This window comes from Podarcis gaigeae, assembly GCF_964106915.1.
Source record: "Podarcis gaigeae genome assembly, chromosome: 1".
Lineage (NCBI taxonomy): Eukaryota > Metazoa > Chordata > Lepidosauria > Squamata > Lacertidae > Podarcis > Podarcis gaigeae.
This window is the reverse complement of record NC_139678.1, coordinates 46,172,839-46,442,097: the sequence shown is the minus strand read 5'-3', so window position 1 is coordinate 46,442,097 and position 269,259 is coordinate 46,172,839. Positions and strand designations below refer to the sequence as shown.

General features: G+C 43.6%; 1 protein-coding gene and 1 long non-coding RNA gene across 8 annotated transcripts; one reads left to right on the top strand and one right to left on the bottom strand.

Annotated features, from left to right (window-relative positions):
• Positions 1-20,406: 20,406 nt before the first annotated feature.
• Positions 20,407-22,731, bottom strand: LOC310848840. Its single transcript, XR_014566650.1, has 2 exons — positions 22,401-22,731; positions 20,407-20,875 (listed from the first exon to the last, which is right to left on the bottom strand). It is a non-coding gene; the product is annotated as an uncharacterized lncRNA (long non-coding RNA).
• An 18,398-nt stretch (positions 22,732-41,129) lies between these two features.
• Positions 41,130-251,701, top strand: RGS6 (regulator of G protein signaling 6). 7 transcript variants are annotated; one of them, XM_083747319.1, is made up of 18 exons: positions 41,204-41,755; positions 51,136-51,236; positions 159,427-159,526; positions 188,309-188,359; positions 189,166-189,272; positions 190,990-191,041; positions 194,613-194,677; positions 196,199-196,275; positions 199,379-199,460; positions 200,080-200,154; positions 201,470-201,568; positions 202,055-202,116; positions 206,359-206,469; positions 207,558-207,683; positions 215,727-215,913; positions 227,345-227,434; positions 238,551-238,604; positions 249,513-251,701. In XM_083747319.1, the coding sequence occupies exons 2-18, from the start codon at positions 51,162-51,164 to the stop codon at positions 249,561-249,563; spliced, it is 1,464 nt and encodes a 487-aa protein (XP_083603445.1). In that variant the 5' UTR covers positions 41,204-41,755; positions 51,136-51,161; the 3' UTR covers positions 249,564-251,701. The 7 variants fall into 7 exon arrangements, 5 of the variants coding, with proteins under 5 accessions (XP_083603446.1, XP_083603445.1, XP_083603442.1 ...); XM_083747316.1 differs by lacking the exon at positions 249,513-251,701 and adding an exon at positions 241,759-246,686; XM_083747317.1 differs by lacking the exons at positions 41,204-41,755; positions 51,136-51,236; positions 249,513-251,701 and adding exons at positions 129,316-129,359; positions 141,575-141,688; positions 241,759-246,686.
• The last annotated feature ends 17,558 nt before the right edge of the window (positions 251,702-269,259 follow it).

Below are 269,259 nucleotides of genomic sequence, written 5' to 3'. Positions count from 1 at the left end.
CAATCAGAAGGTAGGCGCTTCGAATCCCCACAACGGGGTGAGCGCCTGTTGCTCAGTCCCAGCTCCTGCCAACCTAGCAGTTCAAAAGCGCATCAAGTGCAAGTAGATAAATAGGTACCGCTCCGACGGGAAAGTAAATGGCGTTCCCATTTGCTGCTCTGGTTTGCCAAAAGCGGCTTAGTCATGCTGGCCACATGACCCGGAAGCTGTATGCAGGCTCCCTCAGCCAATAAAGCGAGATGAGCGCCACAACCCCCGAGTCGGTCACGACTGGACCTAATGGTCAGGGGCCCCTTTACCTTTATTGCACCACTTCAGTTGCAACTCCAAACACTCTTATAGGGAGCAGGGCTGCACTTTAATTTGGGCTTACTTCTGAGAAGACATAGACCCGGCTGACACTATAACTTCCACTGTAGAGACCCAAGCTGCAGTCTTAAAAGTACTTATTCAAGAGTTAGGTTCTTGGAACACAATGTGACTGACTTCTGAGTAAACATACCTGTGTGCTGTAAAGGCACTGAAGGAGACGTTCTTGATTTTGATTATACTGATCACGGTTTTATTTGGGCATGCGGTGTTTTGTGAAATAGGTGCTTTGGTTTATTGGCATTCTTGGCAATGAAAAAGATTAAATCTCATTGTTTGAACTTACACTGTGTTGATGATATTCAGCTGTTCCTGTATTAGCTTGTGCCTTTGTTTACTTGCACATTTCTTGAAGTGAGTAATTTCCCTTTAATACAAGTCCCTTTATTACTTGTAAAGGAAGCATATTTTAAGTGTACCATGTAATGTTCCTTTCACCTTTTATTTATTTATCAAATCACCATTCCTATGTCAAACGGATGTTGGCTGCAAGTAGCAGCCTTTCTGTTTTGGTTGATTTACTATTTAATGCAGGGGGTGACCTTTCACCCTCCAGATGTTGTTGGACTCCACATCCCATCATCCCAAGCTAATATGGCCAATTATTGAGATGATTATAGAACAGCAACATCCCTTTCCCTGATCTAACTCACAGATTAGCAATGCATTCACTAGGCAAGGTTTTATTTTATTTTTTTAAAACCCCACTAGTACATCCGTTCCATACCAGAATACAGTGGTACCTCAGGTTAAGTACGTAATTTATTCTGGAGGTCCGTTCTTAACTTTAAACTTGTTAACCTGAGGTACCACTTTAGCTAATGGGGCCTCCCGGTGCCGCCGCACCGCCGGAGCATGATTTCTGTTCTCATCCTGAAGCAAAGTTCTTAACCAGAGGTACTATTTCTGGGTTAGTGGAGTCTGTAACTTGAAGCGTCTGTAACCCGAAGTGTCTGTAACCCGAGGTACCACTGTAGGAAATAAATGTTTGGACAAGGGCAGCAGTTACAGAAACATAAATAACAAAACGTGAGTTCATATTCTGTATTTAGAACAATTCATAGCATTTGTCCTTAGGAACTCCTGGCAAATCATCACTGATACCAATGCAGCAGAAAGATAATACCCGTGAGAGAGACCAAGAACCATGATTGAGCTGTTGAGGATCTCTTGTCTTCTGCTGAGTTACTGCAGTTGATTCAGGGTTGGTACTGTAGGTGCTCTCATCTTCACAGCAACAGAGAGAGATTTGGGGAGATTTTTTTGCCTCCTGCTGAATGTGGCAAGGCACCCCTCAAGAAGATGTCTTCAGCATCTCAACAGAAGGCAGCCCTTGTGAGCTGTTCACCCCTGAGGAGAAATATATGCACACTCCTTCTGGGTCTTCGGCTGCCATAGCACACTCCTCCACCCCAGCAGTTTCTGTCAAAGTTGTATGACAGTAGAACAGACTCCCTTAGAGAGCAGTGGCTCTGCAGTGTTGGAGCTCTTTAAACAGAGGCTGGATGACCACCTCTCTCTCCCATTCTCTGACTTTTAGGGAATTGAAGCACTCTTCTTCCCGGTGCATTGAAAGCTGTGAAAACCAATTTCTCACAAGTCATTTATTGTGAACTAAGGGGTTTTTTAGGGGAAGAATTTCACTAATCAATGCAAAAATAAGCATTGGAAAAAACAGTTGCTGAAGTTTCTGTGCAGCCAGCATAAAAGCAAGCGCCTCCTCCTCGTGACACATGAGCTCTCTGAGCATAATGCCAGCTGCTGCTGCTGCTGCTGCTGTTGTGCTCCTTGGCTCTTCGGTTGCCATGCCACTGCCTCTATAGATGCCTTTCAGGAAAATCTGCATTCTTCCCAGTTCTGCTGCACATTTCATTATATACCTCTGGATCTAGGCCAACATCTGTGAGACACGTTGAGCAGATGGTGCTCCAAATAATTAAAGCAGATTCCTTGCCTCATCGATTTTTTCAGTACTCCAGGAAACCTATCCATCATCTCGGGCTGATACCTCCTCAAGGTGCAACTTATGCAGTGCCTAACTAGCAGGCTGGAAGCGGATCCTAGTAAACAGCTGACAGAAAAACATAAGCCTCTTGCCTCAGGGGCAACGAGGGAAGGGGATTCTCCTTGCACTTGCAGGTTGTTCTTTTAATTAAATCCCTCGCCCTCTGCTTCTAAAATACTGCTCTTTCCCATTTCTGCCAAATAAACCAACAACTAGATAAATGAACAGATACAGTGGCTAAGGGTGAGCTGTAAATTAGAAAATGCCAGTTTCTGTGTGACCTCTCTCTCTTGTGACTGGAGAGAAGGCTGCCTTTGGTTTTGGAGCAACTTCCAGGATAGCCTCCTAGAAGACTTATCCCAGTGGCATAGCATAGACTGCCGGCATCCGGGTCAAGGCAAGTATCTTCCGCACTGCCCACCAATAGGCTGGAGAGAAGGAGAAATATCGTGGTGACCTACATGAGTGGCAGCTGCCGTGTGAATGCTGAACATGGCAGAGAGCAGGTTTCTTTCTAAAGCCCATGCAGAGGGCACCCGGCACCCTAGCAACTGGACTGCCCAAATCCGCCCATGCAAACATTGGGAGATTCTCCATGTGAGGAGGAGAGCGCTCTCTTTAAATTTTTGTTACTCCTTTATTTTCCTTCTGAAAAAGAGAAGAAAAGCCTCTTCCTTCTGCCCCCGCCTCTCCTGCTCCTTTGTCTCCCAGGACAAAAAGAGGATTGAAGAGGGAGGAGCAGAAGGTGAAACACAGGCGGAGTCTGCAGCTGCTTGTGCGCAGCTTGGATAGGGGAGATACATAAGCCAAGGTTGGGAGTATCTGCCTCATCAGATACCCTACACTCTCAGAAGTAGCTGAGACACATAGGACTGATGGACATACCTTTCCATACTTGTAAGTGTGCTTTTGACAATGAAGAGTTGATTCCTCCCTCTGGACATTCCTTGCCTGACAGTGCCATGGCCATGCTGGCTGGTGCTGATGGGCGCTGGAATCTAAGGGCATCTGGAGGGCCAAGGGTTCCCCATCCCTGGCTTAAGGAGCATGTGCTCTGTAACACACAGCATGTCCTGGGTTCAATCCCTGGCACTGTGACTGGAAATACAGTGGTACCTCGGGTTAAGAACTTAATTCGTTCCAGAGGTCCGTTCTTAACCTGAAACTGTTCTTAACGTGAGGTACCACTTTAGCTAATGGGGCCTCCCGCTGCCGCCGTGTGATTTCTGTTCTCATCCTGAAGCAAAGTTCTTAACCCGAGGTACTACTTCCAGGTTAGTAGAGTCTGTAACCTGAAGCATCTGTAACCTGAGGTGCCACTGTACCTTTTCCTGAAACCCAGAGAGCCACGTCTTGGTCAAAGAAGACAATACTGGGCTACGTGGCAAGTAGCCTGACTTGGTACGAGGCATCTTCTTACATTTTTTAATTTGATACATACAGGTATGTATTTATTTGTAATAATGCTGACATTGCAGGGCAGGAATGGAAGGCAGGCTCCGCTTGAGCAGAAAATAGTGGAGCTGCTATTGCCTGCCAAATGTCTGTGCAGATTTGCTTGTCTTGTACTTCTGCTCTCCAACTTTCTTGAATGAGAGAAATAATTGCCGCTGACCAAGCTCTAATTAAAAGAGAATGGACACTCAGGCAAATCCTGCAGCTCTCCCCCAAGACATTGTGCGTATAATAAGGTCTTGCCCATCATTTAAAAAGGTAAAGGGACCCCTGACAATTAAGTCCAGTTGCAAACGACTCTGGGGTTGCGGTGCTCATCTCGCTTTACAGGCCGAGGGAGCTGGTGTTTGTCCACAGAAAGTTTTTCCTGGTCATGTGGCCAGCATGACTAAGCCGCTTCTGGTGAAACCAGAGCAGCGGACGTTAGTGCCTGATAAATCTCTGAGCCCTTTTCAAGGAATTAGTTGTAGGGCATGGCAATAGGGCAAGGCTTTCTCCATTGCACATCTTCTGTTCACAAGCCTCTGTTCACAAGTTTTAAGTATCACAGGGCAAAAAATACAATTGAAATCACAATAAAATAGAGAGTTTAAATACGTCTATAACATTCAATAAACACCAAGAGGGAGCCTCAGCAAAAACCCTTTCACCATAAGGAGGTCCTGTCACTGGTGTCTTCCAGCCTAACTGACCTTACATGAGGCAATTCTCCAAATAACCTGCAACCAAACCAGCACTTTGAACTTAAAAATGGAAAGCATAATGCTGGTGGTCAACAAAGAGGTTTAAAGACTCTCTCAAGGCAAATCTTTAAAAGGTAGTATAAACACCGACAACTGGGAAACATTGGTCTGCGAGAGCTCCAATTGGAGAACAGCCTTTACCAAAGGTGCCATGGGCTTTGAAGATTCTTGAACTCAGGACAAAGGGAGAAACGTGCTAAGAAGAAGGCATGCTTGGCAGACCCTCACTGTGATCAACTCCTGCCCGGAAACCAATGTCCCCACTGTGGAAGGACATGTGGATCCAGAATTGGCCTCCACAATCACTCATGGATTCACTGTTAAAACTGTGTTTATAGAAGACAATCTTATTCAGCTACGAGTGATCGCCGAAGAAGAAGACTTTGAATTGGACCCAGAAATGCACCATAAGCCAGTGCAAACATGCACAGAATGATGTCTGCTCCCAACGAGGTCTCAAGCAGCTTTGGCCAGGTAACACTTCTTTACCATCTTCAAAGGCAGCTCCAGGCCAGATAGGTTAAGTCAGGGGTAGAGAACCTGTGACCCTACAGAGATTGCTGAACCACAACCCCTATCTTCACTCATCACTAGCCGTGTTGTTGTTTGGCAACATCTGGAGGGTCACTAGATCCCCATCCTTAGTTTAGGCCTCTTATGAAATAGCCTAATCATGCCCTCCTTAAGAAAGCCAGGTACTTGACTTCAGATACAATTTTATTTTTACATCAGTCATCCCCCTTCCAACAAATCAGCGCCAACCATGTCAGGCAAGCTGGTGAAGCAATAAGAATGTTATGCTGCTGTCACCATTAGAGTCAGGCCATGAGCTTGGCCTCCAACCCACAACCTCTTTGATTCAGTCCTTGTTTCTGCACCACCACATTTGCTGCTACACAGGCACTGCCATTTCACCACCCAAAGCGCCTTTCATAGCAAGGGGGGAAGATATTTGTGAAGGACACTGTGACAATGGGATTATTTTAAGGCAGCTGGCCCTCGCGGCAGAAAAGAAGACTGGTGCCTCAACAGGTTAAGCATCTGCTGCTGTATTGGCACTTAAGACAAATGATCAAAAGCCTATTAGCCACAGACAATTCCTCATTAATGGAATAATCGATGCCAGAGTAACAGTAGCGCAGGATTGACTCGCCAATTAACTGGCTTGGACTCTCAACTGCATCAACACAGAGTGGCTTTTACCATTAAGTGTGACTTTCAGTAAAGTGTTTGCTGAATTAGCAACACAGATGCTAATTTTAATCACACTATTTACATTGGGTTCTGGGAAATCTCTATCCCTCCCTAGTGAACACAATCCAAAAGCTGCAGAGGCTTCATCAGTTTGAGCAAAGGTTGCTAGCACCCCCTAGTGTTCACTTTGACACACAAGATTTTATCCTTCCGAACAAGAGGAAACTTAGCAAACAAATAGCTTTTCTGTTAAACATGTGACTAAGGAGAACGTGTGCCTGTGTGTGTGAGATATTCCTATTCAATGGAGGAAGAGGCACCAGATGCTGCAGCTTCAGATTAGGGTCCAGGGTGGGTGATGATAGCTAGCTGCTGTTGTCAGTAATGTTGTTGTCTTGCAGCTAAGTGCTAGGTTTTGGTTTTAAAATTGGGTTTGAACTGATTTGGGAATATGGCACTGTGTTGTAAGTTGCCTAGAGGCCTCATTAAAGTCTGAAATGGTGGGACAGAAAATGAAAATGATACTTTTAAATTAAAACAAAGGAATACCAACATCAAGTTTCATTAGACACCACCACTTATAGCTCCCATTGGCCAGTCATAGTATAAACACATTAGTCTGCTCTGTGTAGGGATCATAGCTGTTAACGTTTCCTGTTTTTTAAGGGAAATTCCCTTATTCCGAATAGGATTCCTCGCAAGAAAAGGGAAAAGTTGACAGCTATGGTAGGGATGGGAGAGAAATCTGTTCACTTTATATTTAAAAGCAAACCCACTTAATTTGCATATTCCGAAACATTACATGAACCACAGCCATCCTTTGAAATTTCCACTCCACCGAATTTTGTCATGAGGTTCTCCAGCCAATTAAAGTGTACGAATATGCATAGAATGGGGAGAGGTTTGCATAACCATGCGCATATTAGTGAAAACAACATATTAAAATGTGTTCTATTGGGGCAAATTGCTTTGCCAAAACGTGTACATTCAACAAGATTGCGTAAAACTATTGTGTATTAGGAAAAGTTCCCCAATGAATTTTCGTGATGACATTTTTAAAAAAGTAAAATTGCTTTTTTTTTTTTAAATGTCATCACGAAAATTCATTGGGGAACTTGCAGGTCGGAGCGAAACAATATAAACTGAAAGCATTTGCAGATGACCTAGTTTTGACCCTACAGGAGCCAGAGCCTAGTACTAAAAGGGTATTGCAACTGATTCAGGAATTTGGTCGAGTGGCAGGATTTAAACTTAATAAACAAAAAACTAAGGTTTTGGGGGAAAATTTGACTTCTTTAGAGTCAGAAAGGTTTCAAAAAGAGACAGAATTAAATGTGGTTTAAAAAGTCAAATATCTAGGGGTAAATATAACAGTGAAGAACAGAAATTTATTTAAAGACAATTATGAAAAATGTTGGTCTGAAATTAAAAAAGACCTAGATGTCTGGTCAAGATTGAAACTTTCCTTGTCAGGACGTATTGCTGCTGTCAAGATGAATGTATTGCCAAAGATGTTGTTTTTATTTCAAACTTTGCAAATAGTGGACAAAATGGAGTGTTTTGGGAGGTGGCAACGAGATATTTCTAAATTTGTCTGGCAGGGCAAAAAGCCCAGAATCAAGTTTAAGATATTAACTGATGCTAAAGAAAGAGGGGGCTTTGCCCTGCCAGACTTAAAGTTGTATTATGAATCAGCAGCCTTTTGCTGGTTGAAAGATTGGCTGCTTCTTGAAAACACTGATGTTTTAGATTTGGAAGGATTTAATAATGTGTTTGGTTGGCATGCATATCTGTGGTATGACAAGGTTAAAATACATAAGGCTTTCAAGAACCATGTTGTCAGAAAAGCAGTGTTTAATGTCTGGTCAAAATATAAGGACTTATTGGAAAATAAAACCCCAAGGTGGCTATCACCAATGGAGGCTAAGGCCCTGAAAAGACTCAATATGGAGGCCAAATGGCCGAAATATTGGGAAATAATAGAAAAAGATGGTGACAACTGGAGATTGCAGAGTATGGAGAAACTAAAGGGGAAAGTGCGAAATTGGTTACATTACGCTCAGATTAAAGTCTTTAAGTCAGACAAAAAATTAGGATTCCAGGTGGAAAAATCAAAGTTAGAAACAGAACTGTTAGAACCCAGCTCTAAGACACTTTCAAGAATGTATAATTTGCTGCTAAAATGGAATACACAGGATGAAACGGTCAAATCAGCTATGATAAAATGGGCACAGGACATAGGGTACAACATCATGTTTGCTGACTGGGAAAAGTTATGGACCACCGGTATGAAATTTACGGCATGTAATACCCTGAAAGAAAACATTATGAAAATGATATACAGGTGGTACATGACCCCAGTCAAGCTTGCAAAGATATATCATTTGCCTGACAATAAATGTTGGAAGTGTAAAGAGGCTGAAGGAACATTCTTTCACCTCTGGTGGATGTGCCCTAGAGTGAAGGCTTTCTGGGAAATGATATATAATGAGTTGAAAAAGGTATTTAAGTACACCTTTCTTAAGAAACCAGAGGCCTTCCTCCTGGGCATTGTCGGCCAAAGTGTGCAAAAGAAGGATCAAACTTTTTTTATGTATGCCACAACAGCAGCAAGGATACTCATTGCTAAGGGCTGGAAAACTCAAGATTTGCCCACACTGGAAGAATGGCAGATGCAGCTGATGGACTATATGGAACTGGATGAGATGACCGGCAGAATCTGAAACCAGGGAGAAGAATTGGAGGAGGAGAACTGGAAGAAGTTTAAAGATTATCTACAAAAGCATTGTAAACTGTATGAATGTTAAGAAAATTGTATGATCTGCAACATCAGGGCCCCAACAAATTAATAATTTATATCTGTAAAAGTTAATGAAATTGAAAAATAAGATAAATTGTGGATAAATGGTATTCTATAATTAATCTTTGACAAGAGAAATTTAAAAGATTAAATTTGAGATTTGAATATTGGGAAATTTTAATAGACAAATTAAATTAAGTTAATAATTTGCTGGTAAAACTTATGAGTGTAGAGAGTAGGAACAAGAGGCGTGAGGAAGTCCAAGGATGTTTATGAAATGAGGATATCTGAACTTGGTATGTTTTTTTATATATATCTTTATTGTTAAACAAAAATTTAATAAATATTATTTTAAAAAAAATATATATAAAAAAAGTAAAATTGCAACCAGATGCAGAAATGTAGATAACCAAGCTTAAGGTTGGGAAAATGAGACACTTGGGGAAATGTGTGTGTGTGTGTGTGTGTGTGTGTGTGTGTGTGTGTGTATTTCCCCCAGCCACTCTAGGTGGCTTCCAACAAATTAAAACACAATAAGACATCAAACATTAAAAACTTCTCTATACAGAGCTGCCTTCAGGTGTCTTCTAAAAATCAGGTGGTTGTGTATTTGCTTGATGGGAGGGCGTTCCACAGAGCAGGCGCCACTACCGAGAAGGCCCTCTGCCTGATTTCTGTAGCCTCATTTGTCACAGTGAGGAAACCACCAGAAGGCCCTCAGAGCTGGATCTCAGTGTCTGGACTGAGCAATGAGGGTGGAGATGCTCCTTCAGGTATACAGTTAAGCAGTGCCCGCACTGTATGACAGCAGTTCTCTGGATATATATATAATTTTTGCTAATTTATTAAAGGAAGGAAGAAAAACCCACAAAAGAGACTGGAAAGGGGGAGAACAAAACAACAAAACAAAAACAGAATCGTCTGCTCCCATTCACAGTACAAGAAACATCAATGTATCCATCTTTATTTACACATAGAGATTGACATATGCCCTCCAAATATTCGGAAAGGTCTCAAACTGCACTTTTATAGAAGGTAGCAAGGGCATTAAGGTTTTCAAAGCACTGCATAACAGATGGTGAAAAATGTCCTTTCAGGCTCAAATGTATAGGTCTCTTAGCAACCACAAGGACTTGTAGCATCCATTTTTGTTGTCCTGCTGTTAGCCCCCATATTACAGGAGTATAACCCTAAAGGACAGGAACATCTGCAGCCATCAAGGATTTCTCCAATGCAAGATTAATACAGACAGCAACTTCAGACTGAAAAGGACACATCCTATGTGAGGCTCGTCTCCAGATTGTCAGGTTTTCCCCAACCCTACCTGGAGATGCGGACAATTGAACATAGGAGCTGTCGCTTGAAAAGTGTGCACCATCGCATAGTAATTTGCAGCACGTGCACATTCATCCACGAAAGCGTGCTTTGAGAGCACGAAAATCTATTGTACAGTGGTACCTCGGGTTAAGAACTTAATTCGTTCCAGAGGTCCGGTCTTAACCTGAAACTGTTCTTAACCTGAGGTACCACTTTAGCTAATGGGGCCTCCCGCCGCCACCACACTGCCACCACATGATTTCTGTTCTCATCCTGAAAGCAAAGTTCTTAACTAGAGGTACTATTTCTGTAACCTGAAGCGTCTGTAACCTGAGGTACCACTATACAGTGGTACCTCGGGTTAAGTACTTAATTCGTGCCGGAGGTCCATTCTTAACCTGAAACTGTTCTTAACCTGAAGCACCACTTTAGCTAATGGGCCCTCCTGCTGCCGCTGCACCACCGGAGCACGATTTCTGTTCTTATCCTGAAGCAAAGTTCTTAACCTGAAGCACTATTTCTGGGTTAGCGGAGTCTGTAACCCGAAGCATATGTAACCTGAAGCTTATGTAACCCGAGGTACCACTGTATATGGAGAAGATAGCAAGAAAGTAATCTCTCTTCCCCCGCCCACCATTGACTCCCACCCGAGATGATCTCATCAGAAGACTGCCCAGGCTGCACAACACTATGTGCTGGCAAAGGCAGAATCACCGTGGGGAATCAGGACTCGTTCAACTATAACCAAAGTAACATCTGTGGTTCAGCTGAGAAGTGTACCTGTGCATGAAATATGCAGATGCAGAATCGTTACTGAGGCATCAAGGCACACACTTCTTCATTTCTGCAAGGATTAAACTTCCAGTATGTGGAGCAGGGGAAGCTGTTCTGCAGCTTTGCAGGTGGTTCCCTCACTTCAGAGGCCAAACATGTTCAAAACTTGTTACCCATTCCTCTTTCACTAACCGTTAACTTGGAAGGATATCCGTCCAGAAGCTTGCAGCGGTTCTATGCAACACCTCCAGGGTGTCTCTGCTATGAAGTCTCTGCTATGGTGTCTCCGTTATGATGCTTTAGCTGAGATTCCTGCATGGCAGGGGGTTGGACTAGATGACTCTTACAGTTCCCTTACAATTCTACAATTCTATGATTCTAATTCCTGCAATGCAGAGAAAGAAGAAACTTCATATGCTAGCTGGTCTTCTGCTAGGCCAAGCTTTTCATTCAGAAGCTTTAGTTTTTCTGAAGAAATACCAAAACAAAAAACCACACAGTGTGATTTGCTTCGTAGGGACACTTCATTGCCACATTACTCGCCATAATTTATTGTTGCTGGAAATTTTTTTGGTGGTATTCAATGCTAGTCCTTTATGTCCATTGAATTTAAGACTCACTTAGGTTCATTCATTTCAATGGGTCTGTTCTGAGCAGGGGCAATGTGTCCTAATTCGCTGCACAATGGAAAGTGCCACTTTGCCCTGCTGTTGCTGCTCCCACCCTCACCTCCCTGCTCCTGCTGTACTCCCTATATCCTGAACCATGGGGTAAAGCTAAAGGTAAAGGACCCCTGACAGTTAAGTCCGGTCACGAAAGACTCTGGGGTTGCGGCGCTCATCTCGCTTTGCTGGCTGAGGGAGCCGGCGTACAGCTTCCGAGTCATGTGGCCAGCATGACTAAGCCGCTTCTGGCAAAACCAAAGCAGTGCATGGAAACACCGTTTACCATCCCACCAGAGCACTTTCACTTTGACGTGCTTTTGAACTGCTAGGTTGGCAGGAGCTGGGACTGAAGAACGGGAGCTCACCTCGTCATGGGGATTCGAACCGCCGACCTTCCGATCGGCAAGCCCTTGGCTCTGTGGTTTAGACCACAGTGCCACCCAAGTTCCACTGCTGTACACAAGGACATGGCAGTTGTTAGCATGTAGCCTAGTAGGCTAATGAGTCTAGAGTCCAGAGTCCAGTCAGGCCAGGTTCTCACCTCTGCAGCTGATCCAGGGATCAGGGCACCCGGAGATCAGTCCCATACACTCAGTCGTGATCTAACCAACATGGGCAGTTGAGGAGACACAGCACCTCAGCTCTGCTTGCCCTTCGTACTTTGCCTGCTGATTGCAGCACCTGGGTTTGAAGAGGCATGTGGCCCTCACCTGTTCTAAGCCTACTCCAGCTGTGGAATCACATACCTCCTCCCAGAGCTAGTGAGCCCCACCTGGTCAGCTAGGGAGCTGGGCTGTGGGCCCTTGCCTACCTCAGCCTCCTAAAGCATTCCTCCTCCTGCTCCCTATGCCTCAGAGCCCACCAATTTCATGGAGACAGGGGCCCCTTTGGCTCTGGTGATGGGTCCTGCTGCTCTGGTTCCTGTGCACTGACCCCCATCCCCTCACCATTCTCCATCCTTCCGTGAGTATTTTCTACACCAACTTCTTCTCAATCCCCAGCTTGCCCTGGAGTGTCACAGTCATGATGACACCCCTCATTGGGATCCTCTTCCTCCTCCCCGCTATTCTGTCAGTTCATGACACCCTACCACATCTGCCACTGGCAGAGAAGCAACGCTGCCATTGGTGCAGATTTTGGGCAAGATCACACAGTTTTCGGGTGAGGTCTTGCCCCAAATCATGCATGCTCCACAAGATCTCACGTGGTTTCGGATGAGAGCTCTCTCTGAATGGACACAATCTTGCTGAAAATTGGCACCAATTGTGGCAATACTTCTCCGCCAATGGCGGAAGCAGTGGGGCAGTTTGGGCACCCTGGAGAGCTTCTGCCACCTGAAGCAGAGGCCTCATCCTGCCTAATGGTTGTGGTGGCTCTGGTTCCACTTAGTGGAATATCACCCACACTTTTTTCCTTGGCCATGCACAAGCAAAGAACATGGAAAGTTGCCTTCAGTCTTTTCCACACTGGAGTCTTTTGTGGATTTGAAGCTGCTTCTGTTTCGTGTGTGTATTGTTGTTTTTGCAGCATTCACATGGCATCCGCCTCACCCAAAAGGCAGTCTGCGCTTGCCTACTATTAAATTTGGATTTTTGCAATACATGGACAATCTGATAAGGGAAGAAAACTCAATAAAAAAGCACATTACCTGACTGTGTATGCACTGAGTTGCATTGTGTGGGCAGGTTTTTTAATGTATATGGTAACAGCTGGGCGCCATCTATCACGACACCCCATACTTCCATTTTGTTTCTAAAGGAAGGGATGCAGCCTGCCTTTTCCCACTGGTTGTTGCTGAAGGGAGGTGAGCAGTATTTTTATTTTTAACAGCTCTTTCGCACAGAACTGCTCTTGCACAAAACAAATATATTAAAAATAAAAATAACATCCACCCCTAAAAGTACAGGAGGCAGGAGAGGACAAAGGAAGTAAAGGAAGTGGCAACCTTTCCTGTGAGCAACGGTAAATTATTCCCTGCCTTGTGGAAACACAATTTTTAAAAGTGCTTTTTTGTGGCAAATTTGGTATATCAAAATGACTCGTATTTCAAAAAGAAAATTTAAACGGGTACACACACACACACACACACACACACACACACACTCACGTGCATGCCCACACCAGAACTTAGGTCTCCTGTCTTGGGATTATTATTATTTTATCTGCTCTTTTGTGTAAATATGGTAGACTGAAAAACTTGTATTTCAAAAATACCTTTTTAAAAAAGCATTGCCCATAATGGACCTCAAACGTCTGTAAGTTATGTTGGGCTGTGAAGTGCTAACTGAAGGGAGGGGCAACAACACACAGTGCAAATGCACCCCACAAAGTATACTTGATAGATTTCAGAGGCATAAACTTGAAAACACACATGCACACATGGAAACAATGACGCCTGCAGAGCCCAAGACAGAGTCAGACTGTTGGTCTACCCACCTCAGTGCTGTCTACTTTGACTGGCAGTGGCTCTTTCAGGCGGGGGTCTCCCCCAATCCTGCCTGGTGCTGCTGGGATTGACCCTGAGCATGCAAAGCACATCCTCAATCACGGTGCTCCTTCCTTTTTCTTTTCGAATGAGGTATGGATCATGGCTGCACAGCTCTCCTGGGAATTCATTAAAGCCTAATAGTAGTTGTGTCGATTTTATAGCTCGAGATGTCACTGTATTTCATGGAAAAGCCCTTGGCATTCTCTCTGTGCCTCAGACCACTCCGTTTTCCTCCTTCAAAAGGGCAACAGCCTTGGCATGTGCTGCATTTCAGCCACTGGGTGGCGCAGCCTACTGCATCATTGCATAGTACAATAGCTCCCGCACCCTTCTCGTTTTTGTGTCTGAGCTTGGCTGCTATAATGTAGAAGAGAGAGCTTTGTTACAGAAAGTATTATGAGGAACTAGGAGTCGAAACTGTCATGTAGTGCCCAGATAACCCACCTGTGGCAAACGAGTCAGCAGAAGAATGGGCAGTGGGGGTTAGTGGCACACCTGGCCAGGAGTCAGAAGATCTGTTGTTTGTTGGCCTCTTCTGCGATGTGATGCTGTGTGGATCCTGGCTCTGTTGCCTAGAAGGACACTGCTCTTTCGTTGGGGGAATTTGTTCAGCAGTTAGACACAGTATATCACCTCTCCTTCTGATAGACATGGTAAACTTGATAAACTTTCCCGGAACTCACTGCCATTGCCATTATAAGAGAACAAGTGTGGTGTTCATGGTGAGTTCCAGCTCCTCTTTTTCTAGAAAAATAGCACTGTCTAGAGGAGCTATGTCTCCAAACGTAAAAGCAGGGAAATAAGTCGGGTGTGAATTCTATGATACAGTGGTACCTCGGGTTACATACTGTCAGGGGCTCAGGAGCAGAGGCACAGGAGAGGGAGGAAATGGAGAGTGAGGGGGAGGAATCCGAAGGGAGCGTAGGCGGTGACAGTGATCAGAGGGATTCCATGAGCCTCTCCAGCGAATCGGAAGATTCACAGAAGGGAGCGCCGATGGCCAGGGGAAGGGGGGTGCCAAGGGGGAAACCCCAGAAGGAAGGGGCCAGTGGGGACTCCCAGAGCAGCAGTTGGAAATCAGGACCAGCTTCCCCACCAGAGCGCAGTGGGGGGGAGGAGTCCCAGGCATTGGGACCAGTGTTTTCACCACCAGCGAGAGGAGATGAGTCAGGATTGGCCACGCCTCCATCGGAGAGCGGGGAAACGGTCAAGAGGAAAGTTACCGGCTGGGCGCGCGTGCCAAGTTCAAATGTACAGGCGAGCGGCACAGCAGGTAGCCCGGATAGGGAGCCAGGTCCTAAAGCCCGCCGGAAGGAGGGGCAAGACTCAGGGGGGTCAGCGTCAGAAGAGTCCAGAAAGGAGGAAACCCCAGGGGGCAGAAGGACCCAGAGGAGGAAAGAACAACGGAAGAGGTGGAGTAAGGCTAGAGTCTTAAACTGGTGTCTAAGAGGCGGAGACTCAGATGGAGCTTCGCCGATCTAAGCTCTAAGACGTAGAGTTGCACACTGCGGTTTGGAAATGGAAACTAATCTTCAATAAAGACCTTTATACGTTATTACTGACTAGCGTTAGTCCTCTGTGAGCTGGGACCTGGAGGCAACTCTGACACATACGCTTCAGGTTACATACGCTTCAGGTTACAGACTCTGCTAACCCAGAAACAGGACCTCGGGTTAAGAACTTTACTTCAGGATGAGAACAGAAATCACACGGCGGCTGCACACAGGCAGCGAGAGGCCCCATTAGCTAAAGTGATGCTTCAAGTTAAGAACAGTTTCAGGTTAAGAACAGACCTTGGGAACGAATTAAGTACTTAATCCGAGGTACCACTGTATAACTAATGGGCCTTTGTGACTTTGCCTGGCACATCCCTGCTGGTTTGGGGCTATAGCTCTCTCTGTGTGTTTGTGCACACATGTACACATGCCCTAGCACACTGAGCACAATAATTCTCACAATCTGCTATGCCAGTGGATATGACTGTGGTGTTTGAGTGTGTATTACGTCGGGAGCAGGCAGGGGTGTCAACTTGAATAAAATTTGGGGAAATCCATGTAAGATCCGCCCTGCATAATCAATCACATGATACAGTGTATGCATACTATTTTAATGACTATGCCTATCAACGGGGGGGGGGGGGCTGGCCCCCTCAGACATTTTAGGGGGGGTGGAAGACCCCTCAGACCCTAGGAGTTGGCTCCTCTGGAAGCAGGGATGGGCAACTATCAGTTTTGGTTTCTCTTAAGTTGAGTTCTCTACATTTCTGCATCAATTTACCTTTTGTTTTATGTCCCCATGAAAAGTCATCAGTGAACTTATCCTAATAAACACCCCCCAAAGCAATTTCCCTTATTCAATGCACTTTTGTATTATTTTTCGCCACTAAAGATGCATTTTTGTACACATGGCTTGGCTTGAGAACTGCACTGCAAAATTCGTAGAGATGTGAATTTCCAAGGGCGGCTGTGCTTCGGTTCATGTACAGTTTTGGGGAATTGATTCACCTTTAAATGCAAACTGCACAGAACTTCTCCCATCCCTCCTCAGGAGGAGCGGAGCCTGTGGGTGGTGTCAAGCTTCCGTATCTGCAAGTAGAAAAGCCACATGGCCTTATTCTGAGTTCTCTTGTGGGAGTCCGTGCTGTAGACACAGTCTTGAGAAATGAGCCCAGAGTGGATTGCTTTTCAAACAGTCTGGGCTACACCTGTATTTTGCCCAACTTCACCACTGTTGTACTTTCTTACTCAGTTGTTAATATGAAAAAAAGACAAAGGTAATCAATGTGTTAAAAAACACACACCACAATGCAATTTCTTTCAATGAATCCTTCACTGATGAGCTCCTAATGAGACTGACCTTTAGAAGCCAATTAGCCTCGGTAAAACAGCATAATCACATTTAAATAATGCTTTTTCTTTATCCAAATGAAGCTCTTTGTCATTATGCAGGTTTAAAGAGCACAAGCTACCTAATTGTTCCACGCATGGAGGTCTGTTACCCTCCTGGGCTGAGTAAGCCACTAGGTGGTCACAGCAAAATGAAATCGGAGAGGACAAATGCCGAGTCTGATTGGAGACGGGTTTCTTAAGTTAATTTTGATCTGCTCTGGTTCAACTCTCTAAAGAGATGTTTCTGCAAGGTGGGAAAGAGACTTGGTCAGATCAGGCTCGTTGCCAAATTAAAAAAGATTTGTCAGCATCTTCGTACTGGGCAAGGGATGGGGAACCTGTGGTCATCCAGGTATTGATGGCTGCAGCTCACAGCATCCCTGGTTGTTGCTCAAGCTGGGGGGGGACGGGACAGGGCTGGAGCCCACCATCATTTGGAGAGCCGTGAGTTAGTCATTGCTGCTCTACAGAGAACACTCATCATACAAGTTGTTGTATAAAATCTACGGTAGAAGCTGCAAAGGGAAAAATAATACAAAAGTGCATTGAATAAGGGAAATTTCACAGAACCTGCAAATAACCTGTAATCACTGAATTTTTCTGTGTATGACGAGGTTTTTTATTTTAAAATTATGTAAAAAAATTAGGGGTCGTCTTATACACGGATAGTGCAGAGGGTGGAAAGGTGATTGGTTGCTGCTGCGAGCAGGAGATTGTCAGCAATGATAGGGTGGGTGATCAGTGGTTGTGGCAAGGCTGCTGTTGATAGGCTGGTGCTGTGGCAATTGGGCGGGTGATTGGTGGCTGCTGGCGGTGAGTGGGTAGTTGATTGGTGGCTTTGTCGGCATTTGCTATTGTCACACTAGCGTTGGTTAGTCGGGTGAGCGATTTTAGGCTCACCCCCCAAAAAAAGCTCAACAGGGGGCAATCCTCCCCCCCCCAAAGTTTAACAACTCTTGGCTCCCCCCCCATTTTCTTAATTTGAAGTCCCCCAAAATAGGGGGCGTCTTATACATGGGGGCATCTTATACACAGAAAAATACGGTATTGTAAATAAATGACTGCATCTTCAGGGCTTAGTTCCACCGAGTACTGAATGCTCTTATCTGCACATGCGAATCAAGAGCACACAGTCCAGTTTTTGCTCACAATTAAGCTTACTTTGTCACTTTTGCCTTTAACCATGATACCCCCACCCTCAGGCTGTGTTGTAGATGCTTATTATCTGTCTTTTAATTATTAAATATTATTCATATCCTGAAGGAGTGTCTCCACCACCATCGTTCAACCCGGACACTGAGGTCCAGCGCCGAGGGCTTTCTGGCAGTTCCCTCACTGCGAGAAGTGAAGTTACAGGGAACCAGGCAGAGGGCCTTCTCGGTAGTGGCACCCACCCTGTCGAATGCCCTCCCATCAGATGTCAAAGAAATAAACAACTATCTAACATTTAGAAGACATCTGAAGGCAGCCCTGTTTAGGGAATTACTGATGTTTTAATGTACTTTGTTGGAAGCCGCCCAGAGTGGCTGGGGAAACCCAGCCAGATATGGGCGGGGTATAAATAATTTATTATTATTATTATTATTATTATTATTATTATTAATATTATTAATCCCGCTGTTGCAGATAAGAGAGCCAACAGGGTGTAGTGATTAAAGTGCAGGGCTGTAGCTAGGGGGTGGGGAGGTGGGCCCCTGCCAGGGGTGCAGGCGATTGGGGGGCGCAAAATCAGCTAAAAAAAATGTCCATAAATATAAATATTGGTTATTGCCTTATAAGAAATGGTTTTATGAATGGGTGGAGGGGGGGTTGGAGGAGAGGCAGAAAGAAGAGCTAGTTTGTCTATGGCTAGGGGGTGCAATCTGGACGGTTCTGCCAGGGATGCAAGATCACCTAGCTACAGATCTGTTAAAGCGTCAGACTAGGACCATGGAGATCAGGGTTCAAATCCCTACTCGTCCATGGAACTGACTGGGTGACCTTGAGCCAATCACTATCTCTCACTCTAACCTACCTTACAGGGTAGCTGGGAGGATGAAATGAGGTGGAGAAACATGTGCTTCACCTTGAACTCCATGGAGGAAAGGTGGCCTATAAAATGTAAGGAACAAATAATAATGAACAAAATCTTAACATCGCTACCGGTGAATATTTGGCCAGCTCAGACTAATCTCTGTGGAAAGGGTCATGGCTCATATGGCCTAGAAAGTGTCCTCAGCTGAGTTTAAAGGTCACAGAAGGTCACAGAGAGGGCCATGGTCTCTGGGGATGTCCAAAGGTGGAATTCATTCTGAATGCTGAAGTACACTCCAGCGTTATTATTTTATTCTGGATTTCCCAACACATTCTGAAATGGTGGATCCACCCAGTCCTGCCATTCATCCAGATTTTAACTATTAGGCTTAGAGAGCATAGCTTGCCCCAAATCATCTATGGAATTCAAGCCTTTGAACCCAGGTCTGTTGGAATCAGGAATACAGGAACCCATGCTGAATTAGGCCGTGGTTCCATATAGCTTAGTATTGACTACACTGACCAGTAGCAGCTTTGTAGGGTTTCACACAGGTTCACAGCCTGAACTGGGACCTGCTGCAATACTCTTGCTAGTAGGTCACACCATTTATGCTTTTCCAGGCCACGTGTTACATTGGCATTGGGTTACTTGCTCATTCCTTGACCATCCTCAAGACTCACACTAGACCACATCTGCCTTCACTTCAGCTTTTGTCCAAACAACCTGAGCATCTTGTGGATACCTCCAGGTCCTGCAGAGCTGTTTCTTTCCCACTTGAGCTAGAGACTCAGGGACAAGAAGAATGGTTGTTCCTGCTAAGGCCTCCAACACATTCTGCTCACGGTTTGGGGGACAAAGAGCCAGGGTGGCGTCCTTTGAGAAATCTTCCCAAGCATGATGGCATGAGAAGAGCAAGTCCTTCTGTCTTCTGCTTCCTCCTTTCATGCTATAAGGAAACAAGGAAATTTGACCCTAAAGGCTGAAACAACAAGGGCGCAATGAAAGAGATGGAGGTGGCGTGAGGCTGCCATAGTGCCCATTGCACCCGAAAAGAATGATGCAACAGCAGTCAAGTCCCATCCTGTTTCCTTCCTCCAGCTGGGATAGTGCAGAAAAATCTGAAACTTGAAGCAGGCACACAGAGGAAGGTGACTCATTTGAATGGGGTGTATTAATACTTAATAAATGTGTCATCCATAATAAATAAGAACTAGCCCACCCACAAGGGCACCAACTGCTCATGAATACCAACGGGAAGCAAAAACAATCCCAGAGGAGCTGATCTGATGGTGCCCTTTCAGGGGAGGAAAGAAAGATGATGGCTCTAACATTGTAATTGTACAGAAAATAATTAGCAGAGAAACAAAAGATGCACACACTTCTAACCACTGTTCTAGGCTTCCCAACAAACACCCCACCACCACCGCCAAGTCTAGGAAACCTGTGTTTCTATCTGAAAAGTGGCACCTTGGTAAAGTAATTCATGATCTGGTCATGTCCAGACTAGACTACATAGGCTACCTTTAAAAGACGGTTCAGAAATCTCAGGTGGTCTAGAATGCAGCTACCAGAGACCTATTGGAGCAGCCAGTCATGTAAATTCTCATTTCTCCACAGTGCTTAAAAGTGTTTAACTGGACTGTGCACAGCAAATTTTGCCTCCAGATATTTTACAAGTATTATGTATTCCTCACTACAGCATGTTTCTTTATTATCTCTGTGTGCACATTCCCCCCAGAACTCCAAATACAAAGGCACAGTGGCAGTTTAATCTCTGTTTGCCAATCACTGAAGACCTGACAGGCATTTCCAGAGGGAACTGTGCGCATTGAACTATAGCTCCTGCTACAACAGTACTGAGATTTTCATAGGAAGACAAGAAAGCAGTTTATCTGATGGTTCTGAGCTTCTCCAAAGAATAATAAGGGAGTAACTCCTCCCCGCAATCTTGTGATGCAACAGAATCTTAAGTATGGAAGAAATTTAATACAGAGGTGAAGGAACTTCCTTATCTGTATTCCTCCTGCAGTCCTTCAGATCTTAGTTCCCCCCACTTCACACACATAGTAAACCCATCTCTTGCTGAACATGTTCTCTCTCTTTCGGATCTTCTGGTTTTGCCTCTCTTGCTTTGTAATTTCCCTGCCTCATCAGTGGAGCCACCTGAAAAAGATACAGCAGGGATCAGCAAAGCAGATTCTGAGAGAGAGCTCTTTCTCAAACATTTGTTTAGTCGTTTAGTCGTGTCCGACTCTTTGTGACCCCATGGACCAGAGCACGCCAGGCACTTCTGTCTTCCACTGCCTCCTGCAGTTTGGTCAAGCTCATGTTGGTAGCTTCAAGAACACTATCCAACCATCTCGTCCTCTGTCGTCCCCTTCTTCTTGTGCCCTCCATCTTTCCCAGCATCAGGGTCTTTTCCAGGGAGTCTTCTCTTCTCATGAGGTGGCCAAAGTATTGGAGCCTCAGCTTCAGGATCTGTCCTTCCAGTGAGCACTCAGGGCTGATTTCCTTAAGAATGGAGAGGTTTGATCTTCTTGCAGTCCATGGGACTCTCAAGAGTCTCCTCCAGCACCATAATTCAAAAGCATCAATTCTTTGCCAATCAGCCTTCTTTATGGTCCACCTCTTTCCCAAACTGAAACATTTTAATATTTCATGTTTGCACCCAAATCCTAAATATATTTACTCAGAGGAAAGCAAAAAAAAATGATTTCCAGAAGATATACATCAAAGTAAGTACATTAAGGGCAGGAGCCTTACTTAAAAGCTGTTTTGGGTGGGATTTGCCCAGAAAAGTGGCATATAAATATGTTTTGGATTGAGCTGTAGTGCTTCAGTGCTGTCAGAAATGTGTCTGACCTCCACAAATTGAGCCACTGAATCAGCTGGCATACCAGGGTTCTGCCTAAGCCACTTTTCTCCCTCTGTATTTTTTGTTCCTTACACCAGCAGCGCTCCACTGGCACAGGGGTGTTCCTTTGTTAGGGTCTATTCCCCAAGCACTACCACTGTTCTACCGCACCGGGTTCTGCAAGCATAAGAGCAGTGAAGGGCTGGAATGAAGAAGATGGAGAAGACAATTGCTCCAGATAAGAAACAAGAACCAATAGATGGAAATTGTAGATAATCGGATTTCTGCTAAATGTTAGCAGAAACGTAAGAGATGTTTGACAGCTCTTCCTGTCTCAGGAGGTAGACGTTCCTCCTTCATTGGAGGTATTTGAGCAGAGGCAGTGTCTGCCAAGGATGCTCTACTTTCAGATCCTTCATTGTGCTGTGGGTTCGACTACCTCACCTCCAAGGTCCATTCCAGAACTATGATTCTATGACAGGAGTGAGTCTGACCCCATTCAGCAGGCGTAACTCAGGAAAAGAATCAGCCCACCAGCCGCTCATTATCACCACTGTCTCATGGCGACGAACTGTGATTGTGTTCCTCACGCTGACAACAATGCTTTTGTGAAACAAACTCATTCCAGATACATTCATCTGGTCCACAGCTTTTGTCCCTTCCCGTGTCCCCTGCTGCTGACAGAGTGTCTAAACATTTAATCATCCTGCCTTCTCCGGCAAAATATATGACTTGTCTAAGAGCAGGACTGATGCATCTCTGTGTTGTCAGCAGCGGGGAGGAAGTCAATTGCGCTAGCTATTTGTCGGGAGGCTTCCTGTTCAGGGAACGTACCTGCTAACAATAGCAAGCTTGCCTCAAAACGTAATGCACGTATGTGATCCTCTGGCATTGTGCACCTCTGGGCACCTCTCTGAATGCTGCTTTCAGTTAAACCTTCTGCGTTTGTGGCAGTTGTTTTCTTCAGTTCAACTGAACTCACTGGCCTGTTAGGGTCCCTGTTTCTCTGGAAGAGGCCCACACATATCTGACCCTCTTTGTGTAGGTCACCTTCGCACCAGTGCCAATTTAGCAGCTGCTGCGTGTGTGTGGTGAGCAATCCAACTGCCTCCTCATATACTTAGTGAACCTGTGAAGGGAATCGTGATCTAAAGGACGACAGGCCTGGCCCCACCATGAAACAGGCAGCAGCCTTGGGTGACAGGTATTGAGGGGCAGGAAGTGGACAGGCCTCTGTGTACCCCCTAAGCTAACCTGATGCCCTTAGGGGCAGTGAAGGACGTTGTCCCATTGCCAGTGTCAAATGACAATTCAGTTGCCAGTCTAGTAGACTGAATGGGGGCAGAAGCCATCTTGTCCTTTGCTTCTGTCAGCAAAGTGTCTTGCCCTGACCCTGCTCTGCTGACGTCCGTCCAGTTCTAGCATCAGGGGTGTCAGCTTGAATAAAATATGGGTGGGGCAGGAATAATCGTTATAATCCGCATAATCGTTCACATAACACAGTACACATACACCATTTAAACGGCAATGCCCATCAACTTGGGGGGCAGTCCGCTTAAATATATATATTGGGGGAGGCAAAGAGGCTGTGACCTCTAGGAGTTGGTTCCTATGTCTAACACAATCCTTTATGGTTCAGGCCTCTGGGGAATTTTAATGCAAACATTCATATGATGTTATAAGAAATGAATTAGCATATAGAGGCTTTCTGGAGTAGAAACCATAATTGAGCTCTGTATACTTCCTCAATTATGAGGCGAATGGGGGTGACTCAGGTGTGATTTTCACAGGCCCAAATTGGATTGTGCCACTAACATGGCATCTCAAGTCAGTTCAGCGATTTCGTAAAGTCCCATGACACTCTTTGGACTTGGGTACACAACACAAAAATTGCTGCGTTGTTAAAGGGACCACTTTATTTTATTTTATTTTTGTGAAAGCAAAAGCAAGCTGACTAAGGAAACACACTGAGCAAGTGAGGAAGGGAGTGGGAGAGGTAGGGGAATCTTTCATTTTGACGGTGAGGTCTAGCATACCCTCCAACATTTCTCCAGTGAGAATAGGGACATCCCATTCCATGATGATAATTTTACTGTTTATAACCTACACATCTTACTGGGTTGCCCCAGCCACTCTGGGTAGTTTCCAACATATATAAAAACATAATAAAACATGAAACATGAAAAAAACTTCCCCATATAGGACTGCCTTCAGAAAGCTCAGGCGTCAGATAACTCCATACCCTCCAACATTTTTCCAGTGAAAATAGGGACATCCTAAGGAAAAGTGGGACATTCCAGGATCAAATCAGAATCAAGGACATCCTTGGAAAATAGGAACACTTGGAGGGTCTTGTCTAGGTTTTAATTACAGTGAATTATTTTCTTGGGGAACTCCAGTCACATTGATTTGGGGGAAGAATGTTTAAATAAATATTTTCAATTTGCTCTATGCTGTTTTTTCCCACCACTTCCCCTTCCTCTTGTCAAGTTAAAGGGGAGATCGCTCTCTTTCCCAGAATTGTTCATTAGTTCAGTGGAACTAACTCCCAGGTTTGGGTAAATAGGTATAGAATTGCATTTTCCTGGGAGTTACCGGTAGTTTGCCACTTTTCCAGGTAATAGGAATCCAATCACAGCTATTGCAGTTTTAAAAATGAATAGACAGATGCAATGTAGAAAACACTTTCCTGTATGAAAATATTGTTAGAAAAAAGATACTAAAATGTTAGTTTAAAAAGATATATCACAATGCTGCAAGTGATGGGAACTGTGAGTGCAGTGGGTTTGTTTTTATGTTCTGTTACGGAGATAATAGACATTTATTGAGGGTTGTAAATTTTAAGGGTGTACTGGGAAGGGTGAATTGTAGCTCTGTGAGGAGTCTCTTGACAACTCTTAGCATCTTTAGCAAACTACAGTTCCCAAGATTGTTTGGGGGATGCCATGACTATTAAAGTGTGTCAGAGTGACTGAAGCCTATGGTGCGGATGTGACCTCAGTTTTTAGAACAGGCCCTTTTCTGGGGTTGCAAGGGTATTCACTACTTTTATATTTTAATGTTAACTTTTAATATGAAATGTGTTTTTTTACTGTAATTATCACAAAAGCCCTGTTAGCTTGGCTGTGAACCCTACATTGTATATATACGTGACCCAGTTTTAATACTCCTGTGTATCAGAAAGTTTACAATATTGTGTTTCTGTTGCAGCACATCCAAACTTAGTACACTGTTTTCTAGAATAGGACCAAAAGCTTTAAACATGTGAGTGTGTAAAGCATTCTGTGTTCCCTTTGCTGCTCCATCAGCAAGTGGAATGGGTATTGCAATTAGTGAGAATGTAACTCTGGAAGTCAACCATAAAAGTGCAATTCCCAGAGGCCTTTCCCCAGTGAAAGTTTCATGCAGGCCATGCAATATTAACAAAACACAGCCACCACAAAGCATAGAGTCAAAAACCTCCCTGTGTTCACTTTCCTTCAGCTATAAAGGATTTTCCTCTGCAAAGCTCCTTCAATATATCTGAGAAAATAGCAAACAACAGGTTCCCTTCTGGCTATAGAAGAGGTTCATGGCCACTAGTAGCTCAGTTGAAAAACCAAATAAGCAGGGATTGCTGGCAGTTCAACACGGTTATAGTTAGTAGGGTTAAATTTGCTGAAATACCATCTTAACCAGTTTATGGCGGCTTGGAGCTAATTTCACTGTCATTGACATATAACCAGGAAGGAGATCATCTGGCCCTACAGATTTTGTTGAATGGCTGCAACTGGATGAGCCTGATGATTGGAGTTATAGTTCAGCAAATTTGGCAGACCAGAGGTTTCCCACCACCACATTGTAAGGCTGTCTGCTTCTTGTCTAGATATGGGACCCAGAGATCACTTTGCTGTACTAAGAGATTGGATATCTTGAGCCACCCAGTCGTGAACCGCAGCTCTTCAGGAAGCTGTGGGCTCCTATCAGAAGTGATTAGCCTTACTATGATCCCTTACAATATTCACCCCAGTCGGGTATAAATATTTACAGGAATTTTGAGAATTAGAAGGATAGCTATTTGTGTTCCCAAACTACTCCCTAGGTTTGGCTATTCCATCCCTGTAAAGCTATTAACCTGACTGCAGGTGGATGCAAGGAATATTTGTGGGATGTGAAACACAGAGCAGTCAAGGACAACACCCCTAGAGTGGACATAAAAAGGGGATGTCTGGAGCAGCCAGTTGGAACTTCCTGTTTCCTCCTAGGCTGGGACAGACTTCCTCTACATGTGACCAGAGGTGGGCGTGGCCTCACCTGTGCAGGTAACAAAAGCATAGGACGGGTCACCATCTCTCTCTGACTACATTCGTCGAAGAAGCAACATTTTCTTAGCCGAAGATTTTGTGGACTACAATCTACCTCGTCAGATGCACGAAGTGTCATCCTGAGTTACACAGAGACAGACTTGGGAGGTCAGAGAGAAATCCAATGCCAAAAAGTACAGACAATAATAATTATGGAATCACTAGTAATGCTGTATTTTATCCCAGATCAGTTCACAAGTGACAGTATTGAACTTATTGATATATTGTAATTCAGCAGTTTCACTTTTCAGTCTTCCTTTGAGATTCCTTTGCTTTGGGATGGCCACTCACTCTTAAAGTCATATATAGGGTGTCCTGGTGGTTGAAATGTTTTGACACACTGGCTTTTGAATATTGCTATTTCTGATGTCAGATCTGTGTCCATTTATTCTTTCATGTTTATCCTATCATTGCTGGCACATGTGTGACATGGGAAGGTGAGCAGTTTTGTTTCCTGTGCTGTAAAAAGAGCACTATAGTGGCCTTCTTTATGAGCCCTCTGATAATTCAATACACATCATGAAGTTCTAAATGAAAGAACTAGATGCAGCCTATCTCGTGTCTCAGAAAGGCCAGCGCAGCATGGACAATCTAAGTTGTGACTGCAGGGATCTCACTTCTCATCCCAGCTCTGCTATCTTGTCATTACATCCATCTGTGACTAATGGTTCTGGTCTGATAGGCTACAGTCTGTCTCCTCTGCCCAAGGAAGCACAAAGAGGATATTGGCAGGATGATCAGTGATCGATCTGTCTAGATAACAGAGTATGTATCTATAGCTATATATATATATCTGCAGCCAATGCCCTTGTTAAAAAAACAAAACACTGTTTTTGCAATTTAACCTCTACTGAAAACAGGAATTGTCCCCCTACCTTGTTCCCATTCATTTTGTTCCTTATGGGTTGTCCCACTAATTCTTTTGACATGGCAGCCAACCCCACCCCCTGGCCCATTTATCTGCTCCAGATCTGTCTGCTCTGAATTTTCCTGCTCAGGGTTCTGCCCAAGACTCCTTCCCTGGCCCCAATCCAACCATGCCACATGGTCTGAAGACAATGGAGGCTACCAACTCCTTGATGAAGCAAAGCCAGTCAGGGTCTGGTCATGCCTGGGAATCACATGTATACCTTGGGTGACTTGGGTTCCATGAAGGATGTGAGATAGGAATGTGAGAAAGTGAATCAACCAAAGCCCTTGATCTTGGGCATCAGTGACGATGAGGAGAGTCTTTGGGACTTGGCTTCCCCTGCACCGCTTTGCTGTGTTTCTGGTTTTGCATCACAGAACCCCAACCGAGAGTGTGGGAAGCAGCCATCTGGGCATGCTTGGAAAGCGCTTCAGAAATGGCAAGTAATATTCATAATAGATTTCACGGCAATTAATTACTCATGAGACTTCTAGTTTCCTCCGTGTTCTGTTCCTTCCGAATAGCAGCGTTGTGCAATATATACTCATCATACTTCAAACGCTTACACAACTGGGCTCCACAAGAACTAGGTCACGTGGGAGGAAGCTGCTTCTTCCAAGCCAGAAAAACATTTGAGAGAGGTCAACAGCGCTTTCAAAGCTGAGATGCGGAACAGGATCATTCTCCTCCCAACCCACAGAAATGAATGTGTACGTTCTCTGTTGCTTCCTCAATGGATCAAGGCTTAAAAGGAAATATTTGCATGTTGGTAGCATGGAAGAGGCAATAGAGTCCGGCAACCGTTTGAAAATAGTATTGCTCCTGGATGTATTCAAAAGAATATGAAAGTTGCTTTCTTGTAAATATTTTTTTCTAATCCATGGCCTGTCTAACCCATGTGCTTTTAAAGGTTGTGATCCTATGGCTACGCACCTGGGAGTAAATCCCATTGGAGTCAAAAGGACTTACTCCTGAGCGGACATTGCACTGCATAGAACCAACTGAGAACTGTTTCTCAGTATGTATAGTTACTGAGCTGTCTTGAGCCTGCTGTGTTAATAACTTTGCATCTGCTTTGTTTAACTTATTTTTAATTTGCATTTTCAAAAAGGTTTAATGAAGGAAAAATAATTCTAAAAGAACTACAGTTTGAGGGGAACCTCATTTCAAATATCTTCTAAAACATCAGGTTTCTGCATGCCTAGTTATCCAGTTTTAGATGGCTCCTTCCCCAATATTTTTTCCTATGCATTTAGCAATCCAAAAGTGCTATTTTAGGTTTAAGACGCAACTTTGTTGTTGTTGTTGGGGGATCAAGCTGCTACTATGGAAAAATTAGAGGTCGAAAGAAGAATATGCTTTGCAATAACTCAGCTATTCTGAGTTAAATTCCTTTCATAGATCTGTTCTTTGCTGCATAATTCTTTACAAAGCTGACTCATCAGGACACAAGAGCACTTTGAGTGACGATATTGAGTCTGCTTTTGTACAGGCTGTGCATATTTTTGCAGCTAAGTAGTTAAAAGTCCTTTCCAATAAAGAAGTTTCATTATTATTAATTATTTACTCAGCGCTGTCATTATGACGGATAGGTCTGCCCAAGGCAGGACGACACCAAAGCTTCCACAAGGATCTTACTGTGCTGCACCAAAAACAATCCCCACCAGTAAACAATGAGCGCGTGAAGCGTGCTAAGACACGGAGACTGAGCCCAGATTGATTTACTTCTGCTTGCTTATCTAACAAGAGGCAGAGTCTTAAGATGCAGGCTTCTAAGATGTTTAACAAGTAAAGCCAGGACTGCAGAACTGGCGCTTAAAGACCTGGTGCCCATGGAGACTGGTAAGGCAGAAGGCAGGGAGAACAACAGTAGATGAAGTCAGAGCAAATGAATCATAGAATTGTAGAGTTGGAAGGGACCCCGAGGGTCATCTAGTCCAACCCCCTGCAAGGCAGGAAACTCAGCTCAAGCATCCAGGACAGATGGCCATCCAACCTCTGTTTAAAAATTTCCAAGGAAGGAGCGTGCACCACCTCCCGAGGGAGACAGTTCCACTGCCAAACAGCTTACTGTCAGAAAGATTTTCCTGATGCTTAGTCAGAATCTCCTTCCTTGTAACTTGAAGTCATTGGTTTGAGTCCTCCAGAGCAGGAGAAAACAATATTGCTCCCTCTTCCATGTGACAGCCCATTTGAAGATGGCTAGCAGATCTTTCCCTGACATGCAGATCAGCCCACCCCTGAGTGGCTGTAACTAATACTGGGAGCGGCCGTCGAGACCACATAACACTGGTCTTGAAAGACCTACATTGGCTCCCAGTACACTTCCAAGCACAGTTCAAAGTGTTGGTGCTGACCTTTAAAGCCCTAAACGGCCTCAATCCAGTATACCTGAAGAAGCGTCTCCATCCCCATCGTTCTGCCTGGACATTGAGGTCCAGCAGCGAGGGCCTTCTGGCGGTTCCCTCACTCCGAGAAGCGAAGCTACAGGGAACCATGCAGAGGGCTTTCTCGGTAGTGGCACCCGCCCTGTGGAATGCCCTCCCACCAGATGTCAAAGAGAACAACAACTACCAGACTTTTAGAAGACATCTGAAGGCAACCCTGTTTAGGGAAGCTTTTAATTTTTGATGCATTACTGTATTTTAATATTTTGTTGAAAGCCGCCCAGAGTGGCTGGGGAATTCCAGCCAGATGGGCGGAATAATAATAATAATAATAATAATAATAATAATAATAATATACCCCCGCCCATCTGGCCGGGCCTCCCCAGCCGCTCTGGGCTGCTCCCAACAGAATATTAAAAAAATCAAACATTAAAAACTTGCCTAAACAGGGTTGCCTTCAGATGTCTTCTAAAAGTCTGGTAGTTGTTGTTCCAGGCCCTCTGCCTGGTAGCAGGCTGAGGTGGTGTGGGACTGCCCCTTTCACCCTAATGGAGCACCTTCCATTGATAGAGCCCCTTGTAGTTTTTAGGGTGGGAGGCATAGCCGCCCCCATCTCATACACCCACCCACACCCCACAGAGTGTTTCGGCTCATATGCTACTCACCTTTCAACCAAGAAGAGGAGGCCATCCTTAGATTCAGTCAACCCTTAGAGGATGCCGCGTACCTGTCTGATCAACCAGCCGATGGAGGTTCCTTGCAAGCTCCACCAAACCTCTTGCATTTTTTCCCAGTGGAACTTCAAATCCATAATTGTCAGCCAGGTGGCCCAGGCACCCAAGTCTAGAGGAAATGGAGTGGCTACAGAAGGTGCCCTCAGAGGTGGGGCTGGAAATGAGTCTACCCAGGGGGGGAAAGCGATAGGAAAACGGTGGTATATGCAATTTGGTGACATAGTTCCTATTCTGCCAAACCTTTTAGGGGGTAAGAATTTTTCCACTGACCTTGCTGTATGTTTTCACTGGTGTTTTAAGTGGTTTCACTCTCCTTCTTCTTGTATTTTGTATTATTATAATCATATATTGGTTGGTACCTTGGGCTTTCTTTCAAATGAAGGGTGGGGCAAACCTTCACTGAAATAAATAATAAATAAGACAAATAATAAATAAAAAGACAAATAATGCCCAACACATTTTAGTGCCTGATATGAAAAATCCAAGTGGAATTCCCCTACCCTTAAAATACCACGCAGCAAAGTCCATGGGGATCTTTTCCTGTGCAAGTCTCATTGAAATGAACATGCACTGCATAAGGGCACTCCTCATGTGTTCCATGTGTTGTCTAGAGAACTGGGTGTCCAATTTATTTAAAATGTTATATGTGACTCTGAAGCGGGGGTCCTAATGCATTATTGCAGCAGGGTTTCTCTTAGTCCAAAAGCCAAATTAGGCAAGATTTTAATTGTATGGTTGCAATCAGAATACCTAGTTTTTTTTAATTTAATTTTAAAAATTTACTTGTATATATGTACCCCAAGCTGCTGTTAGCCTTTAGGTGGAAGTTTTGATTGATGCCAGTGGATTCCTATCTTTAATGAAATGCAAAGTCATCCAGTACTGAAAAAACAGCCCCATTGCTCTTCTGCACAGTACTGCAGCCTCCTGACACTTTTTCCTCATTAAAAACAAAATAGTGAGGCTTCATCATTACATACATTTAAGCCCCCCGCCCACTGCCCTTATTGTTTATGCCCTAAACTTGTGGTTAGGGGACACAGTGAGATGGGCTCCCACCATGCCTAGTAGTCTACGAACGTTTCAGATAATTTAAAACTCTGAAAGTGACAACCAGGGACAAAGAGCCTGAACCAAGTTTTTGTGTGAGTTGTTGTCACAACTTTGCATTCCAACATCATGTCAAACTGCCAAGCGGAGAAAGATGCATGCTTCATCCTGGCAGGCAGGAGAGCTGACATTCCTAATTTGGCCATGACATTTATAGGCTTTGCCAATCTGACACAGCTAATTGCAGGCTTGGCCGGTGTCCCAGGGCCATGGTGTTACTATGCTTGGTCTTGTAGCTGTGAGTCTGTCTCACAGCTCAACAGATCACTGCCCCCACCCCTTCTCGACTCTTTGTTATCAGATGCAGCACTCTACTCTCTGGCCTTTTCTGAGTTGTTGTTAGGGGCTGGGGTAGAGGGGGGATGACGGCACATCTTGATGCCTCCAGAAGATGGAAAGGCATTGAACTTGTGGATGAAATGAATGGCAGGGCTACGAAAAAGCATTGTCTTGTTTAAACAGGAACCTGTGGCCATCCAAATGCCACTGAACTTTGTGGAAGCATTCACTCCAGACATTTAAACCATACCCCCCAATAATTGTGAGCGCTGCAGTTCACCCCAACAGAGCTATAATTCCCAGCATCCTGCACAAACTACAGTTCCCTGGAAGGGGCGTTTTGAATGTATAGTGTGCACACATCCTCTATCTCATCAGCCCTTGCCAGCATGGTCAATGGTGAAGGGTGATGGGAATTGTAATCCCCAAAACATTTGGAGGTTCCCCACTGCAGCTGTACTTGGATATCCACATCTTCCGGGGCTGGCTCTTGCGGGAGCCAAGTGGCTTGTGTGAAAGCACAGCTCTCCAAAATGGGTGTCCTTGGGGGTTGCACACTCGTGGGAGCCAAAACGGAACATCCCGTGATCCAATCAGAAGTCAGGATGGCTTTTGTAATTCTGGGATATCCCGCTCAAATCGGGACAGTTGAAAGGTGTGCCAGAATGAGCAGAGCCTTGTCAAAAGGAGAGTCTCTTTACTACTGCTAGGACCATAATGTAAAAAGCTTTGCTTCGGTACAATATAGCGGCTCATGGGGTCAGACCAGAAGAACATCAGTTGTTTGGCCTGAGTGTTTGTGATGCTTCCTGTGCCCTGCAGCTTATGGATAACAAGTGCCCCCAAACATTTCACTGCAAACCACCTGTGCTTTCATTCCTCATGTAGCTCCTAAAGATTTCTTATCTGGCCTACACACACATGCGCACGCATACTTAGTAGAAATAGTAGATTTAAACACAGTGCATTGTAGGCATTTATTTATTTTTTTAGTACCTCAAGCCAAGTGAGGGAAAGAGCTTTGTGTTAATGTGTAACAGAGCACAAAGAGGAAGAAAGAAAACAGAAGGCTGCTGCGTCTGGTGGGAAAGGAGAAAGAACAAAGTATATGAAAATATATAAATTTAGATCTTTGGATGAGGGAATGTTTGTTGCAGGCTTATCTGTTGGAATGATAAATACTTTTGAGTGTGGCTCTAAAAGACTGGTGATCTCAGCTAGCTGCCTCTGAAAACAATATATAAGGAGTGACTTGTGCTTCAGCCCCATTGATTTTCGCCTGATTTAAGCCTGCAATACACATTGCCCAGACAAGCCATCTTCCTAAATCAGATCTTTTGTAGCTGGCCTGGAAAAAAAACAGACCCCAAAGCCCTTCTACTCAAATGGAGCATCAGGGGATGTCTAGTAATTTCCAAAGTCCAGTGAGGAGCAGCTGCGGCAGCAATCCCCAGGTCTCCTCTCAGTCTTCATTTGAGGAGGCCAATACAGCTCTTGTCTGTAAAGAAATTCTTACAGAGACATACATCTCTGGAGCACAGGGAACTGGGGAAGCTCTGATTGTATGTGGGAGTCCAGAAGATGGGTCAAAATGCCCATCTTCCTATCTGGCTACGAATAGAATAAACAAGAATATGCCATTCTAAAATATTTTGTGGCTTCTAACATGGAAACAGGGAAAGGGTAAAAACAGGGACCTGGGGAACATGTTGTAGTAACAGAAATGCTGCCCCATGCCAGAGTTTTTAACAAGGAAATTAATCCAGGCAAGCTTATCTGCTTTCCAAAAATAAAAATTAGGTGATATTTATTGTAAGATGGTCTGCTCCCGCCTCTATGCTAAATGAGAAAGAGGGAGGTAAATGTGCTCCTCTGAATGGCACATAAAATCAGACATGGCTTGTATTGCCTGGAACTGTTTGTAGTAAACATAACAACTTGCTAGGAATGTAATCAGTTCCATTCCATGAAGACATTGCATTAGCTGGTTTCCCAAATAATTACCGTACTTCAAAAGGATGCCATAAGGAACATGAAGGCAATTTGTTATTTTCTCTCCGTACGAGTGAGCTCCTCTCCCCACCAAAACCTATAGTACAGGGCAAGATGCTGAGCATTTGTTTGACATATTAGGTGTTGGCATGGACTGAAGAAAGCCATTCTGGCCCTAGTAGTAATGTATATAATGAATGGAGCATCTAGGTGCTGAAATGCTGCTATTTCAATTGGCCTCTTAAATCTCTCAAAACATGGGCAGCCTGAGACAGCATAACATTCCCATGGCCTCAAAGACTCAAAATAGTATTTCCTTCCCTGCCTAAGGCTACTTCAAGCTCTGAACAAACATTCTCCTACTTACATGGCTGTGAGTAGAGAACTGAACTCATTTTTTATACGGATTATGTTCTCACTACCCATAACCTCCCACTGATAACCTGGGTTTCTGCCAGATAGCAGTCCTGCTTAAAATGTATAAAGAATGAACTTGCGTCTGACATTCAGCTCCCTCCGCATTTGCAAGTAACCAGAAGCGCTCAGTGCTTTTGAGGGAATGTCAACACTACACATGTAAACTGGTGTCACAGTAATTCCCTCTCCCCAGGGAACACCCTGGGAACTCTTCCTCCAAGGGCCAGAGGTTATGTTTTTGCTGGCAATGACCATTTGCCCGGTGGGTGGAGTTTGAAAGAGCGCCCCCAGTGGGCCAAAGCAGATGTGACATCAATGGCATGAATTCCATGTTTATTCCAATAAAAGCAGCAAGCCATGAGTAGGCAAACTAAGGCCCGGGGGCGAGATCTGGCCCAATCGCCTTCTAAATCTGGTCTGGGAATTAGCATGTTTTTACATGAGTAGAATGTGTCCTTTTATTTAAAATGCATCTCTGGGTTATTTGTGGGGCATAGGAATTCGTTCACCCCCTCAAAAAAAAAAAATATAGTCCAGCCCCCCCCCCCCCCAAGGTCTGAGGAACAGTGGACCCTGCTGAAAAAGTTTGCTGACCCCTGCTCTAAGCTGTGGGCACCTTCTTTGATTCGCTTTCTCCCTGCCACAGTTCCAGCAAATGCCATTTCTTCAAGCTGCCATTTGGGTTTCATTTGGTGTCAGTGAAGGATTCCCTTGAAATGCAAATAGCAGCGCTAGGGAGGCAAGTCTTTCTTGTTGTCAGGACTGTGTTAAGGAAAGAATTAAACTTCCCCTCCCCTTCAGTGCTGCTACATACACAGCAACAAAAATGCACATTAAATGTGTTAAAATTCCCCGTGCTTTTATTTAAACAGGACAATCGTGGAGGGGGGATGCATTGACAACTTAAGTCTAAAAACTTTCCTGTTTAGCTAAGCCTAGCCAGACATGTGAAGTTGATACGTATTCTAATCTGCCATATTAGCTTGCAATGTATACGTTTGCTTTTTTAAATAAACTTGTTTTTAACATTGACTTTTATTGACAAACGTAAGGTATATTTTATATGCTATGTAAACCGCTTAGAGCTTTCATTTACATACATACCTAAATACATACATAATTTTATTTGCATGCCGCCTTTCCACAGTTCAAGCTATGCTCAAGTCAGCTCACAACATGAAAATAATGCATAACTATAATGTAACAAAAGTCGGCATAACAATAAATAAGACATTAAAAATACACAACCAAACTGAACAATGTCCACATAAATCACCATAAGATATAAAATAAAGATACAAAAAGCCAAGAGCAGCAACAGCAACTACCCCACCAACAACCCCAGCAACACCCCAACCCCAGTTAAATGCTATACAAATTTTTGTTAAAAAAATAAAATACGTCAGTGGCCATTGCATGGCTGATACATGGCAACACGCATAATCACATGATAAATCAAGTGGGGCAACTGGATATGCTTTTCCACATTAAGTGGTTATATTTCTCATGCATAAAGCATGGTGAAGGTGCCATGGAGACGCAATGGGTGGTGACTTCTGCTAATGCTATAGAATGAGTGTACTGCACAACAATCAGAAGTGCTGCCTGTGTTGAAGAACAAGATGGCACCCGTAACCTTACCTCTTGAATCTGACTAGATAGGGAGTTGAATCTGACTTCCATACTGGCTACAGGACAGTCTCCTCCAGTCTAGCTTATGGGGGCAGGACACTTTAAGAGATGCTGGCCCATCCACGGCACCCACTACCTGAGGCACGTGCCTCACTCTGCCTAATGGTAGGGCCAGGCCAGCCTGCATTTAATCTATCATTTAGTTTCGTCCACGGATTCACAGGGCAGCTCTGTGGGGACATTTCTGTATCTGTGCAGATCTGCTCCCACCACTGAAAGCCGGCCTATGCGCCAGCTCGATCTGAGCAGCCAGAGTCCTGCCATGTGGGTAAAACACACTAATAATGGAAGTTCCAAATCTGTCTTGAATCTAAGCAGAAAGTCGGAAGAATTCTTAGAGTGAAAGATTTGCTGGTTGCATTGTCAATGCTTCATAGAACGGCAGTATTCGGTGCTGCACAATGTAAGTACAGTTTTTATCCTGCTTGTAAGATTTTCATCCCCGCTTAGCCAATTCATTGCCTAAATAGAGTTATTAAATATTTACAAAACAAAGAACCTTCTGCAAAGAGGTTGAGGCATTTGAGATTCTCAAATTTACAGCACAATGACAAGTCCAGAGTTATCTGGGCTGACATTTGAATGAAATTGACAATGTAGCGCAATATGCTCAAAAACCTCTGCATAAATACAAAAGGAGATAGATGGTCATTACGGATGCCTTAAATGTAGCTGGAAAGAATAAAAATATCTCAGCAACCAGATTCCTGCTGTATTGAGCTTGAAGTAGCACCCTTTTTTCTCAGCAAATCTGATGCAGGAGGCCTAGGGACACAGATAAGATGCAGGAAGCATCTAGAAGTAACCATTCCAGTAGTGGGAGAGCTGGGAAGCTGAGCTCACTCCATTGGCTCTTCTGTGACAGGCCAGCTCCATCAGCCCTCTTCTCCCCTCAACTGATACCTAGGGGCAGTCATTCTATCAGGCTGCCTCATTGGGAGAGATAGGAAGCAGGGCTCATTCATCAGCTTTGCTACTGTGCTGGCTGGTCAATATAGAACCTACTGTTCAGAAATTGGTGCCTGATTTTAATTTTTCTCTTCCCTCCTTGTCCCTTTTCCCTTGTGTGTTATGCTTTTTTAGCTAGTAAGCCTGCGGTAGGGACAGTCTTGTTTTGATAGTATGTAAACCACTCTGGGAGCCTTTCTAGCTGAAGAGCAGGGTACAAATACACTAAATAAATAAATAGCAGCATCTCTCCAGGGTTTCAGGAAAGAGTCATTCCTGGCCCAACTTGGGGACTGCAGGGACTCAACAATGCAAATGCTGTGCCATAGAGCTATAGCCAATCTGATGCAGGAGGCAAATCTGACCACTGGAATCCAAGTGAAAAGTGAAGTCATTCAACATTTCCTGCTGTGAAATTTAGGCCATGGGTAAATTAACTTTTGTTTTAAATTAAATACCCTCTCTTGATCAACTTCCTTGTCATTCTGGTCTTCTGAAAGGGTAGATCTAAAGTTCTGCAGCAGTGGATTCAAGAAATCCAGCCATTTTAAAGCATGATTCAACTGATTTGTTTCCGAGCACAATTCAAAATGCTGTTTTTGACCTATAAAGCCTTAAATGGCTCAGGGCTAGCTTACTAGAAGTACCACCTTCCTCTATAATCCAATCTGCAAATTAAGATCTCCCACAGAGACCTTACTCATGGTCCCTTCAAGGTATTTGTAAGGTAACAGCATGTGAGATTGACTTTTCTGTGGTGGCTTCCCCACCTCTAAAACTCTCTCCCTCAGGAGAGCCATATGGCTCCCTCACTGTTTGCATTCATGAGTGAAGTTAAAAACAAGACACAATTCGTTTTTGGCTTTTGAACGCTCCTGGATATTTTGGCTGCTATGTATCTGCCATTGTTATGTGTATTGCTTTAGATTTTATTTGTCATTCTGATCTCCCAATGAAAACAATGCAGCACAAAAGTGTTTGTTTTATTAAAATTCCTTTACACCCTGCTCTCTCTGTGATGTTGGAGGCATTTCCCTGAGATTGGAGCGAAAGATTCAGTATATCCTATGGCCCCTGGGACACCCTCCCAGGGGTCATAGGATTGCATCTTAAAGTGCTTTAATTTGGCTGGATCTTTCCCATCACTATTATTATATTAGGAATCATGCTTACAGGTCAGTCAGGATAAGCCCCCCACCCATAATAGTAACAGGCAGTTTGCAGATCTGTCTGTTCCAAGTGTTTCCACACATTTTTTACCACTGTAAATTTGCACAATGAGATAATACTTTGTGGCTGGGCTTGTCCTATTATACTCCACACAGATTTTTCTTAAGATGGGCAGGGGAAGAGTCACCTTATGGGAAGAATAATTTACCCGGATATGTGTGAGAGTTTTTATAGTATAGATTTAAGGTTTTTAACCACAACACAGAAACAACAGTATTTCTAATGTCTGTGTGGTGCTTTGGGTAATACTGAATAATCATAATGGACCACAGAGACCTTGAAAATAGTGAATGTGGTTCAGTTGAGAAGGACTCCAGAAAATTCACCATGCTGCTGTATTTTCCTGTAATTTATACCCCACTCCACTGACAGAATATATTTTGATTTCACAAATGACCACCATTCTGTTAATCCTTGTGCATGTAGCGTCATCTGTAACACACTAACTCCATCTAAAATGGTGGGGTTATTTGTGACGGGGTCTGTGCATGTGTTAGGCATTTAAAAATCTCATCTAACAATCATTCATGTGTGTTTCTTGAACCTGAGGGTGCCGGCCTGTCATGAATACTAAACACTCCTTATTATAGCAAAGTGCACCACAAGAAGAACTATGGCCTAAATGCATTCAAGCAAGTCTTCCTAACAGGTTCAGAACTCAGTGGTGGCCGGGGCCCATTGAAAATGGCAGGGCAGAAGACAAGGAGGCCAAGAGAAGGTGGAACCAGAGCCAATGGCAGACAGAGCCAACTAATTCCAGTTTGGCTTCCTTCCTCTTCCCTGCTGAGTTCTATAATGGCAACACTGAGACTAAGGAGGAGGAAGCTGACAGCCAGCACCACCACACGGGCTGGAGGTAAGAAGGCAGGAATCTGGGGGCAGTCAGAACTCCAGCCTGGGATTGTTGTGATGTGTGATGGTGATTAATGTCCACTTTGGAGAAAGTAAAACCAGTGGAGGCTGCTCCATTAAGGGGAATGGCCCACCAAATTCAGCCGGCCTTAGCCAGTCCCCAGCCAGTGGCAGACCTTGGTGTCTCAGATTTCAGTAGTGCCCTGTTCAATGCCAAAATCTGGTTGCCCCCCCCATCTCTCACCTTCCGTTGGACATCATAGTTGCGATGCCTGCTGCAGCGCCCCAGAAGCTCCACACTCAGTAAAGGTAAAGGGACCCCTGGCCGTTAAGTCTAGTCGTGGACGACTCTGGGGTTGCGGCGCTCATCTCGCTTTATTGGCTGAGGGAGCCGGTGTACAGCTTCCGGGTCATGTGGCCAGCATGACTAAGCTGCTTCTGGTGAACCAGAACAGCACACGGAAACGCCGTTTACCTTCCCGCCAGAGCGGTACCTATTTATCTACTTGCACTTTGACATGCTTTCGAACTGCTAGGTTGGCAGGAGCAGGGACCGAGCAACAGGAGCTCACCCCGTCGCGGGGATTCGAACCGCCGACCTTCCGATCAGCAAGCCCTAGGCTCTGTGGTTTAGACTACATCTACACTCAGTACTCAACAGTTAATTTTACAAAAATTGTATTACCACATGCAGTGCTCATGTAAAAAGGTATCAGTGTTTCAGCAAAAGGTTTTCCAAACAATTTCATGAATGATCAAATCTGACATGATTCCATGGTCTAAACTTGCACCTTTTCTGATTTCAGAACTGGTATTTCCTCCTGCGACTTCAAATGAATTAATTACACAACTGCTCATTGCTGTGAGACATGCAGTGGCGAAGCATGGGGAAAACTCTTTCTGGTGATATGCTGATGGAATGGACACCTCAAATTTGGCATCTCACACTGATGGAAATTGATTTATGAAATTAGAGCGAGAAGGAAAAACAACACAGCAAAAGACGTTTACAAAGTTTGGGGAGACTTTATTTCATATGCAGTGTCTAAGAAACATGGCTTTTGACCACCCGCTGTTTATGGAAATCTATGGAAAAGTACTTTGGTATAAAACAACAATAACAACAACAACAACAGTTTCTAGATACCTTTAGTACTGAGCGGGAGTGGAGGAGATATATGTTAGGGGAGGGATACATTTGTTTGTATTGTTTTGGATATATGAAAAAAAAATCCAATTAAAATATTCTGAAAAACACACACCAGCATTTTAAATTGAGCCCGGAAATGTATCAGAAGCCAGGCCAGAATTGGTGAGATGTGTTTGGGCTATCTGGTCCCTCGTTCTCCCCCTCCCCTTGAAGGTAATTTTTCAGGATGACCAGGGCCAGTTCCATATCAACCCCAGGCTTGAACCCAGACTGGAATGGGTCCTATTTCCTCCAATAGTGACTGCAACTGAACTGCCGCTACACTCTCAAGCACCTTACCCCAAAAACGGGACACTGTTGTCAAACCCTCAGGGTCTTTTTCAGGAGCACGTGTACCGTCAACTCCTTTAAGGCAGTTAATGCAAAGATGCATTAACCAGCCCCCACCCTGACTTGCACCAACAACCAGGATGGGCAAGGGTCAAGAGGGCCAGGGATGGGATGGGCAGCTAGAAGCACCTGGTCCACATCCTCAGGCCTCCGTAGCTGGAACTGATCCCACAGAACTAGATATGACAGTGTGCTGGATTTCTCACTAGAGATTATCAAAGGAATCAATACAGTGGTACCTCGGGTTACATACGCTTCAGGTTACAGACTCCGCTAACCCAGAAATAGTACCTCAGGTTAAGAACTTTGCATCAGGATGAGAACAGAAATTGTGTGGCAGCAGCGGGAGGCCCCATTAGCTAAAGTGGTGCCTCAGGTTAAGAACAGTTTCAGGTTAAGAACGGACCTCCAGAACGAATTAAGTTCTTAACCCAAGGTGCCACTGTATTGGTATGAAGGCGAATGTGTTTGTGCTTGAAGTGCCTAGCAAACTTATCACAACCCAGGCCTTTGATGCTTCCAGTGCCTCATTATCCCAAAATTGCTTCCCGAACAAGTCAATGCAGGCCTCCGACCCCTTCTTTGGGGCCAGCGTGTAAAAGGCCCCAAAGCCATTCTGAAGAACTTTTGGCTGGCACTGGGAGGACACAATGGAAGCAGAGAGAAAACACTTTTTTGCTGCATTCACGGCCTCAGACCAGGCTTGACAGTGGGCACACACTTGCGTTTGCTTGTATTTGAGAGTTTTCTTTCACGTGTTTATGCCATCTCCCTTACTGGTTCATTATTCTCGGACCATGGCAGGCACAGAGGGAGAGGAGATGACGCTCAAGAGCGATTGTGTCAACCACCTGGGCTGTCTTCATTATTCCTCTCAATTTTGTTGTATTGATGTGAAACGGGTGTTTGTTTTTTTAATAATATAGTAGTGTGGATTTGGGGGAGATGTTAGCATTGTACCGGCGATTTAAAATGTGCACCGCCCTGACATTAATTCAGGTACATTAAGCAAAACAACAAACAAAACAAACAAACAAACAAACAAACTTGCTGGGGGGTTTTCTGCTGCACCTCCCTGGGGGCGGTCGGGCGGACTGCGCGCTCTCTCTATAAGGCCTTCAGAGCCTTTGGAAACGAGGCTGCAGTTCCGCCCGCAGCCTGCAGCGGGCGCTGCTGCTACTCCCGCCAGCCCGCTGGCTCGCAAGGGACAAACCTGGGACTTGGAGCCTCTGTTTTTCCTTCTCCGTCCACATCTCCTCCCTCGGCTCTGCCGGGGTGGCTTCTTCTCCTCCTCCTCCGCCGCCGCCGCTGGGCTGGTCTCCCCGCCACTGCCCGGCCTGGAAGCAAGACGGCGAGGGCGAAGAAGAGCGTGTGCCAGAGCCGCGGGGAAGGCGAGCGAGAAGGCGGCGCGCGCGGAGGGGGAATGCAGCGACGGGAGGCGTGAGCCGCCGAGCATGTTGAGCTGGGCTCCGCCGCTTCTCCCGGGTCCACCTTCGCCAGCGGCGCTGCCAGCCCTCCCGCGACCCCTTTGGCAGCCGGCAGGCGCCCTCCTGAAGACGACGGCGTCTAAGATCCCCTGAAAGGCGGGCGGGAGAAAGAGAGACCCAGATCCCCGGGGAAGCCGCCTCTCCTTTAACCCGCCTCTCCCCCCACCCCGCCCGCTACTTCGGCTTCAACATGAATCAGGCTGCTCCCTGCCGCCCAGGGGAAATTTAAAAGCCGAAGGCGACCCACAGCAGATCCTTGGTTGCTAAGGTAAATTACGATCGCCCTTGCGCAACGTCCTCGTTTCTTCACCCCTCTCCCCCCATCAAAAAACCCCCACAAAGCTTTGTGGGGCAACGATGCCTAGCAATGCATGACCCCCACCTCGCTTTCCCACGTTAAAGGGACACGGGAACTCATTAAATCGGTTCTTCGGTTCCTTAACCCCAGCCCCAAACAGTGCGTGTGCTACTCCCTTTTGTGCAACGGGTGCGAAAAGGAGGAGCAGCGGGATTCGGATGAAGCAGCTTCGCGGCCCCCTTGCCTTCCCCCTTTTGTTATTCTAGGGATGCAAATGAGTTGCAGGAGACGCACTGGATCGCGGGCGTCGCCGTTGTAAACGCGCCCTCGGCGCGGCGTTCCATTCGGAGCGCAGCTATTTGCATGCGGGGGCCGTGGGCTTTGGGGAGGGTGCGCGCGTTCATTTCAAGCGCGGGGAGCGTTGGTTTTCCCGGGCGCCCGCCGGCTTCCCCGGGGGGCTTGCGCCCAGAGGAGGGGAGCGGGGTTTGCGTGCTAAGCGGGGCGCTGCGAATCGGGGCCACGGGGGGCGCGCGCGGAGGGCGATCGCTAAGCAACGGGCTGGGCAAGGGATGGCGCTGGCTCGCTGCTGCGCCGCTTGCCCCTGACCCTTGGAGGAAACTTGGGAGCAGGAGTTTGCCGCCGGCGGTCGCGTCTTGCTACGCGCTGTTCAAATGCAGTCCAAGGGCGGGAGAGGTGGGGGGGGGGGGACCGCGCTTGGAAAATGGTCGTGCTTGAATCGGCGACCTGCAGAGCTAGAGGTCGCAAGTTTCGCGTATGTTCGAAGAATGGGATTTGATTTTAAAACTCAAAGCAAATAAATGGTTTTGCAACCGGGCCCCGGAGTACTTGGGGGGAGGAAGGGCCGAGGGGGGTCTTCCCAACACGACCTGCTGCATTTTAGGCTGGAATCTACTTCCCTGGGAGTGTGCCCCGTTGAACTGAGAGGTGCTTACTTCTGAGTAAATGCGCCTAGGTTTGCACTGCTCCTCTTTCAGCTGCTTTTTGTTGTTTAGTCGTTTAGTCGTGTCCGACTCTTCGTGACCCCAAGGACCAGAGCACACCAGGCACTCCTGTCTTCCACTGCCTCCCGCAGTTTGGTCAAACTCATGCTGGTAGGTTCGAGAACACTATCCAACCATCTCGTCCTCTGTCGTCCCCTTCTCCTTGTGCCCTCCATCTTTCCCAACATCAGGGTCTTTTCCAGGGAGTCTTCTCTTCTCAGGTACTGGAGCCTCAGCTTCAGGATCTGTCCTTCCAGTGAGCACTCAGGGCTGATTTCCTTCAGAATGGATTGGTTTGATCTTCTTGCAGTCCATGGGACTCTCAAGAGTCTCCTCCAGCACCATAATTCAAAAGCATCAATTCTTCTGCGATCAGCCTTCTTTGTGGTCCAGCTCTCATTTCCATACATCACTACTGGGAAAACCATAGTTTTCTTCTGAGTAAATGCGCCTAGGGTTGCACTGCTAGTCTTTCAGCTGCTTCTTACACTTTCCTTTTGTTCCGCAAAGGAGTTGAGGCTGGTTTGGCCCTAGGGATGGGACTGGAATCCTAAACTCTGACCCACTGAGATCAGATGAGACTCTTCCAAGTAAACCACACTAGGGTTGTGCTGTAATCTGGTTTTCACAGTTGTCCCCAAGAAGGCCTTTTAATGTGGAATGCATCATGTTGTGAATGGGGAGATAGGAACTGGAAGAAGCCTATTTTCAGTGGGTTAGAGGTTTCAGCTATGGGTAGCCTTTGCCTTTGAGTTGTAGATGCACAGTCCCCTCCCCCAACAACAAACTAAAAAGACAGCAATACTTACTCACACATACTTCCATTTAGGCTGTGTACACACTATACCCTTAAATCACATTCAGAGCATGTTCTTTCGCTCAAAGAATTCTGGGTGGTGTAGTTTACCCCTCACAGAGTTCCATTTCCCAGCAGCCTTGATAAACTACAGTGCCCAGAATTCTGTGAGGGGACAAGTGTGCCATGCATGTGCTTTGGAGATATAGTGTGCACAGAGTCACTTAAAGCCAAGTAAGTACTATGGCATAACTGAGTTGTGGCTGCATACCCATCAGACATATAAAGCACCCACCCTGAAACAGAATATTGGGAATGGTAGTTTAATGGTGCTGGGAGCTTTGTGAACTACCGCCCCCATGGTTCTTTTTGGCTCTGTATGTGCTTTAAGTATATTTAAATATCATATGCTGCCATGGAGTGATTGAGAACTTGCATATTACTTATCTGCACATCTTTCCAAAGAAAACCAAAGGCTCTTGCTTGGATATGAGACCGATTTCATCCCCATGCCACTAGCAAAACCTGGCTGGTGACAGAGAGAGGAAGAGTGCTGAGTGCAGGCATCTTTCCATATTCCCAGTAGCGCATGAGTGTGCCATGCTCTTACAGCTGCATTGCATGGCCATGCTGGTCCCACACAAGTCCCCGCCAGCTCTGTGTGAAAGCAGCTGTGGAGCAGTCTTAGGTACCCTATGTTTCTGGACAGGGGGGATTAGAGGTGCTAGCAAAAGCCTTAAGGCTGTGGTCCCTTAAAATTAAAGCTCCCTGGATGGCAGTTTAGTGTGCCCAGGTGGGCTTTGGAAGGAAAGCTCAGCTTTGATTGCTTGTTGAGTTGGTTGAACATGTTGCCTGCTGGATTTTTTTCTTAGGAAGCGGCGGTCCTGTCAATAGCTGTGTTTCCTTATCCTAAGCACAGAACAGGCCTGCACAGCTTGAAGCCTGCTCTCTGAGACTTTGATAAACCTTCTGTTTTTGCAGGTCACGGTGAGACTGCTAGAAGAGCAGGGTTGTCAATTAATCAGCAGACCCCCCCTCCCCCAGTGCATTGCTGGCATGGGCTGCGTTCTTGATGCGGGCTTCCATGTTGTGCAGGGCGGGTTGCTAAGTCTCTCCATTTTTAGTAGAATCCACTTCAAGTTTATTCAAAGGATGCAGCCTGAGCACTTCACCATTATTTCCCTAATCTCGTTAAATAAAATTATATAGCCTAACAATGCAGGTGTATGCTTTTATTTATTTTAATTAATTATTTCTTGACTGCCCACCCTCAAAAGATACCAGGTTGCTGCATAAAAGTGTGTGTGAAATTAACTCACACAGCATACAAGTGCAGTTTAAAACCAACAAATAAGCACAACCAAATACAACAAGGCAGAGCTATGACTAAAGAGAAATCCTTATGTTTGCAGTACCAAGCACACTTTTGTATGCACTTAATTTCCATTGAAGCCGGTGGGACTTGCGTACAAGGAGTCACGTTCAGCATCATTAGGGAATCACAGTACTCTCTTCCTCTAAATAGTTATCTTGAAATTGCACTGCTGAATTTGAGAAATACTCCTCTGGAAAGGATAATTTTATAAGGTGGGAAGGGAACTCGGGTACGTCTGTGTTCCCTTTTTTTTAATTTTGCTTTTGCAGCATAATCCTACAAGTCCCATTTCAGAACAATACCATGCTGTTCGCAGGCTGCAGATGAGTGTGGAGGGTGGAATATCATGGCTTTTAAAGGCTGTCCTTTCAAAGGCTGGAGGATATGGGTTCAGGGGAAAGAGGGAAAGTGGGCAGCAGCAGTAGCAACAACAAAATCTGTGATACATAGGAGCTGGAAATGGCTTGTATCAAGTGAGTCTGGAGAAGCCTTTAAAAACATGCAGATAGATAGATAGATAGATAGATAGATAGATAGATAGGGTTCTTACCAGCTCACCCCCATGAGGTCCCAGGGTGTGTTACAAAGATTAAAAAATAAAATATTAAAATCAGTTTAAAACAAATGTTAAAATACATGTTCCTCTCCTTGACAAGGCTATTCCTTCCTCTATCCATCCTTTTTACCTGTGAACTGGGGTGGGGCGTATACTATTGCCTTTCAGCTGGGACTTCCAAGGTTATCTTGCAGAGGTTATAAGATGGAAGGGATTCATGGATGGTATAGCAGGGCAAGGGAGATCTTATTTTGTCTCCCCCACCCATCCAAGGAGTGAAGGGCATTTTCATACATGAGACTTAAAGCAGATTTCTGATATAACTGTAACTTTAGCCAGAATACCACTACTTGTTCTAAATGTCTTTCCTCCGCTTTCTCTTCCACATGAAGAAAGATCAGACATCTGCATAAATAGCGCAAAAGCAGCCCAAAGGCAATCTAAGCCTCCTACATGAAAGCTTTCAGAATCTGCAAGAGCCAGTGGGGTGTATTCAATGTAGACTAGAGCTGGTCTCTGCGTGGGAAGACCCAGACTTGTCCAGAAAGTTCATTGGGAAGCTGACCTTGGGCCAATCCTCATCCTTCAAACCAACCTGCTTCATAGGATTATTGTAAGAATTTAGGTGGCCACCTATTCTGGAGTGCTTTTGCCGCCAGTTAAAAGCACATGTTTTTATCCTTCACTTTTAGTCCCAGATGCCTTTGGTTGTTACTGTTGTGATGTCTTTACCGATGATTTTAGCTTCATTGGATTTCCATATTCAACTATTTAGTTTACTATAAACTCAATTAGAATTTAGGGAATTAGAAGGTATTGTGCAGCCTAAACAATGGGAAATTGCTTTTGAATCTATGCAGAATGTTTTCTTGGACTTGAAATGGATATTGATTCAGCCAAAATTGATATTCTGAGTATGTTGGGCTCCACAACTTTCGTATAGGAAGACTAACATACATAGATGTTGGAGGTGTAATGCTGAGAATGCCTATTTGAGGCATCTGATGTGGGCTTGTCCACTGATACATTCCTTTTAGTCTGAATTTGTTCCTTGCATCAGCTTTGTATTGGCGAAGCCCTTGCTATGGCAGATGTTCATATATTCTGAAATTATATCCCTGTAGTATGGGGACTAACAAGTTGACAACAAAAGTGGGTTTTGTGAGCCCTTATGGTGGCTAAGAGATTATAAGTACTCAGTGGTCTGAGGACCTCATTTCCCCTGCTATATTCAGTCATATCTCATATTGATATCAATTTTGTATGGCTACCTATTTCAGTATCTGGAGGGCTTAATTTAAGATTCAGGTACTGTTGGTGGTCTGTTAATTATTATTTGTATATAATTTGTATCATTACTATTTCCCCCCTTATTCTTTTTTCTTATTTAATTTTAATTTTTCTCTTTTTCCGTTCTCCTTTTCTTGCTAAATTTGCAAATAAAAATGTAAACTTTTCTAATAAGGAATAAAACACAAGTTGGAACATGTGGGAGTAGTTAGAGCAGGGGTCTCCACTGTTGACCTGTATTTATTTTATTTAATTGATTGATTGATTGATTGATTGAGTTACTTACTTACTGCCCTAAACCCTCAGGTTTCAGGGCGGTTCACTTGTGGAACTTGCTTTGATGAAGGAAACATCATACTCTGAGAAGTAACTCAAGGCATGAAAATTCAGTGATGCCCAGTTTGCCATTTGGAATCCAGATGTTTTGGACTCCCAGTGCATATCACCAATAGCCAGTGTGTGGCCAAAGTTCAGGGATGATGGGAGTTGTAGTCCAACAACATATGAAGGACTGCTGCCTTTTGACCCATGGCCTACAGTTTAGTTAGATTCACCTTTTCTTTGTCTTCATTTGAGGGAAGCACTCTGCACTCTGAGACAAAATACATGAGATTTGAGAACTTTTGTTGTTGTTTAGTCGTTTAGTCGTGTCCGACTCTTCGTGACCCCATGGAGCAGAGCACGCCAGGCACTTCTGTCTTCCACTAGATTTGAGAACTAGCAATCCTCAAGTACAATGATACAGCATATCTCTTGCCTGCCTCTCCCGGCCTGGAGAAGTCCTTCACCACCTTCAAAGGAGCCTCTTGAGCATCTGATTACTGAACAACAACAACTTATACTTCTCCTCTTCCTCCTCCTCCTCCTCCTCCTGGTTCAATCCTGTTTTGCCCCCAGCTCAGTTTGTACATACAGGTTCAATTTCAGTTTGACACCCTTCTTCAAATGGTGATGGTCCTGTGGGTGAGGCAACAATTAACTAATTTTACCAACAGCAAATATATATTGCAGTTTATCCCTGAGTCAGCCATGCTCTCTGGTAGGAAGATGTCTGGATGATCCGCACAACAAATACGCAGCTGTACGTTTGTTAGGCCTTAAATTGATACTCTGAATAGACCCCCCATAAAGCTAATATTCATAGTTCCTTGCTGCTAAGAAATCTTTGCAAGAATATCTGAATCACGACATCAGTCGTTGTTCAAGCCCTGTTTTAAAGTGACAAGTTGTCATGTCAGATAAAAAATTGCATCAGGGTTTGGGAATTAGGTATGTGCCTTTCCAGTGGAATAGTTCATCTTAGTCATGAATAAGCATTATTATGCAGCTTTATACTGTAACTGATGACCAACCTTCCCTTTGGGAATCAGTTTTCCCTTGATAGCACAGAACTGTAGTGGTGTGTGTGTTTAATTTCGGGAGGGGTGTGTGTGCAAAAGAACTAGCCATTTGTCTTGCTACCTAAAGTCATAATGATCTGCGTAAGCATCTCCCTAGCAACAGAATTTGATGTCATAAATAGAAGATTAAGGAATAAGATGAAAGATAAGCCACAGGTTTTATGCAAAATTGATTATTGGTGAAGCAATATCCTGCCATAGCAACGTCTTGAGCGTTATAAAGAGGGGATTTATTTAAGGACAAGGCTCTAACCCTGCACTACTTCAATTTAGTGATGTCCTATTCATTCCACGTACAATGGCTTTTCCATTCACTTCACTGGAAGGGCAGAGGGATATGTGAGATGAGGGATATATGGGGAAACCATACACTGAGGAATGTGTATCTTTGTGGTCATTAGCTTACACCAGCAGGTGAAGCAAAGCAGTGTGGTGATGGTTGGGCTGGGGGATCTTGTCTGTGATCCTTGGAATGGGAAAATAAGGATTTGATTATGACTAGGTCCCTATTTTCACCTGTGAAATGTTATAATCAATGCTTGGAGCTGTGCATGCTCTTCCCAACATGGGATTGGGAACTGTGTGCCTTGCTCCAAGCGCTGGTTATAGTGAACCAGCTTTAGGAACAGCACCTACACAATTCACCTGCATGTGTGCTGTTCATTGTCCAGCAGGGAAAACTTCCATGTACACCTGCTTTCACTCACATGTTGCTCTTGCTGGGATCTGATAACACTTGTTTACTTTCCTGCTATTTCAAAGGAAGAAGCATGCACAGGATTCGACCTGTGACACTATCAGCACAGTGCTTCCTTTTTGCTGACTGCTGATCTTGTGTAGTTCTTCTCTTAATTTGCAAAGTGCTCAACAATATTGATTGTATTAATCTTTGCAGTACTGTTATCCTAAATAGTAGAAACCCATTTTACAGATGCTAAAAGACAGTGACTTATTCCAGGCCATACATTTCTGCCAATCCCAGAAATGGGGCTTTAGTTCACTTCTCTGTTTTTTAGCTCAGCACTGGTTTAAGGTATCTTAAACTATGTCCCGTTTTTTCACCCTGATCCAGAAAAGGAGGTGCAGGCATAGAAGCAGATATTACTTGCTTTATCAGGAACTACAGACAAATAAATGCACATTTGAATATGCTGTTGTCTGCACGCATTGCATTATGTTCTATCAGTTGTACATCTTGTACTACAATCCTATGCATACCTACTTGGGAGTAAGCCCCACTGAACTCATTGGGACACACTTCTAGTTTAGAACTGCATTGTTAATGTGTTTCTTCATCTACGTTCTGGGGTAGCTCGTTTCAGTAAAGTTGGGTCAGTGTGTTTGAATTTTAAGATAAAAACTCTGCACACACTTCCAATCTCATCCACTCTCATCTGCCATATTAATGTCTTTATTTTAATGGCCTCTGTTTTTAGATGTGGAATTCATCATAGCCATTAACTGTGAAATGTTCTAAACTGGTTGGGTATTAAGCCCCTAAAAATACATTTTTATTATACGCTTGATGCATAGCAGTTTGTTGATGCCTCTCAGTCCACTGGCATAAAATAACAGATTGTGTTCTTTGAATCTCCTTGCTAAATGATGATGAAACTATTTAGACACTGCCAATATTGACTTTATTTTTGCATGGTCTGATGCTTTTTCTAATGTATTGTCTATTAGCAAAAGTAATGGCAAATGTTCCCTTTCTCCTCTTCTCTCCATTCTAATTAGGCATGCAGTCATGATGGAGTTGAATTTGTCTGTTGTATTGTCAACTCCTGGAAAAAGAATTAACTTCCTGATTGTGTCTTTCAGTAGAAGTAGCATCCATGGCTAAGTAAATGAATATGGACCCGGGCACTCCTCCACCACCCCTTTGCAAGTCAAAGAAAATGTATTAATACAAAGCTTCAAAGTGAAACCGTTTTTGGCTAAGCATTAATGTAATTGCATAGCGATGGGTCAGGACACTGGGTTTACCTTAAGAACTGTTGACCAAGTAGAGGCAAGTGAATGAGCAATGGCACAATCATTTCTGCAAAACTTTGGAGCCAGCAAGATCTCTCCTTAGGAGGAAAAACCTAATCTCTTAGATGCCAGTGGCTACTGGATGCCTGGACTTCTGTACTGATGGATATGAGGCTCCTCAAGTTGGTGGCAATTATTCTTTTGCTCTACAGCCTCATTCTTTGGCTCTCTTAAGACCCAAGATGCATATTTTTGGTTCTATACTTTGATACAGATTGCCATCATTTTACTCACTTACACTAGGTGTGGTATGGACAAGGGAGCTTTTGATTGGCAGGGATGTTTTTGTAGGAGAAATGGAGAAACGTCACATACGCTATCATGTTGACTTCTGTGTTTAAGATCACCTGAGGAGGTTCTGTTAATGGTGTCCCATTATCAGAGTCCATCGCATGTTCTGCTTGCAGGGTTCCTACAGGCATCTGGTTGGCAACTGTAAGAGCAGGATGAGCATTGGCCTAATTCTGCAGCCCTGGTCTTCTGTTCTTAACAAGACTAATCAAGCCTTCCCCAACTTGTTGCCCGGCAGCTCCCATCAGCCCCAGTCAACAGCACCAAGCCTAAGTTCAACATTACTTGCTTCTAAGCAAATTACTAAGCAAAATACTACAAACACACCCTTGTCTCACCTGATCTCTCATCCAAAGAAAACAAAATTCTTCTTGCCCCTTGGCAAGGCAGTAAGCATATGTTTAGACTCAAGTTTGCCAGTCTGTTATTTCATCAGTGTGATAAAAATATTTCTGTATCTCATGCCTTTCAGGCATTATATGATGGAATAAAATTCCTGAGCACACTTTTCATCTTCTATATCTATGCTTATTATTTGATTTTGAATGTATCTTCCTGTCTTTCTTCCTCTGGGTGACCCACTGAATAATGTTCTTCCCTTTTACAGCCTGGGTGAAAAGAAGGCAGTTCATAATGGCCCAGGGATCCAGTGACATGGAAACAGCTGATCAAGAGGAGAGCTCTCCAAATATGATTGTTTACAGAAAAGTAAGACATTCACAGGCATTCGTTACTTCTGTGCCAGCTTCTGAGCTGGGTGACTGATTACATGTTTTCAAAAAACAACTTGCTGCATAATCCTATACATGTCTACCTTGAAGTAAACCTCAGTGAGTTCAATGAGACTTACTCCTAGGTAAGTGTGCATAGGACTGCAGACTTATTTTACAAATGGATTCTTCAGGTTTTGTACTATAAGATTAACGGTTTTCTGTTGTTTTTGTCTGTACTTGGGTACGCTACCTGTAAATTTAAAAGGAAACGTAAGATATCACTGACTGCGAGGAATGTAGGTTGAATTAGATTCACCTTCGTAATAGTCTGTTGTAGAACTGGTATTCTGGTTTGCTTTTTTTAACAGTAGACAGCCACAACCAAGCTAACTGCAGTTTTTGACTGACTTCATTGGAACCTAATTGGCATAAATCACTTTGACTTTGGACTGTATTCAATATAGTGCTAAGCAAAACATTCTGTCAGTGCAAGGATTTATCCTCGCACAATGGAATATTCTCCACTTCTCCTCCCCCTCCCCCTCCCTACATCTGTTCTTGGAGTTCCTCCAGCCTCCCAGAGCAGATTTGGGGGTGGCACAGGGCATGCACTAGGAGAGGGCATGAGGGGGATCCTGTCGCAGTAGCACTAAAGCTTGCAGCTGAACAGCTATTTAGTTGAATGCTGCCCAGAGTCGGCCAATGAAAAGGATTTGTCTTCAAGTTGAAGGTTCCAAAATAGTCCCATGTAGCCAGTATAAGTCACTCTACGAAAAACATTTTCTCTTCCTTCAATAGAAGGGGCTATGTTGGAAATGTTTTGGCACACATTTTAACAGAGATGTCACTATAATATCCTACTAGTTGATAAAGAAAAAAGTAGAAGTTCAAATGGATTGATGGGCATATTATAACGGCACTTTTCCTTATGACCATGAAAGTGGTGATATATAAAATGGGCCTGCAATCCTTTGCTCACTTAAACTGAAGTAGGTCCCATTGGCTTCAGTAGGACTTACTTCTCAGTAGACATTCTGGAGCTGCATCCAGGTGGCCTTGCTGTGCTAATGTAGCTGTAGCATTTAACCAGGAGGTGGAAGGGAGGGAGAAATGGAAAATGCGCCAAATGGTTCTAGGTTTGTGCATTCCAGTTCCTGTTTGAGGTTTTAGCCACTGCATCAACTGTAACAGACTTCTGTCTGCCATTTGGACTAGCGGAAATCAGCAAGGAGACCACCACAGCTCCTGTATTCAGTATGTGTGTGTATCAGATATCCAATTTGCATACTTTGTTGGCATACCAGGGGATGGGAGAAGCAGAGGAACTCTGCCCTCTGGAAACCTCATTGTGCTGTGTGTGAGATCATGGTCATAGCGGGCCTTTATTAAAGGCAGCTGCAGGTTGCTTTCTCGCAATCAAAAGTCAAGAAGACCAAGCTGTTGGTTTTAACCTTTCCTATTATTACCAGCAAAGTTCTGTAATGCAGCCTAGCCTTCAGTAAATGCTATTTTATCTTTCCATAATGAGATAGCAGAAATCCCTTTGCGGGGACTTCTATTTCAGGTTTCATATGGGAAGCCAATGTTTTGAAAGCACTTGCCCCCAAGTTAACACATCAGGCACTATGTCAGGATAGAACAAGCCTTCTCTCTGGTAATTAAACTGTTGACACGGGGCGGTTTCCCCATGGATTCCTTGCTAGCAATCTGCACCTTTTTATGTATAGCTGGAAAGAGTACAGTCCTTGTATAAGAGCTTTACCACTACTTAATCCAAACCTTTTAAAAAATGTAATGTAGAATGCATTATTTGATTCAATACGTTCAATGTCGCATTAGAAATACTTCAGGAAATAGATTTTAAAGATATATGTGACTGTGAGAGCATTAATTTGTACATTAGTACTTGTTCATCTACAAAGAATAGTTGTTGTTTTTTAAAGCAGAAACTAAACTAATTGCTTGCTTTAAACATAGCAGGAAATTCTCTTCAGTGCTGAAAGTGGAACTTACACATGAATCTGAATCAATAATCTTGTTTAACTATATATCCTGATAGAAGTGCTGAGTTTCATTAGGCTACCATTGTCAAGCACAATTTTTCTTTACACAAACACAGTATGAATCTGTATGAAGAGGATTATATTTCAGGTTCTGGTGCAGTTGAAAATGAGTGTTAATATTGGGCAGCATCATATATACTGGGAGGAGGAATGCATGACCCTCCAGATACTATTTGGGTTCCAGTTCCCATCATCCTTGGCCATTGACCATGCTGGCTGAGGCTGATGGGAACCGGAGTCCAACAACATCTAGAGGGTCACAGGCCCCCCACTTGTAAGATACATATGCTGAATCTTTATTTCCACGCTATGGACTGTTGATGTGCTGTATAGAGTCATAAAACCAGGGAAAGCAAATGTGCTGTTCTCCAGATGTTGCTGGAGTCCAATTCTCATCAACCCCAGCAAGCATGGCCAACAGCTGTAGCCCAGCGTTGACAAACCCCCATATCAGACTGTCTAGGAGTCATGACTGGTCAGAAAACCTTGAAGACAGTAATCTCTTCATTCCCCCCAGATTCTTGTTGTGTTGCTGTATGTAGAATCATGCCCTCTCCCAAGGCACATGCTACAAAGGTTAAAGAGCTTTCATTTGAAGTGAATTGGGTTGTATTGGGGCCCAGTGGAAGAGCACCTGCTTGGAATGCAGAAGGTCCCAAATTCAGTCCCAAGTATCTCCAGATGGGGCTGGGAAATACCCCCGTCAGAAAACCTAGGGAGCTGCTGCCAGTCAGCACACACAGTGCTGATCTAGATGGACCAATGGTGTAACTTCGTATAGGGCGACATTCTCTGCTCCTATTGCTTCTTTCCATGTCTGTCACTGTGAGCATGGCAGAAGATGGGCAAATTCGAAACAACGCGGGGAGGATGCGAAATATTTTATTAAACAAGCAGTAAGAGGGAACATCAATTGATTTTTCATGACTGTCACTTGTCCTTGAAATCTAAGCTATACTGATTGCTTTGCTCATTTGAGTATTATTTCTCGGATCCAAATGGCCCAGGGCTTTCACTTTCCTGCAATAAAACTCATAAAAATAAGAGATCTGAGGGTCATGCCAGAAAGAAGCCTGCTTTTGTGCCATCCGGCAGAAAAGGCCACAGAACAAATCTTGGCCTCTCATTACCAGGAAGAACTTTGTAATTTTGAGGGAGTTCAGGGGAACGATAAAAAAAAAGGCAAAGGATTTGGGACAAATTGTATTTTAAAATGATATGTGTGTATGTTGTAAGTATGAGTAATTAATCTGTTTAGGAGCAGATAAACAGTTTGTGGGGCTTGGCCCAAAGAACACTGGATACTGTGAACTCACGCCCACCAATAAGAACTGCTTGCATTTTAAGTCCCTTAAGATTAATGTGATGTTTGTGTTATTTGCTGTAGAGGCTTATGGATATTTACGTAGAAGTTAGGTCCGTTAAATGGAGGCTGCAATCCTATACTGCAGAGATAGTCAACATGATGCCATCTTGTTGTTTTTGGATTCTAACTCCAGTCGTGCTTGACCAATGTCTATGTTGGCTGGGGCTGATGGGAATTAGAGTCCAACAACATTTGTAGGGTGCCACACGGTCTTAACTCGAACTCACTTACCTTGAACTCATTGGGGCTTCTGAGTAGAACTTGAGAAGACTTTGCTGTAAGTGGATGGATTCATGGATGAATTTATATGAAAGGAGAACCTAAAAATATTTCTGAATTATCATCATCATCATTATGGCAAAGAATGTAAAAATGTTTTCCTGGCTCAGTAAAGAATAATCTTAGCCTAAACAAAAAAAATTCCTTCCAGTAGCACCTTAAAGACCAACTAAGTCAGTTATTGGTATGAGCTTTCGTGTGCATGCACACTTCTTCAGATACTTAGCCTAGTTCAGCCTTCCTGAGCCTGGTGCCATCCATATGTTTTGCTCAACAGCAGCTGCCTAGAGTTGATGGGAGCTGAAGTCCAAAACATCTGGATGGTTGGGGAAAGTTGGCTTATTCTTTAATGGCCTCGGTCCTGTATACCTGAAGGAGCTTCTCCATCCCCATTGTTCAGCCTGGACACTGAGGTCCAGTGCCAAGGGCCTTCTGGCGGTTCCCTCACTGCGAGAAGCGAGGTTATAGGGAACCAGGCAGAGGGCCTTCTTGCTAGTGGCACTCACCCTGTGGAACACCCTCCCATCAGATGTCAAGAACTTTTTGAAGGCAGCCCTGTTAAGGGAAGGTTTTAACGTTTGATGTTTTATCCTGTTTTAATATTCTGTTGGAAGCCGCCCAGAGTGGGGAAACCCAGCCAGATGGGTGGGATATAAATAATAAATTGTTGTTGTTGTTGTTATTAATTTGCTTTTGTATAAATGGGAGCTCTCTGGGAGGAGTCCTTCAAATGGTCTTTGATCTCATGTTCTCCACCTTCTCCTTTGACATATATATTAACGCAGTACTACTAGCAATTTTTCTGAAGATGAAGAGGCCATTTACCTAACCTCCCCTCAAGGGTTGCAGAAAAATAAGGTGTGTGAAATGATCCTTTGCCTGCCTGCACCACAACAGGACTTAGTCAGCACTTTCCTCAAATTCATGCTAACTATAGTGTGATTTTAGGACTGGGGGGGGGAGGGCTATATTAGGTTTAAGTTTGAAAGTATTGGATGACTATCATCTTCTATCACCACACAAAGCAAGGTACTGTTTTTCCCCAGGAGAGGAAAAATACAGAAAATAACTGCTACTGCTGCAATTGCCACTTGACCACCCATCTCATGTCCCTGGGAAGTTCACACTGGGGACAGCAGCACCTGGTTGATGCCTCCATGGCAACTAGAATGCAAGCATTTCGCTTTCCATCCCTGTGGAGGAACTAACCCTGTTAAGCTACGGTTATCACCAAAAACCTGTGTGCGCACGTGTGTGTAAACTTTTTCACTTGACAAATAGTGCTGTTCAGTTTCTGGAGCCTTTAAGTCAGAAAATACCTCAAAGAATGATCTACTTTCCTATAAGTTTAGGATCTTGCCATTCCCAGCCTTTAGTTGGGGGTGAATTCACTCCACCCACTTTTAGGAAGATTCTTTCCTTAAAGGGAGGAGATGAGGGATTCCTTCTTAGGCCTGTAGGGGGAAGCAAGCTTCCTATATAGAGGAGAGACCTCACCCAAGCACTTCCTTTTCTATTCTTTCAGCATCCTGCCCTCTCACCCTTCCAGCAGGGTGCTTTTTGCTGGTTACCATATGGTGTTCAGTAGGAATTAATCTGTTTGACCTTTGAGGGCACTTGCCTACTCTACTCTCAATGCAATTGGCTTCTGGTTGGCTGGGTTTAAGCAGGCTGTGTCACCTTTTGGGAAGGTTGGGAAGGTAAGCTGAATTTAACATGGCAAGCACCCTCCACCACTAGCTTCCTCCTATTGTTGACCAACTTGGGTTTGTGCTCTTGGGACCTGGCATGTGCCACATGCCGAACAGCGAGGGCGACTAGCACAGCTCAGGTCCCTCAGACCATGACTTCACTTTTGGGGAAGATGCTTTTTGCCTACTACTACGCCTGCATTGGTGATGAAGTTCCTCTCGGGTAGTTTGGCTTTCAGAGGCAGGCAGGAGAATTGTACAGATCATTCCTGTCTACAATTGTTTGGTACAATTAGCACAAGTTCTTCTTCATTCCAGGTTGGACTCCAACTGCAGTCCTGTCAGTCCCTTGTGGCCGATGGTCAGGGATGATGGGAGTTGAGAGGCCAACAGCATCTAGAGGGCATCACTTCTCTCCTAAAAGTTACTGCAGTTGGATAACCAGTGTGACTAAGCAACTGCTGATGTGAGTGATCTGCTCTTATGAGCAGTTCAGGTTCTGAACTTCATGAAAAATTGCAGCAGCCGTTTCCACAACGGCAAAGATTGCAAAATAACATGTTTCTTCTTGCAGAGGCAGCCCCTGCAATCTCCCAGGATCCTCCCACTTCAGACTCCCAATTTCAGCATGAAAATAGAAAAGGGAAATATTTTGACATGTAGCACTCATGCTGTTTTTTAATTACTGATCACTCTGCATAAGTGACAAATGAATATATACTATAAGTAATAGTTGGAAGGACAGTGCATATTTCCTGTTATAGACCCCACGGGAGCGTGTGAGGGAAATTGTGTTTATGCATTGTGCTGTGAGGAAGAGAGAGAGAAGAGAGTGCCTTGGAATTACTAGGATTAAGCAATGAGGAGAAGAGGAACATCAAAAATGAGATATGGGGGCTAGGGACTTGAAGGCTAAATCCACTGCAAAGAAGATACAAGATGCAAGTGAATGGGGAATCAAAGGTATATAAAAATTGAAGGATTAGAGCTATCTGACTTAATGACAGTGCTATATCAGAACTGGTTAGAGGAAGGCAAAATTCTGAGGTAATATGCCAAGAGGGATTTAAAGTAGCTAGGAGGCAGTTTTACTCTATGTAAATCCCCGTTGCTGTTTCAGATGGATAAGGCAGTCTGCTTTGAATCTGCCAATGGAGAAATTTCAGATCAGCTGGGATTTGCACCAGCATTGCACACTTAGGTGAGGAAAATAATGTGCTGAGTTCATAGAATAGCTTGGTGCCCGGCTGGAATCAAATGGCTGGGGAGGGTGAAAGAACGCCAAGGCTAAAACTCAACTCAACCAAGAATAGAATTTCTGTTTCTACCCCACAGTTGCAACAAAAGAATTTCAGGCTGCAATTACTGTATTTTTTGCACCATAACACTCACTTTTTTCCTCCTAGAAAGTAAGGGGAAATGTCTGTGCGTGTTATGGAGGAAATGCCTACGGGTGGCATGCCTACGGATTTTCCTCCTCTAAAAACTACGTGTGTGTTATGGTCGGGTGCGTGTTATAGAGCGAAAAATACGGTAATTCCAGTACCAGAAGTGACATAGGAAGCTGCCTTGTCCTGGGTCAGACCATAGGTTTACCTAGCTCAGGATTGTCTCCTCTGATAGCAGCGTTCCAGGGCTTCAGAATCCCAGTTACTGGAAATTGCAAGTGGGGAGAGTGCTGCTGCATTTGGGTCCTGCCTGTGGGCATCCCATAGGCATCCAGCTGGCCACTGTGAGAACAGGATGTTAGACTAGATGGACCTTTGGCTTGATCCAGTAGGACTCTTCTTATGCTCTTAGGTCATGGTATCAGAAAGGGTCTCCCAATCTACTATATGCTGTCTAAAGGTAAAGGTAAAGGTACCCCTGACCGTAAGGTCCAGTTGCAGACGACTCTGGGGTTGGGTGCTCATCTCGCTTTATTGGCCAAGGGAGCTAGCGTACAGCTTCCGGGTCATGTGGCCAGCATGACTAAGCCACTTCTGGCACAACCAGACCAGCGCACGGAGATGCCGTTTTCCTTCCCACTGGAGAGAGTGGTACCTATTTATCTACTTGCACTTTGATGTGCTTTCGAACTGCTAGGGGGGAAGAAGCTGGGACTGAGCAACGGGAGCTCACCCTGTCGCGGGAATTCAAACCGCCGACGTTCCGATCGGCAAGCCCTAGGCTCAGTGGTTTAGACCATGTCCCTATATGCTGTCTACTAACTCCTATATAATTTGTATTAATACCACTATGCCACACCAGCTCAACTCAAAATTTTGTGGTGAAAATCAGAAAGGGAGGGAGGGGGATTAGTTACTCTGAAAATGTGCTGTGAAAACCACACAGAAAAATTGCCAGGGCATGTTTTGCTCATCGCATCAAGGCTTTAGAGAAGTGTGGCATATGATCCATAAGCCAGTCACATCCCTGCACCCTGCATGGGGCATGCACTTGGCTTTGTGACATATTCACAATTCCAGAGAGACAATAATGCATGGATGTCAGTCAGGTCATGGTTCCTTCTCTTAGTGAGTCAAGAGTGCCATCTCTGCTCCTTGGAAATTGTTGCATATTTAGAGAAATTGTTTTGGGTGGATCTTGCGCTTCTTTTAGTAAGAGTTTTTAAAATGGAGAAGCACCGAGAGAGGAAGCCAATGACCTGGAAAACAAGCTCAAATTAAGACATGCCAGGTTGATGAGGACTCCCCAGGGGTTTCGAGCAGGAGTAGTTGAGATTTTTTCCTAAATGGAATATGAAGGAAGTGCAGCACGGACTTCTTCCATTTCTCATTCTATTTTAATTTTCCCCACTCCATTGCATACCTGGTAAGGCAGGCAGGCAGGGCTACCTTTTAAGCATTGATAGATTTGTGCATATGTTTTTGGAATGAAAACTGACAAACTAAAATGAGGGAAATAGTTTTATTTTAAACATGGTAAGTGGAGATAGTTTAATGCCTACGTCCTTGGCTCAAATCCAGACTGTTAGAAGAGAACAGAGTTATTTATATGAAAGCAAGTTAGTATCTCCATATATAAATCTCACAGTGGTTAATGGGACCTGCTCCTGGTAATGTGCTTAGATCTTCAGCCTGCAGTCCTATGCACACTTACCTGCGGGGAAGCATCTCTGAAAACAGTGGATCTTGTAAACATGTATAAGATTATGCTGCATAGCACACAGAGGAAAGACACAGTTATGGGTGAAATAGCTTAACTATTGAAGAGAAGCTAAGTGGTTGAAGGAGGGCATTCAAAACTTGTATTTCTAATTTGAATGCCAGAGCTTTCTGTCCCCCCTCTATAGTTGATGGTGCCAGGAATGAAATCTATAACTTTACTTGTAATCTTTCTGATGGATAATGTAGTGGCTGGGAGACTTTTGGATGCTGCTGCTTAATTAAACAGTACGTTGAACAGTGTCCAGTGGTATTTTCATGCCTGAGCTGGAAAGTCAAACTGACACCCTTTCCAAATTTGCATTGATTTATTTGAATGATTTTAGTGGCCAGCGTGACAAGCTGCATCTGGCGAGCCAGCGCAACACACGGAAAGCCGTTTACCTTCCCGCTGGTAAGCGGTCCCTATTTATCTACTTGCACCCGGGGGTGCTTTCGAACTGCTAGGTTGGCAGGCGCTGGGACCGAACGGCGGGAGCGCACTCCGCCGCGGGGATTCGAACCGCCGACCATGAGATCGGCAAGTCCTAGGCGCTGAGGTTTTACCCACAGCGCCACCCGCATCCCTGTGATGCGAAACATTTTTTCCCCCCAGGGAACTACTCTATCACTGACATTAAGTATTCTTAACTAATACTGGGATCCGGTCCAAAGAAATGCTTTTTACTTCAGCTCAGCATTCAGTATATAAATCTCAAATTACTGCTGACAAAACAGATGCTAACTACAAATCAATGAGCATTTTGTTCCTTTGCTCTCTGAGACAAGCTCTGTGAAAGGCACACACTCAGAAATAGTTAAAATGAGGAGATGTGTGTATATTCAGCGACTTTTTCATGCCATGGAACAAATTATTAAGTGGCTGACTGGTAGTCTAAATATTGAGTAGTTATTTGCAGGGTATACAGAACAATGCTGTATCTTCTTCTTTTTCCTTTTGGGTTATGTCCTTTTAGATTCCAAGTCTAAGGGCAGGGATGGTGTTATTGTTTATTTAAATATGTAAGCCTCCCTGAGACCCTGATTGAAAAGTAGGGCATTAATGCCCCTGAAATAAATAAATATTCTTGCAGCCGCTTACAATAGCTCAGTTAAGATATATCACCCGAAACATGGTTTGGAATTACACAAATGAGCACCAGGGTTTACGTACTCCTTTTTCCTTCTCACATTCACCAGCACTCCCAGGTTTGTAGCTGTAGTTTGGCCTTATAAGTTGAACTGGAATACTATGCACACAAAAGCTTATACCAAGAACAAACTTAGTTGGTCCCTAAGGTGCTACTGGACAAAATGTTTAGTTTTTTACATATTTCAACTGCGTCAGACCAACATGGCTACCTACCTGAATTTGGAATACTATGGTTGTGCAAGCCATGGTTTTTCCAGTTTGGATGCAATGGCAAACTATGGCTTGACAAAAAAGAAGTGGTGCAAGAGGGGATTGTACAGCAGAAATAGAGGAGGCTTGGTGTTAGGAATGTAAGAAGGTGCTGTCTACCAAGCCAGACCATTGTTCATCTAGCTCCCTAGTGTTTATAGTCCAAGCAGCTGCTGCCAAGATTTCATACAGGAATATTTCCTAGGCCTACTCAGAAATACCAGGGAATGAACATGGAACCTTTTGCCTGCAAAGCAGATGCTCTACCACAGAGCTTTAGTGGAGACTACCTGTCATGACAGGAGAAACAAGAAGCTGGCAGATTCCAGCTAGGACCCCAGAGGCCAAGACTCTACTCTGTCAGGTCAATAACTTCTTGCTGCATTTATAGCCACTTCAAGGAAGGTTTGCCCACCAAGGCTTTTTTTTTTTTTAACTTTTTGCATATAGCTGTTTCAGTCCAAGCTGGTTATTACAAGAATGTTGTAGCATTAAGAATTTGATGCCAGAGTTTGCTTGTTTTCCTCTTCCCTCCCCATCACTTCCCCCCTTTTGTGCCATGTTTTAAGCCTGAGGGAAAGGACTCTGTTGTTTTTATTGATTTGTAAGCCACTCTCACTGCTTTTCTGACTGAACAGTGGGGTATAAATGCTTAGAAAAAGAATACATTTAATATTTTCAGCTGCAGTAACACTTTTTTTAAAAGTTGGGGCTCTTCCATTTTCTCTCTTAGTTTGGGGTCAGGTCAGGGGTAATGTGGCAGCAGATGTGGAATTAAAGCACTCTTTTTTCTTTTTTGCACCCATGTATTGTTGAAATAAAAGCTTCCTCTTGCTGGAAATTAATTATTGAGTGTTGCGATGCTTTATAAGATATTTATATATTCTCTTGAGCCCTGTCTCTTTCTGTATCAGAGTGCTATCTAGAGAGCAGTTCAGGCGAGAGAACTGCTCAGCTTCACTTCCTGGTACTCCCCTCTGCTGAACTGTATCAAGACAACACACTAAAACAAAGGGGGAGATGAGCCAGAGAATAGATAAATATTAAATTACACTGGTTGGCTTCATCTTTGGAAGGATGGTGACCTGATTCTACACGTGTAGCTCTCTCTTCCTCTCCCCTAGAATTTACTTGGATGTGCTGTGCTCTTGGATTAAAGCCTCCAAAAATTACAATGATTTAAAAAAAGGCAGACAAAAGTAGGGACCAACTACATGATCTATTCAGCCATAAGTTGTTGTAATAATAATAATAATAATAATAATAATAATAATAATAATAATAATAATTTATTATTTATACCCCGCTCATCTGGCTGGGCCTCCCCAGCCGCTCTGGGCGGCTTCCATAGAAACCAAAAAGACAGTAAAATATCATAAGTTGTGTTTCATCCCAGCATTTTCTTTTTCCCTTTTTACTCAAAAGTAACCACCTACAAGGCAGTTCTGAAGAAAAACAGTGGAGGGGAAGGATGGTTGCTCCAAATTTTTTCTTTCAGGTTGTTCCCCCCCCCCCCCCGCTCAGTCTTTCCCCAGATTCTCTCTCCCCCCCACCCCCCGCTTCATAGGCAACAAGATACAGCGAGCTACTCGTATATTTTTCCCCCTGCAGCTTGCTGGAGGTGGGGGAAGCATGCTTTTGAGCAGAAAGCCAGCCTGAGGAGACAGGGTTAAACAAACTGTAGTAATTGGTATTTATAGAGTTAAATATTGTCTCCAGCAGTTATTGAGTTGGACTCTCTAGCATGTTATTTTCCAATGTAGTTGAATTTTATTCTGTTCATCAATAAGCAGCCGCCTGTTCTGGACCTACAGAGTAAGTAACTTTGCTTTGTGTTAAATACTGTAAATACAGATATCTATCCTCCTCTGCTGTATCTCTTTTTAAGTCTGCAGCATACCATGAGTTAACTTTTTTTTAAAAAAGAAAAACCACTGGCGAAAATATAAATGTGTATGCGTGTAATATGTAACGAGTTGTGGTATTGTTGACGAGATCTATTGCTGTCCAATTGTGATTAGTGCTGAAATATGCATGGGTCTTTTTCCATTTTTTAAAAAACCTCAACTGCAGGGCTTAGCAAAAATGTAGCAGAATTATGATGTGCAGGGTTGTGGGGACAGAGAAAGCATATATGTTTTGTGAGAGAGTGCTGAGCACACTCCAGACAGACAGGACCACCTGTCAGGGGAGATGATTTTTCTTTTTGGTTCCAAGCCGCAGCGAGAATGTGATGGAACTATGAGGAATGTGTATATGCACCAAAATTAATTTCACAATATTGTATTTCTATCTATATAAAGATAATAATTTGCCAAATGTGATCAATACTCAAGTGAGACAATTGCAGAGCCTGAGTTTGAAACCAGATTTTTCAGCTTCTAACTCACGTACTTTTTCCACTGGACCATGCCAGCTGCAGACAGGCTCTGGAGTACTGAACATTAACAGTTTACAAATTGGTTGGCAGCAGTTTACATTAGTGGTTTTTATTTTATTAGCTAAGCAACTGCTTTATTGGGCTATTGGAGCAGTGCCCTTTCCCCTTCTAGCAAGCATTTAATTATTTTTACAAGCCACAGTACTACAGCAATCTGGCTTATGCAACTATTCAGAAAGTGACCTGCAGTCCTCTCCTCCTGGGTAACTAGGCTGTGAAGGAGATGCATTATCTTATGTAATTCTTACATTTTGAAGCTTAATTTGTAGCGTGAGGCCAGGTCCAAAACAACTGATTAGCCTTCCCTGAGCCCCATGTATGTGGAGACTGGTTCAGATGATTCAGAAAAGCACCATGCACATATCCCAAGGCACTCTTCTTGCGCTTGTCAATGCACTCTGTGGCTCTGGGGCCAGATCCAGAATGCCCTTTGGCAATCCCCTTCCTTCCTTGGCAGATTTCAGATTCAGTAAACTTTGCTGGGTGATTCTATGAACATTTGCAAGAAGCCAAAGAGAACTTAAGCATGTGCTTTGGGGTTTTGATTTAGGACCAGAACACTTATCACAAAATCTCCTCCTTCCAAATTTAAAAACACAGCAAGAATCTGCTATTTTGGAGCGTTCAAAACCGTTTGCAGAGGGATGACATAAAATATTTGCCTTTCTGTCAGTTAGGCTCCGCAAGGTGACTTAGGAACTATGTAAAATCAATACAATTAAAAACGTAATAAGACAACAATGCCACAAGTCTTCCCTGGAGCTGAGTTCTGCTGTTCAAGCACCAGTCAAAATCCCATTTGGGATGAAGCTGAGATATGAAGAAAATAAGAACTTCATTGGATGTGGCAGGCAATGTGGCAGTAACTGCATTGCCTATAATTACAGAGATGTGCTTCTTGTTCTTCAGGTGAGCAGATATCCCATTCTTGCACTCCTGAGCATGCAGTTCAGGTGTAGGACTGAAAACACAAATGTAGTAGAACGCGAAGATAAATGAGATGTGTGAGAACAAAAGGTCTGTGGGCTCTTTGAGATTTAATGTTATGCTCTTTCTTTCTTGTATGTTTCGTAAAACCTAAGCTTCCACTTCAACAAAATGCAAAGCTTTTAAAAATCCCTTCCAGCTGTGAAGCTATCAAAAGCTATGTAGATAAGTGCATTCTTGCTTGTCTTGGCAACTTAGATCTTTTGACGCAGTCAGTAAATTTAGTAGAGGACAACAGAGTTGTTGCCGGATTATCATTCTGCTTTTAACATTAAAAAAATGACAGCAGCAAGGCATCGTCATTGCCTCAGTTGGCCACAGCAGGACCAGGTATTCTAACTAAAGTAATTTACTGAACAGACCTATGCATACATACTCAGAAGTCTCTGCATATTAAATGGTGCTTAGTCTCAGGTAAATATGTGTAGGATTGGAGCCTTAAGATTTGTACCTTAAACGCCAGTGCAGAAAGCAGGTGTCTTTGAAATCTGGGTGTGGGAGGGGTTGGACAGGTCCAGCATGTAATTCTTCCTGGGGTGAATTTCCAGACTGCAGAAAGTCTAGTAATTCCTCATTACCTGCCCCTGAAGTTTTCATGATGCTTTTGACTTCCTTCAGCCAAGAGTGGACAGATTGGTTTTGTTTCCAGACATTTTTTTTTTAAATAGAGTGTCTAGCCTACAATTCAAATAACTATACATTATTCAGAGCTGCTTGCTGCAGCTAAAAGAAAGAAATGGAAAAACAGGTTTACTTGTTGCTTTCAAGGTATGTATGCAGAGTACCTTTATGACATTTGTATGAGTTAGGAAATACACAGGGGAAAAATTAAACATTTGCTGTCAATATAAACAAACAACGCATAAATACTATTGCAGCAGGGAACTTAAATGAATGAACTCACTTTGCTGTTGACTTTATTGTTCATTAAACTGACTTTTCAATATGTTGAGCAAAAACCGAGCATATATTAAGATGTGCTGAACTGTTACCTTCATGAATATGTTAAATGCTTCCTTCATACCATCAATATTGGTATCAAAGACAATAAAGGAAGTAAACAGGGAAGAAGTTGACTATAGTGCTTTGAAAGTTGCTGTAATTGATTACAAAATATATGTGGCTAAAGAAGTCCTTGTCATGGTAAAAAAAAAAAAAAAGCAAAGGTAAAGGACCCCTGGGCTGTGAAGTCCAGTCAAAGGCAATTATGGGGTTGTGGCGCTCATCTTGCTTTCAGGCCAAGGGAGCCAGCGTTTGTGTGTTGAGACCTTGAAACCACCCTCTTGCCAATGTATGAGACACAGGGACACGGATATTAGGTTAATGTTATTGGGCAAAATTTGGCCACAACTTTATTGCTTACAGAATGTGAGCGGTATTGGCTTAGGCATTGGAGTTGACCCCACTATATCTGACTCCCATCCGTCACACAGGGAGTCCAGTAAGGGTCAACCACCAATAGGGGGAGCCCCGTTGATGCAAACCAACTTGAGCTCCCCCAGGGTTCCCGACGGAGTTGTGGCATGGCCCTAGCCAGCCCCAGACTTTGGACAAGATCCACACCTCCGGATTCCTTTAACGGAATACTCTTAAGCTTGGAGGGGCAGGTGATGTCCACACCTCACCTCCCCCATCATAAGATCAACCAATGCCTAAGCGCCAAACCTTACAGAGTTGTGGCGATTGCTACGAGGTAGGCGAAAACCAAATGGCCCCTTGCCAATCTGCCAAGTGGAAAAATTCCTACCAGGCCCCTCAGCGGCGACCGACCGTCGTCCATAGCAAGGCCAATGTCAAAACCTGAAATTAGGGAGGGCGGGTGGGAGATTGAGGAAGCGAGCCAAGAGAAAGCTCTCCAGCTCATCTCATGCCTTTGTTTAAATGGGGCCTAGCCATGCCTCCCCAGCCAGCGGATTGGCTGGCTGGGTGATGGCGTGGCAGGGAGCCTCCGGGTGACGCAGGACTCAGTCCTCCGCCCCCGGAGGGGAGTTGGTGGCCATGTGGTCCACCGCAACTCCTCCCCACCGCTAAGTGGAGCAGATTTGTCCACAGACAGCTTTCCGGGACATGTGGCCAGCATGACTAAACTGCTTCTGGCACATCAGGACACTGTGACGAGTGCCAGAGCACACGGAAATGCCGTTTACCTTCCCGCTGCAGCGGTATCTATTTATCTACTTGCACTGGCGTGCTTTCAAACTGCTAGGTTGGCAGGAGCTGGGACAAAGGAATGGGAGCTCACCCCGTCGCAGGGATTCAATCCACTGACCTTCCAGTCGGCAAGCCCAAGAGGCTCAGTGGTTTAGACCACAGTGCCACCTGCATCCCTATTTGTTGTGGTAGGATGAGAGGTACTGTGAGTGGCCCCTTCTCATTCCATGGAGAAAGTGATATTAGAAACTGGAGTCCAAGGACTGAAAGTCCTCCAGATGCCAGTTCCCCTACCCAAATTCTGGGTACAGCAGTGTTGGCATGGGGAGCAGCCGGAGCACAAGTTCCTCCCATGTGCACTGGGGCCTTACACCTAATCTTCATGGTAATGGATGGAGCAATGCTGCAAAGACCCCCCCCCCCCACTGTGAAGGCAACATGGAAAACGGAACAATGGAACCATGGCATTTATCTCCTGCCTTTTAATTATTTTTAATCCTATTGTTTTCAGTCTCCAGGAGGCTTATTAATGCATATCTTATAAACCAAAGGAGAGCACAAGTAGGAGTTTGTATGTAAGCAGCTGAATTTATTGGCTTCTCCCTAATGACTTTGAATTAATAATTCCCTGGCACTGTCCCAGCAGAATCAATAAAAGTAAACAGTCTCTGTGGCAAGAGTTTCTTTGCTGTGTGGTTGCAGTCTTAATTTGGAGACTTGTGTCAGATATGCACAGCATTCGATCTGCTGTGTTTCTCCACGCCTCTGCTGGGTGGTTGAATATGTAGTTTTGGGTTTTTCTTGAAAAAATGTTTTCCATTGTTATTTGAGCCCAGCTCTATTTCATTACTTTACTATTGTCAAAATGTCCTACTGACAGGTGAAAAATGGAATCCTGTGCCTTCATCACAATGTTTGCTGCTTTGACGCACAAAACCTTTGATGAGCTTACGCCAGCAAGCATAGTTGTACATTTTAAACCATGGGCTGTTTATCTCTCCTACATTTTGCTAGCCTGTTGCAAATATTTGGGACTGGGTTACTTCATGTTACCATTTTCCAAATCAATTAGGAGTTCCTGGGAATGGTCACTGCGGCTCACAGAATTGGTGCCACTGTTGATGCAAGGAGACCCAGGGCCCTGACCAGCCCAGAGCTCAGGCTTAGCACAGCCATTGTTGAACAACATTCTGAAGGAAGGCAGGGATAATGGATGTCTTTTCGTTCATGCTGTGTGTTTAATTGTTAATCCACCGAGTCATCAGCTGGTAGAGGTAGAGAAACATTATAATGTTCAGGGAAAGTTGTTTGAACACACTTTTTTTTGTATTTTGTAACATTTGTTTTCAAGGCAGATAGTTTGTGTGAGCTACTGTCATCACACTAACAAGCACTTTATTCCATTTGGTTGCAAATACAGTGGTACCTTGGGTTAAGTACTTAATTCGTTCCGGAGGTCCGTACTTAACCTGAAACCGTTCTTAACCTGAAGCACCACTTTAGCTAATGGGGCCTCCTGCTGCTGCCGCACCGCCGGAGCACAATTTCTGTTCTCATCCTGAAGCAAAGTTCTTAACCCGAGGTCATATTTCTGGGTGAGCGGAGTCTGTAACCTGAAGCGTATGTAACCTTAAGCGTATGTAACCCGAGTTACCACTGTATGCAAATGGATTTTGAATTGTGGGAGGTTAAAATCATAGAACTATGGAGTTGGAAGGGGCTGTGAGGGTAATCTAGTCCAACCCCCAGCAGCAATCCAGGAATCTTTTTGCTCAGGGTGGGGTTTGAACCCACAACCCTGAGATTACGAACCTGGCTTTGCTGCCAGCCGTACCTGCCATTCTTTCCTAGCAAACTTATGCTTGCACAGAGAAGCAGACACATGGCACTGCCTGGAAGGGCTGGCTAGCAACAGGGGGTGTCTTCCAGGCCTTGCCCTTAATATCTGGGTGCTGTTGAGCAGGTGTAGCCAATGTGGTCTCTTCAATATGTTGTGGACTACCACATTCATCATCTTCAAGCTTTGACCATGCCGGCTGGGGCTGGAGGAAGCTGGAGCCTAGCAACATATGGAGGACTCCATGTTGCCTACCCTTGTTGTCTTAATGTGTGTTTCCAAGCCAATAAATTCTGTTTATTCGTACTATTGTCTGGGAAGCAGCAGGGGCTGAGTGGTTTGGGAAATCCTCCTCTGAGCTCCTCTCAGTGAAGGATGAACTTCCTTTATAGATATGATCTTCCTTTCTGAACCTCCAGAAAGATCTAAGTTTTTCCAAGTGTTCTCTGAGAAAACTCTGAAATCCTGGAGTAATTACAAAGGGAGCTGAAGAGAGCTTGTTCATGACAGTTTGAATGTTTGCTTCTGAGGTAGCCAAAGTTCCATTTTAGAATAGCTACTGGAGTCTTCTACATTTCCCTCTCTCTGCTGAGTCATGTTCTACACAGCAGCTTTGTGTGATGGCTCTCTGCTGTGGCTGGACATGGTGATGCTGTGCCAAGTCATGTCGCTGCATTAATTGGATGCACTGAGGAAGCCAGTGTTTTGAAGTTCTGCTAATGCAGTTTTGAAGTTCTGCTAATGCAGCAGTTATTGCACCTCATCCCAGGCACTTATTTGCCCCTGCAATGCTTGGGAGCATCGTTATCTATGCACTGGTTGATGTTTTCATTACTACCTAATACGGTGGGCAAACCTACTCTCCTTAGTGTGTTGTTTTTCAGTGTTTCAACCAGAAATATGAATTCGCACAAAATGGTTTCCATTAGAAGTTGTTTAGTAAAACCCAAACTGTTTGTATCTGGCATAAGGTAAAGGTAAAGGGGTAAAGGGACCCCTTACCATTAGGTCCAGTCGTGGCCGACTCTGGGGTTGCGGCGCTCATCTCGCTTTATTGGCCGAGGAAGCCGGCGTACAGCTTCCAGGTCATGTGGCCAGCATGACTAAGCAGCTTCTGGCGAACCAGAGCAGTGCACAGAAACACCGTTTACCTTCCTGCCAGAGCGGTACCTATTTATCTACTTGCACTTTGGCGTGCTTTTGAACTGCAAGGTTGGCAGGAGCAGGGACCGAGCAACAGGCGCTCACCCCGTTGCGGGGATTCGAACCGCCAACCTTCTGATTGGCAAGTCCTAGGCTCTGTGGTTTAATCCACAGTGCCACCCATGTCCCTGTATCTGGCACAGTCAACTTTAATAAGAGAACTACAATTTTTTGGCTTTTGTACAGTGCAGAGATAATTATTTATCCCATCAATGCAAGATTTCCTTCTTGAGTCTTGGGGGGGAGGGGGATATGCTTTAAATGTGTGAGGTGTACACAGCCTTACTGACTGAGACATTGTTCCCATGCGCATTTATTGCATTTGTTTCCAAAACAAAACCCTGGTCCTCCTTGCCAACATAGTAAACTTCATGGCAAGGAAATTTACGGAGCAGAATTGAGTGGAAATTTGGTGTGTATGTACGTACAAAAAGTGTGGCTTGCTTTCAGAGCAAATACAATCTGTGTTCTATATGCTGGCGATTTATGCTTCCGCTTGCCATTTTGCAAGTCTCATTTGCCACACATCTGACCCATATAAAAACATGACTATCTTGCATAGACAGAAATAAGCCCCATTCACAGTCATATGATTCAGTCCTGATTCTTTGACTTTGAGTCACAGATTTTCTCAGCTTCTCACACTATAGCTGGTGATGATAATCCTTCTTAAATAAAATATTGAATATATTAGTCCTGAAGTCCAATCTGTCATCTTAAAAAAATAAATAAATCCTGAATCCTTGGAGGATTGTATATTGTTCCGAAAGGTCTTATACAATAAAAGAGATTAGGCTTTCTGTGTTTTCTCTAAGGAAGAGAATAAAGAATCACACTTCCCTTTAAGAAGAAGAATTAGGAATGTGTAAAATAGGTCAGAGATGTATTTAATTTCGAAGTGGATTTGGTGGGGGTGAGCAGGGGGAGAGAATTAGATTTTCCAAAACTCAGGTAACCCTGAGGTGTGGTTATCATGAAATAATTACACACAAGGGGTTATAGGCATCCAATGTTGCTAACGCCTGAGGGATCCGATTAACACAAGATAATTAAAACATTGATAGGGAAAGCACAGACTGAAATTGGGAAAGTGTGAAAATTAATGTGTGCACCTAATACGAGAATTTTGATCCATTTTCTTCATTTCCTGCCTTTCACTGTTGAGATGCATCTTGAGGATGACCGAAAATGCTTTTCACTTAGTGCCCTCAATAAACTATCTATATATTAACTATCTTTTCCTGTGTTGTCCAGCTATGTCCAGATTTGGCAATCCCACCCACCATTGCACCCAATGTGTTTTGACTATACACTGTTTTGGCATTTATTTATTTATTTATTTATTTATTTATTTATTTATTTATACACACCCCGCCCATCTGGCTGGGCTTCCCCAGCCACTCTGGGCAGCTTCCAACAAAATACAGTGGTACCTTAGGTTAAGTACTTAATTCGTTCTGGAGGTCCGTTCTTAACCTGAAACTGTTCTTAACCTGAAGCACCACTTTAGCTAATGGGGCCTCCTGTTGCCGCCACGCCGCCAGAGTACGATTTCTGTTCTCATACTGAAGCAAAGTTCTTAACCTGAAGCACTATTTCTGAGTTAGCGGAGTCTGTAACCTGAAGCGTATGTAACCTGAAGCATATGTAACCCGAGGTACTTCTGTATTAAAATACAGTGATGCATCGAACATTAAAAGCTTCCCTAAACAGGGCTGCCTTCAGATGTCTTCTAAAAGTCTGGTAGTTGTTGTTCTCTTTGACATCTGGTGGGAGGGCAATCCACAGGGCGGGTGCCATTACCGAGAAGGCCCTTTGCCTGGTTCCCTGTAACTTGGCTTCTCGCAGTAAGGGAACTGCCAGAAGGCCCTTGGCATTGGACCTCAGTGTCCGGATAGGACGATGGGGGTGGAGCCGCTACTTCAGATATACTGGATCAAGGCCGTTTAGGGGTTTAAAGGTCAGCACCAACACTTTGAATTGTACTTGGAAACGTACTTGGAGCCATGACATGTTATCCTACGTTTCTCCTCAGATAGTATAAATCTTTCGCCTTTTGCTGATGTCTTTGTTTACATAAGTTCTCCCAGCCACCATTCAGTGTGAAGTAAACAGAGGATTTGCGCCAGGAGATATAACTTCATATGAGCAATATTCCAGCTGCCTAGACCATGAAAATGTCCATCTCCCAGCTCTCATGTTTTATGTTGGCTTACTCACATGCACCTTCTGTGATGGTCAGCACAGGAGCAGAAGTAAGCATTGCTTGAAATGTCTCTAGGAGAACATACTAGTTAGACTAACATGTACCAAGAAGAGGAGAAGAAGGTAATGCCCAAGTGGATAAAAGTTAATGGTATATCTTTAATTGCTATGACTGTGGAACAGAGATTGAAAAATCATATGGGGAGCAGTGCACACAGTTTAATGGGTGATTTTAAATTTTGTTTATGTTAACTGCAAATGTCACCACAGTAACATTAGGCTTCAAGAGGAACTGGAGTTAATGAATGAGAATTCTAATTAGAGCCATTTAAAAGGGCCAGTTACAAAGCAGAACTGCCTCTTGCAATCTAAAACTATTATAAGAGGCTCAGCATAAATATTTAATAAAAAAAAGACAATTCAGTATAAAAAAGGAACACATGGCTAAGCAGGGCACTGAGAAAGACTCTTTTGAATCAAGCTAGCAGCAACAAAAACCCTCAAATAAATAGAAGGCAAATGAGGAACACAGGAGAATGTATAACCTCCGGCAACTAACATAGAAAATGATTACAAGGAAAGCCAAGAAGGCATTTGAGGTAAAGACATAAATCCAAATACTGCTCTCATTTCAGACCATCAAAGCTAGAAATCATGCCAGAAAGTTAATGGGACCATTAGTCCACCAAGATGTCTACATGTGCACACATGGAGGATGTTGCACAGACTGAATTGTTAAGTGAATTGTTTGTATGGGGGCAGTGGTTTGGAAGGGGTTCAGTATGCAGCTAGCACCTCTCTGAGTCTACAAATACTTGTCTGTTCACTGGTGTGACAAAGGAGATTCATTGTGGAAGGAAAAGTTATTTCCTGCCTGATTTTAAGCACTAAAGCACCAGTCAAGGATCACATGAGCTCACTGATTTTGAACAGTCTTTGTGTTAACTATGAAGTAACCCACATAGCTCAGAGTACATACAAGGCCCAGAGTTGAGCCCTTGGCAACTCACGTCTCCAGTGAAAGGATGTGGGTCAGAAACCTTTGAGAGCTGCTAGCAGAGTAGACCAGAGGGTGTGTGTGTACACATACACACTCCTGTTTTAAACTGTGGAGTATGCTCTGCCAGAACGGTGCAAAGCTCCAGACTGGGGTAAGCTCCTAAGGCAGGCGAAACCCTTCTCTCGCCACCTCAAGGACTGTGTATAGGCTTCTTGCAAGACAACTGTAACTTATCTACACCAAATGTGTGTGCATGTGACTGTATCCCTGATCTTCTCTCCCTGAAAAGGAAGTCGAGGAGGAGCTGCTGAATTACAACCCAGTCTTCTTTCATTTTGATGTCTCCTGCACAGTATGAAAATCCTCAGCTGAAACATTAGATAAAAATAGAAACAGCCAGTTCTCAATACTTTCAGATTTCTCCCACACTAGGCTTACATAGCTTTTGATCCACCATGCGGAATGCATCCCTCTATGCACTTAGGGTGGAGAGGTCAGTAATGTCATGTATTATTCCTCTGCCCATGCCAGTCTCGATTGGAACCGCAGTTGAGTTCCATGATGTGCTGGGAAGGTGGGATATAAACACTGTTATTTTTCTAAGAAAAGAGGTGCCGGAACTCACCATGAACGCCTCTCATGTTCTCTTATAATGGCAATGGTGCCCACCTGAGACATGCTGGAACTGACGAGTTCTGGCTGGAAACAAAAAGCCCTGGATATAGATAAAATAAAGCATATATCAAAGAAAGATGATGCATGCAATCTGTATAGCTGTTATTTTTGGTAGTAATGTTTCTTTTTGTGGCCTAAGATTGAGAATGTGTAACTGACCATTTCGTGTCACACACACACACACACACACACACACACACACACAGAGTTGGTACATGGCAATATCTTCCTTATCACTTGGCAGGATAATATTGATCAGCCTCAGTGAATTTGGTGTTGTCCAGATGTTTTGCACTATACTTTTCCTCAGCCTCAAGTCACGCTGGTTGGAGCTCCTAGGAGTTGCCATCCAAAATATCCAGAGGATACCAAGTTGAGGAAGGCTGATATAGACAAGCTTTTGCTTCAGGAGAATTTGGACTGCTGATTAGGCTTTATTGGTGGTTAAGTATATGGCACAAAGATGGAGGGCACAAGGAGAAGGGGACGACAGAGGATGAGATGGTTGGACAGTGTTCTCGAAGCCACTAACATGAGTTTGACCAAACTGCGGGAGGCAGTGGAAGACAGGAGTGCTCTGGTCCATGGGGTCACGAAGAGTTGGACACTACTAAACAACAAGAAGTATATGGCAATGATACGAACAGCTTATTGAAATAAAGATTTGGTTTCATTAACTAACAGTGCCATCCTATTCTGAAGTAAGTCCTATTGAAACCAATGGGTCTTCCTCCTAGGTAAGTAAGGTTAGGCTTATGGCCTGTTGATAGTAGTTCTGAGTAACAGTGAAAACTAAGGACAGTTTAGCGGCCAGCTGTGCTGCTGTAATGCTATTGAAATATGCCAGATTACTCCTGTGTAAGTGATCTGTGAATCATCACTATAGAACTGCGTATCTTATGTTGACCTTTACTTCTAGGATCCCCTCTTTGAAGTGGCTCTGCTGTAGAAGTCCTAATGTAGTTGTGCATTAGGCTAAGGAACAGAGCTGTTTAGAGATGTCTGTGCAAATGAAAGGAAACAGATGTTTATGGCAAACTGTCTTTCTTACTGACAGCTTGAATAGAGTGTGGCAATTGCTATTAATTGTAACAAAGAAAGGAGGTGTTGCCTCTTAAGTGAACACTTCCTCCAATTGTAAATTAACTCTATTAGGATAACTGAACACATGGCATTACTTTGGGTAGCGTTTGGATGAACTGAAATTATTCCATGGAATTGAAAATTTGGGGGAGGAGATGTGATTTCTACATTGTGCAAGCTGAAAATGCCTCCCATGCTTCTCCCTCACCTTTCCTCCATTTGAATTCTCTTAATTTAGGCTGCTTCCCTAGAAGAAAAAGGGAGTGATGCCATTTTTAAATCGGTCAATGTCGGCTTTGGAACAAGAGCTCACGGCTCTAATTAGCAGTAGCATACTGACTCTGCTAATAATGTTGGAGCGGTGTATAATCTTTCACCAGTTTCTTCCTGAAACAGTCCCCTAGCTACTATCTTCATCTTATCAGTGTAATTGCAGCAGAAGTCTGCCGATATTGATTTTAAACCTCTTGTGAAAGGTGGTTGTTTTTTTTAAAAAAATACCTTCCATAGTCTTTCAATGGACTGCTTGTTACTGAGCCACCATATAAATGTTGTTCACAGGTAGCCAAATGTCCTCAGTGAATTAGACCTTTTGCTGTGTGTGTCAAACTGCACCTCTTCCCTTTTTTTAGTTGATCAGCATATGGATGAATAACTGGTACCTGGGTGATTATAAGGAGAGCATTTGGGGATCGGCTGTTGCTCAGCGGCAGAGGCACATGTTTTGCATGCAGAAAGCTCCACGTTCAACCCCTGGCATCTCCATGCAGGGCTGGAAAAGACTTCTTTGAAACCCTGTCAGTCAGTGTAGACAATTCTGAGCTTAATGGACCAGTGACCTGACTCTGTATAAGGCAGTTTCCAATGTTTCCATGTAGGTGAGAAGTTTGAGTAGTTTTAAGTATTGTAACCTGTCCTGGGACCTTAGGGTAAAGGGTGGGTAGTAGCAGTAGCAGTAGCAGTAGTAGTAGTAGTAGTAGTAGTAGTAGTAATAATAATAATAATAATAATAATAATAATAATAATAATAATACAGTGGTACCTCGGGTTACATACGCTTCAGGTTACATACGCTTCAGGTTACAGACTCCGCTAACCCAGAAATAGTGCTTCAGGTTAAGAACTTTGCTTCAGGATAAGAACAGAAATCGTACTCCGGCGGTGTGGCAGCAGCAGCAGGAAGCCCCATTAGCTAAAGTGGTGCTTCAGGTTAAGAACAGTTTCAGGCTAAGAACGGACCTCCGGAACAAATTAAGTACTTAACCTGAGATACCACTGTATATGTAGCTCTTGCACCTTCAAAGGGGAGCATGCAGGAACATTTAAATTTTGAACAGAAACTATAACAAAATATATTAGTATAAATGTGGTACAATATGTCGTTCCTGTGCACTGGTTTCGTGAGAATGAGAGATAAGACATAGGAATGGGTGAATACAAATCACCATTTACCAAATGGTAATGGTCAGGTCTCCATGGTGCTGGAAGCAAGCTTATCTTTTTAATGAATGAATGAATGCCATGCCATGCTTATTTCTCTTCAGAGTACTTTAACGCTTAGGACCTGGGCTAGTTCAGCTGGTAGAGCATGAGACTCTTAATCTCAGGGTTGTGGGTTTGAGCAATCATTTCTATATTTGCATTTTTGATTTATGATATTTGAGCACCCTGGTGACAATAGGCGCGATACATGAAATGAAAAAGGTACTTAAATATACCTTCTTAAAGAAACCAGAGGCCTTTCTCCTGGGTATGGTCGGCCAATTGGTGTCAAAGAAGGATAGGACTTTTTTCATGTATGCTACAACAGCAGCAAGAATACTTATTGCAAAGTATTGGAAGACAGAAGAACTACCCACCGTGGAAGAATGGCAGATGAAAGTTATAGACTATATGGGACTGGCAGAGATGACTGGCAGAATCCGAGAACAGGGGAAAGAGACTGCGGAAGAAGATTGGAAGAAATTTAAAGATTATCTTAAGAAATATTGTAAAATTATTGAATGTTAAGATGATGCTGATTCTGAAATTAAGGGGTTGCTAGCTGTAATCATTATGTAATATGGAAAGAATTTTTAAGAAGTTTAATCAAAACTAAGGGAAGGATTTGTTGAAGACAAACTAATTAGAGAATGGAATGCAGTAAGGAGAGGTACGAGGAGGTCGGGAAAGTTATTTTCATGAATATAAGGGAATGAAATTATACATGTGATTTTTGTTTGTTTTTTCTTTTTGATTTTCTTTTTTATATTTTTTGTGTCTTTTTTGTGTGATTTTTGTGTTTTATAAAACTTGTGAAAATGCTAATAAATATCTTATTTTTTTAAAAAAAGACAATAGGCGTGATACAGGGCAGGAGATCCAGTCTCCAAGAATGCATCACCTGTCACCACAGTGTGCTCCTTGGAGGCTGGATCTGCCACCTCCTCCGCAGGCCCCCTCCCCAATCCTGCTTCTACAGCAACATCTTGATGAGTAGAAGGCACTGCTGGCCCCCTTCCACTCTTGTTCCCGATTTTTTATTCACTCACCCCTTCTTCCCTGCCTGGGGTGAGGGCATTTTGTGGTTCGCCCCAGGTGCCAAGATGTCTTGGGCTGGCCCTGGTGTGGTACGTTTTCTGCTGCCTATATCAAGAGCCTTGTCTGTGCATTATCAACCATGTTTTGAGCATGCTTCAGACCTTGCCCATCTCTTTTCTTGTGAGCCTGGAAGCTGACAAAGTGAAGAGGGCCTTCTCGGTAGTGGCACCCGCCCTGTGGAACACCTTCCCATCAGATGTCAAAGAGATAAACAACTACCTGACATTTAGAAGACATCTGAAGGCTGTTTAAGGAAGTTTTTAATGTGTGTGACATTTTAATGTATTTTTAATCTTTGTTGGAAGCCGCCCAGAGTGGTTGGGGAAGCCCAGCCAGATGGGTGGGGTACAAATAAATTATTATTATTATTATTATTATTATTATTATTATTATTATTATTATTATTATTCCTCACTGGTTCTGCCCTGGTTGGCATAGCTGTAGATTGCAGTGCTGGTTTCCTCTTTCCATTAAGCCCTACCACTGCCTTCCAGGGGTTAAGATCACAGTCAAAGTGTATAGTCCAGGCATAGGCAAACTCGGGCCTCCAGATGTTTTGAGACTACAGTTCCCATCATCCCTGACCACTGGTCCTGTTAGCTAGGGATGATGGGAGTTGTAGTCCCCAAACATCTGGAGGGCCGAGTTTGCCTATGCCTAGTATAGTTCAGGATACATGGGGTGGGTAGCCTATGCCATGTGTGACCATTAAGCATGTTATCCTTCTATAACTACGCTTCACAATCTTAAAACCTTTTAAAAATTCCCCTTTAAGCTATTTTTGTGAATAACTATTCTAATTATAACAATGGTGTGATTATTGCTAAATTCCCCAATGCAAGCTAGGCAATCATGACCATTGCAATAATGCCTGTGGTGCACTGTCATTTCCAGTGAAGATTTTGAGAATCATTTGTGACTGTGAGACATGGGTTCCCAGGCACACACGCATTGGCACACAAGCAGATTTGCTAATACCCCTGCCCCTTCATAGAAATACACACACACACACACACACAGACACACACACACACACAATTTGGGGCCCACAGCTTTCCCAGGTCCTGTATCTGTGTATTTTCAAAAGGGAAAGTTTCCAGAAACAAACCTTTCACAACAGACAGGTGTGTGAGGAGTCTCATTCGTGGCATGGCCCTGTTCTGTTTCCTGGATTCAGACAATTTATTTCCCCAAACTGATTGCGTACACTTTTGTATCTTTACAATGCAACTGTTCTCGAGATGTTACTAGTACAGTGGTACCTTGGGTTACAGAAGACGCTTCAGTTTACAGACGCTTCAGGTTACAGAGTCCACTAACCCAGAAATAGTACCTCGGGTTAAGAACTTATCTCAGTGGTGTCTCAGGTTAAGAACAGTTTCAGGTTAAGAACGGACCTCCAGAACGAATTAAGTTCTTAACCCGAGGTACCACTGTACTTCTTTACTGAAGCTGTGCCCCAAACATTTTTCTGTAACATGTTTCACACATTACACCAAATTTTATTTCAGAACTGAAGGACGTCTCACTCTTCCTAATTAGGATGTTTGTTCTGATTTTAAATCATGCAAACTGGGCACAACATGTGATTGTCTAATGCAGATGCACGTATTTTCAATGTAATTAGCCCAGGGGTGCCAACTTGAATAAAATACTAAGGGGCTCAGGTAAGTCCCGGCATGCATAATCAATCACAAGATGCAGCACATGCACATCATTGGAATGGCGATTCCCATTAACTTGGGGGGGGGGGCTGGCCCCTTCAAATATTCTATTGGGGGTGGTGGTGAAGGGACCTTGGCCTCTAGGAGTTGGCTCCTATGAATTAGCCCAAGTAAGCACCAATGTTGTCAGAAATGGATTTCACTTGTTGCTTGTTGGTGGGTGCCTGTCAGTTGGATATTCTGGGGGGATATAAATATATCTGCCTCTGACTCTAAAGAGCTGACTCATCACACAAACTGATATATTTATGTCTCCCAGAAATGTAAGACCATTTAGTACTTGATAGTCTTTAATATTTATCAATCCAACATGTTGGAATCTGTCAGAATCCTGTTGCAGCCTAGTTGGTGCAGTTTACATATTACAAATGAAACCCACCTAATTTAGTGTTCTGTAGGTTGTGATGTATATTACAGCTATTCTTTCCAATGATGAAGCACTTTCATTACTGGATATCCTTGGACTAGGCATTCAGCCAGTTAGATCACTTTGCTTTAGCAGGATTTTGACAATCGTTGTAATACAGCTACCTAGCTAATATAATAACTCTCTTCTCCACTGAGATTGCCCTTTGGGGTAGAACAGAAGATGGAGGGTTTTTAAAATAATGTTAAATTTTGTTTACTTTCTTTATTTAAAAAAAATGTGACAGAAAAATAAACTCTATAAGGGCCAACAAATGTATTTAATAAAATAGGTACATCTAGCCACTCTATCCATATACAATTATTGAACAATAAGCTCAGCTCTGTGCCACAATAAACCATCCTGTAAAGTTTGTGTGAAGCATTACTGCAGAGTTGCAGTTCAGCAACCTCTGGAGGGCCAAAGATTCTCTAGGGTCTCTCGCAGAAAACAAACTTTCTCTTGTGGAAGACTGGCTCTAGTTAAGGTTTGCATGCTAATGAAACTGACTGGGCGTAACTTCCCTGCACGTATATATGTCTAAGTGTGTTTGATTTGCTGCCTCTGTAGCTGTGTCCTCTCTGACCTGAGTTCATGCAAAAAGGCACCTGGTTCCTCAGTTACTGCATGGAAGAGAAACACAACCAGAAGTGGGTTTTTTCGCACTTAGATCAGTATGGGAACAACTGTGGAGACAAAAAGCACAGATACGCATAAAGAATTTCAGTGTTCAAAATGTGAGATTTTTCCATTGGGCACCAAGCTCCTTTTAAAGGAGCTCATATTCACCTGTCATTGGGAGTACAAAGTATTCTGAAGGCTGCCATGTAAAACAGCTCCAAGAAGGTGAGACTCTTCCACTTATCAGAATCTTAATGTTCTTGCACTTCCTCTAGCATCTTCCTTATATAACGAAGCTATTTGTAACTGTAAAATGCATATATTAAAATATAACAAACAAGTATGAGGCTTTAAAGTGTTATAATTAATCCTTATTAGGTAAGCTTGTAAGGTAGGTCAACAGTATTACATCATTTGCCCCATATTAGGGGTTAGTCCTGTTCCAACATTACCCAGCTTCCCCACCTCCAGTGTTCATCTGTTCACCTGTTAGTCATGTAATCTTTGTGCATAGGTTTCCTCCTGCAAACACCAAGAATCAGGGGAGCCTCATGACAAGGGTGTGTGTTCATTTAAAATACACTTCTTAAAATACATACGTTCTACAGACTTGACATATTGTAGTTGCTTCCAACTGAGCCTCCATGAGCACGCAATTTATCTTGGTCTTTCAGCACCAATCCGTTTCCTCTGCATCTTGGATCTGGCCCAAATAATTTTGGACAGGCTTAGACATAGATCATGTGCTCACCCCCTCCCGCAATCTCTCAACTCTGTGTAATTGCTTCCTGACATACTTGCTGGAATTGCCTCCCAACCTGTCTACTGGAATATTTCCTATACATTTCAACAATGGGTGTAGGCAGGGGGGCAGTTCCCCCCCATCAATAAAAATCAATACAAATCTGAGGTTCCGACCCCCCCAACAAAAGCCTGCCCCCCTAACAAAAATCCTGGCTATGCCCATGGGTACCCTAGGGTTCTGGGGGGCCTGGGCAAGAGAGTCATTGTGGCCATTAAATGTATGAAAGCAAGTCAGGCATGAATAGAGCCAATTCTATACACAAAGCTGCAATGAAAGTACAGATAAATGATTCATTAATACATTCCTTGCCAATTTTCATTACAACTGGCATGGAGAATATTATGTAAACTGGGTCTCTCCAACCTTTTCAGACCCATGATTAACCCAAACATGCATTTGGAGACCCATTTCGTAACCCTATGCCACATATTTCCACGGTGATAGTGTTATGACCCATTTTGGATCCAGCTGCAACTCACTAGTGGGTCACCTCCCTCCAATTGAAGACCTCTGATGCAAACCATTATGTTACCACCAAACTGTAAATACATGAATGCAAGGCATAAACAAATTGTTAACTTCATACACAATTCTCCTTTGTAACCAGAAACAGCCCCAACCCCCCCAACCCTACAAAGTGGTGTATTTTTTAAGGTTTTGTATGATATGGTAGGAAGGATATACTGTACGGTGGATTTAGTGATAGCCGGTTCACTGAAAAATAACATAGTGATTAATCACGTAATAGTCAATGTTTTCATTTTCTATTTAGTGAAATGAAAAATTGTTTCGCCTTCTTGGAAGCAGAGTCCTCAATCAAATTTCTGTAATCCAAACTTCTCCCAGTTCAGCTGACATCAGTGCTAATCCTACTGGATGTTCTTGCAGCGCATGCTTCTTTTTATAAGTTCCAACTTTGAAAATGACCTCTCATCAGACATAACAGTTACAGTGAGAATCATTTGAAGTACTACACATAAATTGAGGCAAATAACTTGATTGTTACCCTCACAAATCAATTGATGGGCGGCCAAAACTTTGCGTTTTTCTTGAACTCGGGAGCCAGCTCTTGGATCTCAGTAGCACAGCAACTAAACCACCCAGCAAGGCGATGTGATTTGGCTTCAGTTTTGGAAGCGTGTTCAAATGCTAGCAGTGGCTGCTAGCCATGATGGCTGTGTCTGACCTCCAGTGCTAGTGCTGTTGTGCTCAAGTCTAGCTTGCAGGCTTCTCACAAGCAACTGGCTGGCCACTGTGTGAACAGGATGTTGGACTAGATGGGCCTTTAGCCCAATCCAGCAGGACTCTTCTTATGTTCTTAAATGCTGAACATTTATGAAATGAGAATGTTACATAATTTGACTATTATTACCTTGTTGAGGCCTATTTAGGCTGTTGTTCAGACGGTTCCTAGCTTACCCTAGGCACTACCTGCCTGCTTCCATCACAAGTGAGATACATAAACAGTTAAAGTCCAGTGGAAATGCATGTGGTTCCAAGAGCAGGTTCCATTCTTCACTATTAACTATCATTTCTCCGCTCTTGGCATTCTTCTGATCATTACAGAACGGAAAACAGGTGGGTGGGTGAAGTGTTTCTGGGCTTTCTCTGCCTGCGATTCAAAGACCCCTGGATTTCTCACTCCCAGGCCTCATTAACTGCATGTGCTAAAAATCATTAAAGCCTGGCAGTTAATTTGAAATAAACTAAAATTAATCCCCGTGGAGCAAGCAGAATTTCTCACCCATGAAGGGTAATTATTGTGTTGCTTTTCACTGTGGAAAGAATCTGATTTTGTTCCTTTTCAGCACAATAGCTCTAACAGCATCCGCAGAAGAGCTATTGTTAGAAAAAGGAACCTTGGGCTTACTCCCAGGTAAATGTGGGAGCAGGGGTGGGGATCTGGCCGCTGGGTCAGATCATTATCTCACCCACCCCTCATAGGCCAATTATGATAGGTTCCCAGATGCCAATCACCTGATGTTACAATGGCTTTAGGTGATCTTTTTTTGCCCACAGAAGTCTTGCAGAGAACTTTGTAAGATCCCTGCTCAGGACCTGATAATCGTTTGATTATTGGGTCTTGCTGAGCTCCTTTCAAAGCACGGAACAAGAGAGTGCTTTGAAGGACTTCCAAAGACCTGAAACTCATTTCAAAGCACTATTTTTCACATAGGGCTAGGCAGCTGATCAGAGGTGCTCCAACCCTCCCTTTCACTTGAACCAAATTTTTAGCTGCCTTCCACCAGATGCCATCAGGGGTTGGGCCAGGTGGGCATTGCCTTCCCCAAAGGGCCTTGTGGGCCTAATTAGACTCAGGGTATGGGACGTGGGTGGCGTTGTGGGTTAAACTACAGAGCCTAGGACATGCCGATCAGAATGTCGGCGGTTCAAATCCCTGCGACGGGGTGAGCTCCCATTGCTCGGTCCCTGCTCCTGCCAACCTAGCAGTTCGAAAGCACGTCAAAGTGCAAGTAGATAAATAGGAACCGCTCCGGCGGGAAGGTAAACGGCGTTTCCGTGCGCTGCTCTGGTTCGCCAGAAGCGGCTTAGTCTCGCTGGCCACATGACCCGGAAGCTGTACGCTGGCTCCCTCGGCCAGTAAAGCCAGATGAGCACCGCAACCCCAGAGTCGTCCACGACTGGACCCAATGGTCAGGGGTCCCTTTACCTTTACGTATGGAGGATTTTAGCCTCAAGCTTACCCTTCTAGGGTGAGAGGTTTTGAGACAGAATGACTCCCTTTCTTTGACCTCCCCCTTTTAAAAATACAGGCAATACATGTTTTCTGCCTTCTTGCAGGGTAGTTTTAAAATCTGGTCTCATCCTTAAGCAGGCTGGAAGACCAGTGTCCCATTCTATCACTCCCCAAAAGCTTCATGTTAGAGCCTGTGTCCAGGGACCTGTTCTTTTTATATCTGTTCGGTAATATTACACTTTTATAAATAATAAATGATTGTAACCTTTACTGAAAAACTGTTTGGAGCTGTTCTTCCTTCTTTTAAGAAAAGTATAAAAAATGAGCTCCTGCTTTAAGGACCTCAGTACCGAAGTACTTACTGGCCATTTGCAGAGGTTTTCAAACGTTTAAGAATTCTGGCCATTAATGCGCTGTGGGTTTTATTGCAAAATCTTGTTTTGGATCCAGACTTTAAATTACAGCCATTTCTCCACATTAGCAGTAGCTGAGTCAAGGGATTTGGTGCTTTGAATGTCCTTCTAATTTCCACATTTGGAAGACTTTGGCTCAAGAGAACAGAGATGGTCAGAGACAGGGAGACAAGGCAAACTCCCCTGTGGGGAGCAGCCTCTTCCTAGGACAACTTGGCTGTCTGCATCAGTCTGCCAAAGAGGAAGAAGAATTTCCCCATGCAGCAGCAGGTGCAGCTGTGTGAGGAGGAAAATGGTCCACTCTGAACCACCCAAGTGTTATACCAAATTACACACTGCTTTTGGAAGAACATGGCATTAACTCTATATGCTACATGAGGCTCCTACAGTCTGGAACTCTCTGTCCCTTGACATTAGGGAGGTGCTTTTCAGTATTCTTTTTGGAGCCTGATGAAAACTTTTCTGCCCAGATGTGTAAAGTTGATGTGCACTTTAATCAGTCATTTTAGCTCACCTAGGGAGGCTTACCTGGTGCCTTCATTATACACTTTTGGGTGCCAGGCAAAAATATTCCTCTTCAACTAGGCCTTTGGTTGATTATTTTATGGGAGGTGGGGTTATTTGTTTGTTTTGTTTTCATTCTCATTTTCATTATGTATTGTGGTTTTTTATGTTGTATTTTTAGGCTGTGAACAGCCCTGAGATCTTCCAATGAAGGGTTGTATACAAATCTAATAAATAAATAAATGTATACTTTTAACTGTTGGTGTTATTCATTTTGCTTTTTTGGCTTTACCATCATTTTTATTAACAACTTTAATGTATATTTTATTTTATTTTATTTTATCTGGCTCCTATGTCTTGTCAGAGCAAGGATTTCTTCTGCACAGAACAGATTTGGAGTGTGTGGAGTGGGGAATGTTCTGTTGCTTAAGTAGAAGTTCTTTCTGTGACAGGAGCCTTACATAGTGCTACATTAGATACAAGTATTTGTAAACTGCTTAGAGGTTTTATTTTGTTTTTATTCATAAAATTTATATACAGTGATACCTCGGGTTACATACGCTTCAGGTTACATACGCTTCAGGTTACAGACTGCTAACCCAGAAATATTACCTTGGGTTAAGAACTTTGCTTCAAGATGAGAACAGAAATTGTGCTGCGGTGGCAGCGGGAGGCCCCATTAGCTAAAGTGGTGCTTCCGGTTAACAACAATTTCAGGTTAAGAACAGACCTCCGGAACGAATTAAGTACTTAACCTGAGGTAGCACTGTACTTGATTGTAAAAAAGAAAGTGAGTTGCAGGGTTATGTCTTCCATTTTACAAAATTAACAGCAAAGTCATTTACAGTTACGTGGCATACAAATTTTGTTGAATAAGTTTTAAAAGTTTCTAAAGCAACAACTCCATCTCTTATTACCTTAGTGGTTTTGCTCATGTCAATAAAAATATTTATTGTGCAGTATGATGACACAATAAACAGTAATGGATGGCCACACTGACTCAGCCCTGGACACACTGACCAGATGCTTGGAAGCTTTACTGCCTAAGACCCTCGTACCTACGGGACCGCCTCTCCCGGTATGCCCCACGGAGAGCCTCAAGGTCTCCATAAATAGCAACACCCTAGTGGTCCTGGGCCCTAAGGAAGTTATATTAGCTTCAACCAGAACCAGGGCCTTTTCAACTCTGGCTCCGGCCTGGTGGAACGCTCTGTCTCATGAGACCAGGGCCCTGCAGGATCTGCTTTCTTTCCGCAGGGCCTGTAAGACGGAGTTGTTCCGCCTGGCCTTTGGCTTGGAGCCAATTTGATTCCCACCCCCTCTTTCTCTTTTCTTTTTCCTTTCTCCTCCTGTGATGAGGCTGCATTTTAATATTTTAACGTTTCAATATTTTAATGTTATATTTTAATCTTGTTTTTAAGTTGTATTCATTCAACTTGTTTTTATTATTGCTTGTTAGCCACCCTGAGCCCGGCCTTGGCTGGGGAGGGTGGGGTATAATCATGAATTTGAATCATGGAGCATCAAGGAAGCTGCAGTATACTTTTACTGCTCTTTTCACTGAAAATTGCCCTGAAATTATCTTGCCATTACACATAATGTCAGCCAGCAGTTACCTGCCCTTTTCAGTTGTTGAGGCTACCTGTGCACTTAGCTGTGACTGCTGCGGTTGCCTAATAAGATTTTATTATGATAATTTATCACCAACGTTCCAGAGTTATTCCGACCAATCTGAATATAACAGTAGTCGTAGTATTTTGATTCTTTGATCTGACTCTTCACCCTAAAGATATATTTATTTTTAATTAAGGCTGTTCAGCATCCTAACAGCATTTAAATATTATGAGTTTGGGAGCAAAACAGAGAAATAGGAATACCTGCTTCCAGCCAGACTTCAGTACCTTGTTTTGCATTAGAATTCAGAGATTCCCTGCAAAGAGTTATAAAAATAGAGGAAGCAGGACAAGCATCACTTTATTATAGGTCTCCTAAGGCAGCTGATGAATTATAGAGTCATCCTAAGAAACAGAAGACATTAAATAAGCAGATGATGAAATACATGCAAACACATAACTCCAGTTTGCTCCAAGCTACAAAATGATTTTTTCCTGCCCTTCTTTTGAGGGTTGGCATAAACACATTTAGATGTATTTTAACACTCCAAGATACAGCCTTGGGTGTGTGGTTTCCCCCCCTCTCACCCCCCTTTATTATGTGTTTGACTGCTTCTGTATGTAGATTGCTGCCACCTTCCCCTGATTTTCTTTTAAAAGCTGCATGGAAGCACTCGTGCTGAAGACAATTCTTTTCAGAATTAGACTTGATGCAGATATAGTGTATGAACTATAAGCTGCTTTTCTATGTATCTCAGCAGTAAGATTGCCGTATTGAAAACTCCATCATATGGGACATTTACAGCTGTGGGGGAAATGCAGTTGCAATTTATCTACTCCTGGCTAATATTATTTGGATTTATTAAATTTCTATACTACCCATCATCCGCGGACCACAAGGCTGTTTGCAGTATAAAAACACAGAAATACACAACATAGTAACAAAAAAAACCAGTGGGTCCACAGTCTAGAACTGCCTTCCCCAAGGGGTGATTTCTAGATATTTTGGACTACAACTCACACCAGCCCCACCCATTGTAGACCAGAACAACTGGAGCCTGATTTAGGCTGGCCTTCAGCAAAGAAGTACGGTAGCCCTTTTCAGTATACCAGATATAACTAGGAAGTGTGCTTTTCCTCACTGGGAACTGCTTGTGGCAGAAATCTGAGCAGCATGGAAAGGAGGTGGAGACATGAGTGACACAGAGGTTATCGAGAAGCCGTCTCGTCATGTACTGAGGAGGTGCAAGAAGAATATGGAGCAGGAGCTGTGCAATGCTGAGAATTTCAATCCATCCCAAGGCAGCGCTCGAAACAGAAAAGAGGTTTCTGGATTTTAAAACTCAGCTGATGTTAGTCCCTTCAACGGAAGCCATATCAGAAAGAGCTTTGTGTCTTAACTGCATTCATGTGAAGTTGGGGAGAAGCCATGGCTTGGTGGGAGAGCACATGCCATGTAGCAGAGTCCAGGTTCTGCTCCCAACATCTCCTTGTCCAAAGGGACTTCATGTAACAAGGCTGGGGAGGACCCATGCTTGGAACTGCCACAAAGTCAGAGCATGCAACGTTAGGCTAGATGACTCAGTGGTCTTGCTCATCACCAGGCAATTTCATATCTAAATTGCAGGCTCCCTTTCCTCCTCCACCCCCCAGGCCAGGCACAACCGCCCTAATTTTGGAACACTGATTTCTTGGAGAGCTAATCAAATTTCAGAAAATGAGCAATGCTTCATTCAAGGCAAAACAATGTTTGTGAAAACTATTTTTGCATAAAGCTTTGTATGCTATTAGTGTTTTAAGACTTAACAGCCTTCGTTTCAAAAGAGAAGCCCCTTTTCTTTCTGCTGCACTCAGGTTTAGGGGATGGAGCGAGACATTGGCTTGTTAGAGGGCTTTCTTGGTGGTAGCCCCCAAAATATGGAACTCCCTTTTCAGAGACATGTGTTTGGCACAATCTATTACACTTTCCACTGGTTCCTAAAAATGCATCTCTACCCTGGCCTTTGAATGTTTTTTTTTTTAAGTGATGTTGTCGGTGTCTTCCCTGTATGGATTACTGATTTTGGAACTGGTGTTTTGTTGTTTTTCTGTTTTTATAAGCTATAACCTATCTTTAGTCCCTCTGAGGAAGGAAAAAGGAAAGGTCTAAACCAGAGAGATCCAATGCGGTATCCTCCTAAATCTTATTTGACTCCAGCATCCATCAGTAACAGCCAGCATTTCAAATGGCCTGGAAGTCGTCACCAAAGTCATGTCTACTAGCATAATAGCATATTCATGCTCTCTCATAACTAATGGAATAAATACCATCACATCTCAGTTTACTGGTTAGCCTTTCTCAGAGATTTGGAGGCAAAGATGTGGGGAAAACTGTATTAAATGCTTTGGCACCAAATTTCGGGATGTATTATGGGTATGATGGATAGGCTCCATTTTGGATATAGTTGGACATGCCAATCTAGCAGTTTAGATTGACCCCAAGTTTGCCATCAGAACAGACTGATGAGTCACATTCCAGGAAACAGTAGTTGTAGCCCAGATAGAGTTTCACACCTATTGTATCAACCACACTTCTTGCCAGTCTGATGTGTTAACAAGTCATAAACATGTCTTGTTAAACTGGGGTGTTAAGGGACACCAGGACACTTATTGGTGATAGTCTTCTTACATGCCTCTTTGCACCTTCAGCCGTTAACAAAACATGAAAGGCCAGGTTTAAAGCTAACTTCCCGATTGGCCAGAACCAAATCTGTTGGAGTAACTGGACATGGGAAGGGGTTAATTTCTTTCATGAGCTTAAATCACCCCATGGATGAGCTAATTGCAGGTGCAAGATCACCCAGCCCAGTGTCCCTGACTATATCTGTGATTAATGTATGTCAGCTCAATTGTGTTCATCAGTGTGAGTCAAGAGTCTGTATTATGTCTTGAATTGCTGGAGTTTATTTGGAGCAATGGAGATACATTGTTCTAGTATGGATCTGTAGATATCTGTATCTTCAAATCCTACAAGCTGTATATATCTATGTCCAGAACTGTTTTAATGAGCCTTATCTTCTGCAGCAAAAAGTGATTTCGACCTGCTTCTGCTATGTGGTGACTGGTGCTGGGAGCAACTTCCACTGCATGGGCATCTCATACCAGATTCCCAACAAAATCTACAAGTACCACTAAACCTGATGGGGCAAGACTATCCCTTGCAAAAAAAAAGTCACCTCCCAAAGTTCTCTTCTGAGAGAAATAGTTTTTTTCTCTATATATATTTGGGTGGGAGAAGAGAAATCACTTACTCTAGAGCAGGCATGGCCAAACTTGGCCCTCCAGATGTGTTGGGACTACGATTCCCATCATCCCTGACCACTGGTCCTGTTAGCTAGGGATGATGGGAGTTGTAGTCCGAAAACATCTGAAGGGCCGTGTTTGCCTATGCCTATGTTGCATGTCCAGATGTGCTTGTGTAGATGCTGACTTTAGTAAGGTTTAGTACTGGGTCAGCAAAGTACCAACAGTTTGGAGCTGGAGCAGAAAAGCTACATTTGGTTTCTTTTCTAAATTGCCTGCATTTCTTGAAGCCTTTGTCTCTCTGTGCTTCCAAAAGAAAAGAAAATCCTATTAATCAGGGTTGCTGGTGTCAGCTGAGTGGAGTTCTGCATGCTAACTACCATAATACACACCAGTATGCTTATACTCTGAGCATAAGGTGTTCTCAGTCTTATTTAGTATGACCTCCTCTATAGACCATTCATATGTCTAGGCCCCAGATACTCAAATGGTCTGAAGACCCTATCCAGAGTTTGCAGTCATGTCTCCAGGTAAGCAGATATTTTTTTTTGGGGGGGGGGGGATGTGTCCATATGAATGTTTTGTTTTTCATGCTTTGTCTGTATGGTAAATTGATTTATTTCACTGAAAAAACGTGGAACTGGTTGTTACTGGAGATTGTAAGCTGCTTTGTGAAAGAAGTTCCTCAAAAAGCAGGGTATACAATTTAAAATAAACGGTACTAACTGGAAGAATCTTGCCCGTTACATGACATGAAATTGAACTCTATAAACATTTGTATTGATTGATAAATATTACCAAGTTTTCAGATTTCATCTTACATGTTGAAGGTTTGTAATTCAGCATCTTCTGCAAACTGTCAAAATAAGCAATCTATTTTGTGATAGGTTTGTGCCTCTGCATGTATTGGATCATTTGAACACCACCACCCCTTCATCCATTCTTTAAGGGACCTCTCCCAATTACCTTTCATATTTTAGGAAATATTCCACCTTCTCATCAGAAAAACCGCCAGCCTCCTACATGACAGCTTTTGGTAGCTGTGAAAACATCCCACTCACCATTTCTTCTTTCGGCCAAGTGCAAATCTGTTTCTCAAGGCAAGAACATTTGCTGTCAAGTACTAAGTCAATCGAACAAGTGAAAACTTACAATTCAGAAGAAAGGAGCACTTAATGAAAGTGAAAGGTAGATCAAAGAAAAGGAAAAGGTTTTTAATACAATAGAAAGTAACAGATGAAATCAACAGGAAATTGTTCCACTAAACAGATTGGAAGAATTAGTTTGAAATTTGAACACACAGTGCTCACCATGTTAAACCATAATACTGTGTTATTCTACTACAGGCAAGCCTAAGATATACACCCTTATCTAATAGAATACAGGTGAGGTCGGAACTACAAAGAAAAAATGGCTAACTGCCCAATTTTTAAAAAGAACCACACAGGACTTGACTTACTCTCAGCGGTTCCTTTTACTTGCACCTGACCATTGATTATCTCACTTTGCTGCAATGAATTGTTGTTTTTAAAGCAGCAATATTTAATCCTGAAGAAACTCATAGGGCTATAAAACAGTTTCTCTCATGATGCAAGATTACGTAGAACAGACAATGAAATTTATGAAGTTAGCTCAAATCATGTTTCGACCCCAGTGTTTTTTTAAACCTATTTTCTACATTTTAAGTAAGGCTTTTCTAGCCAATGAATATCAGTTAGTCACGTGAATTTATTCTCGACTGCCAAATTCAGTAGCTTAGAAAAGGACTAATGCAACCACTGGCATCTTGGTTTCTTTCGTTTGTGGGCCCAAACTTCATCCTCTTTCTTCTAGAACTGTGGGGTCAATAAACCAATCCTCACATCTTTAGAAATTAACTGTTCATTATGGCCTGGCTCACACAGCAATGGAGACTGATGACGATAATAAACTTCTGTCCCACTTTTCCTCCCAAATGAGCCCAGGGTGGCCATCAACAAAGTAGTAAAACAGTACAGTTGAAACTAAATAACACTAAATAAACCTAAATAACAACCTATTTAGAACATTTTTTAAAAGTTAAGAAATCTAAAAATATTTAAAAACAATTGAGAGCATATTGAAACTTATTAAGCACTGCCTTTTGATATTAATCTGTTTTCACATACAGTCTTTAAGCTACAAAGCTGAACTAGAAGCCAGTTAGTAAAAGATTACACTTTTTCTTTAAGATATAAGAACAGCAAAACTAAACATATTTAAAAAGTGCAGTAGCTATCAATCAACAGCTTGAACTCTGCCCATATGTTCTTTGTATATAAAGAGGTCTTGCAGAGATGCCAAGAAGTTTTCTGGCATTCGGTTCTGTTTTCCTTTCATAGTTTTCCAGGATTAACAAGGCCTCTCTGACACTGTTACTTCAGCGGCTTTCTGTAGTTTGTTGGTGTCTCAGCTCTGTTGCACTCTGTCCCCAGCCTGTCATTCTTCTCTGCTAAGGGTCAAATCACAACGTACAGTTTCTCAGAAACGGGGTCATGCCTGCAAGTGAGCCTCATACCAATGTTGTGTATAAAACGGATACTGAGACTCACTGAGCGCAGGTTGATGTGGAAGCCGTTCTTGTTCTTAAAGCATTTATACAGTTTACTTCAACGGAGGCAATAGAAGCACAGGAATCTCTCACAGGATATCTATGCCTGTCAAATATAATATGTCCCTTATGCTTTTGACAGCAGAAGCATCACACAGAATGCTAAGCCAAACTATGGTAAGCAACGAAGCATGCTGGTGGACATTTAGAAAATGGTGTCTGCTTCACTACTGCGATGGCCATACTACTGTTTGTCAGGATGCTGTCAGTGGCTCCCGGCTGGTTGCCCAGGAAAGTTACAGAGACAAGGAAAAGTTTCTTACTGTCCTTTTTATTTCAGTCTTACAGAGAGAGGCTATAGAACCCAGCCTCTTGGATAATGGTGTTTGTCAGGGAACTGACATCGGAGCCAGAAGTGGAGGCAGGGCTCCCAAGCGATGCCGGAGAAGGGCCAAGCAGGGAGAGAGGGGACTCATCAGCTGGGGAAGGAAATCAGCGTAACACCAGGGATAAGGGGGCGGATGGGGGAATCGGAGAGGGGGCTCCAGGGCTCTTCGCTGGAGACCAGCGGGGAGAGCACAGGTCCTCCGCTAACCACCGCTAACCACCCTGCGCAGAAGACTTCCACGCAGGGAAGGTAGGCGTAGACTTAGTGTCAAAGAACTTCTTTGCTGGAAGAAGTTCAAGAAACGCCCACTGACGGATTCTGCTAGCGACTGAACAGCCACGAAGTGAAGGGCTGTCCAGCCAGGAAAGGTTTAACCAGGCTACCTAGCCAGGAGTGGCAGCAACTTACGCACGAGCAACCCCATATAACCATTACAGTGTTGTCCCAAGTGAATCTCCACCCCCCATCTCTCCCACATTCTCATTCCTCATTCTCATTGTCTCTTCTATGGGTGCTGCTAGGTGCCCTTTGTCTTTGAGCTCTTTGCTCTCCTACTTTTAAGGCTAGTCGGGTTCTGTAAGATGGAGAGTCTGGAGTGCTTTCTAATGACAATGTGTCATTATGTTGTTCCAATTATTTCCCAGCTTTTCCTCACAACTGCCTCTGAGCTGTGACCTCCCTCAAACCCCTGTTGTAAATCTGTACTGCCTTCCTCTTCCTCCCTCCCTGGAAGGGCCAGGATGGGAAGGAGGTGTCCACCATGCCTCCTCTGCCCAGTCCCTGATGATACTGAGAGCTAAGTCACTGCTTAACTTAGTGTTTGTTCCAAGCAAACACAGCTTTGTGGTTTGTCTTAGACCATGAGCGGTAATTCAAGAACAAACCTTGTTGTTAATGTTACATTTCTCAGGCCCTAGGGGAAATTCAGTTATCCCCAAAAGTTCACAATAGGACACACAACCAGGGAGAGTGACCCACATGAACCTGACACACAGTTCCTCAACAGTTGATAATGTGTGTCATTGGAGGGGGACGGGACGGGACAGGATCAGTCCACAGGGCTTATCTTTCTCTTCCCAGTGATTTGGCACCAACAGCACATCACTTACCACATCCTTCTGTGTAAGAATTCCCACATCTCCTTCCAAGCGGACGTCTAGGGCTGAAGAGCAGAGAGGACATTCACAGACATTAAAAAATACCTTTGCTTATGTAAAATGTAGAAAGCATGTTAATCCTTAATTTCTATGGGGATACATAATCCACACTGCAAAATCAAGTATTTACAGAAAACCCAAGATGGATCGAGTCTACTAAAGGTATCACTTGTATTCAAAACATCTGTATGGATGTTCATCTGTAAAAAATGAAGATATTCAATCTTGTTGCTGGTAACGGAAAAGTAAAAAGATTTGAAATGTTGTCATCAAATTGGCAGGAGTGTGTGGCAGTGTGCAAGGTCATGAGTAATTATATTGTTTGCATACATGATGTGCAGCGGTGCTTTTGATTTGTTGTACTGGTTAGGAAAACACAATTAAACTAGAATGAAGATGATAATATATGTGCTATGTGCAACAATTATTTGAAGATGCATGCATGATGCATATCTATTACTGTACATAACACTGATATCATCTTCCTGTGAGTTGCATGAAATATTCACCAAAATGAAGGGACAAGTTTTATTCATTCATAATGATTATGCATTGTCAGCCCAGGGAAATGTTTTTCCCCCATTGGGGAGTATCAGTAAGAAAGGACCCACAGCTTACTTATAGAAGAAAGTTTTGCATACTAAGTTTACCAAAATCCCCTCTAATCTTTAATTTCTTTCTCCCAGCAAGCCCACAGAAATGTCACAGTGTCAACTGACCATCTGCTCTCAATAACTAGAAAGGAAATTGTCCATAAAGGCCACACTGAGACTATTAACGGGAGAGGGAAATGGAGAGAGCACTTTCTCTAATTAGCACTTCATTATGTAGAATCAGCTAATGAGTAGAAATGCACCTAGCAGATAGCTGTGCATCTTTGAACCTCTAATTGCTTAAGTCAGAAAAGTGAAAATGTAGCGCCTTACATTTTGAACGTAGTTTTGCCATCTAGCCGGTTTTCCCCCTCAACCAAAAAACTAGTACTGCGTGTTGGTAGAACTACTGATATGACAGTGTGTGTTGATGACATAGCAATAGTAAGGGGGAAAACGGAAAGATTTTCATTTACATGGAATAAACGCATGCATTTTGTAGATCAGAACAGGAACAGCCATTGATCTTGAGATATCCAGGCACTAGAACTGATTTCAGGGATTCTAGGGTGGAAGGACTTGCAGAAGGACAACAAAAGTTGGAAGTTTCCAAAAATAAAGAGTTTTATTCAACCAGCTTCAATAGTAGAGCTATTGAAATTAATGAACTTAAGTTAGTTACAGCCAATAGTATTTTTCTAGAAAAAGAGGGGCTGGAACTCACCATGAACATCACCCTTGTTCTTTTAGAATGGCAGTGGCACCTACCCGAGAGGTGGTGTTGCTGAGTTCTGGTGAGTTCCAGCTGGGGGGGGAAAGCCCTGGTTACAGCCATTAATTTCAGTGGGTCTACTCTGAGTCAAAGTGAGTTGAATACAACTCAAAGTAATGGCAATAGTGTCTACATAATCCATAACAAAAAGTGAAAAACAGAAATTTATAATTTGGTGCTAAATTAGGAACCTTTTAAAAAATGAGAATTCAGCTGCATTATATGTGCCAAACCTAGCAGGGACTGTAGTCTTCGTTTCAAGTTTTGTAAGATGGCGATTTTTAGGAGGTTTCAAAGAATGAAATATATTGGGAGTTTGGCAGCCCTCCCTCCGCATAATAATAGTAGTAGTAGTACTAGTACTAGTAGTAGTTGTTTTAATTTACCATCAAGGTTAACCCCTTTAGATAATCCTTGAATTTGCTTTTTAAAAAGTGGTGGTGGTTTTTTTAAGCTGTCACTTATCTGTTGCTCTAGCTGGTAGCACTGAATAGCTGAATGTTTGTCCTTTGCTGACTGCTATTTTTAAAAAAAATGTTTTGTGAGGAAGTGGTACTATGGAATCATTATATTGATTTGTTCAAAAGTACCTTACCCTTTAGCAGTAGAGCAGGTTATGGAACCGCCAAAGGTTGTGCTTCCCTAAAAACAAAACCAGATCCAAAATCCATGTGTAGTTTGAACATCAGAGGTTTTTATTTGTTTTGCTTTTAAAATTATGCTGTAAAATTATGCTGTTTAATTTAAATAATTATGCTGTTGTATTAAAAGATTAATACAACGTTCAGTACCACTTCCTAAAAATGAGATGAAAACAAAACACAACTGTATATCACAATTAAAACTGAGCAGTGTACAAAGCAAAACAGAAAATAAGGGTCAGAGTCTGGTAGAGCTTGGGTAAACACAGAAGTTGTAAAGTGGTTTTTAAAGGTCATTACTGCCTCTGTCACACCAGGAACACGAGGGAGGAAATTCCAGAAGGTGGATGCAATCACCGAGAAGGCCCTTTTCCCATTACCACGAAGTAGAAATTCGTCTGCTCAAAATGTCTGAAAGATTGGCTTGGTCTGTGCTAGGGGAAGCAGTTTTCTCGGTATCCTGGTTTCCTTAGAGCTTTAAATGTCAACAGCAAAATCTTGACCCTTGTTTGTTAGCTAATAGGCAGCTAGTGCAGATCTTTCAGCACTAGCTGGCATAATATTTGTAAAGTTCAGTATCCCACTAAGACGCTAGCAGTTGAATTTTGCACCAGCTGCTGCTTAATAGTGCTTTAAAATGCTGCAGTGAAAGCAACATCCTCTGTAGTTGCATTGGATGAATTCAGACAAAAGGACACTTCCCATATCCACCCAGATGCAGCCATGAAGAGCAGATTTGCTTCTGTTCTTAATTAAGCACCATTTAGTATTATGTCTGAATACAAGAGAGTGGTTCATTTTAACTAAGATTTGCTGAAACTAGCTAGCCTTATAAACCATAGCTGGAAGTTGATTTGGTTCAGTACACCATAGTTAAAACTTCAGTACACAGTTTGTCCAGGTCCAGACTATCATGCTAAGCTGCAGTTAGTAGAAATAGAAGTAAAAGCTTTGATCTCTTCTTCACAGCTATACCAGAGGAGGAGGGCCGGCTCAATATATTTCGGCACTTGAGGTGCACCACAAAATGGCACCCCCTCCTGGCCAGGGAAGAAGGGGTGAGTGAAGTTCTGCATTGGGAACAAGTGAGGAATAAAGATTTACACTGGGAACAAGGGATTTACACTGTGAAGGGGAGAACACAAGCAGCACCTTCTATTTGCCAAGAGGCTGCTGTAGAGGCAGCATGTGGGATGGATGTTGAGGAAATGGCTCTGAGGAGTGGGGCGCAGGAGGCAATGCACTCCATGGAGGCTGGATCTGCTGCCCCTATGGATCCTGCCCCCTTCCCTCAACTTTCTTGCCTTGAGGAGAAGCATGCAAGCCCAAGGCTCACCTGGGCATATTCACATAATGATTATAGTTTATTGGTGCATCTAATCACAATCTCTCTCTCTCTCTCTCTCTCTCTCTCTCTCTCTCTCTCACACACACACACACACACACACACACACACACACCATTGCACAAGCCACATCTCATTTCATAGGAAAAGTCATTGTACAAATACTGAAAGAATATTTGAAGCTTTCTCCATTTAAGGGGGGGATATGTACTGCAAGCTCAAATGGTAGAGGATCAGGACCTAACTGTGAATGCACGCGGGACAAGTTTGAATGAAAGTCGCTCATTTGGAAAAAGTTGTGATATGACCGGAGAGGAGATTTAATGGGTGTGGTGCAAATGCAACCTCATTGTAACAACTCATCTCCACTCCAAAAAAGTTAACCCAATGCCCCCAAAAGGATCACTCGCTCCTTTGGGAAGGTAATGCACAGAATGGGTAATATTTTAGAACACTGGGTTACCATCTTGATCAAGCTTTCTGCTATGACCCCAAGGTCCCATTCTTGGTCAATCACTGGTCAGTCAATCAATTTCAGACCCCATGAGTGTATATGCGAAAGTATACAGTGGTACCTCGGGTTAAGTTCTTAATTCGTTCCGGAGGTCTGTACTTAACCTGAAACTGTTCTTAACCTGAAGCACCACTTTAGCTAGTGGGGCCTCATGCTGCTGCCGCGCCGCCGGAGCATGATTTCTGTTCTCATCCTGAAGCAAAGTTCTTAACCTTAAGCACTATTTCTGGGTTAGCGGAGTCTGTAACCTGAAGCGTATGTAACCCGAGGTACCACTGTATTTTTTTTGCCTGATTTGCATCACTTTATGTTGGTTTACACTGAATTGCATTTGCATTTTGCCACCCATTTACTCAGTTTGGAGAGGTCCTTCTGGAGCTCTTCACAATTTCTTTTTGTTTTAACAACTCTGAACATTTTCACAGACTTCAGAAACTTGAAGTATATGCCACCCACCCCCAGAATTAAAATTGGAAGCACGCTTTCCCCTCTTTTCTTCCCCTCACACATAGCTTCACGTAATTCTCTGGCAAACAGCCTCCCTCTTTGCTTTGTTGTACTTAGCCTAAGTGATGCCAATTAGATTTGGGAATCTGTTAAAATGCTTTGCCTTCTCTCTGTGATTGGCTGCCTTCCACTGAATTGAAGCTGCTTTGGCTTCATCCTTCACAGATACCTAATTTCAGTTTCCTCACCTATAAGCAGAGCTTCGACTGAGATAGCCTTGTCTCCAAACAACTTAGCCAAGACTTTCCTCCATGCTTCTATTTTGGCTATCTGTGATTTGCCAATTATTCAGACCCTTTTGCAGCAGATACCCACCAAACAAAACAATATAAAGCTCCTAATAAGCAGCTCACTTTGACAAGCGGCAGGAGGTGGACTGAGGGCTTATGAGTTTCTTCATCCTGTCCAGCCCTGCCTATAACTCCACCCCACTGCTGGAAGTATGTGAATCCTTAAAGGGAGAGCCCTGAGCAGTTCTCCTTTTTTTCTGTAGCCCTTACCTTGCATGCTCCGTCTTTCATTGGACACGCATGGTAGCATTGAAGGGACTTGACTCCTCAAACTGAGCTCAGGAAAATGTGAGGCTCTTTATCACTAGCCTCAGGAACCCAGCCCAGTTTCTCAGCCAGCGGTACAACATCCCCAGACTCAGCCAGCTTTCTCTCCTCTCGCCTCTGAGCTTGAGGCTGCAGCCATGGCACCATTTTCCAATATGACTGAAAGAGCAAGTGGCAAGTGTGTTCAAATGTAGCGAGTGTTCAGGTGTGTTCAAATGAGCCAATGTAGGCCAAGTTCAGCTTGTGCAGGGATTTGGGAGAGAAAGCCTCTTTCCTGGAGATCTAGAAAGCTCCCCAAACTGTAGGTAGACCTTCCCTGATCAGTGAAGCCTGATTGCAGGTGTGGCTGGAGCAGTGAATTCTGGGAATGCGCGTAACTGCCTTATAGTCAGACTGTTGGCTAATAGAGCTTATTATTCTCCACACTGATGGGCAGTCTCTCTCTAGGATTTCAGATCTGGAGATGCTGGGGATTGAATTTGGGCCCTTACGCTTGCAAGGCATATGTCTTTCTGCAGAGACTCAGTGGACACTATTCTCTGTAGAGCCCTGGCACCACCACATAGGTCAGGACACTTCCAGGGCCCACACCAGATGTTTGCCATGGGATATCTTGAAAATAATCTAACTGAAAAACCATCAACCCTGAAGGGGGCCTTGTCTTTGTAGATGGTACCTTGAATCCATGGGAGCTTTTAATTCTTTAGCATACTACAGATGCAAGCTGTTTGTCTCGCAAGTTCTTGCTGAAATTAGCTTCTTTCTTCTTTTTTGGAACATTTGCCTTTTCCTTACCCAGATCTTTGCGAACAGAAGGGTTCGTGCTTTCATGACATAGGAAATCAGTCTTTTTGTAAACTCATCTCATTCAGCATTAGATTTGTGAAAAGGAATATGCTTCACATTGTTTTATACTTCTTCCTTCCCTGGGTGGTAGAAAGCTCCAAGCAGCTTTTATAGAGTCATTTCCCTTGTGTCAAAGATTAAAGTGGGTTGTTCTCCTTGAGATTTTTGTGCATTTGGACAGTGTGCACAGTTGCACTGTGTGCGGCAATGTAAATTAACAGAAGACTACAGAACCCATCATGCAGTCTGACTGTATGCAAAATTCATGTCCATGGAAAAATGGAGCATGTGCCCTTGTAAGTTACAGGACCGGTACAAATGGGGCTATCTGAACCTGAACAGGCAGCTGGACTTGTTTGACAGTTTGCTATCAAATTCTTAAAGATTGCCCTGTAATAAAACGAGCCTATGAGTGCGTATATTTTATCAGTCTTGTATTTAAGCACTAGCCTGGTAGCTTTTAGCCGCCAGAAACTCCATGCAGGCAAATGTGCAGATTGGCAGAGAAGGGGTGGAGTGCTCCATCGCTCCCCTTTGCTGAGTAGAGAATCTGAGTGGTCCCCTAGAGGGAAGCCCCCTCCTCCATATTCAGCATAGAAATGCAGGTCTCCATCTCTCTTCTGTCAGCCCACCAGCAGGCATATACAGTAAGCCTTTTATACAAGCTAGTGACTTTAGCAGGGAGGGCTGTATCTCAGCAGTAGATCATCTGCTTTACATGCAGAAGGTCCCAGGTTAAATCCTCAGCATCTCTAGCTACGGTTTGGGGAGAACGCTGCCTGAAACCCTAGGGAGCTGCTGTCAGTCAGTATAGACAATACTGAGCTGGGTAGATCAATAATCTGCCTCAGTTTAATGCAGCATCCTCTGTTCCTGTGGGGCTTATTTATGAGACTGATCTGAAGCTTTGCAATGACAATCTGTTTTCAGCTTCGTTTATACTCTCTTGGCTTTGTATTCCACTGTTTCTCTTTGTTTTATTGCTTAATCAAAACAGCTTGAAGTAACACATGAAGACTGCCCTAAAAATACAGACACGAACACTGCTTATTTATGTTTATGAACTTCACAGGCATAAACACTATCTTCCACCCACCCTGTTTTGTTCAGCACCATATCTTTTGATTGGTTCTCACCTCCTCTTCTGCATTTTTACACTATTTATGTAAGAAATCACATCTAAGGTGAGCTTCTAAACGTGCAGAACAAGGTGGTGGCCCTCCAGCAGTTAATAGAATAGAGTTGGAAGCAGAGACTCCCACCTTTTTGAGACGGACAAAGTTGTTGAGTTGTATTTTAGAGGCAGCAACCACCTACTGCTGCTTTCGGTGCCATCAACACAAAATAACCCAAATGCCTTTTGCAGCCGCCCTCCTTAACCTCATGTAAGGAACACAACTAAAACATCCATGACAGATGGCCTCCAAGGAAGGAGAGGGGAGACCGTTCCACTGTCTAACAACTCTTACTGCCAGAAAGTTCTTCCTGATATTTACTTGGAAGCCGTTGGTTTGAATCCTACCCTCCAGAGCAGGAGAAAACAAGCTTGCCCCATTTTCCATGTGACAGAAGACAGAGAAGCTCATCCTGGCAGCTTTCAAGCATATGCTGAGATGAATTCTGCACTGCTGTTGTATACGTGAGCTAAATGGCTTTTAGAGGTGCCCCTCAGATATTTTTGGACTACAACTCCTATCATTCCTGTCCTTTCGTCATGCTGGATAGGACAACATAAGAACATAATGCAAGGCTGATGTATCAGGCCAGTGACCCATCTAGCCAAACATCCCGGTCTCTCAGTGGCCAACCAGATGCCCGTGAAGAAGCCCACAATCAGGAGCCAAGCACAAGAGCATTCTTCCCTCCTACAGCTTCCAGCAACTGAAGGTGTTCAGAGGCATAGTGCCTCTGACAGTGGAGGTAGAACATAGCATCAGTGTTAATAGCCATTAGTAGTCTTCTCCATGAATTTGTCTAATTCTCTTTTAAAGCCATCCAAGGTGGCTGTCATCAGTTCCCTTTTTGGGAATGAATTCCATAGTTTAACTTTGCGCTATGTGAGGAAATACTTTTGAATCCAACATTTTTTTGATAGAGTTACAAGCCTGGTGGATCAAAGGAATGCTGGAGACTTGACAAGGTAACTGTTAGGTGGATTTGTAGCTGGTTGACTGGCCCAACCCAAAGAGTGCTCATCATCCTGGAAAACAGTGACAAGTGGGGTGCCACAGGGTTCTGCCCTAGGCTCATTGTGGTTCAATGTCTTTATAGCACAGCGTAAACAAAGGAATTGAGGGGGATGTTTATCAAATTTGCAGATGAAATCGAACTGGGAGAGGTAGCTAATGCAGCAGAAGACAGCATCAGGATCCAAAATGACCTTAAGAGATTGGAGAACTGGGCTCAAACTATCAAAACAAATTGCAACAGGGACAAATGTAAAGTTCTGCACTTAGGCAGGAAGAACCAGATGCACAAATATAAGATGGGGAACACTTGGCTTACCAGTAGTACATGTGAAAAGGATCTAGGGGGCTTAGTAGACCACAGGCTTAACACAAGTCAACAGTGTGATGCAACAGCAAAAAACAACAACCTAATGCTGTTATAGGCTGCATCAACAGAAGTATAGTGTCCTGGTCAAGGGAAGTAATAGTACCACTCTATTCTGCTGTGGTCTGAGCACACCTGGAATACTGTGTCCAGTTCTGGTCATGACAGTTTAAGAAGGATATCTTCTCTACCTAGTAAGGTATGTAAATGTTATTTGAATTTACTGTAGTTCTGGTTATGATCTTTCTCCATCTTTAGACTGTGACTAAATGTAATCCTTGGATGTTAACAACAAACCAACTTTTCTCATCCCCACCCTTTGCTTCCTAACCCACTTCATAGGGTTGTTGTGGGGATTAAATAAGGAGAAGGAGAACCATGTCTGCCTTCATGAGCTCCTTGTATAAAAAGGTGTGATATAAATGAAATCAATCAATATTGCCTGATGAAAGGGTTTGGAAAAATTCAAAAACTCGTTCATGCTTTTGTGATATTTTGGTTGCTTCTAGCAAAGTTATTGCGCAGTCATGGATTTTGGATTGCCTTCACTCTTTGTGTAGTGATTATTGAAAAATGCATGTCGCTTATAGAAGATTAAAGCGATGGCCTGCAAACCAACCTCTTGTACTTCCAGTATGACTCATTTGAAGTCAGTGGAAATGCTTCAGATTAAGTGGTTTGTGGTTAGCACCTAAGGCTACTATCCTGAGTTCCTATATATGTTCAGCAAGACTGTTTGGGAATAATTATGTTAAGAATTGGTGGCAAAAGGTATTCGTTTCAATATCTTGGCCAAATTGCAACTGGGATAATTGCATTTCAAGATCTGCTGTGGTTTTAATTAGGCAAATTTGTTTTGCTTCCTAAATGCTTCAGTAAATTGTTTTGGAGGTTGCCAGAATAGAATGGCTGCCACGTCTCACCTAGGGGGAAGTCTTCATTTCAGTGATGGGCAAATTAATTCCTGTGTCAACATTCTGAAAGAGATTTGCCATTCTGTTGGAGAATAGCATATGGGGATGACTCAGCAAGTGCATTCAGACAGGTAGCTTTGTTTTGTTTCAATTTAGCCATAAAATGTTTACTTTTAGATTTGTTGGCTAGCAGCAATGAGATGATGTGAAGATTGAGTGATTTGCAAGTAATAAATGGATCACACCATTGTTCCACAACATTGAAGACTCTGTACTGATGACCCTTATCCTCTGAACTTTAAACTAGAATGATGATCATACATGTAGACTAGAAAACATTCCAGATGCATTTAAGGGGAAGGTTTGCCAGTCCGAGTCTGTTGATTATAGATGACTAGCATTGATCATAGATTTGTTAGAAGTCTGGGAATTCTCTGTTACAGATCCCTAACCAGAGAGCTCCCCTAGCCTCTCTTTCACAGAGCAATTGTCTGTGAAGATGAACTGGCTATTAGACTGGGGAGAGATGGAGATGGAGATAGCGATAGAGATGCCCTAGATTACTTTCTGTTGAATCCCTTATGCATTTCTATGCCAAGTGTAACTCAAGGGTTTAAGGAATAAGTAACAAGGCATGTTTTGAGGGAGGGTTACCAATTGAACCTTGCAAGTACTGCCTAATTCTTTGTGCCTGAGTGTGACTTGTTCTATAACACAATTCCTGTTTGGAATTGTCTAAACCGTTGGCTGATGTTAAATAGAATGGTGTTGGTTTTGCTGTGGAGCAATCCTGATACGCCCATCTTGTTTGTATTCCTTAAAGATTAAGCATTTTAAGGACAACATTGGAGTACCCTACTCTGTGCAAGTTTCCTTGGAAGTCAGCCCCCCTGGACACAGTAGGACTTACTTCTAAGTAGACATGCATAGGATTGTGCTGCATATCTCATAATCCTCATGACTATATGAGCTGAAGGAAAATGCTTATTATATTATTATTAATATTTATTAAATTTGTATACTCCCCTTCATCCGAAGATTTCAGGGCATTTCACAGCATAAAAATGCATCATCATCATCATCATACCATTAACCCCCCCCCCCAACACATTTAAAAGGACATAGAATGTCAATCAGCCAAAGGCCTGGTTGAAGAGAAACAATTTTGCCTGGTGCCTAAAGATGTATAATGAAGGTACCAGCCAAACCTCTTTGGGGAGAACATTCCACAAATGGGAGGCCACTGCAGAAAAGGCCCATTCTTGTGTTACCACCCTCCGGACATCAGGGTGTGTATTATAGTCTTAAATTTACACAATTTCTATTTTGTGAGTGTATCAATCTAACTACAGGAAAGAATAACATCTTGAGATTTAGTCTGTGGTAGCATCAGAAGCATGTTCTTAACTTTAGGACATTTGTGCACACAATGCCAAAAATGTGATATCCCTTAAATTTGCAACAGTTTATATTTCTCATTAGTAATGCAAATAGTGCAGGGGGGGGGAAAGGCTCAAGGAGCTTAGCAATGTGTAGGAAAAAAGGTCTTGTGTACTGTGTCTGCTGCTGTAAGCCCCATCTTTACTCAATTTATTCTCTCCCCCCAGTGCCTACATTAAAATGTCCAGAAGAACAAAAGAGGATGCCATCTACAGACAGATTCCACAATTGCAGCATAATTTATAAAACTCCCATGAAGCTCACATATGCTACAATTATCCCAATGAAAAGATGTATTGTAGGAACAGGTCATAGTTCAGTGTTTGCCTCTAAAGCAAATTTAAATGTTTCCAAAACAGCATTTTTTACAGATTGCCTAGTCATTGTACACCTTTTTTTAAAAAAAACACAAGACCTTAATATTTTGGTGTTTTTAAAGTTCCTGACAAAAGGGATTAAAAGTAAATTTATGCATTTTATGCAAAGTGTTTTTGATTCTTTTGTGATCAGCAATTAACATGTACAAGGAATCTGAATGACTGTAATTTCATTCATCCTTAATAAGGCTGTGTGATTTCTCCCTTTCTTAAAGATTAGAATCTTTGGAGAATTTCAGCTTTATTTAGATAATACATGCCTCCGATTGTAGTTCTTCTCAACCATATCTTGCTCTATGCCAGTAATCCTTTATCTTAAGAGTTAAAGTAAGCTAACGAGAATTGGATTTCCTCCAATTGCTCCTTGAATAATTTGCTGGCAGCCAAGAATAACCAATCAACTGCCTCTTGCAATTCTTCATCTCTCTATTTGTATTCAGCCAGCCTACAATTAACAAGCTCAACTGAAGAAAAATCTCAAACTGGCCACTTCCCTAGTGCATTCATGTTAAATTAGTTTAATCCAATCTGTTTTATGTTTTTGCCAGGCTCTAATGAGGAGGCACCTTCTCTGATGAAAAATTGTAGTGGGAAGAAGAAGTGGGAGTTGCCTTCTATTTGATAATTTAATGGGGTGTACAAAAGAGTAATACAAGCAAATTAGGTAAATTAGGCAGTAAAAGCTGGAACCATCAGCTCTTGAGGCAGCACCATCAGGTAGCCCATGTGAATTTATGGGCCAGTGCTATAGTGCTGGCATATCTTAGTCACCATCCTATGTATGCAAAGTGGAAAGTAAAACAATGTTGGTAGAAATAGCATCACCGACAGCAACTCGCACAACGATGCTGACCAACACTGCCACCACCCACAGTGTTGTGCACCAATAATGAACCCAAAATAGCCATGCACAAATCAACACGTTGCGAAGTCAGAGGTGTGATTCCCCACACCCCCTTTCTCTCTCGCACACATGCTGCACCAAGGATTGTGCAAGCAAGAATCCTCAGTGCTTCTGCTGTCCTTGTGTCACTGGTTAGAAGGTTATCAAGTGACATTTGTAGCCACAAGCTCCACAGCTTTCCTCAATTCTCTGTGCAGTCCAAACACAGCCAGCAGCAGCCTTCAAATAAATCGTTTGCTGAGTTAGATGAGGAAGAAACGGGGGGGGGGGCATTTCAATTGCGACCAAAAAGGTAGGGGGCCTGCAGGTAGAAACCATTGGCTACAGGCTCACCAGGAGAAGCAGAGAATCACTGAGAACTCTACTTTCCAGGATCCTCTATAGCAGGCTACTACGAATCCAGAATCTGTAAGAATGAGACTCTGCACCTTCCACTTTAGCCTGCCCTGCCAGTTCTCTGCTCATCAGGATACGCTTGGGAATGAAGAGAGCCAGCAGCAGGGAGTGAATGAAAGGGCACTGCCAGGCTGGTCCTGGGGCAGACCAGGTTCAAACAAACAGGCAAAGTTTTGGCTTAGCTTGTAATGCTTATTGCTTCCTGAATTGGGGAGTTAATCTCTTAAGTCCTCCCCTCTTCCATTTTAAATTGCCACCATCTCTACGAGCATCACTGCTTATTTTGCTTATAAAGGGGCACTCACCTCCCAGACCTCCAGGCCACAGAAGAGACAACCCTGACAAAGATGCAGGCTGCACCCTCCTAGAAAAATGGTCAGAGATCCCACTTTCACATCAAGTGAAGAACTGGACCACCGGGTCTTAAGCTTCCTGTCCACCTCTCAGTACAATGCAGAAGGACCCCTGCCTACTCATGTCCAAATCATGGTGGGGGGACCACACATCCCCTTGCTAAAGAGGGGGAAGAGGCTTTTCAAACACAGAGGTGTGCATACTATCACAATTATTTTGAAGCTTTGGATCCGGCATCTTCCCATCCATTTCCTAGCTTCCTCTCAATGCTGGAGAAGAGAGTTTATCATTGTTATGAAGCCCAGGCCTGAAGTACATATTCTAATGAAGTCAACAGTGCCACCTACAGTGTCTGGGATTTCACACTCTCCAGTGAATTCTGAATTAACAGCTCTCCAAGGCCTTTCCTCTGAATAAACATCCAGGAGTTAAGCTCTTTTGCACAATGCTGCATTCAGGTGGTGCTTGCTAGGTCTTTTTAAATGTAAGGTCAGAGTCATTAGGGAGGTAGATCTGATTTCTAAATAATTATCTAATGGGCCAGTGGGATCAGAAATGGAGATTTTTTTCCCACCGTTGGACAAAGCAATACTCTGGACAGATATGCACTAAACATTTATAGTACATAACTTCCCCCAAAGCATCCTGGGAACTCTAGTTTCCCCCCCCCCAAAGAGCTATTTCTAATGCCATCACATTATAGTTCGCAGGATTCCTTGGAGGGGGTCATGTGTTTTAAATGTATAGTGTGGATCTGCCGCCTTCTGCCTTAGTCAGGAAGCTGGTTTTTTATAGGATTCAGATTCCCACAAAAATAGGAAGCTATACTATCAGTCTTCTTCCTACATCCAATTAGAAATCCAAAAGTGCCCTCTCTCAGAACCTCTCTCTTTTGCAGATGCTTTGAAACCTAAGACTGTGCTCAATCAGGTAACACATAGCTTGTTAAGTTAGATTGACTTTATTGATTATTTTTTTGTAAGTCTCTCTGTGTGATTCTTGCCTTCCCTTTTCCTTCCCCTTTCTTCTTCTCTTCCCTGATAAAATTGTTTATATGTTGACACGTTGACACTTGGCTTTCTTGGTTTGAAAAGGCAATTCTTCAGAATATTTTACTAGGATATTCTCCATGTGTTAAGACAGCAGGTTTACTAAAGCTATCCCTGGGTTTTGAGGATATTTCACAGGATTTTCTTACAATCTGCATCTTTCCTGGGTGTGCCAGGATATACAGTACATCCTGTCTGCTGACAGAGTATCGGAATTCTCTGGGGAGGGATCTTTATACAAAGTGGGCTCCAGCCAGAATGACAAAAGCCCTCCACTGACCTGTTACAGTTGCCTACCTCATGAATACATTTATACCATTTTCCTAACAGCATCCTACATTCCAAGTAAGGTCCAGTGGGTCTGGTGAAAAAGTAAAGTTGAAAGTGCATATCCTAAAACCACTGTTCAGCCTCATGGGGTTTTTTTTTTGTTTCGCCACAGCCTAGTACAAAAGCAGTTCACTTCAATATCAGCTCTCCCCATTCACACTCACCCTGAATCATTGTTGGTTTTCAGCTGAGTATACACTGCACCTTTCTGAGCACCATTCAAAGTATTGGTGCTGATATTGAAAGCCCTAAACAGCCCGGCTCAGTATACCTGAAGGAGCGTCTCCACCCCCATCATTCTGCCCGGACACTGAGGTCCAGCTCTGAGGGTCTTCTGGCAGTTCCCTCACTGCAAGAAGCGAAGTTGCAGGCAGAGGGCCTTCTCAGTAGTGGCACCCACCCTGTGGAACGTCCTCTCATCACTTGTCAAGGAGATACACAACTTTGAGAATACATCTGAAGGCAGCCCTGTACCAGGAAGTTTTAATGTTTGATGTTATATTATGTTTTTATATGTATTGGAAGCAGCCCAGAGTGGCTGGGGTATAAATAATAAAATTGCTGCTGGTGCTGTTTCGGGATTCTTTGAGGTGAAAAATGTGTTTTAAAGGTAGAGTATGCATGCAGCCTTTGTACACCCTGGCAATTTGTAGAGTAGGTTTAGTTTGTAGCCTCTCATGTATAGCTGGAATTTATATATGATTTAAACACACACACATACACACCCCAATTCTTAGATCAAGGAACTAACATGGAATTCAAGGAACAATAAATACGGTTCAAATGATTATGCCTGCTTGTGAACATATTTAATCTCATTATATTTTAAATGGTCAATTCTATCATATAGAAAGTTAATGCTTTAGAGGAAGCTTTTTGGTTTTCTTTTCAGGAGAAAATTCTCAAGCACCTGTCAACGAATATATTTTGTTTCAATATTTGGGTTCGGGGGTGGAATTCAACTTAATTAAATATTAGGCACCACCAGGGTTGCCTTTTCAGCACCTGTTAAAGATACAGTATGTAATTCCTTTTTCAGCAAGCCTTTTAGACTGAGACCTTTCCCAGTCTGCATCATATTGGAACTGCTTTTAGATATTTTTATTGTTTTTTACTTTTGTGTGTTTGCCGTACTGGGCTCCTTTGAGAGGAAGGCAGGGATATGAATCTCAGCAACAACAATTTGAAAATAAATGTGAAAAGGGAGAGGAAATGCCATACAGAGATCTGAAGGAGCTGGTGCCTTTTACTGGTGTGGAAAGAACACTGTTCTAAAAACATTCCATTCCGTACAGCCCTTTGGGTGATTGGTCTCTGAAAAGAACAAGGGAAGGGATAAAACACAATAGTGTATTTCATGTAACAAACTGATATCCATGCAGACATGAACCAACTGTAATGGAGAAACTGGTGCAGATTCAAAGGACCTTGAGTAGATTGTTGCTGACAGATAAACCTTATGGTTGTAGTCAGTTCTTGTTTACCTCCAGTTTCAAAATCTTTGTGGGTGGCAGAGTTGGAATACACACCTACTTTTCCCTGGAAGTATGCTGGCTCAACTTTATAACCTCTTTCCTGCCCTGTGCTGCCAAATTATATTACCTAAATTTAAACTGAGGTATGTCAAGCCAGCCTTCAAAATGCCAAGGGACTTTTGTCTCATTTTTGCCTAAGCTGGAAAACATGGGGTAGCCTATTTTTGTCTGCTGTATGGAACCATTCCATTTGTGTACTTATCACGACAGCTTGGCCTCATTTGAACACAGCAGATGTATTTAAGGTTCGGGCAGCATAACAGGAATCGATGAATTGGTGTGTTCCCTTTTAAGAAAAAGGAGAAGCTGAAATAGGAAAAATGGCCATGGGGAGTGGAGAAGGTAAAAGAGAAGGGGAGAAAAACAACTTACAGAGCAGGGATGGGCAACCTCTGGCACTCCAGAGGTTGTTTGAGATCAACTCAGGATGGTTGCCACCAGTTCCTACAGTTCCTACAGTTGGGAACTTGAGGTCTCTTAGATGTTGTGGGCTGCAATTCCCATCAGCCTCTGCCAACATGGCTAATGGTCAACAATGATGGGAGTTAAAGCCCAGCAAAATCTGGAGGTTTCCCACCCATTTCTGTTCTAGAGTTTGAGAGTCTTGCACAGAAATCTGAGCAAATACAGGATAAATGTGGTTTCCTTGAATAACTAGAGTGTGGTATAACTTTGTTAGAGACTCCTGGCCAAACTAAGCCTTTACAGAGCATCTGCTATTGTACATAAGACATGCCAAAAGAGAGTGAAACTGAGGTGCCAGCATAAATATATATTTTCCTTTTCTATTAGGGCAAACAAGGCAGGATATCAGCTAGGTATTAAAATGGCAGGCGATTATTTCAGATGATGGAACATCACGTCTCTGACTTTATGAACTGACTTCATGAAGTTATTATGGAGTTTTGCTGAAGCTAATGCTGTATACTCATTCCTTAGTTTTGAGATATTTAAATACCGGTAAATGATTTTGTGCAGTAAAGGTAGAGCTGCAAAAACATGTAAAATGGTCGAGAAAAATAGAAGCCACCCAGTGGTAGAAGCTCGTAGTCCTTTCTTAGGTAAGAAACCCAAAGTGCAGCCCTGATTTGCATGCAATATGAAACTGTTGTGATAAGATAACAAATAGTACTTGGATGCTTGTACCTTCTTCCCAGCCACTCTCATTAAGTCATAACTTGTTTCTCCTTGAGCAAAAGTGGCACTGGGAGTGCAATCCTAACCCCCGCTTACCTGGGAGTAAGCCTCATTGAATTTAATGGGATATCCTTCAGTGTAGATGAGATCAGGATTGCAGCTGAATAACCCTCTTCCCTTGTGGGGTGAAGATTACAGAGCTGAGTAGTTGCTGTTGGACCGCTTCACAGTAAGAGCTGAACTGTTGTTGAGCTGAACTATTAAAGAAGAGATTTGCCAACCTGCTTTTCCCTGGTGGGATCTTGAGCCAAGCCGAAAAGAAAAGAACCCTTTTTATGATTTATCTGGCCCTAGGTGCTGACCCAAGGGTTACAGTACGTCATTATGAAATGATGGCAACATATTGTGCCACTGTTTTCTTAGTGTAATATATGTCTGTTTAAGATATCTGTCCTTTGATTAAAAATACTCCAAAGCATTAATTATTGATAAAAAGTGCCTACAGACTCCCAGTATCCCCTCCTGTACTCTTTTTGCTGAATTTGTTAAGCTATTTATGTTCAGGTTTTTTTAAAATTTACAAATGGGGAGGGTGCAAATTTGGGATTTGCTGGTTTGTCGCTGATGGTGCAAATGCATCTCCTCTGCTGCCAAACACACCCTTCTGATTGGCTCAGGATAAGCTGTGCTATTCACTCCCAGCCAAACAGGGAAACCGTATTATCTATTCCAATCCAATTTGAGTTTAATTAGCAATGGAATCTGATCCTTCCCATGAGCTTCCAGTTCCCCTTCCCCCTCCCTCAAACCTTCCATATGCCATTGTGGCTCCCAAGGCTGTGATGGAACTAAGCCCCTTCCCTGCACCTGATGCTTCCTTGGTAGAATGCCAGGCACCAAGAATACTGAGAACTACAGTTCCCAGGAAGCACTGTAAGGGAGCTAAGTTGTAATGTAAAATAATTAACTAAATAAAGCACACGGTTGAACATAACCCAGCAAAACGAGATTAGTTTTCTAGCATCCACCAATCTGTGAGGAAAATCTCTTTTTATTGTCAAGGGTCAAACTGCTATGAAATTCTGTTTATGGAATATGTGCAACCTTTTCCTATTGTTGGCTGGCTAAAAACTCCCAACGAGCAGCAGCTAAAAGCACCAACGTTCTGAAATTCACAGTAAACAAAAATCTGTTCCAAATTGTTCATGGTCTGAGGAGAGTTCCACACGAGGAGTCTTTGTCCATTTCCTGGCTCATTTTCTGAGGTAAATTCTTTTCCTGGGCACAAATAACCAAAGTGCACTTCTCTCCCCTTCTCTCTACCATAACTCACACGCCCTTCTTTTAAGAATCAAGTTTACTGTTTGACACATTTGTGCAGTTTGATGCAGTGTATGTTTCCTCAGAAGTAAGTCCATTTTGTTCAGTAGGGCTTACTCCCAACTAAGTGTGCATAAGATTTCAACTCACAATAATACATGGGTGAAAATAAACCTACAGGTTCTTTTATTTTACAATATAAAGCTGTTTTATAGTAGAATTTTTAATGACCCTTTAAGTATATCCTGATATTCTAGCCATGAAATCTGTCACAGGCTCAGCATAAGTCCTTTGAATATGTGGCTTGCTTAACGTTGCTGTTACACGTGGCTCCTCCTTTTCCTACTTGGTTGAGAGCTATTTGGTGGCCAAGTACATAGGGGGGAAAAATCTATCACCAGTTCTATTCACCAAGTGATAAGGTATAAAGAGGACAAGAGAACCCTTATTTCTCGCTAGAGAGAGGCCTTTGCTGCTTTCCTGCAGCTTTATCTATGAAAATAAATGCATTAACCTATGCTTACTTGAATAAGTTCAAGGAGAGCATTTATAGTATATGTTCAAATTTACATTTTAGTGTTTACATTTTACATTGAATTTTCTCCTTCAGAAGTGTTATAAGTATTACATATTGGTTTGTTCTCAGTTATCTGCTCCCAAGCCTAAGACTTGAACTACATATGAACTACCTGAACTACATGGTGCAGCCTTCCTGGGATTCTACCATTTGAGAATGTTGGTTGAACCAGGCAGAGGGCCTTCTCGGTAGTGGCACCCGCCCTGTGAAATGCCCTCCCAATAGATGTCAAGGAAATAAGAAACTATCTGACTTTTTAGAAGACATCTGAAGGCAGCCCTGTTTAGGGAAGTTTTTAATGTCTGGTGTTTTATTGTGTTTTTAAAATTTTGTTGGAAGCTCCCCAGGAGTAATAATTTACTACTACTACTACAGGATACACCATATGAACACATTAAAGTAAATGCTGAGCTAGACATCCCAGCAGCACTGTGTTCCATGTATGGAGAGGTGTTTTTTTGAAGGTAGGTGGCATTCACTCCAACTGTATTCTGAAGCAATACAGCCTAATAATATTTCTGAATGTGCTGTTTTGATTAAACTACTTAGCATCTTCCCAGACTTTCCTCCCAGCACCCATACAGAAGCAGTGCTGTTGGCAGTGATGCTACCAGCAGATGAGCTGGTCCCCCCTCTCTCCCCGCCCCCTCCACCATGCACTCCCACCTCTTAAGATATGCTGGGTGAGCGACCTGTAAGTTCCATTACATATGAGCCCAAGAGCGTTCTTACAAGTTAATTCAACCGGAGAGCCCCTGAGAATATACATTATTCATAGGTTAATATCCATTTTGATTACATTGATTTTTCCCTCCGCAAAAAGTTAAATGTTAATTATTTTTATTTGCAGGGCTTTGGAAGATGCTGATATATGACCACATCCATACTGGTTTTTACAAGCCTGCTGGCAATCAATACACCCTAATACTTAATGGGTTTAGATTGGACCCCAAAACATCCCAATCAGCGTAATGGCTTCTTTGGCTTATCTTGAGATGTGCCTTGGAACATTCTTGCAAGCAGCTTGCTTAAAACTGCTGTTTATTAGAACAGTAACCTTTTGAGGGAGCCCTGCCTATCCCGACCAATGAGTGTTTTATCTAGTGGTACGAGCTAGGTCACTTTGATACAGTGGCTCAGTTGATGCAACACTAAGCCAGCCCATGACTGAGCATGAATAAGCATGCAAGTGGGTACAATACTTGGAGCAAAAACCATGGCCACTTCACTCCTCTCCTAGTCCTGCTGCTGCTGCAAGTCAATGTTTGGTTAGCATTATGTCCAAACCCAGGCTTCAGACAAACCACGAGCAGTAGGACAAACTTAAGACAAACCATGAGCCCAGGTTTGGAGGTGATGCTAAGCCAAACCATGGCTTAGTTCTGGGTAGTAGAATAGCAGCAGGACTGGGGAAGGCGTGGAGCAGCTGTGATTCTCTTTCTCTGAGTACCTTCACACTTCCCTAAAAAAATGTCCAGTAGCACCTTAGAGACCAACTAAGTTTGTTCTGGGTATAAGCTTTCGGGTGCAAGCACACTTCTTCAGATAGCAGAACAAACTTAGTTGGTCTCTAAGGTGCTACTGGATGGTTTTTTAATTTTTTAATTTCTTTTGACTGTGTCAGACAAACACGGCTACCTACCTGAATTCACACTTCCTTGTTCAAGCTAAGCTGTATTTTGGCTTAGCATTGTTTGTGAACCATGCTATTGAGAGCTTGTGTGGAGACTAACTTGTAAACCAAGAAGCCATGATTAAAGGTCACCCCAGTACCAAAGTTATGACGGTATTCCTAGGCAACTTACTGTATCTTATCATCATCAACGGAAATGTGGGTTGTGAACTAACTACAGGTCAACTAACAACTATGATAAGAAATATAATCAAACCTGGTAAACAAATAAATAAAAAGAGGGTTAACATAATAATTTTTTTCCTTTCAAATAAAGTGGTATAGAAAAATGAAACGAAAAGAATGATAGTAACAATAACTGAAATATAATGTGAAGTGCTTTGAAAGTTCAATATAGCTTCTAAGAGTTGTTGTTTGGTGATGATGGGATTTTGATTATAAGAGACAGCATTCATCCTACATCTAGTCTGTAAACTTAGAATGGATATTTGTCAGAGCTGTCAGTCCACTCCTTTCCAAAAATACATTTAAAAATGCAGATACTTTCATTTTTAAGTCCCTTATTAAAAATGAAACAGTCTTTTGCCTCCACTTGGGAAATAGATGCTACCTGAATGGAGACATTTTAAAAAGCACAGCTATTTATTATTATGTAAAACATTTGTATCCCACCTTTCCAAATTTTGGCAGTGGAATTAACTTCCATTTAAAAAATGCACTATAAAGGGGAGGACCTCCTATAGGAGAGGCCTTTTCAGTTGTTGCACCCCAAATCTGCAACAGCCTCTCCATGGAGGTCAGCCAGATCCCATCACCTGCTTGATTTTAAAAGGGGAAACAAAACAACTGTATTCCAGCTAGGGTTTTTTGTTTTTTTACTATACCATCTTTAAATTGTTTTTAATGCTCCTATTGCTTTTAGGTTTTCAATCCTTATTTAGAGTGCTTTGTGGCTTAACTGATACTTCTGTAGTTTTTTTATTGTGCACTGTTCCTGTTCTAATGACAACCTGCCTTATCCATTAGAAAAATTGCATACTAATTCTGAAAACAGACATGTTTATGCTCTTGTGATTTCCCTCAGCAATACTCTTGAGAAGGTCCTGCCTTGGAGTAAGATGGTTTGTGATGGTTATCTTCTAGTTGTTTACAACCCTGTCATCCTATCCCAGTGTCCCTGTGAGATTTCCTCTGACTCCCTTCTTAATAGTAGCATCCTAATTTGTGTATATTAAAGAAGTCATTGAATGTGAAACAGTAGGACATAGATATGACACTTAGAACCAATCCTGTATAACTTTCTTAAAAATAAATTATACTGTGTTCTGTGGGATTTACTCCCATTGTTGGGGATTTGGCAGACTTTTGAGAGAAAGCTTTTGTTGGTGGTGGTATTGATACTGCATTTGTGAAATTCTCTTCCTCGTGATATCAGGCCCTATCCCTATAAATCTTTAATAGAATTGTATGCATAGCAGCTTTTGAGCTACCCAAGATGAGCATAAATTTATTTGCAGTGACTCATTTTTTAATTAGACAGTACATTAATCAAACCAATACACCATGTACAGATATAAGCCATAAAAAACTACCAAGAATCTTGTGGCATCATAAGAACTAACCATTTTTTTAATGATAATAGCTTTAGCTGCAAGAGACTAATATGGCCACCTGCACCGGAAATAAGCCAGAAGGACACTCGTTGGCAATTTAACCCAGCAGCAATTTTGCACAAACGGGGGGAGCCTTAGCATGAGAAATGTAATATAAACGGAGCAAACAGATCTGTAAGTGTTTTGATTTAAGGATATAATAAGAAAGAGGGGCAAGCTAAAGAGTGAAATGTGATCTGTGGCTGAAAGTCTATGACAAAGGCCTAATCTAGGCATTCCGGGGGTCTTCTCCAGTGGCCTGCAGAGACTTCTTAGCCTATGGGGATTGCTGACGGTACATTGCTGTGCTGCAACTGGGAAAGTATATTATGATTTGTCAGTATTTATTCTGCCTCTGTTTTAGAGATTGACGTAAGACTCACCTAAGAGTCAATGGTGTGCAGGGATATGAAATGGTGGTGCCACACTGCTGCTTTTCAAGTATGATAAGGACAGTGCCTGAACAGGGCAGGGTGGTGGCACTGGGTAGACATTTGGGAGAGGGCATTTCTGGCAGTGACCCTGTGTTTGTGAAATTCGCTTCCAAGTGAGATCAAGCAAATCACATCCCTATAGGTCTTTAAATGGATCTTGAAGACTTAACATTTGTTTCCTGCTGCTGTTTTGAACTGATTTCCAGCGGCCTTCTGGTGCTCTGGTGCTGTTTTTATTCTGATTACATGGGGTTTTTATGGTTGTACTGAGCTGATTGTTTTAACGTGGTGGCTCTTTTAATGTTGTTAGAAACATTTAAGTTGTGTTGTATTGTGTTGTTGTGTGCTGAGTTGATATAATATTTGTGTTTGCTCCCTTGTGAGGAAATCCTTCTAACAGGTGGGATGTAAATCTCTTAAACCAGGGGTCCCCAAACTTTTTAAATAGGGGGCCGGTTCACTGTCCCTCAGACACTGTTGGGGGCTGGACTATAAATTGAAAAAAAATATGAACAAATTCCTATGCACACTGCACATAGTTTATTTGTAGTGCACAAAAAACCGGAAAACAATACAATATTTAAAATGAAGAACGATTTTAATCAACATAAACTTATAAGTATTTCAAAGGGAAGTATGGGCCTGCTTTTGGCTAATGAAATGGTCAGTATCGCTAATGCTCGTCCCTACATCCCAGCCTACACATGGATCACCCCCATGGCCCAGTCTACATGCAGGCCTTCCATGCCTCCATCCCCACAACCCAGCTTATACAAGTCTCCCTAACCCCCTTCCCCACGACCCAGCCTACATGTGCTTCCCTAACCCAGATCCCCACGACCCAGCCTGCACCCATGTCTCCTTAAGTCCCATCCTCACGACCCAACTTACCCGTGCGTCTCCCAAACCTCCATCCACACACCCCAGCTTGCACGCCTGTCCTCCAACCCCAAATCCCCACACGCCAGCCAGCTTGCGCGTCTCCCTACCCCCGACCCCCATGGCACAGCCTGCCCACATGTCATCCGTCCCCATGACTCCCGACTTACTGTGGGGGCAGCTGCAGGGCCGGGCCGCCCCTCCTCTGGAAGGTACCATTGACGAAGATGCCGTTCTTGCCCACATTGCGGCTCTGCAGGCACCGGGCCCTGGGGGAGGTGAGGTAAGTGCCCCAGGAGGCGGCAGCGAGAGCACGGAGTGCTGCAATGCCAGCAAGGCCCTCGTGCTGGGCCCAGCCTCACCCGCAACTGCAGCCATCTTCCAGCGCAGCGGGTGGCGGCGGACGAGGAAGGCAGGCAGGCAGGGGCGGCTGCTGACTATGCACCACTGACCTCCGGGGCAGGGAGGCAGGTGGACAGGCAGGGAGAGGTGGTGTTGAGTCTTCTGTGGCTTCCGATTGACTGCAGGAGCTTCCTGCAGCCAATCAGAAGCTGCAGAAGCCTCGCCTCGCGCTGAGGTAAATCTGGCGCGGCGTTTCGACTGGTGGGCTGGCTTTATGAGCTTGGTGGGCTGGATGTGGCCCGCAGCCCATATTTTGGGGACCCCTGTCTTAAACAGATAAGGTGCATACACATCTTTGAATGCAACAGACATGTGTTTTCAAATGTATCTGTGCCATACAGATTAGATTGAGATGGTACCCAAATATAGAATGTTCTCCCTTTTGGAGATATAAAACTGGTACCAACTCTCCTAACTTTTCAGCACTAGTTACAACATACCTTTTTCATCAGGCCTTTATGGGGGACTTAATCATAGTTCTATTTCACTATTTGGGAGGGAGTGGGGGGGGGGACATAGGATTTTAATTTTTATTAAGCACAGTTTTGACTTTCTATGATGGGATAATGAGCTGCTTGTGCGTAAAGCTTGCTCCCTCCGGGTTTTGGCTAGCCAGCCAACCTCTGTCTCTAACGGAGCCCCCAAAGCATGGCTCCGTCAGTCGCTGGTAGAATCCGACAGTGGGCGTCTACGGAATCTATTCCAACATAAAAGCTCCTTGACGGAAACGCGTCGTCTGGATTCTCGGCGCGACAGTTTCCGGTGAGGAGTGGGGGTGCTTATGGGAGGATCTGAAACTCCTCCGCTATTACTGCTGGAAGAGTCCCTGAGCCAAGCCTCCATCTCTCTCTCCTTAAGACTTCCCGATTTCCCCCTACTGGTGCCTTCCTCCGCTGCTGACTCTCTCCTGTCTTCTGAGAGCCTCTCCACCTCCTGTCTTTCCGATGGCAGTTCCCTGACATCCACCTCCCCTCCAGGGCCCCCTTCACCCCCTCCCGCCCCCTTTTCTACTGGCGGTGAGGGTGGAAAACCCCGGAAAGAACCCTCTTCATCATCAGAGGATTCGAACACTTCTCTCCACTGCCCCCCTTCTCTTCTCTCTGTGTTCTCTTCCTCGTCAGATTCTGCTACCTCTTCCTGCTCTGATTCTGGGAACCCTTCAAACTCCTCTTCCTCATCGGTTGTGCCAAAGTGTTCCCTCCTAAACCTTCCCACGGGCTGAGGTTTCCTTGGAAACCGTTGATGAAACGTTTTTATTAAAATCTCGTCATTGACCTCCTCTGCCGGTACCCATGTGTTTTCCGACTCCGCTTCCCCTTCCCATTCTACCAAATACTCCACCTGATTCCCTCTCCACCTGGAATCAATGATTCCTGCCACATGTGGGTTGCGTTCCCTTTCTTCTATTACTGGTGTTTGCGTGACCTCTCCCTTGCGTTCCCCCCACTCTCGCCCCTCTCGGTATGGCGACAGTAGAGACCTGTGAAATACTGGATGCAGTTTCATGTGGTTGGGCAATCTGAGCTTGAATGCCACCGGATTGACCTGTTGTATGACCTCAAAGGGTCCCAGCCGTTTGGGTCTTAATTTCTTACACCCTCCCTTGAACGGCAGTCCTTGGGTGGATAGCCACACCCTGTCCCCCACCCTTATGGTTTCACCTTCCCTTCGGCTTCTGTCTGCTTGCCTTTTGTATTCTTCCTTGGCCCTCTCTAAGTTAAGTTGGAGTTGCCGGTGGATCGCTTCCATCTCTTCAACAAAGTGTTCTGCAGCCGGTACACTCCACCTCTCCCCTCCTTCTCCTGGAAATGCCCTGGGATGACACCCATAGTTTGCCAGGAAGGGACTTATCCCAGTGGACACATTCTCCGCATTGTTGTAGGCAAATTCTGCCAGGGCCAACTTATCTACCCAATCATTTTCTCGGTCACTTACATAACACCTCAGGTATTGTTGTAAAATCCCGTTTGCCCTTTCCGCTTGCCCATTTGTTTCTGGGTGCCGGGCAGTTGAAAAATTGGCCTCCACGTGCAGTAAGCTCGTGAGCTTCCTCCAGAACCTGGAAGTAAACTGTTTCCCTCTGTCGCTGACCACCCTCAAGGGGGCGCCATGCAACCTGAAAATATGCTCTACAAACAACTTGGCGGTTTCCTCCGCTGTGACCGCATGTGAACAGGCTATAAAATGACACATCTTAGTTAATAGATCTACCACCACCATGACAGCTGTCTTGCCTTTGGATTTTGGCAGGTCCGTCATAAAATCTATGGATACTGCCTCCCATGGCCTTTCTGGTGTGGGTAAGGGTTCTAATAGCCCCGCTGGCACCTGTCGCACCCCCTGACATATTCCCGTACGTCCTCCCTCACCTTGGGCCACCAAAACTCCCTGGTAACCAACCACATGGTTTTGTGCTGTCCGAAGTGCCCCGCTGTGGGGCTGTCGTGCAACTGTTTGAGTACCCTGCCCCGCAGTTCCCCATCGGGTATGTACAGTGCCCCTTTGTAATACAACGCCCCGTTCTTTTCTTCAAACCCCCCTGTGTTCTCCTCTGTCCTCCTGAGTTCTCTGAGTTTCTCTTGGGCGTATTCATCGTTCTCAGTACTCACTATCAGTTCCCTCTGCCCCACCAATGCCGCCCCACACACCCAGTGGTCCTCAGGGATTATATGCCTTTCCTCAGGCGCTCCCTCCCCCTCTAAGTACTCAGGTTTCCTGGAAAGAGCGTCCGCCCTTACGTTCTCCGAGCCTGGCACGTAACGAATTTCAAAATGGAATTTGGAGAACTCCTGGGCCCATCTCACTTGTCTCTGGTTCAGCACTCGGGCTGTTCTCCAGTATTCCAGATTTTTGTGGTCAGTTCTGACTTGAACCTTGTGCTGCGCCCCAATCAGCAAGTGCCGCCATCTCCGGAATGCTTCATGAATGGCGAGCAGTTCTCGGTCGTATACTGTGTAGTTCCTCTCGGATTTGTTCAACTTCCGCGAGAAGAAGGCACACGGTCTCCATTCTGACGTATCTTTTCCCGGCTGGAGAAGCATGGCCCCCACCGCTCGGTCTGACGCGTCAGTCTCCACTCTTATTGGTTGCTGTAGATCCACGTGCAAAAGTTGCTCTTCCGACGCAAACACCTTCTTTAATCGTTCGAACGCCCGCTGCGCCTCTTCCGTCCAAACAAATTTCTTCTTGCTGCTAAGACAATCCGTGATGGGCGCCGTTAAGTGGGCAAAGTTTTTGATGAACTTCCTATAGAAGTTTCCGAAGCCCAGGAATCTTTGCACGTCCTTCTTGGTCTTTGGTGTCTTCCATTCCAGTACCGCTTGGACCTTGCTGGGATCCATGGCTAATCCCTTGTCAGACAACCGGTACCCCAGGAATTCCACTTCCCTGGTATGAAACTGACACTTCTCCAGTTTCACCCACAGCTGGTTTGCTCGCAGTCTGCTCAGTACCTCTCTTACATCTCACACATGCTGCTCCTCATTCTCTGAGTACACCAGGACGTCATCTAAGAACGCTACGCAGTTCTTGTAGAGCAATGGCCCCAGGACGTGATTCATGAATGATTGAAAACAGGCCGAGCCCCCTTGTAATCCGAAAGGCATAACTAAGTACTCAAAAGCCCCCAAGGGGGTGAACATAGTGGTCTTCCACTCATCCCCCTTTCTCACACGTATCAAATTATATGCCCCCCTAAGGTCCAGCTTGGTAAAAATTTTCCCTTTTCTCACCCGTGTCAGAATGTCATCAATTCTGGGCATGGGGAAAGTCACTGGTTCTGACACTGCATTTAGGGCCCTGAAATCCACCACAAGCCTGGGTTTATCCGTGTGTTTTTTTGTCCACAAAGAACACTGGGCTGCCCCCCACCGCTCGTGACTCTCTGATGAAACCTCGCTTGAGGTTCTTGTCAATGAACTCCCTTAACTCCTGCATCTCACTGTCTGACATTGCATACAGCTTGCCCACTGGCAATTGTGCTCCTGGGAGTAAGGTAATTTGACAGTCAAAAGGTCTGTGCGGGGGCAGTTTATCTGCTTCCTTTTCGCTGAAGACGTCAATCAAGTCAGCATATTGTCGTGGCACCTTCCCTTTGTCCATTACTTCCATCCCTGCTAGAGTGGCCTTGGCCCCTTCCTGAGCCTTTCCCTCCTTGCAGTGTTCTAGGCAATGTGCTGATCCAAAGGAAACCACCCTCTGATGCCAGCCTACTAGCGGATCATGTAGTGCCAGCCAGCTTATCCCCAAAATAATAGGAGCTCCCCCCAAGGTGGCTACGTTAAACGCTATCAGTTCTGTGTGTCTTGCCACCCTCATTATCATTGGTACAGTCTGTTGGCTCACTTCTCCTCCCAACAGTTCCCTCCCATCAATCGTGGTCACCTGCAGAGGGTTACTTAACGGGATAGTCTGTATCTGGTGTTCAGCTGCAAACTCCTTACTCATGAAATTACAGGAGTTGCCTGAATCCAATAGCGCTTTTATCTTTAGTGGGTGTCCGTTTGGCAGCTCCAGCAACACCTCTATCACAAGCACTGGTCTTGGGGGTTCCGGCGTGGGCACTTTCACTACTCCTTGGCCTGGCTGCTGTGCCCTGATGGTGGCAGCCAGGCTTTGGCTTTTACTTGCTCCTTTATTCCTTCTTCCTCCTTCCCCCCAACAGTTCCCGCCATCCCTTGCCATTCCTTTCTTTGCGGACAGACTCTGGCAAAGTGACCTGGCTGTTGGCAGAGATAACATTTCTTGGCACTCTTTCCCTCCTTCTTCCGCCCTTCACTGGTGTTTGAAACTGCGCTGGCGCGCGCTGTTCCAAGTTCTGCTGGTGGGAAAGGCTGCTCCGGAATCTCTGGAATGCGGAAATCCTTCCAACGTTCCCCCTTTCCTTCCCGCTTTTCCAAAGCTCTTGCCTCCTGGCGCGCTCCTATGGACAGCGCAGATTTAGTCAGCTGGTCCATAGACTCCGCCCTAGGCGCCCGGGAAAGTTCATCTTTCACTGCCGGAGAGAGCCCTTCTTCAAACAGCATTTGAATGGGTTCACTCGCTAGGTCCCAACCCAGTCTATGTATCAACATGGTGAACTCAGTCCAGTACTCACGTACAGATCGGCTCCCCTGTTTACACGCCATTAACTGCCTGCGCACCACTCCCTGCTCAATCTCGCTAGAAAACATCAGGTCCATGGCGCGAAAAAACTTCCTCGTGTCCTTTAGGATTTCATTGTTGGCTGCCATCAGGGGTCTAACCCAGTCCTTCGCCCCTCCCTCTAGATGGCCAATAACGTACGCCACTCTAGAATCCTCATCGGGGAAGTCATCAAACTGTAGATTGAGAGCATATTGCATCTCGGTTCTAAAGGCATGATAGTTCCTGGGATCTCCCCCAAATTTCTGCACCAATCCAGGCACCTTTCTTGCGAGTGGGGTGGTTTTCCCCTTATCCGCATCTTGAGCCCTCCTCTCCTCGAGCCTCGCCGTTTGCAGCGCGAGCTGGACCTCCAACGCCCTGTACCTTTCTTCCAGGCTTGGACCCGCTCCAGCTCCAGCTCCTGCTCCTCCGGTTCCGGCTGGGTTGCTCATGATGCCTCTGCTTGCACAAGCTGCTTTCAGAGACTGTCGGATTGCTATGATGGGATAATGAGCTGCTTGTGCGTAAAGCTTGATCCCTCCGGGTTTTGGCTAGCCAGCCAACCTCTGTCTCTAACGGAGCCCCCAAAGCATGGCTCCGTCAGTCGCTGGTAGAATCCGACAGTGGGCGTCTATGGAATCTATTCCAACATAAAAGTTCCTTAACGGAAACGCGTCGTCTGGATTCTCGGCGCGACAGTTTCCGGCGAGGAGTGGGGGTGCTTATGGGAGGATCTGAAACTCCTCCGCTGTTACTGCTGGAAGAGTCCCTGAGCCAAGCCTCCATCTCTCTCTCCTTAAGACTTCCCGATTTCCCCCTACTGGTGCCTTCCTCCGCTGCTGACTCTCTCCTGCCTTCTGAGAGCCTCTCCACCTCCTGTCTTTCCGATGGCAGTTCCCTGACACTTTCCTTTTGCATCAGTCACTTAGGTCATCTTAAATCGACATCTGATTTTCTTTTGGATAATCTATGAAGAATGGTCTTGTCTGGCCATCTGAAATGGATCACTGAAGGTATAGGAATGCAAATGTTGAATTTAAACACCTTAACAGTTTTGTGCAGTGGAAAGCATCTAATCAGAATTGGTTCTTTCTGAGCAGCATTTTGTAAATAGACCATAAATCAAAGGACAATGAAATCTCAGATCACTTCTTGTTTTCACAGCTCACCTAGTTTCATGTTTAATTAAACTCTTTAAATCAGATGCTAACAAATGTAGATATAAATAGTAACCCCAGGCTGAAACACCAGAAAGTGTGCCCTTACAAATGGCCCTAGCTATAAATAAAATAATAATTAAATTCTTCTAAATATATAAGAATTAGGGGCCTGTAGCTGCCATTTTGCTTGGTAAATTCTGACACAGAGACCCCTCCCTAGGTCCTAGTTAGTAGATTACTGGAAACTCTCTCTTTCATGCCCCCCCCTTGAAGTATGTTCTTAATCATTGTTACCTTCTCTTTCTGTCTATTCCACCTCCTCTTTCACATGTCTCTGTGTCTTGCATGTGTGCCGTGTGACTCTTTTGCATTTTATTTATATTGATTCATTTATTTTTGAAAAGTATATTTTTTTGAAAAGTTTTAATTCTTTAAATCATCAAAACTGATTTAAAGAATTAAACAACACAAATACATATACATTAACAAAAGACTTAACACTTTGCATGGTACGATCACTATTAGTCTCTTACTCATAACAGCTGTGCACATTTTCCAGTATCAGAGTTAGTATGGCACCAGGCAGCAGATGCTGGGGGCGGGGACAGCAGTCCCCTTGCTGTTCTTCCCAAATTTCCTGGCCTTTCCCTTCTGTTGCAGGATAGAGCTGCAGATGCACTCTATTCTCCCAGAGAGATTTTCCTACAAGTCCCAAAACAAAGAATTCCAAACCACTGTAACTCATAGCAGAGCTGTCATTGTGGCTGTCCCTCGGGATGAGATACGACAGGCATCAACTATCTTTACTTTTCAGAAGCAGTTGAAGACATTTTTGTTTCAATATGCCATGTTTATTATTCTATTTAGTTTTTCCAGCAACTTTATGAAAACTTCTCTCTGCCTTGGTGCTCACATTGTGTTGTTTTTAGACCTGTCTAGCTTGAGTTCTGCACTACTGTTTTCAGAACTATTTTCAGATATTTTGATGGCATTTCTGTCAATTGCCTGGAGGCATATGCCAACTGCTGCAGGTGTGGTGAAGGACATGACCCCATCATCAGCCAGTCCAGTCAGCTTCTGTAAGTGGAGTGGAGAGAAATGAAGTCTTGCCCTTTGCCTCAGGCAGCAAAATATGTAGGGACACCGCTGAGTCTTATGTAGCCAAGACTGTGAACATTGGAATATAGGAAGTTGGCTTATACTGAGTCTGACCATGGGTTACATCTAGGTCAGTGGTTCCCAATTAACTAATTACTGAGGACCCCATATTTTTCAAAAGCCAAGCCATGGACCCCCTACTTTTGAAAATTCTGGTAACTCTATGGCGTGGACATAGCTCAGTGGGGCAGGCAGGAAGCTGCCCCCTCCAAACAAATCCAATAAAAATCTGAGGTTTTGCCCCCCTAAGCCTTCCTCCCTAAAAAACCTCCCCACAACAAAAATCCGGGCTACGCCCATGCTCTGTGGTAGTTACCTCTGCAAAGCAATTTTTTGAACAAAATGTGGGGTAGCCCCTAATAAGCAAATGATTTAAGATATACAAAAAACCCCAGTACATAAAATTTGTGATATTGGCAGGCAAAAATGACAAAAAAAATAGTTGGGGGGGAGGCAAGGGATGGGGCCGTGGATCTCCTGGGTGCATTCTGCGGACCCTAGGGGTTCCCAGACACCTAATTGGGAACCACTGATCTAGGTCATTACTGTCCACACAGACTGGCAGTGACTCCCCAGGTTTCAGACCACAATCTCTCTCAGCCCTACCTGGAAATGTCAGGGATTGAATCTGGGACCTTCTGAATGCCAAGCAGATGTTCTAGCAAGAACATTATGTTTCTGTCCGGGCCATTCATGCAATTATTGCAACAGCTATTCACATCAATGTTGGGAAGTAAATGTGGCACTTGTCTCCCTTACAGCTTTGTTCAGTTATTGGGTCGGTGCCACTAGCCCCTTCTGTGCTCCTCTGTCATTGAGATTATTTGTGACTTAGTATTGCCTATCAAAAGAAAAGCCTGCTCTTCTTCATGCAAGGCCAGCCTTGGCAGCCGTCCTGAGAGGCACAGCCTCACTCTTGAATGCTGCAGGCAGATGAGTGCAGTTGCTCCTGTGACATGAAGAGCTGAAGTACTTGGACCACATTAGCACCCTGGCCTCACTCCAGCAACTGTCTGAGGATCCATGTAGGGTAGCAGCTTCAGCAAGACTCATTTCCACACTATCTTGGAAACACAGGCATGGAAAAAGTCTGAAGAACATCCAGTCCTATTGAGACCATGAATAAGCAGAGAATAGGAACAAGGAAGGTGTCCACAAAGCAAGTAGCTCCAGAGGGTGAACAAGCTTTGCATAGTTCTGTCTCCTCACTCCCCCTTGTTTTGCTTTGTTCTGGGTTTGTTTGCTTTTTCATAAAAACAAAACCCAAGTTGCTTTGAGTCTTCAAAGTGATGTAGTAACATATCAACTTTAAAAACACTAAGAAATAAAAATAAAACCAGCACACATAAATACAAACGACTGTCAGAGCAATAAAGCAGCAGTCACTAGAATCAGAATACAGTGGGAACATAAATCAGTTAAAAGCCCTGGTGAATAAAATGGTGCCTGAATGACTGTAATTTAGGCGTCTCACCACATTTCTATGCCTCCCAATAACAACATTCTCGAGGAAGCTTAAAATATCAATGAAATATTAAAGTACAGCAGTGAAGCCATGGAATTATAAAGTGTGTACCAAAGGAAAAGAGGACCAGCCCAATACATTTTGCTTCCTGAGACAAAGGACAAAATGGCACATAGAAGCTGACTGACAGGTGAACCTTGGGTAACGGTGATGGGATAGCATGCTCCACTTCACGTGATGGCAGCAGGCCAGCTTAAGGGGCACAGGGCAGGCTTCATGGATCTGTCCTCTGACACCTGTCCATCATTCACTGCTCTTCTTGCTCACTCAGACAAATGATGCAAAGTAGCAGTAAGGTCAGCATGCATCTCGAGAGCAGATGTGCTGCTGGATTGTGTGGTGTTGTCTGGCTGCCTCTTTTCCCTGCTTGCTCAGCTGGTGGCTTTTCCCAGCAGTACTGTCTGTAGCACATTGGGAAAAGACAATTCAGCAAACCAGCCAAGCCAGTCCAGCAATAGCCAAACATTGTTGCTTGCCAGCTCAGGTGGAGAGTTCAGGCGGAATGGCTTGGGTGTGGGTGGGTGTTCTTCTACTGCTGCTGCCTTTGGTGGCTGCCATATTCTGCCTAATGGCAGGACCAGCCCTATCTCTCATACTCAAGTCCAGTCCCACAATCTTTCCATAGTAATTTGATAATCCTGCACATACCACTACCATGCTTGCAGCCAAATAGCCCTTTGCAATCACCATTCACAAGTTCAAGCTTTTTGCATGCTATAGCGAACTTATTATTTATGCCGGCAGGCAGAAACTTAATCGTGTCAATTCTAGTGGTACAGATTTGGCTGGCCATAGGCAGGGAAGTGGCACATGAATGATTCTGGAACAATTTCCCAGTGGCTGCTGCATGTCATGCCTTGATCTTTAGTATTAACTGGCCAGTTCAACCTGTGAGGGCAAATGCCTTTTCCCTGTTCCTGCTCCACATATAATGGTGATATTGTTGCTGTCTAGTTTCTATCCAGCATACCCAAGGAAGTACCTACTTCCTTTCTCTGCCTTTTAAGATCAGCAGAGGAGGCCCTGCTGAGAGAAAAGAGCACGCAGAAGAAAGCAGTGTAACTGCCCAACATTTCCCAGATGAAAACAGGCACTATGCTTGTGCAACACCTCTATCATCACACCAAATATCACCAACTGTGCACCTCAAGCCCTTCCTTAACACATACTGTAGCACATTATTGAACGCTGTTCTCTGAGTCCTGTATGCTGTATTTATTTCCTCTGTAGCAGCCTCCCCTATACTTCCAAAGCCATCCATATGTGAGAGCAAACACATTGAAACCATTTTTTAAAAATGGTTTTAACTTTTATTGTGGCCCAGATATCTAACAGCCACCAACTCAGAGAGAGGGAAATGCCACTATTGCTGCCTGAGAAGGTTCTGAGCCCAAGCCCAACAACAACAAAAACATGATTCCTAGAACCCGAAGACCAGATGTTCAGTGACTACTGCCCCCAAGACGACTTTCACCAAAGAGCTGCTTTCCTTATACCCAATGAAGGAAGGTGAGGACAGGTGACCCTACCTAGGCCCGAAGTCACCCCCTCCAACCAGGCCTCAAACTGTCCAAAATTCCTTTTGTCTTCTAAAAATCCACAGCTAAAGCTGTTTTGTCACAAGATGCTGTGCAAGGGCAAACCGTTACTTTTATCAGCACAAGAAGGCTTCAAAAAGCTAATGAATAGACTCTGTCAAGGCAGGCCTGAGAACTGACTTTTATCTCATTCTAGTTGCAACATCTTTGGACATGCTGAACTGCTCTCGTTCCCCTTTCCTGGGAAGAGTCCCAAGACAGGAGCTTTCTGTTCATGCTCAGGAAACACAACATGGGGCAGGACTCCTGAGAGAGGAGAAAGGGAGGGAACTGGAAGGGGAATATATACTCTGTGCACATGACTGTGAACTCGTGCATGTTTTTGTGAGTTATCACACTTGCTCATTCTACCAGTTCATGGATGGTAGAAATAAAAGCTTTTTCTCCAAAACTATTCCTTGAGTGTCTGTTGACTCCCATTCTCCCTTGCCCGGGCACAATATTTTTCCCACCCGAGGGCAAAGCCTCATAAGGCTACACCAAGACCCTCATAGTTAACCATTATGTCTCATCAGTGGAGCCAATGTGACCAGCATGACCTTTCAGAGAAGGAATGTCAGGTTCCTTTCAAGCTCTGTATTGTCAGCAAGGGAAGGTAGCCCAGGGAACATTAAAGGGTTTAATTGAGACTTAAGGCTCATCCAGACTTAAACTTCTCCTGCCACTTCCCATCAGGAAAATCCAGTCTTTACCACTGAATTGGAGCAAATGTCCATTGGTTTCCTGCATATTGATGTTTGCTTTGATTCAGCATTAAAGAGCAGTTTTTACAGGGAACGTGGTGGGACAGAGAGAAAACTGCTCAGATCCGTGCACTGGACAAGCGGAACTGTGAAGGAGCCCTGAGCTGATGTAACAATGCTATCTGCTCTCTGGGCTCTGTCCATGGTCCTGAAGATCTCTTCCAACTCTACCTGGAGATGGGACCTGGGACCTTGAGCTATAGCTTTCCCCCACGGATTCTCCACAGGATGTAGTGAAACTATATCATATTCCTTTTTTTAATATTTATTTATACAACAAGAAAAAAACACACAAAAAACACAAATACCAGATTACACACAAATTACAAAAATAACCATAGACACATAATTTTCTTGGCAAACAATAAAACATCTATTGGTCTTAACACTAAAGACCCAACTTCCCGTCTATTCCATATTTCAAATTCATATTACTTATTGCCAATACACATTTTTTCATTATTAAACTTATTCTCAATAAACTATATCATATTCCAATATGGTCTTTTGTTTTTATTTTTTGTTTTTGTTATGGCTTTGTACTAAAAGACATCCAATAAATAAATTAAATCATCCTAAAAGGCAAAACAAGGACAGCCATCAGTAAATACAGAAGCACATCTGCTTCCATCAGCCTTTTGAATAAAATCATTATGGATACCATCTAAAATGATACACAGATATATTGAAACAAATGATACAACCTGCTGCTTGTTTGGAGAACAGAATGAATGACAGAATATTGGTTGAAATTCAGGAGCAAAGTGAGAGTAAGAGTTAATGCTGAGTGATTGAATAACATTCATTCTAAGGCAGACTCCTGCCCGCTAGAGTTGGGAACCCAGTCTGGCTGCTCAGCTGGTAAGTCTAGAGCTCATGATTCAATGTTTTGGTTACCTCTGGACTCTGGCACACAGTTATCCATTTGCTGTTCAAGGCAAAACATATTCATGACCTCCCAGTTCTTTGAGCTGTTGTTAGTCACCAGGGCAGGGGTGGTGGTAATGGGAGTACAGAACAGATTCCTGTCTCCTCCTCCTTTGTAACTTTAGGTGGGATTTAAGTTTGGGAAACAGTGTGGGCAGCATCCCAGCCCTAGTCAAGATTGGATTTACTTGTGTGCTTTTAATGCCACCTATAGTTGGGCCCACAAACTCGTTTATTATACAAACTCTTCTGGATTTCCTTCTTTCTTTTTTAAATTTAGGATCTTATGATTTTTGATATGTCAATGAACTCATAGCCAATTCCACCATTCCTTCTGCCCTATGCTTGTTAAGTCCTTTGTAACTTCTATACCACGGGTGTTTGAAAGAGGTGGAAGCTAATAGGATCTTACAGTTCTGAGGATGAAAGAATATATGAATGAGGAAGGTAGTACAGGTGCCTTTAGATCTGAGTCACAACAATCTCTAGTGGAAAAATTAGTTTAACTGAAATTTAATTTTCTTCCAATTATAGAGAACGAAACACGGATAATAACCACCCTTTCTTTAAGAAAGGGTTTGGAGAACAATAGCTATTCACACACAATCTTTTCATGCGGAATAATATTATCATTTGATAGCTTTAGTCTGGCACTCATATAAACGTTTAAGTGTAATTGGAAATGGTTTGTACCTGTAGCAGAATAATCAGTGTTACAGAAATCCTGCCTTAGAAAGTTGAAAGGAAAAAAGTAGTGGAACAAGGTGGACAAAATCATCAAGGTTTGAGGACCATGTAGCCTTTTCCTTTCCAAAGTGGGATCTCTAATTTTGCAGCTCTCTGAGAGTGATAGCTCTTTACAAGCATCTTATAATTTTGGTTGTATTGGTACGTGATTTATTTTTTAAAAAAACAATTGCAGTGCAGATGGGAATGTACGTTCCCAGCCACAATAGCTCAGGCTATGCACATGTGCTTATATTTGGATCAATAGTATTTTGCCAGTCTTAGCAAACTTAAGTTATGGCACATGAACCTTCTCATTCTGCCATCCCCATACCCTTCCCACTATGTATGCATACACACATACACTTTTATCACAACTATGCAGACAATGCTGTGCCTGAAAAATATCATTTGGAATAAATAGAGTAATCAAAAGATTAAAATATTTGTTATCCGACTCCATCTGTCTGTCTGTTACCTGCACTGGATTTAAGAAACGCAGTGCTTGAAAATCAGTATTCCACAAGTGAAAGCCTGACTCAGTGAAGCCCTTGACTTTTGCAGTCAGCCCCAATTTGAACATCTCCTTGCAGCTTTATTTATAACTGAGTGTGAGTGAGATAATTGAAATGCACGTCAAGGAGTGGAATGGAAAACATACCTCACAGCTAAGGCTCGTTACAAGAGACACTGTAGCTCATTTTGGGTCTGAAATTGCACACAGGCTGCATAAATCTGCTTCTGTCCAGATATTTTTAATGCTAAATTTCAGGTCTCAGGGAAAAAGCCATCTTTCTCATTAACAAAATTGTGCTCCAAGCCAAAATAGAGGACGACATCCAACTAACACATCCCACTAGTACAAGGATTTCTGCCTCTGTAATGGGACTTTCCTAGTTCCTCCCCAGATCTGTTCAAGAGGGTTGGCGGGGGGCGGCGGGGGACGGCAGGACAGATTTAGGGAGGAGGAGGAATGTGGAAAGCAAGTTCTGTTGTTCCAGCAAAAATCCTTCCACTGATGGAACCATGATATTTTGCTACACTGGATACAATCCAGAAATATTTAGATATACCATATATACTAGAGTATAAGCCGACTCGAATATTAGCCGAGGCACCTAATTTTACCACAAAAAACTGGGAAAACTTATTGACTCGAGTATAAGCCTAGGGTGGGAAATGCCAACAGCGGCAAAGGCGGAGGAGGAAGGAGCAGCAGCCCGAAAGGGCTGCTTTCGGGTTGCTCGTTCCTCCTCCACTGACAACAGCCTCTGCCGCTTGCAAGGGCAGGCACAGGAGCCGCGCTTGGCAGAGCGGCGGCAGCAAACAGTAAGTGGGACCCTCACTCAATTATAAGCCGGGGGGGGCTTTTTCAGCATAAAAAATGTGCTGAAAAAGTCGGCTTATACACGAGTATATACGGTGGGTGGATATGTCTCAAGGAAGCCAATGTAATGACCTCCAGGTAGTATTGGAGTCCTGTCATCTATGACCATGGGCTATGCTGATTAGAGCTAGCGGGAGCTGAAGTCCAACAGCATCTGGCGGTGAGAGGGAGGCACTCTGGTGTTGAGCAGCAATGCTTTATGGAACGCGCAGACTTCTGAGTTTGGTGAGAGCTGGGTTGTTTCCGCAAGCTATGTTGCTGCTAAGCTCCAGCCTGTGAGGAAATAAGCCAAGCAGCAATGCTGTGAGCAGTGCCCTGGCTCTCCCTAACTAAGTTTGGTGAGAGCCAGGGCGTTCCTGCATACCAGGTTGCCGTTCGACTTCCCCAGCACTGAACATACATTATTACCTCATGTTTCCAGTTGGATGAAAGAGGCCCTGTGCTTACTTTCCCCCCTACACTTTACAAGTCCCAGAAGAGGAAAGTTTTCCTTTCCCACTTTATTACTTATGGACTTCATGTGTTGGACGTCAGAGGCCTTGGAATGCTCTCAATGCAACTGCCCCCAATGCTTTTTCAGGGAACTGTATCTTATATGTACAGGTTCTTCCTAGTTTGTATGAGGGAGAAAAGTGAGATGGGAACCTTTCCTTTTTTTACATTTCACTTAGGAATGCTTATTTTCAAAATCCTCTCCTAATGTAAAGAGAAAGGTTTCATGGTTGGTAAACAGGATTGAAAACAAACCTGGGCTTTGGACAGATTTGTTCATTGACTGCATATTATATTTTCCAACTGCTCCTACAATCTTTATGGACATTTTGGGAAAAGATTTAATTTCCTTCCATATAGTGGCATGACATGAAAGAGACTTGCTCGTCTTGATCTTTTGCCGCCGTGCTACGAACCAATCATTCGCTTAATGCCAAGCAAGTGAATCTATTACCAGCTCTCAAATTGCATAGGCTGCGCTCACAAATCACACACAATGGAGAGAAGCAAGTAAAAACAGTAAAAAGTCATCTAGCAGCAATGAGGAAGGTTCAGAAAATTGTCAGAGGACCTTGGTCAGCAGCTTCCCAATGTGGCTTAGACTTTGGACTTCTCCAGGAGCATCTGTTTTGATCATTTGCTGTATTTGTACCGCCTTTTCATTCCCTGCAAAATGGAGAGCCAGCCAGGGCAGTTAGAAGCAGCAAAGATCCGAAACCCTCACAAACCCAGACACAGCTGATGAAAAAATATATGGATGGAATAGATAGGTAGACATAACTATACTTCCACAGAGACCCTTCTCACTGTCTCTTCAGGTATCCATTAGGGACAGTATGTAAGAGGAGCTCTCAACAGTGGCTCCTTCTCAGGAATTTCCTCTCCTGGGATATCTAAGGCTCCTTCACTGCTTGTATTGTTATTCTTATTATTAAAAATTTATATTCCACTTGATTGTGGCTTATAAAAAATAAAACAAACATTCTAATTGTCAATAAAATACAAAGTTAAAAATAGAGGTGGTTTAAAAAAACCCCTCAAAATAAAAATCAGCAGTTAAAAACAAATGAAAACACATGCTAACTTCTATGTGTCTGGATAGGTTGCCTAAACAAAAACGTTTTTTAGCAGACACTGAAAAGAGTACAAGAAAGCTGCCTGCCTGATGTCAATAGACAGGGAGTTCCTCAGTGTGGGTGCTGCCAGGCTGAAAGATCAATTTCCTACATGTACAGAATAAATATGTGGCACCTTCCGCAGGTCGAAGTAGTTGAGTGTATAGGAAGACTTTTTCGCCTTCCTAGACACTTTGGCTACTGAGCATTTTTTTTGCTGTTTACTTCTTTATATTGGGCATGTGCAGGTGTTTGCCTGACTACACAAAGTGTCAGATTGTGGACTGTGCAAGCCATGTCCCTGACACAGCAGAGCAAAATGCACACTGCATGACCGCTTTGATTGATCGTTTCTGGTTTTGGTTCTGCTGTTCCATTATGCATTGCTCCTTGTTGGTTAAAAAGCTTTGGTTCCCCATCCGTGATGTAGTCCAGGGGCCCTGTTTGTCTCAGCCACAGACTGTTGTTCTGGTGACCGCAGCCGTGTCTCCGGGTTAATCAGTGATTGGCTGTGTTCACCTACTAGAGCAGAAGTGGCATGAGCAAAGCCGTGAAATGATTACTGAATTTCAGCTACAGCTCCAACCGGAAGCATCTCTGTTCTGCAGTATTCATTAGGTGTCATCCATTTATCCTCTCTTGCACATCTGCTCCTCAAGGCCATAACAGGTCACAAGCATGAGAAACATCAAATATAAAACAACTCTGTTCTACACTTGATAGAATATTAATGCGCCTTTCAAGACAACCAGGTCTGCCATTACTAATTTATGCTGCTGCTTACGTTCTTCTGCATTTATGCAAGGGAACTTGTATTTGTGTACGTTAAGATCAGGGCAATATGGTCATTTTTAATGAAAAAATAACAGGTTCATAAGCTCTTTGGAAAAAGCCCCTTTTGGAGGGTGTATGAATGAAAGGAGCATTGCTGAAAGAAACCAATGGCACGATGAGGAGTGACCCCATTTCAGAAACGTAGAAGAACAGAACTCAAACTTCAAATGATGACAGCCTTCTCTAAAACATCTGAACTCCAGAGACATGCCAGGCTTTCAGAAGTTCAGTGCCAAAAAGTGCTCGCTTTATTAACAGATTTCTGTGTGAGGAGGCTTTCTATAAAGATACTATTCTCTATCCTTGGCTCTGCGTAGAAGCTGGAAGACTTCACCATGTTTAATCTGAAAAGGTTTCAAAGCAGAATCAAATGTAGATGTGTCTTAAGGAGGCCAAGATGTAGCCTTTTGCAAGTTTTTAGGGTTTCCACCCCACTTTGAGAAGACCTTGGAAAGTTTTAATAGCATTGTAGGTTCTTAAAACTAGTAAGAAGAGCAGGGGAATTCAGGGGAGCAGGGGAGTACTTCCTCTCTCTCTTATCCTTTAGGTAGAAATAATGAGTGGCAATATATTGAAATTGAAGCATCTAACTTAATCATATCTATAACATGTTCAGTCGATAGAGCACGAGACTCTTAATCTCAGGATTGTGGTTTCAAGCCCCATGTTGGGCAAAAAATATATATCCTGTGTTGCAGGAGAGGGGGTTGAATTAGATGACGCTTGTGGTCCCTTCTAATTCCATAATTCTATAATCCTGTGGGGCAAGTGAGCAAAAGTTAATTGAATACCATCCAATATAAATGAAATGGGCATCTTTTACCACTGCAAGGGCACAGGGGCTTGGCTTGGCTTTCCTGACTTGCTGTTCAGCACCGAACTGATTGATAAGTCAGCATCAAGAGCATGTTAGACAAGAAATCAAACTGGAGCTGATGGAGAAGAGAGAGAGAGACTTGCAACACAATCCTAACCATGTGAACTCAAATGTAAGCTTTCAGGTAAATTTACTTTCAGGTAAATGGAGTTAGGGTTGCCGTGTCAAAGTGTAAAATCAAAGCAGCATTTTACTTAATTTATATGTTTAAAAACTGATTATCTGGGGAGTAGCAGAATGTCTCAATTTAGCATCTTCAAACTGCATGGAAGTTTAGATTTCAGGTTTTGCACAACTTCTGAAAGATATTCAAGCTCCTTGTTTGCAGTGAATATCTTGAAGAAGATAATAACTTGTTCTTGCCTTCGCACTACTTCCACTTTAGAAAAATCACACATAATGACTTTGTTAGTTTTCATTTCTTGCTCCATTGCCCATTCAGATAAACAGATTCTGTTAGAATAGTAGATACCTTGGTCATTTAATTGCTACATTCATTCCTCATACAAATCAGAAGTGTTTAATTTTCAAAAGTCTATTCTAGTTTTTCATGTGTGGGAGAGGGAAAAGCAACGGGGAAGTTTGACAGCAGGGAGATGCAAGTAGCAACCAAAAAAATATTCCCCCAAGGAGCATAGCCCATAGGGTGGAATTGTTAAGAGGTGGGTGACAGAATAAAGGTTTTCAGATACAGCAGGCTGCCCAGTGTTTCAGCTGGTTATCACTTTGCTGGCGTGATCGTCTGATCTGCAGTAGTGCTTGAGATCAGCATCCCTATCCATTGAATAGCACAAGTGTAGTATAATGAAAGAAAATATCATGAATGCTTTTCATTTGGTGAACAGGGAATTCTCAAGTTTTAATTGAATGAGGACAAGTTTCGAAGGCTAGCATACCTGTCAGCTTATTTCCACAGTGACTCTTGTGTTTTCTTTTGGAGCTGCAGGGCATTGACTGTAACCCTGAGGGGCCTGCCAGAAGAAAGAGGTATTGCCAGTGGCAGAGAGCAGTAACAAACAGCTGGGAATTGGTATTATAAGCTGGTAATAGTTGTTCTGGGAGCAGGATGCAGAGCCTCAGTGGAATCGGACACTGCAATACCTGAGATTGCTCTGACAAGATGGACCCTTGTGCCCTGATGTGCTTCTTTATGGCCATCTAAGTCCTGCTGCTTAGTGGAGAGTAGAAAAGAATTCAAACGAGTAGTCCCATGCTTTAAAATCCTGTACTCTTGCATCCTTTAACAGCGTCTTGAGAGCTCCATAAATCCATTTGTGGGCTTGCCAGTGGTGAGCATCCTCAGTTGCCTAGCACAAAGATCCCCTTTCCACTGGGCTTTTGCATCAGGAACATTCCTCTGCTTATGCCAGGCATAGGCAAACTCCGCCCCTCCAGATGTTTGGGACTACAGTTCCTATCATCCCTGACCAGTGGTCCTGTTAGCTAGGGATGATGGGAATTGTAGTCCCAAACATCTGGAGGGCCAGAGTTTGCTTATGCCTGGCTTATGCTGACTTTTGCTCAAGCCCACCATGCAGGACCGAACCACACTCCTTTCTTCCAGGCGTTCCTCTCCCTTGCAAGAGACACAATCATAATAGTAACGAAGGGCTGCTGGTTGTCTCCAGCAGAAGCCTTGTGTGAGGGGAAGAAACCGCTGTGAGGTGAAGGGTTAGGTCTAGAGCCAGGAGATCTGATAAGAGTAATGTCAGCAATACAGCAAGCATGAAGAGTCTTTAGATCATGGATTTGATTTAAGCCCACCCTCCAGTAAGTTACACATTGAACCCACCTGTTGAGCTTCTGTTGAACTCAGTGGGGTTTACTCCCAGTTAAGTGGGATTAGGATTGCAGCCTTAAGTATTATCTTCCTTTGGTTTTGCAGGATTATGTAGATTCATCTCGAGTTTTCCTTATACTTTCCCCTCTATTTTTCAAATTTCTGTTGAAAGTCTAAAATGTTTGTATTGCATGTATATTGTAAGTGCATGAATCAAGAATTACAGTATATTGGGTGGAATTCAGTACCACGCTATTACAGCTTGCCAGGTGGAACATTCCCTCCTCTCTGTGTGCTGTTCTGGGGCTTCTCCTGACTCCCCCCCCCCCCGCAAGCCAATTTTAGGGGACAAAAGGGGGGGGTGGCAAAGAATAGGGGGAATTCCCATTGTGGAAATGGAAGCCATCCTGCAGGGCTTTCTCCTGACTCGACTGAGTAGTTGAATCACTCCCATTGTATTTTATATTGGGGCAGTGGGGAAGAGAGCAGTAGAATGCAGCAGAATTATTATTTTTAAAATCTAATCTTTAAATTTGAAAGAAACGTATTTGCACTTGAATTTACCCTACAGGGATTTTCCCCTAACATTAGGAAGGGTCTGTGTTCTAATTAGATTACAGCTCTAGAATTATGTGGTGGTGAACTCACTGAGAAATGGCTGTGTACTCATTGCATGCAGAAGATTCCTGGTGAATGCCCAGCATCTTCAGGTTGGGTTGAGATTGCCCCCCCCAAAACCCTGAGAGCTTATGCCTGACAGTGAAGACAATACAGAGCTACATGTACCTATGGTCTGACTCTGTGTAAGGGATCTGCTGCATTCATATTTACACATTTGTGTAAAGTGTAACGTGGGAAGTTGAGACCCACTTCCCTGATACATATTTCCAGCCTGCCAGAGAAATAGAGACTGAATTAGGTTAACCTGGGCCAATGACATGCTGAAAATACTGCTGAGGTAAAGCTCAGTTGCTAGGCATTATGGGTATAATATACTGCAAATTGCTGTAGCAACGCAGGAACTATTTTCTTAGCTTGAAAACACCAGCTGAAGGATTAGTCTGGCCTTTCATTATTAGAAGCTGAGTGTTTGTTCTGAAGTGATTTTCATCGGGATTATGTAGAGCTTCAAACACTATAGAGCATGTATTTGCTTCAAATAAGTTCAGGCATACGAAGGGAGAAGAATAAACAGATGTCATGGGCTTTGGATGAATAAATGTATTGTAAAGTCCTTTTTTTACTTTAATTACAGCTGGGAGTACAATCTCCTGTCAGGCATTAAATTGGGTCAGCAGCAGCTTGAGAACAGTCACTGATGAATGCAAGTAGTATATAGATACAGAAAATAAACTCCAGTGCAGTGCTAGGCTAGATAAGCCTGTGGGTATCTTGTAAGGCCCCCATTAACATTCAAGTAAAAATACATGAGAGAATTTGTGGCTGTCAAAAGATAACCAAAACTTTAAAGGATGTCAAGGCAGCACTGGGTTTAGCTGATTGCATTTAATCCCTTGGAAGGGGTGCCCCATAAAGCCAGTTCACATGCTTGCCAAATGGAGGAACATTGTATGTACCATGAGATATACGCTCATGGAAGAACAATGGAATGTGTGAAACAGGCAAAGTATACACCAATCCTCCACCTCCATCACCACCATTATCTATATATTATGGAAATGTCTCTATATGGGAAGCTGCTTTACCTACATAGACTTCTCTGCAAGTGGTTGAAAACTCTGGTCACATGGAAATCTAAATCCTGGCAGAAGCCTACACTCACACAGTAGGCTCCCTCTACTGACTTTCCCCCAAGTCATGGATAATGGGGGCGGGGAGGAAGGGGAGGGCCAACAGGAGGCATATTGGCAGGGTGGGACCTGTTCCAGTTGCTGGTGTTATCCCTACAATAAAGAAGACAAAAAGGTAAAGGTATCCCTGCCCGGGCCAGTCTTGCCAGACTCTAGGGCTGTGCGCTCATCTCACTCTATAGGCCGGGTCACGTGGCCAGTGTGACAAGCTGCAACTGGCGAGCCAGCGCAGCACACGGAACGCCGTTTACCTTCCCGCTGGTAAGCGGTCCCTATTTATCTACTTGCACCCGGGGGTGCTTTCGAACTGCTAGGTTGGCAGGCGCTGGGACCGAACGACGGGAGCGCACCCCGCCGCGGGGATTCGAACCGCCGACCATGCGATTGGCAAGTCCTAGCCGCTGAAGTTTTACCCACAGCGCCACCCGCGTCCCTTACAATAGACTTGTGCTTATCAGGCACTTGTTCCAAATACTATAGATTTGACTAGTCATCTCTGAACTGAACTTTATAATTGAACACAGATAGCAGTTTCTGTGTCAGCTATCAGCATCCGTGCAAAGGGCAGAAATGTGCTGTGTGATTTCAATCTACCTTGTGCAGAGTAGCAGTGGAAATGAAGGGCATGTGCAACATCTTGCTATTTTTACTTAAATGAGGGGATGAGACATCTGCATGTCCTATGGTTCCTCTTTAGAAGTAAAGAAGGGGCTTGTCTTTGTCAAGATGGAGCGTGTGTGGGTGTGGGTGTGCGGACAGGACAAGCGGAAGGCTGTCATTTATTTTAAAAAATATTGATCACATTTACTTGAATCTTGAAAGAATAAAGGATCAAGCTACCAAAATATGGCAAGGCTTTGTAAATGCATAGAACTTTCTCATTAAAATCTGAAATATTTATGGATTAATCATCACAACACTTGCTTTAAGAATTGACTGATGGTGTTCAGTTCTTTCTAGAAGGCAAACTGCCATGGGGCCCAGTGAGTCACAGTACTTAACACTATGTTTGTAGTGAAAGAGCAGTGGGATGTGAATGATGCATGGAAAGTTTGTCAACCTCTATATTAAGTATCACTGTGTGGACCTCAAAAACTTACATTATTTTCCATCAAGAGAAATAATCTAATAAAATGCATTACAATTATATTTCTGAACTTACAGTGTCTAGGTCATTCATACATTTTCTTTTAATTTGTTTCCTTCTGTTGCTGTTAATTTTTAGATTTGTCATTCATTTTTTTCTCCAAATTTCCCCCTTCCTAGTTGTTGTTTTTAATGCCTTCTCCCCTCAAAAAAAGATAAAAAATTATTCTACCATCTCATCATTCTTCAGGTATGGCCATTTACAAGGACCTATTTCAAAAGTCTGCTTTCAATCAACTTGCAGCCAAGATCTATTCCTCATCATTATGTATTGTACTTCTTAAACAGTGCTAAAGGTTATCTTGGGAATAGCAGACCAGGAGAATTAGAAGGCCTGCCAGGCCACAATGCAACTGTGTTCTGATTACTCTCTTGTTAGAATTCCATTAAGTAAAAGGGGTGAAAAGTGCAAAGGCAACAAGTTAAATCAAAAGTGCAGATTTTCTTCACACATTACATGCCTTATCCCTGATACTTAAAAGAAGGTCCTGGGCTAAGCCATCCATCCATTTGGATCCTGGGCTTCTTCTCCAACACATAATGACCACTGCTTTCAGGATTCTGAACAGGTGATTAGCAGTGTCAGAGTGGATGGTTCCACTCATTTGATTGGCAGTGCCCATGCATTGGTACATAAAAGGGGCAGATTCAGAAGGCTAATCAAAACATGTTGTTGTGTACCTTCGTTGAATGAAAGCAATTAGATATGCTGAAGGATGGGTGGTTATTCCTGAGAATGAGTCTAATGGCATTGAGTCATGTATATAACATGAGTAGGACATGATACAAGAGCATCCTGTTAGAAAAAATATATTATTTATTGGAATTGGACACTTTTGCTATTCTATGAATGCTCTCTGTGTTGCTGTGGGGATAGCTGAGCAACTCATAAAGAGTGAGATCTATATTCTGTGGAAAGCCAACTTGGACATTTGTTTTCAAACAGGTTAAGCTTATATTGCCATTCATTCTTTTTCATTCTTGTGACTTCCTCGTTAGTATAGTGGTGAGTATCCCCGCCTGTCACGCGGGAGACCGGGGTTCGATTCCCCGATGGGGAGACACGATTGTTTGACAGGATGGCTCAGTTGGTTAGAGTGTGGTGCTGATAATGCCAAGGTTGCAGGTTCGATCCCTGTATGGGACATCTGCATATTCCTGCATTGCAGGGGGTTGGACTGGATGATCCTTGGGGTCCCTTCCAATTCTATGATTCTAAGTCTTGGGACCATTAAAATATCACATTGAAAAGCAGCTTGAATTTATCAGGGTAGCCAGACCTACTGTTGAGTGTACCTTCCTGTCTTAACCCTGGCATTGTTGCTTGCCCAATAAAAGTGAATCTTTTCTCACAATGACTTTCGGCTTCCAAATTGAACTTCCAAACATACCTCCCGTGTGATCTTTAGACCAGTGCATACTTGCTGTAACTAACAACCCTAAACTTTGCCATTAACAAGCAAGCAGCTTGTTGGAATGATGTGGGATTTCCCCTACAATAGCACACCATCAGAATTCAGAATTGAATTAAAGTTGCTTCTGTGTTCGTTTTAGTGGACAGATTTAGACAACTGGTAGCTTCTGGAATGCCTTATCTGAGGAAGTGGCTATAGCTTGCAAACATGTGGTTAACCCCGCTGTCATCTCACCAAGTGGTGGAAAATGAGATATGTACCCTGGGTTTGCAGCACAATTCTGTGTGTCGGAAGACAGCCCCTCCAGACACCCAGATAAGTGCATACAGGGTTGGAATCTTAATCACTTGGTTGAGGACTGTGGACTATTATCTCTCCAATAGGGCACGGGAGTTATTTGTGTTTTTTAAATGTCCTTAAACTTTCATAGACCTTTTGCATATTGTGAGAACAAACGCCTTTGCTTCGAAACATTCCTGATGGGATTTGGCTAAGGAATTGAACGAGGTAGATATTTTTTCCATCCCCTTTTGGTGGCTGCAATCTCCTTTTCATCTCTTTCACAGTGTTTCCTAGCCGTTCGCTCCTAATCATGCAGAGCGATGCAGTGCAGCATGTATTCACACAAAAATCGTCTTGAAGCCCATTAAGAATTCCAGCCACCTTTTGAAAACAGCCAGGTAGTCCTCTGCTTTTTATCCATCTAGCTGTTTTAACATTTATTATTGATGACCTTTCAGCACTTCCTCTCACCTGGTGCTCTCCAAACCCTTGTGCACTGCTGTGTAGGAACAGGTGGATGAATAGGCATGAAGCCCTGGATGTTGATCACCGGCCTGTCAGGGCTTGTTTCTTTTCAAGGCTGCTTGCCAGCACTTACATAGGTTTCTTCTCAGCACCGGTATAGTGGTTTTGAGGCAGTGTTCATTCTCATAAAAGAAAATTGGGTGATTGTGGTCATAAAAAGTTTGAGCTACCCCTTTGCATATTTACTTGTACCATTGAAATAAGGGGAACTTATTTCTGACCAACATATGTAGAGAATTTGGAATTTAATTAGGCAGGGAAGAACACATGGGAGTTTTCTTGAGATTTGAGGGGCAGAGAATCTCTCTTCCTTCCAAAGTGCAACGTGAGAACCTTGTTTCAGCTAATCAAAACCTAGAATAACTTAAAAGTAGACTCATATCCAGACATAGTTGTTTATTCATGCTGGGGTCTGGGCTTACGTGCTGGGAGAAATAGTGACTGAGTTTCAGACAATAGGACCGTTAAAAATTAAGGATAATGAATTATTATGAAAAGGCCTTCAGGCCTCAAACTGTGATTGCACAGGGCTCCGTGTTGGATGCAAGCCTACCCATCGTCAGCTGTATTTTTGTGGGGGTGGCGCTGTGGTCTAAACCACAGAGTCTAGAGCTTGCCGATCAGAAGGTTGGCGGTTTGAATCCCTGCGACGGGGTGAGCTCCTGTTGCTCGGTCCCTGCTCCTGCCAACTTAGCAGTTCGAAAGCATGCCCCAAAGTGCAAGTAGATAAATAGGTACCGCTCCGGCGGGAAGGTAAACGGCGTTTCTGTGCGATGCTCTGGTTCGCCAGAAGCAGCTTAATCATGCTGGCCACATGACCCGGAAGCTGTACGCTGGCTCCCCCGGCCAGTAAAGCAAGATGAGCGCTGCAACCCCAGAGTCGTCCGCGACTGGACCTAATGGTCAGGGGTCCCTTTACCTTTACCTTTTATCCTTACAGATGTTCATGAATAGAGATCAGGGGATGGGGCTAGTCAGCGCAAATGATGTCAGGGGTTTGCTAACCAGCACAATCCCATCCCCTTCTTTGTGTTGGTCTACGCAAGAGTTATAATGCCTGGAAAGGGCTATTATGAACTGTGATTGCATCATAGAACTAGGCTTAGCTATATTTGTGACAGTCATCTTGGAAAATTGATGCCTTTTCTGTCGCAGTTGAAAATCACATTTATTTCCCCCCCTTTTTGGTCTAAGGGAAACTATGCTGAATGTTTAGTTACTGCTAAAGTCAGTATTTGAACGCCATAGCAGCAACCCGTAATCTAAAGGAGAAGGTGATTTTAATCACAAATGTAAGGCTTGCCAGATAATGATGCTGCACTAAGGTCTACTGTCAGACCTGAACACTAATAAGGTTTGACAACAGAGTGGGACATGTTAAGATTGCTGATGTGCAGCTCCCTATCTCTAAAGACTTAAAACCTTCTGTCTCAAGGTCATAAACATCTTTTCTTTCTTTTTTTGAAATTTGAAAAACGAAAATGATTCCATTCATTCTCAAAAAATAGCATTTATACTTCAGTGCTGTAAAATACTTGAATGTTAATTGGAAGGTGTAATCCAATAAATATGAGTAATTTCTGGTGTGGTATATACATTATAGCTGTCTCGTGGAAAATTGTTCCACATGAGTCAGGTTGCAAATGGCAAATCCCGCATATTTATCCGTATCAGCATAAAAGCTGGGTTTTCTGGTTATCATTGCTCAAGGATCCGGGAGTGAAAACACTGAACATATGGGGTGCAATTCAACATAGTGCTAAGTGGGGTATGCATGGGGGGAACGAGGTCCACTCACACAGTGGGACTACCCCCTCTCCCCCCCCCCCCCCGTTCTGGGAGCAGATTTAGAGGGCATACGTGTAACAATGTAGTTCAATCCAACCCTAAGGTTGTAATTTGACTAACAATTAATTTGTAGGCCCCATAATAAATACTGTACAGTTTTACTAACTGGACAGTCCTATGGCCACTAGTCATTTTTCAAGCTGAGTCTCTCCCCCGCCCCCACTGTTCTGTTAAAGGTTTGCTTGCTTGCTTATCTATCCCTGCACAGAGTCTTGTGAGCCCATTTGGTGAGAGAGTGGTGAGATCTTGTGTCTCCTTGCCAACCTCTTTTGGGTGAACCTCACCTTAGCTCCAAGTCTCAAGCAATAATGTCGAAATGTTTTTGGGTGCACTAATAGTTCTGTCAGCTATAAGTAGCAAATGCATATCCAGGAAATTTGGAGGGAAATACCAAATCAGAATCTTTGAAGAGTACGAGATTAAATATATTGGTAGTTATTGAGCCGTAGTCCCTGTAAACCCTGCCGTAGTTTGCTCACAGTGAAAGGTGATTTTTTTGTTGTTGATTCTTAGGCTCATATGTCACCCCTGGACTCCAACAAGAAACTATTGTAGCACTGTAATGAAATATAAGTGCAAGGTTTTTCCCTTGGTGTAATTCTGCTGCAGACTTGTGTATTCTCAGGGCAGACCTAGCTGTGAATGTGTGTAACAAATTGCCACTTTTGCTTAGGGAAAAGCAGCTCCTGTGTTAGCTAGGGATGATGGGAGTTGTAGTCCCAAAACAGCTGGAGGGCCAAGTTTGGCCATCACTGTTCTAAGGGGGTCTGGATGCAAAGGATATGCACTTTCTGAAAGACAGAGGAGGAAACAGCTCAAGGAAATTGCAGAGTGAACACACACAGAGAGATAAACAGGGCCAGCCTGCTCATGAGGCAAGATCTCTCCAGAACTTACTGCAGCTTTGCTGGTGCCACCACACAACCCAAGGAAGGGAGGCAGCGGCGCAGCATGTTCCTGTTTTGTCTCAGGCAGGAAAACTTGACACTCCACACTTGCGCGCGCACACACATACACACACTTCTCCAGTGCAAATCAACCCTCCCCAAAGCTATTTCCCCCCCCCCCACCAGAAATTGCTGTCAGGATTTTGTTACATACATAGTTTTTGTTACATGCATAGTTCCATCCTCAACTTTCAAACAATACAGTATCAGGTTGTGTCAGAGCTTATTCTGCTGCCCACACAAGGTGGGAATGGATTGTTATTATTATTCTATATAAATAATAATGGCTGCTACGATGATGTCCCGTTGAGGCAGAAGCGGTTTAGTCATGCTGGCCACATGACCTGGAAAGCTGTCTGTGGACAAACACCAGCTCCCTCAGCTGAAAGCGAGATGAGTGTCGCAACCCCATAGTCGCCTTTGACTGGACTTAACTGTCCAGGGGTCCTTTACCTTTTACCTTTACTTTATGATGATGAGCATTAGATGTTTGACCCTCTTCTTCAAATCGGCTGCTGGATAGTTAGAGTTCTATTTTTAGAAGCTGGGTTGCTGCTGAAAAACTACTGGGAAAATTGTTTCAATTGTATCAGGTAAATGGATTGTATTTTTCATGCAGATGATTTCCTAAAAGGAATAAATATTAGGGTACACATGTGCCCCAAGATTTGCCTTGTATTTGTACTTTTAAAAACAACAACCAATCTGTCATTCTTTGCTCTGTCTTCACTCTGCTCCAATCCACGATTCAGACTTTGACCTGCTCTGCATATAACGAAACTCCATGTTCTCCATTCACTTTTATGAGAAATCTAAACACAGCTATAACTTCTTTCACCTTTTTTCAGAAGTGGAACACATTTGCAGACACAGGAACCTCTTCAGCATGAATTATGTCTGGATTTTGTGTGGGAAGTAAAGGGGATCAACTTTCCTCCATAATCCATATTAGGCCAACTAAAAAACCTTATTAGTTTCATGTTTTTGAGGAGAGAGCAGGGGTTAGTCTCATGCTGTTTCACTTGTCAAAATAGTTAAGAGGTGACTGAGTTGTGTTGGATTGTTGCATATACTTTTTTTAAAAAAAGGGTTGGCTTCACACTAGGGTTGCCATATTTCAAAAAGTGAAAATCTGTTGTTCTTTTTTTAAATGAATATTTATTAGCATTTTCAAAAAAGAACAACACATATAACAACAAAGACAAAAATAAACAAAAAAATACAAAAATCCAAAACTTAAAAATAAAAACAATTAAAAACACCTGAAAGTTCAAATACTTATTTTCTTTTAACTTGTTTCTCAGACCTCCTCACACCTCCCCTTCTTGTATTCCAATTTAAATTATTGGCTCAGCAAATCCTTAATTTACTTCTCCATTTTAACTTAATTTAATTTATTCTAACATATTATTATTTTATTTTTCTTCTTTCTTCCATTTCCTCAATTTATATTTACAAACCTTATTGTCATTTAATTTAGCCATTTAAAAAAAAAAGATCAATTTTAACTTAACCAAATTTACACATCAATATTTATACCTCATTATTTTTTCTTAAACATTTTAAACATTTTTCCTAAAGTCGACCAAAATTTCCCTTCCACGTCTTTCCCAGTTTCCATACCAATAGCAAAGCAAAGTAGAAATAAAACAAACTATATTTTTATACCCTTTGGATTCCCAAACTCCACCCACCCTTTTCCCGGTTTCAGTCCTCAACTAAAATCCATCAGTCTCAATATACTGTTTAGCCTGGAGATCTCATGTCCGAGGCTCTCAATTCTCTCTCAGTACCTCTCTGCCGGTCTTTTTGGTAGTCTTTAATGTTAAACTCCAAATCTCGAAGAAGCTCCAGCCCAACAGGAACCAAATCTCGAAGAAACTCCGGCCCATCAGGATCCATATTTCTACCAGCCAGACCTCCATTTTTTAGGGATAAAGCTTATGGGGTACTTCAAATCTTGTTTTATACTCCTTTCAAATCCAAATGTCCCCCAGGCTCCAGCTTCCACCTCCAATTCAGGCCAGGCTCTCCACATCAAATTTTTATTTTCCTTTTTTGTCATCATGTCAGGCTTCAAAATGTTGCTCTCCTTTAACTTTTGCAAAGTTTCAGCTCCTCCTTCCTTTTCTTCAGGGACAACATCTGTCACCTGCTCCATATTGTCAAAACTCTCCGTTTTCTCTATTTGTTCAATTGGATAGGCTCCTTGTTTCAAATCCTTATCAGGTTCAACAATGTTCTTTACTGCTAAGTCCAGAGCTGTAACATTCATAGCCAAAACATCAGATTGGCCTTGTAACTTTCCCAAGAGAACAAATGCTCTGTCCAATTCAGCCTGGATTTTCCTTCCTCCAGCCATTCCTGTAATGTCACTAAACCCCTCTAGGGGGATTTTAGTTCCTTAGTATTCCTTTCAGTTCAAGTCCAAAAGTCAGATTATTTTGTATCAGCCCTTCCTTATTTTCAACAAATTGTTACAAGTTAACCAACAGAAGCAACAAAAACTAGGTTCTCCTTTTCCGTCTCGACAGCCAATTTGACAGCTGTCAAACTTTCCAGTCTTTCATCAACAGGCTCTCTCGTGGGACACTCCCGGGTCCGGGGGGGGGGGGGTGAAACTTCAGCTCCCAAAATTAATCTTTTTATTCTCCAGCAAAAATTCTTATAATATCAAAACCGTGAAATTAAAGTCTTTTACTAAAAAAAAAAAAAGATTCTCTCGACCTTAGCTAGCAGGTCCTTTGCTTTAAATTGTTTAAATTGTTTACAAAGAGGGGGGTGGACTTCCTTTTTAACCCTTCCCCGCTCGTTCCTGATCCGCAAAATTTTTCTTTAAGATTCCAATTTCCGTATTACTCACGGGTTGATGTTTTAGAGTCCGAATGTTCCAAGGAAAAAATCAGCGCTCTCCGATAATGGCTCACGGCTTCACTCCGCAGATGAAGGAGTACTCTCAGCACTGCGCCGCACCCCGTTCCCGTTCTGAAGCCTTTAAAAAGGCTCCTTCACGGATTGGGGGGGGCACAAATGGTGTCCGCCGAGTCACTACGCTCACAGGCTTCTGCGCCTGTGATTTTAAGGGACCCTGTGTCGCCGCAGCGGTAAGACCCGGTCTCTGCAGAGCCGATTCCCTCCAGAGCTCGGAGGGAATCCGCCATTAAACAATGGCGCCAACCCGGAAGTCTCTTCAGATTGTATAAATCTTTCGCCTTTTACAAAAAGTGAAAATCTGGACACAAACGTTGTTCAACTTTTTTTTTTTTTGCAGAATCTCAAAAAAAGAAAAGAAAAGAAGTTTTTGAGCTTTTTTTAAGAATGCAATTCACCAAAATCTAGACTTTCAACATGCATTGCCATATGTCCGGATTTTTCCAAACATTGCAGCGATTTTTGCCTGGACAGTGATTCTGACTATGTCCAGGAAATTCTGGACATATGGCAGCCCTACTTCACACCATCTAGCTTAGCTTTCTGGTGTGAGGAACAGATGTCCTCCAGTAGGCATTAGAAGTTGAAGATTTCCTGAAGTGTGCCTCTGGAGTGGTGAAGAAGCCCTACCCACCCAGCAGTGTGTGTGTGTGTGTGTGAGAGAGAGAGAGAGAGAGAGAGAGAGAGGTTGAGATTTTTTAAAAAGATAAGTTAATTTTTTAACTTAAAATAATCACTACCCAGTTGTATTTTTTTTTTAAATCACCCATTGCTCAGTGCTATGCAGACAGTATTCAAGACAGCCCCATTTCTTGCAAACCCCATGAACCAAGAGAAACATAAAGAGCCATAGGAAAACAGGAAAAATACAGTGTAAAAAAAGTAGAGCACAGGAAGACAGAGCAACATGACTCTTTGTGGGGAGTGTTAATCCTACTCGAGGTGCTTTTTTGACTTGAGAAGGAGGAAAATTAACCGAAACCATCCTGGTTTACCTCATTAATCTGTTCCAGCATAGAGTCGTTTTGCATTGCAAATAAATATCATAAAAGTTGTGCCCATAGCTGTATGGTACAATTACTGTTAAGAGACTCTATCCTGCCACCTTCCCAACGTGATCCCTTTCTAATGTGGTCACCTTTTTAGCTGAACAGGAAAGTTCAGGATATTCAACACCCTCTGCACATGCTAGTAATAGATTTCAGTTATATTGGTGTCCAGGTTCAGGATATTCAAAACCCTCTGCACATGCTAGGAATAGATGTCAGTTATATAGGTGTCCAGGTGCCTGCTCTGTAATCTGAAAGAACAGACAAGCTGCATTCAATGGCTAATGACATATTACAATAAACAGAGACATATATTTTAACAAATCAGTGCTGCTTTAGTTCTTCAATAATATACAGTGGTACCTCGGGTTATGTACTTAATTCGTTCCGGAGGTCTGTTCTTAACCTGAAACTGTTCTTAACCTAAAGTGGTTCTTAACCACTTTAGCTAATGGGGCCTCCTGCTGCTGCCACATGCCGGAGTACGATTTCTGTTCTCATCCTGAAGCAAAGTTCTTAACCAGAGGTACTATTTCTGGGTTAGCGGAGTCTGTAACCTGAAGCGTATGTAACCTGAAGTGTCTGTAACCCAAAGTACCCCTGTAATGAGCATGTAAAGACTTTGTCGTCCTGGCCAGTCCACATACAGTAGTAATTTTGAGGCTGTATCTATAACTGTAGGAGGGTCTACACAATCTCCCTCAAGCATTGACAAAAGATGTGAAGCCATGTTGGCTAACCTTATGAAGGGCCACTGGATGAATAGCTGTATATGGAGGGGGGGCGGAGAGGGCATGGCTACCACCTATGTTGATGGCGCTGAGGCTATTAGCACAACCCTGTCACCCATTATTTCGGCAAGGTGATCTGAGTGACCCCTCTAGCATTTAGTTTTCTTTAGTTGTTTTCAAAGCACTAACCCTGGGTCTGAAATACATGAAGTCCCAAAGCGCTTGGATCCAGATTCTCATTCATATTATCCTTTTGTTGTTGGGAGATTATTCACATATTCTCCCCCCCCCCCTATGAAAATGTTCTCTTTACACATCTGAGCAAATTGTAGCTACGGAGTCGGGATGTGGAGAAAACAGAATGAAGTGAGGCAATTAAAGTACATTAAGCTTCTCAGTAGTAAAATAACAAAAGACGACTGTATCGCTTAAGTGGTGTGTATGGAGGCTGATGTCTCTCTCCTCTTGGTAGCAATGCCATATGCTTCAAAGGATGGCACAGGGCATTACATTATGAAACAATTTGACCTCACAGAGAAAGTATCTAGCTTCTTTATTCAAAGGTTGGCGTCTTATGTAACTGAATTATAGTTACTGTGTTGTGTACAACCACGTGAATCTGGGTCTCCAGTCTCTGAATCCTTCTACTACCAAACACACAAAAGTATCCCTCTCAATTATTCTTTTATTCTGGCATAAATGCTTGTCAATATTCTCCAGTGGCCAACTTGTCTGTTACACAAAATATTCTGAATCAGAGCTGTCTGACTAATTTTGTTGTATTTTTTTCCTTTTGTGTTTTTTCTATTAAAAAATAAGCTGCATAGTATTGTACACATTTGCATGGTAACATGGAGTTTGGCCCTGGAAGAGCAACATTAACAATCCTTAAAATCAACTTCCTGAAGCCTAAGAAAGTGTTCAAGTACAAGGGTCATTTAGTCCAGCCTGGCCCATATGGGAATTGAACCTGTGACTTTGGCATTATTAGCACCAGACTCTAACCAGCTGAGCCAGTTTCTACAGTGGCAAATCTGCTGTACTCTCATAGGTCCTCTGGAAACCTTAAAACAGGGATGGGAACCTGACACCCTCCAGTTGTTGTCTGAAATAAAATTAAAATGATAAGTAAAAAAAATAAATAATAAAAATATGCATCTCCTTCCCAGACCACTGGGGCTGATGGGAGTTGGAGGGCATCAAGCTCCCCACCCACAATTTCAGAAACTGATTGTGCAGGATCCTATCCTTGGGTGACTCTCTGGGTTGGTTTAGGCTGAGGAAGACCCTGCCCTCTGAGGCCGGAAGGCAGTCTCCTTTATCCTTCTGGAAGAGGCAGGGCTGCCCCTCCATCCCCAGTCAACCTCCCGTCTCATGTCTGAGATGCAGACACAGTCAGTGCTCCTGTGATTCAAAGAGAGGCTGGGGGAGAGTAAAGACCTTTAAATCTTGTAAATTGACAAAGAAAGAACAGTGGGTAAAGAAATTCCCCCATCTCAGTTTGGCACACAGGGAGGTGTTTCAGAGAGAGATCCAGACTGCAGCTACTCCCACTCCATCTCTCATTGGCAACAGCTCCAGAAACAATAGGGGGGCTGAGGTTAGCTAGTTGTGGAGCCTCGTGCAATTCTGGTCATGTGAACAATTTGAATATGTCTAGTATGTGAAGGGAATGCATGAACAAAAAACTTTCATATACATTAACTGTGCCTCCATATGGCATTAAATTTACAGATTGGCTTAGAAGTATCTCAAGCCCCCAAAGTTTTGAGACAATGCATTGCTATTCTTTCACTTATTTAAGGTGATGTATACCACCTTCTATATAAACAGATGCCAGCTTGTTTCACAGCAAGAAATGGCAGTAAAATACAATAGCAGTATTGTATTTGCAAGTGTAAATTACCAACAACAGTAACTCAAAGACCCATGATGAAAACAAAAGCATTTTTTTCAAATTCACCACAACCAATTCAGGCACCCTGAATAAACAGACTTGGAAATATAGCTTCCTTCTTCTTTCTTAGTATACATAAAAAGGCAGTGTGATGCTGCCGCCTTGGGCCCATTGGACTTCTTTTGGCCCTCTTAGGAAGAAATAAGCTCAAGGAACTGGCCTGAAGAGTTGCCATTGTGACTGTTGGTTGAAGTTTTGGCTGGTGGGTAAAGAAGTTGCCTCTCAGCTCTTCATTCAAGCTGCAACTCCTGCTGCTATGGCAACATCCTTGCATAAAGGGCCTAGAGGCAGGAATAGGGCAGAAGAGAGCTCTGTTCACCTTTTGGCCTGTCAGCCAAGCCACCCACCTGTGCCCTGGTCACACCTGTCTCCCCCTCAGCTCCATTCAGTTTAAATATTTCAGCTTCACTTTCCACCATGTGACCGTAAGCCCTTCAGAAAACCTGAGAGGAAACGGGCACCGCCTTTGCTTATGGAACCCTCAGCTTCACTTTGTGTTGGTAAACAGACTCCCTCTATGCCTTTGGGCCAAAGCTTCACTCCTTTTACATCTGCCTTTTGCCAATTTTCAGACTTAATTTTGGCCATGGTAGATTGCAGTGCATAGCATTAAATGATGCATGAAATGACCTGTCACACTGCATTATGTGGTGCAGAAAAGCACACAAGAAGGGGAGGGGGAGAAAATAGTGTGAGGGGGGTGAGAAGAGAGTATTAATGGTGCACTTGCTATTCACTGGAAAAATCTATTCGTGCGGAGTGGCTTTGTTAATCTGTATGAATTTAGCAACAGCAACATAAAAGGAAGGAATGATTGGTACAGGTTTCCTCCACTAACTCGTTGCTGTAACTGGTAGCTATGATACTGTGCTTTTTTTCACCATGTGTCATTTGTTACAAATGCAGCCCTGCCAAACTTAGAGCTTCATGCTGGGGAAGTGATGGGAGCTAATACAAAACCTAATTGGAGTTTTCTTGTAGCGAGGGTAACGCTGTAATTTATTAGATTTCTAACCTGCCCTTCCCCCAAAGGCTTGGGGTGGGTAACAATATAAAACTAAAATCTGTATAAATAAAGCCCACTCATTATAAAAAACACTATCTCGAGTTTAATGTAATAATAACAGTACTTCAGATTTCACCAGTCTCCATCTCCCAAGAAATGGGCAGAACTTGTTCGTAAAAATTGCCGACTTATGTAGGAAGGGAAACATGTAACTCAAGGGTGGGGAACTTGTGGCGCTCTAGATGTTCAGAGAATCATAGAGTTGAGGAGGACCACAAGGGCCATCCCCCTGCAATTCAGGATTCTTGCCAATGTGGGGCTCGAACCCATGACCTCATAAATCTCATGCCCTTCCAACTGAGCTATCCCAGCTACTGGATTACAATTGGCCATGCTGGCTGGGGCTGAGGGAAATTGCAGTCCAAGAACCTGAGAAGGGCCACCAACTGCCCACCCCTGCACTAAGTGGCCCAGGTTTGGTTTTCAATACAGTGCTGAAAGTAGGTAAGAGATTTCAGAGGCTCAGGTGGTTTCAGTGGCTGGGACTGTCTTTTTCCAGTTATGACTGGTTCACCAGCTGCAGCCACTTTTGGACAGAAGTGACTTGGCCACTGTGGTGTAGTGGTTAAGAGCGGTGGACTTGTAATCTGGGGAACTGGGTTCGCGTCTCTGCTCCTCCACATGCAGTTGCTGGGTGACCTTGACACTTCTCTGAAGTCTCTCAGCCCCACTCACATCACAGAGTGTTTGTTGTCGGGGAGGAGGGGAAAGGAGACTGTTAGCCGCTTTGAGACTCCTTAAGGGGGAGTGAAAGGCAGGATATCAAGTCCAAACTACTACTACTACTCTTCTTCTTCTTCTTCTTCTTCTTCTTCTTCTTCTTCTTCTTCTTCTTCTTCTTCTTCTTCTCCATGCACTGGTAAATTCCAGATCAGATCATTGTCATGCACTTGATGTGGGACTACCCTTGAAACTTCTATTGGTTCAAAATGCAACCACCAGATTCCTAGCCAAGGTTCCATTTGGATCGCATATAACCCCTCTTTTTAAAAAGTGCATTGGTTGGCGGTTTGTTTTGGGGCTTAGTTCAAGTTGCTCATGTTAGTGTTTAGAGCCCTCAACAACTAAGACCCCCCCCCAAAACCCAATATTTGAAAGACCATCTCCTTCCCTACAGGCCTTCTTCGATCTGCAAATTTCATACAATTCTGATGAAAGGAAAAAGGCTACAGCTTTTTTTCTTTTTAAAATTTCCCTATATCAAATTTGGACCCTGAGCTGAGTTGGACAGACTTCAAAGCTTTTTGGATTTTATTGGGCTGTTTTCCAAAGTGCTGAATTGGCACCCGAACTGAATCTTGTAGTTGGTGTGCACCCCAGTACATTATATCCATATGTTACCCATCAGCTCCCATATAGATACATACCCCCATGTAGGAATTACGTCATGTCGTTATGTTATGTGGTTGATTTCAGTCTGTTTCAGTCCAGCCATGTTGAATTAGGATTACAGATTGGGCTGGTAGGCTGCCATTCATAACCCACTCACTCTACAGCAACTCATTAATGCCTTGGCTGCTGGTGCAAAAGGGCATCCCTTTAATATTATACAGTATCTTCATATCCTTTGTGGGCGAATGAAAAGAAATGTGGATAAAGAGTCGAGGGCAGGTGGTTTGTGCACTTCCCACAGCTCTGCCCCATTTCTATTGCTTGCTATTGTTTCAGTCATTGTTACATGAACTGTCAAAACACAAAGACCTGCCTATCTTTATGTTATGTTAAGATATTGAAGTATTACACCAGAAAGCTGCGCCTGTTTCCAAGGCAACAAGTGCAAATAAATGTTGCTTTTACAGAGAAACTGTGGATTTCCCTTCAGCCCATGAAGAGTTTAGCAAAGCAAAACTATCACTCTCTCTCACACACACCTTTTGCAGTTTGCAAACCCCAGTGGTGTTTCCCCTTTGGGTACTCATCTATGTAGCTTCATCATTTGCATTTAAAATCTTCCCTGTGTCTTATCCTGCATTTGAATGGGAGAAGACATTTCTAGGTCACTGTTAAAATATAATTACTACTGGTCAAAAAAGAAAAGAACCTAAATTTAGTTGTTAAAATAAGTCCAGAAGGGTAGCCATTTCAGTCAGTTATAACAAAAGCAACACAAAAAATGTCTTGTGGTACCATAAAGACTAATGCATTTAGTACCGTGTAAACTTTTATGGACTTAGAATTCAATTAATTTTATAATGAATGATTTTAGAGTGTTGTTTATGCTGTGCTTTTGTACTGTTTTATTGTTGTTAGCCACCCTGAGCCCAGCTTCGGCTGGGGAGGGCGGGATATAAATAAAATTTATTATTATTATTATTATTATTATTACTTCATCAGATATATTATATGTTACACAGTATATACCTGCCAACACAGGATAATGTTCCATGCAGCTGACGAGGTCAGATCTCGTCTAGGAAATCTGTAATAAATGTCTTGGTCTTTAAGGCACCACAAGACTTTTTGCTTCTTAAAATGAAAATGCTGTTAGCTTGTGAGAAAAAAAATGCAGGGGTGTTATCACCTGCCATGATGACCTTTATAATCTCAGAAGAGAGCTCAATGGCATCAAACATAGAATATAGAGAGAGCTACCCATGTATGGATGGGTTTGCCTTTGCTACCCCTATCTTTCTCACAAGCATACACACACACATGCGCACACACATGTTCTCACAAGTGTAACACTCTGTCCGAACCTATTCAGAGCCTAAATCTAGAAGCAACGATTATTTATTAACAGATTCCAGCTCCAGAGTACAACATCCTCCTAGATGCCCCAGTAAAAGCACATATCGTGAGAAAGAACTGCTTTGACTCATCAGACGCCTCTGTCTATACCAGCCTGCATTCATGCCTTTCGTGAAGCATGAGCCTAATCTGAATCCCACAGGACAAAAGTCTTATTCAATAAAGGTTCAAGAATAAGGGAAAGCATGAAGACCAGAACTCCCACAGGTGAAGCTATGTTAGTCTGTGCTCAAACAACAACAGAAACTTTTAGTACCTAAAAAGCTAACTATCTTTAAAATGTTGTAAGTCTTAATGGATGAGAGTCTCCACTTCATCAGATGCATGAAGTGTTATCCTCAGTTGGCAGGTATGCAAACACATGGGAAGGGAATGTAAAATATGGGTTTAAATAGTAATGAAATACAAATATTCAGAGGGAATTCATGCAAAAAAGAAGAAGAAGAAGAAGCAGTGACCATTCACTGATCATACAGCAGTAATTGGTGACAATGTGTCTTGTTCACATTGCTAAATGAATTAAAACCTGTTGTGTTGAATTCATTCAGGTCACATCCAGGCTTGCAATGCGACCACATACCTGCCAAGACCTGCAGCAAGGGAACGAGCCCCATAGCGATCTTATTGCTGCTGGTCCTCAAGCTCAGTCAAGGCATTCTAATTTTATTGTGCATGATAAATATTATTGTTGGCATCCATCTGTTTTGGGGGACAATGGAAGAGTGTGTCTTTGTGGGTAAAGGAAAACCGTTGGAGAATTACAGCGCCTGTAATGGCTGTAGAGACCAATAGGGGAGAGATATGTTTTGTTGCAGTTGGGGCGGATGAAGGTGTCCGGTTGTTCTGCTACTGATGCAGCATGGCATTTCTTGTCTCTGTGTTCCTCCCAGGGGTCATTCCTCTGGTCACTGCTTGGATATGCAACCTGACTGTCACCAGGTACTGCGGTCATCTGCAAAGGATTCCCACACAGCAGGGTTGCTGCTGCCAGCTTTCATGTCTCATTTGCAGACAGCTTTGTAATGCAGAGTTGCTCTGCCAACAGGCCCGGTGCCTGAAGCTAGCTCCCTGTCCTTAGGGATCCTGCTGTCTTTCAATCTGTGGACATGACCAAACCTCCGTAGATGTTGCTGAGACAGGAGTGTGAACGTGTTAGGAATGTGGGCTTGGAAGAGCACATCTTTGAGACTCTGTCCTGCCATGTGATGCCCAAAATCTTCCTGATGCAATGCATGTGTGTGGAGGTAACGCTCTGCTTGTGCTGAGGCACACCTCGCACCTGGCATGCAACAGTTTGCCAAGGAGCCTTGTGTCCATGCTCCCTGAACTTCTGCCTCTTGGCTAGAAAACAGGGTTTTCCCCCTGACTGTTTGTCCTCTCACAGATTTGGTTACTAGACATAATCTTGGCTGGAACATGACCGGGGACGCAGATGTAATCAAGTATCGGGGAACATTTTAGGGAAACACCTGCTGACACGTGTATTTTGATAATGCTGGAAATGTGCTTAGATGGAAATACGTCATGTTCAGAGTGGTTTCACTACTGTTTCCAATTGCTGACTTCTGCTGATAAAAGGAGCCTCTGCGGAACTAGTCGGCAGCCTGCTTGGAGCATGTTTGCCAGCTTGCTCCTGCACAGCTCACCTGCGTCCAACCTCCTGTCGTCCTCGTTATTCCTACAATGTGGAAGGTGTTGAGGCATTGCTCCTGGCAGTTGTAAGGTGCCTATGACTCACTTCCAGAAAGCAGTGTGTTCAACCTGCAGACCTGGCAGATCTTCATCTTGGCATTGGTCGTTAGCAGCACATTCTTCCATACCCTTTTGGAGAGGTGAGCCATTGCCATAACTGCCTTGCCAATACACTTTCCCAGCGCAGTGTTGATGGAGAAGTTGCTGGTTATGGTGGAATCCAGGTAGACAAAACCACCTACCACTTCAAGTGTGTTGCCACCAATGCTGATGCGTGGAGTGCTGCTGACATCCCAGCTCAGGGTGTTGGTCTTCATCAGGCTGGTGAAAAAGCCAAACTCCCTGTAGGCTTGGGCAAAACACCTGATGATTCTCTGTAGAGCTTCCTCGGAGTGTGCTGTCAAGGTTGTGCCATCTGTACACAACACCTCTTGGATAAGGACACACTGCACATTTTTCTTGGTGTGGAGATATGCCAGGTTGACCGGACCACAGTGATAAATATTTGCAGTAATTTTAAAATATGGCCATCTGCTTGTAATGTCAGGGTGCACATGGAACGCAGCATGAGATTGACATCTGTGTCAAGTGCAAGAGCACAGAAGAAATGAGTGTAGGGGGGAGCCCAAGAGAACACCTCTACCATCTAGTGATGGCAGTTGTATAAACTCAAATATTCTTAGACAGAGTCTTCTACCTTTGCTTCCATTTGAAGTGTTTTTTCTAGTTTGATTAAAGTCTTTCTAAAAGTCAGTTGAGGATAAAGTGTGTGTATGCATGCATATTCTCCTCTGGTGGCATGTCTGAGGCCATTTACAAGCATTAGTGAAATAAGTTCTACCTTACTTCCTACCTAGTGAATTATTCATCTGTTATACAGATGGTAAAGACACCTTTGGATAAACCAATCTTTATTGTAAGTCAAGAAGAAGCACTGGGGATAGATCTCATACCTTCTAAAAGTTCATTCAGCATCATTTCATTGGTAGCAAACACTTTTCCATGATAGCTTTCACATTGTCACATTTGTCAGCACCTCTGGTTTTCTTACCTTCACACCTTGAGCCATCGCAGGTAGATCTTTGGCACCACCGAACCTCAGAGCAAACATAACAGTTTTCAATTGAGACAGTTCCTACATTTAAAGGCTGAGTCAAACGTTAAGTAATATCGTGATACAAATGCTATATATCTCTACATCTCTATCTATCTATCTATCTATCTATCTATCTATCTATCTATCATCTGTCTGTTTCCTGCCCTTCCTCCTGAAGGAGCTCAGGGCAGCAAACACATCCACAATAATAATGAAGGGCTTCTAAAACAGTTAACACCTTTCAAAACAGGTTCAAGTTAAAAACATTCTAAAAATAGTTATAGTTAAAAGCCTACTTTGTACATATATGCAACTTCCACAGTAACAGTAAAAGTTCATTGCATGCTAAAAAACACCACAGATATCACTAGCAATAATTCTCATGTATGTGATTATGTGTAAATGCAAAAAGACAGCAGTGGGCTAATCAGTTATGTAACTTTATAAGATGCAAGCTGAAGTTGCTGACAGTAATAAGGCTGGCGTATGATGTACTGTGTAGCTTTGAAATAATGAGTCATCATCACCCACATGTCTCCAGAGACATTATTTGGAGCAGAGCAATGACACTGGTTTCAATTATAAGCTTACTAGAAGGCAGTGGTAAAATGTAATTATGGGGCGCTGAAGTCATTAGACTGAAGACTGTGGATGGAAACTCCCAGGAAAGCAGAGAATTAGGTTTTTCCAATTAGAAACTTTAGTGTTTTAGGAATTTCCACTCCCCCTTCTTTCAGTAGTCCAGAGCATTTTGTTGGGATACATCTGTCTCGAGAGACAATGGAGTACTCATCTGGGATTGAAGTCAAACTGCTGCATTTGCAGCCCCAAATTGACCTCCCCAAGGCACAAGCTTGGGTAGTGTATATGGGAGGTCCTGAGCTGCCCAGACAACAAGAACCCTCTCTCGGCCTCGCTGATGTGGCCCAGTTCTATGGATGGACTTCATCAGCAGCATACATATGATCCCCTCCTTCACATTTTTCCAGGACACGCTGACACTATTTTTCTGTTCTGGTTTGTATTTAGATAACATTTTTGTGTTATGAAACATGTGTCTGCTTCTATAAATTTAATGTCAGTATTTTTAATGTTCATGTTTTAGGCTTTTTTATTTTAAGCCACCTGATGGTGATATTGATGATGATGATAAAAATAACAATGCACTTCTTTGTAATTCACAATCCTGCATTTGGTTCATCAGAACTTGATTTGGTAAAATACTTCCTTATTTCTGGCATGCATCATATTTGTTTTCAGCTATCTTGATTTACTTGCTTTTATGTTATCAAGATAATCCCATTTCTAAAGACTGGTCATTCGTTCTTCTCTTTCTCCATCCTTTTGGCAACCAAATTAAGGTTCAGCAGGTGCTATTCCTTCAGCTCTTCTCTTCTCTGCCTGCTCCTTTTGAGCATGGTTCCTTGTAACATCTGAGATGTTGGTGAAGTGTCCCTAGAACCGTTAAATATGTTGCTGCAGTCTAAATCTCTATAGTCAGTCACATGGTTTGCAAGAATAATATTCATTGTCTCTTCCTTTCCAGATTGAAGATGTCATTACAAGAATGCAAGATGACAAAACAGGTGGTGTGCCCATCCGAACAGTCAAGAGCTTTCTGTCAAAAATCCCCAGTGTTGTCACAGGTATGTATGCTGTTTGAATTGTAACACATTGCCATTCAGCTTGTTTCAAATCATAATAAAGGTAAAGGTAAAGGTACCCCTGCCCATACGGGCCAGTCTTGACAGACTCTGGGCTTGTGCGCCCATCTCACTTAAGAGGCCAGGGGCCAGCGCTGTCCGGAGACACTTCCGGGTCACGTGGCCAGCGTGACAAAGCTGCATCTGGCGAGCCAGAGCCGCACACGGAAACGCCGTTTACCTTCCCGCTGGTAAGCGGTCCCTATTTATCTACTTGCACCCGGAGGTGCTTTCAAACTGCTAGGTTGGCAGGCGCTGGGACCGAGCAGCGGGAGCGCACCCCGCCGCAGGGATTCGAACCGCCGACCTTTCGATCGGCAAGTCCTAGGCGCTGAGGCTTTAACCCACAGCGCCACCTGCGTCCTCAAATCATAATAGTAGGAAGAAATAGGAAGTCAGAGCACTGGACCATCTTAACTCAGTACTATGCACGATAAGGTTGGCTGATTTGTAGCCCTACCCATGTGGTTCGACTACAAATCCCATCATCCCTGACCATTGGCCATGCCAGGAGTTGGAGTGCATCAACATCTGGAAGGACAGAGCTTAACTACACTGACTGGCAGTGGCTCTCTAAGGTTCCAGACAGGAGTCTTCTTCAACCTGGAGATGCCAAGGATTGGTGTGTAAATTGAAGCTCCCTCATGGCAACCCAGGTGCTGGATTTTGCTATCCAGCCATGCAGGCAACCTAAGAGACACATGCGTTCTTCTCAGTACTACTATGATAATGAAGATTTTAAGTTCTCCTGGGACTTTCAAGCTCATCTGCAATCCCCAAATACTAAGTGCATAATGTAGGCCAGGGTCAACCAAAGTGGACATCAGTCCCAGGCAGCATGGCCAATGGCCAAGGATTATTGGAGGATTATATGTTCAACAACATCTGGAGGGCACTTGTTGACTATCATTGATGTAGCTATATATACGGAGTATGAGGTCATGAAATTCATGTTGACAAACTTTGTATCTGAATGTCCTTTGGTTAAAAAAAGCAAGTGATTCATCTCTTTTGAGAATGTATCCCATCAGCTCAAGTGAGAAAGACACAAGTCAAGATGACTTAATGTATATTTAGCTAAGAAAAGGGATTGCTTATCTTCTTGTTTAATATTCATGGGCTTTATTTAAGCATTGGAGCTAGCCATCACTGTTCCTTAGGAGGACAAGGAAGGAAAGAGAAGACAATCATTTCTAAGCTGATTATACTTATCCTTATGCAGGATCAGGCTTCCTGAAAATGGGTCTTTTGCATTCCTAGGAATAGCTGCAGTAAGGATTTTCTTGGCATTAAAAATGTTATCACAACCTGTTTGTTCTATAGGGTCAAGATAATTCCCGACAGCACAGTTGATATGCTGCACTGCATTTTGTACTGGCGAAACTGTGATTCTTCCCCATATATTGTCAGGTGGGAATTTTAGACTTTGGGCTTTAGGGTCTTAAAGGGGCTTTTCTCCAACTTTAGACGTGTAATGTGTACTACTAGTCCACTTACTTCAAAATTTGATAAACCAACCCTTGTGCAATTAGGGTGCCCTCCTCCTCATTCTTCTGAGACATTTACCTCAAAGTCCTATCTGACTAAGTCACTGTTGAGCCCATAGGTTGACACTGCGGTTGCTGTGTGGAAAGCAGTGTCACTGGCACCTATTGTCTACATTATGAGGTGACCAACAAACATAAATAATAAATACTATGTGAGTTAGGCTGCTGTCAAAGACTTAAAAGCAGGACTTCTTAAAAAATTGGTAGCCCTACTTGACTTTCCTTGTTTGTAAATCCCATCATCTCTGACCATGGGCAGTGGTGGCTGGGTCTGATGAGCACTGCAGTCCAACACCACCTGGAAGGTCACAGATTGACCACCTTTAGTTGGCAGTAGAGAAGAGCAGTCCATGTAGCTAAGGGAAGGATTTGTGAAGGAGAGTTTCATAGAATCCTGCCATTTACCATCTTGTTGTCTTTGCCCTGACCTTCACTTAAGCAAACAGTATGCTTTCTAGAATCTAACCCCAGCCTGTTATACCTCCTTCAAATAAAATGTATGTAGAGGAGCTGCTGTGCCCATGAGTCAAAACATGACTGTGATGGTGGTGACTTAATGAGTTCCTATATATAGTGGCAGAAAGGAAATGAGAAAGCAGACTGTGGTATCTCATCCAAGATCAATTGTAATAGCTCAAGATGCTCATGTAACCCCTTAGAGTGTGTAATCTTAAAATTCATGGGTCTTTCTCAACAGCACACTCCGGTGTAGAAGTAAACACAATGAATATTTATGTATACTTTCCCTAAATGCTCTCTGTACTCCACATAAATTGTCTCACTAGCAGGCCAAAATGATTGTTTCGGAATATAGCTAAGGGGCTGAGACTGAAAGATTGCAGCTTGCTTAAGGCCAATCAGTGGCCTGTTGGCTTTGGGGCTGATATCCAGCTCATTAAATAATGGTGTCTGTACTTGGAACCGGTGGTCTAATTGCTGCCTACAAAGCAGGATTTGAAATCAGATTAGACCAAGATTTCCAAGGGAAAGCGGAAGCTGGCTGCATGAAGGGAGGACCAGGGAGGAAGCATAACAGTGCACAGCTCAGTCTCATAGCCATAGTTCAGGGTGTACCAGCCTGAGATTGTTACATCTCAACCAAGCCAGTGAGTTCATGGCTGGATGGAGATTTGAACCAAGTCTATCCCCCCTTTTTATTATTAAGTAACAAATACTACATAAAAATGAACATAAAAGCTAAGACCAGAGAGGTAGAAGCCGGAGGTTTACAAATACTACATAAAAATGAACATAAAAGCAAAGACCACAGGGGTACAAGCCAGAGGTTTACTAGCAGCATCTAGCAGTAATCCTAAATCCTGTATTAATATTGGTTTTGCTTCTGCATGCCAAGTTCACCTATCATCCCTTCTAGACAATTCATAACTGTGATGTACAGATAGGCAGGTATTATTCAAGATTGATGACCAAGGCTATCCATAATTTAGTTCTTCCTCCACAGTCGGAAAAAGTGGGTTTGGAAAGGTATTGATAGTTCTTCTTTATATCTGTGAAGGTTATGAAGTCAGCTTATTTAAAGGTAAAGGGACCCCTGACTATTAGGTCCAGTCGTGGCTGACTGGGTTGCAGCGCTCATCTCACTTTACTGGCCGAGGGAGCCAGCGTACAGCTTCCAGGTCATGTGGCCAGCATGACTAAGCCGCTTCTGGCGAACCAGAGCAGCGCACAGAAACGCCGCTTACCTTCCCGCCGGAGTGGTACCTATTTATCTACTTGCACTTTGACGTGCTTTCAAATTGCTAGGTTGGCAGGAGCAGGGACTGATCAACGGGAGCTTACCCCATCGCTGGGATTCGAACCGCCAACCTTCTGATTAGCAAGTCCTAGGCTCTGTGGTTTAACCCACAGCGCCACCCGTGTCCCTCAGCTTATTTAACCAGGGGCTCTTAACCACTGCACTTAGTGTGCAGATTTTGCTCATCTGCTTCAGGGCATTAAATACTGTGAAGGTTCTTTAGAAAGGATGTTTCCAGTACTTGGGGGGGGGGGGATAATAATAAAAAAGAGTACTAAATATTGATGAAAAGGCTGTGGGTGCCAGTAAAAAATGGCTGCTATGGACCACAAAGAAAGAGGTGCTAGTGCTTTGTACCAGTGAGTACTATCACACACAAAAAGCACTGGATGCTTCTATATGTCGGATCAACATTTTAATTTTTAATGCTGCATACTCCCTTTTCACCTACTTCTCAGTTGGAAGATTGCGTTGGTCATTGTCATATTCATTTATACTGATCCTTCAGACTTCCCCATCCCCCTTTCCCCCTATTAGAGATTTCTTTTATCTTGTACTTTCAGGTCTCTGAGGCCTGCACACCAAAAGCTGAGGATGACTATGGCACCTAGAAGAGATCAGACATAGCATACAGTGAATTAAAAATTCAGCATTTCCATTGTTCCATGGCAATAGTGGGCTGTGATACAATTTAAGAAGTCACTACCTCAGCTTTTAAAACATTTAGAGGGAAGGGTAGTGTTTCATTTCTGAGTTTATGATTTCCTCTCAGTCAGAGGGAGGAAAGGAGAACCAAAAACAGACGACGTGGATTGGGGGGAATGGGGAAATAGAAACTACCATTTTGATCCTTCAGGCAAACAAAGATAACCAGTTAGTTCTTGACTCTGCCAGATTATCCCCAATATTTAGAGAAGAAATAAAATGTAGAATAAAGACCTGTGTGTCAGCTTTAGTCAGGTAGCACTTAATAATATTTTACTCTCAAATCAAATAGACCAATTCCCATTGGCAATAATGCTCGTTCTCCAGATATATTGCTGTCAGCATAGGAAACATATGTATTAAAAGGAAACTCAGAACTTTTAAAGGAGGATCTCTCTGGATTGTTTCACATGGTAGGTAGGAAAACCAAGGCCTTTGCCTATTTGCATATGTTAATTATTACCCTTTATTTCAAAAATGCCAGCTAAGTGAGCGTAACAGAACATGTGAGCGACTTGATCAAGATGTCCACAGAAATGGAGGGCAGGCTTAGTGCACCGATGTGACGATGTGGAGGGTAGACAAGAAGTATGGTCCACTCCTGTTTCAAACCAACACTTCCATACGTAAGAGTAATAATAATTTTATTATGTATACCCCACCCATCTGGCTGGGTTGCCTCAACCACTTTGGGTGGGGCTTGAATGCATGGATGTGGTTCAAGCTGAAGGCTAAGGTACAGAGGCAGGAAAACATGCAGCACGATGTCATCAAGGCATAGAATATGTTTTGGTAGGTTTTTCAGGGGAAAGGAGAACGTAATCAGGATATGCCTTTGTGTATACCAGCAGCCAACTAGTCATTGCTTAGTACAGTGGTACCTCAGGTTACATACACTTCAGGTTACAGACTCCGCTAACCCAGAAATAGTGCTTCAGGTTAAGAACTTTGCTTCAGGATGAGAACAGAAATCGTGCTCCGGCGGCGCAGCAGCAGCAGGAATCCCCATTAGCTAAAGTGGTGCTTCAGGTTAAGAACAGTTTCAGGTTAAGTACGGACCTCCGGAACGAAATAAGTACTTAACCTGAGGTACCACTGTATTCAGGGTGAGTTTAATTTCAGCCAGATGGTGAAAAACCAAATGCTATTACTTAAAAGGTGTTTTAATGCCAGACACTGTAAAGTCAAAGAAGCTGGAAATAAACTGGCGGTATCTGATGCAACAGAAAGCCCACTGCCATTGCTGTTTGCTGCCCAAGAACAAATGATTACAGTGCTTTGGGGCAGGAACCACATATAGTTGTGCTGTGTGTACTGTGATTATGCAACAATCTGATTTGGAACACAGAAACTCCCTTCTTACTGTTAATGCCTTAAGATGGGTGTATTTCCTGATCCTAATTCTCCCCTGGTGACCCTGCTGAACTGTGGTGCATCTCTCATAAAATGTTCATCTAATTGGCTCCCATGTGACAAAGTCAAAGTCAAACCACTGTAATTCCAGCTGTGTGTCCTGCGGGTACGAGTTCCTCAAGGATAAGGGTTTACAGCAAGGGCTGTTGAAAAATGAATCCTCTAATGGTCTTAGAAAGCGTAGGCTTTCAAGTTGGGTATTAAACAAACAAACTATGTCACAGATGCAGAAACATCTTGAGCAAATTGAATATGTCTAAGAAAAAGAAAAAAAAAACCAATTTAAGCATTTCCTAAAACGTTTCAGTATCTTTCAAAACAACTCCAAATATTTGCATTTCAGCTGGAAGGAAGTTTTGTGCTTTTCATAGAAGCTCTGCTGCAGCTGTGTTGAGATGGACTTTCTAGGTGGCATGGTTTGATAGTGGGTCTTTTAATATATTCTTATTCGGTGTAAAGTCTAGGCAGTATAAAATCTAGATTGAAAAGGCTTCTGGAGAGCATATTAAGCATGCTTCCTCAAACTCGGCCCTCCAGATATTTTGAGACTACAGTTCCCATCATCCCTGACCACCGGTCCTGCTAGCTAGGGATCATGGGAGTTGTAGGCCCAAAACATCTGGAGGGCCGAGGCTGAGGAAGCATGATATAAAGGGATGTGTGCTTATTCTTTAGCCCAGTTGCGCTGAGCAGCTTTCCTGAGCAGGATCAAGCAAGTTCAGGGATTGCATAGCTTTCTTGCTCAAGACTTTCCCAAGGAATTTCTCTGACTTGAATTCTGTGGATTAGCTGAGGAACTGCACAGTTCCCCGGAGCTTTTAAAATCAGCCTTTGTGGGGGTGGGGGTAGTTTGCAGAGTGCTGTCTGAGCTGTGATTAATATCCAGGACAAAAAACAAACAAACCAAAAAACCCACCCAGAGAAATACAGTTGACCATGGTGCTGTCAAAGGAGGTTCATCTGGACTTCTCTTTCATGGCATTTCGGAAACTGGTGAAAACAGCAATATGAAACACAGTAGAACATTACAGTTAAAAACATAACCCCTTACTTAGTCAGAAGTACTGGAGAGTGAGAACCGCCACTGGCTGATGGTGAAAAATAGGCAAAGTAGGCACCAGCCAATATTCAGTGGCTGGGATGGGCTGGGGAGTGGCATTGCTACGAAGGCTCTCTAGCAGGTCGCAGGCCTCCTGACATCAATTGATGTTGGCAGAAGTAGCCAACGGCAGCACCCAGGCAGGGCAATATAGGGAGAACAACTTTATTTTTCCTATTTATTTCAATGGATGTTAACTGAATTTAAATCTTAAAATTTAAGGTTGGTGGTTGTTTTAATAGGCTCCAATTGATTTTTAAAAATGATGTCTTAAAATACTGCATCATTTATTCAAACAATTAGACTAAATTCTATATATGATACTTGCTTGTCTGTGCTTTCTGTTTCTTCGTGTGCATATTTGTCGATAGAGGCACAAGCTGCATCCAAACTGAGCCACTCTCTTGTGTTAGGAGCACAAGTTAGCTGAAGTTCCAATCACAGCAAACAGACAGCGCTTATCAGCTATGCGTTTCACACTACAATATATCCCTCCTGACATCAGTAAAGGCTTCTGTTTCAGGGTCCAAAAGTTCTTTCTCCCTCAGTCCTGGAATCAAATGGAGGAGACTGTAATCAAAAGACAGAAGTTTGGGACTCTTGACCTTCAACAGGGACTCAGGTTTTTAAGGAGGAAGCTCTTACAGGTAAATTAGTCCATTGAGCCATCTTCCTGTTTTCTTTCCCCCCTCATTTAAGGAAAAGATTATACCTGCTCTTTAGCCATGACACTTGGGAGACCTGCAGTGTCCAATTAGGGTGAGCAAGGAGAAGGAATTCCTGACTCCTCCTCTCTTCCACATCCAGTGCCTTCTTCCTATTTTGCCCAGCTACATGGCAGCAATTTCAGTATAGAGTAGTTTTACTGGGTAATATCCTTAGCATCTCCTCAGAAATCCTACATTTCATGTCCAAGTTATTCATCGAAATTCATTTTCATTTCTACCTATTTTATCTGTTACAATATCTTTTTATACATGCTTGGTTAGGGCTGCCATTTCAGGAGAGTGGAAGCTCCTTTCCTTTAATTGCACACACACACGTATATTTTTCAGGCCTCAGTCTCATTACAGCTTGGGAAGACCTACTGCAGGCATGGGGAGCTTCTGACCCACAAGGCCGTACCCCCCACACACACTGCCCTCCGCAGCCACATTCATACATCCTTTGCAGGGCAGGTAAAGCCACAACTGCAAAGAAGCATGTGGGCATCTTAAAGTCTAATTCCTCCTCGGTAAGCGGGGCTTGCATTTGGTGCCCTTTAAGTCCCACTGTGATTCGTGTTAGCTGGGTGCACCTGGCCACAAGCAGAGTTTGCAGTGCCGGATGCAAGTGCAACTTCTGAGCACCTGAGTGGAGCAACTCCATGAAAAAGAACACTTGTCCATTGCAGCCCGGCTGAAATTCAAACTGGTTTGTAAACGGAAAACGCTTCAATCAAAGCACACAGGCAGAGGAGCATTTTTCTTTTGTAGACTGGCTTTTATTCAAGGGAGACACTTCATCTGACATCATAGTGATGTCATCTGACATAGTGATGTCATCTGACACCATGGTGATGTCATCTGACAGGTGGGTGGCCTGGCCCACGTATCAAGATGGACCCCACAGAGTGGGATTAGCATTTGGCCCACGGTTAGATTCACATCCCCTTCATGGATCACTGCCTTGCTGTGGCGAAGGGGCTTGAAGAACTCAGAGAAGCTATGAACTATGCCGAGCAGGGCACCCAAGATGAACAGGTCATAGTGGAGAGTTTTGACCAAACGTGATCCACCTGGAGGAGGAACCGGCAAGCCACTCCAGTATCCCTGCCAAGAAAACTCCATGGACAAAGACAACAGGCATATAAAAGATATGACGCTGGAAGATGAGCCCCTCAGGTCGGAAGGCGTCCAACATGCTACTGGGGAAGAGCGGAGGGCAAGTACAAGTAGATCCAGAGCTGATGAAGCGGCTGGGCCAAAGCCGAAAGGACGCTCAGTTGCGGATATGCCTGGAAGCGAAAGGAAAGTCCAATGCTGTAAAGAAAAATATTGCATAGGAACCTGGAATGTAAGAACCATGAACCTGGGTAAGTTGGAGGTGGTCAAAAATGAGATGGCAAGAATAAATATTGACATCCTGGGCATCAGTGAACTAAAATGGACGGGAATGGGTGAATTCAGTTCGGATGACCATCATATCTACTACTGTGGGCAAGAAACCCGTAAAAGAAATGGAGTGGCCCTCATAGTCAACAAAAGAGTGGCGAAAGCTGTACTGGGATGCAATCTCAAAAATGATAGAATGATCTCGATACGAATCCAAGGCAGACCTTTTAACATCACAGTAATCCAAGTTTATGCACCAACTACTTGTGCTGAAGAAACTGAAATTGACCAATTCTATGAAGACTTACAAGACCTTATAGAAGTGACACCAAAGAAGGATGTTCTTCTCATTATAGGGGATTGGAAAGCTAAAGTAGGGAGTCAAGAGATAAAAGGAACAACTGACAAGTTTGGCCTTGGAGATCAAAACGAAGCAGGGCAAAGGCTAATAGAGTTCTGTCAAGAGAACAAGCTGGTCATCACAAACACGCTTTTCCAACAACACAAGAGACGACTCTACACATGGACATCACCAGATGGGCAGCATCGAAATCAGATTGATTATATTCTCTGCAGCCAAAGATGGAGAAGCTCTATACAGTCAGCAAAAACAAGACCTGGAGCTGACTGTGGCTCAGATCATCAGCTTCTTATAGCAAAATTCAAGCTTAAACTGAAGAAAGTAGGAAAAACCACTGGGCCGGTAAGATACAATCTAAGTCAAATCCCTTATGAATACACAGTGGAAGTGAGGAAGTGGTTTAAGGATTTAGATTTGGTGGACAGAATGCCTGAAGAACTATGGATGGAGGCTTGTAACATTATACAGGAGGCAGCAACGAAAACCATCCCAATGAAAAGGAAATGCAAGAAAGCAAAGTGGCTGTCCAATGAGGCCTTACAAATAGCGGGGGAGAGAAGGCAAGCAAAATGCGAGGGAGATGGTGAAAGATACAGGAAATTGAATGCAGATTTCCAAAGAATAGCAAGGAGAGACAAGAAGACCTTCTTAAACAAGCAATGCAAAGAAATAGAGGAAAGCAATAGAATGGGAAGAACCAGAGATCTGTTCAAGAAAATTGGAGATATGAAAGGAACATTTCGTACAAAGATTTCCATAATAAAGGACAAAAGTGGAAAGGACCTAACAGAAGCAGAAGACATCAAGAAGAGGTGGCAAGAATACACAGAGGAATTATACCAGAAAGAAATGGATGTCTCGTATACCCCAGGTAGTGTGGTTGCTGACCTTGAGCCAGACATCCTGGAAAGTGAAGTCAAATGGGCCTTAGAAAGCACTGCAAATAACAAGGCCAGTGGAAGTGATGGTATTCCAGCTGAACTATTTAAAATTTTAAAAGATGATGCTGTTAAGGTGCTACTCTCAATATGCCAGCAAGTTTGGAAAACTCAGCAGTGGCCAGAAGATTGGAGAAGATCAGTCTACATCCCAATCCCAAAGAAGGGCAGTGCCAAAGAATGCTCCAACTACCGCACAATTGCACTCATTTCACACGCTAGCAAGGTTATGCTTAAAATTCTACAAGGAAGGCTCAAGCAGTATGTGGACCGAGAACTCCCAAAAGTGCAAGCTGGATTTAGAAGAGGCAGAGGAACCAGAGACCAAATTGCAAACATGCGCTGGATTATGGAGAAAGCTAGAGAGTTCCAGAAAGACATCTACTTCTGCTTCATTGACTATGCAAAAGCCTTTGACTGTGTCGACCACGGCAAACTATGGCAAGTTCTTAAAGAAATGGGAGTGCCAGATCACCTCATCTGTCTCCTGAGAAATCTCTATGTGGGACAAGAAGCTACAGTTAGAACTGGATATGGAACAACTGATTGGTTCAAAATTGGGAAAGGAGTACGACAAGGCTGTATTTTGTCTCCCTGCTTATTTAACTTATATGCAGAATTCATCATGCGAAAGGCTGGGCTGGATGAATCCCTAGCCGGAATTAAGATTGCCGGAAGAAATATCAACAACCTCAGATATGTAGATGACACAACCTTGATGGCAGAAAGTGAGGAGGAATTAAAGAACCTTTTAATGAGGGTGAAAGAGGAGAGCGCAAAATATGGTCTGAAGCTCAACATCAAAAAAACGAAGATCATGGCCACTGGTCCCATCACCTCCTGGCAAATAGAAGGGGAAGAAATGGAGGTAGTGAGAGATTTTACTTTCTTGGGCTCAATGATCACTGCAGATGGTGACAGCAGCCACGAAATTAAAAGACGCCTGCTTCTTGGGAGAAGGGCAATGACAGGCCTAGACAGCATCTTGAGAAGTAGAGACATCACCTTGCCAACAAAGGTTCGTATAGTTAAAGCTATGGTTTTCCCAGTAGTGATGTATGGAAGTGAGAGCTGGACCATAAAGAAGGCTGATCGCCGAAGAATTGATGCTTTTGAATTATGGTGCTGGAGGAGACTCTTGAGAGTCCCATGGACTGCAAGAAGATCAAACCTCTCCATACTGAAGGAAATCAACCCTGAGTGCTCACTGGAAGGACAGATTGTGAAGCTGAGGCTCCAGTACTTTGGCCACCTCATGAGAAGAGAAGACTCCCTGGAGAAGACCCTGATGTTGGGAAAGATGGAGGGCACAAGGAGAAGGGGACGGCAGAGGACGAGATGGTTGGATAGTGTTTTCGAGGTTACCAGCATGAGTTTGACCAAACTGCGGGAGGCAGTGGAGGACAGAGGTGCCTGGCGTTCTCTGGTCCATGGGGTCACGAAGAGTCGGACACGACTAAACGACTAAACAACAACAACAACAACATAGATTCACATACCCCTGTCCTACTGGCTTGCCATACTAAGCTATACACAGGCCTGTGCACTGCTGTAACGGGGACAGCAAAAAAATCAAAATTATATTTAAAAGCTAGAAGATTATTCTTTTAAAAAAACAAAACCCCTCTCTAATATTTTTGTTACTGATCATTTCTTTCTATCTACTGAATACTAATGAAGCAATTAGGCCCCATCAGAAGTGTGACTGTTTTCACTGGAGCAATGAATGAATTTTAACTGAGCGTATACGTACATAGCATTTATACATGGCTTTCAGAAACCCCTTATTGAAAAGTCTATTACCATCAAATTATTGGGTTTTGAACAAAATTATATTTCTCTCCAAATTACTACAGCTACTGATCAAATAGAGCAGATTAAAGCTGTTTCTTAAGTGGCATTTAAATCCATTTGTGTAGTTCAAGTGGGACCCAAACAATCTCACACACGCACAGAATAAACCAGTTTTGCTAATGCATGGGTCTTCTTCCCTCTCCTCACATAATGTAAGTATGGCAGTCGCTGTGCCCCCTAAATAAAACAGGCAATGGTACTAATCATGTGGCTGAGATCTCTCCACCCAACCACCCCTCATTGAAGACACTGCTTTTGGCTTTTGCTGTTGGGATGGCACCCCACAGCATGGGGGACTTGAATTTAGCAAAACAACTGAACTGACCTAGAGACTCACCTCTATCATTCTACCCCAAGATCTAGGATGGCCACTTAAAAGGTAAAGAGACCCCTGACCATTAGGTCCAGTCGCAGACGACTCAGGTTGGCGTTCATCTCGCTTTATTGGCCGAGGGAGCCGGCGTACAGCTTCTGGGTCATGTGGCCAGCATGACTAAGATGCTTCTGGCGAACCAGAGCAGCACATGGAAACACTGTTTACCTTCCCGCTGGAGTGTTACCTATTTATCTACTTGTGCTTCGTGCTTTCGAACTGCTAGGTTGGCAGGAGCAGGGACCAAACAATGGGAGCTCAACCCATCGCGGGGATTCGAACCGCCGACCTTCTGATCGGCAAGCCCTAGGCTCTGTGGTTTAACCCACAGAGTAAGTGGATGGCCACTTACACCTCACCAAAAAAGAAGAGTCAATGCATTGCTACAAAGGAGGACACTAATTTGCCAAAAGTTTTCATAGCTTCATGTACATGTAGAGTTGTATATAATTTGAGCAGAAATACATATCATCATATGTGAAAAAGACGGTGAACAACAGGCCAATGTGTCTGCTAAATCTGTTGTCCATGAATTAATGGTTTTTGGACCACATCAAAGCCATTTATAGTTTCCCTTCTTAAGCTCTTTTTCTTTAAAACAGGCTTGGGCTGGAAAGGCAGTGTTCGAAACTCCCATTGTTCTAGGTGCATTTTGTGACAGGGAATTTAGCGCAAACAGTTTATGAGCTCTGGGCACAGTATTGAGCCTAAGATTTCAAATTAAAACTGCAGAATGGAAGCAAAGGAAGACCTTTTTTTTGCCTCCCCACTTCCAGCTACTCTCTGAAGACTCAAGAAAGGACCCTCATAAGAATATGGGGTGGGGGGCAGGCAGGGGAAGGACTAGACCAAGTGAAAAATGAACATAATATTTTAGCTGCAGTTCATTCATATTCAGCTTTGTATTCTTGTTATAAAAAAGCACGCCTAGACATTCTGTTGTTGCGCCTAGGTTTAAGGTGCCATTTAGCTCCTAGCTTTCATGTCTCAGTTTCTAACACTGCTTCAAGCAGAGGGCCCATTCAAACAATGGACTGTCCTTTTACCATCCTTCTGACAATAAACTGCCCTTTGTAAAGTAGGACACATAGAAACCCCCTGCCAAGATCCTACAGCAGGGGTAAGGAACAACATCTGGTCCGCAGGCTGGATCCTGAGCTCCTGCACTCCCTACAGGGCATTTTAAACTCAGATTAAGATCCTTGCCAAAAGCAGACAGTGACTGCACTAGGGAGTTCATGGTCAGGAACACCATAGCTCAGCTGATCCCAACAGGGCTTGTGGACACTGGCAGCTGATTGGCACTGACAGCAAGCCCCATTTGTCAAGGGACAAGCAGGAGCGCGCTTTAAGACTCCCAATAGCTCTTTTGCAGCTGCATCTTTACTTGCCCCATACCTGATGTCACGAGCGGTGTGATTGGGGGCAAACAGGCCTTGTGGGCCAAAACTTAATTTGGTTGATAGGTGGCTCCCCATTGCCCTCCTACTGCATCAATGGTCAACTAGTTCAACATAAAAATGGGTACTGCTCCATCTGTCATGATCAGTGCTTTAAAAAAATGTTTAGGGGTTCTCTCATTTTGACTCAAGACAATCACCATTTTATAGTTCACATCAGGAAAAATAAATACATTAAATGGACAAAAGTACAAAGATTCACCAAATGTTTAGGGGTCTACGTACCCCCAGAAAAAAAGCACTGGTCATGATGGTTCTGTCCTCTTATGTGTTTATTTGTAGTTATCTCCTTCCAGTGTTTACGTGCCTCCTTACTGGGCGCTGACCCATTGTTGAGCATTCAGTGATTTCTAATTTACAGAACTTCTGGGTTTTAAATTTGCTCCAGATCTGCAACACAACTAGAACTAACAAATGCTGCTTTGGTGGTGAAGATCCAAGTAAGAACTGTGTACCAATTCCTTTGTGTGTGAATATATGCAGCATGGCATCAGATAATGCGAAGCACTGGCAGAAAACATTTTTAACATCTCCATTGTGCCCTAGCTGTTCAAATAATTTATGTATGCTGGACTCTGATGTGTCTCTGTACAAAGAAGGTTAAGTCCATAAATAAGCCATATAGAGAAAGAACAGAATACACTTTGATTAAGAATTGTGGCTGTGATGTAGGGTAAGGAGACAAACCTTTGAGTCTTATCAGTGATCTATATGAACTAAGTCCTTAAAGAGAAAGGGAGATTCCTCTTGAGATTTTCTGCTATTTGATCTTCCTTCAATTGTGAAGCAGTTACAATTACTATAGCCTGTTTCTGGAGGTGGGGGGGGGGAGAAAAGGGGGGCAGTTCATCTCGTGCGCGGAACGGCACGGAAGGCATTGTGATCACTTAATGATGTCCCAAGGGAACTACATTCCCAGCGGAGGCCCTCACAATCTCAAGGTACACTGTACAGCCACTGTGGGTGGAAATCTGCTTTGGCAAAGCTTTGCCATTTCCCTAACACTTTTCCTCCCAGGATATTCTTTCGATACATCAATTTAGCATGCATGGCTTTGTGACCATTTGAAACGAGGATTTGCCACCTCTGCATTGCAAAGCGCAGATAGCTTTCAAATTAGCTTTGTGAGCGTGTGTTTACCAAAAGTGCACACACATATGGTGATTTGCAATGTAAAGGGTTTTATCAGCACAAGCTTGTGATGGATGTGTTGCTAAACTGTAAGTGAGATATGTACGTCAACACATAGGCATATTTGCAAAACCTTCCTGCTGTGCTATCATGTCTTTGGATAAGAAACATGGAGAGCATAAATGAACAGGGTGGGGGTGCTCAGGAATGCATGGCAGTGGTTGAGAGCAACCCTTGTCAACCTGGTGCCCTGGGGGGCTGATAGATAAAGGCTGCTGTAGAGGCATAAAATCTCAAGGAGGAAAATATTCAATGGCTTCTAACAATGGCCTAGAGTAGTGTTCCTATACAGAATATGTAAACATAACCTGATCCTTGGATGTGCAGATGAGGCTGTCAAATGAGAAATGACCAATTTTCTTACTGTGGTTTCTCTACCTGTCTATCTATCTATCTATCTATCTATCTATCTATCTATTTACCGAATCCATATCCCATCACTTTGAGAGGGGCAGCTTTCCTGCTAGGCATCTCAAATAAAAACTAAGGAAATTTAGAACAGCAATCTATAAAACCACATTTTTAAAATAAAAAACACACATTGGCAATAAAATTAATAGATGGTAATACCCCAAAATTCATTGACTTAAAACAGCACTCAGCCTAGTAAAACCATCAAGTCACAGACATAATGTAAGATAAAATAGAACCAAAATTATAGCAGCCGGGCTGATTCTTAAATCATGGGAAGGCAGCAGTGAACAGGTAAGTTTTCCGCCTCTTCTTAAAGGCCTGAAGTGATGGAGCCTGTGGAATCGCAAGTCCACAATTTCCACCCTCCAAAAAGCTCCCTCACTTCTGCCTGTCAACCTATTTGCTCTCACAGGGGGGTCACAAGTAGGCTGATACAGGTGAGGACAGCCCTTCAGGAAATCAAGTAATTTATATGGATCTCAATAATTTTGTCTGCACAGGCAAGCACATAAACTGTCTATTCTGCCAGTCACAAGCACATCATTTCTATACCACATCTGCCTACAGCATCTTGTGATCAGTGTATTTATGGTTCCCCCACCCTTCTGCTCACAAAAAGAGTGGAGACTTTTTTTTAGTTTAGTTTATTAAATTTATAAGTTGCTTCCCACAACAGACAGTTTTGAAGTGATTTTCAAAAACAGAATGCAGTGATACAGAAAAAACAACAACCAAGCATAACCAGAGTAAAAACATCCAGTCATTGCTTCTGCCCAACAGGGAGCTACTACAGAAATGGCCCTGTTCTCTTTTTTTGCTAACATCCGGACCCCCCTCAGAGGTAGCACATAAATAAGAGTCTCACCTGGTGATCTCAGGGTCTTCTTCTTTGGTGATCACTCATAGCCTCATTAGATTGTCTTCCATGAACACGGTCTTAACAGTGAGTCCATAAGTGACTGTGGACGCCAATTCTGGATACACACGTCTTTCCACCGTGGGTACATAGGTTTCTGGGCAGGAGTTGATCAAGGTGAGGGTTTGCAAAACATGCCTTCCTCTTAGCAAATTTCTCCATTTCGTCTTAAGTTTGAGCATCTTCAGAGTCCATGACACCTTTGATAACGGCTGCTCTCCAATTGGAGCGTTCACAGGCCAGTGTTTCCCAATTGTCAGTGTTTATACTACATTTTTAAAGATTTTCCTTGAGAGAGTCTTTAAGCCTCTTTTGTTGACTATCAGCATTATGCTGAAAGGCAGCCCTTTAGGTCATAGGGATCCTGAGCTGCATAAGACTTCAAAGGTTGAAACCAGCACTTTAACAAGGTAAAGTGCAAGTACAAACAAGAAGAAGATCTGCAGAAGGGACAGAAGATTACCAGGTTGATGGACTAGATGGAATGGACAGTAAGGACTGACATAACCCGAGACCAGGAAGAAGAGACGCTGGAGGAAGATTGGAAGAAAATTATTAAAAATTTATTTTGGGAATTAGTGTAAAATTAATGAGTATTAGGAAAAATGTTGGAATGAAAATATTTGGAGAAATGATATAAGGAATTATGTACAAACAAATATTAAGTTTTAAGCTTTAAGGTATTTTATGGTAAGATAAGGTTAAAATAAACTAAGGTACACTGAATGACAGAATATAGTGAAAGATGGAAAGGATTTGCTGAGTTAATTAATAGGTTAGACTGTTAAGACAAACCACTCAATAAAAATTGAGAAAGATGGAAAGAATTTGCTGAAATAAATAACTAAACTAGAATACAAAAAGGGAGGTGTGAGGAGGTCGATGAAACAAGTAAATAAAAGATGAAGATATGTAATATTGGATGTGTGTTTTTATTGTTATTGTTGTATTGACTTTTATGTTTTTCCCCCCTTTTTATTTATTGTTATGTATGTTTTGAAAATTTTTTTTTTGTTGTTTTCTTCTTTTTTTCTTTCTCTGTAATTTTTGAAAATTTCTAATAAATATCATTAAAAAATACAACAAAGGTTGAAACCAGCACTTTGAGAGGCCCACACTCCTGGCTGTTTCATTGCTGAACCAGATCAGTGCCAATATTAATACAAGTTATTTCTGTACTGTTGCACTCAAAAACATTATATACAATGCTAATTATTATTACAGAATAGGAACAGGAAATAAACAAGAAAAGAGCAAGCTGCATGAACTCCCCTTCCCCAAATGTATTCTTTCACTAGATCTGATAATTTCATAATAATATTCTAGGAATACTTCCATTGAAAGGAGACATACAACTGTTTAAAACTAGCAAACATATAAAAGACCTGCCTTGCTCATTTTATGTTCTCATGCCTATGTTGCCCTATGAATGAGCCTGAACTTTTGGCCTTTGCAACAAAACATCCGGTGGTTGTTTCTTCCCACTGCAGAGAGACTTCTCCTAGCAGTAGCAGGCTGCTGTAAATGCACATTAGATCAGTTTTCTTATAAATTCTGTTTACGCTGAAAGGGCAAGCAGCATGTTGAAGTGTTAATGGCTGCTAATTCAAAATCAATGTGTCCACAGATGCCGGCAATCCACCTTAGCTAACACACACAGTATGTAGTACATTTTTTAAATAAATAAATAAATAAATAAATAAAATAATGGAAAGTTTTAGAATCAGTGGGACTTTGGCTTTCTATTTTGTGTACAAGTCCACCATCTGGTGGCCAAGTTGCATAACTGTTTCTGGAATGGTGCTTTGCTGATGACATTTTTCTGCAGAGTCAAGTCCTTATTGTGTGTGTGTTTAGCAGAAGGGAAGTTTGAGAAATTTAGCCTTTGTGAATTACTATACAGACTCATCAAATCTGCATCTCCTGGACTAAGGTGCAGGTTGGGAATGTAGCTGTTGGAATGCAGGTTGGAATGTTGGATATTCTTAGTATTCCACACTTTGAATTTTGCAATGCTATTCTCAACTAAAACTGTAGGAAAATGTGTTTAGAAATCTGTAATTTAATAAATAATAATTTTGAGAAAATATATTCAAAAATATCTATTTGATACCAATTATCATGCAGATTTTGATTTTTTTTTTAAAATGCCAATTAATGTGGAAACAGAATGGAACAGATTTATGAATGAAGGCATGTAAAAGTGAAATGAACTGGAAGCAGACTAGTGTATAGTATGAAATATATAAAAAAATATAAAAAATTGTCCACAAAAGCTTATAACAAGAACAAACTTAGTTGGTTTCTAAGCTGCTACTGGACAATTTTTTTTATTTTTATATATATTTCTACTGCGTCAGACCAACACGGCTACCTACCTGAATCTAGTGTATAGTTGTTGTTGTTGTTGTTGTTTAGTCGTTTAGTCGTGTCCGACTCTTCGTGACCCCATGGACCAGAGAACGCCAGGCACCTCTGTCCTCCACTGCCTCCCGCAGTTTGGTCAAACTCATGCTGGTAACCTCGAAAACACTATCCAACCATCTCGTCCTCTGTCGCCCCCTTCTCCTTGTGCCCTCCATCTTTCCCAACATCAGGGTCTTCTCCAGGGAGTCTTCTCTTCTCATGAGGTTGCCAAAATACTGGAGCCTCAGCTTCACAATCTGTCCTTCCAGTGAGCACTCAGGGCTGATTTCCTTCAGAATGGAGAGGTTTGATCTTCTTGCAGTCCATGGGACTCTCAAGAGTCTCCTCCAGCACCATAATTCAAAACTAGTGTATAGTATGGTTAGCTAACTGGAGGCTCAGAGGCAATATTGCAGCCCCCACAAGTCTCCCAGAATAACTTGTGAACATACTCCCTAAAATGCATCAGAATCACATACTCGGACACTAATACATAAAGGACTCTTTAACAGAGGATTTGTGGTGAGCCACTGTCTTCTATCAGGGCCCCATTCCTTTGTGGGTCTTTTGTTGGGGGCCACACAATGGCCAATTTATAGATTTACGCAGAATTTGGGCCCCTTGAAGCTAGAATTCAGCAACGGTAATTCACTGGTTGTAGTCATGTTTCAGAGTCACTGTCTCAGATAACAATGCATACTAATAACTTGGGGCCCCCTCAGCTTTCTGCTTTCACCCAAATGCTCACTGCAGCTGGTGTGCAGGCATGAAAAAACCCCTCCTGCCTAACTTCAAAGGTGTCTTACTAGAGAGGAAGCAAAACAGGGAGCAAAGGAATGAGAAAAGCTGAGGAGGAAGCTGTGTGTGTGTGTGTGTGTGTGTGTGTGTGTGTGCAATGAACGGATAAACAAAGGATTGTGCAGCTTATGTTCTATATGAGAACATAGACTTGAACGTGATGAGCAGAGATTGCCCAGTACATTTCTTGCCCGAGGCAGAATTGATTCATACTTCTTCAGGAGAGGTGTAGTTGGACAGCATCCCGTGTGAGATTTTGCCTTTCTAGCGTCTGATACTGCAATTAGGGTTGCATTTGCACATACTGTAGCATGAGGAACTTCCCGCAATATATCTGTCCGCTGTTTTTCATTGGTCTGGCACAGTATGGCGGGATAATATAGATGGGGATTTGTGGCCTAGCAGACTGCACCTCTTTCAGTGGTACTTACATTCTAATTTTCGTTGCACTCCATGTTTGCACGTTCCTGTAAGAAAATGGTGAGGTACTGCGCATTTTTGTAAGAACATAAGAAGAGCCCTGCTGGATCAGCGACCAGCGTCCTGTTCCCACAGCGACCAGCGAGCAGGACCTGCATGCAACAGCCCTCTCTCCACTTCTGGTTCCCAGCAACTGGCATTCAAAGGCAATCTGCCTCCGTATTTGTGATTCCTTGAACCTGTGGGACTAAGTGGTTACTTGCCGCATACGTTGTTGTCTTGGCATATTCCAGGGTTTTCTTTTGGATGCATAAACCTTCCCTCACAACTTTTCCATGTTTGTTGGAACATACCTTGGCCACCACCTAGAACAATCATAGGCAAACTCAGCCCCCCCCCCGATGTTTTTGGGACTACAATTCCCATCATCCCTGACCACTGGTCCTCTTAGCTGTGGATGATGGGAGTTGTAGTCCCAAAACATCTGGAGGGCCGAGTTTGCCTATGCCTGGCCTAGAACAGAGTTAAGAAAGGTCTGGCTTGATATGTAACGCTAAACCATGGCTTGGCGTGATTTGGGCAAGCCTCCACAAACCTAAGCAGCACATAGGGCTCATATGTTCCCCCTTCCCTTCTTTTCCTCCTGTATGGTTGAACGGACCGCTGCTTCTGAGTTTACTTTTTATTTCAAAGAATTTCAGCTTAGTGCTGTGTATTTTCTAACCAAGCAGACCTCAAACTACAGGTTATGAAGTTGGCTTATATAAGTAAGCATTGTGTTGTGGTTTGTTTTTGTACATAACACAGTCATACAAGATGCTTTGTAAATGAAAGTTAACATGGCCTAAGCCTTAGCCACATGGGGGGAGGCAGAGGGCATGAACCTGAGGCATTGTGTTTGGACCCAAGGAGGCTCATCCATGTAGCATTAAACTAGGACTTGCATTCTCCATATGTTGCTGGATTTTATTTGGGCAGATTTTCAAGAACTAGTGGTTGGGCTGTAAATTGCTGTGTTGGCTGCTGCTCATTAGTGCCTTTATGTTGCTGTTGTTTTAAGTTTTTAAGGCAACGAACTTTGAAAGGATTGTTGTTAAACATACATCAAAAGTCTCAGAATTGTGAGACATTTCAAGGGTGCAGAGCTGATCTGGGTCTGGTCCCCCCCCCCAAATAAGGTCAAATATTTGTGTTTATTTACAAATATAGAAGACAGAACATAGGTGGAGGTACACCTCCAACACACTGACAGATATCCCCAAACCCCTATTCTCCTATTTCTAAGAGAACCACCAGCATCCCAATATACTTCTAGAGTACAAGGCCACTTCTGTCCCTTTAGAGGACATGAGGTCATTTATTCTAACTCCTCAGCTCCGATGTCATCTAAGAAGACATCTATTGAATGTTCTGATGGCACCTGACAGGACATTTGTCAAATGTCCCTTTGTGCAGCTTCAGAACCACAGAATAGCTAAGTGGCGCAACTATTATTTTTGAAAAATTACAAAAAGAAGCTTCTTAAACTTCCAACGAAATTGTGCCACCTTTAGCATTCCCCAGGCAGCTCCCATAGGCAGTGATTCCAAAAAAAGTTTGTGTGGCATCCTCCTATGGACTTTCCAATGAGTTTGGATAGCCAGGGAGGTTGTAGGGCACAAGAGAATGGTGCAGACATTGTGAAAAAAGAAGAGGACACTCCTTAGGTCCCTCATAACAGTATTAAGGTAAATGACAAAGCCCAGCAGCCTAGAGAATTTAACCAACATTTCCAGCCTCTTTCCCCAGGATTCCCCCAATGAATGGATGGGAAATAACAGACCAAAACAGACATCCCAGCACTGGCTTAAATATCAGAGGCCTTAACATTTGGTACCCACAGCACACACTAGCCAGCCAGTCTGAATCTAGGCATGGCAGTAGCTTTCGGTAGAAACAACCCACTTAGTGGCTTGGGGTTGAGAAACTTAGATTACAGTACAGGACATTTAACTCGCAGGTTGAAACTTCAGATTCAATTTCTGGCAAGTCTCAGAAGGACATGAAAGGATTTCACGCTCTCTCCTTCTCAGCTTTCCAATTAATGTTTCTGGTGTGCCACAGAGCTCAGATCCTGGGCGTAGCAGTTAAAGGTTTCCTGGGACTCTGATGTTGACAAGAATTCTATCAAGGAATAAGATGAAAGAAGATTCCGCCTTCCTTGGAAAAACGAGATAACGATTCCATTTCACTACTGCTAATAAATTGAATGATGTCCGGCCCAAATCTTGAACGTATTTTATTTGCAGGCAGCTGATTGGAAATTTATTCATTCATCTTGGCTTTGGTTTTGAGATGAGGTCTTTACTTACAAGTAGGAATAGGGCTTAGAAAATATGTATTCTCGAGCCCACCTTCCAATGTGAATTCCTTCTCAATCTAGAACAGGCGTCGGCAACCTAAGGCCCATGGGCCACAAGCGGCCCACCGGGGGCATTTAACCAGCCCACGAGCTGCCCCTGAACTGAACCACCCACTCGGTGAGTCCCCGCACGCTGCATTAAACCGGCACGGTTCTGGCTTCCTCAGTGCCAGAAATCGCATCTGTGCAGACACAGATGCTGGAAATCATGGGTGCGCGCACTCATGCTCGCGCACAATCCAGCCCACAGAAGGATCTCTGCAGGAGTGAACCGGCCCAAGCGAGGTAAACTTTGCCGACCCCTGATCTAGAAGGTGGAGATGGCACTGATCTCGACCCATTTCATAAAGACTCCTGGTTTTAATCCCTATATTGTTGCTATCTTATACACCAAAAAAGTGAGAAGGATCAAGAAATCACAAGAAAGGGAACTGAACCCTGAGGGAGAAATATGCCATATAAATATAATATACGGGGTGTGTGGGTGTGGGTGTAAAATGGAAAAGGGTCAACTCTCTTAAGTAATATTGAATAATATTATACAAAATATCCAGTTCTGATGTTACGCTGCCAATTTCATATTTCATTTCTGTTTGCCATTGTGATATACTGGTTAAGAGTCTTTGGACCAAGGCTGAGACCCATGTCCACCTCCGCCATGAGATTATAATACTCTGCAAATTTATTGACTCATTTTTGGAGAAAGCGATTTATATAATCAGTCATCATCATCATCATGAACAAGAGTAATAGAGCTCACTTGGTAACCTCGGTACACCATCTCTTAGCCAAGCCTACCAACCAGGGTTGTTGTGAAGATAAATGGGGAAGAAACATGGGAAGAACCAACACTGAGCTTGTTGTGGGAGACATGGGGTACTTGGTTAATAAATAAATAAATAAAATTATTCAAAGCATTTTTGAACAGGTACCAGACAGATTGGTGGTGTGGCACCACTCCACTATCCTGGTGCTTATCAGGAGGGGTGAGGTGGTGGCCGAATCAGTGCAGTGCAAACACACCCGTGCCAGATTGTCTGCACAAGTGCTTTTCCACCGCACTGACCTTGCTTCTGTCTCCCAGTAAGCAGCAGTAGCAAAATCAGCTGGAGGCCTCCTCTGCCCAGTGGAAAGAAGGGAGCCTTTCAGATATAGGAGGCCTCAGCCTGACTCTTCTTGATATGTCATAGGCAGTGCTGCCATGACACACCCAGAGGCAAGGTGCAGAAAATAAAGGGAGCGCTCTGCTCTCATTGCTCAAACGCTCCATGCTGCTGTTTCTTTCTTGATGCATCTGGCTGGCAGCAAACAGAGCAATTACCACATGCTGATACTGAAAGTGAAGCAATTACTGCACTTTCAGATGGAAGTGCCAGGATTTTTCATGCTGACATGAGCAGTTATTTACATATGAATTACAGGGGGGAAATACTATTAAATGGTTTTCGGACATTGTGGCGCAACATGGTGTTACATGGAAAATCCCTTGTCTGGCAGGCGAATTAGGGGGGAAGAATCATAAGCCCTCTGATAGCAGGTCCCACACATTCTGTCTTGCTGACGCACTCTAAGGGCTTCAGACAGGGAAAGAAAGAAGACAGGCAACAGACTTGGGAGAGAGCTGGCTGGATGCTGCATCAAAAGTGCTTTGCCTTCCCTTCCAGCTGAAGACTGGATTTTGTGGCCAGCAGAGGAGGCAATGTTATTAACACTTCTTGCCCAAACCAGGATCAGGTTATAGCAGGTGTTCCCCACAGCTCTCTCTGCTAAAGCTGCAAACAGAGAGTGCTAGCATCAAGGCAGTGATAGAAGCCGCTTATTTCCTGTTTTGGAGATACAAGATAGACAGTTTTGGTCTTTCTAATTATACCTTATTTCTGCATGCAAATCTTTGCCCCCAGAGGGAACTTTAATGACCTTTGGTAGCTGCAATAAAATGTTTGACATGACTAGCATTTGTATAGCATGAAATATGAAAATTAACCTTAGAATACTGCCTAGTCTGCTGAGACTAAACCCCACTCTTTAATAAAGCCCTTTGTGGGCTTTTTTCTTGTACTTGCAGTTATGCTCTGCACATTTAATAAGTAGCTGTTGCAGTAGTAGCAGCAGTAAAATGATAGTGATGCTGGTGATGATTTTCATGGCAACCCATCAACAAATATTCTCTGGAGCAAAAAGCAAAACAAGGTACAATAAAAGACAAGTATTTAAATACAGAAAACAATAAAAAATACAAAGGTAAAGGGACCCCTGACAATTAAGTCCAGTTTCAAACAACTTTGGGGTTGCAACGTTCATCTTGCTTTACAAGCCAAGGGAGCTGGCATTTGACCGCTTCCGCAGACAGTTTTTCCGGTTCATGTGGCCAGCATGTCTAAGCTGCTTCTGGCAAAACCAGAGCAGTGGCAGGAAACACCATTTACCTTCCCGCCGGAGCCGTACCTATTTATCTACTTGCACTTTGGGGCATGCTTTCAAACTGCTAGGTTGGCAGGAGCAGGGACTGAGCAACGGGAGCTCACCCTGTCACGGGGATTTGAACCGCTGACCTTCCAGTCAGCAAGCCCAAGCGGCACAGTGGTTTAACCCACAGTGCCACCTGCATCCCCAAAAATACAAAATGTTCCATTTAATGGGAAAAGAATATAATCATGAGGAGTTCTTTTTCCACACCAGAAACTATGTAGACTGTTCCATATTGTTCACCTCATCAAATATTATAAATGTGGTAGCCAGAAACACATTGCCAAAAAAAGAAGAGGTGCTTAATTCAAAAGTGACCACAGATTTGCATAACATTTGAATACACTAGAATATACTAATATGTATGTATAGATGCAAATTTAGAAAATAATCACTGTAATTTAACCAGAAACACAATAAATCCCATCCTAGTGGGAAAAGCTTTGACCAGGTGGCCTGTGTGGCTGCTTTGTCTCTTTCCAAGGTGTTAACTGTATGGGCAACTTCAAGGCCCCTGTGCCTCCTTTATCTTTAAACGTGACTTGAGCTGGACATCCCTGTGGATAGAGGGCTGTCCTCTGTAAAGAAGGGCACATGGCTACCCTAACTGTAAAGACATATGGGGAGGCAGACAGGCTCAAGAAATTGTGGGTGATTTCTTGTGAGCTTTGCAATCTTCCTAAAAGTGATGGGACATAAAAACAGTGTATCTCAGACAGTGGTGATTCAAATCCATTGTATCTATAATTCCTCTAGCTCTCAAACTTGTTATTTCCATTTTCCCCCCTCTTTCCTTGATTGCCTTGCTGTTTGTCATTGTGACAGACGCTTGTCTGGTTACATTTTCAAGAAACTGGGATCTAATATTTATGAGGAAATAGTTGGAGATATAGAGCTGCTATCCTGTCTTCATAATACTTCATTAAATGAATGAGTGACTTGGCAGTTTATAATCTGATTCACCGTTTTCTCAGTGTTATGTAAGTTCAGTTTTGCAGCGCAACGTTAACTGATCCAAGAAGTAAGGAACAAGCACATCTCATAATTGCTGCTTCTTTGGGTATTACAACTGAAGAGGGCTGCCTTCAGATGTCTTCTAAATGTCAGGTAGTTGTTTATCGCTTTGACATCTGATGGGAGGGCGTTCCACAGGGCAGGCGCCACTACCGAGAAGGCCCTCTGCCTGGTTCCCTGTAGCTTTGCTTCTCGCAGTGAGGAAACCAGAAGGCCCTCGGCACTGGACCTCAGCGTCCGGGCAGAACGATGGGGGTGGAGACGCCAACAACATCTGGAGGGCAACAGATTCCTCACGCCTCCTATAAGGGATGAAATCAGAAACGTTGCCTATGTAGCTTCCATTTCTAACCATGTGTGCTAGGTATAATAGCTGCACAGAACCAAGAAGAGATGCTCCCTTGGTCAGTTCTGGGGAGGTGAATGTTGCCAACCTTTATACTGACCCTGCTCCTGTACATGAAAAGCAGGCTGACAGCAGCAGTTCACTAGCTGAGACCGTGGCCTTGCACGTCACTTTATCTTCATGCTGCAGAGCCAGTGAAATAGTTGGCAGTCTAATTTGTTACTCGTGGCCAAATGGAGTTGCCCGACTTCCTAACATAGGCAGGCAAGCTCCCTAAGATTAAGAGAGCCACAAAACAATATTCATATAGGTATGCTATAAAAAGGGTGAGTTGGAACCTCAGGCTCAGGAGCCAAAGGAGGCCCTCCATGTCTTTCTTTCCTGCTTTCAGAAAATGGGAATGTGTGTGTGTATATAGAAACTTCCATTACCCTGATCACTGGTGTGTGGTCCCTAGAAACATCCCTACAAAGAAATTTGGACTCTCTCTCTCTCTCTCTCTCTCTCTCTCTCTCTCTCTCTCTCTCTCTCTCACACACACACACACACACACACAAAAGCATGCAGTTATTGCTGACATCTACCGCCACCCTGTTGCCCCTCCTTCCCAAATCTCCCACTGTTTGTCTCTCTGTACATCAGCCATTACTGCTGCTTTCCTCCTAAAAATGCAAGAGATTTGGAAGCCAAATAATAACCTCTCTTGTGTGCTGATGCCCCGAATAGCAGCAGTCCCTTTGTCAGTCGCAGACACCAGTGGGCCCATTTTTATCCTGTTTTGTGCGTTCTGCTGGCTTTGATTTCAAAAATATGCAACGGGGGTTAAAGCTTTCTGCTTCTTTCCTGCATGATTAAGAATGGCACCACGACTAACATATTCATTATAGAACATGTTTACAGGGCCAGAGACTTGAGAGGGGAAACTTTGGTTCTGGAAGGCATTGTAGCGGATAAGAAGATGAGCTCCATGGGAAATTTAACCCTGCTTGCTTGTTATGAGATAAGGAGGTTTGTTTGTCTGTTTGTTTTTGTGTTATAGCCCACTTTTTTTGTAGAAAATAAACTGTAAGTTGGAGGCTTTCAGAAGACTTTTATTTTTTAATAGTGCCCATAGGAATTAGGGAGTTAGCTGACCCCTGGCAGATTGCAGAAAGCAATTTTCACTGCACACAGGTGGTGTAGTGGCAATAAAGGTTTATTATTATTATTCTTTATTTTAGAAAATACAGCAGTTTTAGAAAAAAAGCCCATGAATAGCATGTAATAGCATATGATGCAGCCTGCATAATCACACACATGCACACACATATGCGAGTGTTTTCTTTGTTGGATTAATGGCATCTGGGGAGGAGGGTGTGGAGATATGTCTGTTTTCTTGATGAATGCTGAACAGACACATGAGTATTAGCAGTGACACTAATTAACAGGGGGAGGAAACGCTTGTCATTATCCTGAGGGTGAGTAATCATTTTTGGCAGGTGATAATTAATGGTCTGGCAAAGTCAACAGCAAGATAATCTGTCAGCCTTGGGGAAAGCTAGGGACCCACCATTAAAAAAAAAACTACTTTCGTTTCTCGGTGCCTCTCAGGAGTCCTTTGGGCTTTCAAAAATGGTACACATAAAGAGGTAATTGTGCGGTGTTTCTGGAGTTATCTTTGTCCAAGCTTTGCAAATCTTCAGAAACTCCAAATTGTTTTGGAGTGTGGAAGGATGGCTGGCTGACTTGATTGATTGATTGATTGATTGATTGATTGATTGATTGACTGATTCATTGATTGATTGGGAGGCATAAAAATTTGATTGACCAGAAAATCTGGTTGCTGTCCTAAGCAATAAGTTGCCTGAGACACTGAAGGTATTGCTGTGTGTAACTGGATGTAAACCAGGGACAGCAAACACTGTACCCTACAGATACAACTCCCATCAGTCCTAGCTAGCATGGCCAATGGCCAAGGATGATGGAAGCTGTTATCCTGCAACATGGGTTCCCCACCAATGCTGCCACATCGCACATCCAACAGGTAAGAAGACGGCAGAACAGAGAGAGTTCTGCCTCCGCTGCCAGAGGCAGCCTGGCTATGAACAACAGTTGATGCTTGTGGGGTTCCTGTGGACATCTGGCTGGCCTCTGTGAAAACAGGCTGTTGTGCTAGATGGACCACTGCTCTGAACCCGGTTCTTATGAATGAAGGGGGGTGCATGAGTGCGTGTAGAAACTAGCCTCCTATATAAAAGGTAAAATGCACATTTGTTGCTTTACTCATCTTTGCTTCTGGCCCTGAAGGCTGGTATGTGGCTTTCAGAAGATTGCCTAGAAGGGAGTGGAGCCATTGGGCTTAAGAAGGTTCCCTGGCCTTCCCTGTTTTAATTAGAAACGGAAACAACATTGCCAAGAAGTGTAACCATTTAAATGGACAGCGTGACAATGGGAACCATATCAAAGAAAAAAAGAAAGATGCACCCTGCCTCCACTGACTATATTCCTCATTTGCTGACTTCATCTTTGCTAATCTGCCGCAAGAAAACTTGAAAGTCTCGTCCTCACCTACTAGAGCGGGGGGGGGGGGCACTCAACAATTATCCTGGTTCTCCTCCTGATGACAACGTTGCTCCTGCTGTAAAAAAGCCGAACCCCTCCCCACAGCATTTCCTCTCCACCACACGGCTGAAAATCATTCTTATTGCTTATGTATTCTTTGTCTCATTCCTTTTGGCTTTCTTCCTTTCCTTTCCTCTCCTTTCCGTTCTCTAGGGACTGACATAGTGCAGTGGCTCATGAAGAATCTCAACATTGAAGACCCAGGTAATTTGTTCTTCCAATGCCAAAAAATATATAAGCTTGGGGCTTGGTATTATCTATGGCTTGCAATATTGTATGCTATAAAATTAAACTCGGAATCTTGTGATTCTGTGGCATCCCAAACTAAAGGGTTAAGATTCTGGGAACATTGTTTCTGAGACCCAGGTGGGGAAAGTGACCACAAGATGAAAGACGGGTTGAAAGTAGTTTCGTGCCATCCCTTTCATTTTCTCTTCTGAGTTCTCCAGAATTCTTTCTACCACATTTGGATTGACGAAAACCTTAGAGAAGGATAGGGAGGTGCCTACCACACATTCAGAATTGTGGTAAACTCTTCAGAACTTGAGAATTTTTTTATTATGATATATTAACATAGTTTTTAAAGTTGTCTGGGTCAGCAGACTTGTCATATATTGAGGCTATTTCAGTGATTGCAGAGGCATTATAGCAAAACCTGAGGCTGCAATCCTGTACCCACTTAACTGGGAAGAAGCTCCAATGAATTCAGTGGGATTTGTATGTCTCTGAATGAAGGCGAGGCTCCAGATGCACCTCTGTGGGGAGGGACTCCCACAGCTTAGGGCCTATCACGGAGAATGTCCTCTTTTGGGCCGCCACCAGGCTCTGAGGGTGGAGGAACTACCAAGAGGGGCCCCCTCTGCCAATTTTAGCACCCAGGCGTGTCTGTAAGGAAGGAGGTGGTCATGGCTCGGGGACTGCTGTACCAACAAGGTCCTGCCACCCTAGGCCTTGGGAGATGTTGCTTTGTACAGATATTTGACATATATTTTTTCTGCCTTAATTTCCAGCTGAAGCAATACATATGGGAAGTCTCATTGCAGCACAGGGATACATTTTCCCAATCTCAGACCATGTACTTACTTTGAAGGATGATGGGACTTTCTATCGCTTTCAGGTAATTTGGATTACACAACAACTCAACACCCTCCTTGATAAGAACTTCCTGCTTTCTCCTTGACAAGAGGAATGAACCTAGAGTAAAGGCATTCCTACACACACCTGCTGCCTTCTAACTTTTGGAGGAGCTGCTTTAGTTGTTTGACAGCGGCATGGAAATGCTTAACTTTTATTATAACTAAGCATTAACAGATGCTTATATATAAAGTTAAGTTTGGGGGGTTGGTTGGTTTGTTTTAACTGTGACAGAGATTCCTTTTAAACTAGTAGGGCTAGGTGTTGAGTCTCACACCATTTTGGTTGCTAACCATGTGTTCTACCACATACTTATGCCCCGTGGCATGGCATATTATGATCAGTCTCATGCCCAACTTATTTTCCTACACTTTCCACCCATTGGCAGTTGACATACCCACAATGCGATGCCGCAAGGGAAGTTATAGTACTGTTCCAGTCTGCCTTGGTCAGATCCCATCTGGAGTACTGTGTCCAGTTCTGGAAACCACAGTTTAATAAGGATACAGTGGTACTTCTGGATTTTTGACGTTCGTGAACCGAAATGTACGACAATGGAGGCATTTGGGAACTTAGGTACCACTGTATTAATGAACTAGAATGTGTGCAGAGGAGGGTGGCCAAGATGATAAAGGGTCTGGAAACCAAGCCTTCTGAGGAACAGTTGTGGGAGTTAGGTATGTTTAGCCTGGATAAGAAGAGACTGAGAGGAGATATGATAGCCATCTTCAAATATCTAAAGAGGTGTCACATGGAAGATGGAGCAAGCTTGTTTTCTCCTGCTCCAGAGCCTAGGACCTGAACCAGTTACAAGAAAGGAGATTCCAGCTAAACATCTGGAATAATTTTCTGATGGTAAGAGCTGTTCAGCAGTGGAACAGAATCCCATGAGAGGTGGTGGACTTTCTTCTTCCTTGGAGGTTTTTAAGCAAAGGTTATATGACCATCTGTGTTAGTTGTGATTCCTCCATCTGTGTTAGTTGTGATTCCTCCATTGCAGGGGGTTGGACTAGATTACCCTCAGGATTCCTCCCAACTTCCTCCCAAGTCTAAAGTTCTAAGATGAGACTTGAGTCTGCCAGCTTGTTTTGACTTCCCAAACCACATCAATACAAGCATTTCTGGGGGGAAATTCGCCATCTTCTTCCTGCTGGAATGGCTACACATCTTGGTTACATCACACGGCTTTATATCAGTTTTCTTCATATGAGGAGGCAATGAAAGAAAATATAATTCTCACAGTATTTTACAACTGATCAAATCTTGTTTTATGAATATTTCTCATTAACATAAGAATGTCCTGTATACCTGAAGGAGCGTCTCCATCCCCATTCTTCAGCCCAGACACTGAGATCTAGCGCCGAGGGCCTTCTGGCAGTTTCCTTATTGCGAGAAGTGAGGTTACAGGGAACCAAACAGAGGGCCTTCTCGGTAGTGGCGCCTGCCCTGTGCAACACCCTCCCATCAGATTTTACACACACACACGTGCGCGAATTGTTTTTAAAATTGTATCTATACATTTAATTGTTTTAACTGTTTTTAATATGCGCAACTGTTGTAAATATGTTTTTGTTATATTGTAAATTACTTTGGGATGCCTCATGAGAAGTGATTCATAAAATAAACATATTAATTATGATAACAGCAATAATTATATTTGGATGAATGCATCATAGTGATAAAAATTCACTGTTTTTCAGGCTCCATATTTTTGGCCTTCAAATTGTTGGGAACCAGAAAACACAGACTATGGTGAGAATTTGCGGTGATGTAATTTTTAAAATGTTATTTGTAAATATATTTCCAGTGACCAAGTTGTTCTAAAAAGAGATGATTCGTTATATGACCCACATTGCTTTCCTTTCCCATGTAAGAAACAGTTCTATTCGCATGACTAGAGCTGGACTGTCTTTCAGTTTGGATGATAATAATAATATTAACCCTCATTCAACTGACATGCAGCATCTCCTGGAGCAAATTCATGATATATACAATGAGCAAGCACAAGAGACATTATGGGATGAATTATTAAATTAACAGTAGATTTTTTTTTCAAGAGCAGTGTTTCCCTCTTCCTAGCTGAACACTTGAAAATTGCTGAGGGTCTTGGTGGCCCACTTAATGATTTCCCTTCCTGTTGTAGCAATTGTAATATGCTCTGCTAGGTGCTGAATTATTTTGGATTGTATTCTTCTGGCTTCTTTTATTTCTCATATTGCACTTACTGTATGTAATACAATTTGAAATCTATGGAAATTTAAATTTAATGCAACAGATGTGCATATTGTGTTAAATGTCTTAATCCTAGCCTCCCATTAACTAATATAACGGCAGTTATATGTCAACAGATAGCTCTAGTTTTTACTGTTACAGATAGGTAGCCGTGTTGGTCTGCCATAGTCAAAACAAAAAAAATTCCTTCCAGTAGCACCTTAAAGACCAACTAAGTTAGTTCTTGGTATGAGCTTTCGTGTGCATGCACACTTCTTCAGATACACTGAAACAGAAGTTACCAGACCCTTCTATATAGTGAGAAGGTGGGGAGGGGTATTACTCAGAAGGGTGGTGGGAATGGGTGATTGGCAGATAGCTGTGATGAGCCTGTTGACAACTCTTAACGACTGCAATAGGTCTTACAGGAAAAAGCAAGGGGTGAGAAGGTGAAAAATGGCTTTGTCATGTAAGACCTATTGCAGTCGTTAAGAGTCATCAACAGGCTCATCACAGCTATCTGCCAATCACCCATTCCCACCACCCTTCTGAGTAATACCCCTCCCCACCTTCTCACTATATAGAAGGGTCTGGTAACTTCTGTTTCAGTGTATCTGAAGAAGTGTGCATGCACACGAAAGCTCATACCAAGAACTAACTTAGTTGGTCTTTAAGGTGCTACTGGAAGGAATTTTTTTTGTTTTGACTCTAGTTTTTAATTACTGTGAATCATTTCTCCAGGGCTCTCTCCAATCTCACAGTGTTTGGGGAGAAGATTTAAAAACTGTTACGTTTTTCCTGTGTACCCATGCCTTATCCAGTTCTGCCACTAGGGGCCCCAGTGTAACCTTGCTCCAGAGCTACCCTGAGTTGGGGCCCCAGAGTAATTTGGGGAGAAATTAAAACTGTGGGCACCAGCCACAGTGTTTCAGTGGCTGTCAAGACCACCTCCCTCCCCTTTTTTTGCTTCTGCTCTGTTGGCGCCCACCTGCCTCAAGGCAAACAGAGCTGAGCCGAAGTCACAGCACAGTTCTGCCCCCAATTCCCATACATTCATTTTACACTGGAAACATTACAGTCGTACCTCAGGTTGAAGCTTCTTCAGGTTGAACGCTTTTGGGTCGCGCTCTGCGGCAACCCGGAAGTAATGGAACGCGTTACATTCGGGTTTCGCCGCTTGCGCATGCGCGGACGGTCAAAATGACGTCATGCGCATGCACGGATGTGGCGAATCGCGACCTGCAGTCGTGGGTTGCGTTTGCTTCAGGATGCGAATGGGGCTCCGAAACGGATCCCGTTCGCATCCTGAGGTACCACTGTACAGTGTCTTTCAGAGCCAACCCTACTATTAAGCTGGTTTTGGGTGCCATGATTGGGCAGCAAATTGTTAGTTGTTTAATTTATTATTGTTTTTCCTATTCGGGAGGGGTGCTTGTGGAGTTTGTGCCTCTAATGCCAAATAATTTGACAGCCTTCAATACTAAGCACCTTGATTTAGGATGGGGCACCACTTGTTGCTCCCCTTGGGCCGGCTGTGGTGATATTAATTGTTGTGTGAAAAGGGCAGACATTAAGAGTAATTTCAATAGTGCCGAGCCATATACAAAATTGCGTACAGAACAGAGATTAAGTTAATATGGAAATTAAGATAGGACTTTATTCAGATGCAACAGTGTCGATCTACAGCTGCAGATATGAATGCACTCCCTGTGTATAAAATGATTGCGTTGTAAAATGCCTTAAGGTTATTGCCATCTCGCATCATTAGTATGGTTTTTGTACGAAGGTCAGGCTGTGATCTGTGGATGAATTTGGTGTCCTGTACGATAAATGATGATATAGCCTGGACACTAATATATAGTCTGGCTGATCAATAAACTGTTCTCTAACCAAAATTAGAAATCCCTTAGCAGCAGTAAATGAAAATGGCACTGCATTGATGTATAGCGGGGGGAAAGAAGAGTGATCAGTTTATATTAGCGGCTGGTGTCTGGCGTTGGGAAAGAAATAACAGTGGTTTATGAGCTAATAAACCACAGAATTCTCTATTAAATGTCTGAACAGCTTGAGTACTAATGCATAAAAGGAATATGTCAGCATTGTTATCTTTAGCTGTCTCTATGCGTTATTGCTGTCTCTTCTACAGCCATACTCCTCTCACGCAGAAATGATAAAATCAATTTTTTCATTCAACCGGGGCACTGGCAAAGGAAATGAATATACCTGTGCTCATAAAACAAGGGCTTTTGGCAGTGCTTTTTTTTTTACAGGTTGACCAGAAGCAATTTATGACCACACAAAACAAACAAACAAAAACCCTTTCTTCCTTATCACTGCACAATTTTTAATAAATATATTGTAGGATTTGTAGTTATAGTTGGAAGCAGAGTTGCCATCACTGTGGAAGTCATATAATGGTAATCACATTCAATCTCTTATTTAACTGTTAATAACTCCAACAAGTCAGTAAGAAAAAAAGATGTATAACAAACAATTCTTCTCCTCCTTTAGGCATTGAGTCCATTGTGCAGCTGTCTAAGCAGTTCTGAGTCCATTTTATTTCAGTGGGAGATATTTAAGCAGGTGCTTCATGCTTAAGAGATGGCAATTTCTGTTCCCTTATAACTGGCAAAATCCATCCAGTCGGTAACCCAATACATTGCTGCATTTGCATTGCAGGCTGTTGGACCAGATGACGCTTGGGGCGGCAATTTTAACCGTAGGCACATTTTTTAAGGGAAATACACCCTAGCACGTAGAGCATGCACAGGGAACCATCTTGAAAGACTAGCACTCACAGTCAAAATTCTTCTCCCATGTTATTCATGTTGATGTTTTGCTAAGATTTATTTTATTATCATTTATTCCATTTGTATCCTACCAATCATCATGAAGTAGCTCAGGGCAGCATTTGTATGATACACACAACAATTCTACAGACATGCTCAGAATTTCTGGGTACCCAGAAATGATTTTTGTGTGTGATTCAGGCATCTGAAAAAATGTGATTTTGCAGTTATGGTAGTTGGTCTACACCTGTGGCTGGGTTTTTCCCCCCTGTAGCAACTGTCCTTGCCTTAATGGTGACATTTTGTTTTCTTTCTCTCCATAGCCATCTATCTTTGCAAGAGGACCATGCAGAACAAAGCAAGGCTGGAGCTGGCGGATTATGAAGCCGTAGGTATACTGATTTTACAGTTACAAAGTGTAATGTTGTCCTCTAAAGCAAACCTCTTTTCTTTGTACAACAAACTTGAAGGTGGAATCTGTGCTTTCTAATCGTTGCTTCTAGCTGGAAACTCTTAAATAAATGTCAGGAAATTCATGCTCTTTCACTTTTTGGATGCTTGTTAAACCACAGTGGATGTTTATTCCTGCACAACCCAGTGCTTCCTCTGGCTTGCTAAACAGATACACATTCCATCCCTGCAACCCAGGCAGAACTGCCAATTGACTCTAACCACCAACCATGGCATATTAAACATTTTTATATGCTATATTATCACTCTTTACAGGGTTTTACTCCCACACATTTCCAACTTCATTATTTATAAATTCAGTTACAAATCTTTGCTTACTATCAGCTAGTCAATTGTGCGGGTTATAAAGCTTCTTTATGAATCACAAAGGGTTTACTCAGAGCCACCAGTCATGCTCTGGTATACATGCAGAGAAGGCATGGCACCAAAATGCAGTATTCTGGGGCCTATTGAGAGCAATAATTATCAGAAAAGGCCAAACGATTAGATCATCTTTCATTTTCTTCAAGCCCATAGCTCACGTGATGAGCAACCACATCAACACTTTCCCGGTTAATTAAAGATAAGAATGGTGGTGTATGGCTTTAACAGAAGCTCTTGTTAAAACTAGGAACTCCATTTTTTTAGGGGTGATTTTGTTTTTGTGGTTACAAACAAACCATTGGATATATTACTGCAGATGTTTTGGAGGTTTTTGTAATTCTTTTTTTTAATCTGTTTTTCCTTTGCTTATACCTTCTTTTCCCATTCTTTTGTCTATATGTGAGTTCGTATCTATTTAATTTTTTTAGGCAAGGCATGTTGTCTGCATATTCTGGCTCACGGTGGATTTGTCGCTTAAAATGGCTGGGCTTTAATATTTAGTCCAATGTGTTGACAAGGGCATTTCCATAGTGTAGGTTGCTTCACTAATACATGGGGGGGGGGGTAGAGAGAGAAAAATACACATAATGGATACGTTATATGGAAAGAATTGAGCTAAAATTGAGTGCTTTCAAGTCCTACTGACTTGATTGAAATGTTAAGTAGATACTTGAAACGCTCCCATTTAAGTCAATGGGACTCTAAAAATGCTGGCTCAAATCCTCTCTATAAACGCCACACTGACATCAAGACCATGGGACTCATCTTATGTGAAGCGAACAGACAGCAGCTAAATAATTCCCAATATACTGAGGTACATGAAACAAAGGGGTGTGCACACCAGTAATACAAGAAAGGTGGTTTCATGCCCTGCTACAACTCAAGGTATTGTGTTCTGTTCTTTACTCCTTTTATGCTCAATGCAATTTCCATTCTTGTCGTTTCAACTGCCGCCGCCATTGCTTTGTGACTGTCCGGCTTTGCAGATACATGTGACTGACGTTATAATGAGAGGTTCATTTTGAGCACGGGTTGGTATAATTGGTGGCTCACCTCATCTTCCTCTCTCGTTTAGGAGAACTTGGCAAGACTCCAGAGAGCTTTTGCAAGGAAGTGGGAATTCATCTTTATGCAAGCTGAAGCTCAAGTGAAGTAGGTACCAAGTGAACGAATCTTCTGGGGAGAGAATGTGTTAAGGCTAACCATTCCTTCTTAAAGCTTAGGTTTCAAGGGTACATTTCCCTTCCCCTCTGTAAAGTGGAGGGAACTGAAAGATGCTACATTCTGTTCAGGATCTGAACAGTTAACATTTCCTTCACTGCATATCTGGCTCCATTCACAAGGAGAACCTCTCCATTGATGGCATCAGCCACCAGACATGTGCAGCTCTGGCATGATGATTCTTGGCACAATGATGTGGTCTTCATATGGTTGACTCTTCACCTTTCCCCCTCCCCCAAAAATGCTGTCTTTGGATGAAGGGCAGTATATCAATTTAATAAAACAAACATAAACATCACCCATATTTTCTGTGGGTGATACCCAGTGCCGCACAAGTCAAGCAGATTTCCACTTGTTCAGTGGGACTTCTCCTTCCTCTTCAGTCCACCATGTGTGCGCATACACACACATGTGCGCACCAATTGTCTCTGGTGGGACCCTCATTGGCTATCACCCTGTGCATGGCTTGTACATGGAAAGGGCAGGTGGGAATGATGGCGTTAGGCCTAATTTGCCATTGTGAATGGTTGACTATTGAGCCATCACCTGCTGTTGAACCAATGAATCATTTCAGTGATTTTGCATATTCTCAAAACCACAATACATTAATTTGTCTGAAGATGAAGCTCCCTGCCCCCTCCAAAAAAAATAAAAAATAAATAAAGATGCCTTCTGCAATAAACATGTCAACTTACAATTTGGTAGACAAAAATGATCACACCTTGCTGGAGGGGATTTATTTATTTCATTAAATTTATGCTTGGTTGTGAAAAACCTGAAAAGAGAATAAAAAAAGATGACATTATTGGTAAAAACAGTTAAGAGCAACTGCTTAAAACATTAGAAAAAACACAAATTTTGCAGCAAACTAAAAACAGATTACAGATTAAAACACACAGTCTGTATTATAGCACCATCTTTCCCCCCCATTCCCTATTATATTAACACACCAAAACAAAAATAGCACACACACGCAACCACTCACAAGCCCCAAATAAATGTTTGCCCCTAACCTCCATTCTTGCCAGTTAAAATTGGGCTCCGCCAGTTAATCCACTGAACTCTTACAGCACAACCTTGTCCATGTCTTCTCAGAAGTAAGTCCTGTTGCTCCGTGAGTCTCCCAGCTAAGTGTGAATCTTCCCTGTCAGTTGCTTAATCTCCCGATTAAACCTTATAGTCCCAGTGTGGTGTGAAGAACTTCGAGGCTAATCATAATTAAATAAGCTACTTTTGTCACTTGCTGCAATTTGTCTTATTAACACGGGAAAGGTTTTAAAACTTCATTTGACTCTTGCCTTCTCTGATTCTCTTCACTTTTTTTTTTTGCCATCCCTACATACTTGAGCATACTTGAGCAGAAACTGGAATAGAGGGTGTTTGTTTTGCCTGTTCCTGGCCACCTTCATTCGAAGGCCTCTCTGCTATGACAGAGCCTTCTACCCCCATCCGTGGGGTATTCCCAAAGCCGCAGGCAACATTAAATGAGCCACATTAGTCAGTGTCAACCGCAGCGATAAGTGTGGATGCTCATCATTAAACTCTTGCTGCTAAGACTGTTAGATTTATGTGCCTAATATTAAGTACTTAGGTTTAACAGTTGTGCCTACCATGTCATTACTTCCTCTGTATTTCCCTTCTGGCAGTTGTCAACATTGGGGGGGGGGCAAAAAGCTTAGTTCATAACTGGGCTGCATTTGAATGACAAACACAGGTGTAATGGAGCCCTGCCAGTGGGTGGCCATGTGTCCCGCTTTACAGAGGACAGTCCTCTATTTGAGGTCCTTTCTTTGAATATCTATCTTGTCCAGGTCTGGTTGAAAGGTAAGGATCCATCAGCAGAGAGAGCAGAGACCTTGAAATTGACCATCAGCTGTTACCACTTAGGCAGCAGATTGAGCAGGCAAACAAGTCACCTGGGCACAGACTTAACCACTATGGTGTAATGTATTTCTGTTTAAATTATAGCAATTATTTCTAAATTTGCACCTACAGATGTAAATTAGGACATGCCAGTTTTGTGCAATTTTGTGTGCTCCTTTTTGGTGATATGTAAATGGCCTCCCGCAAAATTCATCTAGGCATTATGTATGTTTAACTGCTTTCTGCCCCCATGTTATTCTAAAGGTAGGGTGAATGTAGCCCCCATATATTTTTGCTTACTGCTAAGGAATAAATTCGTGTCATAGTTTCAAGGCATGCTCTCTGCTATGTGAAAAGAAATATGGCAATTGCCTCTTGATACCACAGAGAGGACTTGTAGTATAGTTCTCATGGACTGGTTGGATGCAGAGGAATGCGGGGAGGAGCCAGCTGGGGAACAACTGCTTCATGGAGGCAAGAACTACCAGAGATGAGTTGCTGTGGTCATTAGGCCTGACACTTTTTTTGCTAATCAAGAGTTAACTCCAAGTTGCACGGTGTGATTTACTGCTGGCTCGCTCCTGACAATAATGCACATACAAGTCCACCCAACAGGATGCAGTGAGCACCATGTTTTTGGTGCAGAGTTAGCGACAACAGCATTCCTGCAAAGCCTTTCTAATCTGACTATCAAGTCTAACAAATTAGCCTCACAATCCTATACATGCCTTGTTGAGTTCAATAAACCTTGGGGAAGACAAGAGTTTTGGCCCAGGGTGGAGAGCATTTGGCCCTCCAGATGTTGTTGGACTCCATCTTCTCATCCCTGACCATTGACTGGGGTTGGTGGGTGTTGGGAGTCCAACAACATCTGGAGGGCCAGAGGTTCCCCAGCTCTGCCCTTTGCTAACTCCAACTAGTGAAATTGTGGTCTGATTTCATTGTGGGATTGTCCTTGTGGGGGATTTTATGAGCTGTTGTGGGTGCTTAATATTACATTGCATTTGTATTCTGCCTTTGCTTTTATATATAGCAATTGTGTTTGTAATGTTCCGAAGGTTATTCAATAGACCCTAAAATCCAATCAGTCAAAACACCACACTAAAGCTTAATCTAGATTCTCATATAAACCCCAATCAAACTTTTGTGATTTTCTTGTGGTTTGTTTTAGAATTGACAGAAAAAAGGATAAAACAGAAAGGAAAATTTTGGATAGTCAAGAAAGAGCCTTCTGGGATGTCCATAGGCCAGTGGTAAGTTAAATTATTTGTTGCTGCTATACACTCCGATGACATGTTCTATTTTGTTTTCACACATAGATATCGCGTGAGCTTTCATGTTTTCTTTATTTTATCCTATTTCCTATAGTATGGAAGAATTTGCACAATTCTGTAGATTAAAGCCCCTTCAGAGCTCACTTTTTGCATCAGAGAGCATGAATCTTCCCACTGGGAAGAGTGGGGAGGCAGAAGCATTTCACCACACAAAGGAGAGCAATGCCACTGGCAATGTATAGAATTGAATTCAGTTGCAGCTAATTCGTCCTGGATTGTACCTCATAGTGGCCTTTTGAGACTTTAAAAGCAGAGATGAGGAACTTTTGGCCCTCCAGAAGTTGTTGGAACTGCAGCTCATATTGTGCCTGTTCACACATCATGCTTCCTAGGGCTGTTGAAAGTTCAGTAATATATGGATGACAGCAGGTTCCCTGTCCCTGCATTAGAACAGCTCCTGTTTTTAATAACGGCACTTTAAATAAAGGACAGCAATTTTGGCTATGTGGATCATATTTTGAAATTACTGGTTTTTAGAAAGCAAGGACAGTATGGAAATTAAACGCAGCCAGTAATCTCATAAATGTGTGTTTTTCAGCCAGGCTGCGTGAACACAACAGAGATGGACATCAGAAAGTGTCGGCGTATGAAAAATCCACAGAGGGTCAAAAAGGCAAGATTCCTCCCCCGCCTCAAAAAAAGTTAACGTTAAATTATGCCATACCTTTACAATAAGAATATCAGAGTTTCATGGGATGTTTTTGTTATATAGCAGGAGGCACATGGCCATGCCAAAGATACATACATATAAGTTGCTTTTCAGTTTCATTGAGGTAAATAAATTGTGAATACTCTGGTTTCACCTCAGATCATATAAATCTTTCACCTTTTACTAGAGGTAGATAAATTGTGTGTACTAGTTGTGAAGAATCATACAACATAACATGTAGACCTGATTACTTCTTTTATTTATTTACCAGGTTTCTACCTTCATTGTAAGATCCCGAGGTGGCTCAGAGCAATATAATCATGTAAATTTTTAAAAACTAAAGTAATTAAAACAGTTTATATCCAATCATAAAAACAAATAAAGCCTTTCTAGGTGAAAGCTGCATACTATAGATTAAAGAAACTGAAGAGGTTGGTGCTACAAAAACACCTTAAATGACAAGTGTATGTCAAGAGGTGTGTTTTCAGGATGTGACAAAAGCTATGCAATGAAATGCTAGCTCAGGCATCTCCAAACCCAGCCCTCCAGATGTTTTGGGACTACAACTCCCATCATCCCTGACCACTTGTCCTGTTAGCTAGGGATGATGGGAATTGTAGTCCCCAAACACCTTAGAGGGCCGTGTTTGGGGATGCCTGTGCTAGATGCACCTCTGTGTGGAGGAAGTTCCACAATTCAGGGGATGCCTAAATTTAGAAAAGTCACTCTCAGGCTGCCATTCCTCGCACTTCTGAGGATAGTGGAACGTTAACACCCAAGAGAGTCAGTAGGGATGGAAGTGGTCTTTCAGATATTTGGGCCTAAGCTGTTTATGGCTTAGCATTATATATAGGGCTGCTGATGTATATGGTACTTTACAGCGTAAGACAACCTTCCCCAATATGTCGGCCTCTATTTCTTTTCGACTATCCACTCCATTAGCCCCAGCCAATGTAGCCAATGGTCAGAGGTGATGGGAGTTGTAGTCAGAAGCACCTGAGATTTAATAAGGCTGAAATAACACAATAATTAGGAGGTGAAAAGATAGGACCATACTCTGAGATATTTACTGTGAAATAGAAATGACCACCAATGGAGGGGAGGGGAGGGGAGAAAGGAAAGGAAGAGGAAAGGGATGAAGGTATAATTGTCCTAAAACACCTTAACAGCTCTAGTGTTTAAAATCATAATCCTTATTATTATTATTATTATTATTATTATTATTATTATTATTATTATTATTTTGCTTACCATACTGTTTCTCACCTGTTCATTGCAGTCAGTATACGGAGTTACAGAAGACAGTCAGTCCCAAAGTCCTGTACATATGCCCTCCCAACCAGCTCGGAAAACAACAAAAGATGATGTCCGGAAGCAAGTAAGGAATCTTCTCTGTGACTTCTCATGTTCCTTTTGGAGATATTCCACCCTTTTTCTCTTTCCATGTTACTATAAATAGGACAGAATATTGAGTAAATATGAAATTGGAAACACATGTGTTTAGAGTATGTCATAATCTGCCAATTTTTTAAGTTATAATTATATCTCTTGTACTGTTGTAGTTTGCTGTAAGCTACCAAGGACCCCCTGATGCTAAACACATTTCTTTGAAAGCAAGTCAGTTTATTTCACAGACACTTACATTCCTATAATCAACTTGTTCCTTCTTGGACCATTGCACTTCTCCATTCCTGTCATGTACGGCCATTGACAATTCAGCAAATGGGGAAGTCTGGGTTTACAAGGTCCTCCAAATGCTCACCAGAATAGTCAGGAAGGTTTGGGTTGGGAGTCAGCATCTTTAAGTATATTGCAGTGTAAGTCATTTGAAGCATTAAGAGGTGTTTTATTTCTCTTCCGCCAGATAACATTTCTGAATGTGCAGATAGACAGACACTGTTTAAAAATGTCTAAAGTAGCAGAAAGGTAAGACTCCCAATTTACATATGTTATAATCGTTGTTGTAATGGTTCTCTGCTATCTGTTCTGTTTCCCCCTGCCAATAATAATAATAACCTATTATTTATACCCCACTCATCTGGCTGGGTTTCCCCAGCCACTCTGGGCAGCTTCCAACAGAATATTAAAATACAATAGTCTGTTAAACATTAAAAGCTTCCCTAAACAGGGCTGCCTTAAGATGTCTACCTGAATGTCAGGTAGTTGTTTTTCTCTTTGACATCTGGTGGGAGGGTTTCCACAGGGAGGGCGCCACTACCAAGAAGGCCCTCTGCCTGGTTCCCTGTAACTTGGGTTCTCGCAGTGAGGGAACCGCCAGAAGGCCCTTGGCGCTGGACCTCAGCGTCCAGGCAGAATGATGGGGGTGGAGATGCTCCCTCAGGTATACTGGGCTGAGGCTGTTTAGGGCTTTAAAGGTCAGCACCAACACTTTGAATTGTGCTTGGAAACGTATCAAATGATTCAAGACTAGTTTCGTATCCAGGAATGAGCACCTGAGCTGGGCATTTCTCCCTTGACTGCTGCCTTCCCTTGCTCCTGTTGTATGCCTGCTTTGGCATGAAGATCCTGATTTGTATTGAGTCAGAGCCCCCCGTTACATCCAAACCAGCAAACTCTGGTTTAATGTGGGTTAACAGTAAGCCCCAGTGCCCATCTATCCTATGTGGGGGTGTAGAAAAGCCACTAAGGGAAGCCACTCATTGAAGTAGCAATTGCTAGCAGAGGAAGGGGGCAGTGGGGGCGGACCGCCCCAGGTGCACTCACTGAAGGGGTGAAATTTGGCACGCCCTGTACCCGCAGCATTCTCCCCGTCCTCCTTCATTTTGACAGCTTGGAGGAGGCTTGGGAGTCCCGGGTGGGTGGTGTGCTGAATGTTCACCATGGGCAGCTCGCTCCGCCCCCAGCTGCAGGGTGCACGCACTGCTCTGAGCACCCAAGCGGCTATACCGTGCCTGGGAGGGCACCCTCCGCACCGCACTCCCCTTTGGGAGTGTGCCACGCCCCCCTCTGGAGGAGCATATGGTCCGCCACTGTTTGTTGGCACTGTACAGGATCACACCCTTCCACCTAACAGCTGTGTGACTCTGTTAAGCAGAGACATTGACCCTGCAGGAAGGAGAACTGCATCATGGGGTGTACCTTCTCCTGAGAATTAAGTAAGTAAGTAAATATTACATTTAAACTAACTAAATTTCCCCCCAGTTTATTACTTGATGAAATTTATGTCCTGCTCTTCCTCTCAAGGGAGCCCAGGATGACTCTGGTTACTTTAAAATAAGTGGCAGTTTCCAATCTCCTCTTTTCGGCTGTACCAAAGGAGGAAAGGGGGGGCGGGGAGCATGTGAGCACAAGGCATTGCTTTAAAGCATCATTTAGTGTTACATGTCAGAGGCTCTCAAGAGTGAATTAGGATGAAGTAGTTTTAAAGCCAACCCAAACAAGATCCTTTGACCTTAAAGTTGGGATAAAATGCTGAGCTCAGCATGGCCAGACTTGTTGATTACGATGGAATTGTTGTTGTAAGGTAGCCTTTCAGACTAAACCCACAGTTTAATAGCTTATTGTTTCCGCCGGGAATGTGGCAGATTAGCAGATCATAACGCATGAGGGCTTCTTTTCTCTTTATCTGAGCAGCATTAATTCCCAAGACTATTTTCCCTCCTAGAAGTCTCCAAACAAATTTTGCACTAGCAGTAAAGGAGACTTTGGCTAGAAGGAGACAAAGAAAAGCACATTGCAGTGTCAGCAAATCAGAATACTGTCCTAGTTGCACAATTTATGAGTGTGTGTGCCCTGAATTCCATTAGCTATTAGGGATTGGGATGCAAAATGCCATTTTAAACAGCTTTTCTGTTGGTCTTCCAGAGGCCACGAGTATCGTAAAAAATATGTATAGAATCACAAAATTTAGAACCGCAGATATACAGCAAAAAAAGTGAGGAAGCCGAAAGATAAACAGCGCTCCTGTTTAGTGCAGAAAGAGATTCTGTATCATTCAGCAGGGTTGGCGAGCATCAGAGGAAGTTTTTCACCAGGGAGAAGAAAGAAGAAATTCCTTGTGCAGTCACAGAGAAAGTAGATGGTGACTTTCCCAGACTTGCATGCTCCTAGATCTGCCATGTAGCATTGCACCAACACTAAGCAAAGTGCCTGCAATGTTCAGCTGCAGAACATGCCTGAAATATTCAGTGGATTCAGTTCTCCTTCCTTCCTTTCATCCCTTACTTTTCATGTCTCTGCAAAACCAAGGCTGACTTTACAATTTGCCCGGTGCAATTCACAGCCACTCGATAATAGGCTCATCAAATTCCATGAAATGGCTCTGAAGTAAACAGCTTGAACTGCAACCAACATTATTTTTAACTCCTTGTGGTGCCCGCAGTTTCATTGGAAAACATTTGAATTTCAGAAACTATAGTCCCCAATTGATTTTTTTTAACAGAAATCTCTCCCCCCCCCCCCCCCCATGCTTCAGTTACTGTGAAAATTGAGGCTTTTCCTTCCTCTAGCTACTGATCCATGGTGGTCATGAAATGTTATTAATGAAATAAGATAAGACAGGGAGGGACTAAGGACCCCGAGGCTTTATTGGTAGGACCTGCATTTTGTTACGAAATGGTGTGATTGTAATGCCTTGTGAAATAACAACAACCTTCCTGTGGCAGGCTGAAGGGGAAAAGAGCTCCACACCTCCAGCTCCACCATTTCTCATTAACACACACACACACACACACACACACACACACACACAGGCAAGTGATATAGCCTGGGTAAGAAGAATTAAAGTGAACAATTGTCCAGTGTTTGGAACCTAGACTATTCTCCCTAGTGACAGTTTGATTCTTGATTCTTATTCTTAGCTACAGTCCGTGCACAGTCTTAACAGTAAACATATGCGTTTTAGTAAACATGTGGGTACTGCAAACGGGTGGGGGAAGGGGGGCGGTGGGGGCAGGCTACATGGGGTGTCACCACTGAGGGGAGTGACAAAATGCTGGGTGGCACTCACCGTGGGGCCTGCAGCACACCCAAGCCATGCGTCTCTCCTGAGAGTGATGTGGTAGCTTGGGCACCTGCAGGCTCCGCGCTGCCCCAGTCCGGCCATTGCCTCCCCCTCAGCTGTAGGGCGGTTGAGTGGGAGGAGGCAGGCAGACTCCTCAGAGGCTCCGTGGAGTGTCCTGCCCCAGTTGGCCCCGCCCCACGGACAGCTGGCCCCGCCCCCGGGTGCAGGGTATACACGGCGCCCCAGGCACCCAATAGGCTTGCTCTGCTGCTGGCTGCAAATCCCAGCTATGTGCCCATCAATATTCACCTGAGCAATAATCTGGCAAAAAATGTTGACTTGCCTTACGGAGACGAAATGAAAGGAATACAACTACTCAAAGTATGCACAGTGAATGGAGCATTTGCGGGGGGAAAACTAAAATGATATATCTTGTTGATGCAATTATTATATTAAGCGGGACACTAGAAACCAATGCGCACAAGTCTACAAAACTTTAATGTTTAACATCCCCCATTGACATCTATTGGACAAAGCACCAGTTAATTTTCTGCTTAGCTCTGTCCAATAGAAGTTAATGGGGGCTTGCTTTTGTCCGGTACACTATATCTAGTTAGCTACTTTGTTTTTGATCAAAAACAATCATCTGCCTAACCCAGGGGTCAGCAAACTTTTTCAGCAGGGGGCCAGTCCACTGTCCCTCAGACCTTGGGGGGGCTGGACTATATTTTTGGGGGGCGGGGGATGAACTAATTCCTATGCCCCACAAATAACCCAGAGATGCATTTTAAATAAAAGGACACATTCTACTCGTATAAAAACACGTTGATTCCCGGACCATCCGCAAGCCAGATTTAGAAGGCGATTGGGCCAGATCTGGCCCCTGGGCATTAGTTTGCCTACCCATGGCCTAACCACTTCTTTTTTTTAAGGAATGGAAACAAAAGTTACATTCCTGTGAACTTAGATAATACAAGGTAGCATTATTTGTTTTGTAACATCTATTGGAAGACAAACACTTTGGCATAGACTATGTATCCTATAGGAACCAGCCTTTTTACTGACATTTGTGCAGTGCATGGGCAAATAATGAATACTTTTCAGATTAATGTACTTTTTTAAAATGGCAATATATGTAATATTTAATGAAGTTATACACACAGCTCTCATCTCTGTATATTTTCTTTTATTTTCTCTTGTTACAGTTTAATTACTTATTCAGATCAGTACATTGACTATGACCCTTTTCTAACTCCCGCTGAACCTTCCAATCCCTGGATAAATGATGACGCTGTATTTTGGGACTTAGAAACAAGGTAAGAAATTAATATTTTTCACACTTCTTACTATTATTTCTATACAGCTTTATATTTTTTTTGGGGGGGGGGGTCTCAAAGCTGTTTACAGCCTACATTCATACTTTTGAAAGTGAAACTTTCAAAGATAAAACATTGCAGAGCTCTTTTGGCTGCACAGTTTGCATTATCTTGATGTAAAGGATTGACACCTGCCTATAAGAGAGGGAGAGGTGAGATGGCAAGACCTTGCAGAGAACAGCTGCTGGCTGGCTCCTCTCTTCCCAGAACTGACTCCCAAAATCCTAATAGTCATTGTAACAATTATTATTATTTATATAGCACTATCTATGAACAGGATGGTTTATTTACAAAGGAGGGTCCCTGCCCAGTTATCTAACATTATTTAAGAATTGGTACCTAAATTTGCTTCTCCTCCTCTTTATAGATTCCTTTGTCCCTTATTGTATCCCATCTGTTACACTGGATGTCATTATTTGAATTTAAAATAAGGGTAGTTAACTTTTCTGTCTCAGGCTGCATACAACCCCAGAAGAGGGATTTTGTGGGCTCCCTCAAACTTGTCATTAAATATATCATTAATTTCTTATTTTCTGAGATAAGAAATTTATTAGAGTAAGAGACCCTTCTGAGGAAAAGAATACGGCTGCATACTTATCATTCTCAAATTCTCCTTTCAATACATAAAACAGATACTGAATAGGAAATTATACCCCCTCCCTCCCCAGAAAATCATAACTCACCCCAAATATTGCAGGTTGACATTTTCCTCTCTTGGGCTACAGAGTGGATTTCTTCAAATTCTAAGCAAGTGTTTCTCTCTGATATCAGCTTTGTATCCACAAGCAGAGTACTACCTAGCTTATCTTTTTCTGAGATTTTGACAAGGTAACAAATCATCTGTTTTCATACATACTGATTTCTCTACTCTTTTGAAGTCAAAAGGATGTGTGTGTCCCTCTTTAATTTAAATTATCACTACAGGCTCACTAATGAGCATTTTGAATTAAGCTGTCACAGAAAAATATACGTTGGGAGACTCGAAAAAGAAACCCTGGCTGATCCTTATCTTTCTATCCTTTGAATAGCAAGGAGCCTTCTCAGCACCGGGTCAAAAGATGGGGCTTCTCTATAGATGAGGTGTTGAAAGATCCCGTTGGGCGTGACCAGTTTCTTCGGTTTCTGGAATCGGAATTCAGTTCTGAAAACCTCAGGTAAAGACCCTTCAGATACGCTAAAGATTTAGTGCTCCAAAGGTTGCAGTACTTGCTCAGCAGAAAAGTTCACTCATGTCAAGAGCAAGGAATGTGGGAATTGGACTCCTGTATGGAATGCTATAAATTAGCATGACAGCAGTGCTAGTCTGTATCTAAAAGGTACCCTTAAGGTACCACTAAGGAATTTGCCAAAATCTTTGTTAAAAGGCATGGTGGTTGGATTTTGATAGAAATCTACAATTCCCTCTAGAAAAAGGTTAATTTTCCATATATGTTGGACTAAAATTAGTTATGATGCAAGGCAAAAGCTAAACGTGAGCGATCCCTGTCACCCTGTTATCATCATAACAAACACAAGCTGCAGTGACAGCTCAGTGTCAATCCGTCAGTCATTCATTTGCTTAGCATTACATGCAAACTCACATGCCTCATCGTTTTCAAAGGGGGCAGGAACAATCTCTGGACAGAGATCTGAGACCCCCTCTAGTGTTTAACAGACAGCTTTGTTAGTAGGTTCCGATAATACATTTATATGCTTGTGTCAAACGGGGTCAGATTTTGAATCAGTGTTACTGAGTGAGCTAATTCACAAAGAACAGGCCTTATTACTAAGCAATGTTTTCTGGGACATCACATATGGCTACTGAAGCATAGCTTTGCTTTATTTATTGATAAAGGATGTGGCAGCACCTTGAGAACACTGTTCTGTGACCGCTCCTGCAGCTACAGCTAAAGACTACTTTCAGAACCGCTACATTAGATGCTCGTAGTTCTGCAACAGACATCTTGGCGAATGCCCACACATATGTCCAGGGCAGGAAGAAGAAAGGAATAACTGATATAGGGATAGCCAAAGGATCTCTGTGGCACTTGAAGAATGCAATACTTATTTCACTGAGCCTAGAACTGAATGTTCAGTATAGATGGATGAGACACAGCGTGTTGTGTACTGGTTAGAGCCTTGAACTACTAGGACCAGGGAAACACAAGTTCAAACCCCACTTGCCTTTGGACCAGTCAGTCTCTATCACTTAGCCTAACCTACCTCACAGAGTTGTTGTGCGGAGAGATGGGGAAGAGGTGTGCTGATGTGAGCTCCTTAGAGGAAATTGCAGAATATAAATGCAGATGGTGGTGATGATACCGGAATAGTGAAGGGATAGTCCAATCACAGGGGAGGGGGCAGTTGTGGCTGATGAAGGAAGACCTCATCAAAATGCAACAGCCCCTAGGACCAGATGGGCTGCGGAAGAAGAGGCTGCTAGTTCTGGGAGTTCCAGGATCCTGTGGGAGGGAGAAGCTATTTCAGTATTTTGCCTATGGCGACAAAATGCCTAAAGGGAGCCCTGAGGGGGAGTTTCACCAGCTGTCTCCAGATTTTTCCTGTCAGAGATTTTTGTGTATTCGAACCAGCTGGAGAAATCTCCATCATCACAATTAGAACTCTCTTTTCTCACTTTATATTAACCTAAGAGTAAGGTAATTCCTGAACCTTGAAAGCAAGCATGTATGAATGCTGAGAAAAGGGACATTTGTGAAGTACCTAAAGACCTTAAGGGTAGTTATTAAAAAAAAAAGAGGATTCACACATACACAAAAATAATGGAAGACAAGCAATTGGGCGGGGGCGGGGGCTTTGTTAGGTTTACTAAATTCCCTTAATTTCAGACCCTTTTTTAATTCCTTGTTTATTCCAGTGGGTAGCCATTTCCTCAGAACAGCACAGTGTTGTGAACACAACAAAGCCACCCCTGTGAACACATCAATAACATCCTTACCTGATACACAGGATGCAGAATTAGTTGCCCCTTCCTCTCCCTCCTCTCAGTGTGCTTAGGGCAAGGAGGAAGGACCACAGCTCAGTGGTGGAGCACCTGCCTTGCTTGCAGAAGGTCTTGGGTTCAATTCCTGGCATCTCCAGGTAGGGATAAGAAAAGCACAGGACACACAGGCTTACTGAGAGCAGGTTCCCAGAGAGGAGCTCCCAGCTTTGCCCCTTTTTGCAGCTGTGCTATATACAAAGACAAGGTTTGGCTTGGTGTGCAGTCCAGCCTGGGGCTCCTGGTTCTGCTCTCGCTCCTCACTAACCCTCAGCTGTAGCCAGTGTTTGACCTCGACTCATTGTCTCTGTACATTGCCTTTGACAACCTTGGACTAAAATGCCTGTCAGCCGCCACCATGTGCATAGACACCACAGCTGGGAGTAGAAATGGTTAGTTGCGATGCAGGGCAAAAGCTAAACGTGAGCAATCCCTGTCACCATGTTATCATCGTAACCAACACAAGCTGCAGTGACAGCTCAGTGTCAGTCTGTCATTCATTCATTTGCTTAACGTGAAGGTTCAGCACAAAACTGGAAAAGATCCCATTGCCAAGACAAGAAATCGGCAAAAGTGATTAAACAATATACACTATGTATATGCTTAAAAGTATGCCTTTACCCACCTGGTGCCCTCTAGATGTTTTGAACTACAACTCCCATCAGCCCTAGCAAGTGGGAGGTACCAAATCTGGAAGGTATCAGGTTGGTGACCTTATATGAAATTACTTCCAACATGATAACAGGAAAAGACACTACTGCAAGCGTATATGTGTCTATAAAGAAGTGAAGAACAACAACAAAACACATTTTCTTGACAGTGAAAGACGGGTACTAATCAGACTCCTAAGGCATCTTGTCCTAAGAGATGGTACAAAAGGTAATGATTACTATCTCTGTGTGACCTTTTAAACTGTAGTACAAAGAAGATGAGGCAGAAATTCCAAGGAGCTGACATAACTTTGCCATTTGTTGACATCAGCGTCTGAAGTCTCTTAGCCACTAGAGGGTGCAGATGCTCTACAGGTACTAGTTTCTGCTAAATTCAGGTGGAAGATCTCTGACATCGTGTGGATACGAAAAGGAGTACTATATTCCATAGGCCTAGAGAAGAACCCGAAGCCTGACTGATTGTAGAACTGTTGCTACTCACCAGTGTTCTCAAGTTATACTGGAAATCCTGTAGACCTGAAAATTATACATGGAAAGCTTGCCACACACCTCAGAATTGAGATGTAAATGTGAAGCATGTTCTGTTTTCCTCCTTTAGGAAGATGTAGTATCTACATAGATGTAGTATCCTGAGCCACACTATGTGAACAGGGTCTGAATAACAACCTGATTATAGCCCACCTTGAGATCTTAATGTTTTTGTTTTCTACACCCAACATAAGAAAATGCTCCTAGTCTCAGGAGCTGGACAATCTATTCTAGATGAATCATACATGCTTTCATGATGCCTGCAAGTGTCTGAAGCTTTGGCACTGTAAACCCATCTGAGAAGCAAATCCAAGCTGCACTGAGCTCAGAGAATTGAAGTACAGGTGTCACAAATAAATACATTTCACACCAGTATCCGTTAACACACTGCTGGTCCTGATCAGAGCAAGTGTGATTCATTATATTTCCCAGTATTTGGGAGGGGGAAATGAGTTCTTTTGCAAGACTGTGGTTTTAATTTTTTATTAGGCTCAATTAATATGAGCCTTAAAAACATAGTAATTTGGGTGCCTGGTAGCTTAAATGAGATCTGAGAATGGCAACGAACGCAAACAGCAGAATCCTAGGCATATCTTCTCAGAATTAAGCCCCACTTAATACATATATTTTATTTGTATGCTGCCTTTCCATGGTTCAACCCATGCTTAAGGTAGCTCAAAACATGAGCATATATATGTGCTAATCACTAATGATAGCTATCACTTCACTGGAAAAAAATACAGCTTTTGGACTGCCCTTATCACTTTTCATTCAAATAGATTTGGTATATATAAATGTTTCTTTTTATGAGCATGCATTCAGGAACAACTATTACCGTACTATGAAGAAATGGAGAATATTCTCCCTTCTGGATGGTATAAATTGCATTACATGGTTATCTTTAGCAGACACTAGACAGTGATTATATAAGAAGGGGACATTATGTGGAACATATTTCTGCCACATCCTGGTGGGTTTTGAATACTATTCTCACAAGTAGTTCCCATGATTTGAATGTCTTTGTGAAGACTACATTAGACCCATTGGCTAGAAAGGGTGCAATCTACCAAAGTGCAGTCCCTCATTGGATATATGTTAAAATAAACAGTAAATATACCCTGGGTGGGTAGATTCTTCCTAAGAGGCAAAAGGCAAAGCACAGCCTCGATTTCTTCTGTGCTGATCCTTGCTGGTAACAGCCAGTATGGAATTTGACTAGCAGTAACTTAATTTGTGGTTGTGGTTAATATTAAAACTCAAAACCCACCTTTCCTTCTTTTTTCCCAAATACTCACAATGGCATTTGCCATTTCTAAATGTGTTTCTTTCTTATGGCTGTTTATTCCAGGTCTGCGTCCTCTTTGTCTGTACAATATTGCTGTGTTCCTCAAATCACAGCGGTGCCTGTTGTAGTAGGTTTGCGTTCTATTCTGCCTGCCCACTGCCACAACTGTGTGCTGTCTGTAAAGAGAATGTAGTGAGGAATCCCTTTCCTCTGGCTAGGCAGAATCCTTTCTCCTCAGGCTGTCTTTAAAGTGTGGGGTAGCCATTGTAGCAGCAGAATAGCTTTGTCCTATTTGCTGAGGGGCTTTCCATGCCTGACATTGCCTTGGACCGTCACCATGTCCGCTCCTTATCCCATTTACTCTGCAAACAGAACCTCAGAGGAAGTCCATTTTAGGACCCCCCTTTCTTATGCAGGTTTGCTGATCACATTGCACACTAGTCCTGCATTTCAGTATACGGAGGAGAGCGTGTAATTTAGGCTGGGTTAGGTGTTTTCTTCCAGGATTACAAGCGCTCAAAATGGGTCTGTGTCAACTGTGGCTCCCAAGGACGGGCTGCACCACAGCTGATCATTAAAGTGTTCCATATCTCGGATGGCTTATCCTCCTTCCTCTTTCTCCTTGGTTGCCATGGCTATGGGGGAGGAGGACCGGAATGGACGGTCAATCAAACTGCAGGCGGTTTTGAAAGGCAACTGTGGAACAGCCCACCAGATCCTGTCACACAGATGGCTTTAATACTTCTTGCAGGGTGGAGAGATTGTTAAGAACAGGAAATCGCAGAATACAGCTGCCTTTTGGGGGGCAGGGGGAGGTACGAAAAGAGAAAACTTCACAAAGCTCAAGCCAAATGAATGGAAAATGTCTTTTCCCAGCCTTAGCAACATGGCTGAGGTTTGTGATTAAAGAGAAGGGCAATCTTACTCTCTTCAGTGGTGGAGAAAGAGAGAGGCACAATGGATGCGTGCTTGTTTGCATTTATATCCCACTTTCCTTCCATCACAGAAAATACATGTAGTTCCCCGGTGGTCACCCATCCAGCACAGAGCAAGGCACGCACCTTCTGAGCTTCAGCAAAGCAATGACCTCATGACCTTTTAACGCCATGCATTTCTCAAGCTGCTCATAAAGGGTTTACCTCCAAAGTATATGCAGCATGGACACCTTTGGAGATTTATTTATTTTGGGGGTCACACATATTTAATCATCATTTGGTGACTTGCACATTGAATGAGCTGTCACAGACTGAATTCCGCAGATTGCATTTACGTATCACCTGACACGTAATGTTTTTACATGATGCAATTTCAGCTTCCAGTGGTGAGAAACCATAGCAGACAACTGAACCAGTCCCTCTTGTACAAGAAAAAAAGCAAAAGGGTGACAGAGCATGTGATTTGCATGCAGAGGCTCCCAGCTCCAGTCCTGGGCATCCTCAGTTAGAAAGATCAGGTAGCAGTTTCTGGGATTGCTCTATGAAACCCTGAAGAGTTGCTCCTTATACAATTGCTTGCCCTGACAGCTCTTGTCTAGGGTTGCCCAAATTGGATGGAAGTTGCAGTTATTGTGAATGCCCACTGGGTGTCATTATCACTTTGTGCAGATTCCTAACAAAGCACTTTCTTGGCAGTAGGAAAAAGAGGTTTATTTCTAGTTACTTTTAAGGGGCACCTAGGAGGGGGATAGGGACGCAGGTGGCGCTGTGGGTTAAAGCCTCAGCACCTAGGACTTGCCGATCGAAAGGTCGGCGGTTCGAATCCCTGCGGCGGGGTGCGCTCCCGCTGCTCGGTCCCAGCGCCTGCCAACCTAGCAGTTCGAAAGCACCTCCGGGTGCAAGTAGATAAATAGGGACCGCTTACCAGCGGGAAGGTAAACGGCGTTTCCGTGTGCGGCTCTGGCTCGCCAGAGCAGCGATGTCACGCTGGCCACGTGACCCGGAAGTGTCTCCGGACAGCGCTGGCCCCTGGCCTCTTGAGTGAGATGGGCGCACAACCCCAGAGTCTGTCAAGACTGGCCCATACGGGCAGGGGTACCTTTACCTTTACTAGGAGGGGGATATTTTTGTTACGCATGTGTAGGCAACATCCACCCCACACCAGTGTGAACACATCCAGTTGCATCGATATGTCATGTTAAGCATTGATAAAATGTAAATGCCTCATTTGAGTTTCCTCTGGTGTGTTATCAGCTCCAGATGATTTATATTGATCCACTTGGACAAGCATATGAGCACATTATAAGGAGTAAGCAACTCAGGCACGCAGTGTAAAACAGCAAATTGTGTATGTACATGTACAAATTATTTGTTTGTTTCGTAGATTTTATACCCTGCTTGATTGTAAAAAAAAAAAAGTGGTTTACATACAAAAGATAAAACAGTAAAATCAATAAAAAAATCATAACCCTACTTTAAAACATAAAGGGACCTCTGACCATTAGGTCCAGTCGTGGCCGACTCTGGGGTTGCGGCGCTCATCTCGCTTTACTGGCTGAGGGAGCCGGTGTACAGCTTCTGGGTCATGTGGCCAGCATGACTTTATAACATACAAAAGATAAAATACTAAAAGAGATTAAAATTACCTTGGCATTCTAGGCATCTGTGTAGACTTTTCTAAACAAGCATGTTTTTAGCAGGTGCCAAAAAGAGTACAGTGAAGGCGCCTGCTTGATCTCAACAGGCAGGGAGTTCCAAAGTCTGGGGTGCTGCCGCACTAAATGATCAAGTTCTCTGTTCAGTATAATGGAAGGAGCATCTCCACCCCCATTGTTCAGCCTGGACACTGAGGTCCTCCTCCAAGGGCCTTCTGGCAGCTCCCTCACTGCGAGAAGTGAAGTTACAGGGAACCAGGCAGAGGACCTTCTCGGCAGTGGTGCTCTACTTGTGGAACACCCTCTCTTCAGATGTCAAGGATAAGCTGCCCAGAGTGGCTGGGGACATGCAGCCAGATGGGCGGGGTATAAATGATAAAATTATTATTGTTACTAAATGCAGAATGGGTATTATATGGCACCTGTAGTAGTGCCAATTCTGCCGGTCGAAGTGGTTGACTGGGCACCTGTTGGTTTAGGCCATCTTATAGGTAAACTGGTCCCAAGGTGTTAAGGGCTTTACATATCAATAGTAACACCTTGAACTTGGGCGAGTCTCAGATTGGCAAGCAGTGCAGATCTCTGAACATAGGTGTTATATGCTGGCAAGGCCTCACTCCTGTCAGCAACTGTGCTGCAGCATTCTGCCCTAACTGCAGCCTTTGGAAAGCCCCACATAGAGCACATTGTAGTATCTATCTTGAATAAAGGCAATTTCACAGATGAAGTTTTTTATAAAAGAAATCCACTGTGTTTTCTATCAGTTCTTTACATGAATGTAAATTCCACATTGGATTTAATGTACATTCCATCTCAATTTATCTCCTACATTAACAGCATTTCCATGTTGACTCAAACCACAATAGACTCAAATGCACCACAATTGCGACCACTTTCCTAGTGGTTAGACCTATCACATTTTGGTTCTTGCAAAGTTTGTTTCACGAGCCGCTGGATTAGTGTAACTGAGTTGCGTTTAACATAATTTGAATATTGGCTGCATAACATGTTAGCTTCTGTACTATAAATGAATTTTCTTTAATGTAACTTTCAGTGGAGCTAGGACTGGGATTAGCCAGTGCCTTGGTAGCTCAGGTTGAAGCACATCTCTGAGACGAATTTTCCCTGTCTTTTCCCTTGATACAGGTTTTGGTTGGCTGTCCAAGACCTGAAAAAACAACCATTGCAAGATGTAGCTACCAGAGTGGAAGATATCTGGCAAGAGTTCCTCGCTCCTGGGGCCCAGAGTGCCATCAACCTGGACTCTCACAGCTATGAGATAACAAGCCAAAATGTCAAAGACCCAGGGAGGTACACATATGAAGATGCACAGGTTCGGACTTGGGTGTCATTCCTAATAGTGCACTAGAACAGAGGAGGGGATGTAACTTTTTAATTTCAGGTTGGGCAAGAATTGTGTCAAGAAAATGTACTTGTGTTTAGCCAGTTAATAGATACAATGAGGACTACGGGCAAAAATACAAGAGCTGGATAAGCCAATTCACACTATAAATGTATTCTCAAAAAGGAACTAATTGGATATGCTCCCAAACCTAGCTCATTCACAAAATCCATGGGACTTTTGTTGAATTTGCTCCTTCTACCAGAAGGTTAGAGTGTGTTGCTGATAACACCAAGGTTGCAGATTCAATCCCTATATGGGACAGCAGCATAGGGGGTTGGTCTAGATGATTCTGAGGATCCCTTTCCATCTCTGGGATTCTATGATACACCCCCCCCCCCGCGCACACACACAAACCTGGCACCACACTTCTCTCTGTCCCATTAGTGCTTGAAAGTGTTTGAAGCAGGAACTGAGAGATAGTTCTCCTTTAGCATGAGATAACCAGTGCAAACACATTATAATGACATATCACGTTTTCTGGGGGCTGAGCCTTGGCATTGAAAACAAATTTCAAGGGTGAGACCTGGCACACCCTGGCTCAAATTAAGCAGCGAGTTCCCACAGGAGTTCACAGACATCGCATTCCTGTGCAGTAAGCCAGGCATAATTAGGTAAAAGAAAACAGTGATGTGGTAGGGAGGATATGAGGCTATTCTATTCAAAAACTATGCAAGATGGGAAAGAGAACAAACAATGGGAACATCCTTGGGTTGGCTGGGGGAGGAAAAGGTTTCGCTATGCAGTGCTTATCTTTTTAAACTTAAGCCCTAGAATGTGTAGAATCTGCATCCAAGGGAAGATCAAATGGTTCTTGCCTTCTTAATATCAGCTCATTGAACATCATGTTTGCATAGGAGGTGACACACAATAATTGCTCCATGCACCCCTTGATTTGGTGGCTATCAATGACTGGACAGAGCCTATGCATCCTGGGATCTACCAGAGTGGCCCCTGTTCCAGAGTGATGTCCAGCACATGGAGAGAAGGGCCTTATTTGCTTGCTATGGCTCTTCTCCATGCATAGAATACAGTGGTGCCTCGCAAGACGAAATTAATTCGTTCCGCAAGTCTTTTCGTCTTGCGAGTTTTTCGTCTTGCGAAGCACGGTTTCCCATAGGAATGCATTGAAAATCAATCAATGCGTTCCTATGGAAACCGCCTTCAGACCCGGTCTGGGGACAGTCTGTCCCCCGACCTCTTCTGAAGGCCGACGGGGGGGGGGGCGAAAGTCTTTGCTTCCCCCCCGCCTTCCTTCGCTGCCGCCCGCCAGCATTTTAAAAACCCCGGGACAGCGGAGGACTTCTCCGCTGTCCGGGGCGATCTTAAAATGCTGGCGGGTGGCAGCGCTGCCGCCCGCCAGCATTTTAAAATCCCCCGGGAAGGCAGGCAGGGGAGACAAAGACTTTTGCCCCCGCCCGCCTTCAGAAGAGGTCCAGAGGGCTCTCCAAGCTGCGGATAGCAGCCTGCTGCCCCGCGTGAGGGGCAGACATTCGCAGCTTGGGGAGCCCTGCAAGACTTCCCCTGCAGGGCTCCCCAAGCGGCGAATGTCTGCCCCGCGCGAGGGGCGCTCTGCTTAAGAGCGCCCCTCGCGTGGGGCAGCAGGCTGCTATCCGCAGCCTAGGCGGGAACTCTTCTGAAGGCTGGGGGGAGAAGGGCTTTTCTTCCCACCGCCAGCCTTCAGAACAGCCTTCTGAATGTTGGCGGTGGGGAGGAAAACCTTCCTCCCACCGCAAGTCTTCAAGACAGGTCTGGGAACAGAGGAGAAGCGCTGCGCACCTTCCCCTCTGTTCCCGAACCTGTCCTGAAGGCTTGCGGTGGGAGGAGGGCTTTCCTCCCCACCGCCAACATTCAGAATGCTGTTCTGAATGTTGGCGGTGGGGAGGAAAAACCCTCCTCCCACCGCAAGCCCCAGGAACAGAGGAGAAGCCCTTCGCACCTTGTCCTCTGTTCCCGGACCTCCCACCGCAAGCCTTAGGACAGGTCCAGGAACAGAGGAGAAGGCGCGCTGCGCTTCCCCGCTGTCCCCGGAGATTTCCCTATGGGCTTTCGTCTTGCGAAGCAAGCCCATAGGGAAATTCGTCTTGCGAAGCCGCTAAAAAATCGGAAAACCCTTTCGTCTTGCGGGTTTTTCGTTTAGCGAGGCATTCGTCTTGCGGGGCACCACTGTAAGTATGTGCGTGGTAGGCAGCAGCTGGCGCTACCTGCTGCCATTTCCACCATGAAAAGCCAATCACCACACTCTGCACAGGTGTGATGGCAGGGCTCCATGCAGCGAGGAATTCTGAATCCTTTTGGGGTATGCTTGTGCGTGGGCCCATGTAGCAGCAGGAGTGGAAGTCTGCTGCCATCTCTCATAAGTGCATTCATTCTACATGTGGGGAAGAGCCCAAATGAGTGATCAGGGCTCGGAGGTATGCCCAGGAAGGAGATGGAGTTAGTGAGTGCCACGCCCCTCCTTCACTGCAGGTGGGCTCTGCATGCATCCACATAAGGCTTTAGTCCTTAGCTGAATTTAAGGAAGTCTCAGGTACTTGAACTATATTGTCCTACGGAGATTATTTATAGGAGCTAAATTCTGATCACTGTTGGGAAATTTAACCCTGCTTCTCATATTCACGCACACCTACCATGTAAAGAGTTACCATTTTTGCCAAGCATTTGCAGAAGGCAGCAAGTCCAGTGGGATGAGTTTCAGAAGTGATGCCCATCACCAAAAAATAAATAAACAAATGCAGATAATGCCTATTTGATTAGCAGCATGCCCAAATGTAACTGGTGTGGCTGGATCAGCTGAGACATAGAAATGGGAAGCAGCCAGGCATATATTTTAGGGAAGGAGAGAAGAGCTAGATCGGTCCTGTTGCTTTAGAAGGCAATGGTGCCTAGAAAAAAGACATAGCAGCCCAGATTGTTTTTCTATACAGGAAATGAAAAAGGATTTCCCCCAAATGAGTAAGTGCATAATGGTAAACGCATCGTTCAACATGTTGATCTGCACTGTGTTTCAGAGGCAATGCACTGTGGCTTTGCAGCAGACGATGTATCTCCATAGTGGGCTTTAAAACAGCATTTGCCAATCGTTACAAGTCCCCCCACCCTGATAACACAGGCATACGGCAAGCCCAGATGGTAGTTCTGTTCTGAGAATTACCCCACAGCCAAAGCCTACACCCACAATGTGGTTTTGCCCTGCCTTTCAAGGGATACAGATCCGTATCCATTATACTCCTCTGCATATGTTTTTCACTTCTAATTCCCCATAGACGTGACCAAATATATCATAGTGCTGACACTTGCTGGAATGTGGCCTACAGTGCTGACAAGTTATTGTTGTAATGTAGAATGTTTGCTATTGTAGGCTGTTTGAATAAAGCCACATCCTGTCCCTCTACTCCCACTCGAGTGCCAAAAAAACCCCAAACTGCAAGAAAAATCACCATATTTCCCCTGCAAATATTTCAGCTTGTGGGCAACATGCTCTTCGCAGAGGAATACATGGGGAGGATAAGGATGTTGTGGTTTCTTGGCTACTGATAAGATGACTGAGTCACAATTTAAAATATAAACAGGACAGACATTATACGGCTGGGGACCCTGCAGAGAATCTGTACCCTTCTGTTGGGCTTTTGTGTAGGTGAACATTTTGCAACCTGGAGCCCTTCAGGCGTTTTGGAGCCTGACTGTGGGCTATTCTGGCTGGGGCTGATGGGATTTGTGAGTCCAAAACATCTGGGGGGGGCACCAGATTGGGTAAGGCTGGTGTGAACTAGCCAACTTCATTCTTTGTGGAAATTTGTTTTTTACTCCCAAGGAAAATGGGGTAGCCGCTATACTGACACAAAGGATTCATTGACTGATCAGCTCTCACCTTCCCACTTTACAATCACACATTTTCCTTCTCAATGTAGCGGGAGATTGAATGGTATACTTGAATAACTTATGCAATTGATGATATGTATTGATGATATGTATATGATGCCACAATATATAACTGCTGAATGATGACGGGAACGCAGTGGATGTAGCCTACCTTGATTTCAGCAAGGCATTTGACAAGGTGCCCCATGATATTCTTGTAAAGAAGCTGGTAAAATGCGGTCTTGACTATGCTACCACTCCGTGGATTTGTAACTGGCTAACTGACTGAACCCAAAGGGTGCTCATCAATGGTTCCTCTTCATCCTGGAGAAGAGTGACTAGTGGGGTGCCACAGGGTTCTGTCTTGGGCCCAGTCTTATTCAACATCTTTATCAACGACTTGGATGATGGACTCAAGGGCATCCTGATCAAATTTGCAGATGACACCAAACTGGGAGGGGTGGCTAACACCCCAGAGGACAGGATCACACTTCAAAACGACCTTGACAGATTAGAGAACTGGGCCAAAACAAACAAGATGAATTATAACAGGGAGAAATGTAAAGTATTGCACTTGGGCAAAAAAAATGAGAGGCACAAATACAAGATGGGTGACACCTGGCTTGAGAGCAGTACATGTGAAAAGGATCTAGGAGTCCTGGTTGACCACAATGGATCCAAACTACAAGAAAGAAGATTCCACCTAAACATTAGGAAGAACTTCCTGACAGTAAGAGCTGTTCGACAGTGGAATTTGCTGCCAAGGAGTGTGGTGGAGTCTCCTTCTTTGGAGGTCTTTAAGCAGAGGCTTGACAACCATATGTCAGGAGTGCTCTGATGGTGTTTCCTGCTTAGCAGGGGGTTGGACTCGATGGCCCTTGTGGTCTCTTCCAACTCTATGATTCTATGATTCTATGAACTAAATCTCCTGCTAAGAACTTGTGACTTTGATCCTGCCTTCTTAGACCCAGTGTGTACCTGGATGAGAATTCAGTGTACATTGGTACCTCAGGTTAAGTACTTAATTCGTTCCAGAGGTCCACAATTTCTGTTCTCATCCTGAAGCAAAGTTCTTAACCTGAAGCACTATTTCTGTGTTAGCGGAGTCTGTAACCTGAAGCGTATGTAACCCGAGGTACCACTGTATACAGTAGGGAGAATAAAGCCAACTCTCAAAGCAGGTGCTGACTCTGACCATTTCTGGTCTTTGCATCTCTATATGAGTGGTTTTGTAAATAACGGCCAAAACCCAGAAGTAACCCATTCCGGTACTTCCGGGTTTCGGCAGTCCATAACCTGAGCATCTGTAACCTGGAGCATCTGTAACCCGAGGTATGACTGTATCTAGAAACAGAAAATGAACTCGCGGTACTTTTTTCTTCTATGACTATGTAGCTACAAGTCAAGCAGCAAATGTGTTTAATCCAATAGCAAAGCCAGCTATTCCTATAGTAGAACCACTAGCATTGAATGTTTAAAAATGCTGCTGCAGGTGGAGTTAGAAGAGTAAGAGTACATTTAGGCAGCTGCCTGCTTGGCCTGAAATACTTACATGAGACCAAGCGACTTGTGACGCAACAAATTGAGCACCAGTCATGAACCATTTATTGTGACAGCCTCTCTGACAGCCTCCATTTTTGCAGTCTTGGGCATGCTGAAAAAGCAAGAGATCTACAGAGCCCTAATATGGGCAGGTACAACTCCAGGATTAAAGGTAAAGGTAAAGGTACCCCTGCCCGTACGGGCCAGTCTTGACAGACTCGGGGGTTGTGCGCCCATCTCACTCAAGAGGCCAGGGGCCAGCGCTGTCCGGAGACACTTCCGGGTCACATGGCCAGCGTGACATCGCTGCTCTGGCGAGCCAGAGCCGCACACGGAAACGCCGTTTACCTTCCCGCTGGTAAGCGGTCCCTATTTATCTACTTGCACCCGGGGGTGCTTTCGAACTGCTAGGTTGGCATGCGCTGGGACCGAGCAGCGGGAGCGCACCCCGCCGCAGGGATTCGAACCGCCGACCTTTCGATCGGCAAGTCCTAGGCGCTGAGGCTTTAACCCACAGCGCCACCTGCGTCCCAGGATTACAGTGCTCTAAATATGGCTTCCTTTGTCATGTCTCTCATGCTGGTGGATCGTCCCTCTCAATGTTGCCAAGTGGTTGAGGATGCTTTGTCCTTCTGTTTATTTCCAGGAGGAACGAGGGGCCTGTGAATGGGACCTTCTGCCAGTGGTGGTGATATTAGTGTCAGTGGCTGCCATTATAATTGCCCATGATGCCCCAGAATCGCATGGTTTTGCCCCAGGGCCTTTTTGGCAATTACAGTAGTGGCCACAAGCCTATTGGCAAACTAGGTATAGGGTCTCAGGACAGTGGCATCAACAGCAGCGGACCCTCAGCAGAATACTGCACACTGCAACTGCAAGTTGTCCAGGCTGTCTCTTGCTTTTCCAGAGAAGTTATGAAAGGCAAGGGAAACCTCCTTTTCCCCTTGTTCTTTCTTCAAGCACTTAAAAAAAAGGGGGGGAGTTCTTCGGTTTGCACAACAAAAGGAAAATAGGGATGCTTTCTTATATTCTGATTAGCTCTGTTGAATACTCAGCGCAGAAGACAGAGATAAAAGTGACACAATTTTAAACAGTTCAGCTGTTCCCAGGATGTTTGTCTAGTACATTCAAGGCCCTGACTGGCTGGTTGCCCACCCTGTGTCCTAGCCAGGGTTGTTGTTGTTCAACGGTTGTGTAGGAGGAGAGGGAGCCTTGAGATCTTCCTGCCGTGGATTGATTTGAAGCAGGTGCCTTATCGAAGCAGCCTCCATCTTATCCCACCTCCCACATACCCATCTGGAGTTCAGGGTAGCTGTGGTTTTGTGTTCCTTTCCATTTGGTTCTAGAAAAATGTCCTTCATCTCTTCCCAGAGATATGGCTTGTACGTAACAGGAGGGAAATGCGGGAGCCATATCTTTATAGCAAGGTTTTACTTCCCTCCCTCCTCAGTTGTCAGCCTTGGTGCTTGGAGATTTCTTCCTAGACTTTCCTGACTGATTTATTAGCATGGCGGGGAGGGGGCATAGGTTATCAACCATTATATCTTCATGTTCTTTACTCTTTATACTCACAAAGTCAATCATATTGCGACACCAACCAACAGCCCCGTCCCATTTTGCCGCCTGATGTGAAACAGGAAAGTGCTGCCACCCTGCCAAAGCTTCGCTTGCTGGGATTGCGCAATGATGGCTTCCAGTGTGATCTCATGAGATTTGTGGAGCTCTCACGAGATCTCACTGGAAGCCGCTGCCATTGCTTCTTCTTGCTTCTCCAGGGGCGGGTGCCTAGGTCTTCCGAAAGCTTTAGTTCTTCAAAGATGGGCCTTCAAAGTCTAGACTGCTCTTCTGGTGCTTCCCCACACCCCTGAGGTTCAGCTGTCCTTCACTAGGGCCAGATCTTTAGCATGACAGTCTCTGCCCTGTGGAACTCCCTGCCAGTGGAGGTTCAGCAGGGAGCTATCCCTGCCTTCTGAAAATGGCACTATTTAGGCAAGCCTTTGCAATATGGATTTCTCTTTTTTAACCAAACATCTATGGTGTTTCAAATAATACTTTATGGATATTTGTGGATTGAGTTTATTATATATTTTAAATGTTGCAGATTAGAAATATTTAAATGAATGAATGAGTAAATGAATAGTACGACTTCTAGAAGACATCTGAAGGCAGCCCTGTAGAGGGAAGTTTTTAAGGTTTGATGTTCTACTGTGTTTTTATATTTTGTTGAAAGCTGTCCAGGGTGGCTGGGGCAACAAAGTTAGATGGGCAGAGTACAAATAAAATAATAACACTATTATTATTATTATTATTATTATTATTATTATTATTATTAGTCTGCCTGACAGAAGATATGAATGGGATAGCACAGGCTGTCATGGTTTTGTTATTAGGCCTACTCTGGTGTCTTTAAACAGCCTGATACATGAGGTTTCCCCATCCCATTCTTCGCCATGCCAGAAAAAGGGGCAGGAGAGAGACCAGCTGGACTGAGTTACATTTTCAGTAGAAACAGATGTAACCTTCAATGGTGATAGAATTACAGTAAGGTCTGGGAAGGTCAGGCCCCTTTGCAGCATTAGGGGCCTCCTGGCTTCCCTTCAGGACTCAGAGATATGCATTTTGTACAAAAAGAAGGAGCTGAAGGAAAAGAATTCTCCTTTGTTTCACCCAGACTGGTGTTCAAAGCACATGGAGCTGAGACAGGGAAAAGAACAAATTCACCCTAAGAGCTGTGTGAGGCAGAAGCAACGGGCTGAAAGGGGTAAAAGTTTCCCTCAAGTATTCAGGGCACATAAAATCATAAAGAGAAATTGCATCCGCGTGCTTTCAAATCCTCTCAGACTGGGGGTTTGGATGTGTACTAGACATCCACAGATCAAAACTGAAGTTAGAAAATATGAATTCTGAATTTATCCCCTGCCCTTGGGCCGCTTTTTCTAAATTTTTCATTTTTGATATATCCACATTAGCTTCGTACATTTGATGTAATGTAGATTCACACATCGGTGTTCCTATAAAAATAGCTCTATCAAAATCTATAAACCATGGCAGCTAAATGGGGCAACAAAGTTAGATGAACAGAGTACATGGAACCTCCATGTTCAGGGGCAGTCTAGCTCATTGATGACAGAAACTGATCAGGAAGGGCAAACAACAGTCTCTCATGCACAGTAGATTTTTGAGAAGATATTTATTGTGATCTTTAATGGGTGCTATGGTGTCCGTGGGCACCATGCTGGAAACCCCTGCTGTTATTGGAAACTGCTCTATCCAGGTGTTAGGGTTCAAGTCATTACTTGGGTCTTTCAAAATGGTGATGTAATTAACTGTGAGTAACAGTAGGTGCCCTAGGACAGGTCCAGGGGGACAGTGGGAGAGAAGATTTAAACTGGCTTCACATATTTCACATAATCAACGCTTTGCCAACTCCCCTGCCCTTGCAATCTGTTGTTCCATGCCAAGAACTAATTGCATATTTTCTTTGTGGGCTGCGCACACATTTTAGCAGTCCTGTAGCATCAGCAGATATTATTGGCATTTCCATAGGGGTGCAGACTTTAATCAATATAATCTGTTACCCTAAGAGTTTCTATCCACTGCCTGCATAAGTATTAACTATTGCTGAAGCTATAATTCAAGCCGGAGGCCTTGCAGACAGCTGCTCTCTCAGGTATGACAGCGAAAGCGACTCTGAAGCAGCGACAGCTGGAGGGCACTCTCTGCAGGTTGCAAAGGTGAGTGCAGCTTCCCCAGCACAAGTTGCACAAAGGATGAAAAGGAGTGCTGCAATTCTTGGGCCAGCCCTTCATCTGGAAAGGGGAGCTTGCAAAACTTTGCAATCAGAGAAGAGACTGTCTGCCAGTCATTTGCCAATTTCTTCCTTCAGCGTTTTCTTCATGAACATTCCAAGCTTGGGAATAATTTTAAACAATTACTGCCTGCCGGTGCTATTTTTCTAGAAAAAGAGGTGCCAGAACTCGCCATGAACGCCTCCCTTGTTCTCTTAAAGTGGCAATGATGCCCACCTGAGAGGTGCCAGAAGTGAGTTCCGGCTGGGGAAAAAGCCCTGCTGCCTGCCAGTGAAAATAATAGAGTTGCAGTGGTTTACCAGTCCCAAGATAGGCAGTTCTTAGAGACGAGTCATATTTGGTTATCTGCAAAAATAACTATTCATCAGTTGGCTTGGTGTTTTGTGGTTTGTTTTGTTCTGCTGCTGCTGCTTCTTTTTGAGCAGTGCAGTGCGGATGTAGAAGACTTATGTGACAACAAAGAGGCACTCTGGAAAAATTAATGTACTGGGAGAATCTGTGGCAGAGAGAACTCCAGAACAGTGGCAAAACTGCATGCTCCGACACAGGGGGTGGAGAGCAGGCGGGGGCATGGCTGGCGCACGTCCTGGGGGCGTGGTGTGCATCCCGGAGGTGTGGCACACCACCTGCAGGGGTGTGGCATGGTGTGGCGTGAATCCCAGGAGCGTGGCACACCGCCCACGAGGGTGTGGCATGCATCTGAGGATGTGGTGTGCTGCCTGCAGGAGTGTGGCTCGTGTCCCAGGGGCGTGGCGTGAGTCCTGGGGGTGTGGCGTGGCGCCTACAGGGGCATGGTGCCTGGCGCGGTGGGGGGATGCACGGCATGTGTCTGGGGGGTGGTTGTGATGGTACCCCCTTCCCTGATGGTGCTGGGGGCGGTACACTCCCCCCACCCCCCTTTCCTCCTCCAGTACTCCAGAATCAGGCAGAAGTTGAAGCAGGCAAGTGGGAAAGGGCAAGGGGCAGAGATGAGTCAGGCTGGTGAAGAGTCACAGGGATCTCCCTCTCTTGCTGCAACAAGCGCCCTCCCTCCCTGACTTCCAGAACCACAAGCGGCATGAAAAGTGCAAAGCAAAGGCAGGCTGCATGCAGAAGTAGTATCCGATTGCTTGGAGAGGAGAAGACATCCAGTAGATGGCTTGGGGAGGCGGGAACCTTTAGTCTTGGCAACTGGTTTCATGGAGTAAGACCTACAAGGAAGGAGCTGGTGTGCTCAGTAGGCCTGACACTCAGCCAAGTCGGTGAAGATTGTATTTTTGCTAATAAAGTGTTAACACCAACTTTGACCTGTGTGATTTGCTGCCTGGCTCGCTCCGTTACAGATATCAAGTGCAGGTGGTATTGACTGGTGACAGGAACTTGTAAATATGTGCAATAGCTTGATGGAATAGGGGTGGATGGAATAGGAAAGGAGAACTGTGTATATGTTTGAAGAGGGGGGTTGGGGTTAGTGTTAGAGCCATATTCACAGCCAGAGCCATGAATACGCATACATATGTATTAGCATATGCAAATAGGCATTTTAAATACCTAGCCAATGCCCCTGGATACAATTCAAGGGGAACCTTGCACGTTACGTGTGCAGAGGTGCTTCTGTACCAGGATCATTCACTCCACCTCAGCCTTCCCCAACCAAACACCATCCAGGTATTGTTGAACTACAGATCTTTCGCCATGCTGGTTGGGACTGGTGGGACTTGGAGTCCGACAACATTTGGGGGGCACCAGGTTGGAGAAGGCTGCTCTAGCTGGACTACAGCAATAATGTTTGTACTGTAAACATGCTGCAATGGCAGATACAGGTCTAGCAGATTCAAAGTGTTCTCAATGGCCCCATCTTCACCAGTAGAGAACATCTGTACATCTGTGTATCAGTAGCTGTGTTAATCATCTGTATTTTGGGTGATCAAGTCTGTTCCTGAATGAATTCTATCCAGCTTCTGATAGGATGCTTTGAGGGTCTGCTGACTGAAAGATGAGATGGAAATGTTTTAGATAAATGCACAAATAATAAATATTGTATAGTATTCATAAATGCCTGCTTCGTATCCAGGAAGCCTCTTTGGTGTTTCTCTTTTCTAGGTGGCCAGGAAATGTTGACTAGTGTCCCGGTAACAAATCTCAGCCGGTTGTTTCTTCCCTTCCCACAGGAGCACATTTACAAGCTGATGAAGAGCGACAGCTATGCACGTTTCCTCCGTTCTAACGCTTACCAAGACTTGTTGCTGGCAAAGAAGAAGGTATCTGTCGGGAAGGACATGCTTGCATCTCTGAGCACTTCATGACTCCTGCCTGCCGCTTGCTGCTGTGTGAACATGAAAAATAAGTTATTTGGGGGGCTTCTTGCTGACTGAAAGCACTTCTTTCTTTCTTTCTTTCTCCTTGAAGCTCCATGTTTGGCATCCCTATAAACAGCAGTCAATATGAGGAAGACCTACTATGAGCATCCTCTGCAAGGATCATGTGAACTAGAAGCTGCCTAGTTCTGAGCCTGGTCATTGGGAAGGGGCAAATGGCTTGATTGCCAAAGGGTCAGGGTTCAATCCCTAGTGGGACTGGGAAAGACCCCCTTTCTGAAATTCTAGAGAGGTGTATTGTCAGTCTCTGTGGACAATGCTGAGCACTATGGACCAATGGTCAGACTCCGTATAAGGCAGTTTCCTAGGCTCGACCATCAGTGGAGCACACTGGCTGTCTGCCCGATCCTCCTTTCTCAACTCTTCTACCTCAGGGTCAAATGACAAAATACACTTGATGCACAATGTGCAGCTACATCCCTGTCTTTCCTTATTTGCAGCCATGGAGGACCCTGATGTTGCTGGCACTGTTCAGCTCATCCCTCCCTAGGAGCAACACAATGGGGATTAGTTCAAAAGTTCCCACTGGCACTAAGTTCTCATTGCCTCCCCTCTCCACCCGTTGCAGTTCTAATATCAATCCAGCGGAGGGGGCACACCTGCAATTACATAAGGGGAGGACACCTGGGGCCACAGCTGCATGCTAAGGAGGAGGTGTAATGTGTAGTTTGACCCTGAGGACCTTTAACTGGAGGTGTCGGAGCTTGACCCTGGGACCTAGCATGGGATCCACCGTGGAGTTACAGCTCCTCCACAAGGATCTCTCAAACTAAACATAAGGCATTAAAGTCCCATTCTAAACTCCTTTAGGACAAATATGCGATCTTGTGTAACGTTACCTATGAATCTCTTTATTTTTCATAACCATGGCAGTAACTAATGATTGGGAAGTAGCGCAAAACCCTCTTCCATTTAGTGTCTTATGTCAAGCTTTGTAGCTTTTCTTGTAAGGGATGCCTTGCATGGAGACTTCGTCATGATTTCTTATCGGCTCCCCTCCCCTCCTGTTTTACCTGCACTTTCCTGTATGTGGTTTCTCCCCTTCCACTTTTTTCCATTTAATTTTAAACTAATTACAGTAAGACTGGGAACTCCTCAAAAGCGGCACACCTTTCCATTCCTTTCTGCCTTTTTGGCATCTGCATGCCCATTATCAGCAATATGTTTTCCATCCAGGTCAAAAAAACAAAGGGTTTCTTGTTGCGCTGATAATCACCTGATTATCCAGGCAAGGAAGAAGGGTGGGGAGCAGAGGTAGTTTTATCTCCATTTGTGGCTGTGTTTAAACGTCTTTCAGAAGCTCCTCCACCTAGAACAATGTTGGATAGACATCTGAGAGAATTCCCCACTTCTCTCATTTGCCTTTGACCTTCAAGACACTTTGTGCAGAGTTTTCCCAGCTTCTGCAGCTTGGGTTTCCTGCCGTTTCCTATTGCTTTGCTCTTTGCTGTCTCCATCCTGCTGGGGCTTCCATATGCTGCCAAATTAAAGTTAGCCTCCACTGCAGCTCCAATGTGCCCTCAATGGTTAGAATGTATTTCCCACAATCCAGCAGTCCCTTCTCTGTTCAGGAGCTCAGAAGCACAGCTGGAGTTACTGAGCAAAGCCTTCGCACTTCTGTTAGTGTGGCGGCGGCCTCTCATGCACTGTGGAGACAACTAGATTGGATTGAATGTGTTAGAACAATTGGGCGAAAACTGTTGTACTCTGAAGCAGCCTTCACTTAGCTCCAAGAGTACGCCAGGTATTTTCCAGAACCATATTTTCCATGCTGTCTGCCATTGTGAATGCTGTATAGAGGCAACAGACCAAATAAGAGGTTTTCTTATACCAGACATTGACTTCAGGCAGGTTTTAGTGGCATACGTTGAAATGGGAAAATGCAGGTACTATGGTAAGGTCCTATTTGCTTGATTATCTTCAGACTGCTGGGTTGCTGCCACACATGGATTGTGGACTTGATGGGTTACTGTTTTGAGAGGCCTTCTTTAAAGTACACCTTCCTTTTAGTGTATGCTTCAGGGTGCAAAGTGACTACCTATGAGCATCGTTCTGCTGCTTCTGTTGGAATCTTGTCAGATGATGCAAAGCATCAGATTTTATTTAAGGTATACATGTAGTCCTAGTCTGGATCTTCAACTGGTGCCACAGATTCCTCTAGTAGTCTGGTCCCAGAAGGGGTAACCTTCTTGAATAACTGAACTGTGGGTGCTGGGTGATCAATCACCTGTAGTGGTTTTCTTTTTTCAGATGTAGGGTTTTGTACCCAAGTGCTTTCAGGGGATCAAGTAACCAAAGGTTGGTTGGTTGGTTGGTTGGTTTGCTTGTTTGCTTTGTTTTGTGAAGAAAATGAAATAATTAATGGAATTGTAAGAGGTTGTTTCAGGAGGATGTAAGCTTTGCTGGAGTTCTGTTTCAATTTCAAAACTAGAAAGGGTATATAAGCTTCACTGCTGCAGAAGGACAGCAAAAAGTGTTTAGTTGCTTAAAAAAACAAGAGTCCAAGACAGCTTTGGAAACAAAGTGAGCTCTGTAAAGCAAAGCATCCCAAAGGAAAGCTATAAGGATGTGTTGATGCAAAGTGTTCTTCAGCTGGAAGGCGCAGGGGCACAACCCTGTCTCTGAGTCCTGACCGACTAGGAAGATGGCTGGTTGCAACACTGGGAGGCAGCATTAACTGAGCTACCCCACAGTTGTTAGGGCAATGCCTGCCCTGCTCTCTAAGAGTTGATGAGGGAAACATCTAATGCAGGCATGTTCAGAGTCCATTTCGGGGGTCTAATCCGGCCCACCGGTCAACAACAACTCCAGCTCCAACTCTTAAAAAGCTCAAAAACGTCAATCCTAAAAAACGCTGGTTGGCCCTTTGGCCGTCCCCCACGGCCCTTCATTTAATCAAATCTGACCCTCTTTGAAAAATGTTTGGACACCACTGACTAATGTATATTGTTAAGAGTGAGAGTAAAGTGTACATCTTGTTTTAATCCAGAAAAAGTGTGCATCAGCAGGCAAAGAACTATAGTCATTACCTCTTATTTCAAACTTCATGGTAATATAACACTATTTCATTGTCCCATGATAACAACCATTGATCATATCATTTTTCATCCCTCTATCTAAACATGAATGTTTGTTAAAGGTAAAGGTAAAGGGACCCCTGACCATTAGATCCAGTCGCGGACTCTGGGGTTGCGGCACTCATCTCGCTTTATTGGCCGAGGGAGCTGACGTACAGCTTCCGGGTCATGTGGCCAGCATGACCAAGCCGCTTCTGGCGAACCAGAGCAGTGCACGGAAACGCCGTTTACCTTCCCGCCAGAGGGGTACCTATTTATCTACTTGCACTTTGACATGCTTTCGAACTGCTAGGTTGGCAGGAACAGGGACTGAGCAACGGGAGCTCGCCCCGTTGCGGAGATTCGAACCTCCGACCTTCTGATCCTTCTGGTCCTAGGCTCAGTGGTTTAACCCACAGCGCCACCCGCGTCCCTTTGAATGTTTGGTAAAGGTAAAGGTACCCCTGCCCGTAGGGTTGTACTCCCATCTCACTTAAGAGGCCGGGGGCCAGCGCTGTCCGGAGACACTTCTGGGTCAGCGTGACGAAGCTGCTCTGGCGAGCCTGCACCAGCACAGCACATGGAAACGCCGTTTACCTTCCCGCTATAAAGCGGTACCTATCTACTTGCACTTAAGAGTGCTTTCGAACTGCTAGGTGGGCAGGAGCTGGGACCGAGCGACGGGAGCTCACCCCGCCGCGGGGATTCGAACCGCCGACCATACGATCGGCAAGTCCTAGGCGCTGAGGTTTTACCCACAGCGCCACCCGCATCCCTGAATGTTTGTTAGTATCAGCTAAATTTTATGTTTTATGTTAGCCCCATGCTGGGGGTTTCATTGCTGTTGTAACCTAGGTCTAAGGCTGCATCCACACCATACATTTAAAGCACATGGCTTTCCCCAAACAATCCTGGGAGCTGTAGTTCATTTTCACAGAACTACAGTTCTTTTTATATATATAAAAAGATTGTATTAAGACTTTTCATAATACATTACAATAAAAAACAAACTAATCTAAACAAAAACAAAAAGAAGAAGAGAAAAATACAAAGTCCTCTCTCATGGGTAGATTTTTAACCCTTGTTTCACAAAGAAAGAGTTGGACCCTCCCATCTCTTACCTGGGAGCTCCCCTTTCTCTTCCCCTCCCGCTCTGGAAGAGCTTCCCTGCCTCTCACACAGGGTCCTTCACCAGCATCGAATCCCCTCATTGGCCCAGAGAACAACAACAGCAACAACTAGAACAAAACAGAAGCAAGAGCAAAGTAAAAAGGAAAGCAAAAAAGTAATACAGGAATGAGAAAGCAATACAAGAATAAAAAAGGAAGATCAGGAAAAAGAGAAAAAAGAAAAATAAATAAAAAGGACTTCCAACTATCCATCTGTCAATTGTACATACAAGAGTTCTTTAAAGTATTCAAAATGTTTACCCCAGGGTGGTATCCTACTGTTCCTCCTTCTGCTAGGTGATGTTTTTCCCAGTCTTCAACTCCTGGCATTTCAAGTACAGAATTACAATTCTCAGCACTGCTAAGAAACTACAGTTCCCAAGATTCGGCTGGGGGGAGGAGTCATGTACTTTAAATATATGGTGCATATGCAGCCTACCATCAAGCTGAATGGGGTGGCTGCCTCCAGCAGTTGAATTTGGTTGTCCTGAAAAGGCAGAAAATGGGTAAATAAAATAGCTTTTATTGTTGTGTTTTAATGCCAGGTAGTACGAAAGCACGTCAAAGTGCAAGTAGATAAATAGGTACCACTCTGGCGGGAAGGTAAACGGCGTTTTCGTGCGCTGCTCTGGTTCGCCAGAAACGGTTTAGTCATACTGGCCACATGACCCGGAAGCTGTACGTCAGCTCCCTCGGCCAATAAAGGAAGATGAGCGCCGCAACCCTAGAGTCGGTCAAGACTGGACTGAATGGTCAGGGGTCCCTTTACCTTTACTTAATAGGAGAGAGAAGTTGTGAGGTTTTCTGCATCAGGCGCCAAAATAACTTGGCCAGCCTCTGGAGTCCTGTGCACCTTAACTTGGGGCGGGGGGGGGGGGAGTTCATTTGTTGCTCTGCAGCAAAATGACTTGGATGTGAAATCCCCTGCAGGAATGACACATCCTGGCACTAGGTCTTGTATTCGAAGAACTAGATATTTGGGGGTTGGAGGAGGAACAATCATGTTGTGTGGTTAAAGCAAAGCCAGGGGAAAGAATGCAGATACAGTAAACTTGTGGACCCACATTTTCTCATCCCCTTGCAGCTAACTGGAATGAGCGCTTTCCTTATCAAAGCTTTTTTACTTTACATAGCTATGCCCAACTCTTTGCTACAACAATGGGTTGATTTGTTCTCTTGTGGCAACTGCCCTCCCCCCACAACCCTTTTTTTTGTTTTTGCATGTTTGAAAACTGCATAAGCCAGCCCCTGCATATTTGTATGTGCTGAATTCTGCATTTACAGAACTTATGTTAACATGCTGCCACAGACAGAACGGTTAGGTTTGTAATTATTCTCCCTGCTTTAAGAGGGACACACAGAACGCTCCAATTAAATTCATCAAGGTTTACGAAACTGCCCCCAGAATGTTCACTTTTAGTGGACTCAACCAAGCAACAAAGATCTAGTCACCCACAAGTTATCATCTGAGCATACTTCGTCAGGCAGGAATACTGTTGATCACAAAATGCACACCTATCCTTTTTTTGATCTGTGTCAATCTATTTGTCATACTTGCAGTGCAGTGCTATGCATACTTATGTGGAATTTACGTTCCCCTATGTTCTAGGAAGTGTGTTTAGGATTGCAGCCTCAGCATAGCCGCGCTCAGGTGTGATGGCTTAGCAGGGAATGTCAACATGAGCAGGGAGGTGTGGGAGCTTGCATGTTCACCCCACCCCTAAGGCCCCCACATGCATCAGCTCCACTTACTCCGCCCACAACCTTCCCACAATGCACTCGGAGTCCTTTTCATGAACAAGCACTCTGATAGCAGAGGGGCTTCCTGATTGCAGGAAGGCGTCTAAAAACATATTTAGTCTAGCATGCCTGGAAACCCCCTCCAGACTTTCCTGCTCAGTTTAGGAAGGTTGGGGTAGGGCAGGACATTGGGGAATTGCCCTGCCTACATGTCCCTTGTATTGGCATTTCCTGTTCAGGCATAATGCCTAAGCAAGGCTTATGTCTATAGTACCTGTCCGTTTTCAGAATGCTTGATGTGCAATATTTCAGCCATCCTCACAAGAACCTGGTAAGGTAGGCCAGAATTATTGTTCCCATGCTGCAGATGGAAAGAGGAGATGCTGGTGAGGAAACCCACTGTTTGCCTAATGCAAGCTAATAATTCTGTGTCTCAGTTTGAACTGGAAATGTCAGAGCACACACCCTTTGCTTCATCATTACATAGGCTCTGAACTGATTTGGTCTCAATCTCTTTCAGCACAAGAAAAGGCATATAATAGGTTGTATTCATTGCTGTTCCCTCTTGAACTGATGGAAGGTTATTTGACGCAGCAGAGGCTTTGGTCAGCACAAGAGGAAGGAAAACAATTTTCACCACTTCCCTCTCCCGCTGCAGACTGTGCACACCCCCCCCCAAAAAAAATCTGCTCCAGGTGGTTAGGAGCAGTGTTGTGGGGCAGAGGGGTTTTTGGTTTTGCAGAAAATTCAATTTTATACATTCATTCATAACAATGGATTAATGCAAAGTGCAAATAAACATTAGTTAGGTTTTTAACTTTGTTTACTAAATACCTGTAAAATAAACTAACTACATTAAATAGCTCTCTGGGGCATCATACAGTATTCTGTTGCAACCTGAACATTTCCCAATGAACATTTTCTGATGCAAATTACCCTCATCTGCATAGGAAGGTTTTCCAGACAACTTTCCCAGAAAACCCACATCCCTGTTTGCGGGACGCTTTGGAACAAGCATGGGAGGTGGCACAAGATGCTGCAGGGAGAAGAGGGAATTAGCCAAAATAAGCTCCCTCCTTACTTTGGAAATCTCCAGTTTCATCATCTCCTATTAAACACCATTGGATGCAACCCATTAGGGATCTAGAACCAGCTGTGGTTTAATGCAATTCTATTAATTTCCCAAAATCTATACTTACGAAGCTGCCTAATGCGCAATCAGGCCATCCAACTCGGTGTTATCCTCACTGACGGGCAGCAGTTTAGAGATTCAGGCAGGAGTCTTTCCAAGGCCTTCCTGGAGATGCCAAGGACTGAACCCGAGCCTTTCTTAATTCAAAGCATGTGCTCTACCACTGAACGATAGCCCCTCCCCACTGTGCTATGTTGGCCCCAAATAAGAAGGCCAAGAGACATCCCTTCGGTTCATCAGGACGCAGATAAGCATCATTGTGCAACTTGAGCTGTGCACATCATCCCATAGCTGTCAACTTACAGATTTGAAAATAAGGGACCAGAAGCCTTGAAAATAAGGGACCAGCAGCCAAAATAAGGGACCAGCAGCCTCACCTGTTCCAGGCACTCCAGTCTTCCTGTCCTCCTGCAGTCTGGTCAAACTCATGCTGGTAGCTTTGAGAACACTGTCCAACCAACTTTGTAACCAGAGGTTCAACTGAATAGAACCTGAATCACATGCACCACAAGGCCTATGCATCCTCAACTTAAGATGGCTCCCTGGCCTGGCTTTGCACTGCAAAGTTTGCAGCAGCATGTGCAACAAAATGGCGTCCAGCATTCAAAAAACCCCTCAGCTTGCATTAACTAGCCACACACAAGGCATGCAAGCTCCACCCCCCAGTCGTTCTTAGACTTCTTATTGGGTGAGCAACGCAGCCAAGCAACACAGTTGGAACCTCCCTCCTCCCTGGCCAGCAGAGAGAGAGGGAGAGGAGCTGCTTCCTTTGAAATTTAAGGGACATCATTTAAGGGACATTCAAGGGACATCCATCAATAAGGGACAGCAGCGGGACATGGCGCTGGAATAAGGAATTGTGCCTTCAAATAAGGGATACTTGACAGCTATGCATCATCCACAAGGCCATGGGCTGCACTTTCAGGGCCCTGCTTTCAGATACAGGGTCTTTCTGAACCGGTGTTTTGCAACAAGTGTTAAAATAGGAAATGGAACTCCTTTAGTCTCCCAAAGCAAGACACTACAAAAAGCCCCGGAAGAAAATCTGTATATTTTAAGATTCTCTGATCCCAAACCTCAGCTTTTCTTAATTATGGATACCTAGAGGTCCCACTTGCAAAGAAGAAGCTTTTCTTTTCTTTAAAAAAAAGGTCTTGCTCTACTCTTTGATGCTGAATGCAAGGCAATTTGAAGACCATTCAGAAAAGGTTCAGAGTTCAATTCCTCACACCGAGGCCTAAAATATTTTATTTACAGACATCTTTTCTAATAATTGCTGTGCTAAACTACCAGTGCAAAGGTCATCTCAATGCATTCTTTAATTGAGCATTTAATCTCAAGCACCAGAGATTTTGCCATTAAGATTCTATTTTGGTGTACATGGAAAACTACCAGAACCAGATGAAAAGAAGTTGAAGGAAAGGCCTTAGTTCAGGGGTGGAGCGTCTGCATAGCAGCAGACACAATGTCCCGGGTTCAATCCCCAGCATAGCCAGATGATACTCCTCTTAAATGGTCAGGCTGCTTCCTGTGTAGCACAGCCCCAAGAAGCCTTTATACTGAAGCATCTTAATTTTTTCTTGTGCTCATAAGTTTTGCTGGTGTTGACAGCAGTTCCCATTTTTTCTCCTTGCTTCTTATGATATGTTTTGACCTGAAAGATGTGTTTCTTCCTGTTTGTACGGCTGGCTATATGTTAATGCCTAGTATCTGATTAATCCCTGCACTCCAGGCATAGCAAACCTCTGACCTTTTGAGATGTCATTGGATTCCAGCTCCTGTCTTCCTCAGTCAGTATGGCCAAGGGTCAGGGATGTTGGGAGTTATAGTCCAACAACGTCTTTAGGGCCAAAGGTTTCCCATCCCTGACATAAAGAGTTCACCAGATACTCCCTTGCCTGCTCCTACAGACTAGTATTGAATCCATCAGCCCCAGCCACCATCTGGAGGGCCAGAGCTTCCTCATCCCTATTCTAGGCAGATTCTTGAAGCAATCTTTTATCACCCGCTTTCACTTCTCTTCCATCTGCTCGTAGATCTGATCTGTAAGTCACAAGCACTGATTCTTTCTTTTGTATTCCAGAGGAGTAGAATTGGTTGTGCTGAAAGTTCTCCAAAGAACTTGACCCTTTGCCATCACTCTTCTCCCTTCCATGCCCCCATGCAGCACCATCTGACAGGAAGTTTTCCATTACAGAAACATTCACTTGCAAAGCAGATTGTTTAGTACCATTGTGCAAAGCCCTGCTCTTTAGATAACTTCCCAATGTTCCTAACTCCCTTCAGCAAAAGTGTCCTTTTGCTAGAAAGGATTTCCCTTTCTTCCTTTGCTTAGAAGGGTGGCAGGTCTGCTCTTTTTCTCTGATTTCTTGACACTTCATTTTAGAAGAAAGTGCAGATTTAATAAAACCACCAAACACATTCATAATCACATGTCTCTGTTACTTCCCAACCACAAGTGAACTGGAGGTAGGGTAGTCCCCCCCCCCCCGATGATGTGCTGATTGTTCCCCACCACCACCATTTAATCCCTTTATTCAACAAAATGGCAGGCTTGCTAGCAAAATTACCTCTTCTTTCATAGTTCCTAGGATTTGTCCTATGCCAAATGAATCACATTACTTTGGAGAACAGCCACATACCCAAAATGTTGGTGGCTTTCTTGTTATGATGAAATTATATTATTTATATGCTCTAGCAGATAATTAATTTGTTTTTTCAACAACAACCACCACCACATCATAGTTTCACCTTGGTGCCTCCCCCTGCCCCCAAAGCCATGTACAGAAGCTGGCCAATCCTGGTGGCTGAGACTTTCTACCAACAATGGCAATGGGATGACTTCAACCCAACACACCTGAGGGCAGCAGCGCAAGCCAGCTCTGTCTCCCAACATCTTGCTGCTGCTCTCCATCCACTACATTTGCTGTCTAATGGCAGGGTTGGCCCTGGTCTCATCCTTGCTCTCTTGCATCTGCATATTTTAGGATAAAATAAATTGGTGGTGGACAGTCCTGTTTATTATGGAAACTTGCCTGCCATTACTGTCCTTCTCACTTAAGAGATTCCTGATAAACCTACAAGGAACCCTAGGGTTCCTCATAGCACAGTCTAAACCACTGTGCTATAGCCATTGTATATGTTGCGTCTCACCTGTGTAGAGCTATACAACAGGATAATAAAGCTATAAGTAGGTCAGTCTTGAATGATACTGGCCCTGATCCAGTCACAAGTGGTTCATGGCCCCATAAGGCAATGCATCACCATTCAAATTAAAAGACACATCCAACATACAGGGGTGAGGAGAGCAAGCGTATTTCCATGGGTGGCTCCATGTTGGATAGGGGCAATGACTGGTTTTAGTACCATATTGGTTCATTTTATAAAACCAATTAGCCTATCCTGAATGGTAGGAGACCATCGTGTGCTGATTGGGAAAGTTTAGGCTCTATCCTGAACCACAGAAGGGAAAGCTCAGGGATTGATTGATTGATTGATTGATTGATTGATTGAATTATTGAAAAGACAGATGCAGAATGCATCATTACGTATCTTTCTCTTGAGCTATGTAAGTTTGGACTAGAGCTACCTCCAGAGCCGCATTTTAAGCACGGAACACAAGATACTTCCCAATGGGAGAAGTTACCAGAATATTACAATACAAAAGTTAGTTGCTTTGCTCTTGCAAATTGTAGCTGCCATGTTTTGAGATGTTTTATCTTTCTTCTTTTCTTTTGCTAATGTTTTTAGATCAAAATTTAAGCTGAAGGGATTCTTTTTCTTTTCTTTTCTTTTCTTTTTCAGTAGTTTTTCCTTCCTAACTTTTTTTTCCCCTTCTAAAGCCCGAGAATGAGCAAGGTCGTAGAACTTCTCTAGAAAAGTTCACTCGCAGCGTGGTAAGTTCATTTTGCTTTTGCTTTTCTTTCTTTTCCCCACCTTCTCTTCAGCATTTTCTTTTATTTCAGAAATTATTTTATTAAATTTTACACCTCCTGTGTAGTTTACTCCTATACAATAAAAAGGTAGAATTTCATGATATGCAGATTTCGGCCAGTGATGGTACCCCAGTCTAACGTAAGCAGAATGCTCCCCACAAGGCTCTAGGTTTAAGAGATGTTTAATGAACTTGTTTCAAACCAGTTGCCCAATAAAGGACAACTTACAATTTTCATTCATAAAAGCGCATGCAGATTCTGAACTCAGGCTCAAAAATCCATTACAGTTCTGTTGATCTAACATGGGCCTCTAAAATATCTTGGAATGGTCAGCTATGATTGAATAATGTCAGCTATCCTATGCAAAGATGCGTGAGACTAGTTCCATGAGCCTGATAGTATTTCATTAAAAAGTACTTTTTCCTCATGCAGCAGCACATGGCAAATTGCTTTTGAAACGGAAGAGAGCTTTAAAAGTAATTTGTGATGTGCCTTTAGTGGTTGGCAATTCAAAGAAGAAGAAGAGGACAAAATAAATCCAGACTAGCAAAAGTGTGAGCTTAAGCTGCTCTTTGAACCTGGCTGTAGAATAGAATGTATAACATTTCCTCAACCATTCATGAGAACCATAAGAAGAGCCCTGCAGGATCCAACAAAGGCCTATCTTGTCCAACATTCTGTGACCAACCACAAGCTTCTGAGCGTGATAGCCCTCTCGAGAGCCAGTGTGGTGTAGTGGTTAAGAGCGGTAGTCTCGTAATCTGGTGAACCGGGTTCGCGTCTCCGCTCCTCCACATGCAGCTGCTGGGTGACCTTGGGCCAGTCACACTTCTCTGAAGTCTCTCAGCCCCGCTCACCTCACAGAGTGTTTGTTGTGGGGGAGAAAGGGAAAGGAGAATGTTAGCCGCTTTGAGACTCCTTTGGGTAGTGATAAAGCGGGATATCAAATCCAAACTCCTCCTCCTCCTCCTCCTGCTGTCATTCCCCAGAAACAGATACTCATGCTTGCCTCTGATCCTGGATGTAGCATACAGCCATCATGACTAGTAGCCAACGACAAACTTATCCTCCATGTAATCCCCTTCCAAAGGCGTGTAAGCTAGAGGCTACTAAGTCTTCTCTTTTCAGCCACCTAAGTGGAAGACCTTAGGTGGATCAGAGGTGGATCTTGAGGTCGAAGTCTGAAGCTTCTTTCATTCACACCAGCAACCACTAATTTCCTTTTATCTTTTTTGACCACATGGGCTTCATACTCAGGTATGAATGCATGAGTGAAAAAGAAGCAAAGTGGGAACCTGTGCCAAGTTCCTATTGCTGTTCCACAATTTCACTGCCTGGATATTATTCTATGGAGAAGTCCTCGCTACATTATGAATCACAGAGGACTTAACAGCAACCCCACATCTGTTTTCAATTTAGGCTACACATACTGTTTCCCATTTCCCCAAACAGTAGAAAGTTCCAGGGACAGCTGCTGTAGTATCGTATTCTTTAGAAGGGAGAGAATGCTGGAGGTGATTGTCGATTTCTGAACTATGTGTTTATTTACAAATACACCAACTGACTGTGGAGGAAGGAGACAAACACCCAGACAGCTAGAGCAAGCCTTTAAACCAGCTTCCGTTTCCCAAAAGCAAATAGGAGGCCTTGAAAACCCACCAGCCAGTTGCAGAGATACTCAGAGGAATTTTATCTCCACTATCTGCATCCTAGCTGCCTCACTTTCCAGTCCCCTTGCAAGCAAGTGACGTGTGTCCTTGCTAGTAATCAACCACCCAAAGCCATTGAAGAAACATCTTGTAAGTCATTACTCTCCATACAGGAAAAATATTTAGCTGTGAGCTAAATAGGGGGAAATAATTTTCTGATTTGATAGCCATTACAGTTACAGCTGTGTTCTTTCATTGCCAGATTTCCCTTGAAATTAGCAAAGATGATGCAGCTGAACGATAACGAAAAACATTTGTACTCCTTTGGTTCTCTTTGGTGCCCTAGTGGGCTTCTGCCTTCTAACTTGCCTTCACGATCCTCTCCCTCATTTGCCCACATGGCTGCTCAGCCTGTTGGCTGTGGAGGTGTACAGTATGTGGCCTTGTTTGCACCTACCCAGGATGTGCTTAGGCAGCACCACAAAATCATTGCTGACCTAAAGGGGGTCCCCAAGGCCAGTCAGATTAAATGGCAGCTTGGAGCAAATGAAGCTGACGGCAGTAAAGACAACAAAGAAAATAGTCCTGAGAAGAACACACCAAAACATGGAAAACACTTTTCAATAAACTTTTGGAAGCATGAATAAGGCAAGCAGTTCCATCTTAGTCCTAATGATGATGATGATGATGATGATGATGATGATGATGATGATAATTTATTATTTATACCTCGCCCATCTGGCTGGGCTTCCCCAGCCACTCTGGGCGGCTTCCAAAAAAATATTAAAATACTATAATACATCAAACATTAAAAGCTTCCCTAAATTAGCTGCCCTAATTGCTTTCTAATTGCAAATGCCACCATGTGAAACAGGGAGGGGGAAGCTGTGGCCCCCCCAGATGTTGCTGGTCTACATCTTCCCATCTTCCCTAACCATCAGCCATGCTGGCTGTCTAACAAGGTTTCCATCTCAGTTGTAGAATAATGGATAAGGCTCCTTGTTTACATTCCCTCCTTTTTTATTTCTACTGAGGACAGAACTACACAATATATGTTCTTCCTTTTTTTAAAAAAAAATTGCTCTCCCTCACATCCCACCACCTTTTGTGTCATGCAGCCACTGAGGTTGCCATTTGAAGGGAAAGGTTGGTATGGGAAGAATGTGACTTCTGCTTTCCTGCTGAAAAATCACACATACCCTGAAGTTGTTCCTACCCTTGACGGAAAAAATATATGTCTGTCTTCCCCTTCAAATCTCAGCTTCAGTGGATAACAGTGTTCAAAAAAAGAGTAGAAATGGCCACAACGAACCTGTTCCATGAGATTTGAGCTTGGCTGTCTGTCTCTTAATAGAAGTCTTCTGAACTTTAGTGTGGAACGTCCGTGGTTCAGGCAGGTGACCCTTTGGATTCTTGCCTTTTCTTTCTTCAGCTAGCTTTTAATGCATCTTCGATTTCCACCACAGCCTTTCTGCACAGCAGCAAAGAAGCAGATTCAGAAATGGGTTCCAGAAACCAAACTGCTTTTCATGCACGCACAGAAAAAAAAGAGTATTTCTTTTTCTAAGCTCGGTTGGTACTGTAGTGACTATGACATTAAAAACATAGATGCTAAATCAGAACAAAGACCTATCTGGTCCAGAATCCCATTGCCCACTGTGGCCATCAAAAGCCTACAGGAAGCCCCTGAACATGATGTGAAGTTTATCCTATTGTCTATCCTGAATCTTCTAGCATTCATGTTAATTGGATGACCTCATGTTGTAGTATTACTGGGGGGGGGGGGGACACTCCCTATCCATGTTCTCTGTACCATGCATAATTTTCTGCACCACTCTCATCTCCCCTCCTTACCTTTTTTCCCTCCAAGACTAAGATGGACCATCTCTTTCCTCCTTGATAATTGCCCTTTGATTGACCCGTGATGGCAGTGTATCCTGCCTTGCAAACCCATCCCACTTCACTGGCTGGGGGGCAATGGCAGCACTGGGGAAATCCCACTGGAAGCTTCTCTGAGAAGCTGTTTCAGCATCCCATGCACTGAGGACCCCAGGAAATGGTGCCCGAGTCCTTAGTTCAGATGTCAGTCACTCTGGACTGGGATACTGCCCAGAGTCTTGTCTCTCCTACACAGAATATGTGAGGTTTGTTACTTTTTCTCTCTGATCCTGCATGTTGAAGGGACAAATGCCTCCTACAGCCAAAACGCATTTTGCAAGGATTAGCTTTTCTTTTCTAATGAACCACTGCCAGCGCCTCACCATGGCTGAAGGGCATTTAAAACTAAATAGCTCTATCTTGTTTAAGAACCATTGCTGGCTCCTAAGAAAGGCTTTGAATGTTTGCTCACCAGGAAAGCTTCCCAAACGGCATGAAACAGACTCATGTACACTCGATTGCTTTGAATGCAAAAAGGAATGTACTAAATAGTGTCTTTCAGTTTTTCTGTTATTTTATATATGCAGTGTAATGGATTTTCAAATCAGTAGTGGGTGCATATAATCAGGACTGGAGGAAAGTGCTGAAGGCACTTTAGTATTAATATTTTCTTTACTGACCCTGGTGAGTTTGAGCAATCACACCTGACATGCAGTTAACACGCAGCAGTTCATTTAATTGGGGTGGTGGAGAAGGAGCTGGGGAAACAAGGAAAACTGCAGCTTCCTTGGGGTGTCACAAAAGATCTGGGCCCAAAGTACAACAGCACAGGCTTCTACATTTACCGGCCAACAGGAGGCCTGCACAGTTTCAAGACTGTGTTTGGCCTTCTTCTCAGGGTCTTTCCCACAGAACTACCTTGCCTAGCAACAATCCCAGGGCTACCTGTTTCCAGATCACTAGACTGACTCTTATTCGTCTCCAAGTCCCCACTGGGGCTTCCACAGGCCCCACAGAGCTGCTCTCAGGCTGCAGCCCTTTTTCTGTCTTTCTCTGCTTTCCCACCTTCTAGGTCATGGCAGGAGGTGCTGGGAAATGTATCCCCAAACTTGTGAGGACAGTGGCGGGGGGGGGGGGGGCTGACATTGCACATGTGATGTCATGCACATTGGGAGGAGCCAGGGGCGGAGCCAAATGCAGTGGCCACATGACTCAATGGCTGGCAGCTCCTCCTCTGACTCCTCTTGGCACCATCAGCAGCTTCAACCCTCCTTCCCCTCTGCGGCAGGAGAAGGAGAAAGAAGAAGCCGGCTGCTCCAGGCATGCCACATTTGGTGATTGGCGGGCCCTGGCTCCACTCCCCAAAATATAGGGGGAGGCCAGAAGGGCCGGGTCCCTAGGGGCCAGTGCCCCTGCTCCACAGTCCTACAATTCAGGAGGAAAACTGCATACAAAACTGTTATATTAGGAGAAATACACACTAAAACAATGGCAGAAGCATTTGCAAAGTGATGCAGAAAGGTGGTGAGCTGAAGATTGGGGAAATGAGAAACTGGGGGGAAACCCAAACTGATAGGTTCATCCATCCCTTACTGCAACAGACTTAATGTTTCACGGAGGTCTTGCATGCAAAAGTTAGGAGTTGAGAGCTGTGTGTCTCTCCGTGCCCTGATCTTTGTAACCCCTCTAGATAAGCACAGTGTGATTTTCATCAGGACACTACAAGAAAGGGGGGAAGACGTGAAGCTGGCACAGTTTTAGTCTCATGTAGCAGAGGCATCAAAACAGTGTTTACATTGCACAAGTAAGTTGGATGTTCTCCATCATGCCTGCAAGTACACCTGTAATACTAATATGAAGAGCTGCCCTTAAGGGAGGACACACAACGAGGCTGTTTTTCAATGGCAGAGGGGACAGCTGTGTCTGCATGCTTGGTAGGCAGCACACCAGGTAGCAGGGGTGGCTAACCTGTGGCACTCCAGATGTTGGAGTTATGATCCTATCATCTCTTGACAGCCATTGGTCTTGCTGGCTGGGGGACAGTTTTCATAAAAAATGTGGAGGGCCCCAGGTTAGCCATTCCTGACATACAGTCATTGCATTTGTCATAGTGACTGTGCATGTACACCATCAGGAAATTTACCTTAGATGCAGCTGGAAATGAAAGGATCGGGCAGTCAGATAGTTACTGTGCAATCTCCGGGCGCCAATAGGGTAAGTGTGACATGCCTGTACTTAGTGAGCTGACATTTGTACATCCAGATTGTGATTCTTCATCTAGGTAAACGTTTAATTTCCATGGAAATAGTATTCAAGACATATGCTTTTGACTTTTTAAGAAAGAGAATCTATATAAGGCTTCGTTTTTATGTTGTTACCCATTATTTGTTATATGCATGCTAAATCGATTCTTCTTTTGATCTCTTTTCATGTGAATTTATCTGTGTAGATTTTATGTTCTCTTGACATTACTTTTCTTTACTGTTGCTTTTTTTAAAAAAAATAACTTACTTGAGCATTTAACTTTGTTTCTTTTCCTAATTTATGTTACCCTTCTTATGTTTATGATGTGTGTATCATTTCTCCCCCAGCAAATGCTAATAAAAGGCCGCTTATAAAAGGATACGGTCCTTAAGATCTTTAAAAGAATTATGCATTGAAAACACATGGAGATTTTGGGGGTGTCCTATGAAAAATCCTGGTTCAATAAGAAATGGTTATGCATGCCCTGTGTTTTTAAAGATTTGTTGTCAATGCAGATTCTGAGAGGCCCAATGCACCACATGGCCTGAATTAAGGAATATTGTAGCTGTAGATATAAGCCCGCAAAAACACAGCCTCTTTATTTCCCTGTATTGTCATTGTGGGAAAAGTTTAACGTCTCTCAAGAGGCTGGGTGCCTTCTGGATAGCTGAGAGGAATCTAATATTCAGTGTGAGTGGAGTTGATCAATTGGGTGGGGGGGAGTTATTAGTATAATACTTTTTGCTCTCCGCAGCACTGGTTGAAGTACAGGAGACATCGTGTGCTGTCAATGCAAGTTGCTATGTGGCCTCCTGCCTGAGGAGATGTTAAGAGTCATCATGCCCCTCACAGCCGTTTCCCAGGGTATTGAAGAATAGCAGTGTTGGAAGAGTTCCTCTTGTGGATCAGAAGTGGTTAAGTAGCAGGAAGCAGAGAGCAGGAATAAATGGACAGTTTTCCCAGTCCAGGGATGTAGAACGTGGAATCCCCCCCACAAGGATTGGTCATGAGACCTGTGCTATTTAACTTGAGTCATGAAAATTAATATATATTGTGAAGATCTCCAAAAGGACCTCTCCTAACTGAGTCAATGGGTGGTAAAATGGCAAATGCAATTTAGTGAAAACAAGTATAAATCTATGCATGCCGGGGGAATCTTAATTTCACACATGCTCATGGTGACATGATAGGCATTTATCAAATTATGGATGTTCATGGATGTGGAGCTTGCCTTCTTGGTAGTACGCTGTCCACTCATGCCTGTATGCATGAGTTTAGGTCCTCTAAGAGTTTGGGCCTGTCGCTGGTTCCTTTTAGTGGCTATACCATGCTTCCTTTCAGCAGGACCAAGGAGGGCTGAGTAATTCATGTTGGCAATTGGAGTTTGATGTATTATAGGATGACACTCTGATTCCCCTCGCCAAATATAAGACCCAGTGGATAGACACCACCAGTGCATGAGACTGTGGACGAGTCAGCTGATCACAAGAAATTAAACCTGTTCAGTCATTTTAAATTTCTGGGGATTTAATATAAGTTTTTTATTCTGTGTGGTGCATATTTGAGAGCCATTTTGAGACGAAGATAATTTTTTTAAAACAGGATATAATTTTAAAAAAACAAATAAAATAAAACCTGGGGCAAGGAGGAAGGCACATAGCTCACAGCTGCTTTCAGAAAGTCAAGTCGCTATTCCAGGATTTCAAAGTCCAGCATCCTGCCTGACACACAAAGACTGAGGCTGCCAATAGTCATGTAACAACTCTTTGAAAGCTTCCTCCATTGAGGCCTGTAGTCAGATGGGGAAGCACATCCCCTACATCTTGCCAACACAGTTGAGCTCAATGTTACCACCCTGCTGCTGTAGCTGCTTAGAAATAAGAGGAAGCAGGGAGATGCTGAAGTTAATGTTCCAAAAGGGGCTAAATTAGTCTACGTATTACAGAAGACATTTCTGCTCTACCTTTGACCTTCAGTTTAACTTTGATGCTGTGCTAAGCACCGTTGAGACAGTTCAGTGTTTGAGAAGTTAACTAACAAATGAGATTGTTCCTCTTCTCATTTCTTCCTCTTCTGTGAGAACCCATTTCTATGAATATCTGGAGGTTTCAGGAATAGCATTCCCCTTGTGATTAGAGGCACCACACAACTGTGCTTTTTAAACCCTGCAATCTAGCTCCTGGGAAGGAAAGGCAAGTCAGTTGCTCATCTCGTCCTCAGAGAAAGCCCCCAAAATATTCCTACCAGAGGCAGAGTGGCAATTGGCTACACTTGCCTCAAAAGTCAAGGTGGATAGTAAAAAGGTAAAGGGACCCCTGACCATTAGGTCCAGTCGTGACTGACTCTGGGGTTGCAGCACTCATCTCACTTTATTGGCCAAGGGAGCTGGCATACAGCTTCCGGGTCATTTGGCCAGCATGACTAAGCCACTTCTGGCGAACCAGAGCAGCGCACGGAAACGCCGTTTACCTTCCCGCCGGAGCGGTACCTATTTATCTACTTGCACTTTGAAATGCTTTTGAACTGCTAGGTTGGCAGGAGCAGGAACAGAGCAATGGGAGCTCACCCCTTCGCGGGGATTCGAACCACCGACCTTCTGATCGGCAAGTCCTAGGCTCTGTGGTTTAACCCACAGCAGCATCCGTGTCCCAAAGGCGGATAGTACCAAAGGCCTAAATATTTTGACACCTGTGGCAGAAAATTATACAGGTACCTCTCACTGGGAGCAAAAATACAACAATAATAAAATAGCTTATAATTTGCTGCCCTTTTATGAAATCCAAAGCCAGGAGCCAGAGACTCTCTAGGGATAAAGTTAGCCCTGGCAGACCTACCTTCAGCTTCCTTCAGGACCCTGAAAATAACAATGGTACTGGAATCATAATCAGGAGAGGATGCTCATTCCAGGTGTCTAAAGACAACTTTATCAGACAGGGCATGGGCAACATCAGGGAGGCCTCTGCCATAGAGTGCTCCTACATGCACACAGATTAGGTGTTTGTTTGCTTGCTTGCTTGCTTGCTTGCTTGCTTGCTTGCTTGCTTGCTTGCTTGTTATAATCCAGTCAGATTCATTTAGATTAGGAATAGCCAATGAATGTCCTCTAGATGCTGTTGGATTGCAACACCAAAGCACCATGGATGATGGAAGTTATAATCCAACAACCTCTGGAGGACATTACAGAATCTACTCTTCATTTAGATGGGTAACCAACCAGAGGTGTCTGGATAAAGGAACTTTATAAATAGTGGCAGAGTTGAAATCATGGATGCCTCCTCCCTCTTTTTGATAGCTCCCAAGAAGCTTAAATTGCAATCCTATATCTATTTACCTGTGAGTGAACTCTACTGAACACATTGAGATTTATTTCTGAGGCGGCGCACATCTAATTGTTCTGTTAGAGAGGCAAAAGCCACATGGGAGTAGCTAGGATTTATATTGGGGGGGGGGGCAATATAGAACTGAGCTATCTGAGACGTGATTAGTCAGTTATTTTTATTTATTTACTTGATTGGGAGGGGCAGGTGCCCCCCTCCCTGCCTTCCCTTGGCTAGGCCCATGAAAAGTCTTTCTCAGCTTCAAATGGGTGCAAGAAGTTCAGGAGGAGGGGAAATTTTGTGTGCCCTCCAAACAACAGTACGTTGGTCCACACAGATAGCTGTGGGCAGAACTTCCACATTCAGTTCGCAACTAGATCTAGTGATTGCAAGCAAATGAGGAAAAGAAGACTATGAGTTAAACTACAGAAATGAATGATAAAGCATGTTATGGATTTTTCTGATCAGGGTGAACATTACCTACTGTATTCTGAGAAATCTGTTGCATTCTTGTGGCACACATTCTGTTATTTTGCATACACCACTGGCTGCATAAACAAAGCTAAAAAGTAAAAGAAACAGCCGTAATTTGCATTACAACCTCAGAATAGTAGCTCTGGGAAGAATGCCTTGAGATAACTCTGGAATTTTATCATGTGGATGCCCAGGTAGGTACTTGTTGTGGAATTACACGATCATGCAGCTTTAAAGTATATCACATAATTTCAAATGTCAACTGTTCATCAATTTTGAACATGTGGGGTACTTTGGTATGAAAGTGTTTGGTTTACCTTCCAGTTGGGGCTTGGCCAGTATCTATGTATGCAGGATTGGGATGCAAATGTAATATAAATTGGGCATAAGCTTATTGAATCAAGGAATTCAGAGAAAAGAGGAATTTCAACATCAGTAGGTTGGAAAGAGTATCTCTTCTCAACCAAGGGAAGGACTAACGGTTGCCAATAAGGGTTAAATATAAACATCTTTGTGCTTGTTGCTTAAGCAGCCATCAATTAGATGAATATGGTGCTGCTCAGCAAAATAGCCTTGGATTTTTTGTGAAACATTATACACTTGCCATTTCAAACGATGCAAAAACACACTTGCGCACATACAGGCACAACCAGATTGCCCTGAGCATCTGGGCAAAGCTGAGAACAGTTCTAATGTATTTGTAAGTGTATGGCAGGACTCTTTGCCGCATGAGTACAACAAAGCCAGGATTAAACAGGAGGCTTATTTTGCAGCCAAGTAGGACCCTTTGGCAGGGGAAAAATGTGGTGGGATTAACTATACTTACCTAGCCTGCTCTACCAGCTGGGATGTGCTCAGCGACCAGCTCTCCAGCCGTCCTTGCAACTATTTGAAGTGTGCTGAATCAGCAAGTTTGGCACCTGGGGTTTTTATCACCTGAAAGAGCCACAGCATAAGAAAGGTGTCCTCCCAACCCCCATACAGCCCATCTGGTGCCATCCTGATCTACAGCTTCTATCAGGACCAGCCAGCATGGCCATCTGGCTGGAACCGATGGGAGATGTAGTCCCAAACATGAGGTCACCTTGGCCTTGCTAGGTGGAGCTGATGGGAGTTGTGGTTAAAACATCTGGTGGGCCCTAGGTTGATGAAGGAGGCTTCTGAACTATCACTGCCTTTCCTTTCCTGTCTGGTCACTGTGCTGACCTCCCAATCCCTGTGCAATCTGGCCTGTTTTCCTGAGTAACTGGGATATATTCACATCCTTGGCTTTCTTCCTTCCCTCTCCCTTTTGTTTGTTCCTCCAGGGGAAGTCACTGGCAGGCAAGCGCCTCACAGGCTTGATGCAATCTTCTTGACAGCATCGTCTCAGCAAGCGGTCGCTGGCATCTCCGAAAGACAGCTGCACTCACTCAACCTCCTCCACGGCGGAAATATCATTTGGGGGCAAATGGGTCACTGTGTGTGTGCGTGTCTGTGTGTGTGTGTACGGCTGGGAGTGCAAACGAGATGGGAAGAGAAAGAGACGGAAGGGAGCACAGGGAAGGCGAAGGAAACCACGAGGGAGAGCCTGGCCCACCCGGAGGTTCCTCTTTTCATAGTTTACATCAACACTTTTCTACTTGTACAGCTTTGTAATGGCACTGAGTTCAATCAAGATAATTCTCTGTTTCTCGCTTGATTTCAGAGGAGCACAACTTGCTGTATGCAGGATGCCAACTTAGGCAGAGATGGTTGGGGGGGGGACTGACTATGGGTGTCATTTAATGTAGGGGCCCTAAGAGAAATCTTGATAAAGATTTGGTTGAGATCCGTATTCGCAATGCAGGCACTTTCTCACACTCATGTCTCCTCTTGCTGCTGCTGCATGTGTACAGGCAAAAATATCCATCTTCTGCATATCTTGGTAGCCCTGGCGTTAATTCTCCCTAGCCATGGATAATGGCTATTGCTGACTTGACAGTAACTTCTCAGATCTAGAATCCTTTGCGAAACCTGAAGAGGTTTTTTCCTCCGCCTGAGAGAATGGTACGCAATACATGTGTTGCCATCCTTGAGTGGAAATGCAGATTAAAGTAGGCAAAGAGGAATCAGAGCAAGAGGAAAGGGTGGTCCAAAATACCTTACTCCGTCGCCACAGAAAGAGCTCTTGCTGATCTTGCCACATGTCCCCTTTCATACAACCGTTCGGGTCCAGTAAAATAATAATTGAAAGTTCCCTAAGGATGGGAGGAAGAATTCAGTTTTACCACGATGAGATAGTAGACATATTATCATCCACTTTTTAAATAATGGTTTTAAAAGTGCTTTTTAGCTTCTTCACTCACTGTCAGTAATATCCGTCCAAAAATATATTTTGGGGTCCTCAGCTGCATAGAAAGGGGCAAAGCTACTGACTGCCAGCTCAGGATTTGGTCCATAAAGCCAGACTCTAAGCTTCCTGTGAGGGATCTGATTTCAGCAGAGTTGCTTTGCATTTTGCACAAGTAAAAAATGTTGGCCCTGCTTCTTGGGCGATATGATCAAAATGTTATGCCAGGCCTGCACAGCTTGTGTAGCCCAAGCTTATAGGTTGGCCTGCCAAGTGTTTGGCAGTCTGTCTGTTGTTGCTTTGCAGTTCCAGGAAGGCAGCAAACATGGATGGTTTTCTGAACCCCTCACTATCTGTTGCACACGGCCAGTGGGCTGCATTCAAGTTTGTTGTATCACAAGTTGTGCTGGCCTGCTTTATGCACACATTCTGTAAAAAACACCATATTTGAAGAGGTGATACTGGGTTGGGAAAGAAGTCTTTGTTGTGTGGTTGCACTTTCTGCATACTTCTTCCCATTTTGTCTGTCTCACAATTTAGTCACACAGAGTAAGCCAAGCTGATGGGAGAATTCGAGACATCTCCCTGCGCTTGTAGGAAGAAAAAGACCCTGTTAGGGTTATTTATTCATTCCTGGACAACTAAGTCGCAAATAAGTCTCTTTTGTAGAGAAAGGGAGAAATCAGTCTACAACACTTTGGCTTGGAGGTGAATGGCTTTTTGCTCAATGTAATGGCATTTGAACGTCTCTCACAATGTGGCAATAAGTGAGGATGGCTTGAAACTGTGTGATAACTCAGCTAGGTATGGAAATAATACGGCTGATTTCTCAGAATTGTTCTCAATGCTCTGAGAAATGGGAGCACAGGGGAACTAGCTAAAAAAAAATAGTAAAAGGAGACAAAGTACTACTTTAAGTGTAAACTAAAACAAGTTTAATCTGATTTGGACCTGTTTAGCATCATAATGATGATCTAAAGCAGTCTTCTCCAGTACTTGGTCTCTGTCTGTTGTTGGACTCCAACTCCCATCATCCCTAAGCATTGTGGCCAATGCTGAGACATCTGGTTCAATAACATCTGGGGACCTAAGGCTGAGGAAGGATAGTCTAAGTAGTCTTGATATTTTTGTGTTAAAAATATTTCATAATACCTATATTCATAAAAATCTTCTTTCCACTTTAAATGCACATTAAGCTCTTTTCTTGGCAGTAGATGGATATATCTCTAATCATGAATTCTTAGTGTGGTGGGGAAAACATTCCTGTCCGCCTTCTGGTACAAAAAGGCAATGTGGGTAATTTTCTGTCAGACATTGCACTACTGGTTCTTAGATGGACAAGTTTACAAGACGGATTCTTAGATGGACAAGTTTACAAGATGGATCCAGTACACAGCACATTGCAAAATAACAGTGCCCCAAGGAGTGTACAGAGTGTACAATCTAAATTTATCGACAAGTGGGACAATAAAGGGTAGAGAGGAAGATGGAATCTGAGGGGAAACAAAGGAAGAACCACTTAGAACAAGAGGAGTCAACCTAGAATCATAGAATCATAGAGTTGGAAGAGACCACAAGGGCCATCGAGTCCAACCCCCTGCCAAGCAGGAAACACCATCAGAGCACTCCTGACATATGGTTGTCAAGCCTCTGCTTAAAGACCTCCAAAGAAGGAGACTCCACCACACTCCTTGGCAGCAAATTCCACTGTCGAACAGCTCTTACTGTCAGGAAGTTCTTCCTAATGTTTAGGTGGAATCTTCTTTCTTGTAGTTTGGATCCATTGCTCCGTGTCCGCTTCTCTGGAGCAGCAGAAAACAGCCTTTCTCCCTCCTCTATGTGACATCCTTTTATATATTTGAACATGGCTATCATATCACCCCTTAACCTCCTCTTCTCCAGGCTAAACATGCCCAGCTCCCTTAGCCGTTCCTCATAAGGCATTGTTTCCAGGCCTTTGACCATTTTGATTGCCCTCCTCTGGACACGTTCCAGTTTGTCAGTGTCCTTCTTGAACTGTGGTGCCCAGAACTGGACACAGTACTGCAAGTGAGGTCTGACCAGAGCAGAATACAGTGGCACTATTACTTCCCTTGATCTAGATGCTATACTCCTATTGATGCAGCCCAGAATTGCATTGGCTTTTTTAGCTGCCGCGTCACACTGTTGGCTCATGTCAAGTTTGTGGTCAACCAAGACTCCTAGATCCTTTTCACATGTACTGCTCTCAAGCCAGGTGTCACCCATCTTGTATTTGTGCCTCTCATTTTTTTTTTGCCCAAGTGCAATACTTTACATTTCTCCCTGTTAAAATTCATCTTGTTTGTTTTGGCCCAGTTCTCTAATCTGTCAAGGTCGTTTTGAAGTGTGATCCTGTCCTCTGGGGTGTTAGCCACCCCTCCCAGTTTGGTGTCATCTGCAAATTTGATCAGGATGCCCTTGAGTCCATCATCCAAGTCGTTGATAAAGATGTTGAATAAGACCGGGCCCAAGACAGAACCCTGTGGCACCCCACTAGTCACTCTTCTCCAGGATGAAGAGGAACCATTGATGAACCCCCTTTGGGTTCGGTCAGTCAGCCAGTTACAAGCCTGAGTTCATTCTGTGCTTTAGCTTTTCTGACTTTGTGTCTACACGTGCTGGCTATTTGTTTGAATTCCTCTTTGGTGGTTTCCCCCCTTTTCCATTTTTTGTACACATCCTTTTTTAATCTTAACTCAGTTAAAAGTTCTTTAGATAGCCACCCTGGCTTCTTTAGGCACCTTCCATGTTTCCGTCTCATTGGTATTGCCTGAAGTTGTGCTTTTACTATCTCCCTCTTAACAAACTCCCAGACATCATGAACTCCCTTTCCTTTTAGTATTACTGTCCATGGGATCTCACCCAGCACTTCCCTAAGTTTTATGAAGTCAGCTTCATGAAGTCAAGAAATTGAGTCCTAGTATGCTTAGCTGCTCCTTTCCGCTGTATAGTAAACTTCAGAAGAGCATGATCACTCGCGCCTAATGATCCTTCCATTTCTACCCCACTAACCAGGTCATCAACATTGGTTAGGACCAGATCTAAAATGGCTGTTCCTCTTGTTGCTTCTCCCACTTTCTGGACAATGAAGTTGTCTGCAAGGCCAGTGAGGAATCTGTTTGACCTTATGCTCTTGGCTGAGTTTGACATCCAACAAATATCCGGGTAATTGAAGTCCCCCATTACTACTATCTCCCTTCCTTTTGCATGCTTGGCCATCTGTTCCAGGAAGGCATCATCTATGTCCTCCGTTTGGCTTGGGGATCTATAGTAAACTCCCACAATGAGGTCACTGTTATTCTTCTCTCCCTTAATTTTGACCCAAATGCTCTCACTTTGGCTTTGAGGTTCTAAATCTTGGATCTCTTCACAGGTATACACATCCCTGACATATAACGCCACTCCTCCTCCTTTCTTGTCTGGTCTGTTTCTCTGAAATAGATTGTATCCCTCCATTATTACATTCCAATCGTGGGACTTATCTCACCAGGTTTCAGTGATGCCTATTATGTCATATTTAGTTTGCTGTACCAAGAGCTCAAGCTCATCTTGTTTATTTCCCATGCTTTGCGCATTGGTGTACAGACATTGAAGTCCATTAATCATTCCCCCGTGTCTCTTATTTAAGGATTTTTTCCTCCCACCACTGAACACATTTGGACCAGGAACACATTTCAAATCCTGAGAGAATGTTGTGGGTGCCAGTCACAAAACTGCTGTTGTTAGGGCATGGCATAACTCAAAATGGCTGCCATGGTTGTGGCATAATGCACTTGCTGCCACTTGCCCCCACACCACCCCCGGGGCAACCTCATGCTGGTCCTGATTGTAGAGCTCATACAATACTGATTTTTTCACACTCCCATTTCTCCTCTGTTTACCAAAGTACATCTCTCTCCCTTCCTCATAGACAATACCATTCAAACTCCCCACCCCTCTTTCTTTCTTTCTTTCTTTCTTTCTTTCTTTCTTTCTTTCTTTGACCAAGTGCATCTTTCTCACACACAGACTACACATAAACACAGAACACACATATATTCATATTTCTCTTTCTTTCTTTCTTTCTTTCTTTCTCTCTCTCTCTCTCTCTCTCTCTCTCTCTCTCACACACACACACACACACACACACACCCATACCTGAGCAGCAGCACCCTACATTCAGTCAAGAGAGCCTTATGCTATGCAATACCTGTTGTTTAGGCATTTAAATGTGCTTATTCTGCATATTCGGTTCAGCGCAAGGTCGGAGAGCATTCCTAGCACAACAAATAAAGTTCAGTGTGATCTGATCCTGATTTCACTACACTGGTGACCAAAATGTCTGCCTTCTGTGTAGAGAGATATATGTCTAGTAATAGTTTGTTTTCTAATGAAATTTCTGTTAAAGCAAAAGACAAAGCATGAGACACATTTGCTATTTGAAAAATCTGAACCATTTATTTTGAACCACATCCTCTCTTTATCTGTCTTCCCCACTCCTCAACCACAGTGATATTTAGATACACGTCCTTCCTCAGCTTAGATATTTCCCCATTTCCCATTCTTTCTCATGCATATTCATGCTATATTATTATTTTAAAACATTCCACTGGATATCACAGCTGGGCTCTTATGTGCCTGGTGAATGCCAGAAACTTCACCATTCCCACAGTAAATTTGCAAATCCTGCCCCCACATTCCCATCCATGCTCTACGCAAAGCTGTTTTCAGAGACATGCCTTATCATCTTATTTTGTCTATCAAAGCTTCTGTATCCTTTGTGCAACCCCTGAAACAGTGGCTGTGGAATGCGGAGGGAGAAACTAATGTGCTTCCATGTCGCACCAGGTGCAGAGAATGGCCACTAGATGTGCCCTCACACAAAATATTAGGTGATTTGGGTTCTGCTAAGGCATAACATCTGCAGGAACTCAACAAAAGCTAAATGCACTTTGGTAAGATTAATTTGGTAAATTCCAGCTAGGGCAAAAATCACATTGGCAGATGGTCCTACATCATTGTAGCGATGAGTTACTCAACTAGAGAACAACAAAAAGCTTCCAATATATCCCTTAATTGTCAGGTATCATGAAATACTGCGATATGTAAAGTGGTGTCAAGTCATAAGGGGGCCCTATATGATGGTGTAATTCGTCTCCGTTTGATTGAGAGTCTTAACCGAAGACACTTACCTAGGTTTTCTTCCATCCAGTTAAAGAAGGAAGGACAGAACTCCATTCATCAAAGTATCAGATAATAGATATCAGTGGCCAAGAGGTGAACCTTTCATGTCTGCCCATATTGGAGGCTTATAGGCTCATCTTTTGCAAGATTGCTCTGGTTGCCTTGTGTGCCCATGAGTAATGCATCCCATTATGCAACAGCATGGCCTTTCGTGGAATAAGCCACTATTATGGAAGCTGTATGTGATGCTCAGCCCTGAAAGCTTCATCATCTTGCCTTGAGATCACCTTGAGCATCACACAACGCTCCTGTTTTCTGTGATTAGCCATCTTGTCATTTGGGATGTTGCAAGGGCAGGTGCTCAACTGAGTTTATGTCAGATTGAGTTTAAACCAATTCATGCATGCAAGGCTGAAGGAAGAAACATTTTGTTTTTGAGGTTCAGTTGAACATGGGTCAGTTTCCATTTCCATATCAAAACTTTCCTTTTTAATAAGGCGGGTCATTGCTTAAAAGTAGACAACCTGACCAGGGACTTCACAGTTCCTCTTGAAAGGCTGGGCAGCTTTTTTCAGTATGTACCTTTAGGGCGTACAGGGAAGTAGACAATTGGGGTTATAGGGCAGTTTTCACCAACCAACCTGGCACCTTCCAGAGGTTTTAGCCTACAGTTTCAATCAGACATGACAAGCATGTCTATGGTGTCTGGGGCCAATGGGAGTTGTAGTCAAAATTTCTGAAGGCACCATTTTGATAAAAGTTGCTGTAGAGCTTCCTTAGACTCATCCTTTTATGGCTCTATGGCCTCTTGGTTTTTTCCAGAGAGATGCCCCTCCCCCCCAAAAAAAAACCTGGAAGAAAACAATGCTAATATTAGCTGTAAATAACCAATCGTGGTATTTATAAACTAGCTAGAAAATGGGGTTAGGCACAGGATGCTTCCTGCAATGCATCTTGTTGAGGCCTCATAACTCTTCGGCTCAGGCACCATATTTCTGCCCTCATTCAGGAGAGAAATTATGTACGCACAGGTAGGTCCCCTTCCTACTAGAATCACACCTGGGACTCATTGCAATATAAATCAACTGATTGAACCAGTGGCCAGTTGCCCCACAATGAGGATACAGCCACTGCTCCCTGATTAATTACTGTCTTCTCAGCAGGAAGGAATTTTAATGATCAATCTCTACATGGCTTTGTTGGCGCCACAAGATGTTGGGGGCTAACAAGCCGGAGTGGATAATGGTTTTGTGCCCTCCTCTTTGACTTTCTCTGAACGCCTCCGTAGTCATAGTCAGATGAGAGAGTGCTACTCTAGATGGGCCTGTTGGTCTGAGCTAGCCTTTCCTGTTGATTGGAGAATGAAAGAGGCAGTATAAAATGGTATCGCTTACTAGACTTTGTGTTTTCATTATTTATTTATGTATTGATTAAATTTGTATACTGCCCTTCATCTGTAGATCTCAGGACGGTTCACAGCATAAAAACACAATATACATAATTAAAGCAACAACAAAACAATACCTCCCCCTTAAATTGCTTAAAAAATTTTAAAGTGCTTAAATTGAACCTTTGGAGAGTCCTCTTCAAGGATGCAGAGCAAGAAAATAATAATAATTTAGGACTTCTAGGACTGCACCAATTCAGGCTGCAGGTGGTCGATTGTACATTTGAATGTTTCCTTGCATCAAAAGTATTTCTGCCTGTGGTAAGCTAATACGCCAGGGAGACCATTCTAGCCTAATCCTCTCCTTGGCATCCTAGTTTTCTATTTGGGGGAGCATTCAGCCATGCACTCCTCCCACCTGTGATCTGAAATGGTCCAGCCCTACAGCACAGGCAGTATTACTGTTCACATTGTTGCTCAAGGGCTTCTTGCCCCGCTTGCTTTTCTTTTGTGATTTTCTGCACAGGGTTGTCTAGCTCTTCTCCAAACGCTGCTCCCATAGTTTTGCGGGAAGCGCCAGAGCTACCTAGCAGCGACCTTGGAGCTGACAGCCTCCCGGTCCAGCAGTGCAGAGGAAAATGGTGCCAGTGAACAATTGGGGCTGTCAGCGTCGGGCACAGAAATTTGCAGACAAAATTTACCCTCTGGCTACTTCAGGCAGGAGAGCCTCAGGCCAGCTGGAATGCACCAAAACACAGCTGCGCCTCCCACCCCAAGCAACTGGGCGGCGTGCCTGCTGCTTTTGGACTGCAGAGAGGAGCAAATGTGTGCAGCGATAGCACATCCTGCACAGCAGAGCAGCTGTGCTCTCTACCTACCTTCTGGAGGTAATTCAGCTCTTATCAACATGATTTGGGCATCCTTCGACAAAAGCATATAATATTACAAAAGGCGGGTGGGGGAGTAAAATATTTAATACAAGGGTTTTTATGTAATTGTGTAGCTCTTCAAGCAGCTAAAATGGTTGATACTCAAATTTACCCCTTTGGCCTTTTGCAATCCCGGGCAGGATCTCATTATCCTTGCCTCACTCTTTGATTCCAAGCACATCCCTCAGAACTCCTGCCGGTTATTCTGCTGGCAGCAAAAAGACTAATCTCTTTCTGTTTCAGTCGCCCAGAAAGTAGCAGGTTAGTGCAACCATGAAATCCTTTGGATAACTCCAAACACGTCCAGCAATGCTGCAGATGTCAAAGATGCGGGAAGGTCCGCTTTCCATACACCTTTTGCAGAGACACAGTTATCCAAGCTCAGCAGTCGTGCTCTGCTTGACTCCCTTCTTAAAGCATCCATCCCCTCTTGCCTTGTGGCACCTATTCTGAAAGAGGTGAAACCTCCACCTTTTGTGATGTAGCTGTGGCACTCATGCCACATCTACATGGCTCTTATTTAGGGGGGAGCAGGATGTGCCATTCAGTATACCAGGTCAAAGAGCTGCTGGAGGCAGTGGTCTCCAGCAGTACCAATGTACACACACAGAGAGAGAGAGAGAGAGACCTAGGCCACTTGGGGATTATACAGGATGCATAGCTGACTGAGGGCACTGAAGTATCCTGAGATGTATGATTGTGCTTTTCAGGGGCATTTCTGTGCCTCCAGCTCTACCTACGATGCTTAACCAGGAATGTGGTCCATGGGAAAATGCCCAGTACTAATTCACTCACTTCACTTTCAGCTCCTGTGCTGCAAAACTGCTCCACGCACAGCTGCCTCAGCCACGACTGTGTCTGTGGTGAGTTTCTTTCCACTCACAGCGGTTCTTGGAGCAAAGCCCTTGGAGTCCCCTTGTAATAATACCCAGCCATGATTGCATGCATATGGAACTGGCCAGGGCAGGGGCTTTGGGGCAGCAATCCAGAGCCCCAAAATGAGAAGGAGGGTCCCCAAAATACAGCAGGGTGGGTTTATCACACATTGAAGAAATGTGTGTTATCTATAGAATGCCCTCCACATGAACAGTAGGTCCAGAGTCTAAAATGACCACAGGCTCTGAGAGCCAATGAGTAGCATGGCTTGGCTGACAGTTTTGTTTCCATTGCCATCCAAGATTGCCTATGACACTTGTCCCAAGGGGACCATCCTATTCCGTAACGTTTCAGCTTCCAGAATCTTCCTCTCCTCATTCCTCCATGGAAAACGAGTGTTGGCCTCCCATGGGTCTGTTACATTGCCAGCAGGAAGGTAGGACACCCTGACTCTGGCGCTAACCTTTTCTTAAAGGGCAGCTTGCTCTGTTGGTGAAATGCTCTTGGGGTTTGGCAGTTTCTCTCTCATGTTGAACATAAATCTGCAGGCCTGTAACTTAAACTCACATTTCTCTGCTCCTATCCCAAACAATGTTCCTCCTGAATAATTATTCCCCTTCTGCTTTCTGACATCCTTTAAAACATTTATAAACAGGGAGCCTGCTGTCTCTCTTAGGATCCTCTTTCTGTGGACTGAATACAAGCAGTTTCTTTAATAGCCTCCCCCCTCCCCCGCAACACACACCTTGCTCTGAATAGAGATGCTCTTTTAATCTTGGAAGAGGCATTCCCTATTCTTTCTGAGGCCAGGAAGGGTGTCTTTTTGGAAATGGCACCTGTTTTAATCAGTACTACAGTCATACCTCGGGTTACAAATGCTTCAGGTTGTGTTTTTTCAGGTTACGGACACGCCGAAGCCCGGAAGTACCAAAACAGGTTACTTCTGGGTTTCGGTGGGCGTGCACACGCAGAAGCACTAAATTGCGCTTTGCGCATGTGCAGAAGCGCCAAATCGCAACCCGCGCGTGCACAGACGTGGTGCTGTGGGTTGCGAACGCTGCGGGTTGCAAACGTGCCTCCCGCATGGATCACATTCGCAACCCGTGCGTCCACTGTATGCTAAAACCTTTTTTTTAAAAGTAAATTTACTGCCCAATTAATCAGAGCCTTTTTTTTTTAATAGGTTGATTCAACACATTTGGATCAATGTGGTTTTTTCTTTAACCAAGTCATCTGATTCATGAATCTGTTAACTTGCACTCTGCTTTGGAAATGGAGCAGGATAACTTGTCTGGTTCTCTTCATGCTTCCAGCCCCATCACTCATTTCTGCGGCTGGAAGTATCCTTCATAGCCATGGCAACCCATGGCAAACACTTCTCCCATCATCTTACATGGTGGAAAGCACCATAGAAAGCAAAGGAACATCTCAAGCCAAACATGCAAAGCTGCCTTTGTTATTGATCAGGCCAGATTGCATGGTTTTTATTTCTGTGTAGGAAATTCCACAGTCAGAATCTGTAACTAATTAGCTGCAGCTCTGAGAGAGTGAAGAACTTAGGTGGAAGGGAGAGTGAAACTTAAATGATTCCCTTGCTCCGAGCCCAGTTGTGTATGCCTCACTTTCATTGGAGAACAATAGCAACCTTTCCCCTACTACTTCCCAGTCATTGTTAAACAGATACCCTACGTTGGGGGAAGCCAACATGGTGCCTCCCAGATGTTGATGGACTCCCAACTCCCATAATCTTTGGGCCTTATGGGAGTTGAAGTCCACCAACATCTGGAGAGCACGGCATTGGCTACCCCTGCCCTCTGTAGACCCGTGTGCCTTACTCAACATGATGAAAATGTCCATGGAGGACACAGAGGGCCACAGCTTCTTTTTCACAGTTTTCCGAGGCTGAACTCCATCAGCTGAGCAATCTGCATGACTAGGGAAGGCTAAATCTAGTGAAGTGGTCATGCAATTGCTTGGTCATAGCCCCCACCTCCCCACTGCTTCAGTGTTGACAATGCCAACCCCAGCCTTAAGCCTCAGCTCTCAACCCCATTTCTGCTTGCTTTCATGTGAGTCGTGCATATGAGTTCTGGGCTGCACTTGTGAATACACAAATACTTCTCTTGATGCTGATGACTTAGGGAAGCTTAGAGCCAAGTTGGGCACGTGTCTTAAATATCTCTGGTTCTTGTCAGTGTTGCAGTCATTTTGCCTGGTGATCCTGCACTGCTCACTCACCACCCAAAGTCACATGGAATTAAGTTAATGGATGGACTCAATTTGACAACACATAGACAATGCATTACCCCAGTCTCACCAAGTATCTAATTGCTAGGCCTTTTGTTTGCTCTTGTTGTGTCAAACAGGATGATTGATTTGGCCAGACAGGAAGATAACATGCAGAAGTCTCAATAGCCTATCTGGATCCCTTCCTTTGGGCCTGATGAATCTACACCTAGCTATTAAGCATTTAACTCCTTTCTTTGGTGTCCACTGCATCCTGTCTCCCATCATCAGTCTCAAAGGCTATCTATTAGTGATTCACAAATGGTAAACAGGGTTCTATACAAAACCAGAGAAATACATTCCCCCCCCCAACTAGGACCAAAGGATTTGCGGCTAAAATAGGAGGTGCAGATGAGTTGCCTTAATCAAGAAATTGCAATGTACTGTATACTTTTTCCTTTATATCTAATGATAGACAATGAATGTCTTGATAGTTCTTGCATTCTACTGCTTACCCACTGAGGTTACTCTTGAAATTTCCTCTTCAGTCATGGATCATTCTTCCTACTGCAGCTCCCTTGATGCCCATAGCTCAGTTTCCTCTGATATCACAGTAGGCTGGCTTGTGTTGTTCTTGCAAACCCTAGCTCTAAGGTTACAAGCCTAGCTGTGGCATAAAAGGACTGTGTGGAGCTCTGAGAGGCCACATCTATCGAACCAGCTGATTCGCTATTGCAAAAGGTGTGTTGCAACCTTGGGATAAGGCAGCTGATTGGTTATGGGGAGCAAGTAACCCTGCAAGTGTGAATTATGAGTTCCTTAAGCAGCTTCTGATCAATTAAACAGTGCAAGTGTTGTATTTACACCATGGGTTTTCTCATGACACCTGCTGTTTGGCAATTATTGAGGCTTATGTCTATAGATTGACCCAGCCCTTCTTTTTCATGCAGTGTCTCATAGCGTTCCAGCCACTACACTTAGGGGACAAACTGTTTGAGGCGCACAGTATTACGAACAGGGAAAACTGCCTTATACTGCATTGGACCATTGGCCCGTCTCCCCCAGCACCATCTACACTGACTAGTAGCAGCTATCTAAAATGAGTTTCAGGCAGGGGGTTTCCCAGCCCTACCTGGAGATGCAAGATTGAACCTGGGGGCTTCTCTCCTTTCCACCAGTGTAGGGGGGAAACGGGGGGAGGCATAGGTCAGTGGCAGCGCATCTGCTTTGAGTGCAGAATGCCCAAAGTTCAATATCTGGTGTCTTCAGGTAGGGCTGGGAGAAAACTTTGAAATCCCAGAGAGCTGCTGTCCGTTAGTGCACACAATACTAAGCCAGGTGGAACAATGGTCTGATCAATTGAAGGCAGCTTCCTAAGTGTGGGTGCAGAATGTGTGCCCTGCAGGTTCAGAAAGCCTGAATATCAAGAAATCCCATATTTTTGGTGGTAGAAATTTGTATGCAAGGAGGCCAAGTCAGTTATACAGTGGTACCTCAGGTTAAGTACTTAATTCGTTCCAGAGGTCTGTACTTAACCTGAAACTGTTCTTAACCTGAAGCACCACTTTAGCTAATGGGGCCTCCCGCTGCCACCGCGCCGCCGGAGCACGATTTCTGTTCTCATCCTGAAGCAAAGTTCTTAACCTGAAGCACTATTTCTGGGTTAGCGGAGTCTGTAACCTGAAGCGTATGTAACCTGAGGTACCACGGTATGAGCCGCTACCTTTCATTTTTCTGGTGTTCTATTGCTAAGAAATTCCCGTCTGCCTATTCTCTAGTCCCCCCCCCCCCCAGGATTGTCAAGGGCACACTTTTGCATTGTCGGGTGGACTCCAACTGGGGAGCCACCTTTGAAAGCCTTCCCCACTTCCTTAAGAGCCAAGCAAGCTCTGTCAATACACGCCTTTTGGCTCCCAGTCAAAGGAGGTGGGGTAATAGCACTCCTGGTGGCTCTGCAGGCAGCTCATGTGACAAGGCTCCTGCCTCTCCCTCTCCTCAAGGAAAGTGTTTCCAGAAATGCAGCTGTGTTACTATATTAAGGTGTCCCCACCTGCCTTTGTTTCTAGGCCATCCCAAGCCAAGCTGCAGGGCGAAAGCAGAACATAATGGGGGGGGGGGGAGAGTCTAGCAGCACCATATAAAGACAGACATTTGAGCTTTCCCTTTGCATGGTTTGTGACATGATGGATTTCCCCTTCCGGGAAGACAGTTGAGTATTAAATAGAGCTGGCAAAGGCTGCATTAGAAAAATTCCCTTTCCCATCACTTCCATGGCATCCTGGAGGATAAATGAGGCCAATGGCTGGCTGCACTGCTCTTGCAGACCCTCAGAATAGCCAGCGTCTTTTGTTTTGCTGCACTCTTATTCCAAGCAATTGAAATCACGGTGGTGGCTTGCCTCTTTTCTTTGAATCCCCTGTCCTTTGTTTTCAAGCATTTGCTTTACTAAAAAGAACCTCCTGTTTTAAGTCAGATTTAACTACTCTACCCGCCTTGTGTAAGCTATTCGCACGTTCCAAAATTTATTTAGGAACTAGTCTAGTAATGGTTGAGCATAATGCATGTGGAAAAAATCTGTTCTACAGCAGCAAGAAGCACAGCTGGTTAGCTGAAGCCTGCCCTTCCACAAAAACACCCTGCCAAAAATGTGTCAAGAAGGCCAAAAGGATATATAGCATGGGAAGTGCAGAATCAGTTTGCTTCCTAGCAAAGTTTTAACTGGACATCAAAATTGTGTGGTCGTTTGTGAGTGACTTTATATACCATTAGTTCCCCAAATTTATAGACGAGTAGTTAGAGCAGCCATGATGCATTCGGTGGCTGGTGCTAAGCTAGCCCTGCTCTGCTGCTTATCAGCTGCGTCTGCCGAGTAACAAATGGCTGCGAAATGCCGGGTGCCCATTCAAGTGTGCAGAGATAACAAGTTTGATCCTTCCTGGATGATACACTTCAGATATAAATTTCCTTCTATATGGAAATCAAGCAGTTTAAGGAGAAGGCTGGGCTAAACCTCTTTTTCCCTGGCATGTCAATTTCCATATGCAGGGAGAGGGTTGTGGAAATAAGTGGCTTCCCAGGGGTGATACAGCCCAGGAAGAGCTACACTACATATTATTGCTTGCTATCCAAAAGAGCCTTCAATCAGGTAGGGCTGTGCTTGCCTAATTGGCTGAATCGTGGAGGGGGGTGACTTTCAGGTTGCTGTGCTGCTGACTGCTCTGAGACCCTGCTCCCATCTTACTTCAGAAACGCCTCTTCTCCACGCTCACTTGTGGGATGTAGTGGCTCTCCACACCATTGCTAGAACATGTCTTACCACCACACAGTGCCTTGGAACAGCTTAACACTGCATTTTAATGCAGATACAAACCACAATGCTGGGCTGGGCTTGAAATTGTACGCAGAGAGCAGTGAGGCAAAGAATCTCTTTTCCAGAATAAACATTGTGCAGCAACTCTCCAGTGCGCTTTAGCAGAATTGCCAGTGGCTATTGTAGCAAAGGATCTGACCATGGTGGCAAAGTACCAGATATTCACTAGAGACTTTTCAAGGACGGTTAGGATCACAAGAACAATTGTATTTCTGGATATATTGTGTAACGTAGTAAAATGTACCTTGGCGACCCATGGATATTTTGGAGGCTTCAGCTTACAGATGCCACACGCCACGTGCTAAATTGTTCCGGTACTTCATTTATCTAAGTGTAAGAGCTGTCCTTCTCCTAAGTATGTTTAATCAGATGTTAGTCCCACAGAGTTCAACAGGACTTGTTTCCTAGTAAGTGTGCTTACTATCACAGCCATGGTCCTGTCCACACGCAAAGGTTCTGTTCCAGAATGTGTTGTGTGCCGTACAAAATTTGTTTTTATGTTTAAAGGAGGAAAAAGTCTACAAAAAGTATTGTCTTGATAGTGACAGAGCTCCCATTGGCTCTAGGGATTGTTTCCAAAAGTTCCTGGCAAATGTCAATCTAGATCAACTTTCAACCTCATGCCCTCCAGATATTTTAGACTACAACTCCCATCCTCTCTGACCTTTGGCCATGCTGGCTGAGGTTCATCAGAGTTAGAGTCATAGAATCATAGAATTGTAGCATTGGAAAGGGACCACAAGGGTCATCTACTCCAGCCTCCATCCATGGAGGAATCCTTCTGCCTAATGTGAGGCTTGAACCCATGATCCTGAAATTAAAGGTCAAAATCATCTGGAGTGAGGTTAGGGAAGGCTAGTGTAGATATGGAGTCTTTAAGCAAAGTGGCGTCATATAGTTTACAAATCCCTTCATATAAATGTAAAGGTAAAGGGACCCCTGTCCATTAGGTCCAGTCATGACCGACTCTGGGGTTGCGGCGTTCATCTCGCTTTATTGGCCGAGGGAGCCGGCGTACAGCTTCCGGGTCATGTGGCCAGCATGGTAAACCAGAGCAGCGCACGGAAATGCCGTTTACCTTCCCGCCACAGCAGTACCTATTTATCTACTTGCACTTTAATGTGCTTTTGAACTGCTGGGTTGGCAGGAGCAGGGACTGAGCAATGGGAGCTCACCTCATCATGGGGATTCGAACCGCCAACCTTCTGATCGGCAAGTCCTAGGCTCTGTGGTTTAACCCACAGCGCCACCCACATCCCTTCATATAAATGGACAGGATGAAAAAGAGAAGCAGCAGTCAAAAATAGGATCTTATGCAAAAGATGTGCCAAGCTCATATCACCTTTCACACCTCCCATCCAAGATGCAAACACATGTTGGCAAGCAAAGTGAGAATCCATGCGAGGAAAACTGACGTTCAGGTGGAGATGCAGATGGTGCTCATTTGGAGGTTAGACATGCTAGTTGGAGATAGAAAATAGGAAGCTGTCAGCCATGAAGGGTAATAATCTTTCTCGTCTCAGGACTGAGACCAGATGGACATTTGCCATGATCACAGGTGGGAGAGAGATGGCCAGGGGGAAAGGTGACATTCAAATAATTTGAATTGGTCACACAATGACATTCAGTAGTAAAGGACGGCAGGATGCATATTAAATGTTCTCACTTTTTGTTCTAGTTAATTCCTCTCTCTTTTTTTACATCATTAGTTCTCAACAGCCCTAGAGAAATATTTGCCATTCATTAACACCCTTTTTTAAAAGAGCCACTTGTTCATATTTCTTGGCCACTCTGCTCCTAGTCCTCAGAGTAGACTATATTTAAAGATAATCCACAGTCAGATCAAGTCAGGTCCAAACAGCAGCCAAGATTAGCACCATCTGTCAGGTTGCAGCTTGGAGGTGTTGCATTTCCCTTCAAAGGTTGCAGGATGTTGGGGGACAGTAACATCTCAGCTATGATGAGGAAAGCCCCATGTGGCTTCTGAGTTATTCTTGCTAATGCAGGGCATTCTCAGGATCTGGACCCCATGAAGGTGGCCAAGTTGCAAAGAGGGTGCAGGTTCCCTGTGCTTTTTGAAGAAGCAGAAGTTCAGCTTTCCTCATCCTTGCAGAACAAGCTACACCTACTGAGATCCCCTCACACGCTCATTTGAAAGCAATACAGGAAGATGCCCACCTTTCTGCATTGTCTACTATGCTGACTAGTAGTAGCTCTCCGTAGTTTCAGGCAGAGGTCTTGCCCATTACTTGCTACCGATGCTTTTAATCAGAGGGACCAGGGACCAGATCAGAACTTTCACCATGCAAAGACTGTGATCTACCACTGATTGTCCCACCTAACTAGACCACTGGGGGAAACCTGACCTGCAGACAAGTGGAAGCAAAGCAGTACATGCTTGAGAGAAATAATATTCACAGTGCAGTGGTTGACAGTATGATCATGCCAACATGAAGGTGCCTTTAAAGGAACATGAGTGAGCATCATCTTGAGTGAGCCTGCAGGTTACAAGGCCATGCCAACGCCCACTGGAATCAGTATGGGAATTTACTCACCCTTTTAATGCGTTTCTGTTCCCCTCTCCTTTTCAAAAATCATATTTTCCGTTTCAGCAACGGTTACAAGTAAAATAATTTGGCTACGAGCCTGAAAAGAGCTCTCTCAGATTAGCACGCCAGCCAAAATGTTGCAGATTGCGATGGTGGGACACCACATCATTCTTTTTCTGCACCAAAAAATTTTTTGGTACTTAACCAGCCCATGTGGGCACATCACAACCTAGGTGATGAAAGATGATCAGGTGTATCTTCCCAAAGGGTGAAGTTATTATGACTTATGGGCAATATTTGAGGTGCTAAATCTACTCATGGCAAATTGTACCTTTATTTTATTTTTCTGGAGACAAAGACCTGTATTGCTGTTTAACTTGTGATGAGGCAGTTCTATAGAAACAGTTACTTACTTGCATGTACATAGGATATCTATAGCAACAGTTTATGGAAATGAATAATATATGTATAAATATATATATGTACCAAAAATGCAATAGATTACGGGGGGGGGGGGGGCGGGGATGGAAATAAATCAAATCCTACACAAGTTTCATCATGGCAGTCTGGTGTTCTTCCTTCCCTTACAAGCTTCGAAAGCAATTGCCATCAGGACTGCAGATCATAGTGAAAGATGTGAGCAGCATCTTTATGGCAGAGATCTTTGAAGGAGTGATATCGTTTTGTTCTGGCTTTAGCACTTAAGGGCTTCCTTCAGAACCTTCAATAGAACGGATACATGCATGAAATCCTAAAAGAAGAGAGTGCCTTTAGGGAACAGGCTGTGTCCATTGCCATTGCCACTGATAAATCCTACATCTGGAAATTGGAGAAGGTTTCCCATTAGGAGCATGTGCCTTATTATACACAGGATTTCGCCTTTATTTGTTTGTTTGACACTGCAGAACATGTCTTAAAGCTCCCCAATTGGCTCCCAATACAGTCTACAAAAGATGCACAGTATAAAACAGCTGCACCAACAAAGCTACAAGTCACATGAAACATTAATAAATCTCAGCACGGACTGTTTCAAGGGCTTCCTTATTTAAAAATTAACCGCTCAGTGAGTAGAAACTCTCTGGCAAAGCATCTTTGACAGCAACCTGTGCTCTACAAAGCTTTACCCATAGGCATTGCCTTTTGTATTGAACCCACCTGCCTAGCCCCATTGCCTTGGGGTCCCCCGCCCCACATCCCTTTGAGTCCCAGTTGTTTTCATGGGCCTGTGTTGGATCAATTGAGTCCATCAAGCTTTCCATGGGTGCTGCAGATGAAAATGTGCACACAATTGTGCAGCTGGTGGGGGAATAAAAATGACTCACTCATATTACCCTCACCATAATGGTTTGTGAGATCGTGTACGTGTGTTCCCCACAACCGTTTTACCCTGGCAACAAATCTGAGTTAAGTTAGGCCGAGAAATAATAAGTAACCCTGTGAGCTTCATGGATAAGTGGGGAATTGAACCAGAGTATCTTGGGTCATAGTCGTGACATTCTAAACACTGGGCCTTACATACCCTCCAACATTTCTCCGGTGAAAATAGGAATGACCTGTTCCATTAAAATAATAGAATCATAGAGTTAGAAGGGTGCCTGAGGATCATCTCGTCCAATCCCTTGCAATTCAGGATTATGCAGCTGTCGCACGCGGGGATCAAACCTGCAACCTTGGCATCACCAGCACCACGTTCTAACCAACTTAGCTATTATTATTTATATGCCGCCCATCTGACTGGGTTGCCCCAGCCACTCTGGGCAGCTTCCATATATAAAAATATTTTTTATAAAAAATTAAACATGCCTTCAGATGTCTTCTAAAGGTTATATAGTTACTTATCTCCTTGGCTTGGGGTTGTATAACTCCATACCCTCCAACATTTCCCCAAAGAAAACCGGGATATCCTAAGGAAAAGCTGGACATTCCAGGATCAAATCAGAAACCGGGGTGGCTTCTGTAAATCCAGGAGTCCCCTGAAATAGAGACATTTGGAGGGTCTGGCCTTAGAAAGGGCCTGAGACTGGCATGGATAGCGTGTGTTGTGATCAATGGGCTGCTTGGTAGCTGCACTAACAAAAACCCCACAATATGGGACATGAAACTGTCTCTCACACACATACTTCATGTGGAAAATGATTTGTTCTTTACCAGGAACTTGGATTCACTGTTTAAGTCAGAAATGCCTTCGTGGAAGAAGGGGGTGTCACACTTCCAACTCTTGT

Bases quoted from the DNA above. Each gene is read 5' to 3' on its own strand.
- RGS6 (XM_083747316.1), top strand. From the start codon at position 51,162: ATGGCCCAGGGATCCAGTGACATGGAAACAGCTGATCAAGAGGAGAGC. The intron at 202,117-206,358 runs GTAAGACTCCCA...CTCTTGTTACAG, and splicing joins ATGTCTAAAGTAGCAGAAAG to TTTAATTACTTATTCAGATC. The intron at 207,684-215,726 runs GTAAAGACCCTT...CCCTTGATACAG, and splicing joins TTCAGTTCTGAAAACCTCAG to GTTTTGGTTGGCTGTCCAAG.